The 265,270-nt window shown below is 45.2% G+C and overlaps 6 protein-coding genes, 1 non-coding gene and 2 pseudogenes across 15 annotated transcripts; 2 read left to right on the forward strand and 7 right to left on the reverse strand.

The window, feature by feature from the left end:
• Nucleotides 1–473: 473 nt before the first annotated feature.
• Nucleotides 474–143,633, reverse strand: PAGE4 (PAGE family member 4). Of its 6 annotated transcripts, XM_044235490.1 has the most exons (6): nt 143,394–143,455; nt 116,821–116,951; nt 4,413–4,495; nt 3,845–3,950; nt 2,016–2,147; nt 474–585 (listed from the first exon to the last, which is right to left on the reverse strand). In XM_044235490.1, exons 3-6 carry the CDS (start codon nt 4,485–4,487, stop codon nt 569–571), a joined length of 330 nt encoding a protein of 109 aa, XP_044091425.1. In that variant the 5' UTR covers nt 4,488–4,495; nt 116,821–116,951; nt 143,394–143,455; the 3' UTR covers nt 474–568. The 6 variants fall into 6 exon arrangements, with proteins under 6 accessions (XP_044091425.1, XP_044091430.1, XP_044091429.1 ...); XM_044235495.1 differs by lacking the exon at nt 116,821–116,951 and having other exon boundaries at nt 143,394–143,633; XM_044235494.1 differs by lacking the exon at nt 4,413–4,495.
• On the reverse strand, nt 23,877–25,303 carry LOC122897301 (annotated as a pseudogene).
• Nucleotides 133,072–133,720, reverse strand: LOC122896650 (annotated as a pseudogene).
• Nucleotides 143,634–157,392: 13,759 nt separating the features above from the next.
• Nucleotides 157,393–165,767, reverse strand: GAGE10 (G antigen 10). Its single transcript, XM_044235503.1, has 5 exons — nt 165,690–165,767; nt 163,185–163,276; nt 162,428–162,536; nt 159,037–159,162; nt 157,393–157,439 (listed from the first exon to the last, which is right to left on the reverse strand). The coding sequence occupies exons 2-5, from the start codon at nt 163,266–163,268 to the stop codon at nt 157,411–157,413; spliced, it is 348 nt and encodes a 115-aa protein (XP_044091438.1). The 5' UTR covers nt 163,269–163,276; nt 165,690–165,767; the 3' UTR covers nt 157,393–157,410.
• A 25,053-nt stretch (nt 165,768–190,820) lies between these two features.
• PPP1R3F (protein phosphatase 1 regulatory subunit 3F) lies at nt 190,821–205,923 on the reverse strand. Of its 2 annotated transcripts, none has more exons than XM_044235171.1 (4): nt 204,917–205,923; nt 195,395–195,450; nt 195,090–195,172; nt 190,821–192,591 (listed from the first exon to the last, which is right to left on the reverse strand). In XM_044235171.1, the coding sequence occupies exons 1-4, from the start codon at nt 205,921–205,923 to the stop codon at nt 191,296–191,298; spliced, it is 2,442 nt and encodes an 813-aa protein (XP_044091106.1). In that variant the 3' UTR covers nt 190,821–191,295. The 2 variants fall into 2 exon arrangements, with proteins under 2 accessions (XP_044091106.1, XP_044091107.1); XM_044235172.1 differs by having other exon boundaries at nt 195,090–195,169; nt 204,917–205,014.
• A 4,859-nt stretch (nt 205,924–210,782) lies between these two features.
• FOXP3 (forkhead box P3) lies at nt 210,783–224,703 on the forward strand. Its single transcript, XM_044235211.1, has 12 exons — nt 210,783–210,890; nt 217,628–217,862; nt 218,390–218,494; nt 218,591–218,729; nt 219,138–219,225; nt 219,295–219,399; nt 220,235–220,322; nt 220,521–220,601; nt 221,280–221,430; nt 222,157–222,233; nt 223,464–223,565; nt 223,779–224,703. The coding sequence occupies exons 2-12, from the start codon at nt 217,650–217,652 to the stop codon at nt 223,926–223,928; spliced, it is 1,299 nt and encodes a 432-aa protein (XP_044091146.1). The 5' UTR covers nt 210,783–210,890; nt 217,628–217,649; the 3' UTR covers nt 223,929–224,703.
• An 84-nt stretch (nt 224,704–224,787) lies between these two features.
• On the reverse strand, nt 224,788–238,203 carry CCDC22 (coiled-coil domain containing 22). The gene is made up of 17 exons (XM_044235210.1): nt 237,992–238,203; nt 236,777–236,954; nt 231,303–231,435; nt 230,390–230,496; nt 230,184–230,250; nt 229,900–230,078; nt 228,371–228,565; nt 227,820–227,882; nt 227,615–227,734; nt 226,925–227,044; nt 226,722–226,838; nt 226,514–226,615; nt 226,323–226,430; nt 226,061–226,156; nt 225,758–225,817; nt 225,604–225,678; nt 224,788–225,159 (listed from the first exon to the last, which is right to left on the reverse strand). Exons 1-17 carry the CDS (start codon nt 238,039–238,041, stop codon nt 225,046–225,048), a joined length of 1,884 nt encoding a protein of 627 aa, XP_044091145.1. The 5' UTR covers nt 238,042–238,203; the 3' UTR covers nt 224,788–225,045.
• Nucleotides 238,204–239,718: 1,515 nt separating this feature from the next.
• CACNA1F (calcium voltage-gated channel subunit alpha1 F) lies at nt 239,719–264,297 on the forward strand. 3 transcript variants are annotated; one of them, XM_044235803.1, is made up of 48 exons: nt 239,719–239,780; nt 241,354–241,371; nt 241,765–241,870; nt 242,100–242,239; nt 242,483–242,625; nt 242,714–242,866; nt 243,525–243,721; nt 243,831–243,934; nt 244,651–244,841; nt 245,088–245,180; nt 245,290–245,383; nt 245,553–245,579; nt 245,737–245,897; nt 246,825–247,050; nt 248,364–248,571; nt 248,674–248,794; nt 248,911–248,992; nt 249,925–249,970; nt 250,158–250,209; nt 251,023–251,185; nt 251,372–251,501; nt 251,712–251,771; nt 251,921–252,027; nt 252,119–252,206; nt 252,618–252,725; nt 252,798–252,850; nt 253,826–253,972; nt 254,780–254,981; nt 255,080–255,238; nt 256,017–256,127; nt 256,370–256,453; nt 257,279–257,299; nt 257,510–257,638; nt 257,988–258,053; nt 258,308–258,399; nt 258,859–259,018; nt 259,245–259,372; nt 259,670–259,766; nt 259,953–260,055; nt 260,321–260,422; nt 260,588–260,718; nt 260,964–261,092; nt 261,373–261,542; nt 262,473–262,598; nt 262,699–262,826; nt 262,954–263,063; nt 263,574–263,771; nt 264,067–264,297. In XM_044235803.1, the coding sequence occupies exons 1-48, from the start codon at nt 239,719–239,721 to the stop codon at nt 264,295–264,297; spliced, it is 5,757 nt and encodes a 1,918-aa protein (XP_044091738.1). The 3 variants fall into 3 exon arrangements, with proteins under 3 accessions (XP_044091738.1, XP_044091736.1, XP_044091737.1); XM_044235801.1 differs by having other exon boundaries at nt 239,719–239,743; nt 241,119–241,371; XM_044235802.1 differs by having other exon boundaries at nt 239,719–239,743; nt 241,119–241,371; nt 244,651–244,808.
• TRNAK-CUU lies at nt 244,245–244,317 on the reverse strand. The gene has a single exon. It is a non-coding gene; the product is annotated as a tRNA-Lys (tRNA).
• Nucleotides 264,298–265,270: the final 973 nt, after the last annotated feature.

A 265,270-nucleotide genomic window follows, 5' to 3' on the forward strand; every position in this document is an offset into this window, starting at 1 on the left:
TTCAATAAATATTCATGGTAAATACCCTTAGCAAACTAGGAATAAAAAGGAACTTCCTTAATCTAATAGAAGATAGCTAATTTTAAAAAATTTATAGTATACATTATAGTGAAAATGTTGAAAGAGAAATCAGGAATATACAAGGATGTCTACTATCTTTGCTTTTATCCAACATTGTACTCAAAAGGATGTGGCCAGTGTTGTAAAGGACAAGAACTACAAGGTAGAAAGATTCAAAAGGAGGAAAGAATACTGTTATTATCTGCATATGGTATGATTATGAAAATCCAAAACGGACAAAGAGATATACTATTAGAATAAACTTAGCCAAGTTGCTAGACAAAATCATGACACAAAAATAAATAGCCTTCATAGAGCAGCTGTAAACAGAACACAAAGAGTTTTTTAAAGATACCATTTATAATAATATCAGGTTCCTAGGAACAGATTTAACAGAAGATATGCATGACAACTTCAGAGCAAACTTTAAATCTTTATTGAGAGAATTTAAGCCAAATTATCAATATAACAAACTGTATGTGTGGCTTCATCTTCTCTTCTTTTTAACTTATGACTGTCCATCACCTAAAACATAAACGTAAAAGTTGGGTACATCACTTAGCAGAACTTAGACAATAATAAAAGTAAACGGAGGACACTACAGCATTGGTTTTATAAGATGGAACTAAAACCAGAACCCTAACCAGCGGATAGATTTCTATGCAAATGTACATTTTCAGCATATAAGCACTAACTTTTTAAATTCATCACTCCTTTTGGTGGCATGAAGAAAAGATTTCTCAAACCCAGAACAGATTACATTCCAAGAGCTTATTTAAAGATAATTTTAAGTAGTGAGCAAAATATGCCAGTGATTTCAGTTAAAAGAAAATCAACCAAGTAGAAACTCCAAGAGCAAAACAAAACAAGTAAACCCAGTGTCATTCAAATTCATTCACTTGAAATAATCTCCTAATCATCCATTTCAGCTAAAATAATAATGTCATACTTGGAATTGTTTTAACTACAGAGGACAAAGGACATTATACCATTTGGTTTGTCTCTTTTGTGCAAAATTATTTCGTTGATCTAGCTCAATCTTTATATGGTCTATTTATGGTATGGTGGCCATCTTGTTCATTTGCATCTATTGTCCTGGTGTAAGCAGTCAACAGTACTCCCTTTAACTCTCAAGAGTGGCCTGGTTTAGATGATGATAATTACACAGTCACCAAAAAAAAAAATTACAGATCACACTAATTATACAACATTACCATCATAGATGATATTAAAATGTGAAGGAAAATATTATCATTTCTCATTGGTAGAGCTCACAGTTTAAAAAAAAATCAACAAACTAACCTATAAAAGCCAAAACAAAGAGAACCATATTATTTTTTGGTGTCTAAAAGGTATAAAAAATAGTTATTTTTTAGAAGTAGCTTAGGCAAATAAAAAGAAAATCAATAATACTGTGTTGTGGGACACCTGGGTGGCTCAGTTGGTTAAGCGGCTGCCTTCGGCTCAGGTCATGATCCCAGCGTCCTGGGATCGAGTCCCACATCGGGCTCTTTGCTCAGCAGGGAGCCTGCTTCTCCCTCTGCCTCTGCCTGCCATTCTGTCTCCTGTGCTCACTCTCTCTCTCTGACAAATAAATACAATCTTTAAAAAAAAATACTGTGTTGTTTAGATATCCAATTGGCACTTGGCTATGTTAAACAATATCTATACTTTAAAAAGTATTTGACAAAAACAATAAAAATAAAAAATAAAAAGTATGTGACCACTTGCATTGGGTTTCAAAGAACTTCTATTCCAAAGTAACACTTCCATATTTTATAATTCAACAACATGGCTTTGATATATATTTTTTGCTCTGACACCATCTCTGAATCAAACATTTGATGTCTGTACTACCTTTCAAATAAACTTTATATTTGTGATTTATTACAAAGGTATAATAATATTGCAGGAAAAACCAACCCCATGACTTGTATTCTTAATGGATAACTTACCTGCTTCTTGAACTTTAGCAAATGCTAGATCAGGTGTAGTCTTCCCTTTCATATCAGGGCCATCTCCACGCTCACCTCCAGTCTTTTCCAGATCCTTTTCCTTTTCCTGGCTTTCAGCTTCCAGTTCAGGTTCTTACATAAATAAACAGAATTATTAATGTAAGCAGTAAACCATAAATTAATCTTACTAAATACAGCTCTGTAGGTTAGTACTGCAAAAAATGTGATGTATAAAAATACATTGAGCATTAAAAAGTTTTCTGCTAGAAAGTGGAGTTGCCTTTCTCATACATTATCTCCTCTATGAAGCGTTTCCTTTTCTAAAACTGTTTTAAGACAACTTAGTTGTCACCTTTGTAACCTATATACATTTATATTATTATACTTACTAGATCAGCCATTTGTTTACATGAGTTTTTGGCAAGATGGTGAGCTCAAAACAGAAACCATTCTCTCGTTTATATTTTTATCTTCAGCATCTAGTACATTACCTGCCACCAAGCAGGCCCCCAAAAATGACTGAAAAAGTCATTACCAATAGTAATATTAGACAAACCCAAGCTGAAGAACGTTTTACAAAACATTTGTTTTTGACTCCAAAAAATGTCAGTCATGAAAGACAAAGACTGAAGTACTCTTCTGAGAAAAAGAGAGATGACAACTAAATACAATGGGTGGTTTTGGGTTGGATCCTGGATCAGGAAAAAATAATTATAATAATAAAAGATATTATTAAGCCAACTGACAAAACTGGATTATTACTAGGCTAACAGACTACATATTATATAAGGTTTTCTTAATGTTAAATTTCCTAAATTTGATCATTGTACTGGGGTTATGTAAAAGAATATCCCCCTTTTTTAGGAAACAGATACTGAATTACCTTGAGAATAAAGGGTTATATTTGAAACTTCTGCTCAGATAGCTTATATTTGAAATTTACTCTCAGATGGTTTAGCAATAATAATGTGTATTATTATCGAATGAAAAGGTGGTATGTGGCACAGGTTAGCAATTAGTGAATTGACATAGAAGATACAAGAATACACTGTACTTTCTTACAACTTTTCTGTAAGTTTTAAGTATTTTTAAAGTAAAAAGTTAAAAAAAAAAAGAGTATGGGACAACTAGGGGCACCTGGGTGGCTCAATCAATTGAGCATCCAACTCCTGGTTTCAGCTTGGGTTGTGATCTCAGGACTGTGGGATCAAGCCCCACATCATGCTCTGCACTCAGCAGGGAGTCTGCTTGAGATTCTCTCTTTTCCCCTTCTGCCCCTCTTCCCACTCACACATGCACCCCTCTCTCTCTAAAGTAAATCAATCTTAAAAAAATATATGTGACAACTAGATTATGGTTCAGGAAAACAAAAATATTGAAGACTTCAACAGCAACTAGGAAAGGATTTCACATTTTTGTTTCTCTATTATTTCAAAAATTACAATCTAAGAGCTAATCAAAATATATCTAGGTTTGCTTAAATGTTTGATGCAATGACTTAAACCCAGAAAACAGCATTCAAAAAAAGCCAAATTTAACTAGTGATATAGTATAAATTCTATCTAAATTTAAAGTCATTTCCCTTAGTTTGTTAATTTAGAGCCTTGGCAAGAATTCTATTCCCCAAGCATGCCAAATAATTTAAAATATGGGATGGTAAAGTGCTCAATGAAGGAAAACTTCTCAGAGAGGGGCTATCGTCAGCTGCAACTACACCTTTCCCTTCCCAAACAGGTTTCCAGCCAATTTTCAGGGAACCTTTTATCTATTTCTATTACTAATAGAGCCTAATAGATGAAATACAGCATGTTTCTCCATCCCCTCATCACCTTGAACCCCACATGCTCCTTCTTCTCTCTCTTGTCCAGGCTCAATATCTGGATCCTCAGTAGGTGGTTCCTTTTTTTGAGGTGTTTTTTTACCTGGTTGCTTAGCCTTGGGGGAGGGTAGGTGCAAATAAAGAGTATTGACATTAATTCTATCATGATAGAAAACACAAATATACATACTACATGGAAATAATTATAAATCTGAATCTTTCTTATGATTTTCTAAGTATTCAGTAAAATTATTCTTTCTATATAGAAAATATTCTGAGAAAGGAATTATCTGCAAGGACCAGTATTTCGGGAAACCTTTCTAATCTTTTCTGAGATGTGGTATTTATTAAAAAGTACAATGAGAAAGCCATAGAGATAATTTCCAGCCCAATTTACATATCCAAGCAACAACAGAAAATAAGTCTTTTGCTCAGTCTCTCTCATGGGATTAATTTTTCACCCATTTTCAACAAGGAAGTCCTTTAAACAACAGATCTATATTGGTTCAACAACTTTTTCAATGGCTTTTCATAAAAAATTATTTCTGGCAATGGAAGGAAGATGTTAAAGCACTCACAACTCCAGGTTCATCCAGCTTAGATTTTTTTCCATCTCCCTTTCCTCTAGATTTTGATCTTACTCGAGCACTCATATTTCTCACTGAAAGTAGAAAATCATTAACTGAAGATTGTAATAAAACAATAATTATACTGGACTATCTTCACAGCCAACTGCTGCTTATAAATTCTTTACATTTGTAGGGATTTCCAAAACAAAAAAAGATTAGTTTTCATTAATTTTATTTTTATTAATTTAACAATATACTAATCTTATAAAAATATTTTATTACTCTTTTTAAAAAATTAATAATTTTTATTAATCTTGAATTAATAACCACTGCTTATTTTCCAATTGCATCAAATTAAGCTGTCTACAAAACCTCTGTTTCACAGGAATTTGGCAGACAAGGGACCTTCAAGTACCTGAAAAAAGACATACGACTTTCCCAAAAAGATTTAGTGTCACAATTGGATTCCCGAATATGAGAGATTTTGTTATATATAGCCCTGTCCACCTCTCCACTACCGTTCCCAATTCTGTGCTCTGTCAGCAGTTTCAGGTGCCTCCAGAACTCAGATGCCTCCAATAGCACCCCTTAGACTCCCCATCTTCATCTGGCACCCTCCCGTCCACAGCCCATCATCTCCCCTTTCCCAGGCCCACCACCACAGGGGTCATGGTGGCCAGACCTGTGAGGAGGATAACAACCTCAAAGAAATTGCTCCCCAGAGACCAGGAACCACACTGCCCCCACCCACCGAAAGCCAGTACCCTCCTCCCACTCAAACTTGAACTCCTGGTTGGACTAATCTGCGGACCTACTGATTGAGTCTCAGTGAGAAAAAACCCACACGTTAAGACTGGACCCGCTAGGCTGAGCACCCAGAAGGCTTTGCACATGCCCCCTCATCAACCACCACAACTCACTCACACTTACACTCCTGGGAGAATGATTGAGTCTCCAGGACAAAGAACCCAGAAAGAAAGACGCGACCGGCGCAGCTCTACACAAAAAGCTTTTTGCACACGTCCCACACCAGTGGCTGATGGGAAGGCCTGTAGCACTGGGCATGCGCACTGCTATAACACATGCCATGTGGTAAGGCTTTCCCTGCCCCCCACCCAGGGCCTCACCACAGCTAGGCACTGCGCATGTGCACTGCAAGTGCCCTAGGGGAAGGGCTTCCCTGCCCCCCTCACAGAGGCCTCACGAAAAACTCCCGAATCTGCTCTCTATTGGCAGTTCCCGGTGCTGCCAAGACCCAGATATCTCAAATAACATCACCAAGATTTGCCCCATCTTTATCTGATCCCCCCTTCCTCACCCACCCACCATCCTCCCCCGCCTCAGAGCCCCTCAACAAAGACAAAACCCATGGCAACTGCAAGACCCACGAAGAGAAACGTGATTACCTCGCGAACCTCCCTCCTCTGAGACAAAAAACTATACCACCCCGACCTGCCTTTAGTCCGCTCGTTCTTTCCTCACTCACTCACACTTACGCTCCTGGGAAAACGATCGAGTCTCTGGGAGAAAGAATCCAGACAGAAAGACGCGACTGGCACAGCTCTGCACACAAGGCTTTTTGCACACGTCCCACACCAGTGGCTGATGGGAAGGCGTGCAGCACTGGGCATGCGCACTGCTACAGCATATGCCACGCGGTATGGCTTTCCCCACCCCCCACCCAGGGCTGCACCGAAAATTCCCAAATCTGCCCTCTTTCAGCTCCTGGTTTCTCCAAGACCCAGATATATCAAATGATGCCCCAAACTCTGCCCCATCTTCATATGGCCCCCTCCCCTCCACTTGTTCTCCACCGTGACAAAAGGCATTATAGCTGCAACACCTATGAGAAGAATAAAGACCTCCAAGGCTTTCCGCCTCAGAAACCAGAACTACATGGTCCTGACCCACCCAAAGCCCACTGGCTCCCTCCTTACAGTCGCATTTAAATTTCTACACAGACTGATCTGGAGACCTACCTATTGAGTCTTAGACAGTGAGAAAGAAATCAGACGGTACGATGCGACCTGCACGGAAGTTCACCAGGGCCGCTTTGCACACGCCCTCACACCAGAGGCTGATGGGAAAGTGCTGGGCACTGGGCATGCGCACTGCATCCCGCATGTGCTGCACGGGCGGGGCTTTCCTCATCCCTTCATCCGGGAACCCACCGAGGATTCCTGCATCTGCCCTTTGTCGGCAGTATGTGATACCTCTGGCACCCAGACGCCTCAAATAACATCCCCCAAGACTCCCGCCAACTTCATCTGACCCCTTTGCAGCCCACCGTCCTCCCTTGTCCTGGCCCCGCCACAACATGGGCCATGGCAGCCAGAGGACCTTTGAGGAGAAGGATGACGACTCGGAGGAACTTCCTTTTCAGAGACTACAGATCTCTTTGCCCCGACCCATCTGAGTCTTGCTGGCTCCCCATCACACTCATGCATTCACCCTATTCGCTTTAACACTTGCGAAGAGACAGCAGAGAGCCTGTGGGAGAATTAGAAAGGGAAAGAAAAATGGCATCTATCTTCCGTTGCCACCTAAACACAGCCTCTGCGGAGTCAACTTCACCAGCCAATCCCAAGCTTTGGAGGTACGTGTAATAACACCTGTGGGTATAGGCAGTGATGTGTGTGTCACATAGGCTGTGGATCCAGCCTTCCCCAACCAAGCAGACTCTGCCCTGCCTGGAACAAGGCATTGTTTCCGAATCCTGGAATACTTGTCCTTCCCTTCTCCACCCCCAAAATATGTCAGTGCGTCTAGGACTGTTCCCAGTCCTGCATTTCACCTGCCAATTGGCCCTCCAAATTTTCTCCTCAGTGCAACTGTCCCAGGGCCCTCAAGAGAATCTTGGGCTCCCCCAGAGATGTGTGAAAGCTTTTAGGCTCTGAAAGTGTGCAAAGCCATTTTAAGCATAAGAGGAATCCAGAAAATGTAAAGAAAAGTATTGCTAAATTCGAATATATGAGCTTTAAAACTTGTACATATCCTGTAACCCAGCACTTCTACTTCTAAAACTTTGTGTTAGGGCATCTGGGTGGTTCAGTTGGTTACGCATCTGTCTTCCACTCAGGTCATGATCTTAGGGTCCTGGGATCAAGTCCCACATTGGGCTCCTGGCTCAGTGGGGAGTCTGTTTCTCTCTCTACCCCTCCCCTTGCCCATAATCTATCTTTTTCACTCTGTGTCTCTTTCAAGTAAATGAAAAAATCTTCTAAAAATAATAAAACTTTATGTTAAGGAAACTGTCTTGGATGTGAATAAAGATTTAGATACATGGGTTTTCCAAAGGAGCTTAATTTATAAAATAATGGTCATGGATTTGCTATATAACTAAACTGGCACATTTGAAAATGGAATGTGGCCACCCATCAAAAGCAATACTGACTAATGTCTGCTGTCATATTGGTGCTGCTTACATTGAGTTATTAACTTGAAACAGCTGGTTATGTAGCATTGTGTATGTGCCTCATGATCCCAAAAGGAGAGGATTTGGTAAAGTTCACTTCCTACTCCTCTCAGACAATAAATATAATTTGTTTTCCTGAAGCCAGCATGTTCCAGGGCTCCAAAGACACATGGTACTCTACAGGTAACACAGGAGGTAAAATGCAGTCCTCGGGATTGTAGGTCTCCTGCATCTGGTAAACCTCCAAAGGCTTCCCCATGACCTAGGTGGTCTGGTCCTCCACTGTCAGGGAAAGAGGGAGGGGAGGGGAGGGGAGGAGGAGGACAGGCAGCCCACTGTTCCTGCTTTTGGCAAAGGTAGGTGGACACCTACAAGACAGAAAGGAATTTGCCCTGCCCTTGCATATCTCCACCCCCCACCAAAAACCCTTTCTTTGTTTCATTCCCAAACTCTGCAGGTTGCCTTTAGAGAAGCACACATTCTTTGAGAGTTAGAAAGATCCCCTGTGGCAGAAGTAGGATTGCCACATCCCTCCCTCTCTGCCTTCCTCTCACCCTCCCCGTCTCATACAGACAAGATCTAGAGTCAATTTAGAGCCAAGGGTAAAGAATATATAATTTTTCCTTGATTTCACTAATTAGGGATAACCACTTTTAATATCTAATCAGGAGCTGTTCCTACAATTCAGATCTTCTTGTGTATGAAATAAAGATTTACTGAGAAGGACTGAGGTCTCATACTCTTTTTAATCAGCATAAACTGTGGGATCTGGCCTCAGTCTCGTGTTTCTCCTTGGGTGAGCTGTTTCACTGGCTCTTAGTCATTTCCTGTTATCTCTTGGAAAGACTATCTGCTGCCCAGCTGTCTCCCTGACCTTGGTGCTTTGTCTGTTGGCAGCAGCTGCGCTCTCTGGGTAGGATCAAGTTTCTTCAGGACACTGGGAAGATGGGGTCCAGTCTGTGTGAGAGCTTGGAGTCTAAACTGAAGAAAAATAATCCAATTTGCCCCGTGCTTCAAGCCTTCCAAGTAACCTCATACTCGGACAACATCAGGGCAGAGCATCCACTCTGACCAAGGACACTCAGGTACTCCCAAGACCTTGTTTGTATCATTGTGAAGATGGTAGATAGCATTCCATTTTATTTGTTTTATGGCACAAGTAAAATCTGCTCCTCACAAATAATTCATTCACTGAGAATTGCTCAGTTCCACTCTCATGTCATTATTATTTAAATCCCAGCATGAGGTCATCTCATTCTGGGCAAAATTAATACCTGGAAGTAATAGTGTTGTTGTTAGGACCACTGAGGGGAGCCAAAAGGCATCCCTTTCTGCCATTCCTGTCCCTCAGAAAGAAAACAGACTTTTTGTCCACCCATTTACTATTGTTGGAGGTGATAATCAAGAATAGGGACTAGTGACTGTGCCCAGTCTGAAGTGGAACACATATCAAGGTCCAACCCTAGGCCAAGGCCCAGGTGGTACATGGGTCAAAGGTAAGCTCTTTTCAGACTGTCCAAAAAACCAGCAGGAGAAATGTGATATATGCTACCTGGGTCAGTTATGAGAAGGATGTATAGACACAAGGCCGTGCCAAAGCCATGGTAAGGTGGCAGCTGTGACTGTACTGTGAGCGGGTAATGACCCAACCTGTTTCCAATACCCGGAGGAGGGAAAGAGTAGGGCCACATACTAAAAGTGTGTGCTTCAGGAAATGATGGAGGTGGGGAGTGCTCTGTTCTTCCCTGTCTCATCTTCTTCTGGTCTAGGTATTGCCCCTGTGGGTCTGCGTATAGACCAGACCTGCTCATAACCACCACCTTCATGTGTATTTGGGAGAAATCCCAACAGCTAGCCTTGGAGAGAGAGCAATAGAGGGTATTATGGGTTGTGTCTGTGTTGAGGTGTTAGGATGTTATGGGCTGTGTCTGTGTTGAACCCCAACAGCTCGTATAACCCATCCCCAATCCTTTACATGAAGGAGAGGAAGCAGGTTTAGAGATTCATGAGAAACTCCTGACACTCTCATTATTATCTCTCAATTAGTAATGCACTAAGAATTCTTTCCCAGCCATCTCCCTTTTGGGATTCATTCTAAAGGTATATCCATCCAAGTATACTGCAGTATATACACAACAATTCTAAGAATGCAAAAACTGCCTGTGTGTTCAGTAATGTATTTGCTCATAGGAGTTGCAGGAAAACTAGACAATGGAAATTTTGCAGCCATTGAAGAATTAGATAAATTAACACATATTGGTATATACTGATGTCCATTAAATAAATAATATTTTTTATTTTAAACAGATACATGTGCATCTATGTGTGTGTTTTATGTTGATTATTCCTCATCTTTTTGCTATTATAAGAAAAATTAGAATGAACATCACATTCTTCTGCTGTAGCATGCTTTTCTCATATTAGAAGGTATTCCTGGAAACTGAATTGCTGAATGAAAGGAAAGTGGGGGCTTTAAATGTTTTTAATTTGTCTTGCTAGATGACTCAAAGATAGGAGAAACCACTTCCCACTCCAGCTTGTGTATAAAAAGACCCGTTTTCTTTTATTTTTAAAGATTTTATTTATGGGGCGCCTGGGTGGCTCAGCGGGCTAAGCCTCTGCCTTCGGCTCAGGTCATGTTCTCAGGGTCCTGTGATCGAGCCCCACATCAGGCTCTCTGCTCGGCAGGGAGCCTGCTTTCCCTCTCTCTCTGCCTGTCTCTCTGCCTACTTGTGATCTCTTTCTCTCTCTCTCTCTCTCTCTCTCTGTCGAATAAATAAATAAAAATCTTTCACCCTTGCAGTTGTTGGGTATAACATTAGTTCTTTTTCTGCTATTTTGATGGGAGAAAATGGTCCCATGCTAGTATCTGAATTTGCATTCTTGATAAATAATAAAGGTGAACATTATTACTCAAGTAATTCATGCTCATAGTAAAAAAATATATGAAGTCAGAAAGGGGAGAATTGAGAAACAACCCTGGGATTCCAGCATTCCTTAAAAACCTTTTTTCTGCAGCGCCTGGGTGGCTCAGTCAGTTAAGTATCCGACTCTTTTTTTTTTTTAAGATTTTATTTATTTATTTGACAGAGAGAAATCACAAGTAGATGGAGAGGCAGGCAGAGAGAGAGAGAGGGAAGCAGGCTCCCCGCTGAGCAGAGAGCCCGATGCGGGACTCTATCCCAGGACCTTGAGATCATGACCCAAGCCGAAGGCAGCGACTTAACCCACTGAGCCACCCAAGTGCCCAAGTATCCGACTCTTAATTTTGGCTCAGGTTGTGAACTCAAGATTGTGAGATCAAGCCCCATGTCAGCTCCACACTGGGCGTGGAGCCTGCTTAAGATTGTCTCTCCCTTTCCCTCCACCTTTTCCCCTCTTCTCCTCCTCATTAAAAAAAAAATGCTCTCTTCTCTTTGTCATTTTAATGCATATATTTCCATATATACATATGTGTATAGATAGAAAGATAGATCGATCGATCTATCTATATATATGTCTTACACATTCATTCTAGATTATCATCCATGCTGCAGCAAACATCCTCATGAATCATTGCCTGCCTACTTCCTTAATGATCTGAAAAAAAAATTCTACATGAAGAAATAGCAGCTTAAGAGTATTTACAACTTGCCGGACATCACACCCTCTGACAAGGTATTCCAGGAATTTAACCTGTCTGATCCCACTGCATTTGGTTGTTTCTTTACATTGTGTTGCCTGGTGTATCAAGTTCCCTTGAACCCTTTAGCTCAAGGAGTTTAGCAACCCCATGGCCATCATCCAGAAGAGGTGATGTGGTGTTAAGTACCGTATGTGCTGGAAGCAGCACTGGCACGAGGAACATCATGAGCTAAGTCATAGATGCTGGTAGGTCATAATATGCTTGAAAACTGCAGAGACCACTGGCTAGAGATTCGGGCTGTGGGTGAGAGGGGGATCTTTTCTTTTGTGTCCTTGACCAACAGTAAAGTACAGTAAGGGCATGAATAGATTGAGAATATAAATATCCTGTGGGTAATTTTTTAAAATCAACTGCATGCTAATCATGAAGGAAGTTTTCCTGATTGCAAAGGAGAGTTCCTATAATCTGATTGACAAAGCATGTCATTTTAAACTTGACTCCAACAATCTATAAATTCCAGATACTACTCATGCACATTTAGTTGTCACACACACATTCACATGTACTCTGATAGCTATTACTTAGTGTTGGCATTTTGGGGTGGTTCACTGGAAGCAATGGAGAGGATCCTAGGAAGGTTTTATCCCTCTTGGCAGCTCCATCACCTGCAGAAAATGCCCCCTTCTTCTCTCCTCCTTATACAGAAGCTTCCTGAGTTCCCTTTCTGTGCCAACCAATCCCCAATTTATAATTGCACTTTCAGTCTTCATTGATGGTATTCAGGCTTCTCCCTGTGCTCATCCAGCTTTGGACTTTTCTCTCTTGGTTGAGTTTCTACTTATGTACATATTTCTTGGTAGTTAGACAACTGGTGAAGTTACCTTCGTCATGCTGGCCTTTACTGGCTCTTATGCCTATATATGCCTTTGCCAAAAATCAGTTGTCATATGTGCATGGATTTATTTCTGGACTCTCTGCTTTGTTCCATTTATCTACCTTTATGTCAGCACCATACTATTGTGATATAGTTTTATGATAATTCTTGAAATCTTATTCTAGTTAATATAGGTCCTTTGCTTTTCCATATGAATTTCAGAATCAGCTTGTTAATTTCTACAAAAAGTACTGCTGGGATTTTGATTGAGAATGTGTTAAATTCATAGATTAATTTGGGGAGAATTGACAACTTAACCATTTGGAGTCTTCAGACCCATGAACAAGATATATCTCTCTATATACTTAAGTTTTGATTTCTCTCAGTGGAGTTTTGTAGTTTTCAGTGTATATATCTATCACTTTTTTGTCATATTTATCCCTATGTATTTCATATGTTTTATGGTGTTGTAAATTGTATTGGATTTTATTTCAGTTTTTTATTCTTGCTAGTATATGGAAATAAAACTGATTTCTTTCCATTGACCTCGAATCCTGCAACTTTGTTAGACTCACTTGTTGATTTTAGTCGCTTTTAATTAGATTCTATCACATTTTCTGGGTGTCTGGGAGACTCAGTCAGTTAAGCATCTGCCTTCGGGTCAGATCATGATCCCAGGGTCCTGGGATCAAGTCCCGCATCAGTCTCCCTCCTCAGTGGGGAGCCTGTTTCTCCCTCTGGCTGGCACTCTGTCTCTCTCTTTCTCTCTGACAAATAAATCATAACATATTTTTAATTAAAAAAATAAACTGTTAAAATAGATTCCATCATATTTTTAATGAAAATGATTATGTCATCTGTGAATAGACAATTTTACTTATTCATTTCCAATCTGTATGCATTTTATTTCCTTATTTTACCTGATTATACTACCTAGAACTTTGAGTACAATATTGAATACAGGTGGTGAGAGTGGACATCTTTGTCTTGTTCCTGATATTAGGGCAAAAGCGCTCAATATTCTGCATCTGTTAAAACAATCATATGGGCTTTTCTCTTTTGGTTTATTACTATGGTGAATTTCATTGATCGATTTTCAAATATTAAACCAGCCCTGTATTATTGAGATAAATTCCATTCAGTCATGATGTATTATCTTTTCACCATATTGTTGGTTTTAATATATTAAAATCTTGGATAGAATTTTTGTATCTATATTTATGAGGCATATTGATATGTAGTTTTCTATTATCTTTATCCGGTTTTGGTATCAAGGAAATTCTGGCCTCAAAGAATGAGCAGAAAAGTATTCTTTCCTCTTCAATATTTTGGAAGAGCTTGTATAGAATTACTATTATTTATTTCTCAAATATTTGTTATACTTCTCCAGTGATGCCATTTGGGCTTGGAGTTTTCTTTGTGGGAACATTTTTTCACTAAAATTGCAATTGCTTTAATATATGAAGGATTATTCAGGTTGTCTATTTCTTCCTAAGTGAGTCTTGGTGTTCTGCATCTTTCAAATTGTCTATTGTATCCTTGCTGATTTTCTGCCTATATATTCTGTCAATTATTAAGAAAAAGATATTGAGACACCTCGGTGGCTCAGTTGGTTATCTACCTTCAGCTCAGGTCTTGATCCCAGGGTCCTGGGATTGAGCCCCATAGTGGGCTCCCTGCTCAATGAGGAGTCTGCTTCTCCCTCTCCCTCTGCTGCTCCCCCTGCTTGTGTACTCTCTCTCTCTCTCTCAGTCTCTCTCTCTGTCAAATGGATAAATAAAATATTTTTTAAAAAGAGATATTGAAATCTTAGACTATAACTATGGATTTCTCTGACCACTTTCTTACACCACATACAAAAATAAATTCAAAATGGATTAAGTACCTAAATGTGAGACCTGAAAGCATAAAAATCCTAGAAGAGAGCATAGGCAGTAATTTCTCTGATTTTGGCTATAGCAACATTTGTCTAGATATGGAAAGGAAACAAAAGCAAAAATAAACTATTGGGACTACATTAAAATAAAAAAGCTTCTTCATACCAAAGGAAACAGTCAACAAAACAAAAAGACAACATACTGAATGGGAGAAGATGTTTGCAAATGACATATCTGATAAAAGGTTAGTATTCACAATTTATCTTTTTTATTTTTTAATCCTTTTTTACAGATTTTATTTATTTATTTGACAGAGAGAGAGACCACAAGTAGGCAGAGCAGCAGGCACAGAGAGAGTGGGATGCAGGCTCCCTGTTGAGCAGAGAGCCCAATGCTGGCTGATCCCAGGACCCTGGGATATTTACAATCATTCAGAATATTAACACACTTATATCTGAATCTCACAAAATACATACAAGATCTGTATGTTGGAGGTAAAAACCGAATGGGAGGAAATTAGAGAGGGAGACAAATCATGAGAGACTTTTGGCTCTGGGAAACAAACTGAAGATTGTAGAAGGGGAGGCGTTGGGGGGAATGGGGCAACTGGGTAGTGGGCGTTAAGGAGAGCAAGTGATGTGATGAGCACTAGGTGTTATATACAACTGATGAATGATTGAACACTACATCTAGAACTAATGATGTACTATATGTTGGCTAATTGAATTTAAATTAAAAAAACAAGATCTGTATATTGAAAACTGTAAGATACTGAATAAACCAATCAAAAAAGGCCTAAATAACTAGCATAAAAACAGACACATAGACCAGTGGAACAGAGTAGAGAGCCCAGATATGGACCCTCAACTCTATGGTCAAATAATCTTCGACAAAGCAGGAAAAAATATACAGTAGAAAAAAGACAGCCTCTTTAATAAATGGTGCTGGGAAAATTGGACAGCTATATGTAGAAGAATGAAACTCGACCACTCTCTTACACCATACACAAAGATAAACTCGAAATGGATAAAAGACCTCAATGTGAGACAGGAATCCATCAGAATCCTAGAGGAGAACATAGGCAGTAACCTCTTTGATATCAGCCACAGCAAATTCTTTCAAGGTATGTCTCCAAAGGCAAAGGAAACAAAAGCAAAAAAGAACTTGTGGGACTTCATCAAAATCAATAGCTTCTGCACAGCAAAGGAAACAGTCAACAAAACAAAGAGGCAACCCATGGAATGGGAGAAGGTATTTGCAAATGACAGTACAGACAAAAGGCTGATATCCAGGATCTATAAAGAACTTCTCAAAGTCAACACATACAAAACAAATAATCATGTCAAAAAGTGGGCAGAAGACATGAACAGACACTTCTCCAATGAAGAAATACAAATGGCTATCAGACACATGAAAAAATGTTCATCATCACTAGCCATCAGGGAGATTCAAATCAAAACCACATTGATATATCACCTTACACCAGTTAGAATGGCCAAAATTAACAAGACAGGAAACAACATGTGTTGGAGAGGATGTGGAGAAAGGGGAACCCTCTTACACTGTTGGTGGGAATGCAAGTTGGCGCAGCCAATTTGGAGAACAGTGTGGAGATTCCTTAAGAAATTAAAAATAGAGCTTCCCTATGACCCTGCCATTGTACTACTGGGTATTTACCCCAAAGATACAGATGTAGTGAAAAGAAGGGCCATCTGTACCCCAATGTTCATAGCAGCAATGGCCACGGTCGCCAAACTGTGGAAAGAACCAAGATGCCCTTCAATGGACGGAAGGATAAGGAAGATGTGGTCCATATACACTATGGAGTTTAATGCCTCCCTCAGAAAGGATGAATACCCAATCTTTGTATCAACATGTATGGGACTGGAAGAGATTATGCTGAGTGAAATAAGTCAAAGAGAGTCAATTATCATATGGTTTCACTTGTTTTGGAGCATAAGAAATAACACAGAGGACATGGGGAGATGGAGAAGACAAGGGAGTTGAGGGAAATTGGAGGGGGAGATGAACCATGAGAGACTATGGACTCTGAAAAACAATCTGAGGGTTTTGAAGGGGAGAGGGTGGGAAGTTGGGACAGCCTAGTGGTGGGTATTGTGGAGGGCATGTATTGCATGGAGCACTGGGTATGGTGCATAAATAATGAATTCTAGTACACTGAAAAGTAATTAAAAAAAATAAAAATTAAAAAAAAAAGACTTCAGGAGGTGCAGCCCAGCTGATAGCTTGACTGCCATCTCAGGAGAGACCCTTATCCAGAACCACACAATTAAAACTGTTCCTGAATTTCTGACCCTCAGAAACTATAAGCAAATAAACATTTGCTTCAAGCCAAAAAAAAGAGACCTAAATAAATGGAAATACACACTATGTTCATAAATTTGAAAACCCGACATAGTCAAGATATCAATCATCTCCATATTGAAATATAGATTTAACACAATACTGATCAAAATCCTGGCAAGAATGTTCTAAGCATATTGAGAAGCTGGTTTTAAAATTTATTTTAAAAAGGTGCTTTGCCATCTGCCTTCAGCTGAGGTCATGCTCCCAGGGTTCTGAGATCAAGTCCCTCATCAGGTTTCCTGCTTAGCGGTGGCCCTGCTTCTCCCTCTCCTGCTCGCTGTGCTTGTGCTCTGTCTCTCTTCCTATCAAATAAACAAAATCCTTTTATAAAAGGCAAAAGAATTGGAATAGTGAAAACAATTTTGAAAAAGAAGAAAGCTGAAGAAATCCACACTACCTCCTTTTGAAGAGTACTTGTCATTTTTAGACTCCCTCAATTTGGGCTTGATATTTTATTTTCTTTTTTTTTAAAGATTTTATTTATTTATCTGACAGAGATCACAAGTAGACAGAGAGGCAGGCAGTGAGAGAGGAAGGGAAGCTAGCTCCCTGCTGAGCAGAGAGCCAGATGCGGGGCTCAATCCCAGGACCCTGGGATCATGATCTGAGCTGAAGGCAGAGGCTTTAACCCACTGAGCCACCCAGGCGCCCCTGGGCTTGATATTTTCTTGTGATTCAACTAAGATAATGGCTTTGAGGGAAGAATACTATTCAGGTGACATGCCCTTCTTGTTACATCATATTTGTGATTATGTTATATAAATATGATGTGTTACTGTTGATATTAACCTTGATCACATGGTTTAGGTGGTATCCATCAGATTTCTCCACTATAAAATTACTGTTTTTCCCTTTTTATAGTCTTCATTAGAAGTGCATTACTAAGTCCAGCCCACACCCAAGAAGAAGAGAGTTAAGCTTCACCTCCTGGAGAAACGAATATAAAAGATTTTACAGATATATGTTAAAATCGCTATGGTAACTAGCAAATATTCGGAGAAAAATACATTGAGGCCATACAAATATATTTTTTTCTCCTCAAAGTTTAGGCCTTTGATTTTAGTATGAATCCAGGGAACTTGCCTAGAAAAACTATTGCTCTGCTGTTTTAATAGTGGTTTTAGTGATTTTCTGTTTCATTCATTGCTTCTACATTTATTATCTGGAATTCTTCTGTAAGGAATATGTATACTTGGATTTTTTTTTAATCTCTTAGGTTCTATTCCAATACAATTGTTTTGTTCTGTGGCTCCAACTGTTGCAGTTCCACCATTGAGACCTACCTCTTCCACACTGGCTCCTGTGTGCTTATGACATGGCCTTCCTCTTCTTTGTTGTTTTGTTTTGTTTTTGTTTTTTAGCTTCTCTTTACTTTCTGGCAATACAAAATTATACAGGTTCATCTTCTGCCCTAGAATCAGCCATTTCTTTAGGATTCCTGATTCCTTTTATTGAGAAATGGTATTTAAAAACTTAGATCTGGGCTCTAAACTATCCTATTTTAAGAATTATTATAAAGTGACAGTAATCATGATGCATAGATGAATGGGATGAAAAAGAGTCCAGAAATTGGCGCACACAAATATGGCCAATTATATTTTTGACAAAGGTGCAAAACCAATTCAATAGAGAAAGAGTAGTACAAATGATGTTACAGGGTAGTACAATGGCTTAGAGTGGTTTGACTTAGAATTTTTCAAGTTTACAGTGGTGTAAAAGCAATACACTTTCAGTAGAAATGGTACCTTGAATGTTGAATTTTTATCTTTTCCCAGGCTAACTATATGTAGTATAATACTTACTCGTGATGCTGGGCAGCAGCAAGCCACAGCTCCCAGTCAACCATGCAATTAAGTCAGCCAGTACACTTACAACCATTTTACACCCATACAACCATTCTGTTTTTTACTTTCAGTGTAGTATTCAATATATTACATGAGCTATTCCACACTTCATTATAAAACAGGCTTTGTGAGGCACCTGGGGGGCTCAGTCAGTTAAGCATCTGCCTTCAGCTCAGATCATGATCCCCGGGGCCTGGGATTGAGCCCCACATTAGGCGCTTTGCTCAGTGCAGAGACTACATCTCCCTCTCCCTCCACCTGCCACTCCACCTGCTTGTGCATGCTCTCTGTCAGATAAATAAATAAAATCTTCAAAAAAATAATGAAATAAAATGGGCTTTGTGTTAGATGATTTTGCCCAACTGCAGGCTAATGTAAGTGTTCTGAGCCTGTTTAATAAGGCTAGGCTAAGCTATGATGTTTGATAAGATGTTTTAGGTTTATTAAATGTATTTTCAACTTAAAATATTTCCAACTTTTGATGGGTTTGGGGGGACATAATTCCATTGTAAGGCAAGGAAAATCTATATTTTTAATAAATGGTATGGGGACAATTGGACAGTCATATATAACAAAAATAAATCTCTACTTAAATGTCACATCGTATTCAAAAATTAATACCAAATGGAGCGTATATCCAAATGTAAAATAGAAAACTTATATAAAAGTTAAAGAAAAAAACTTAGGAGACCTTGAGTTTGTCCACAGATTCTTTGACATGACACAAAAAGCACAATGTGTATCAGAAAAAAAAATGTTAAGTCAATCTTCATTATAATTTAAAACTTTTGCTTTGTGGGGTATGTGGGTGGCTTAGTCATTGGATGGCTGCCTCTGGCTCAGGTCATGATCCCAGGGTGCTGGGATCAAGGCCCACATCTGGCTCCCTGCTCAGTGGGGAGCCTGCTTCTCCCTCTCCCGCTCCCCCTGCTTGTATTCCCTCTCTCTGTGTCTCTCTCTGTCAAATAAATAAATAAACTCTTTGGGGGGGGGGAACCTTTTGCTTTGTTAAAGACACTGTCAAAAGAATGAAAAGAAAATCTTCTCTAATGCAATGAGATTTCCTGGATTGGATTCTGGAACATTTAAAGAATATTAGTGGAGGGGCACCTGGCTGGCTCAGTCATTGGAGCATGTCACTCTTTTTTTTTTTTTTAAAGATTTTATTTTATTTATTTGAGAGAGAGAGACAGTGAGAGAGAATGAGCGAGGAGAAGGTCAGAGAGCGAAGCAGACTCCCCATGGAGCTGGGAGCCTGATGTGGGACTCGATCCCGGGACTCCAGGATCATGCCCTGAGCCGAAGGCAGTCATCCAACCAACTGCGCCACCCAGGCGTCCCTGGAGCATGTCACTCTTGATCTCAGGGTGGTGGGTTCGAGTTTGATGTTGCATGTAGAGATTCCCTAAAAATAAAATGTTTTTAAAAAAAGAATCTTACTGGAGAAATTAACAAAATCTAAATGAAGTCTGTGGTTTGGTTAGCAGTACTCCAAGCACAGTACCAATGTTAATTTTTTTAGTTATGACAAAGGTACCATGTTTATATTAGATATTAACATTAGGTGAATCTGACTGAAGAGTACATGGGAACTCTTCGTATTATCTTTGCAACTGTTCTGTAAAACTAAAATCATTTCAAAATATAAATGTTTATTAACAAAAATATAGCCAAACTTAATAATAAAAAAACAGCTACTCTGCTTGAAGCCAGAGAGGAGAGTCTCCCAGAAGCTCATCATCTCTGTCCGTGCCTTGCTGATCTCTTAGACAGCCTCTGGGGATCCTCTATAGAACTCTCGGATTCCTTGGAGTATGATTCCTAAACCACAGAACTAATCATTAATAAGACTAAAGGACAGAAATAGAAGCCTAGCTCAGGCCTGAATAATTGAAGACCTATTAGTTTATCTTTAAGGCCTCTCTCTCTATCATAGAAGATAATTAATTTGAACCGATATAATCTCCTCTTTACAAGGTCAAACATATTGCAGCCTAATATTCTGAACTTAGAGCTGCAAAGCACTTGGTTTTTTGTTCAAGGTTTCTTAAAAGTGCCCAAGATAAGGTGGCTGGCTTAGGATTATACAAGAGTAGGAAAGATTAGGCTGCGATTTTGAGGATGCGTGTGTGTATTATAAAATCCCACCTCATGTCTGAATTTTCATGAGGGCTCTTCAATATCCTTAAAATTATTAAATACTAGCTTTAAAAAAAAGAAGGCTACAAAGAGAATATATTTGAAAATCATATATCTGACAAAGGGCTTCCATCCAGAATATATGAAGAATTCTCCAAACTCAATAACAAGAAAAAAACACAACCTAATTTACAAATTGGCAAAAAGTCATGGTCACTAAATCAAAGAGGGTATATAGACGGGAAATTAGCCCATGAAAAGATGCACCATATTATTGGCAATTTGGGAAATGTAAATTATAACCACAAGAGATACTAATATGTACCTGTTAAATGACAAAAAGATAAAGGACTGACAATACTAAGCACTGACAAGGATGTGGAACAACTGGATCTCTCATATGTTATTGGCACAAATACAAAATTGTATAGCCACTCTTAGAAAATGGTTTAGCAGGTTCCCATAAAGTTAAATATACACGTACCATATGACCTAGAAGTTCAGTTCAGAGATGGAGAGCTGGAAAGATGTTGCCTATCCCATCAAAGGAAAAATTGGACGAATTACAAATTAATGAGTTTTTGTGGACTCATTAAAGAACTGAGGTCTTGGAGTAAATGTCTTCCCAAAATCTGGAGGGAGCCAGGTGCCTGCAGGAAGACACAGGACTGGAACATTTGCTTACCAGGGGCAGAAGCCATTATGAACATTAAACAAAAAATTGTGATGAATTCCTGGGGACCTAGCCTGGGAACTCGAAGTTCTCAAGGGACTCAGCCATGTCGGGTTCCCACTCTCTTGCAGGCTTTTCCTCCAGGAATACCACTACACTCAAACAGAGAATCCAGAAAGTTTTCCCGTGGTGCTAGCAAGAAGAGAACAGCCATGGCCCAAATCCTCCCAGACCCATTTCCCTGATCTCCCTTACAGAATGAAAACGCTTAATCTGCAGGCACTGGTAAAACTGCACTACAACTAGGGGAAGGCAATGGAGGTCATCAAGGAAACTTGGCCAGACCTACTTTCCTATCTTCCCTAAGTAACAAAAACTTCCATCTTCAGGTGCTGGGGCATCAAAGTGGGAGGTGGGTATACTCATGTTGCTGGGAGAAGTGAACAAGGGAAACAAACTCTACCCACAGAGGAAGGGACAGGAATATTGTGCAGGCACTCCCCCAAGACACATGCCCACAGTGCTTGCCTAAGAATAAGGCTTAATTGAGACACCAGAGAAGACTTTCTCTCTTATTCCCATTTCCATTAGAAGCTTTAACATATTAACCACAATTATTTTAAATTCTCTGATACTTTCATCATCTGTGTCATATCCAAGTTTGGCTTTGCCTCCAGACTGTGTGTTTCCTACTTTTTCTATGCATAAGAATTTTGTGTTGAAAATCTGACATGTTGTATAGGACAGTTAGATACTAAAGTAAATATTGTGTATGTTAGGAGAAGAGCATACAGTTACTCCTCCTAGGATTTTAGTAGGGATATTTCTGCTAGGATAGTATTAACTTAGTAAGGAGTTGTACTAAGTTTATTGTTACCCTCAATGCACCAAGAGCCTTCAAGTCCTTCCACTTGTGCTTTGTTTTGATCTCCGCACTTGGATTTGGGTTTTCCCATTGTGTTGTTCCCTAGAAAAGGTTTGTCTGTTAGAGCTTTCTTAGCTGTATTTCATGCTTATTTTTTTTTCTGAGGCTTGTTGGTGGGTGGGAAGTGAGGGAGTAGGTTTCCTGATATTCTTACTAAGTCTCAGTATTAGGCAGGCACTGTGGACTTGGGTCTCAGGGTTATGTGGCCTTCACAAGAGTTTCTGCCACTCTGGCAGATGGAGTGCTGAGCCTAGCACTTATTACTCCCGGGATAGAGATTACTCCTCACTCCCCACTCCCACTCCTAGCCTTCCCTTCTCCCAGATGCAGTAGGTTTCCACCTCTGCACTTAGGTTCCAGCTTTGATGTCCTTCTGCACACAGATGAAGGCTTTTGCTACCTAGGAAAGATAGTGAGAATGGGTAGGCAAGAGTTTCAGTGGCCGTTTCCATATTTTTCTCCCAACTGAAGTGGGATTTTACCAGTGATCTTATGCAACATATTTTGATAGTTTTCTTTCAGCATACAGATTAAAGTTTGTGTTTTGTGTGGGAGATTGACAGGATTGGTTTGTATACTTTCGGTAGTGCCTCCTGTCCCATTTCCTCAGTCTTTTCAGGATTCTCCTCAACATCCCTGCCAGCGCCTGGTGGTGTTCTAGAGGAAAAGGGTGCAAGCAGGTGTGAAACTTCCAGGTCTGCAACCCCTAGGACCTTTCACACTCTCACACCAGTATACACTCAGCCTTTAGCAATTTGATAAGGATTTTCTTACTGGTTTATATGACATTTGAAGGCATCTGTCCCAGATAATCAAACGTCTACGTGCTATGTCTTCCTATAGGTGCCTGTCTTTTTAGATTTTAAGTTAGTTGTTTCCCCCAGAAAACTCATTTCTATGATGGTTTCAAGGAAAGTATTTAAGCTGCAGTTTCTACAGCTTTGTTCTTGTGAGGATGGAAGCGATGCTCTTTCCAACTCTTTATATCTCTACACAGAAACCAGCCATCCGTTTGTTTTCATACAACCTGTATCGTTACATTTATAAATAGTTAGGTTATGGTTTTTCATTTTGATAGTCTTTGTCCTTTAATTGATGTAGTTAGGCCATTTAAATTTCATGGATTATTGATGTTTGGATTTAGACCTACCATGTTATTGTTTTCTGTTTTTCCCTTCTGTTTTTCCTTCCTGTTTTACCTTCACTGCCTTGTTTTGGGTTATTTAAAACTTTTCAGTATTCCATTTCAATATATCTGTTGTAAGTTTGACTATATCTTTGTATACGGTTTTATAGTAGGAATTACAAAGTACATATTTAACTGTTCATATTCCACTTAGAATCAATATTTTCTCATTTCAGTTCAAATGAAGAAACGTTGCCACCTTATAGGCCTTTTTATCATTTCCTCCTTAGGCTATAGTTGTCTGATTGGTTACATTTATATATGTTGAAAACTACAGACAATGTTATAATTTTTTTCTCATTAAACTTTTGTTTTAATGGGTCTCAAAATTCTGTGACAGGTTTTTGGTCAAGCTGTCTCCATTAAAAAGTGCTGAGTTTAAAAACTAATGACTTAAATGCCATACACACAGACACACACACAAAAAACAAAAACCCAGATGGTCTACAAAACATTCTCCTTTCCTTCTGAATATTTCACAATGCATTGTTGTCATTAACCAGTCTTACTATTAAACTTAAATGGCCAATTAACAGAAAAAGTTCTGACACCATTCTTCCACCACTGATTAAGACTGGGGTGGCAGGTATTGGGGATAATATTCATTTAGGCTTCTGAGCTTTCTGGGCAGAGTTGGTGACCTTGCCATCTCCAATTGCCTTCTTGTCCACTGCTTTGATGACACCTATGGCAACCATCGGTCTCATGTCATGAACAGCAAAATGATCCAGAGGAGGATAGTCAGAGAAGCTCTCAACACATAGGCTTGCCAAGAACATATCAATGATGACAAGATCACTAGATTTGAAGAACTTGGGACCATCTTCCAGCTTTTTTCCAGAATGATGATCTATCTTCTCCTTCAGCTCAGCAAACTTGCAAGCAATGTGAGTTGTGTGACAGTCCAGCACAGGTGCATATCCAGCAATGATTCAGCCAGGATGATTCAGGATAATCACCCGAGCCATAAAGCCAGCTGCTTCCATTGGTGGGTCATTTTTGCTGTCACCAACCACATTGCCACAATGAACATTGTTGACAGATACATTCATGACATTGATGTCCACATTGTCCCACTCAAAGCTTCGTGGTGCATCTCAACAAACTTTAATTCAGTTGTAACACTGACTGGAGCAAAGGTGACCATCATGCCAGGTTTAAGAACACCAGTCTCCACTCCGCCCACAGGGACAGCACCAATACCACCAATTTTGTAGACGTCCTCGAGAAGCAGACACAAGGGCTTGTCAGTTGGACAAGTTGGTGGTAGAATACAATCCAGAGCCTCAAGCAATGTGGTTCTACTTGCATTCCCATCTTTACAGGTGACTTTCAATCCCTTAAACCAAGGCATGTTAGCACTGGGCTTCAGCATGTTGTCACCATTCCAACCAGAAATTGGCACAAACGCTACTGTGTTGGGGTTGTAGCCAACTTTCTTAATGTAGGTGGTGACTTGCTTAATGATTTCCTCATATCTCTTCTAGCTCTAAGGTGGCTCAGTGGAATACCTTTTGTTAATACCAATAATGAGTTGTTTCACACCCAGTGTGTAAGCCAGAAGGGCATGCTCACGAGTCTGCTCACTCTTGGAGATGCCTGCTTCAAATTCACCAACACCAGCAGCAACTATCAGGACAGCACAGTCATCCTGAGATATGCCTGTGATCTTGTTTTTTATAAAGTCTCTGTGTCCTGAGGCATCAATGATAGTCACATAATACTTGCTGGTTTCGAATTTCCACCAGTAGATCTCAACGGTGATATCATGTTCATGTTCAACTCTGAGTTTATCGAAGACCCAGGCTTACTTGAAGGAGCCCTTTCCCATCTCAGCAGCCTCCTTCTCCAATTTTTTGATAGTTCTTTTGTTGATCCCACCACATCTGTAGATCAGATGGCCATTTGTGGTAGACTTGCCTGAATCTATGTGTCCAATAACAATGAAGTTGATACAAGTCTTTTCCTTTCCCATTTTGGTTTAGATTTAGTAAGGGTTTTCATGACAACTATGTTTTGGTGGCAAACCCATTGTGAAAAAAAAGCCAAACAAGGTTATAAATTTTACTTTTAAGTCTCAAACATACTTTAAAGAACCGAGGAGAGGGCACTTGGATGGCTCAGTTGGTTAAGCCTCCGCTTTCGGCTCAGGTGATGATCTCAGCGTCTTAGGATCGAGTCCTGCATTGGGTTCCCTGCTTAGCCAGGAGTCTGCTTATCCCTCTGCTCCTCCCTCCACTTGTGATCTCGCTCTCTCTTTGAAAAATAAATACTTTATTTTTTTAAAAGAACCAAGGAGGAAAAGAATCATCTATTATATTTACCCAGATATTTACCATTTCTGGGTCCCTAGGTTTGAATCTGAGTTATGTGGTATCGGTGTGGAGAGTGGGAGGCTTCTGAATACTTTATCTGTGTGGGGTATGAGGTCTCTCAAATCTTTGAGTATGGTCCTTGAACACTTTGAGTGGCTATGCTCCAAGATTTTTGTGTAAGGTGTTTGGAGTTCATGTTCAAGGTATAAGATCTCTGAACTCTTTGAAGTCTGTATCCCAGTGTATCCCAAGGTTTGATCTGAATTATGTGGGTCAGAGTTCAATGTATGACATCTCTAAAATTCTGAAGATCTGTGTTGTAAGTTAAATCTGAGGTACTTGGGCTTTTTGATCAAGGTGTGAGTTCTCTAAAATTTTAGAGGATCTCTGCTCCAAATTTGCATCTGAGTCTATAAGCAAGAAGTGGGGCCTTGGAATTTTTGAGAGTTTGTTTCCCAGTTTTTTATCTGAAGTATTTGGAAGTCTTTTTTCAAGAGTAATGTCTCTGAAATCTTTGAGGGGCCAGGTTCCACAATTTAAATCTGAGATATTTAGGGGGTCTGTGCTCAAGGCTGAATTCTCTGAAGTCTTTAAAGGTCTGCCCCAAGGTTTGAGTCTGACGTAATTGTGGGACTACAGTCAGAGTCTAGGATTTTTTTTTAAGATTTTGTTTATTCAACAGAGAGAGAGAAAAAAAAAACACAAGCAGGGGGAGTGGCAGGCAAAGGGAAAGGGAGAAGCAGGCTCTTCACAGAGCAGGGAGCCCAGCACTGGGCTGGATCCCAAGATCCTGGGATTATGACCTGAGCTGAAAGTAGACACTTAGCCAACTGAGACACACAGGTGCCCCCAGAGTTTCAGGCTTCTGAATTCTTTGAGAGTCTGTGGCTCAAAGTCTGAGTCAGAGAGATTTGGGTGTCTGTGTTCGCAGTGCAAGATCTCTGAAGTCTTTGAGGTGTGTCCCAAGGTTCAATCTGATTAATACAGAGTGAGTGTTCAGGGCATAAGTTCTGTGAGTACCTTGAGGGTCTGTATTCAGGGCATGAAGTCTGAAATTTTAGAGAGTCTGTGTCCCAAGTTTGGGTCTAAGGTATTTGAATCTTTTTTTTTTTTCTTAAAGATTTTATTTATTTATTTGACAGAGATCACAAGTAGGCAGAGAGGCAGGCAGGGGGAGAGGAGGAAGCAGGCTCCCTGCTGAGCAGAGAGCCTGATGCAGGGCTGGATCCCAGGACCCTGGGATCATGACCTGAGCCGAAGGCAGAGGCTTTAACCCACGGAGCCACCCAGGTGCCCGATATTTGAAGTCTTAGTTCAATGAGTGAAATCCTTAAATTCTCTGAGGGTATGCTTTCAAAAATTTTGTCTGAGTTATTTAAATGCCTGAATTTAAGTTGTAAGTTATGTGTTTGAAAGTTCTTACCTCTTGAGGGTATATGTTTGAAAGTTTGAGCCTGACATAGGATTCTGTGCTCTCATTTACTGAATTCCTTCAGGGTCTGTTTCAACATTTAAATGTGTAGTAACTAGAAGTCTGTGTACTAGGAGCGAGGTCCTTTAACTGTTTTTCGGACTATGCCTCACCGTTGGCTGGAGGTGGGAGGTATGTGTGTATTCAGAGGTCTGTGTTCAGCATGTGCTGAACTTTTAGAGGATCTCTTTCTCAAGTTTTGAATATGAGGTATTTGGGGTCTGTTTTCAGAGTGTGAAGTCTGAAATTTTATAGGCGCTGTGTCCCAAGGATTTGGCTGGAGTTGTTTGGAGGGGGGCACGTAGTCAGGGTATGAAATCTCTGAAATTTTAAGTCTCTGTGGTAAAGTTTGATTCTGAGGGGTTTGGAAGTCTGTATTCAGAATATGACTTCTCTAAATTCTTTAAGGTCTATAGCTCAAGGTTTTGACTGTAAAGTATTTGGTGGTCTGTGGTCATAGTGTGAGGTCTCTGAAGTCTTTGAAAATTTGTGTTGTAAGGTTTGAACCTAAGGTCATTGTGGGTCTGTGATCAGAGTGTGAGGCCTCTCATACCTTTTGTTATCTTTTAATGTTTGAGTCTGAGGTGTTTGGGAAGTCTCTGGTCAGGGTGAGAGGTCTCTAAAACCAATGGGGGTCCGTTTCCAAAAGCTTAAGTTTCATGTGTCTGGAGGTTTGCATTCATGGAATGAGGTCTCTCTACTTTCCAAGGATCTGTGTCCCAAAGATTCAGCCTGAGTTATTTATAGGTCTGTATCAGAGTTTGAAGCCTCTGAAATTTCCAGCTTCTGTTCTGAGGGTTTAGTCTTAGGAATTAAGAGACTTGTTTTCCTTCAGGTTGTATGGTCTTTAAACTTTTAGAATGTCTAAGTCCAACATTTCGGTCTGAGGTATATGCGGGTCTGTGTTCAGGAAGTGAGGTCCATGAGTTCTTTGAAGGGTTTTGTTCAAAGTTTTTTGCCTCAGGTGTTTAGAAGTCTGCATTTAGGGTATGAAGTCTCTAATCTCTCTAAGGGCATATATTGCATGATTTGAGTCAGATATTTAGAGGTGTGTCCTCATGTTCTCTGAAAATTTTCAGGGTCAGTCCAAAGGTTTGCATCTGAAGTAACTGCTGGTTTGTGTTCTGGGTATGAGGCCTTCTGAAATTGTCCAGGGTCTGCAGTGTAAGGTTTAAATCTGAGGTAATTGAGGGTTTGTGACCAAGCTGTAAAGTCTTTGAAACCTCGGGGCGCCTGGGTGGCTCAGTGGGTTAAGCCACTGCCTTCAGCTCAGGTCATGATCTCAGAGTCCTGGGATTGAGCCCCACATCGGGCTCCTTGCTCAGTGGGAAGCCTGCTTCTTTCTCTGCCTCTGCCTGCCTCTCTGCCTGCTTGTGCTCGCTCTCTCTCTCTCTCTTTCTCTCTGTCAAATAAATAAATAAATAAATAAAATCTTTAAAAAAAAAAAGTCTTTGAAACCTTAAGCTTGGATCCCAAGTTTCAGAGGTATTTTTGCCCTGTGTTCAAAGAATAAGGTTCTTGAAATGTTTCAAGTTCTAGGATCCAAGTTTTTTGTCTGAGTTGTTTAGAATCCCTGTTCAGGAAGTGAAGTCTCTGAACTCTTTAAGAATCTATGTTCAGGGGTGTCTGGGTGGCTCAGTTGTTAAGCATCTGCCTTCAGCTTGGGTCATGATCCCAGGGTCCTGGGATCAAACCCTGCATTGTGCTACCTGCTCGAGAAGCCTGCTTCTCCCTCTCTCTCTGCAGCTCCCCCTGCTTGTGTTCCCTCTCCTGCTGTGTCTCTCTCTGTCAAATAAATAAATAAAAATCTTAAGAAAAAAAGAACCTATGTTCAGAGGTTTAAATCTGAGGTATTTGAAGGTCTATGTTCATGGAATAAGGACTCTGAAGTTTTTGAGCGTCTGTGCCAAGGTTTGAATCAGGGGCTCTGGGAGTCTGTGATCAAGGCATAAGAAGTATCCAAACTTATTAATTGTCTGTGCTCCAGAGTTTGATCCGAAGTATTTTGGGTCTGTGATCTGAGAGTGAGGTCGCTCCTTGCTGTAAGGATGTTGGTGCAAAAGTTTTGATTGTGTTCTATAGGGCTGTGAGGTCTGGGTTCTGAAACATTTTGATGAACTGAGTTCCCAGGTTTCCATCTGATGTTGCAGGGTATCTGCGTTTGTGAGTTCAGGGATTTGTGGTTGGAGTATGAGGACTCTGAAATTGCTGAGTCTCCTATATGAATTTTGAATCTGAGCTCTTGGAGTCTATATTCAGCATGTGAGGGTTCTGACCTTTGAAGGTCTGTGTTGGCAGGTCAAGGTCTTAAGTGTTTGGTGGTGCATGTCCAGGTGGGGCCTGAAGCATCTGACTCTTTGAAGATGTTTTTTTTTAGGATTGATTTTGAGGTATTTGTGCATCTATATTTTGAGAGTAAGGGTTTGAAGTCTTTGAGGGTCTATGATAATGAATTTGATGTATTTGCACATCGGTGTTTAGAGTTTTAGTTCTGTGAAATCTTTAATGCCTCTGTTCCAAGATGTGAGGACTTTTATGTCTGTTTTCTGGGCCTAATATTCACAAATCTTATAGGGCCTTATTCTAATGCTTATATAACTTATATGAATTTTTTAAAAAAGGAGTAAGTTTATTGAGCTTGTTGAAGGTTTCTGTCAAGGTTGAAGTATCAGGTATTTGTAAGATGTGTACTGGGTATGAGGTCTATGCCTTCATTGAAGGTCTGAGTACCAGATATTGAATCACCAATATTCAGAGGTGTGTCTGGATTGTTATGACATAGAATATTCTCATGGGATGTATTCCAAAGCTGGAGTCCGAAGTGTTTGGGGTCTCTTTTCAAGGATGGAGGAGTTTGACCTTTCTGAGGGCTTGTTTCCCAAGTTTGCTTCCACGTTTTTTGGGTTGGTTCTGTTTTTTGGCATCTAAGCGCAGGGTGTGAGGTCTCTGAACTTGAGAAGGTCAGTGCTCCAAGAGTTGTATGTTGTATTTGGTTATTGATCTTCGGGTGTGAAGTCTCTGAAATCTTTATGGTCCTATGAGTGTGAGGTTTTTGGGGAGGGGTCTATGTTCAGGGTGTGAGGTCTTGAATTCTTTGGGACCTGTGTTCCAAAATTGGAATCTGAGGTAACTGAACAAAGTACCATTTCCTATTGAGAGCTCCTATATATACATAGCCAAAGGGTGGTAGGAAATTATTTTTTAACATCATAAGCACATTTCCAAAATAGTGTCTGTAAATTCAAATGTCCTAAGTAAATCTTGCTTGTTATAGATTTCCATTATATTTTCTGAGGGGAAAAATGTCCCAAAGATATAATGGTTGTTTTTAAAATGCAGCACATCATTGGCAGGAAAAACATTTCCAGGAAAAATATATTGTTTATAGTAACACAGTCTTCCATTAGCTGTTGTTTTAGAAGAAGAACTCTTTGTGTATATTATATTTTTCTAAACCAAACTGTACTCTAAGTCCACATTAAAATATCAGGACTATGTTTAAAGTACACCTCAAATACCACATCCTGTACAAAACTTTCTTGGTCCTATAGATGCTAAAATGTTACCTAAAACCTTTCTGGAAATCCAGCCCATTCACACACATACCTCCCACCCCTGCCAAAGGCACAGTAGATGGTTCACCCTTCTTCACTCCTGTGGCATTATAATAACACATATTTTATGTGAGATTTCATTTCACGCTGTCTGCTGTGCCTCCTTCCACTGAGAGCAGGGGCGGAGACTATATCTTCTTTTAGTATTTTTTGGTTCTTTCCACAGTGCCTGACCCACAGAGGGTGGTAGATATTAATGCTGTTATTTATTCATCCATTATTCTAATAAATCTTCATGCCTTTAATTCTCTTCACCTGAATCCATTCTGTCATGTTATGTACAGTGTTGATCTGGTTTTGAAAAGAAGCTTTCATAAAGGGACATGTGATGCACCACCCAGATCCCCCTTCAAGAAGCACCTAGTCCTTCATGTGCTAGGGCTGCTATCATCAGACAGCTGTCAGCCCCTTCAGGGATTGTCTCAGGTGCAAAGAGCTGCCTCCATAAAGGTCACACTCCTTCCTTGGTGGCCTATATTTAATGACTGGTCAATAGGGGAATATAAAGGCATGACCATCTAGCCCTAACCTGGTATAATTCTGATAGGACATTCAAGAGTTTCGCAAGGTGGGAGGTGGGGGGGATCTGGGTGGCTTAGTCATGAAGTGTCTGCCTTAGGCTCAGGTCATGATCCCAGGGTCCTGTGATCCAGCCCTGCATCGGACTCCTTGTTTCCTCCCTCTCCCACTCCCCCTGCTTGTGTTCCCTCTCTCACTATGTCTCTCTGTGTCAAACAAATAAATTTAAAAAAAAAATAAAGAGTTTCCCAAGGGGTCAGCCATGGCTTGTATTTAGGCCTGCATCACAGGCTACTCCCTCCACCCACCCTGGCTTCACTGTCAAATTTGTTGGCAGGAAGTTATTCATTTTGTTTTCTTATTGCCATTTTAATGTCTGTAGGGTCTCTGTTGATATCCCCACGTAAGAGGGTGTTCAAATTTCCTGCTATGATTCTGTCAACTTCTGCTTCATGTATTGAGGTTCTATTATTAGGTTATGTACGTATTTATAGTTGTTATATCTTTCTAAGGAACTGACCCTTCATCATTGTGACATTTTCCTTTTACTGGCTTAAAGAATGCTTTATCTGGTTTATAATATCCACTCCATCCTTATTATGTTTTTTGGTGTGTATAATATAACTTTATCCATTCATTTACTTCAAACTCTTCATATCTTTATATTTAAAGTATATGTTTCTTGTGTGTAGCATTTAGTAGGGCCTTGCTTTTTATCTACTCTGTGCATCTCTATGTTTCATTGTTTATATCATTAACATTTAGTATAATAAGTGTGACAGGATTGTGTTCAGGGATATCAGCTTATTGGGAAGAGAGGTTGTTCTGTTTGTCCCCTCTTGTGTTTGTTTTATTTGGGTTTTTTCCCCTTGTTTATCTTTTCTCTTCCCTCTTTCCTGCCTTCTCTTAGATTATCTGAGTATTTTTCGTCAGCTGTGAAACCCCAAACCAGGAATAGTATTTAGGATAGCAGTAAACGGGGTATTAACTTCCCCGTGAGAGACAACAGTGTTAGAGGATTCATCAAAATGTTTAAAAATGGTCACTCCACCCTTAGAGGTATTTGTCTGTGTTGTTCACTAAAGTTTCCCTAACTCCTAGAATAATTCCTAGCCACATAGTGGGTGCTTAATAAGGATTTGCTGAATGACCAAACTCTTTGACCAAGCAATCCTTCTTGTAAGAATATATAGTCAGACAGACAGACAGACACACACACACACACACACACACACACACACACACAGCTATGTGCACAAGACAGAAGGCGAAAACAACTGGTAAAAACATTAAATGTCTATTAATAGTCAGCAGCATACATGGGAAGATAAATGAGTGATGAGTGTTCATGTTATACCATGGAGCACAGGTGAGCTGCAGAACAGAATGAGGGGGATTGATTTGTACTGGCCAGGATTTCTCCATGACATATTATTAATGCAGTGTAAGTGGGTAATGCTCATAGTGGGACCTTATGTGTGTGTGTGTGTGTGTGTGTGTGTGTGTGATGTGTGAGTGCAGATAAAAATGTCTGGAATAAAACACCTTTAACTGATCCCACTTGTCACCTGTGAGGTGGGGAAGAATAGGGTAGATGACTATAGCCTAATGTAGTCCATATATTTAGATATCATTTGAAGCTTCTTCACTAGACTATATTCATGTATTTTCTGTGTACATATTTCTAAAGGAAAGACATATACTGAAAACAATACTGGCACTACAGAGGTGTATGAGATTAGGGATACAAGGAGCTTAGAGGAATAGGGTCTCAAGCTCATACGGACATGTAACTATAGATCATGAGAAAAATCCCTTATCTTAACTTCTATTTAGACCATGAGCCTTTTGAGAAAATTTTCTATTTTGTAATTCCTTACAAAATAGTCCTCTTCTCATATTATCCCTATCAGTCAATAGCACAATCACCCATTTTATTTCCCAACACAGAAACCTGCTTTCAACATTTTACACTTTCCTCATCTTCACCCCAAGTCCAAATTCTTGCTGAGTGCAGTCCATTTTACTTCCCAAATACCTGCCTAATGTGCCCAATTCCTTCCATGTTTATTATATCCAATTAGTCCAAACCATGTCTCCTGTTGGCAAATTAGTCTAGTAACTCTAGTAACTAACAAAAATAGTTCAGTGACTCTAGTAACAGAATAGTAACTCTAGTCTTCTAACTCTCTTCTAGTATATTTTCCCCTTAATAATTTGCTTTCACTTCCATGTTTCTTTTTATTTTTTTTTTATTTTTTTTTAAGATTTTATTTATTTGACAGAGAGAAATCACAAGTAGGCAGAGAGGCAGGCAGAGAGAGAGAGAGAGGGAAGCAGGCTCCCTGCTGAGCAGAGAGCCCGATGTGGGGCTCGATCCCAGGACTCTGAGATCATGACCTGAGCTGAAGACAGCGGCTTAACCCACTGAACCACCCAGGCGCCCATCCATGTTTCTTTTTAGAGTAATAAAACTGAAACCTGTAATTCATAACTCACTGCAACAACAAATGGTATATTCTTCACTTTCTACTTATGGCTTTACAGATATTGTTGGGGGAGAAGTTGCGTCTAATTATTTCACTATGTATTGATTTCCAGTTTTTTTCCTTTGTCTATCTACAACCTTCCAGAAAGCAAGAAAAGTGATCCAAGTGATCCCATCCTCAGAATTGCTCAGAAAGTAAAAAGTGCTGTAGATGAAACTTACACCCATGATCTTGGCGTTGCTCACAAATAGTACTCTCTGTGCATACTGTGACCTAATCAAACAAGCCACCGGAACCAAAACTGGGTGACTATTTAGGAAGCCTTAATAAAGAAACTTATCTTGACAATGCATGGTCTCTTCTTAGGGACCTGTGTTTTGCCTGTATTGCCTTGGCATTTTCCAGAACACTTAAAGACTCTGACCTTCTATCCCCTCTGCAGTCCTTCCCCATACCAGCAATCGTACTGCAGCTCAGATCTTCCTTTTGCTATAAATACTACTCCTGCTTACTGACTGATCTCTAACCTGGCAAAGATATCAAAACATTTACTACCCTGGAATAGTTAGAGAGCTAGGAAAAGGATCCTTTAGAAAACCACTTTTTAATTGTAAACAAAATGGTAGAAGCATATGGGATTAGCCATATGCTTAATTCATTGAAATTACACTATGTCTAAAAATCAAGAAGCCTCTTCCTTCTTTTAGATAAGTGTTTGTAAAGGGTAGTGTGGAAGCATATGTGGATAGCCCTGTGCTGAAGCCTTGAAATTACCCTGTGTATAATGCATATTTCAAGTTACATCTTCATTCATTAAGATATAAGTGTTTGTAAACTTATGTGTGGAAGCCTGTGGAAATAGACTTACGCTAAACTCAGTATAACTATGCTATGTACAAAAATTAAAAATAAATAAAATTATAAACAAAACAAAAAATGAGGGCCACCTGGGTGGCTCAGTGGGTTAAGCCTCTGTCTTCGGCACAGGTCATTATCTCAGGGTCCTGGGATAGAGCTCCGCATTGGGCTCTCTGCTCAGTAGGGAGTCTGCTTCCCCCTCTCTCTCTGCCTACCTCTCTGCCTACTTGTGATCTTTCTCTGTCAAATAAATAAATAAAAATCTTTTAAAAATGATTAATGTAAACTAGGAAAATGCAAGTAAATAATAAAGCAAGGAAAAATTATTTAGTGGAAAATTACCCAGAACGTCACACTCAAGAATACCACCTAATGTATCATACAGTTTCTGTAAGAGGAAGAAAAATTTTCTCTCTCTACCCTTTTAGGTTCTTTGCCATGATTCCTGCAAATCAGACTGATAAAAGGCAGAATAACAAGAGAAAAACAAACAGAAGTTATTAACACATGCATCCTATATAGTTGGGAGCTTTCAGTGATGAGTAACTCAAAGAGGTGGCTAGAATTTGGAGTCTATATACTTAATCTAGTAAGGGAAAAGGAAGTGGAGAAAGGGTACTTAGGGAAAAGCAAATGCCTTTTTGGAAAGTTAAATGGACCCTTGGTTGAATATATGGGAGATTTAGTTGTAAGCTTTAAAAATAAAACAGCCAGTGATTTAACTAGCAAAAATGACTTTTTTTCAGGAATAGCAGGGAAATTGCAATTCAGCGCATGAAAAGCATGATGAACCATAGGCAGGTCCAAGAATGAAGGAAAGGAGCTTGCTTTTTATGGAAGAAAGGAGGGAGTTGGGAAAGGTTGTTTTGAATGCAAGTTCATTGGAGGAGAGTGAGAGTTTGAGGTAATGGCAGCTTCTCACTGGCTGAGTTGTGGTATTTTCTCATTGGCTGGGTTGTTGCTGGGCAAGGAAAAAATCTTCCTTCTTCCTGCTGGGATACATAAAATAAGCTACAACAAGTCATACTTGAGTGGGACCCTTCCTTAATTGTTTCCCAAGTCCATTTTGAATTAAAATTCCTTTATTCATTTTCACATAAGAGTCTTTAGGACAATGTCTGCTTAGATGTAGTACCTACTTATCTTCAGAAGAGAAGATAAAAGTTTCTCCCAGGGAGAATATTTATAATAATTTAGTTCTTTTGAGTCCTTTAGAAAGGCTCTGCTTTTAAGCAGATAAAAGATTTCAGGAATTCCAAGTATTTCAGCTCAAAGAAATTCTTTGGCCAAAGCTACATATTTGGAGGTGGCTTACCCTGATCCTCTTCATTTCCTTCTAGAGTTTTGTTATGCATTACTGAAAGCAATGTCTGGCCCATATTAAGCACCCATAAGTGTGAACTTTTATTCTGATGTCTCTTGACTTCTCCTTTTTGCTTTTATTGTTTCTTCCTCCCTCCCTCTTACCTTCTCATCCCTCTTGCCCTCTCCCTCACATTCTCACATCTCTCACTCATCCCACCCAGCTGTTGCAAGCTGAGCCCTCTTGGCTCTGTGCCCTGAGGTTAGGAGCCCTGCACCACCTGTTCTGCTTCTTCCACCAGGGCAAGATTCCTGTTTAATGAAATAACCTTTAATGAAGTTCACCTAAAATCCAAACCCAATTTTTGTTTCAAGTAAAGACAATGGTTGAGTGCCTCAATGTACTTCAGGGATGACTAACTGGAGGAAGAAATGCTTCTGGTCTTGTGACTGAGTTTAGGGGTTAATGGGGGAACATATGACTGTAGAAGCTCACACGAGGTCAGCCCCAATCACTAGGGCATGTCTACAGTTGAGTGAGTTGGCTGATCCCTCCAGGGGTAAGGGGTAGGGAGGAGTCAGAGATAACTCCAAAATGTATGCACACTCCAGCACCAAATCCCTGCCTCCAAAGTCATGAAGACCAGCCCAGCTACTGAGGTGCCTGTGAAGAACAGTAGCCAATAACAGCACAGCATCTGAGGGAGGAAGCAAGACTTATGAGCACTTCTGGAAATCTTATGTAACTAGGCAGAACTGGGGCATGAAAATTCTCTAGGACCAATCAGAGCCCAGGAAATCCTTGATTTCTGTTCCCCTCATTCCAGAGCCAGTGTCTGCCCTGGATATTCACTCTTTTTTTTTTAAAGATGTTATTTATTTATTTGACAGACAGAGATCACAAGTAGGTGGAGAGGCAGGCAGAGAGAGAGAAGGAAGCAGGCTCCCTGCTGAGCAGAGAGCCCGATTCGGGGCTCGGTCATGACCCGAGCCAAAAGCAGAGGCTTTAACCCACTGAGCCACTCAGGTGCCCCTGGATATTCACTCTTAAGGCCAATTCAAAGTGGACAAGAAGATGAAGAGGTAGACTAAGAACAATGATAGAGGTCACAGAATAGGTGAATGTCAAAACGGGAAAGTGGGTGTCTGCTTAGAGCCCAAGTAGAAGCCAGCAGGATAATGATGTACTGTATGGTGACTAACATAACATAATTAAAAAAAAATCCAGGAGGATAGGATTGTCGGAATCTTGTCTCCACCAGGAGTGGTGTTGATTACCCTCCTCCCTGCACTACAGTTCATGGGTCTAGCATAGCCTCGCCCAACAATAGACCATTCCATCCTTGTATTCCACCCCCCACCGCTATGTTATATTAGTGAAATGCTCCATCCAAAGCTCCTTTCCCAATCACTCAAAGGAGTCTTCTATCCACATCAAGTCTCATGCACTCTAGACTGTCCCTTCCTATTTACCCATCCCAACATCCAGAAATGGATTACTACAATCTCTGAATATTTTGTAGGAAACAAAGTCTCAGTTTCCAGTTGCTGGCCCCAAAACTTCATCATGGCATGTGGTTCAGAGCCGCTTCCGTGGGACTTAAGCCTGGGTCCAAAAATCGAAAAGAGTGTTCCTGCCCCCAGGGGAGTCAGCTTTCAGAGCCTTTACACTGGCTAGTCATGTCTAGTCCACCCATTACACAGCCCAGCACTTGGCTCATTTTTAAGGCTCTGTTCACATCACCTCATTTGAGAGTCTTTTCAATATTACCCCAAATAAAATGTATAATACCCCACAGTATCCCTTGCTATCCCCTTAAGCATGTTTTGTTTACCCCTGTCCATTCTACCCTCAGCCCTGGAGTAAGGACCAGGTGTTTTGGGGCCAACTGAGGAAGGTTGGATTCCCACAGAATAGCCCAGTAGAGGAGGACTTGTCTGGCCTTTTACCAACAAGAATGTGAATCATATTGGAAATTACCTGGGATTAGGGATTAACCCAGAAGTCCAGGGCCTAGGCCTGAGTGGGGAAGGAGGACAGACATGCATGAGACACATAAGTGCCTTTTTGCCCATTAAAGATATGGGAGTAATGAGGCCCAGAGGATGTGGGCCCCAATATCCAGGAAAGGTGGGTGGGGAGTGAGACCTCACCCCAGTCCCACCCCTGCCCCATTTGTGGGACTGCTGCAGAGAAGGAGGCACTATAAAGAGGTGAAGGGGGTCCATGGGCACCTGTGGAGGACATTGTGGGTGAAAAGTTAGACCCTCCCAGGTGTAACATCCCCTCCACCCACTCTCAAGACCCTGGAGCAGTGTGGATATTCAGCTCTGTTATCATCATTGGGATCTTGGCTTCTCTCCCTCCCCTAGCAGGCACACAGTCCAACAGTCCAAAAGCAACATTGGGTCTTTTAAAGCCTTTGGGGATGGAGACTGCGAGAAAAGGCTCAGAGTACTGCCACTCTGGAGCTTTAGACCTGGAGGTTTATTCAGGCCAAGGCAGATGGATTTTAAAAAAGGCATGGCCAAGGGTGTGGACAGATGTGGACACCCACATAAACCCTCTCTGATCAGCATGTTCCCTGTGGCATAGCTTTACTCACAGAGTTACCCTCTCCACAGAGCCATCTCCTGGGGTCTGCATAGCAAGGGCATCCTAGTTTACCTGAGTCCTCACCTGTTTCTCTGAGAATAGTAAGGTTGTGTCACTCAAGGTAAGAGAGGTCCCAAGCCCAGGGGTTTCCACATCTAGAGGTCAGGAACAGTGTCTGCAGGAATGGGGGAGTCCTGGTTACTGGGGTCTTCTCCCTTATCCCACCTTCTGAAGAACACAGCATAAGCACCTCCACCTTCAGAGCCCTCAGAAAGCTTTTTCTCCCTGCCCTGACCATTCTGGTATTCAGCCAAGTGCAAAGAGCCTCCCTCACCTTTCAGATGTGCTCCCATCATCTTGCTGTCCCAGGCTTCAGAGTTGATTCAGACCCACAAACAGTTCCTAAAACTCATACCTTGTGATAAAGACCCTGAAGCAGCTTAGAGACTTCACAGTATGGAAGAAGACCCCCAGAGATGCCAGACTGTGGATACAGATCCACAGATAACACAGAGACCACACACCTGGGACTGAACACAGACCGCCTCCCGCCCAGGCAGCTCACAGACTTCACACCCAGAACAGGAAGTCCCAAACAGTAAAGAGTCTTCACACCCTGGCACACACCCTCAAAAATCCTACTAATGTGCATTGGGTCACATATACACAAACAGCTCAGAGACCTGACATCTGGGGCAACAGCCCCCTTGGGAGTGGAGCCATTTCATACTGAGGATACATAGACCTCTAAATATCTAGACCTCACAACCTAAAAAATAGATCCCCAAAGAGTTCAATATAATACATAAACTCCATGTACCTCTGAGCCTAGACAAAGACCTCTAAATAGGTGAGAGACCTAAAATCCTGGGCACAGACCCCCAAGGACCTCAGAGAGCTATCCAAGCACCAGTCCATCCAGGCAACTCCACAACTCACTCTGGACACAGACACATGAACAGCTCAGAAAGCTCATAGCCTGGGCACAGAACACCAAAGAACTCAGGGACCCAACAGGCTTGAAATGGACCTCCAGAAATTATACAAACCATACATGCTTAATAGACTCACCAGAAATTCAGATACCTCATACCCTGGGGCACAGACCCCCAAATAGCCACAGAAAACATATACTTGAAAATAGACCATCAAATAATTCAGAAATCTCACAGTGCACCTGTACAGCTTGGAGTCTTAAAAAATCTTTACATAGGGACGCCTGGGTGGCTCGGTGGGTTAAGCCGCTGCCTTTGGCTCGGGTCGTGATCTCAGGGTCCTGGGATTGAGTCCCACATTGGGCTCTCTGCTCAGCAGGGGGCCTGCTTCCCTTCCTCTCTCTCTGCCTACTTGTGATCTCTGTCAAACAAATAAATAAAATCTTTAAAAAAAATCTTTACATAGCCTCTACCCCTTCCCAAAAAGAGCCCAGAGAAGCCACACCCTAAACCCAGACCTCCTAAAAGCCACAGAACCCACACCCTAGGAATCATACCCCCAAACATTCCTAAACAAGTCAGCATCCTTACACCCTGGAACAAGGATTCCTATAGAGTTCTGAGACTTCACACCAAGAATGCAGATCCAGAAAACCTCAGAAAATTCAAAACTGAGGACATAGATCCCCAAAGAATTCAGAGACATCACACCCTGAACACAAACCTCCAAAAAGCTGAAAGACTTCACATCAGGAAAAAGGCAAAGAGTTTAGAGATATAATATCCTGTACAAAGACCCAAAAATAGACTTACAGATTTCTGAGCCTGAATATAGATTCCCCAAAGAGGTGAAAGACTGTAAATGTTGGGAAACAGGCCCACAATTAACCAGGAACCTCATACCTGGGGCCACTTTTTCAAAGTGCTTAGACAACTCTCACTGTGGTCATGGGCCTCTGAAATAGTCCCAAAACAACATCCTCTGGGACATAGACTACAGAAATCATGGACTTTACACCCTGCGCACACAACTCCATGTTGTTCAGAGGCCTTCAAAACGCTAGATACTTCATGCTCTGAACAACGAACTCCAAAACTAAAAGATCTCGCATCTTGCATATGGACACATAGACCCATAAGCAGGACAAAGCCCTCATAACTCAGGTGAAGAATCTCCTAACATAGAATACCTGTCACCCTGGGACACAATTTAGAAACCTCACAGACTGGGACACTGATTTTTAAAATGTTCAGAGACATTATGCTTAATTTTTTTTTATTATTGAAGTATAATTGACATATAATGTTGTATTAGTTTCAGGTGTACAACATATTGATTCAAAAATTCTAAATATTACTTGGTGCTCACCATAGTAAGTGTAGTCACTATCTGTCACCATATAATGTTATTATAATATTATTGATGATATTTCTTATACTTTTCATTTCTGTGACATATTTATTTTATAACTGGAAGTTTGTACCTCTTAGTCCCCTTTATCAATTTGCCCATCCCTTTATCCACCTACACTCTGGCAACCACAAGTTTGTTCTCTGTCCTTAAGAGTCCATTTCATTTTTTGTTTGTTTGTTCATGCATTTTGTTTTTTAGATTCCAAGTGAAATTATATGGTATTTGTTTTTCTCTGACTTACTTCATCTAGCATAATACTATCTAGCTCCACCCATGTTGTCACGAATGCCAAGATTTCATTCTTTTTTATGGCTGAGTAATATTCGATTGCAGATATCTATAGCTATAGCTATAGCTATCACATCTTCTTTATCCATTCATCTACTGAAGATACTTGGGCTGCTTCCATACTTTGGCTATTATAAATTATGTTGAAATAATAAAAGTTTGCATATATTTTTTCAAATTAGTGTTTTAGTATTCTTTTGGGTAAATACCCAGTAGTGGAATTGCTGGATCTTCTGGTATTTCTATTTTTAATTTTTTGGAAACCTCAATACTGTTTCCACAGTGGCTGCACAAATTTGCATTCCCACCAACTGCAAGAGGATCCCTTTTTCTCCACATCTTAACCTACAGCTATTGTTTCTTGTGTTGTTGACATAAGCCATTTTGATAGATGTGAGGTGATATTGCATTATAGTTTTGATTTGCATTTCCCTGATGATAAACGATGTTGAGATTCTTTTCATGTGTCTTTTGGCCATCTGGATGTCTTCTTCGGAGAAATGTCTGTTCATCCCTTCTGCCCATTTTTCATCATATTACTTATTTTTGGGGTGTTCAGTTTTATAAGTTCTTTATATATTTTGGATACTAACCCTTTATCAGATAAGTCATATGTAAATATCTTCTCCCATTCTATAGGTTGCCTTTTAGTTTCATGGATTGTTTCCTTCACTCTGCATAAGGTTTTTATTTTGATGAAGTCCAAATAGTTTATTTTTGCTTTTCTTTCCCTTGCCTCAGGAGACATATCTAGAAGAAAGTTGCTATGGCTGATGTCTGAGAAGTTAATGCCTGTGCTTTCTTCTAGGATTTTTATGCTTTTAGATCTCATATTTAGGTACTTAATACATTTTTAATTTGTTTATGTGTATGGTGTTAGAAAGTGAACCAGTCTCATTCTTTCGCATGTTGCTGTCCAGTTTTCCCAACAACATCTGTTGAAGAGACTATCTTTTCCCATTGGATATTCTTTCCTGCTTTTTCAAAGATTCATTAACCATATAGTTGGGGGTTTATTTCTGGGGTTTCTTTTCTGTTCTTTTGATCTCGGTGTCTATTTTTGTGCCAGTATCATACTGTTTTGGTTACTACCACTTTGGAATATAACTTGAAGTCCAGAATTGTGATGACTCCAGCTTTGCTTTTTCGTCTTCAAGATTGTTTTGGAGTCCCCTGTGGTTCCCCACAAATTTTAGGATTGCTTGTTCTAGTTCTCTGGAAAACGCTGTTGCTATTTTGGTAGGGGTTGCATTGAATGTGTAGATTGCTTTGAGTAGTATACACTTTAACAATATGTGTTCTTCCAATATATAAGCACGGGATGTCATTTCTTTGTGTTGTCTTCAATTTCTTTCATCAATGTTTTATAATTTTCAGAGTACAGGTTTTTCACCTCTTTGGTCAGGGTTATTCCTAGGTATCTTAATATTTTTGGTGCAATTTTAAATAGGGTTGTTTTCTTAATTTCTCTTTCTGCTGCTTCATTATTGGTGTATAGAAATGCAAACGATTTCTGTGCATTTATTTTGTATCCTGCAATTTTATTTTATTATTCTATTATTTTAAAGATTTATTTGTTTATTTATTTGACAGACAGAGATCTCAAGTAGGCAGAGAGGTGGTGGGGGAGTGGCGCGAGAAGAGCAGGCTCCCTGCTGAGCAGAGAACCCCATATGGGGCTTGATCCCAGGACCCTGGGATCGTGACTAGAGCCAAAAGCAGAGGCTTTAACCCACTGAGCCACCCAGTCACCCCGTATCCTGCAATTTTAGAGAATTCATTCATGAGTTTTAGCTGTTTTTTCATGGAGGATTTAGGTTTTCTATATATAGTATCATGGCATCAACATATAGTGAAAGTTTTACTTCTTCCTCACCTATTTGAATGCCTTTTATTTCATTGTGTTTTCTGATTGCTGTGACTAGGACTTCCAATACTATGTTGAAGAAAAGTAGTAAGAGTGGACATCCCCATCTTATTCCTGACTGTAGAAGAAAAGTTCTCAGTTTTTCCCCATTGAGGATGGTATTAGCTGTTGAGTATGGTTCCCTCTCAACTTACTTTGTTGGAGGTTTTTACCATGAATAGAAGTACTTTGTCAAATGCATTTTCTGTGTCTATTGGAAGGAAAAAATGAAACAAGATGGGATTTGGAGGGAGACAAACCATAAGAGACTTTTTGTGGAGGCCGAGAAAAATTAAGCCATCCCAAGTCAAGCCCTTTGGAACTGTTGGCCTGATACCTTGCTTACAGAGTTCCCAGCAGCCTCACCAGGTGAGTAAAGAATGTCACTTCCTAGCAGGATACTTTGGAAACCTCAGGAAGAGGAATTCGCCCAAATCGACAGGTATTGCAGGCATGTCTGATGGCAAGTATGTGGCTTGGCTTCTGGCCTGGAGAGGCTACTATAAGTTCAACCTAGAGATTCCTTATAAGAAGTTCCAGCAGAGCAGATTCTAAAAGATCTATATAATTATTCACTGTTCTTGCTAAGCTTATGTAAATAATTAGGCCAAGTTTGTTAAAACTGGACTTGTTTTTCAAATAAATTAGACCTGATTTGTCTATCTCTGGAAATGAGGGTTATTCTAGAGAGAAAAAATGTGTTTTAATAACACTCCTTTATGGATGTTAAATTCTAGATTTAATTGTTTTTAAATGCTTGTTTACCTCAACTAGACAACTTGAGGTAAACTTCAGAGAAGTTGCACGATAGCTCGTTTAAACGATCTTGCTTTTGCCAGTCAATCAGCCCCAGATATAAGGAGCATTTCAGGAATTACAAGCAGCCTTACTGAGTGCCGAAGCATTGGCCATCCCAGATATTACCAAGCCCTCCCACATGTATGTGGATAAAGAGGCAGGGGTGGCCAAAGGAGTTGTGACTCAGACTCTGGGGTCTTGGCAAAGGCCAGTAGCCTATCTTAGCAAGAAACTAGATCCAGTAGCAGCTGAGGTCCCCCTTGCCTCCTGGTCAAGGATGCAACTAAATTGGTCAAAATCTCATCTTGACCAGCACTCACGCTTCGAGGACCTTCTCCACACTTGTTGCTGAGACCAGCCTGAACCCATGATTGGGTCCTTCCTTAGTTTTCTCTGAGAGGGGGAAATGTGGAGGCCAAGAAAAATTAAGGCCATCCCACTTCAGGTTTACCCTTAGCATAAGTACACCCATCTTAGCTCGGGCAGCCATCTCAGACCCCTGTGCCCTAAGGCTGAACTCTCCTCTACTTTACTTTAGTTCTTAGAACCCCCACCCTGCTTTAGTAATAGGAAGCCTCACCCTGCTTTAGTTCCAGAGACCCCCACCCTGCTTTAGTAACAGGAACCCATAAATACCCCTGCCTTACTAAGCTCAGGGTCCAAGTCCCTACTTTGCTGTGTCGGGTATACTTGGGCCCAAGCTTAAGCTTTTTAAAAAACCCTCATGTGATTGCATCGGTGTTGGCTCCTTATTGATTTCTCGAATGTGAAAACTCTGGTACAACACTTTTAATCTCATGAAACAAACTGAGGGCTGCTGGGGAGCGGGGAGGGGTGTAGGGGTAGGGATGGGGTGGCTGGGTGATGGACACTGGGGAGGGTATGTGCTATGGTGAGTGCTGCAAAATGTGTAAGACTGATGGGGCACATAATACATTATATGTTAATTTAAAAAACAAAGAAAGATAAAAAGAAAAAATAATGGAAAGCCACTAATATCAGCTAATATTCATTAAGAATTTATTAAGTGACAGATGACAAGGGAGCATAAGATTAGCTGAAGACAAAGCAAAAGCTGACACCCTGCAAACTCCTGGGTGGGACACGTGTGACATTCTTTCAAGAATCTCCCAACTATCTCAATACTAATACCTTGCTAGAGGGGAAAACAACCTTAATTTGACAATAGCATGGTGTCTGATATCTTATAGGTATCTTGAAGGTTGGTCCTCTTTAGCATATGAAAGTTCTTTTGAAACCTCCCTTTTCTTTACTTCCCCTAACTCCCAAATATATATAATCACTGCTCCTTAAGCCCCTGGTGCTGCAGCTCTTTCTGACCACAGGCCCTGGGCCAGTGCTTTACTAAAAGTAGCATTTTGCACCAAAGATGTCTCAAGAATTCTTTCTTGGTCATTGGCTCCAGACCTTACCCTACCAAACCTTATCTGTATTCCAAAACCCCATCAACAGACACTAATACTAACATTTTATGTAATTAACCCACTTAAATTTACAAGCAAACCAATGAGGATGGCCTCTTAATGTTCCATTTTGGAGATGAGGACTACTAAGGTATAGATAAGTTTATTCAACCCTCCAGGCTCCACAGCCAGTCTATGGGAGAAGCAGGGTTTACATCCTGCATTTTGTGGCCTTACGTGTCCTCCCTTAAACTTCTTTTCTACCTTGAGCAATATTACCAGATGTCCACAAATGGTGCTTGCATGACCATACTTGTTATAAGGGAAAATTTGTACCCAAGATGGCTGACCGAGCTGACTAAAAGGTCCCGCCCATTGTTCTAAGGGACTTCTCGTTCTTCCTCTCTGCCCCATTTCCTGTGGGTGTCAAAAGTACCAAGTATGTGGAAGTAGAAGGGTATAAATTACCCTCCCTGCTTGTACTCTGGGCTCAGACCTTTGGAGGACACTCTCCTCTGAGCCCACTGGTGTTAAATAAACCTCCAATCCTCCAAAGTCTCCGAGTGCCACTTGGTTCTTCCATCAGGACCCAGTCCAGGTTCTGTAACAGTTACAGGATGTCTCTAACATCATGTTGCCATGAATAATAGTGATCTCATAGTAGAAACAGCCATTTAACCTTTTCACTGACAGAATGTAGAGTTTCCCTCCCCCTCACCTTCACAGGACACCCCTACCATCATTAGAGAACAATAGCCAAGCCCTTTAGCATAACTCATGATCCAACTTAAGCCTGGACTACGTTATTCCAATCACTCTTCTCCTACATTCATTCATTAATTCAATAAACTAACATTTCTTCAGGCCCTGATATATGTCAAATATAGCCAAGTACTGTGCTGTGATGTGGTTTTAGAACATAGGTGAGGTTCAGTGGGGTGGAGTCCAGAGCCCAGGACCAAGAAAGAATTCTTGGGATGTCTTTGGCACAAAATGGTGGTTTATTAAAGCATCGGGGTAGGACCTGTGTGCAGAAGAGCTGCTGTAGGAGGGTTGTGAGGGGTGACTGTTTATATACTTGGGAGTTGGGGAAGGTAAGGAAAAGGGAGGTTTTCAAAAGAACTTTCATATGCTAAAGAGGACCAAAGGATATGGAGGCCTTTCCCTCTAGCAAGGCATGAACATTAAGATAGTCTAGAGCTTCCTGGAAGAATGTCATATATATATATACATATATATATATGTATGTATATATATGCGCAGGCGGAGCAGCATAGGTTGAGGGAGAAGCTGGCTCCCCGCTGATCAGGTATGTATGTATGTGTGTGTGTGTGTGTGTGTGTATATATATATATATATATATATATAAAATCACCCAGGAATGGGGTGGACGGAGGTTTCAGGGTATCAATCAGCTTGTGCTTTGTCTCCAGCTAGACTTCTGCTTCCTCATCACTGGGACCTGGGAATACAGCTATAAACAAAACAAAATTCTTGCTTCTGCAGGGTTTCCTTGCTGGAACAGAGGTCAGCAAACTTTTTCTTGTTAGGACCAAGTAGCAAATAGTTTAAGGTAAGAGAGTCATCGGATCTCTTTCACGACTACTTAACTCTGCTATTGAAATGCAAAAGCAGCCATAGACAATATGTAAAGGGATGGGCGTGGCTGTATTGTTATAAAATTTTATCTCCAGAAACAGATAGTGGGTCAGTTTTGGCCCCTGGGCAATAGTATGCCAACCTCTCTCTTCTAAAGTTAGGCAAATCACATACCTGTACCCCTGAAACAAATAATATGTTATATGTTAATTAATTGAATTTAAATTTTTTAAAAAGGGACAGCTTGTAAAAGGATAAAAGGGGGGGGGACTGGGTGGCTCAGTCTGTTACGTGGTTAAGCGTCTGCCAGGATCCTGGGATCAAGCCCAGCATTGGGCTCCCTGATCAGCGGGGAGCCTGCTTCTCCCTCCCCCAATGCTGCTCTGCCTGCTTGTTCTCTCTCTCCAATAAATAAATAAAATATTTTTAAAATAGAGACATCGGCATTGGCGATGTATTGGCATTAAGCCAATACATAATAGATGTATGTCAGGTGGTGATGAGTGCTATGGAAATTAAATAGGGTGAGGAGGTAGAGACTGACTGTGGTTTCCAGCTATTTTCCAAAGGATGTGTCTGAGAAGGCCTCACCAGGAAGGAAATAAGAAGCAGAGAGACCTGAAGGAGGTAAGGGAACCAGCCATGGGATTATCTGGGGGTACTGTCCCAGGTGAAGAGAACCACCAGGATAAAAACCTTGAAGTCCAAGTCTCTCTCTCTCTAGCATCACTTCCCTCTGGTCTCTTGCTCTAATGACCCTTATGAGTGAGGCCTTCCCACCCACGCTAAATATAATCCCTCCACCCCCAGTATACCCCAACATGCCCTTTCCTCCAGCTTGGCCTTATCGTTCTATGCAGCACTTGCCATTCTCTGCTATATGTATTTACTAACCTAATCTATAAAATCGGGGACTCTGTTGGTTTTGTTCTCTCTTGTGTCCTCAGCACCTAGAACTGTACTCACGCCTATGACAGGTGCTCAGAAAATTTTTTGAAGGTGGCTAGAAGCCAGGCACTTGGCGCACATTACTAAAACACAGATATCCTCCAAGGTGGGCATTTTCCTGAGACTTAGAGAGGATTGGTAATTTGCTTAAGGTCACACAACCAGGACTTGAGTGCTCCAGGCTTTGAAATGAAGTCTTCCAGTCTCCAAAACCCACAAGTCCTGGATATTTGGGTGTCAGGCTTGAGGTGAGATGGCCCCAGCATCTGAGGACAAAATGTGTCCATCCACTCACTACAAGACGGTACCCATTCCATATCTGATGTCAGAAGACACAGAAGGAATCCCCTGCAATGAGATCTCCACAAAGCAGTTCAGAGGACTGAACTGTGACTCCCCCTAGACAGTGGGTGTGACCCCCTCAATCCCAGGGAATGGACTGAAGGAAGTAGTCACCCTCTACATCCATGTAGTCACCTACATGGGCTAAGTAGAAAGGTGTGGATGAGTTTACAAAAAGTCACATCACACATACCTCTCTCGGGTTTTTTGGACAGTGACCAGACTAGCAGGAGGAGGGCATTCATATATGGGATGTGGTCTTAGATTTCTCAGAATTACCTCCTGGAGAGACATTTGAAATCTGGCTTAGGTAAGCTTGGTGGATTTGTACCCACCATGTGGCTTCTATAGAGACCCTCACCATATACATTATAAACAGCAAACACACACACACACACACAGGTGGATACAGTAGAGATACATTTTTTCCTTTAAAATATTTTATAACTTATAAAACTTAATGAGAGTGAAAAAACAGATGAGTAACAGCATAGATTTACACATTACAAACACTTTGTTTCTTTATATAATGCAATACATACCATTTTAACAAACTTTTATCTAAATTGAACTATTTTCTGGCTCAGTTTTACACAAATTCATTAATTATGTCATGAAAATTTATACTTTTAACAACTTTCTTTTTATTTTATTTAAGTTTTTATTTTAATTCCAGTTAGTTGCCATACAACTTAAGAAACAAAACAAATGAGCAAAAGGAAGAAAGAGAGAACGAGAAATCAGGAAACAAACTCTTGAGAACAAACTGAAGGTTACCAGAGTGGGGAATGGGGGGGGTAAAATAAGTGGTGGAGATTAAGGAGTGCGAATGTCAAGATGAGCACTGGAGGATGTATGGAATTGTTGAGTCACTATATTGTATACCTGAAACTAATATAACACAGTGGAGATAAATTACAATAGCTGATATTCACTGAGCATTTCCTCTATGTCAGATCCTGTTTAAGAGTGAAATTCATTCAGTCTCTTCCTATCGGCACCCTTATTTACATCCTTCAAGGCTACATTTAAAAAGAACCTTCATGGGGCGCCTGGGTGGCTCAGTGGGTTAACAGCCTCTGCCTTCAGCTCAGGTCATGATCCCAGGGTCCTGGGATGGAGCCCCACATCGGGCTCTCTGCTCAGCAGGGAGCCTGCTTCCTCCTCTCTCTCTGCCTGCCTCTCTGCCTACTTGTGGTCTCTGTCAAATAAACAAATAAAATCTTAAAAAAAAAAGCACCTTCATGAAGGGCACCTGGGTGGATCAGCAGGTTAAGCATCCAACTCTTGACTTCAGCTCAGGTTATGATGTCAGGGTCTTTTTTTTTTTAAGATTTTATTTATTTATTTGACAGAAAGAGATCACAAGCAGGCAGAGAGGAGGAAGCAGGCTCCCCGCTGAGCAGAGAGCCCGATGTGGGGCTCCATCCCAGGACCCTGAGATCATGACCTGAGCTGAAGGCAGCGGCTTAACCCACTGAGCCACCCAGGTGCCCCATGATTTCAGGGCCTTGAGTTCAAGCCTCGAGTCAGGCTCCTTGCTTAGCAGGGAGTCTGCTTGAGTTTCTCTCCCTCTGCCCCTCTTCTTGCTCTCTCTCTAAAATAAAAATAAATACATGTACCTGTTTCATGAAAGCTGTTCTGATCATTGAACTTGAAGGTGACCTCTTTTTCCTTCAAAAGTTTATGACATTCTCTTGTACCCCCGTGGAAGTTCTAGATACTTCTTCATCTAAGTTATTTGTGAGCATGCCTCAAGATTATAAAAGCTTTATTCCAAGATCTTGTCTCATACATCATTTTCCTTACAAGTCCATATGGTACCTGGAGTATTTGAGTCTAGGCTTAGTGACTTTCAGAATATTTGATCCCTCCCCATGTTTCAATTCCCTTTGTTGTCAAATGAAGAAGATAATGGTATTGCCCTAGTAGGACTGTTGTGAAGAATGAGATGATGTATATAAAACCATTTTCTAAAATATCCTAGGTGACTTCAAACCATACTCAGTGAAATGGGATGATTGGGTTCTATTTAGGTAATTCTCTGCCACAGCTGTATACCATGTAAGCATCCCTGAAAATGAGACCAAGATCCTGATTCAGTACATTTGGAGTGGGGCCTATCTGCATCTTTGAGGCCATGATTTGAGGAGCTAGGATACAGCACTGTGCTCAGGAGTCCTGGGTTGGGATTCTGAGGCTGTGCCAGGACTCAGCTGGAAAGACTGCTGTAATAGACTTGTCATGTCCTCCAAGGGAATAGCCAGGGAGGCTGCTGGCAAGAATGCTGGGGATTTCCCACTGTGCATCCCTCTGGCAGCATGCCATTTTACTTGGGACATGGGAATCACTTAATCATAATGCACAGTGCCAATTTTCTCATGCAAAGATGAAAACACTGGTTCCCTTTCCCTCATCAGCAGAAACTGTGTTCTAACTTATCTCTAGACTAATGGATATTGCTTTGTAGAACTATATTCATTACTCCACTGCCAATAGCAATGAGTAAGTAGTGGGAGCAGTTGGTAAAGTTCAGAGGTCCCACAGTGGCTGAGAGGTAGTGAAACTGTGTGACTTGGGCTGAGAACCAGGTGTGTGTAAGAATTAGGACTGAATCTTTGAAGTCACATGGGGAATTAGACTGGAAGGAGGGATGGAGTGCTGTAGAAAAGGAAATAGATTTCACAAAGTGAAGGAAAATTTTTTGTTTTCACCATTTTGTCCAGGACCACTTTTCTTTTTTTTTTTTAAACATATAATGTATTATTAGCCCCAGGGGTACAGGTCTGTGAATCGCCAGGTTTACACACTTCACAGCACTCACCATAGCACATACCCTCCCCAATGTCCATAACCCCACCTCCCTCTCCCTACCCCCCTCCCCCCAGCCCCCCTCAGTTTGTTTTGTGACATTAAGAGTCTCTTATGGTTTGCAGGACCACTTTTCTTTAAAAAAATAAAAACATAATTATATAAGTAATACAAATTTATTGTTTTATTAAAAAAGAAGATACAGATCAATAAACAAACTCCTCCATAATTCCACAATGTATACTGTTAATACTTTAGAAGGAAATACTATGGCTACATCCTCACACATCTCCATATACTTAGAAATGACACTTCCAAGACAGAGTGCTGTGTACTTCACATAACAACTATACTTGGTGAACTGTCATTTTTGTCTTTAGCCCATTTTCCTATTCTTTTTCTTCTCTGTTGGTGAAGATGCTTTATCTATATTAAGTATCTTTTTAAAATATGCTAATTTTTAATTCATCTGGGATGTATTCTGGTATAAGGCATGGAATATAATCCTTAAAGGTTGCATTTATCAGTTTTTCTAAACTGTGAAACTGTTTTCCTATCAGCATTAATGGAATAATGAAGACTCTCACCTTAAAAAATTACATTGTTGGGAGTGCCTGGGTGGCTCAGTGGGTTAAAGCCTCTGCCGTCAGCTCAGGTCATGATCCCAGGGTCCTGGGACCAAGCCAAGCCCCTCATCAGGCTCTCTGCTCAGTGGGGAACCTGCTTCCCCCTCCTGCTCTGCCTGCTTCTCTGCCTACTTGTGATCTCTCTTTCTCTCTGTCAAATAAATAAAAAAAAAATCTTTTAAAAAATTACATTGTTGGATCCTTGTAACCCTGAGGTATATAATGTGATTAGCTCAGCCCAGCAGACAAGAAAATTAAAGCAGAGAAAAGGTGAATATTTTGGCAAGGAGTTGAACCAGACTTTGTTTTAGAGGTTGTCAGTAAACCTTACTTCTGGCATGTCTGGGTGGCTCAGTCCTTAACCATCTGCCTTGGGCTCAGGTCTTGATACCAAGGTCCTGGGATTGAACCCCACATCAGGCTCCCTGCTCAGTGGGTAGTCTGATTCTCCCTCTCCCACTTCCCCTGCTTGTGTTCCCTCTCTCGCTGTGTATCTCCCTGCCAAATAAATAAATAAAATCTTAAAAATAAGTAAATAAACCTTATTTCTATTAAATAAATGTTAAACAGATCACTTTATTTCATCCCTCAAATGTAATTGATTCCCATAAAGTAGCTAGAGCATTCATCTCCAAAGTCCCTACTCCTTGGGGATAGCAATGCTGTGTTGTACTGAATGGCTCCTCTTCTCTAGGAAGACATTTACAATATGTCATTTAGGGATGACTGGGTGGTGCAGTCAGTTAAGTGTCTGTCCTTTGCTTGGGTCATGATCCCAGGTCCTGGGGTCGAGCCCTACAGCGGCTCCCTGCTTGCTTCTAAGCCCTCTGCCTGCTCTGCCCACAGCTTCCCCTGCTTGTGCTCTCCCTCTCTCTAACAAATAAATAAATAAAATCTTTAAATATGAAATAAATAAAATACATCATTTAGGGGCACCTGGGTGGCTCAGTGGGTTAAAGCCTCTGCGTTCGGCTCAGGTCATGATCCCAGGGTCATGGAATCGAGCCCCACATCGGGCTCTCTGCTCAGCAGGGAGCCTGCTTCCTCCTCTCTGCCTGCCTCTCTGCCTACTTGTGATCTCTGTCAAATAAATAAAATCTTTTTAAAAAATACATCATTTATCCCCCAAAAGTGTAATAAGTAGGAATAGAATTCTTCATCCCTTTCAGCACTTTTTTTCAACTAAAAACTTGTAAATCGTGGGGTGCCTGGGTGACTCTGCCTTCAGCTCAGGTCATGATCCCATAGTCCTGGGATCAAGTCCCACAGCCTGCTCCTTGCTCAGCAGGGAGTCTGCTTCTCCCTCTGCCTGCCTTGTGCTTGTGCTGTCTCTTTCTCTCTCTCTGACAAATAAAATCTGAAAAAAAAAAAAAGAAAATAAAGAAAGGAGCGACTTGACTACAAAGACTGGCAAAGACCAGACCAAACCAGTCTGTGCCAAGATGGACCCCAGTGCTAAACTTTCACCAAGCTTTTCCCCTCATTATTATACTAAAAACCACACCCCAGGGTGGAGATTTAACATGTTAATTAAACATGTGATGTGTGAAGAAGCATAATCTTTTAAGTACACAGGTACAAATAAATCATAGCCTCTACATGTTAGACCACCCTTTTCCCACCTAAGTTTCTTTGAAAAACTCTCCCTGACGGTCACTCTCCCTGGGGAGTCAGCCTGAGGATTGTCTCCTTTGTGCTATTTCCCTTGTGCTCCAGCATAAGCCCCAATAAAGCCTTGCCTGAAACTCCCATTTGGCCTTTTGTCCATTTTTATTTTTTAGTTAGCCCAAGGGTCTAGTTTGGTAACATGATGACCTCTAACATGCTATATGTCCTGGAGCATGTTATACTGTCTGGCACCTGTTTCTTCCTCAAAATGTCCAATTTCTTTTTTTAAAAAAAGATTTTATTTATTTATTTGAGAGAGAGAGAGAGCATGAGAGGAGAGAGGTCAGCAGCAGAAGCAGACTCCCCACTGAGCAGGGAGCCTGACACAGGACTCGATTCCGGGACTCCTGGATCATGACCCGAGCTGAAGGTAGTCATCCAACCAATTGAGCCACCCAGCTGCCCTCGAATTTCTTTTTAAAATGTCCAAGTTGGATGAGCCTCAAAGTCCTGGCTCTAAAATTCCCTTATCTCTCAATTGCATTAAACACAGAAGTATATACAAAGATGTGTCTTAGAAAAAGCAACAGGCAGAGCTCTGTTCCTGAAGAGAGGTGTAGAATTGGACTGAAAGGCAGGTTGTGACCACATTGTGAATGGCCTCAAAGGACAACTGAGGATGTTTGGACATTACCTTATGGTCATGGAGAATTATGGAAGGTTTTAGACCAGGACAGTATTGCTGAAGATAGGTTTAGGTAACATAAAAATAAATTCCCAGGAAGAAAGAGTAATAGGATGAGAAAAATATGAAATGCATCAGAAAGTTATTCTGGGCAGACTCCAAAAGATTTGAGCTGTACCTCTTCTGTTTTCACAGGTGCATTTGTCTTGTTTTTAATAATGTAGCATTGAATATTACGATTTAAAAGTTTTTATTTTTAATTTTTATTTTTTTAAAGATTTCATTTATTTGAGAGAGAAAAAGACCATGCGAGCAGGGTGAGGGGCAGAGGGAGATGCAGACTCCCCGCTGAGCAGGGATCCCAATGCAGGGCTCAATTCCAAGACTTGGGGATCATGACCTGAGCCAAAGGAAGACGCTTAAGGGACTGAGCCACCCAGGCGTCCCAAGTCCCTCCTTTCAATAAGCATCCTGTCTCTGCACTTCTGCAAGATATGCTACTCAAGGGTATAGAGTTTTAGCTATCCTGGAATGTTGGATTTGATGGTTAGGGTTGAGGGGATCCAAGTCCAGTCCCAGCTCTGTCTCAATGGTGCAGGCAGAACTTTGGTTTTTCAACTCCTCTTGGGGCCATTGCCTTCTGAATATATAATATGTGGTAGGCAAACACTCGTTGAATGTGTTGCATGATTTGCAATGTATAAACTGTGTTCTGTTGACCTGGCAGGATTGCCATCTTTGTTGTGAATGAGTGAAATGAGGGAAGGCAAGAAGCAACGTGCACATCAGTTGAGCAATTCCAAAGCAATAAAACATGGCAGAGGACTTGCTGAAGGAACCTGTGCATAGTGGTATCTGCTGCTTGTTACCATAGGAAGCAGCAGGGAGGAATGGACCCAGAATGAAAGCTGGGGCATTTCAGTTCCACATCATGTCCCCTCTGCCCCGACCAGGAATGAGTTGAAGACCTGTATGGGAGGGTCTGTCAGCAATGGTTTCTTACCCTCACTGCCAAGTCCTGGTCATCAGAGGACACTAGACATACAAATTATTAGAATTTGAAGGGACCTTAGAGATTCTTCACTTTTTGGTGAGGAAACTGAAGTCCAACAGGGTAGGAATTGGTATACAAGGAATCCTTCACGGAGAAAAAAAACCACTAAGAAATCTCATGAATTATCTCAGCAATTGTTTTTTTTTTTTAATTTTTTTATTTGACAGAGAGAGATCACAAGTAGGCAGAGAGGCAGGCGGGGGGCGGGGGGGGAGGAAGCAGGCTTCCCTGCTGAACAGAGAACCTGAGGCGGGGCTCAGTCACCAGGACCCTGAGATCTTGACCTGAGCCGAAGGCAGAGGCTTAACCCTCTGAGCCACCGAGGCACCCCTCAGCAATTGTTTTTAAACTCCGTCCTACAAAAGGCTTCTGAGGGCCCTTCAGGTGCCCCTGGACCAATTTCCCACAGCTAGAGCCTGTGTGGGTGGGGGCCCTACTTCCCCTCCACTTGCCTTTCCACATCAACCAGAACAGCAGCTGAGGGTTATTGGAGTTCACAGAACAAACAATAAAGGTTAAAAACCTTTGGTCTCGTTTTAGGCCAAGGGACTGAGGGAGTAGAAGACTCAGAGAAAACTCCACATCTCTCTCTCAGTCTCCTTTTGTCCACTACATTGGAGGACCCCTCCCCCAACACACATACCAATTTACACCCCACTCATTTGACACATGAGTTTTGTCATTTCTGGAACACCTCTTTTTGAAACCACCTTCAAATCCCAAAGCACAGGTATTTCAAATATTTATAACATTATGGAAAATGTATCTTTTGAGTATGAACTTTCATTTGGGGAGCTGTTCGGATGATGTTTAGGATCACATCTGGTCAAAAAGGTGGGGAATCTGGGACACCGGATTGGTGGTGTCAGTGGTGGTGTCAGATGGGTGGCTCAGTCGGTTAAGCGTCTGCCTTCAGCTCAGATCATGATCCTGGGGTCCTGGCATCAAGCCCTGCATTGGGCTTCTTGCCCTGCTTCTCCCTCTGCCTGCCATTCCCCATGCTTGTGTGCACGCGCTCTCTCTCTCTCTCTGACAAATAGATAAAATCTTAAAAAACAAAAAACAAGGTAGGGAATCCAAAGGTGAAATACCACTGGACCCTAAACAGGCTGTAAAAGGAGAAGGGATGACTGATTGATTTCTTTGTGTATTTCTGAAAACCAGCTCTAAAACAGGAATACCTGAATGGTCTGGATACAGTTTTTTAAAATAAACGTAGCCTCTTAATTAGACCAACTTGAAAGGCCAGCTCAGAGTGAAAATAAGAAATATCCAGGCCTAGCAAAGAATAAGCAATTTGAATTCCAAAAAACCCTAGTTAGAATCCCATCACCACTGCAACCTAGCTGCAGAACCTGGAATATTAGCTCAATAAATCAGAAACTCAGTTTCCTCACATGGAAACTGTGGTTAGTAATTCTTACCTTGCACAATTCTTATGGAAAATTAACATACTCTGCATAAAGTATCCAGCTCGGTTCTTGGTCATAGCATCCCTCAACATATGGTGCATATTACCATTATTATTATGATTAAATTTCTCTAAAAACTACCTGTAATTTGCAACTAGATTTGCATTGCACTTGCGTTCTCCATGAAAACAAAGAGATTGGGAAAATATGTGAAATGCAAAAAAGTAGATTTCTGGACAGCTCCCTTCTCCCTTCCTTTTTTTTTTTTTTTAGTTTTTTTTTTAAATTTTATTTATTTATTTGACAGAGATAGATCACAAGTAGGTAGAGAGGCAGGCAGAGAGAGAGGAGGAAGCAGGCTCCATGCTGAGTGGAGAGCCCCATACGGGGCTCGATCCCAGAACCCTGAGATCATGACCTGAGCCAAAGACAGAGGCTTAACCCACTGAGCCACACAGGTGCCCCTCCCTTCCCTTTTTTATTGGCTTCTTGTTTTCCACAGATTTTGCATCCTATGTACCTTCATAACAATTACCACATGCTCCATTTACAATGAACTCCTTTGTTTTCAGGTGAGAGACTATAGCCAGAGCCTATTTCCTTCACTCAGGACCATACCCAAATTAGATCCTAAATGCATCATCACTGTTATCTGGCTCCAGATTAAGTGATTTTGCCACTTTACCACCTGCTGCTTATCCTACCAAGGTATTTCAGGGAATTAATGTTCATTGAGGGCCTACTCTGTGCACTAACACAAAGCTATTTCATTCTGATATCCACAACCCTAAAAAAGCAAGAATGATCAGTATATTCACTTTACAAATGAAATGCTGACATTCAAAAAGGGTAAGGATTTTGCCCAAGAACACACAGTGGCCATGTTCTAAAAAACACTTGTCTAAACAGAAAAGCCTTCAGAATCATGGGAATCAAAATACAGAGGTGTGATGACGTCTATGTCCACCATCCCCACCATTGACTTCCCAGCCCTGGGTACGTGGGCTCCTGCCCAGAAAGCCCTCCTTTAAGCTTCTTCCTAAACCAGATCTCTAGTCACAACTGGAGAGGGAGGAGTCACTGAAGAATGTAGGGACCCTGATTTTAATCAGCAAAATCTGAAGTCTGAGTTCCTTTAGAGAGGGATTGTCCCCCCCAAGTCACAAAGCACTCAGGATCAGACACCCCCATCCCTAGCACCAGGATACCTGGTATCAGACACACCAAGATTCTGTAGAAGAGCTCATTGATCAGGGATTAGGTGCACCACTCTCCCTATTTTGGGCTTTGGCTGGCTCTCCATTAAGACAAGACCTTGGGGGGCGCCTGGGTGGCTCAGTGGGTTGAGCCGCTGCCTTCAGCTTGGGTCATGATCTCAGGGTGCTGGGATTGAGTCCCGCATCCGGCTCTCTGCTCAGCAGGGAGCCTCCTTCCCTCTCTCTCTCTCTCTCTCTCTCTGCCTGCCTCTCTATCTGCTTGTGATCTCTCTCTGTCAAGTAAATAAAATAAATAAAAATCTTTAAAAAAACAGAAAAAGACAAGACCTTGGACTAGAATTCAAAGGTTCCTCCAACTCTAACATAGAAGATATACTGCAGCCACGTATTGGGCATCAAGACAGATAGGGACTCTGAAATCAGGTCTATTTGGAAAACTTTACTGTACTATTTGCTGGCTCTGTGATTTTGAAAGAAGTTATTTATTTTCCAAGCCTCAGTTTCCAACTCTGTAGAAGAGAGATTACATGAAGTACTGCACATAAACCAATAGCTAGTATATAATAAGCACTTTTAAAATGTTAACCAATACAATTTTTAATTTAATTTAAGAAACACACAGGGATACATTTACTCCAGAGAGGATCTCCCACGTGATCCAGACAGCAATTGTCCTTTCCTACCTGATTCCTAGTCTCACCAATGAACCACAGTGCTTTGGTGCTACCTCCAGAAGGCCCAGAATAAATATCACTCTGGCCTGGCAATGAATGACTCTCCAGCCTTCAACAATTGATGGTACTGCATAGCTCAGGCTAATTAAAGTGCTATAAACACTACTATCCCCATGTCACTCATGTGCCCTCAATCCTCCAACATTTTATTCCAGGCCTTCTATGATCTGGTTTTTTATCTCGCCAAATTCTAGAAGTTGTTAAAGATCCAACTCAGTTTTTACTTCCTTTTTAAAGCTTTTTTGAGCTTTTATTGGACTTATCTGTGAACTATGATGACACTTAGCATCAATATCATAGCACACTGTTTTGTCATTGTCACTTTATTTTTTTAGAAGACTTTATTTATTTACGAGAAAGAGAGAGAGAGAGAGAAAGAGAAGAAACAGACCCCCCACTGAGCAGGTTGCCCAATGAGGGGCTTAATCCCAGGACCCTGGGATCACGACCTAAGCCAAAGATAGATGCTTAATGGACTGAGCTACCCAGGCACCCCATCATTGTCACTTTAAACAGAATAGTAATCACTCCCATTCTAGATTTTTAAACTTTTTAAGGATGGGGACCATGTCTTATAAATCTATATGCCCTTATGCTAACCAGTAAAGAACTGAGCACCTAGAAAATGGGAAATATAGCATTCATTGGTCCAGTGATTGTTTGTTTTCCCCTCTCTGGCCTCAACGATATCATCTGTAAAATAGCAGCACTGTGAACAACGTCTTGTCTAACCTTAATGCTCAATAAAGCATTTTAATTTTTTAAGATTTTTATTTACTTACTTGAGAAAGAGAGAGCACAAGTGGGGCAGAGGGAGAAGGAGAAGCAGACTCCCTGCTGAGCATGGAGCTCAACATAGGGCTCTATCCTGCACCCTGCGATCATGACCTAAGCTGAAGTCAGATGCCCAATGGACTGAGCCACCCAGGCACCCCTTCAATAGAGCATTTTTTAAAAGCCCTAAACTTTTACTTAAATGTGAGAACTGAAACCATAAAACTCCTAGAAGAAAACATAGGCAGTAATTTCTTTAATATGAGCTGTAGAAATATTTTTCTAGATATGTCTCCTTTTGCAAGAGAAACAAAAGCAAAAGTCAAGTGGAGAAAGACAACTATCATATGATCTCCCTGATATGAGGAAGTTGTGATGCAACATGGGGGCTTAAGTGGGTAGGAGAAGAATCCATGAAACAAGATGGGATAGGGAGGGAGACAACCATAAGTGACTCTTAATCTCACGAAACAAACTGTGGGTTGCTGGGGGTAGGGGGGTTGGGAGATGGGGGGTAGGGTTATGGACATTGGGGAGGGTATGTGCTTTTGGGTAAATTGGAAGGGGAGGTGAACCATGAGAGACTATGAACTCTGAAAAACAATCTGAGGGGTTTGAAGTGGCGGGGGGGGGTGGGAGGTTGGGGTACCAGGTGGTGGGTATTATAGAGGGCACAGCTTGCATGGAGCACTGGGTGTGGTGAAAAAAATAATGAATACTGTTTTTCTGAAAATAAATAAATTGGAAAAAAAAGTCAAAAAAAAAAAAGAAACAAAAGCAAAATTAAACTACTGGGGTTATACCAAAATAAAAAGGGTTTGGACAGTGAAGGAAACCATCAACAAAACAAAAAGACAGCCCTCTGAATGGGAGAAGATATATGCAAATGATATATCTGAGAAGGATTAATGTCCAAAATAAACAAAGAACTTACACAACTCAACACCCGAAAAACAAATAATCCAATTTAAAAATGGGCAGAGGAGGGGTGCCTGGATGTCTCAGTGGGTTAAGCCTCTGCCTTTGGCTTAGGTCATGATCCCAGGGTTCTGGGATCGAGCCCCACACTGGGCTCTCTGTTCAGCAGGGAGCCTGCATCCTCCTCTCTCTCTGTGACCTCTATCTGTCAAATAAATAAATTTTAAAAATCTTTTAAAAATAAATAAAAATGGGCAGAGGAAATGAACACTTTTCCAAAGAAAGCATACAGATGGCCAACAGAAACATGAAAAGATATTCAACATCACTAATCGCCAAGGAAATGCAAATCGAAACCACAATGAGATATCACCTCACACCTGTCAGAATGGCTAAAATCAAAAATACAAGAAATAAGTGTTGGAGAGGATGTGGAGAAAATGAACCCTTGTACACTGTTGCTATTGGTGGGAATGCAATCTGATGGAAAACAGTATAAAGGCTCCTCAAAAAATTAAAAATAGAATTACCATATGATCCAGTAATTCCAGTACTGGCTATTTACCCAAAGAAAATGAAAACACCAATTTGAATAGATACATGCACCCCTATATTTATTGCAGCACTGTTTACAATAGCCAAGATAAGGAAGCAGCCCAAGTGTCCACTGATTTCATTTGTATGTGGAATTTAAGAAACAAAACAAATGAACAGAAAAAAAGACTCTTAAATATAGAGAACAAACTGGTGGCTGCTAGAGGGGAGGCGCAGGGATGGGTGAAGGGGAGGTGAAGGGATTAAGACTAAACTTAAATTGATGAGCATTGAATAATGTATAGAATTGAATCACCAGGGTGCCTGGCTGGCTCAGTCAGTTAAGCATTTAACTCTTGATTTTCGCTCAGGTCATGATCTCAACATCATGAGATGGCACCCACCTTGGGTTCCCTGCTCAGCAGGGAGCCTGCTTGAGATTCCCCCTCTCTCTCTCTCTTCCTCTGCCCCTCCCCCTGCTCTCTCTCTCTCTCTGTCAAATAAATAAATAAATCTTTTTAAAGAAATAATTGTTAAATCACTATATTGTATATCTGGAGCTAATATAATACTGTATGTTAATTATACTTAAATAAAAAATAAAAATTTTAAAAGAGGCCTAAACTTTGATCAGAAAAAGATAATTTTGGCCATTGGCATAAATTGGAACAAACATGTTCTGAGCTACAATGTTGATGATTTCCTAACACTTCTCATCTTTCTAGAAATTCTAGAAAACTAAGAGTTAGTGTTTCTCCCTCCACCAAAAAAAAAGAAATATTAGAACCTCTGAAATTAAACATCTCATCACCCAGGTGGAGAGCTCAGGAAGCTCCCTTAGACTTCAATAGAAAATACTGTAGACTTAATATTTTGCTAATGGGACATCATTGTTTTTCACACAAGAAGTAATGATGAATCCCAGCTGCAAAAGGGATTGCCCCTCTTCTCAAACCATTTCAAAAGGAGCACTGTGCCACCTCCTTGCAGTCTTGATGTAAGAGACTGGAATTCCTTCTTGGAGATTGAGGGCACTTGTTTAAAAGAAAGAAAAGTCGGAGGGGGGGAAGCACCTTTATTCTGCCATGCCTCATGCCTCTACCATTAGGTTGGACACAGAGCAAGTACTTTTAAAGTCTTGGCTACTGAGGATAGAGAGAGGAGGACTGGAGATGGAGACAGAGGACATTGAGGGAGGGTGAAGGAAGCCAGAGAAAAGTAATTCTCTTTCTTAAATTTAACCCCAAAATGCTCCCCTAACTTAAATATATTTATGTCTAATCATGAGAAATTTCTATTCTAATCAGGAGACAAACCCAAGTTGGGGGATGTTCTACAAAATACCTGAAAATCTTCACAAATGTCAAGGTCATGAACAACAGGGAAAGACTGAGGAACTGTCCCAGACTAAGGAGGAGACTAAGGAGACATGACATGAATAAGGCAACAAAGGCAATGTGGAATTCTGGAACAGAAGAAAGACTTCAGTGGAAAAACCGATGAGATCTGAATAAATTCTCTAGGTAAGAGTATTGTATCAAGGTTAATGCCTTTTGATAAATATTCTACGGTTATATAAGATGTTAACATAAGGGGAAGCTGGGTGAAGGGCACGTGGGAACTACTCTGTACCATTTTCAAAGTCCTTTTGTAAATCTAAAATTATCTCAAGATAAAAACTTAAAAAGGGGAGCCTGAGACACACTGTCCTCAATGTCAAAAAGACAAAAATTTCCCTCCAGACACCCTCTTTCCTGGCAGCTTCCCACTTCATCTGAAAACTCAGCAATGACTCTTAAAGGCCTCTAGTTGCAGCAACAGCAAATCAGCTCAGCAATCTGAAGAAATGAGCTATTTGGACCTCTATTTTCCAAATCATTGAGACAAACTCTTCTGGAAAGCATTATTTCTAGAAAGGTAGTATCCATTTCTGTGTCTTCGTATAATGGAAAACTTCACTGAATTCTTCATTGTCCATAAACAATAATATAAACATCTGCTTGTGTGCAGTATGTAAATTAAAGGACTCTAGGGGCTGGTACATGGGGAGAGCTAATTGTAGTGTTGGGTATTTTTGTTCTGCTTGACTGACCTGCTCTGTTTCCTCACCCATCAGATTGACTCAGTGGTTCTTCAGGAGGAGAAGGGGGCACATTAGATGAATGACTTTGATGAGAGGTGGCAGCTGGGGGGTCTGGTACCCCGAGGCATCCTTGCAAACCTCTAGAACACAAGTCATTTCCACAACTCTTAGGATTTTCTGAGATGATGTTGTCATTGTCATCATAGTCATCATCAGTACTCTGGGTAGTGACCAGGGTCCACCCCATAGAGAGCAACTTTTAACAAAAGAAAGCCAGTGATAATGGCAGCACCAAGAACCAGAAGAACCTATGATACAAGTCTATGATACAAGCTACCATTGGATATGTTTGTGTGTCACTAAAATTTGGGGATCACTGAGTTAAGGTCTCATTGAGTTAAGCAGCCAGAGCACCATGATCCCTGTGGGCTATTTCACTAGTACCCACAGATACCACACATAACTGGGCTCTGTGCCACACTCCTTTCTGGGACTTAGTATATTTATTTGTCTCTAATAAGAAAGGCTAAATACTCAGTCTTGGGGGTTACTTCCAGCTCTAACATTCTAGGATTCTGCTCAGTGAAATATCACTTTTTCTTTTATGTGAAGTCCTCCAAAGCCAACAAAAGAATAATTTATCACCATGGCATGGTGTGCATCTCAGCTTTATCAATAGGACATGTTCCTCTCTATTCAAAATGCATTACCCCAGATCCCACCAGAGCACAGCTTGAAGAATTTTACATTGGGAGAAAGTGTCTGTATAGATCAACAGCATAAATGGCTTTCTGTGCACCAAACCAATGGGCAACTCCAAGACCTCCTCACATGGAAACAGATATGAACTGTCAGCCTTGGGTGCCCATTCAGAGAAGGGGAGCTGGTGCCCATTCAGTGAGCCCCAGAAGGAAATGTACTTGAGCTGCATACTTTGGAGAATGCTTGAAGAAATTTCATTGATTCTTTTTCTTCCCTCCATAAAATGTTGACTTGCTTCATCATGATTCCATCTGTACCCCAAAGTCAGATGAAGAAATACTAAAATTCTACCACACAAGCTTTTCAACCTACACATCCAAACTGAATAAAACCAAAGGGTATACCTGGAGCCTCAAGGGAGCTCCAGAGAGAAGAGGTCGAGCAGGACCTCAGCAGACAGGTTTGCTGAGGTCTATAGCACAGGTTCAGGAGGGCGTGCTCCCTCTCCCCACCTACTGACAGGCACCAGTCCGGGAGAGCTTGGGACTGTACTTTTCACCACCATCAGGTTGACTTGACTCCTTTGCCCTAGCTTCAAGACCACCACATTACTATCCCACATTTTCATGTGGCCTTGAGGCAAAGGGATGGAGTGCCAAGGGTGTGGGATTTGGATACAGAGAGACCTAGGTTTGCATTTTAACTCTGTCATTTATGAGCTGTTGCACTCTATTCAGGTTACTGAGCAGCACTGTGACTCAGTCTTCTCATTAAAATGAAGATAATAGTTTTACTCCGCCACAAGGTTATTGGGAGGATTAGAGATAATGCACACAAAGCTCCTGATAACAGTGCTTAGGACACTGTAGTCATGGCAACCAATCAATGGTAGCTGTTTTTCCTCTATTCCAAGTGAAAGAAACCAGACACAAAAGGCCACATATTGTATGATTCCATTTATATGAAATGTCCAGAATGGACAAATCCATAGAGACAGAAAGTAGATGAGTGGTTGCTAGGGGCCGGGGGGTGGGGCAGCCGGGAGAGGGGCGGATAGAGTGCTAACTCATACAGGCCTTCTTTTTGGGGTGATGAAAATGTTCCACAATTATATAGTGGCGATGGTCATGCAATATAATGAATATACTAAAAATCACTAAATTTTACACATTAAAAGGGTAAATTTTATGGTATATGAATTATATCTTAATCAAAAGTTTTTAGAAATAAATTTTCTGTTTCTCAGTATATGAATATGAATAGAACTGAGTATTTCTAAACACCTCATAGTATTTCTAACCTCACAGGGTTTTTGTGAGGATTAATTGAGTTAATTTATTTGACACATTTAGACTAATGCAGATGTGCTATAAAAGTTCAATAAGTGTGACCTGCAGGGGTGCCTGGGTGTCTCAGTCCGATAAGCATCTGCCTTTAGCTGAGGTCATGATGTCAGTGGGATTGAGCCTCACATGGGGCTCCCTGCTCAGCGGGGAGCCTGCTTCTTCCTCTCCCTCTCCCTCTGCCACTCCTCCTGCTTATGCTCTCTCTCTCTCTCTCTCTCTGTCAAATAAATAAATAAAATCTTTAAAAATAAATAAAATAAAAAATAAATGTCGGCTACAGTAATCATTACTGTTATTGTCATTATCATGCTCATCATCGTTTTTTAAATTTATTTTTTATTTAAATTTTGTTAGTTAACATACAGTGCAATATCAGTTTCTAGAGTAGAATTCAGTGATTCATCGCTTACATACAACACCCAGGGCTCATCACAATAAAAGGAGAGAGGGAAACAAGCCGTAAGTGACTCTTATCATACAAACTGAGGCTTGCGGTAGGGAGGTGGGGGGGTCTGGGCTAGATGGGTGATGGGGATTAAAGAGGGCACTTGTTGTGATATTTATCATCATTTTTATCACAGGTAGCAGAGTCTGGAAGTCAAAATCATTGGGGTTTTAATCAAGCAGACCTGGTTTAAAATCTGCCTTCACACTTAGGAGCACATAAATTAATGGTTAATTGTGTCAGACTTTCTTTTTAATTATTTTTAAAATCATTTTTAAAAGATTTCATTTATTTATTTGACAGAGACAGCGAGAGAAGAAACACAAGCAGAGGGAGTGGGGGAGAAGCAGGCTTCCTGCTGAGCAGGGAGCGCAATGCGGGGCTCCATCCCAGGACCCCGGGATCATGACCTCAGCTGAAGGCAGCTGCTTAACAACTGAGCCACCCAGGTGCCCCACCATTCAGACTTTATTGATTAAAATCCCAGCTCCACATATTTATCAGTCGTGTGACTTCAGGCAATTTTTAACCTTTCTGTGCCCAAGTTTCTTCATTTGTAAAATGAGGGTAATAATAGTTCATACCTAATGAGCTCCCACGAGAATTAAATGTGTCTACTAGGAGGCTTTAAGTTTCAGAAACCTGACTCAATTTACCTTAAACAAGATAGATGGGAAAGAAGAAAAGAACAGAAAAGAGAAAAATAATACAGAAAACTTAATACAAGTCAAGAGGGGAAAGAGAAGGAAAAAAGAAAGAAGAGAGAAAAAGAGAGAGGGAGGGCTATTTTCCCTAGCCCTTAGTTTGGGGATGCTTCTCAGAGCCTTCTCTGCCCTAATTTTCCTCCTGGGTTTTTAAGATTGTTATTCCTGTTCTTAGTGTAAATTTCTTCAAACTTTTTTGGTAATAGTCAGGAACTAAAGATACTATATGTGTTTTATATGTTTGCTGTTATGTCTGCTTTCTAGGAGGATAAATCTCATTAAGAAGACTCTGCACAATGTTTTAATAATGTAACATTTTGGTCCAGTCAGTGGTGTCATTCAGGATGGCATTCTGAATAGGCCGCTATGATGTCAACACACACCTACAGGGCATTTAATACAGTGGAGAGCCAGCCAGAAGCCAGAGCCTTGAGTTGGAGAGGAGCTCCAGTTGCTCTGCGCCTCTCATAGCTTTGCCCGGCTTCAAATTCCCCATCACCAAAACGGCCAATAAAAGCAGAATGCACTCTCCAGGTGGTGGAGTATAGAAGAGCATCTGACCACCACACTTCCGATTATAGATTCAAAAGACTGGATGGGCCTTTAGTAAAGATGAATTCATTCTCTGCATTTGCAGATGGAGGCCCTGAGGCTCAATGAGAGGAAGCCCTTCCGAAGGTCAGACCAGTTGGGTTTCAGTAAGGTTGAACCTATGTTCGAGCCTTGTGTTCTACCATGATATGACATAGGTAAGTTTGTCTCTTTTTCCCTCCTTCTGTCCATTACAGCAACTGATCAATACAGATATAGACACCCTTATAAATATTTTAAACTTCATATATAAATATATAAATACAAATGCTGAGAGAAGAGGATCACCTGGACCAATTCTGTGTCCCAATGATAAATTCACAAATATTTGTATTGTTTTTAACGTAGAGATTGGTATTTATCTAAAATTAGAAGGTCAAGGTTCTAACTGCTTCCTTTTGGGCCTGGTTTGGCAAGGATCAGGTTAACAAATCAGGGTGAAAATGAGATGCGAATGTGAATATTCATTGACCTCCAAGTTTTCAAAGCAAGATCAAGGGTTTCTATCAAGCCTGGAGATTATTTCTCTTAAGATGCCAGAAGGAACATGTGCTAGGCCAGGCTCCAGTAAACACTGACCCACATGCCATTTTGAAGAGCCCATGAGATCTACACAATCATAGTAAGAGAGGAGCATTTCTTTGCATTCCCTTTGGCCACTGCCTGATTTCCATTTGGCCACCAGGGAGATGAAAATCCGTGGCTGTCTATGAGCTCACAGCATTGGATGTGGTGACTTCCACAGGAGTCCTAATTTTTATATCTCATTTTACCTCATGAACACTGCTCTAGTGGGGATTTAAATTAGCCCAGCTTTCCTGTCTAGCGCACATTCAGTTCAAAACTTTGATAAATATTTCATAAAGATTTTATAATTCTCAGTGGCATGGTGAATAGCCTTTGGCCTTTACATCAAAGGACAGAAAAAAAATTTCTTCAGGCAGAAAAAATAATGGTTCCATTTCTATTCCTCGATTGGTTATTATACAGTCACCTGGAGTCATGGTATCAGATGTTTCGCTAGCCAGGACAAATTGCCAGTAACTGCTTTCATGAGCAAGAGAAAGCACTACCTCTCATTCACCATCCCCTCCCACAGGGGATTATAGCTGCAATTCTACAGTTCTACTGGCTCTAACTTCTTTGTTCATTCATTCATTCATTCGTTCCTTCCTAACCTAATACTATCTGTCCAGTAAAAATCCACTAGTATTCCATCATGAAACAGAGAGAGGTTACCAGATTAAAGCTTTCACCAAATGATGTTATTTCCCAAGCAACCTGAGTTTGCCCTTCCCTTTCTCACTTCACCAAATGGCCATAAATTGATTCTCCCTACAGCATGTTGTGCAACTGGACCAGCCTAATGAGCTTTTATTTCCCCTGGGAAGGGAGTCAACATACCCACAGTATCTCGGGGAAGTTGTTCCACTGCCTATAGTTTCCTCTCTGCTATGGACTGAATCATGTCTCCCCCATCTATGCCCCACCCAAACTCATATATTGAAGCCCTAACCCCCAGTGTGAGAGTATTTGGAGATAAGGCCTTCAAGAAGGTCATTAAGGTTAAATAAGGTCATAAGGGCAGGGCCCTGATCCAATAGGATTAGTGCACTTCAAAGGAGAGACACTAATCCAAAATACAAGAAACAAGTGCTGTCAAGGATGTAGAGAAAAAGGAACTCTCATGCACTGTTGGTGGGAATGCAAACTGGTACAGCCACTCTGCAAAACAGTAGGGAGTTTCCTCAAAAAATTAAAAATAGAACTACTATATGATCCAGTAATTACACTACTGGTATTTACCCAACAAATACTAACACACTAATTTGAAAAGATATATGCACCCCTATGTTTACTGAAGCATTATTTACAATAGCCAAGTTATAGAAGCAGCCCAAGTGATCACTGATTGATGAATGGATAATGAAGAAGTGGTATATATACACAATGGAATATTATTCAACCATAAAAGGAATGAAATCTTGCCATGTGCAACAACATGGATGGAGACAGACAGTATAATGTTAAGCAAAATAAGTCAGTCAGAGAAAGAAAAATACCATATGATTTCACTTATATGTGGGATCTAAAAAAACAATATAAAAAACGGGGGAAAAAAAGACAAACCAAAGAACAGAGTCTTAACTGAAAACAAACTGATACTCCAGGGAAGGTGGCAGGGGGGTGGAGGTGGGGGGGTAGGATGAGTGAAATAGGTGATGCGATTAAGGAGTTCACTTATCTCGATGAGCACTGAGTAACATACAGAATTGTTGAATCACTATACTGTACACCTGAAATTAATATAACACTATATGTTAACTATATTGGATTGAAAATTTGAAAATCTGAAATTAAATTTAAAAAAAAATAGAAGAGACACAAGAGAGTGCACTCTCCCTCTCTCTCTGCACTCACAAAGAAGACACCACATGAGCCCACAGCAAGAAGGTGGCTGTCTGCAAGCCAGGAGGAGAGGTCTCACCAGAAGCCAAAGCTGCAGACACCTTGATCTTGGACTTCTCAGGCTCCAGAAAACAGAAAAGAAAATACCACAGACTGGGTAGTATTTTGTGATGCCAGCCTGAGCTGACTAATACACACCTCAGCTCCTTTCTGCCTATTTTCCTCTCTGTTAGTGCCCTCTTATTACCCTGCAAATTCCTCTTTGGGGATTTACAGCCCTGAAGCAAAGGCACATTCCCAGCTCTCCTCAGCATCAATTTCCCAGAGCTACACACACGAACTTCTTCAAACTTCACGCCATTCTCCCAATCATTCGTATGGCTCTTGTCCCTATTTTGTCCAACTTGAACAAATACATCACTTGCATGGCTGAAAATTTTCAAGTCTTCAAGTCATCTTGCATCAGCAACTGCAAGACATAAATACTCAAATGCTCACTGTATCCTCCAGTATAGGTGCACATGCGTACACACACACACACACCCTGAATTGTCCTATATTTCACGGACAAAGTTAAAATTCCAAAGGCATTCCGGTTTTCTTGATTCTACCCAGTAGGAATTCAACGAGAATCCTGAGTTTCTTCTCCCCAATTCTTATTCAAACATTTTAGTTCGATTGTGAAAACTCATCCAGGGATTGGTGGAAGATGGCATTGGATAATAGATATATTTACTGCTTATTACCTAGCATGAACTTGTTCCACTAAAAGGTGTTGAATGGGAGCATGTCCAGGCTGAGTAGTGCTCAGAGTCCTGTGTGAGAAAACAAGCTAACTGTTCTGCAGTTGTCCTCTCCTGGACAGAGACCTGACTGGTAAATTCCTCTGAGAGGGATGGACTGAATCCAGTGCTATGTAAATATCAGATGGGATCATTCTGGGAAGTAGGCCCTTAAGCTCTGCTAAGGAGAGAAGGTTAAATTCATTGTCAAAACTTGCACACATTCCACTCCCTCTTCCCTCCAAGGAATCTTCAGAGGTGAGGGAGGAGGTACCAAAGTGGCTTCCAGCAAATGGGAGGGCTTGAATAACCCCTGCATTGTCTTTGGTGTGTTAGACAATGAACCTCTGTGACACTAACAGCCACCCAGCTCTTTCTTTGTTGATTTTAGCTGTTGAGTCCTCATAATCATAAATCATGTCTTCGGTCTACTGTGCATTTTATCACTTTTGGATGCTATGTATGTCAAAAGATTTTATTCCAGTGGTGAGGAGTGGGGTAAGCAGCTGTCTATCGGACAGAAGTTGAGAAGGACTGGCCACCTCAGCTTCTCTCAGGCACACACACACATATACCCACAGACCTACAGGCAGAGACACAAAGCTGTCCCTGCAAGCTAACAGGGCTTTGTTCTTAATTGCCATCCCCTTAAAGTATATGCACTTAGTATTACAACTTTTCCTTTCCATTGGCTTCTGTGAGTCCAGAGGGATCAACATAAAGATCACCTATCTATCTAGCAAAGCTGGTAATGGATTTATTCCTTCCATTTCAATGGATAGATGCAATGCATCAAAAGGAAAATAATGTTGACCCTATTTCATCAAAGGCAATTTCAAGACATTTTTGGTCAAAGAAGAAAATTATCAGCTACTGCTTAGCACCATGGTTACTGGCAATTTGCGTTCCTGGGGAGATGTAATTACCACCGTTGCAATCATGCTTCAGGCCAGACCTTTCTGGGAGAATATTTATAGAGCTGGGCGTTTCTTCTGCCTCCATGTAAAGAGGTCTACAGGGGCCTTCCATGTAATGCATCACAGTTAGTAACCCCACCACGTGCAATCTGGGACCATCCTTGTGCAGGTGGCAGCTTTGCCCAGAGATGGGGAAAGAGAACAGATGGCTACTGGGAGGCTTCCTGTCTCTCCTGATGCCCTAAACGCACCCAGATGGGAAAGCACTAGCAAACATGCATATTACTTTCTCCGAACATATCCATTAATGAATAATTGTCCTTCCTTCAGGCAGTGTATTAGTTTCCTATGGCTGCCGTCACCAATTAACAAATTGTTATTTGGTGACTTGAAACGACAGAAATTTATTCTGGAGGCCAGAAGTCTGAAATCAAGGTGTCATCAGGGTCAAGCGCCCTCTGAAGTCTGTAGTGGAGAATCCTTCCTTGCCTCTCCCAGCTTCCTTTGATTGCAGCAACATAACTCCAGTCTCTACCTCCACGTTCACGAGGCTTTCTCCTCTGTGTCTCTGTGTCTCAAACCTCCTTCTCCTTTCTTTTATAAGGGACATCAGTCATTGGATTTAGGGCTCTCCCTAAATCCAGGATGATCTCACTTTAATAAACTCCAAGAAGTCCCTGTTAGCCTTAAAGTTAAAAACACCAGTTATCTTACCAGCAAAGATGGGTTTATTCATGGGGTGCCTGGGTGGCTCAGTGGGTTAAGCCTCTGTCTTTGGCTCAGGTCATGATCTCAGGGTCCTGAGACCTGGGCTCTCATCGGGCTCTCTGCTCAGTAGGGAGCCTGCTTCCCCCTCTCTATCTCTGCCTGCCTCTTTGCCAACTTGTGATCTCTGTCAAATAAATAAATAAAATAGTTTTTTTAAAAAAAAGATGGGTTTATTCAGGAATAGCACAGACTTGCCATCTGCAACAAGCAGGCTACGGCAAAACCATAGGCAAGTCTGCAGAACAAAGTAGAGGAACACTCTTTCATAGAGGAAAGGGGGAACTTGGATAGGCTGTTATAAACAAAAATGTCATTGAAATGAACTGGGAGTTCAAAGTGTAGTGGCCTTTCACGGGCCAAGTTGTGACAGTCTCTCACTTGCTGGGCTGTTAGCAAGGAAGGAGGAGAGCCTATCTTCCTCCGGCTGGAGTAACATGCAAGGTTCATGTCTACCTGTCGGGTCTGCACTTGACAAGTAGTAGGACGTTAGAGCTCCCCCTGCTGACCTCCTGGACTCCATTCTTTTTTTCCTTTTTTTTTTTTTTCTCAAGATTTTATTTATTCATTTGAGAGAAAAAGACATCACAAGTAGGCAGAGAGGCAGGCAGAGAGAGAGGGAGGAAGCAGGCTCCCCGCTGAGCAGAGAGCCTGATGCGGGGCTCGATCCCAGGACCCCAAGATCACGACCTGAGCTGAAGGCAGAGACTCAACCCACTGACCCACCCAGGCGCCCCCACTCCCAGACTCCATTCTAAACAAGATTTCCTTTTATTAATTTTCACAGCCTAGGTCCACGTAAGTTCACCCTCACAGGTACTAGGCAGGGGTGGGGGGCTAGATCTTGGATATATCTTTTGCAGGGACACAATTCAACCCAGTACAGGCAGCATATACAAGATTTCTTATGGCATGCTGACTCATTACAAATTGCAGCCATCCCAAGAGCACTTCCTTTTTCTTTTTTTATGCCTCAGGGACTCGCACCGAAGATAGAAACTGCAATGAAAACATGGGCCAAGCTCAGGGGTTTTGACTTAGAAGCAACTAGAAAGGAGAAATTACCAGGCTCAGCAATCCGAGCACTATGCTGGCCTGGAAACTCTACACTTACTTCCATTCAATCCTATAAAATAAGGATTGTTGTGGCCAGACTGTAGATAAGGATACTGAGGCTCAAAATAACCCAACCAGGGTCTACCAGCTGTCTGTGGACAGGCTTGGGTCAGACACTGGGTCTGTCTGCCCCATACAGCCTCACATACAGTGAAGCCTCAGAGCCAATATCATAGACAGCAGAGGGGAAGAACAGACTCATTACTCAGATAAACAGTTGGCTTTAGGTAGAGACAAAATAGATGGAGTGATGTGGCAGCACTGGAAGAACTCTGGGGAGAACCCAGAACATTCCCTCCCTGAGCTGCCTACCAGCTTGTTAGTGCCTGCTTTTCCCTATAGGGAACCATACCTTCTGGTTACTAAATACAGATAAGGATTTAAGGGAAAATCTCCTAGAAAATGGTAGCACCTGCTCTGAAATACACTGAAAGTAGGCCAGATCCTTTTCAGAAGCAAATTTGATCAGAAGAAGGAAAACTAGAAGAGAGCAAGAGCTGACTGTGGGTACCCTTGAAGAAGGGGCTCGGGGAAACTCTAAAAGCAGAAATCACGAAGTCCACTTTGCCTGGAGCCCCCGATTGTGCTGTCTGATCCATTCTTTGCAGGTGTCTAGCAGCTGGGTGACTCTGGGTCAGTCAGGTGCCTCTCTTTGCCTCAGGTTCCCATCTGTAAAGTGGGGATGACAGCACCTGGGTGGCTTAGTACATTAAGTGTCTGCCTTCAGCTCAGGTCATGATCCTGGGGTCCTGGGATCGAGCCCTGCATAGGGCTTCTCCTCCACTGCGAGTCTACTTCTTCCTCTCCCTCCGCCCCTCCTCCTGCTTGTGCTCTCTCTCTCGCTTTCTCTCATATAAATAAATAAATAGATAGATAGATAGATAGATAGATAAATAAATAAAATCTTTTTAAGAACTGCAATGATGCTGGCTTAGGCAATGTTTTGCCAAGCCATTTAAAAAGACTGCCACCAAAAGATGGCAGAAGAAGAGCACAATTTTATTTTACAACCAAAATATTTTATTTTCTATTTTATTTTACTGAGATATAATTCACAAAACATAAAATTCGCTATTTTAAAGTACACAATTTGGTATATTTACTATGCTGTGCAGCCATTGCTACTATCTAATTCTAAAACATTTCCATCAGAGAAGGGAACATTTAGGAGGCAAAAAAAGAATCTGTAAATATTTCGTTTACGTAGAAAATTGGTGAGCAAGCTGTATAGAGAAGGCAACATCAATTCCAGGAAAATAAAACAATATATTCTTCAGGCAGAGCTAAGAAATCAGAACAACACAGTTAAAGCCCCAGCACAATAATGTCTGAGACAAGATTAATAAGCCACTCCCACTCCCTGACAAGAGAATAACCACACTTGGAACAGCAAGAAGAAACATAATAGAATCAGGCAAAAGCAGACAGACTAAAAATAAAGCAAGAGGGACTGAAGTCAGATATGTGGAAGGACTTCCTGCCCATCATAGGGATAAAACATTGATTGAGGGGAGGTGTGGAACCCATTGCCCTGAGATATTCAGAAACATTATACATATTTCTATTTATTTTCCTAATTGCACACTAGAATGAGTTTTCTCTTCCCCAAAATCCTTTAAGAGCAAAAATACCCTTTAATATATATATATTGACCCCCCAAAATATGTACATTAACCCATAAAAGTTTTAAACTGCTTTTGCATAATAATGACTGGTATTATCTTCCTGGTGTGGAGTAATAATTATAATTATAATTTTATAGAAATATTTACTAATATTTATAGAATATTTCTTAGGTAACACAAGCTTTTCATATACGAAACCTCATAACCACCTGTAAGGTAATAAGGAGACTGAGATGCAGTGTGTTCAAGCGGTCTATCTCGTTCATGTGGCTAGTCAATGGTATGACAGAAATTCAAGGCAAATTTGGCTGATTTCAAAGCCCAGGCTCTTTGCACTACACCAAACGGGTAGGTCAAGGTTTCCGTTTACAGGTTATGTCCTTCAGGCATTCTGTAAGCTTCTGGAGGCCAGAAGCTCTGCATTTGACTTCTGTCTTTCCAATATCAGGCCCTCCACCACATCTAATCATCCAGCCAATCTGGTTGACTCTTCTGCCTCCTAAACACGGGTTTGAGCTGTGCGGGTTCGATAAATACAGTACAGTGCTGTAAAGGTATTTTTCTCCTCCTTAGGATTTTCTTAACATTTTCCTTTCTCTAGCTTGCTTTATCGTAGGAATACAGTATATAATACATGTAACATACAAAATATGCGTTGATCGACTGTTTATGCTATCGATAAGGCATCCAGTCAACACTGGAACCTACACTAATAGCCATGAGTAGGTAAGTTTGGGGGGAGTCAAAAGTTGTATGTAAATTTTTAACTGCTGGAGGGTGGAGATTTCCACTCCTAACCCCTGTGTTGTTTAAGGGTCACCTGCATATTGAAGATGTTCACTTCTCTCCATCTTTGACTTCGCTACCTTCCAGCCAGCTACCACCATCCTTCACAGGAGAAATAAAGATCACCAACTTCATTTCTCTGCCTCTATGTTTGCCTTTCCATGGTCAACTTTCCATGCTGAAACTAGAGACAGCTTTCTAAAAGGTGAGTATGATCAGATCCACTCTTCCTACAACTTTTCAATGGCTTTGCATTGCATCTATACTTGTAATGCTTTTCCAGGCCTGTGCACTGCTGTTCCCTCCACCGGGAATGGCAATGACCACCTTCTTTACCAAGCTAAGCCCTATATCTTGTGTCCAGTCCTCCAGAGTTCAGCTTAGATGCCACCTTCTCACCCTCCTCAATTGCCCAAGGCTACATTTGGAATTCCTTCTATATAATAGTACCCCATGTGGTCACACTGTGTCACACACATGGCTATTGATTCATTTTCTCTGTGACATGACTAAAAGCTGTTCAAAGGCAGTGATCACAAACTTCATAAATGACTCCTCAGCAGATACTCACAAGTCATATATTATTTCTATGAATGGAAAAATGTATGGTAAGGGCTTGGACTCAGAATCAGAACTTAATGAATGCTCACTAGCTAAATGAATACACTGGTGAGACCGTGTAGGACATGCTCCATATTAATTGGGGATTTGCTTCTCTCTAGGCACTTAAACATCACTTCAGACAGCAGAGCAGAAGTTCCCAAAAATAGACACTGGGAATGTCATTCCTTTGCAAGTAGGAATGTTCCATCACCACTAGGTAATTTTTCCTGTTGTCTGTGTGTCCAAAGCTGCTTTTCTTGAACAATTCAGGCTTTTGATCAGTCACCATTAATAAACTTGCTAACTCCATGTGACAATAGATTAATATGGCTTTAAGGTCATGAACACAAAGTGAGGAGTATCAGTATAATGTCACTTTAATGATATCACAGCACAAAGATGAGGGTGATAATTTGTTTTCTCTGGAAGGTCAGTTCTCCCAAAGGAAAAAAAAAAGTATCTCCCTTAGGGCTTCAGTGCCTTTCCAGGCATCTTCCCCTTCTGTTTGGCTTTTTCCTGGCTCTTCTTGATCCATGGGAAGGTGAACATTTATATTTAAAAACAAATACTTGATGTTGTTGGGAATGTGAGAGAGTTCAGTGGAGGTGGGCAGAAGACAAGCAATGCTTTTTAAAGGGAAAACAGGGGTACCTGGGTGGTTGAGTTGGTTAGGTGTCCAACTGTTGATTTTGGCTTAGGTCATCTCAAGGTCATGGGATCAAGCTCTGTGTTGGGTTCTGTACTCAGCATGGAGTCTGCTTGGGATTCTGTCTCTCCCTCTGCCCCTTCGCCTTGCTTGCTTCATGCCCTCTCTCACTCTTTCACTCTGTAAAAATCAATAAATAAAGTCTTTAATAATTTTTTAAAAAAGTCTTTAATAATTAATTAATTAAAAGGAAAAATGAAGGCATGTATGTAGAGGCAAGATCATCAAGAGTCCAGAACAGCTGTCTGAACGCCCCCTCTAAGGGACATGCCAACTGGTATGCTAACTGATCCTACCCTCAGTGGTCTCTTATGCCCTCCTCAGTCCTGCATTGAAAACTCTAGGCTCTTAGAAATTAGCAAGGTCAGTACTGGGAAGAAGAAGACATCCAGCAAGAGGGGCAGGAGTGATTTCAAAAACAGCAGCAAGAGCATGAGGAAGGGATATTTGTAGGAATCAGTAATGAAAAAAATACTCAAAAATACACAAACAAAATTAAAGGATCATTTTTTTCTTTTTTTTTAAAGATTTTATTTATTTATTTGCAAGAGAGAGAGTGCACGAACAAGGACGAGGACAGAGGTAGAGGGAGAAGCAGACTCCCCTGCCAAGCAGGGACCCTGAAGAGGGACTCAATGGTACTCAATCCCAGGACCCTGGGATCCTGACCTGAGCAAAAGGCAGATGCTTAACCAACTGAGCCACCCAGGCTCCCCAAGGGATCAAACTTCTTTACTTACATGCATGACCAAACATTCTAAAAGTCTTATTAGTTCTTTAAGTAATGCAAATGAAGTCAATTGCCATATTTTTTTTTACAAATTATGTGAAAAAATATTCTTTTACAATGCCCTCTTGAGGGAGAAAATAAAAGCCACCACTTTTGTTAGTCTCTGTAGCCCTAATCTAGTGAAAGGAGCAGTATGGCAAAAGCTGTGTATAAAGCAGAGAGAAAGCAATGGCAATGATCTAAGAAATGTAGATTGTGTAGGCCAGGTAAGACTGAAATCAACTATCCTTCTCTAACTTTTGAATGGAAAGGATATTTAACATAGTGAGTGGTCAAGAGGAAGGAAAAGCTCAGCTTATGGAATACTTTCTGTGGCAGTCCTAACTAAGAATCTCTACTGGCTGATATAAATAAGAAGGAAAAAAATAATGAAAAGCATCTTTTCACATTTGCATTTTGTCTAATCAGTTAAATGAGTACAATTTAATTAATGACACAATGAATGTCACTGTCCTTCAAATTTGGTAGCATAATACATTCAATGTCATCAACTCTCAGCTACCGTTGGCGACAAGATAGAAGAATCGTGAAAATGAAACCTTCTCATGCACCCTAAGGCGAATTCATAACTGAAAACTGAAAGACTTGGCCTTTTTACTCTAAGTCAACTCTGTGAGAGGAGAACCCTGGAAGGAGAAATAGGGAGCCACTTGTGATAATATGATTTGGGTCCAAGAGCCCCCCACTCAAATGCATCTCTCAACTGAGCCACAGTGTTTGAGTTCCTAAACATCAAGAGTCAAAGTTTTTCCATCCTTCTGTGTCAGAAAGACTATTGGTTAAAAAAAAAAAAAAAAAAAAGCAGTTCCACAGGAAAATGATCAATAATCTTTTTTAAGATTTTATTTATTTGACAGAGATAGTGAGAAAGGGAACACAAGCAGGGGGAGTGGCAGAGGGGGAAGCAGGCTCCCCGCTGAGCAAGGAGCCAAATTCGGGGCTTGATCCCAGGATGCTGGGATCTGACCTGAGCCGAAGACAAACGCCCAATGACTGAGCCACCCAGGCACACCAATAATTCTTATATACAGCAAATAATTTGTAGTAAACTGCTTTTCACACTCTTTATACTTAGGGGAATCTAAAAATGGCCTTACCTACAAGAATCTGATTTTAGCACAGCCTGGTTAAACATAGGTCTAAAAACTTCCAAATAGATTCTTTTAGATCCTTCCCAGGATCATGGTTTCCGCAGTGCACAATTCCAAAAAGAGTATGATTATGCTGCAGTCTTGCAGTCTTGTGAATAGTGCCCCCTAAAGTTGTAAACAAAGTAAAATCTACCGTTGCCAAAACTACTCTTTATGATACTATAATGGTGGCTACAAGTCATGATACATTTGTGCAAACCCATAGACTGTACAACACCAACAGTAAACCTTAATGTGAACTGTGGACTTTGAGTGATAATATGTAAATGTAGGTTCCTCAATATAGCAAATGTAAGTTTCTGCCACTCTAGTGGCAGATTTTGATAGTGAAAGAGGCTGTGCATGTATAGAAGTAGGGAATATATGGGAACTCTCTGTACCTTCTGTTCAACTTTGCTGTGACTAAAACTGTTCAAAACATAAGGTTGAGGGCACCTGGGTGGCTTAGTTAAGCACCTGCCTTGGGCTCAGGTCATGATCCCAGGATTCCTGGATAGAGTATTGCATCAGGCTCCCTGCTCCGCGAGGAGTCTGCTTCTCCCTCTCCCCCTCCCCCTGCTCCTGCTTTCTCTCTCTCTCAGTTAAATGAGGTGGCTCAGTGGGTTAAGCCTCTGCCTTCAGCTCAGGTCATGATCTCAGGGTCCTGGGATCGAGTCCCACATTGGGCTCTCTGCTCGGCAAGGAGCCTGCTTCCCTTCCTCTCTCTCTCTCTGCTTGCCTCTCTGCCTACTTGTGATCTCTCTCTGTCAAATAAATAAAATCTTAAAAAAAGAAAAGAAGGTCTTAGGGCACCTGGGTGGTTCAGCCTTCAGCTCAGGTCATGATCCTAGAGTCCCAGGATCGAGCCCTGCATCAGGCTCTCTGCTCAGCGGGGAGTCTGCTTCGCCCTCTGCCCTTCACCGCACTAGTATTCTCACTCTCTCTGTCTCTGTCTCTGTCTCTCTCTCTCTCTCTCTCAAAGAAATAAATAAAATCTTTTGTAAAAAGGTCTAAAAAATTTTTTATTTAAATTACTACTGGCCCCAACCAATATTCTGGATCAGGAATTGTGTTTTTTCACTTGAAAATCTATTGAACAGCAAAGCACTTTTAATCACAGATATCTCATTTGTGTATTGTGTTAGATTTTCAAGTTGACTTTGCATTTACTGTGTAATTTGATCCTCCCAGCAAGAGTTGTTGTTACCTACAAGAGGTAGATTAAGTAAGATCAGTCTTGTCTGATAGGGGATGATGCTAGAACCAAGGAGGTTGAGGGACTTCTCTGTGGCTTCATAGTCAATTAGCACAGAGCTCCGATGCTGACCTATAGTTCCTCCTCCTGATCTAGTGCATTTCCCTCTTCAGAACATTACCACCAAGCTCGGCCAAACACAGCATCCACATCAGATTTCAGCTGGGCAGAGAAGAGTCATACACATATTTTAGACCATCGAGCCACATGCCAAACCAATGCTGTTCTCCTGGAACGAAGGGGACTAGCACTCCTGTGTTTCTGCCATTGTGCAGTAAAGGATAACTCAGCAGATCTGGGTTGTGCAAACCTTGAAAACCCCAAAGAAAGGTTTGACCCTTGCCCAGCTCCTTAGAGAGAGCCACTAAGCCCTTGGAATTTCCTGCTTGTTAAGAGTATCTTTGTTTATCTGAGGTCACACCAAATGGTTTATGACAACAGTGTGGTTTATGGTGGGGGTCTTGGATTATATGGTATCAGCTTGACCTCTGGGAAGCTGGAGACTGAGCAGCTAAGGTTAATTACATGGGCGCCCACAGCTACATGATTGGCACCCTATAAAAACCCTGCACCAAGGTTCTGGTGAGCTTCCCTAGTTGATAATACTAATACCTCATATATGTTGTCACATGTCATTACTGAAGACAATTAATCACTGCCCATATGACTCCACTGGGAGAAAACAACTGGAAGCTCACACCTCATCTTTTTTCTAGACTCTGTCCTATGAGCCTTTTTCCATTGCTGATTTTAATCTGTATCTTTTCACTAGAATAATCCATAACCATGAGCATAATAGCTTTGCTGAGTTCTGTGATTCCTTCACTGAACCTAAGAGTGGTCTTCCCAATTCCCAAATACAACTGTGATTATGGCCAAGGTCACTTATAAAGCCAGACTTTTGTTTGCTTATTAAACATTCAGATATTCAGGGGCACCTGGGTCGCTCAGTCGGTTAAGCATCCAGCTCTCGATTTCGGCTCAGGTCATGATCTTAGGGTCATGAGATCGAGCCCCACATCGGGCTTGTGCTACATAAGATTTTCTCTCTCCCTTTGCCCCATTCCCCCATCTAAAGGAATTCATGTATTCATACACTCCTGCCTCCACCATCCATCCAAATCCAGTAATCTAGGATGTACCTGTTACCCAAGGTTCACACAGCAAAGCCAAGAGAGTATCTGTCTTCTCACTGTGCCCCATGTGCCCATGTCTCCCTTTTCTATCCATGAACCCCTCTTGAGCCTTCCCAAGAGGCATCTCTATCTAGCTAGGTAATCAGGTAACTGTCTCCTATTGCAGCCTGGCCAAGATAGGGAGACAATGTCACTAATAAGAAGCTGAGAAGCAAACATGCATCATACCTACAGTTTCAGATGAATGGTTCTAAGAGGGGCACTGGCCTCCCTACTTGGTGACACATGGCTACTGCTGGCCTGAGGACAGGTGATCTGCAGTCTCATTAGCTCCATTCCCAGCTGCAGCACAGCCTAATGACAATCTGTCTCATTAACTTCTAGAGCACAGCCCAGGATTTTTGGGGAGCATGCCTCATTCCAGAGTTGGCCTTCTTCTTCACTAGACTGGCTATTAAATCCTTTCTGCCTGTCTTCCCAGCCCTGGCTACTTTTTTTTTAAGATTTTTATTTATTTATTTGAGAGAGAGAGCAGGGGAGAGTGGGAGAGGGAGAAGCAGACTCCCTGCTGAGCAGGGAGTCCAATGTGGGCTCCATCCCAGGACATTGGGATCATGACCTGAGCTGAAGGCAGATGCTTAACTGACTGAACCACCCAGGCACCCACAGCCCTGGCTTCTTAATATTTATGGTTTGCCCCTCTTCATCAGCACCCAGATAATATCACTGGTAAATAAAATTCCTGTTTGGTTTGTTTTCCAACAGATCATTGAGATGTTACATCTGAGTGTCCTGGCCAGACCCTGGGGCTGATCTTTTTCTGGCTTACTTCATGGTGCCTGCCTGACTGCTTTCCTTCTGGGTCTGGTCTTTTTTCACCTGAGATTGTAGAGTGTACTGGCTCTGGCTTCTCACTGTGTCCTCAAAGGGCTCTCTGTCTAGAGGACAAGAGATAAAAATTTACATATATTTCCACATTGGTGAAGACAGAGTAGAACCAAAATGTAAAGGATCTTGAGATTCTGCTTCACAACAATCCCACGAAACTGGCATTTTTATCCTAATATTTTTAGAAAAGCAAGCCCTAAGACTCAGGTTAAATAACTTGCACCACATGACACACATTGTAAATGACAGAGCTGGGATCTAAGCCCAGAACCCCTCTGCTCAAATGCCAGACTCTTTTTGATCTGTACCATTGCTTCTTGCTGTGAACTAACTTACGTGGGGTTCTCCTTCTAACCATATGGTTTAGTGCAGGAGGAGAACAGATCCTGCATCCAGGTGACCCTGGAGTTTTAGACCTCTCCCTCCTATGGTGGCCTTTAAGGACTTTCCTAGGAGACCACTGAGCCACACCTCCTTTGCAATCCCACAGCAGTTTGCTCACATTGTACTACTGTCACGAAGATGTGTATCACTCACCGGGTGTCGTATCAGATTCCTTAACAGCTTGGCCTTGACTTACTCATCTTAGTGTGTTCAGCTCCCAGCGTTATGCCCACACACTGTAGGTGCTCAATAATGAATCTAACTGATAATGAACTAACTTGAATTACACCTAGAATGTTCCAGAAGCAGGTGTAATTGTCATAAACGATTCAATAATTCGAGGAACTAGCGAAGTTTTAGAGGTTCTCATCCTAGATTGGCCAGCTGTTTGAGGCACTTGAATTTCTTTGAACCTTGATTTTCTCATCTATAAATTCTGATCGCAGTGTGTTGTCATGAGGATTTAAAGGGGGAAAGAAGTTATATTAAACACCCAGTGCAGTGTCCAGCACACACTGGGTACTCAACCAAGTGAGCACTCCTTTTCTCCTGCCTCACTCTGAATGTAATTTAGGGGTGCCCTTGGAAGGTAGAAGAACTTTAGAATCCTAGTAATGTCCCAGGATTTAGAGGTTCCCTGGGTCTCTGTTATCCTTCAGTTGTAAGGTCAGTAGCCTGAAAACATTCAGTTATCAGTCTTAATAAACTAATAGACCCCCCCCAAATTCTCTACTAATACAAGCAAAGGAATAATTTATTCCATGAACTTGAGAGATGCCAACACACAAGCTGGATAGCTCAGCTCCAACTGTACACTTTGTTTTCCCCCTTTGTGGCATGATGGATTTTGGCCTGAATCATCTGAATAATTACCTTTGCCCCCAAGTTTCACAAAATACATCTTTCATTTTGTGGCTATAGACACTAAACAGAAGAGGATTATTTTAACCTCCTGGTGAGGGGGGAACAAACAAAATCTCAGACAATATCACACAGTTCCTCCAGAGCAAAGCTGAAAGATGGTCTCCAAACTTTCCAGCCTCTCAGCACATTTAAAGGAAGTAGTGAGTGCCACTAAAAGCATCTAGGCTTTATATAGAAATAAAAAGCTTTGCAGTTGTACATTTCCCCACTTTGGTGTAAAAAAAATGGTGCTAATGTAATAACAAGGTAATCACATGGTAAGAATTTTATGGTGCCCATTCCCCAAATGTCAGATATGGTCAAGTTTTAAAACCTTAGCATTTTGTACTTAGATAAAATAACCCCCCCAAAAAAGGTCAGAACCTCCGTTTTCCATTGTCAAGTGACAGTGACTCTACTGGGCAGTCCTAAATTCATGCATTCATTCAAATGTCTCGGGCCCCACCTCTACACAGAGTGCTGTGCTCTCCCAGATTCCAATCAGGCAAGCTTCCTGGAGGAGGTAATGCAGTGAGGCTCCAGGAAGGGACTCGTGCTGACGGGGTGAAGAAGCTGAGAGGAGAGAAATGGAAATGACAATACTTGGCCTGCCTAAGTCACAAGAGTTATTTTAGGAATTGTGTGCGATAATATATAAGGTACTACTTTAAAAATAGCAGACTATACAAATATATTAGCATAATCCAATAAGGAAGGAGAAACAAGATTGAGATCAGCATAAGGCTGGAAGTATTCTGCACCAAATTCACAGATGAGACATCAGTCCTCCAGGAGGCTGCAGGGCAAAAAAATTACTCAAAAAAAATTACTCCATTCCTTGGTAGCTGGAAAATAATCCTTGTTAGAGCTGGGGCTACAGTGGGCTCTTCCATTTGGCCTGATCTTTTAACTTCGGGTCATCGTGTCTTATTCTAGGGCATCTATATTATAACCTATGACTTGTTGAGGTGTAAATGAGAAAGGGGTATTAGCCCCCATTTTACATACAGGAAAACCAAGATCAAAGGAGATAAATTTGGTCTGGTCCAGAAGGTGGGAACCCATACAGCTGGGCAGCGGAGCTGGAATGTCTGCCAGCAATTATAAATATAACAATTAGAGAGAAACCCTATTTGTGCATCTTAGCTACTGATTTTGTAGAGGAGAATACAGGAGGGAAATGGAAGTCTGCAAGTTTCCTGCAGAGTTCAGCCGACAGCTGAATGTCTCTCATCCCATCCCAAATGATTGAGAGAACTCTCAGCACACCAAATTGTGTTCTAACCTAAGGTACTGATCGATCTTTGATGGGAGGGTACTTCCTAATTCTAGAGTCCTGTGGAAGGCTAGGAGGTGGGAGACCTCAGATCCATCCTTACTCTAGATGAGTAAGACCTCAGATCCATTCTTAGCCTAGATGAGTCCCTAAAATTACCTTTGGTCCATTGGTCCAAAGTTACATTGACCAAAATTACATTTGGTCAATGCTCCATTATGTAAAAGGAGGGAAAATACTAATTCTTACTTGCCCTCAGGAAATCACAGAATTATAGTGAAAACATCAGGACGACACATTAACACAAATACTATACACAAGTGCTATACAAATGCAATGTATTTTCTTAAGACCCCATAGTAGTTGTTTTAGGACAGAATTACGCATGTGATAGTCAGTCAAACAAAATTCCCAAACAATAAACAGGTGTTCTAGAAATGGTAAAGAATGAGGATAGGATCCCTTTATTGCAGAACAGGCATCAAGTTGCAGAGAACAATGAGCAAGACCAAACAAGCTCACTCACCACAGGAGCATCCAGTGCTGAAGGCTGAATGCTCAGTCCCCATTTTAGGAAATGCAGAATTTCAGAGGAAACGGAAATGGTCATTTAGGTCAGGGATAAATGGGAAGGCAAAAAGCAGAGAAAAAAAAAACATTCCTTTTAAGAGACAGCATATCAGGGGTGCCTGGGTGGCTCAGTGGGTTAAGCCTCTGCCTTCGGCTCAGGTCGTGATCCCAGGGGCCTGGAATGGAGCCCCGCATCGGGCTCTCGGCTCAGCAGGGAGTCTGCCTCCCCCCCCCCCCGCCTGCCTCTCTGCCTGCTTGTGATCTCATTCTCTCGGTCAAATAAATAAATAAATAAATAAATAAAATCTTTAAAAAGAGAGAGAGAGACAGCATGTCAGCCTGGGTGGCTCAGTTGGTTAGGCGTCTGCCTTTGGCTCAGGTCATGGTCCCAGAGTCCTCTGATGGAGCCCTGTATAGCATCAGGCTCCCTGCTCAGCAGAGAGTCTGCTTCTCTCTCTGCCTCTCACCACATCCGTGCTCTTTCTTGCTCTCTCTCTCTCTCTCAAATAAATAAAATATTTTAAAAAATGGAGAGAGAGACATCATGTTAGCCCACATGAGAATTTGTGAGTTTCCCTGCTGTGCCCCAAGACCACCCTTCATGGATGCACCACAGATGTTTGCTGAGTGACTAAGCAGGGGAGGTGTGGCATGAGCAAGGGAAAGGGATGAAAACAGCATGCTGGGTGGTCTTCCTGGCAGATTCCATGAGTGTTTTGTCCCTGACAACTGACTGCAGCTTATGATGGCTTTATCCTTGGGCAAGTAAGTAGCTGTTGCTATAGAAGCAGGAATATACCCAGGGACAGGGGCAAGAGAGCTCTAAGGCTGCTCTTGCCTTAAACAAAGGCAGGCGTATGACTCTTGATTTCAGTGTCGTGAGTCTGAGCCTCATAATGGGTGTAGAGACTACTAAAAAAATAAATAAAAAGGGGTTTTCAAGCCTCCAAGGACAAAAGAGAGCATGAGTCACCATGCTCTCTCTGGGACAGAGATCCTCGTCAGCAGGTTCCGCTGAGGCATGGACACATTATAGAAAAAAGTCTTTCTGAATGCAAGCCTTTATTATATTTGCTGCATTTTATCTGTTTTTACTTGGATTGTGGTACTTTCAAAAAGAGTCGTAAGACAGGTGGGACTTCTGGACAGTGTGAAGAGCTCAGTGGACTCTCACCCCATTAAAAAAAAAAAACCAATGGGGAAAAATTATAAAACACAACCATTTAAAGTTCTGGAAAGCAAATGACCTAAGATCATACAGCAAATTGAAAAGCATTTATTCAAGAAAATCTAATAAACACTTAGAACAGCAGGAGTCTGGCATTTGAGCTAGAACCTGCTTTCCTACCTCAAACTCTGACCCTACCCAGCTCCATGTTACAGAAGCTCTACCTCCAAGGAAGTCCAGCCAAGAAGATGGGGGCTCCATTTACCCACAGCCCCCAGTATTAGGGCTACAGTTGTACCCCAAGAGGGGCGGGTTGCAGGCATCTCTCATCTGCCCCCACCACCCACCCACAAGTTCTATATTATAGAAGCTCTAGTCCATGGCAGAGAAGACCAGGGCTCCCTTCCCCCTCCCACCACCACCCATGGTGTGTGGAGGAAGCTGTATCCTAAGCAAGGCAATACTGGAGCCCCAATAGCAAACCCCACCCTCAGATCCTGCTCATAGGGTGGTGGCTCTATGCAGGGAGAGACAATCCGAAAAAGATAGGAGATACAGTCCCTTTCTGCACCCACTTTCAGGACAGAGGTGTCACTCTAGGAAAAGCAGGCCACCATCCCTGTCCCCAGCCCTATTTTCAATGCAAGAGCACAGAAGTTCTGCCCAATGGGAGAGGCAAGACTAGAGGACTGGTAACTCCACAGCTCTGCCAAGAGGCTGATTTTACTTAGAACAGAGTGGAGTACAGGAGACCAGAAAATCTACCCCAAAATACGCCTTTTAGTATATTTGGTATATCTATTTTGAGCTGATTATTTTGAGAAACAGCAGGCACACGGAAGGTCTGGAAACAGAGTAGAAATTACCCTTTTGTGAGGGACATTTATATTTAGAAAGGAAATCTCTACTTGTAAGGGTATATCTCTGTATGAGGAAGAGGATGGCTCTAAATAATGAGAGATTCCTATCAGCGGAGAAGGCACTGACTTAAATCTGCATAACAGACTATATCCATGTTTATCATGCTTTTCCTGGCCTCCCTACACCATTATTTTGTCTTAATTAAAAATGGGATTTAGGCCTAAAATCTAAGCCATCTCCAGGAGTTATTTTTCCCTGGGTATCACCTATGTTTACATGAGGTATACATACATATTACTAAACTTCTGTTTGTTTTTCTCTTATTTATCTGTCTTTCATGATAGAGGCCTTAACCAAGAATTTAAAAGGGTAGAGATTATGCTGAGTGAAATAAGTCAAGCAGAGAGAGTCAATTATCATATGGTTTCACTTATTTGTGGAGCATAACAAATAGCATGGAGGACAAGGGGCGTCAGAGAGGAGTAGGGAATTTGGGTAAATTGGAAGGGGAGGTGAACCATGAGAGACTATGGACTCTGAAAAACATTCTGAGGGGTCTGAAGGGGCGGGGGGTGGGAGGTTGGGGTACCAGGTGGTGGGTATTATAGAGGGCACGGCTTGCATGGAGCACTGGGTGTGGTGAAAAAATAATAAATAACGTTTTTCTGAAAATAAATAAATTGAAAAATAAATAAATAAATAGTTTTATTAAAAAATAAAAAATAAAAGGGTAGAATGAAAATATTTTCCTCCCCCACAGAAGGAACTCATGTCTTAAGATGTAGTCAAGAGCAACAGTAATGTTACTGTCAAACAATTAAGAGAAGGCTAATGGTTTCATGAAACCAGGGCCAAAAGACAAAGCAGCAAATCACCCAGAAGTTTAACAGTGAGAACAGGGAAACAGACAGCTCCAAAGCACCCTGTTAAGATCATACTTCTCCCTAGAGGTCAAGAGGCTGTGCCCATGTGACAGGCTATACCCATTACAAAGCAACGGCAGCATACCCTTGAGAGCTACTAGTCTCCCCTAGAACATGTGGCAGAATGTAAAGCATCCCCCACAAAACTCACAGATCCATAAGCAAAGGGGAGGAAAAAGCCTTCTTCAATTTTCTTAGAGTCCCTGACTGGATCTGACAATTAGACTGACAAGGACAAATTAACAGGAGAAACACATACAAATTTATTTAAGTTTTACGTGACATGGGGGCCTTCATAAGGAAATGAAAACAGAAAGAAATTATTAAACCAGTGTACTTTTATGCTAGGTTCGATGAAAAGAGAACAGCCATGGAAAAACACAATAGGTCAAGGAGTAAGAGATAAGTGCAGTAAGCCAGGGAAAACTTAGCAAGCCTGATCCTTCAGATTTTTCTCCACATCCCCTTGTCTTCAGAGAGAATGATGCTACTTTCCTCTGAGTACAGGGAAGGCACCTCTCACATGAGAGTCTTATGATGACCTGCTTCAGGAGAAAAATATAAAGGAAAGGTCAGACTGACCTTCCTTCTTCTGCCATTTTCTCAGACTCCTTCAATTTAAAATATTCAACATGCCATGGTGCCATCCCTCGCTCAAGGAGTATAAGCACAGCCTCTAATCATTGATTGAATATTAAGCTATGCTGACCTGGGGTAACTTCTAGAAAGCTAGGCTTAAAAATAAACAAGGGGAAAAACTGGAAAGTGACTGCACACTGTAAGGGAAATATACTTTATAGAAGTAGTCCAGGCAAGACATTAAACAAATAAACTAAAAGAAAATAGCACCATGAAAAAGCCTCAGAGGGAGTGTGAAGTTCATTAGAATCTATAGTAGCTACAGTATGTTATCTGAAATGCCTAGTGTTCAACAGAAAGTTATAAGACATGTAAAGAAGCAGGAGAGCTGTATAGTTTTAAAAAATCAGGCAGCAGAAACTACATTAAGGGGATCCAGATGTGGGAGCTAGCAGACAAAGACCTCAAAGTAGCTATTATAAGTATGTTTACAGAATTAAAAGAAACCATGTATAAATAATTAAAGGAAAGTTTTATGATAATGATTCATCACATAAAGAACATCAATACAGAGATAGAAATTATTATTTTTTTAAAGATTTTATTTATTTATCTGACAGACGGAGATCACAAGTAGGCAGAGAGGCAGGCAGAGTGGGGGGGAGCAAGCTCCCTGCTGAGCAGAGAGCCTGATGTGGGGGGTCAATCCCAGGACCCTGAGAACATGACCTGAGCCGAAGGAAGAGGCTTTAACCCACTGAGCCACTCAGGTGCCCCAGAAATTATTTTTAAAAAAGGAAATTCTGGAGTTGAAAATATAACAACTAAAATTCAAAAAATCACTAGAGGGGTTCAAAGTAGATTTAAGCAGGCAGAAAAAAAGAATTAGTGAACTCAAGGATAGATCATTCAAGATTATATAATCCAAGGAACAAGAAAGATAAAAGGATGAGGAAAAGTGAGCATAGCCTCAAAGACCTGTGGGACACAATAAAGTATACCAACATGTACATAATGGGAGTACCAGAAGAAGAGGAGAGGGAGAAATAAACAGAAAAATTATTTGAAGAAATAACTACTAAAAATTTCCTAAATATTTTACAAACCATTAATCTACACATCTAGAAGCTCAAGAAGCTACACATAAAATAAATGCAAAGAAATCCACACGTAGGGGCACCTGGGTGGCTTAGTCAGTTGAGCATCTGACTGTTGCTTTTGGCTCAGGTCATGATCTCAGGGTTGTAAGATCAAGCCCCGAATCAGGCTCCATGCTAGGTGTGGAGTCTGCTTAAGATATTCTCTCTCTCTCTCTCTCTCTCTCTCTCTCTCTCTCTCTTCCCCTCACTCTCTAAAGATAAATAAATTAATTAAAAGATCCCCAGGTCATTCTAATATGCAGCCAAGGTTGAGAAGCCCTGGGAAAGATTTATGAAAACAAAACAAAACAAAAAAAGAAATCCACACCTAGACATAGCATAATAAAAATGTTGACAGTCAAGCGAAAGAGAAAATCTTGAAAACAGCAAAAAAATAAATGCACTCTATTCTCTTGACACTGCATTATTTCTCACTGATCTCAATTCATCCAATCTTGGTAGCTCTGAAACTGGGGCTCCACACTAGCTGAAACATGAACTTATTCCTGTGTCATGTTTTGTGGTCCCTTCTGAGAGGACACCTACTATGGACATGCTCAAGTTTTCGTGCAGCTCTTACCAACTGCTGCCCTTTGTGGGCTATGTAACTTGGGGCAAGTTACTTATTAGCCTCTCTCACCTCACTTTCCAAATCTCTAAATGGACCTCACATCCCTACCTGGTTTTATTATTGTATAAATTAGAAACAGTATAGGTGCTGTGTCCTGACTGTGAGAGTTACTGCAGAAATGATGATGGCTGATCTGGGAAAAGAGTGGTTACTATGTGGTCAAGTTTGGTGTGATGCTCCAGGAGATGAAAGCCAACAGAGAAAATGCCAGCCCTGGGAAGTGTGGGAGCACAGGAGTGCAAACCACTGACTGAGTGAGCACCACACATTCATGGCCTCCAAAGACATAGCACTGCCTAGTGGCATGGGTTGTGATAATGTAGTCATAACAGTGACCTTAGGCACTGCTTTGCTCTGGCCCAGGCACTGTCGTTAGGTCCTCCATTTGTCTAAGTAAGCCATTTCCATAGCTTCTCAATAAACCTATCTGAAAGGTATACGGGTGCTGTTTTGCAAGTAAAAAAGACACTGAAACTCAGGGGCATGAATTAACCTATGAAAAGTCTCACATGGTATAATAGGCAGACCTAGACTGTAAGTTCAGAGCACTGTACTGGCAAATGGCTCTTCTCCCATACTCTGCTGTCCCTTGGATTCATTCATTTATCCTGTATATATTGAGTACCTCCTGGATGTCAAGCCCTTGGGCTATCAGACTCTGCATTCATTTAGACATTTCTGTGTAACTTTAGGCTCTGGCTTTAGTTAGGTATTAAGTGTGTTGATTTTTCTCTTGGTTCAGTTTGGGTTATGCCCCTAGGAATCATTAGTACACAATCTTCTAAAGAGCAGAGTTCTTGGTTTTCTGGGACCTCCCTAGATGCCAGCGGCTCTAGGATTAAGTGGTAGTTTAAGTTCTCAGAGAGCCTCTCACATGGACTGAACCCTATGCAGCTAGGGCTTCAACGTGGCTCTGTGCTGCTCCAGTTGGTGTGTTCTCCCATTTCTAGTAGGTGCTTTTCATAATTCAGCAAAGAAAAATATGTGAGATACACAGGACAGCCCTTAGGTAAAGACTGGGTCCTATCTAGATTCATTCTTGCTTTACTAGACACAGGCCCTCAAAGAGTTTAGAGACCTCACACCTTGATCAAAGACACCCCAGTACTTCAATTTAAACATGAAGACAGACCTTAAAACACTTTAGAGACATCCCACCCTGAAAATAGAATTCTGAACACACCAGATTCAAACCTTGGAAGAGAGCCTCCAAGAGTTTAGGGACATGGCTCCCTGAAAGCAGACCCAAATACCTAAGACTCACACTTGGAACACAGAGAATCTGAGCAAAGACCCATGGACACCTCAGACTCAAACCTTGTGACACAAACCTTCAAATTATTCAAAGACTTCACACAGTGAACACAAATGCTCAAATACCTGAACCCTTACGATGGGACAGAGCCTCAAGAGTTTGGAGAGAGGAGGCCCTGAACACAGGCGCTCGGTTGCCTCAGACTCATAGCTTGAAACACACACCTTCAAAGATTTCAGAGACTGTACAACCTGAACACAAACCCCACATACCTCAGATTCAAACATCGGAGCACAGATACTCAGTGAGTTCAAGGACTTAACACTCTGGCTTCAAACACCAAATACCTCAGAACCAAATTTGGACAGACTCTCTAAAAGTTCTAAGACCCCAGACCTCCCAAATAAATCAGACCTAAATCATGGAATGATTTATGGAATTTCAGTGACCACATACGCTGAATACAAAACCTAACTACCCCAGACTTAAATTTTGGAACACAGATAATCAAAGTATTTTAAAATCTCATTTCCTGAATAAGATTCTATTTCCTTTTTTATGATTTTACTTATTTATTTGAGAGAGAGAGAGAGAGTGAGAACACAAGCTAGGGGCAGTAGGGAGAAGGACAAGCAGACTCCCCACTGAGCAGGGAATCTGACAAGGGGCTCAATCCTAGGACCCTGGGATCATGACCTGAGCGAAGGCAGACACTTAACCAACTGAGCCAACCCAGACACTCCAACTGAAAAAGATTCTAAATACCTCAGAGTTATATCTTGGGATACAAACCCTCAAATATGTCAGAGACCCCACACCTGAATACAGACCAAAAATACATAATATGCAAACCTTGCAATAGAGACCCCATGAAAGTACTGACTAGCAGTATTATCCACAATAGCCAAAAGGCAGGAGCAACGAAAGCGTCCATTGAGAATGAGTGGAGAAACAAAATGTAGTATATACATACAATGGAATATTATTTACCTTAAAAGTTAAGTCACATATGCTATGACACATATGAATCTTAAGGACATTATGCTAAGTGTGATAAGCTAGTCACAAAAAGACAAATACTATATGATTCCACTTATATAAGGCACTTAGAGGTAGTCAAATTCATAGAAAGTAGAGTGGTGATTTCCAGGGGTTGGGGAAGGGGTAAATCAGAAATCAGTGTTCAATGATTATAAAGTTTCATTTAGTAAAATGAAAAAGTTATGGAGATTTGTTGCTTAACAATGTGAATGTCCTTAATGAACTGTACACTTAAAAATGGTTGAGATGATAAATCTTGTGTGTATTTTACCATCATTAAAAATACAGGGATTGGGATTATCCATCTCTATTATCTGCTCAGCTTGGACCAACCTGTAGCTTCTCCTGAGTACACTGTGAAATTGCTTAGCTACCATTGCTCTCATGGACCATAGAATGAGAGTTAGAAATTGTAAAGACACAAATGTGATTGTGGAGGATCAACTGTGTTATTTTTCCCTCCCTCAAAGGCAAAGAACAGTAAGTAGTGACAATGAGTAGACAGAGACACAAGAATAAGCACTGGTGGGAAAGAGAGGATCTTTTTTTAAAATTTAATTTTATTTATTTATATGACAGACAGAGATCACAAGTACACAGAGAGGCAGGCAAAGAGAGAGGGGGAAGCAGGATCCCTGCCGAGCAGAGTCTGATGCAGGGCTCGATCCCTGGACCCCGAGATCATGACCTGAGCCAAAGGCAGAGGCTTAACCCACTGAGACACCCAGGCATCCCAAGAGAGGATCTTAAATGATCTAATCTCTCCAGTTGAACAAGAAGAGTCATGGTAAATACCATTTCTATCACTTCTTCAATTGAGCTCAAACTTCTTCCCACTACCACCCTCGCCACACACACACATTGTCCAAAATCAAACAGAAGTTAGACAATAAAGTGATTTTAAACCATTTTCAAATTCATTTACAGTCCCCTCATCAAGGGGTGGAGTCTAATTCTCTTCCACTTAAATATAAATAACGGCTGGCCTTAATGATTCATCTCTTAACAAATAGAATGTGGTAGAAGTAATGCTACATAATTTCTAAGGCTGGGCCATAAAAGGCAATGCAGCTTCTGCCCTGCTCTCTCTCCTGGGATGCTTGCCCTTGGAATGAAGCCATGTTGTGTGGAACCCTAAGCCACATAGAGAGGCCATATACAGACTGTATTCTGGCAAAAGCCCTTGCAGAGGTCCAAACTAGAAGCCAGCACAATCACCAGACAAGTAAGTGAGGAAGCCTTCTAGATGAATCCCGCACCAGTCAGCTGTCTGACTTAAACTTCCTGAAAGAGCCTCAACTTAGAACAGCCTCCCTGAGCCCAGTCAACCCCTAGATTGTGAGAGATAATAGTAAATGATTTTGCTTGCTTTATGTCACTGGGTTTGGGGTGGTTCGTTAAGCAGTTACAGATAACCAGAGCTCTGGGAGCACAAGCAATGTGGTCTCTAAGGACTCAGCCCATTGGGCATAGAGAAAAACAGAAAAAAGTACAGAAAGTGGATCTAGTGGAATACACAGCAGATAACCAGCACAGCTCCCTTAAATCTCTCCACAGTATAGCCAGAAAACCTTTTACTGGCTACATACAAAAGCCCAAGCCCAGCACACAGAATTTCTAGGACATTGTTTGGCACACAGAATTTCCAGTACATTGGTTTCCCTGCTTTTCACAACCATTCCCCAGGAACCCCCTGCTCTGTGATTTATTTTAATGGTTGTACTGTTTCTTTGTAGTTCTCTGTACACACCATGCTGTTTCTTTCTTCTGAGACTTATGACTTTCCCAATAGAATATCCTTTTTTTTTTAACCTATCAATCTTGCATGTTATCTCCTTTATGAGCTTTGGCTAAAAATTCTCTACATACCTTTTTTCTTTATACTTTACCCTAATGAAATCATTTCTTTGGGGGCCTTGGTCTGTCTTCCCTACAGGCTCCAGAAGGACCATAAGGAACCTTTATTCATGTTTATTCATAGAGAAATGACCTGAATAGAGGCCCAGGCTTCTGTCTAGATTATAGACTGTGGGGCAACTGGGTGGCTCAGTCGCTTAAGCGTCTGCTTTTGTTCAGGTCATGATCCCACGGTGCTGGGTTCAAGACCAGCACTGGGTTTTCTGCTCAGCGGGGAGTCTGCTTCTCCCTCTGCACCTCCCTCCATTCATGCTTGCTTGCTTGCTCTCTCTCTCTCTCTCTCTGAAATAAATAAATAGAGTGCAGACTGTAAGTACTATGAAGGGTAAGGGCAATGTTGATTTCATCCTTAATTCTAATTCCAGTGCCTAACACAAGGACTGGCAAATGGGTGCTCAAAAATAGCCCTTGAGGCAATGTGTGGAGGGCTCAGTTGGTTAAGCGTCTGACTCTTGATTTCAGCTCAGGTCATGATCTCAGGGTGAAGAGATCAAGTCCCACATCAGGCTCTGCAATCAGTGGAGAGTCTGCTTGAGATTCTCTCTCTCCCTCCTCTCAAATAAGTAAATAAATCTTAAAAAAAAAAGCCTTTGAATACGAGCACAGAGTGGAATCCCCCACAAAGCCAGCAATGGAAATAACCCTGCACTTAATTTCTCACTAGATACTACTTGTTTGGAACATCACACGTGTACCACAACCATTGCTGCTGACTCAAAAAAAAGAAAAAGCAAGGAAAATGGGTGGAGAGTGTTTTTTCTACACTTCAGTGTGTCTGGCTTGGGAAGGCTTAGTAAGAAAAGGCCACCAAAAATGACAGTTTAAAAAAATTACCAAAATTTCATTCAGTAAAATGAGCAAGCCAATGTAACTGACCTCATGCGCTCGGTAGCATAATGCCAGAGAGATGACAATAAGCTTTTATTACACAAGGGTATTTTTAAAGAAAAGGGAGAAACCAAGACAGGAAATAACTTATAGACTCTTAAAATTCCTTCTGTTAAAAAAAATTATTCTGGCACTTGTTAACATGGTACAGAAGACTTTATTCAGGGCTATTTCAATAGATACATCAGGGGGGAAAAACTTCCTCTACTCTCTTACTTTCAGTGTTTGGGATCCTATAAATTAAATTTACAAAGTACAGTGAATAGTAGCAGAATATAGTAGCAGAATATACCCCCCCAAATATGCAACTTTGGCATAGGATTTATTTTGAGCCTAAGGCAATTGAGAAGAAGCCGAGAGAAGAAAAGGTCTCTGCCCTCCCTCTGTTTGCCTCCCATTAGGACATAAATTTGTAAAGATGCTTCCCCTCTCCTTTCCACCAGGAAGGACAGAAGTTAATCACCAGAGACAACTCTAGACTTACCAGCCCAGAGAAAGCATGAGAAAAGTCTACACACCAAAGTTTTCTAACTAGCCCTTATCTTCCATTAGTTCTTGCATATGTTTACCTTCCCATAATTTACCACCCTTAGAAACCCAAAGACCTTTTTCTTTATCTTGTCACCTTTTAAAAATGTGTTCTCTTGAGTTAATCATCAGTGAGTTATTCCCATGTGTATTTAAAGTGCACACATTAATAAACTACTCGTTTTTCTCTTTTTAATCTTTTGTCAACCTAATTTGCAGAGCCCCAGCCAATAACCCTAGGAAGGGCAGAAGGAGATCTTGTTTTCCTCTCCTACAGCAGATGAGCAAGAGTAAAAACAGATCTTTACTCCTGTTTGTACACTGCAGAAATATACAACATGAAGAGGGATTTAAAATGTGGTGCTTATATACCATCTTAATAGAGGAGGGGGTAGCGGATAAGGGTACTTACAGGAAAACAAATGACTTGTTGGAAAGATAAATAGGCCCTTACAAGAACAGATGGAAGATACAGTAGTTTTGTGACAATGTCTGTTCAGGCATTATGTGGAGACTTCTCCTCTCCAGTGATAAGAGTCAATCATCCCTGGTTGCTCCCAGGAAGGGGATTTATGACAATTGAGCTCTTTGGGGAGGCTCTGCTTTTAGGCAGATAAGATATTTCAGGAACTCAAATGCCTTTTTCTCAAAATAATTTTTATGCCACAGTAGCTTATTCTGGACCCCTTCATGGGTCAAGACTATCACAATAGAGGGAAGAGATTGGGCTCAACTCCAAATATAACAAGGACAAGGGAAGATTACAACCAATGAGCAGAATGAGGGGTTGGTAAATGGAAAATTACTAAAAGGAAACATCTTGGGTAGGGGGATTCAGCAGGATTCTTACCAAAGGCAACCAGGGTAATACCAAGAGTGGGGATTCTGAGGGTACCTGGCTGGCTCAATAAGTACCACTCCTGATATCAGGGTTTTAAGTTTGAGCCCTACATTGTGTGTAGAGATTACTTTAGAATCTTTAAGGGCACCTGTGTGGCTCAGAAAGTTAAGCATCTGCCTCAGCTCGGGTCATGTCCCAGGGTCCTGGGATCGAGCCCCATGTCAGGCGCACAGGGAGCCTGCTTCTCCATCTCCCTTTGCTCTGCCCCACATTCATGCTCTCTCTCTCTCACTCTCTCTATCTCAAATAAATAAAGTCTTTAAATAAATAAGTAAAATCTTAGAGAGAGAGAGAGGATTCTTTCTAAATTGACTTAACAGGATTCTTGCTGCAACTGGACTAGCCAGGTTGACAGACAAGGCCCAAGGACAAGTCCTTGTTGAAAAGAGGTCTCAGAGGAGCCTGACTGAAGTTTGGTCAAGGAGAGAGTCTTTGTCACTTGTGAGCTCAAACTGAAGCTACCATAGTCTTTGTTGGGTGTCATCTGAATACCAAGGGTACTCTGTGACCATTGCCTAAATGGAGCCAAAGATACAAATGTGGTTTTTGAGCCTTGTGGCTTTATATTTGAGGTTCATGCTGCTTTCCGTGCTCTGGTCACAAAAAAGAAAGAAGAAATGTCATCTAACCAAAAATGACCCAGGCAACTATGATATGGGTGAAAATATTTGTAAACCATGTATCTGAAAAGAGGTTAATATCCAAAATATAGAAAAGAACTCATACAACTCGATAACAAAAAACAAATAAACAATCCAATGTGGAATAGGGCAGAAGAACAGAACAGGTGTTTTTCCAAGGAAGCTATCCAAATGGCCAACAGGTACATGAAAAGAGGCTCAACATCTGGTCATCAGGGAAACGCAAATCAAAACCACAATGAACTATCACCTTAATAGAGAGCAAAACTGATAATGAGCAGAACCAGAGGAAGTCTGCAGGGACCCGAAACCAATGAAATCCCTTTAAAATGGGAAGGATTTTGGCAGCAAACTGTCAGACTCTTTAGACATGACCCCTCTCTGTCTGACCATTTAAAAAAAAGGCAAGTGCCACCAACTGATCTCCAAACAGAACCAAGATCCTTCACTGCTTGGATGTAAGTAGCAGTAAGTGCCAAGAGCTGACCCGGACTGAGGTTTTCTTTATCTCAACTGCGTGCCCACAGACTGACTTTGCGTTTGGTTCATTAAACTTCCTACACCTGTTATCTTACTGGCTGTGTGGTTTGTCTTCTATCCTGCTCTGTTTAAGAAGCCAAGTTGAATCACATGGTGAAATGTCATTGAGTTTGGAATCTTGAACCTGCTTTATCATTGTGATTAACTTTGCTTTATTATTGAATAAAGCTGACATTGTGGAAAGACACAGCTCTTGTGTGCGCCTTCACAGTGTGTTCATGGCACACCTTACACCTGTTAAATGGCTATCATAAAGACAGGAGATAACAAGTGTTGGCAAGGATGTAGCAGAAAGGGAACACTTGTGCACTGTTAGTGGGAATGTCAATTGGTACAGACACTGTGAAAAACAGCACAGAGTGTCCTCAGAATATTAAAAATTGAATTACTGTATGATCCAGGAATCCCACTCCTAGGTATATATCTGAAGGAAATAAAAACAGGATTTTTTTTAAGATTTTTTATTTATTTATTTGACAGACAGAGATCACAAGTAGGCAGAGAGGCAGGCAGAGAGAGAGAGAGAGTGAGAGAGAGAGAGAGGGGAAAGCAGGCTCTCCGCTCAGCAGAGATCCCGATGCAGGACTCGATCCCAGGACCCTGGGATCATGACCCGAGCCGAAGGCAGCGGCTTAACCCACTAAGCCACCCAGGTGCCCCTAAATACAGGATCTTGAAAAGATATCTGAACTTTCATGTTCACTGCAATGTTATTCATAATAACCAGTATATGGAAACAACCTAAGTGCCCATCAACAGATGAATGGATTAAAAAGATATGGTATATACATACAATGGAGTATCATTCAGCCATGAGAAAGAAGAAATGCCTGTCATTTGCAACAACACAGTTGGACTTTGAGGATATTATGCTAAGTGAGATAAATCAGAGAAAAACAAGTACTATATTCTATTTTGTCACTTATATGTATAATCTTAAAAAGCTGGGGCATCGGGGCACCTGGGTGGCTCAGCTGATTAAGCATCTGCCTTCAGCTCAGGTCATGATCCCAGGGTCCTGGGATGGAGGAGTCCCATTCAGGCTCCCTGCTCAGCAGGGAGTCTGCTTCTCCCTCTCCCTCTGTGTGCTGAAACTCTTTCTCTCTCTCTCTCTCTCTCTCAAATAAACAAATGAATCTTTAAAAAACTAAAAAATAAATTTAAAAAATTAAAATTAAAAATAAAAATCCAAACTCATAGGAACAGAAAGTAGAATGGTGGTTGCTGGGGCTGACAGGGTGGGGGGAAGTGGGGAAAAGTTGGTCAAAGGGTACAAAGCTGCAGTTATGTAGGATAAATAAGTTCTGGAGATCTAATACACAGCATAGTGATTATAGTCAACAATACTGTATTATATGCTTCAAATTGCCTAGAGACTGGATCTCAAATGTTTTCACCACAAAAAAAAAAAGATAATTATGTGACATGACAGAAGTGTGGGCTAACGTTACAGTGGTAATCACATTGTTATATATAAATTTATCAAATCAACACATTATACAATTTAATCATATACAATGTTCTGTGTCCATTATATCTCATTTGAAAAATGACTCCATGAATATTCTTAAATATTCCCTCAAATACCATAAAACCTAACGTTTCTGTGGGAATTCTACTATAGAAGAAAATATAAGACCATTTTTATAATTAAAAAAAAATTTTTTAATATAAAAGGGAATAAAGATTCTTGGCTGTGATGGAGATCAGGACACACTACCCCTAAATATGGTATCTTGGCATATGGAATATTTTAAGCTGAAGGAGTATGAAAAAAACAGCAGAGGCAACTTCCCTCACCTTTCTCTCCTAAAGCAGATCATAAGGCCCTCATGTGAGAGGGGCCCCAACTACACCCAGAGGAAAGGAGCATCCTTATGTCTGAAGAGACAGGAATTCTGAGAAGAATCTGAAGGAACAGGCCTTCTAATTTTCCCTCAGTTTACTACATGTACCTCATACTCCTTTGTCTATCATATTCCTCTAACAACTGTTTACTCCTTATCAAACCCAGCATAAAAATACTCGGGGGGCACCTGGGTGGCTTAGTGGGTTAAGCCTCTGCCTTCGGCTCGGGTCATGATCTCAGGGTCCTGGGATCGAGTCCCACATCAGGCTCTCTGCTCAGCAGGCAGCCTGCTTCCTCCTCTCTCTCTGCCTGCCTCTCTGTCTACTAGTGATCTCTGTCTATCAAATAAATAAATAAAATATTAAAAAAAATACTCGGGTCTGTTATGTCAGGCCTTATAAAAGCTCCCACGTCACATAAAACATATATTAAACAGATTTGTATGCTTTCCTCCTGTTCATCTGTTTTTGTTAGTTTAACTTCAGAACTACCCAGAGACCCTAATGTAAGGACCTATTTAGAAACTGTCCCTGCTCCCTTTCCCCCAGGGGATTTACTTGGACAAGTCCCAGAAACCAGCTTCAGGTAACAAAGCCCAGATACAAAGGTGGGTCAGGCCAGGTGAAGACATCGTTCAGTGGGGGGGATGCATACTGTCTCCCTGGTTACCAAGGAGTATGGGCCCCGCCCTTTGGGAGCCTTTTTCAATCAAGGTGTAATAAGCTGGTTCAAATGTCTACTAGGGTAAATTGTAACTCAATTGGTCACCTAGCATCCCTGTGGAGTTTCCTGTGTGTGTTACAATCTCATTGGCCACCTGTGCGTGGCCAGGCCCAACTGCATGGCCTTTGCCCTTAAAAGCTAAACTGTGGGGGCACCTGGGTGGCTCAGTGGGTTAAGGCCTCTGCCTTCAGCTCAGGTCATGATCCCAGGGTCCTGGGATCGAGTCCCACATTGGGCTCTCTGCTCGGCAGGGAGCCTGCTTCCTCCTCTCTCTCTGCCTGCCTCTCTGTCTACCTGTGATCTCTGTCAAATAAATAAATAAAAATCTTTTTTAAAAAAAAAAAAGCTAGACTGTGAAACAGAGAAGGGTCACGCCCTCTCTTGTAAGAGGTGCGGCCCCAAACGTTTGGTTAGGTTCTTGATGCTTGGCGCAAAATAAAGCTTTGCTTGACCTTCGCTTTGTATCAGTCTCGCTCCTTTAATCACGGACCCATTATTAGGACATAACATATGGGGGCTCGTCCGGGATTAAACGACGAGAACTGAGCCAGCATCAGAATTTCTGTGAAAAGCCTCAAGGTAAGATCTCACAGATTTTACTCTGTGGGATCCGCCGATTTCCAGGTGCTCTGTGAGATCGGTTGGTCTGTCTGGGTGGAGCTCCAGGTATAGCCCACTGGGGTGAAGCCGGACGCGGCCATGCTCCCCAGGGCTGGAGAGGATGCAGGGACGCCCCTTCCCTCCGCTGGTAGATCGTAGGCAGTCAAGGGGGTTCGAATCCTCCTAGGCAGTCACCTAGGTGGTCAGGGGGTTCCAGTCCCCCAGGTGGTCACCAGGGGTTCAAGTCCCCCTGGACGGTCAGAAGATCAAAAAGTCCCCACCGGTGGCAAGTTCTGGGTAAGATCTGCTCGGCCTGCAGTTGTCTTTGTTTTGACTTTTTGTTGTCTGCTGTGCTGTTCGTTGTGTTTGAAGGAATGGGGCAAATAGAGTAAGGGAAGTCTGACTTTCAAATGGCTATAACTGGAGCCAACTGGGGTTAGTCTAACTTGAGACAGAGACTTTAAGGAATATTCCCAAGCAGCTGCCGAAACAACTTTGTTTTGGGGACATTCCTTGCCCTCTCTGGCCCTATGGAGACTGCCTAGCCCCTCCCCCTTGCTGGTGGGAAAGCATGGTGTGTGCTCCTCTCTTGGAGCTGATGAGCCCTAGAACTGGGAACCCTTTCTCTGCCTTCTGGTGGCACTTTGTTCTGTTCTTCACTGTCGGGAAACAAGAAGAGCGCCCTTGGACCTAACCACCCCCACTCCGGATCTTCCCACCCGGGTCTCAGGTAAACATTCGAAGTGGAGTGGGCCCAGGTGGAACGTTAATCATTATTGGAACTAAGTTAAGCTTGTTGGATTAATTAGGATAAACATGTCTTTTGAGTTAACAGTAGTAAATATGAAACTTTAGAGTTTTTACTTAAGCTCAGAAAAATCTGTGTTAAAATCTGTTGAAATCTGTTAGCAAAGAGAGGACTAAACTGATGGTTTTCTGTCTCAGAGTTTCAATGGGTAATTGTTAAAGTAGCTTTCAAAGTCTTTGCTAACCTGAAACTTCAACCAAATGGGATAAAACGTGAGAGCGCTGGTTGCTGGAACTAGGTTTGTGCTTTTGAAATCTGTTGGTAAACATGTTTTGTTCTTAACTAATTGATAAATTTGCCATCTAAATTCTGTTGTAACAGTTCACAAGTGGTTTATATTTAATCTTCAGTAGAGGTTAAGGTATTTCTAAAGGTACAAAATTCTGCTAAGTGTAATTAAGACTGATGGAAATAAGGGAAATAACTGTGTAGAAAAGTAGGAAATAGGTAAAAAGGAGAGAAAAATTCCAAATGCCCGATCCTGTTTGAATAAGGAAGAAAAACAGGCCTGGGGCCACTGTTTGAGCTAGATCCATTCCTACAGAATGGAAGGGGAGACCTGCTGGGGGGAGGTGTCCAACCTGTTTGAATCTGAAGAGTGCCTGACTGTGTGAATGTGTCTGTGTGGCTCCACCGCTTCGGCTACAGAGTCTGAATGGGCTGCACCCTGAGTTTCGCGGGGCGTCATATCACATAATGGTCATCTACTCCATGGAGTAGCCTGGTCCGGGGTTTATACGGACAGGCCTTAGCTAAGACGCTCCTAAGTTCCCGCAAGGGACGTGAGCACGACAGCATCTGAAAGATCCCCCTCCCTTTGTCTGCAACATCACTTATGATGGGAGGGAAACCCAGAAAACTCCTATCTTAAGGATGCACACTTAAAAAAAAAAAAAAAAAAAGGAAAGACACTGGTATAGAAAAGCTGGTTTTCTCTCTGTTTAAAAAGGCAAAGTTTTCTTTGGTTAATTGAAATGTAAATGGTTTTCTCCTTGCCTGCCCCGAGTTGTAAATGAGATCTCTTTGGCTCATAAGGCTTCCTTGATATGTTAAGTTACTGATAAACCTTGGGTTGCATTTGGGTAAATGCTGTAATTATTCTAGAGGTTCTATGCATTTCCTAAAATTTTAATGTCTTGATAAGGGTCATCACTTGATATTTAACTATATCTGTTCTGAGTATTTTTTTCATTTGTAATTGTTTTAGTTCTCTTATAAGATGAATTCCGCCTTAAAGGAAATTCATATGGGAAGACTTTCAGGACAAATACAGGTCTTTGATATGTTAAAGTCCTGGGAACTGAAATGGGTAAAGATTTACAGAAGTAAGGGCTACATTCAGACTAAACCAGAATTAGTAACATGGGACTAGATGAACTGAAGGGTTGTAATGTTGTGTCTCTTAATGTTTTAAACATTACTGGTTCTATAATGTTTGCTCCTCTAGACTAGGAAAACTTTTTCTTAAGTTACCTGTAACTTATAGAGATGCAAAGGTGTTCATTTGTAAACGTATCAGGGCATCGAACTTTTCTCTCTATCTGAACCCTCTGAAACCAAAAGGACTCAATAAGTTCTTCCTTGGCAATTAGTCATTTGCATAAGTTCAATAAAAATCTGTTCTCCTTGGAAGAAGTACAGGACAGCATTGGGCACTGGTTATTTTACCAAGGTTTTGACTGGAACATCATATTTGAAAAGACTCAGATATGGCCAGCTTAAAGGAACTAAGGTTGACTTTGTAAAACCTGGAGCCGTAAAGCCCTTTGGAACTGTTGGCCTGATACCTTGCTTACAGAGTTCCCAGCAGCCTCACCAGGTAAGTAAAGAATGTCACTCCCTGGCAGGAGGAGGAGCCTCAGGTTACTTTGGGCACCTCAGGAGTTCGCCCAAATCTGACAGATATTGCAGGCATGTCTGATGGCAAGTACGTGGCTTGGCTTCTGGCCCAGAGAGGCTACTAAAAGTTCAACCTAGAGATTCCTTATAAAAAGTTCCAGCAAAGCAGATTCTAAAAGATCTATATGATTACTTACTGTTCTTGCTGAGCTTATGTAAATAATTAGGCCAAGTTTGTTAAAACTGGACTTGTTTTTCAAACAAGTTAGTCCTGATTTGGCTATCTATGGAAGTGGTTATTTTAGAGAGAAAAATTATGTTTTAATAACATGGCTTTATGGGTGTTAAATTCTAGATTAGATTGTTATTAAATGTTTGTTTACCTAAGCTAGACAACTTAAGGTAAACTTCAGAGAAGATGGACGATAACTCGTGTAAACAATCTTGCCTTTGCCAGTCAGTCAGCCCCAGATATAAGGAAGAAACTTCAGAAAATTGAGGAATTTGAAAGGAAGAATCTGACTGAGTTAGTGGGAATAGTAGAAATAGCCGCTGAGGACTATGGGTCTTGCTTGCAGAGGATGAGAGCTCTCTTACAGACTCTGCAGGAAAAAGGTATTGGGTGTCAGCAATGAAAACACAGCTTTGTAAGAGCCACACCACTTACTTAGGCTTTGGTCTCCATGAGGGAGTTTCTTGGGACGTTGGGCTACTGCAGGCTGTGGATACCGCTGTTGGTGGAGATGGCGCGACCTCTATGAACTGACTAAGGGAGGACTCACTATGGTAGAGTGGACTAAATTAGACTACAAAGGAGATTGGACTAAGACTAGAACAAAATTAGCCAAATACATCAGGGTGATGAGGGAGCAGGAGGCTGGCTGAGGAGGGAGCAGGGGCTGGCGCCTTGCACCCCCTCTCCACCCACTCCCCTTAGTAATATGTATGACATTCCTCAGGCACCCCTGACTGCCCTAAAAGAAGAACAAATGGTTATATTGCAGAGATCACAGTCCTGTAAGGCAGGAGTCTCCCTTTGTTTGCAAATGTCCTTGAGATTTACAAACAAAGAAGTTACCTTATCAATAGCCCAATTTCCAAGGACACATAACTCAGTTCCTCAAGCCCTAATGCCACCCTCCCCTCCATAAGAAACCAAAGGAGGCGGAGGTAAAAAGAAAAGTAAATGAAGTTAAATTTCTTCTAAACCTAAATCTCACTCACAAGGACTCTTGATAGCAGGAATGTAACATTCCACCAGGAAATTCCGAATTGTCTTTATGTTAATGCCTCATTAGAGGGGAAATGCCTTGACTTGATAGTAACCAGGCCTTCAATATCCTGATAGTATTCTTTGCCCCAATAGCTCTTCTGAACACCCCTTTGTCCTCACCTACCCAACTCCTGTGTATATAACCAGACACTCCTCACAGGCCCTGGGCAGCCACATCTCTGCCTGCCCACGGGTCCTGTCCCCGTGCTCTAATAAACCACCTTTTTGCACCAGAGACGTCTTAAGAATTCTTTCTTTAGCCGTCGGCTCCGAACCTCACCTAGGTTCGAGAACTTCATCTAGGTCACTCATTTGGGGACACACAAGTTTAAAGAGCTTATGGGCAAGCAGTTCTAGGTTTCTAAATTAGGGCGTATGGCTCAAGATATGGTTGATAGATGTGTTCAATGTCAGGCAGTAAATGCGGAAAGAACTAGAATGGGAAGAGGGAAGAGAAAGAGGTTACTATAGCAGAAATGGCTGCTCAGTCTGTACTCCAGTCACTGCAGGCATTACAGTCTGTCTTAAAAGAGCCCATACAGGGATCTGGACTGCCCACACTGGGACAGAATCGGAGGTGGAACAACATCCTCGCCAACCCAGGGACTTAGTTTGAATGTGCTGCTGCCAAGTGGGAGGCTTGGAGCCTCACTGGAAGGGACCATTTACTGTCATCCTGACCACCCTCATGGCAATAAAAGTAGACGGCATCAGGACCTGGATTCATGTGGGCCACATTAAACGAGCTGAGAACGAGAAGGCCCCCCAGAGTTGGATGCCGCTGCCAATGGACCCTGCCAATCATGGACTAAACTCAGACTCAAAAAAAAAAAAAAAAAACCCGAGTTCATTAAATTCATTGTTGGCTCTGTTGTTAAGATATAGGCAGGAGGTATAAGCAATTACGAATAAAAAAGGGGGGGCTTAACGTACTGTTTCTGATAAAAGGAGGAGGGGGCCTCTGCATAACCTTAGTAGAGAAATACTGTTTTTGGGTAAATCACACTGGAGTCATTAAAACAGTCTAGCCGCCGTTAAAAGGAGGGTACAGAACTAGCTAAAAAGTCAAAGATTTGACTAGTCTCCAAAGAAAAGGGGGGAATGTAAGGACCTATTTAGAAATTGCCCCTGCTCCCCTTCCCCCAGGGGATTTACTTGGAGACAAGTCCCAGAAACCAGCTTCAGGTAACAAAGCCCAGATACAAAGGTGGGTCAGGCCAGGTGGAGACATCGATCAGTGGGGGGGATGCATACTGTCTCCCTGGTTACCAAGGAGTATGGGCCCCGCCCTTTGGGAGCCTTTTTGGCGCCAATCCCAATCAAGGTGTAATAAGCTGGTTCAAATGTCTACTAGGGTAAATTGTAACTCAATTGGTCACCTAGCATCCCTGTGGAGTTTCCTGTGTGTGTTACAATCTCATTGGCCACCTATGCGTGGCCAGGCCCAACTGCATGGCCTTTGCCCTTAAAAGCTAGACTGTGAAACAGAGAAGGGTTGCTCTCTCTTGTAAGAGGTGCGGCCCCGAATGTTCAGTTAGGTTCTTGATGCTTGGTGCGAAATAAAGCTTTGCTTGACCTTCGCTTTGTATCAGTCTCACTCCTTTAATCACGGACCCACTATTAGGGCATAACACCTAAGAGGAGCAAGGAAAAGTTTTTCATCCCTTAAAGCTGCATTCAAAAACCTTTTGAGCAAAATTAGTGTGGGCATGTTCTAGCAGAAATGGAATTTTACCCCCATTTCCTGACTAAACCATTTGTTGTGATAAGCCCTTCCTAGCTCTCATCTTTTATGTCTCTCCTACACTCCCTGCCCCTCACCACGAGTACCTGTATCCCCATTCTTCCTCTCACCTTCCTATCCCCCCTAGGGGCCCTTACTCCATAATTTGATCCCTCTATTCCAGCAAGTGGTGTGTGAAGATCTAATCCTTCCTTTTGACTCATCAGAGCAATTCTGCAGCCATTAACATGATGAAGAAAAAGAGAATGTGCAGAGGAAAAACTGTTCTGAGGGGAAACTTTACAAGGAGTACAGAGTTATTTTAATAATCAAAGCCAACATAGAAATAAAATAAGCCAAATTTCTCATCTTCTTTGTCTCCAAGCTGTTCAAAGGTTTTCAAAAACCTCATTAATGAACAACTTCAGAGAATACCCGGCTCAGTGAAAAGTTCTGAGGCCACAGGCACTAGAAGCAGCTAGAATCAGCAGAAAGGAATCCTAAAGCCATTAGGACCAAATATGCATACACGGGATCTTCATGCATTAAAGATTCAGAGAATCTGGGGCGCTTGGGTGGCTCAGTGGGTTAAATAAAGCCTTTGTCTTGAGCTCAGGTCGTGATCCCAGAGTCCTGGGATGGAGCCCCGCATTGGGCTCTCTGCTCAGCAGGGATCCTACTTCCCCCTGAACCCCCTGGCCCGCCTCTCTGCCTACCTGTGATCTCTCTCTGTGTCAAATAAATAAATAAAATCTTTAAAAAAAAAGATTCAGAGAATCTGAAATTAAATCTTCTCTTTCACCCTGAAAAAAAAACACTGTATCCCCTACTGATCACATTTCAAATCCAACGAAACGGGTTAACCTTTTGTGACTTCCTTACTCTTCCTAAACTCCTTTTAACTTCCCTGCTCCTAACCCTCCATTCATCTTGCCAGAAGCTCCTTAAGGAGAAATATTTGCCTTTCAATGGAGAATTCTGTATCGCCTAGAGCCTATCAGATTCTAGCCCTATTCTCCGTCTTGGAGCTACTTTGCACATCTTTGTAAGATGTAGGTAGCTGATAGATATGTAAGATCTGTCCTGTTTGGTAGCAATTCTAATTAACTTCCTTCCTTCTGTGGCAAAACCATTTTTGTGGACCTTTGCAACTTGCCTCAACATTCCTTTACTTCATATAAATCTGTACTGTTTTGACTTTTCCTTTGAACCAATTATAACATCCACCTGTTCTCTCTTATCGTAGAAGTGACCGACACTCTCCTTGGCCGAACTTTGGTCAAGTTTCCCTGAGCACTCTTCTCAGTGAGGCCTTGATGTTGACTCTACCCCCTTGGGGGGACCTGCATAGCCCAGTTGTAGCCAACATCCTAAATCATTTTAGCAAGACTCTCCCCACTCTTAATAGCCCATCCTCCTGTCCTGCTTTTAGCAAGAATCCTATTAACTCAATTTAGTAAGTCTCCCTATCCTTTTGATGTCTCCTCTCAGTAATTTTCCATCCACTGATCCCCTCATTCTGCTCCTAGGCTCTAAGTCCCCAGCTGCCTTTGTTGTATTTGGAATTGAGCACAGTTCTATACTGTACTCTCTTTTTCCCTAATACAGTAGTTCCTGAATAAAGTCTGTTTTACTGCTTGAACTACTGGAAGGCTCTGGTTCTCTTTAATACGAGTAAAATTAATTCCTTAACATGTGTTGACTTTTGAATCTGTATGAGAGTCATGATTTTACCTTTCTCTGAAAATTATATTTCAACAGACTTCTTCTGCTCTCACCAAAGCATATGAGAGATTCTGCCACCCCAAAATATGTCTTTTTGGCATAAGGATTATTTTAAGTTGAAGGCAATCAAAATCCAGCAGATTCAGGAAAAGCACTTTACCTCCTCCTCAACTGCCTAAATTTACAATTGGATGGTGGGCCTGTACTAGGAAGAGAGCTATTACCAGCAATACCTTTTACCTAAGAAATTTGTCTACATAACAAGGCAACCTTTGTTCTCCAGCCATCTATTCTCGCCTTTCTGTGAATGGCCTTTTTCTCCTCTGTATCCCAGATTCCTACTCGTTTCCTCAGCTCAAACTGTTTTATAAGCTGCAGTGACCTGGCTGCCCTTTGGGTCTCGTATTTTTAATAGGTTCTTATACTTATGAAATTTTTTTCCTGTTAATCTGTCTTATGTTGATTTAATTATTAGTCCAGGCAAAGAACCTAGAAAGGAATAAGGTGAAATTTTTCCTCTTGTACATGTATCTGTCACTTTTCCTAAAGAAAATTGATTCCACACAGATCTTTTCCAGGAAATCTTTATGATTTTCTTCAGTGTTGAACCACTTGATAGTGGATCGATGTGTAATGTGTTACTTTGTTCTCAGGAGGATTTACTATCCCAAATTAGACTGAGTTCCCAAGAATCCAGAGAGTCCTGTGTTTCTTTGATATTCCCAGACAAGTGCCTTGCAAAGACTGGTGGAAATAATGTTTGTGGTGATATTGTCCTGAGGTGTCAGTCTGACAGCCACTTCCAAAAAAAAAAAAAAAATGGGAGGCAGGAAACATCCAAGCAAAGCAATGGATCTCAAAGATACCCATTAACACAGCCCATACTATAGAGCTGAACTGTTTCTTTGCCCTGGGCCCTGGTTCAGATTTGGAATTCCTCCCCACACACACCACTTACTAACAAACTAACACTTGTTTGTCCAGTTCCTTCCTACAGCCCATTAGAAGCAATGACCTGAAAGTGGGCTCTTAGAAACAGGCATGATAACAGAATGGTAAGGAACAGCTGCAGTGTCACTGAGGGAAGAGATTTTTGAAAAGGAGTAAATCAAATAAAATGAACTGCTGTATTGCCGGCCAGTTCTAAAAAATAGATGTCTGAAGAAAAGAGTCTGGACCTGTGTATAACATTCTCTGCTAAATGTAGGACAACATATAATATAGTGTTGGTAGATGTAGTTCGTATATGTGGCATCTCCTCGATTTATAAGAAAGTCAGATAAAGACTAGGGATCATTTCTATAGTTTGTTATAAGAATGCCAGATAGATTTAGTATAACCAAAACACAAAGAATACAACAAAATGATTGTTTGGTATATATTATCATGATATCAATGCCTGCCAATTTACTTGCATTCATTCTGATGATCAGAACACTGGTCTTCAGACAGCTGCTGAAGACCTATCTTACAGCCGGGCACTATTGCTAGAACTCAGCTGCTGATGAGTTAGTTGTCTAAGGCCAGTGTCCCAGAGCCCCGGCTTTGGCTTCATAGGACAGTAGTCCTTTCCTTCCTCTGAGCAGGCCTTACAGCAAGCTCACCTTCAGGCATTTCTAACCGGGATAATCTCCTCCCACGAAAGCAAACCTGCTCAAAAATCACGGGCTCATCAAAAGACTGCTGAAAGCAAAAAGAGTTAGGGATCTCCAGAAAAAGAAAGATGAGCTATAGCTTTTGTGACACAAGAGAAGTCTTTGGGGCCCCTAGCTGTTTTCCATGATCTATGCCCTATCTGTCCAAGCACGCTTCTTGAAGAACTTCCTAGGAGGTGTCAGATTTACAAAGAAATGCAAAACCTCAGTAGTTAAGAATTTTAAGGGAAAAAAAGAGAATTCGAAAACTCCCAAGTCTGTAGTCTAACTATATCAGAGACAATAAATCAGTGGTAAAAACTGCCAGTGCTGTTTCAAAAGTAAGCAAGACCCCGCATTCCTTATCTGAGAGAAGGAGCCCAAAACACCTCTAGTTTATACTGGCTCTTGGAGCATGTAAGAGTGCGCGGGCATACTTGGAAAACACGCCTACACCTCCACCCTATGCTAAGGAAGCTTATGATTCTCCTAGGGCAGAGACTTTAACATTATAATGAAACAGAGGCAACTGTTGCAGTATGGGGGGAAGGGGCTCGTCCAGTGTAATTTCCTGAATCCTGAAAGGCTTATTCAAATTTGATAACCTCCTCCCCTCAGAAGAAGCAGTGGCCATCTCAAAACTCGTATGTAGAATTGTTGTGGGATCATGGAGCTCAAAGGTCAAGAAGGAATTCTTGAGATGCCTTACGGTGCAACTTAGTGAATTCATTGAAGTGGCATGGGGACAGGACCCATGGACATAACGAGCTGCACTGGTGCTGATGAAGCTGGTGGTTGTATGCTTTGTGCTCAAGGGGAAAGGGACATGCGGGGGAGTATTAGATCATAAATGTTTTCTTCATATTTCTACTGGTGAAACTACTTTTGCAAGATTTCTCTGGTGCTTATCATTCAGTTCGATATTAACTATTGGTGAGATTTACAAGCAGTCATGAAACCCTTTAAGAATGTAGCAACCAGCACGTATTTGATCCTTACCGAAATTCTGCAGACTATAGGTCAACCTTTCAGGCTAAAAGTGTGCATTTTTCTGCTTCTATCCTTCATCACAATAATGGGCATTTGTGTTGCCAAGATGGCTGCTTAATGTCCCCAGAGACCATCTCCAGACGTTTAATGTATTCTCTGTGAAATTATTCACAATGGTAAAGAGAAATTGGTTCAAACTTTATGAAAATATTGGTGAGGAAATTTTACTCCAGAAACATGGCCAAGTCTTGCCCTGTCACTATCATAACCCAGGAAAAGCTATAAAGAAAAGCAGAGCTCAGATACCCTGCCTCAAAAACCATTTGAATGGGGTGCCTGGGTGGCTCAGTTAGTTAAGCGGCTGACTCTTGGTCTCAACTCAGGTCTTGATCTCAGGGTTGTGAATAAAAGCCCTGCACTGGGTTCCATGCTGGATGCGGAGCCTACTTTCAAACAAAACAAAACATTTGAACATTTTCAAATGGGTTTTATTCAATTGCTCTGTAGGGGAGGAAAATATTTTCCCTCTACCCTTCTAGATTCTTGTCCAAGACCTCCCCGTAATACAAGGCAGACTAACAAGAGAAAAACAAACAGAAGTTTAATAACATGTATACCTCACATATACATGGGAGATACCCAGAAAAACAATAAAACTCCCCCAAATGGCCCAAGCCACCAGCTTAAATATCATCTTCAGTTAATGACAAAAGAAAGATTTTGGAGTGGGAGGAGCAGTTATGGAAACTTCCCAGGAAAAGTACAATAAGGTTGTTATGCGGATTTAAGTCAGGCTTATTCTCAATTGAAGTGAGTTTCTTGAAAATAAATCATCCTTCTCTTCCTGGTACAAAGAGGGAGACACCCCTACAAATGGAGATTTCCCTTACAAAAAGTTCCTTCAGCTCTGTTTTCAGAGATTCTCCTGTGTCTTCTTTTTCTTTAAAAAAAAAAAATCAGCTCAAAATAATCTGCATGTCAAAGAGGCATATTTTAGGGTGCCATATTCTGCTACCCTTCAGCCCAAATCACAAAATTTTGAACAACACTGAAGGAGAATAGAATATGCCACCCCAAAATCTGCAACTCTGGCATAAAAATTATTTTTTGGCTGAAGGCAATTGAGAATCAACAGATGTCAAAAGAAATTCTCTCAGAGCTTCCATTATCTGACTCAAAGTAGAAACTTCTGGTAACTGAGGCTTCCACAAATTCCTGCTTCAGATTTATTCCCAAGAGAGAGACCCAGAGTAAATCTACCATAAATCCCCTCTCCAGGGAAGTTTCATGGCCATGAAGCAAAAGGAAAGACCACTTGCACCTGCATAATAAACAAACATCACAAACTATCTTAGCTCCCATTTGTTCTCCTAAAACTTGTCTTTCCTAAGAAACCTATTTGTTCTTTTCATAAGAGCCTTTCCCCCTTCCCTTTTCTCTACTAAGTCAGGTATATAAGCCTCCCAATTCTAACCACCTTTCTGAGTTACTTATCACTGAGCACTTCTGCTGTATGTACACTGTGTGTGTGTGTTTTTTTTTTTTTACACTGTGTGTGTTTAAAAAAAAAAAGAACTGGTTGAGGCACGAGGGTGGCTCCATCGGTTAAACATCTGGCTCTTCATTTCAGCTCAGGTCATGATTTCCAGGTTGTGAGATAGAGCCCTGTGTTGGGCTCCATGCTGGATTTCTCTCTCCAGGGCACCCAGGTGGCTCAGTCAGTTAAGTGTCTGCCTTTGGCCCAGGTCATGATCCCAGGGTCCTGGGGTTCTTCAGGCTCCCTGCTCAGCAGGCAGTCTTCTTCTCCCTCTCCCTCTGTCCCTCCCCTATCCCCCTGTCTAAAAAATAAAAAATTTTAAAAAAACAGTGTTTTGTCTTGCTTATCTGTCTTTTGTCAATTTAATTTGCAAGCCCCATGCACTGAACATAAAAGGGTACAGGAAAAGTTTTTCCATCCCTGCAACACTTGAGTAATGGTTTATTAGTTTTATGTTTGGATTGTAGTCTTCTCCTACTGAAAGGCTAATATATATTGCCAAAACAAACAAACAAAAACCAATAATAGATTTTGTTTTTCCACTTGGATAGTATATTCATTACCCTCCAGTGACAGGGAATCTCACTTTACAGGTGAAATACTTAAGAAATTGTGTAAAGTACCTCCATTAAAATAAAAACTTCCTTAATCATATTGACCTATTAAATTTTGACAGAACTGAATGGACTGATGATCTTTTAAAACCAAAATCATCCCAATTTCCACAAAAGTTTAATTTCCCCTGACATAAAATCTAGCCATTAGTTCTAATGATAATGTGATCTTCGTCTCAAAACCCTTAGAAGCCCTCACATGAAATGATTCCAGAAGGACCCATGAGATTACGGTGATTCCTCCTCTATCAGGCTCCACCTTATTAACACTTCTAGCTTATCAAATATTGTCAAAAACAACATCGTATGCTCAACAGGTACAAGTGCATTCTCAAGGAGAATATTCCCAGATAGACCCTTACATGATTTGTCTTTGGGTGACTAGGGTTGTTGGGAAGAGACACCAGTAAAACGACACCTTAGAGCTACACCAGAAAGGACCCTTTCAGGTCTTTTAACTACACATACTGCATTTTAAAATATTTCATTTATTCCTTTGAAAGAGAGAGAGAGCACATGCAGAGGGAGCAGCAGGCAGAGGGAGAGGGAGAAGCAGGGCTTCTTGATCCCAGGACCCGGGGTCATGACCTGAGCCGAAAGCAGACACTTAACCGACTGAGCCACCCAGGTGCCCTTAACTACACGTACTGCATTTAAACTCCAGGGTATGCACTCATGAGTACATGAAATGCATTGTCAGTGTACCATAAACAATATGTTTGTGCCTCTTCAGTGTGCACCCTGGGATGTACTTTTGGTGTAATCAGATGGATTTCCTATGCTTGCCATATTAAAATATGCCTATACTTTTTGAGTATACTCATTCAGCCTTTCCAGGCATTCAAAGCTGAACTTCCTTGTGCTCTCATTTTATTACTATTTTGACATATTCCCTTACCAGGAGTATCCAAGACATTATTTCACTGATTAGTGCAAGGATTTATGCTCTAGCTAGGAGTTCCTGAACTAGATCATGTTATCCATAATTTATATCAGACTCTGGCTCAAACAGCAAAAGAAATAGTGCAAGCATTAGAAGTATAATAGATGAGCATAAATTTATCAGATAGAAGTTTTATTTGCTCACCAGCCAAAGTTGAGTCTGGGCAATGGGCAACACATTTTATTGCACCCAATGAATACCTTAGAAGTGGAACAATCAATTAACTAAATAGCTGCTTGCTTAACCAATATTGATGAAATTAATCCTCATGAATTGCTCTCCAGGTTGGGCTTAGGCAAACGAAGAAATTGGACATTCAGTGGATTTTAACATTTCTTATTGTTATGATCATCCTTAGGCTTTTTGCTCTCCTTCGCCATCTAACATCCAGGTTCTTTTTTTTTTTTTTAAAGATTTTGTTTATTTAGGGGCGCCTGGGTGGCTCAGTGGGTTAAAGCCTCTGCCTTGAGCTCAGGTCATGATCCCAGGGTCCTGGGATCGAGCCCCGCATTGGGCTCTCTGCTCATCAGGGAGCCTGCTTCCCTCCCACCTCTCTCTCTGCCTGCCTCTCTGCCTACTTGCTATCTCTGTCTGTCAAAAAAATAAAATCTTAAAAAAAAGATTTTATTTATTTATTTGACAGAAAGACAGCAAAAGAGGAAACACAAGCAGGGGAGTGGGAAAGGGAGAAGCAGGTTTCCAGCCAAGCAGGGAGCCCAATGTGGGGCTCAATCCCAGGACCCTGGGATGAAGACCCAAGCCAAAGGCAGACACTTAACAACTGAGCCACCCAGTCACCCCTAATGTCCAGGTTCTCAAATGCTGCTGCATAGCCATGATCCCAAAGTTAACTCATGATCATCATCAGAAGGAACCCGCAGCCCTCATGGTCAACCCGGCTGAGTGCTGAGTGACTGAGAGGTGTAGATGAAAAATTCTGGGAAAGTTGCTGGTATCTGGTTAGCAGAGCTGAGACAGAGAAGACAGTGACAGATGTAGCACAGACACAGCCTGTCACACATTGCTGGGAATTAAATTCCCAAGGTTCCCTGGGAATCCATAAACATCTACACTGGTTCCCCACCCCCCCAGGACCCAGTCTGCTGCCCAAGGGCAGAACACCCCCAGTTGACCTTTTGCTGGTTGCCAGCTTACCCCACAAGAGGAAAACAATGTTCACCATTTCCAAATATGGCTGTGGTTTTCCTTCTTTCCTCTCTCATCTTTCTGCTAGATAAATCCATAGTTTGATAAAATCAATCTGTTACTCGTGTTTTGTGTTCAAGCAAATCAGTGCAATAATAATCAACAATATATCTTTGGGTCATTCTTTTGTTACCAGGTGGATTGGGGAGATCCCCAGGCCCTGAAGCCTCTACCCAGCCCATCCCTGCAAGTCACCAAAGGCTTTCTTGTTGCAGGAAAGACCAGACATGGTGGTTGAGCAGCACAAGTGGGAAAAGCTTATTAAAGAGTACACTCCCAAGATTCAAGAGCAGGTGAGCTCCAGGGGAAAGCTGAGCTCCCTGGGGTTTTGAGTCTCTATCTTTCACTTACAGTTGTTCAAGAGGGGTGGAATATTTATTACTTGGGGATGGGATTTCTTGGGAGCCTGTTTCATACCTTTCCTCCTTTACTTGGTCAGGGTGTCTGGCTTTCTTTGTCATGGGCCTGTCTGGTTTGATCCTGCTCTTTATGGCTTTGTTTTTGGAATGCTGCCAGGGCAGGTCTCTTAACTTTCCCAGAGCAGGCATGACCATGTTCTCTGGCCTCCAGGCTTTCTGTTAAAACCTAACTAACTGGGGTGCCAGGTTAGCTCGGTTATTTGCATGTCTGACTCTTGGTTTCAGGTCAGGTCAAGATCTCAGGGTCCTGAGATCGAGCCTCGCATATGGCTCTGTGCTCAGTGTGAAGTCTGAGATTCTCTCCCTCTCCCTCTCCCTCCCAACCCCAATAAATAAAGAAATAAAATTAGAGAGAGCACAAGACTGGGGGTGGGGAGGGGAAAACAGAGGGAGAGGGACAAGCAGACCCGCAGTCAGCAGGGGAGCCAAAGTGAGCAGCTTAACCAACTGTGAACCACTCAGGTGCCCAACCAGGAGCTTTTATAACAAAACACCACTGTCTTTCCCTATCCCAAACCATCCCCCTCCCATACCATGCCCCATCCCATCTGGTTCCCTTCCCTTCATAGAGGCAACTAAGATTACTGGTGTCTTGTATCTCTTTCTAGAGGTATTCTAGATATGTACACACAAACACACCTTTACATAAAGTTTGCATAATACTCTGAATCTTGCTTATGTCACTTCATAATATACCTTGGAGAACTTTTTTTCACTGTCAGTCTAACAAATAAATACATAAATAAATAAAATCTTAAGAAAATGATTGCTTAGGGGCGCCTGGGTGGCTCAGTGGGTTAAAGCCTCTGCCTTCGGCTCAGGTCATGATCTCGGGGTCCTGGGATCGAGTCCCTCATCGGGCTCTCTGCTCGGCAGGAGGCCTGCTTCCTCCTCACTCTCTCTGCCTGCATCTCTGCCTACTTGTGATCTCTGTCTGTCAAATAAATAAATAAAATTTTAAAAAAAAAGAAAGAAAGAAAATGATTGCTTACTCTAACACTTGGACACATGCTATTCTAACCTCTATGGGCCTCAGTTTTTTTATCTTGAAAAATGGGGATGTACACTATACACGTAGAGAAAATTAAGAAAGATCACAAAAGTGCCAGTGCCCAGCACTGCATTCTGCACATTTGCAGAAAAGCTTCCTTCCCAGGCGAAGTTGATGATGAAGGTGTTCACATCAGGCACTCTAGAAGTGTTACAGGGTCACCTGGGGGCCTCAGTGGGTTAAGTGTCTGCCTTCAGCTCAAGTCATGATCCCAGGATCGTGGGATAGAATCCTGCTTCTCCCTCTCCCTCTGCCACTCCCCCTGCTTGTGCTCTCTCCCTCTCTCTCTGTCAAATAAGTAAGTAAAACCTTTTAAAATAAGAACAATGAATATGGCCATGGTGGAGCTTAACGATATGAATAAACGGTGGGAAGGCAAAGGAGGGTGAGGGGTGCTTAATGCAGGAAGATTTAAAGGTGTGGAGGAACAGAGGCAGACTGACCTGGTCATCGGAAACCTGCATCTTAGCTCCTTCTGGTGCCCAGTCGAATTCCTCAGCATGATGTGTTACAGGTCAATAGCCTAGATTGAAACCTTGAGCTATAGATGCACTTTGGGCCTCACTTTCCTCACCTGTAAAATAAGAATGACCATACCTACATCAGAGTAGTGTGCTTTACTCGTGATATTTGGTGAAGAGCACTTAGCAGATTTAAAGCAGGAAATTTATAGTAGCTGCTATCATTGCGATTTCAGTTCCCTATCATTGACATTGCCTTTTTTAAAAGATTTATTTATTTTTATTTTAGAGAGAGAGGAGAGAGAGGTGGGGGAGGCACAGAGGGAGGGAGAGAGAGAATCTCAAGCCGACCCTACCAAGCACAGAGCCTGACATGGGGCTAAATCCCACGACCCTGAGATCGACCTGAGCAGAGATCAAGAGTCAGACACTTAGCCAACTGCAACCCAGGCGCCCCTGACATTTCCTTTCTATTCTTCATTCTCTCACATCCCCTCTTGCAACACCCACTTTGCTCCCCCTTTCATAAAAGTTCCTTGTTCTTCCTGGCTTCTCCTTTTGTTTACTCTGTTTGTACCCTAACTCTCTCCCCACCCCACCCCCAAACACACGCAGAACTCATCTGTCACTGCCTTGCTTAGCTTTCCGAGGTCTAGATTAAATCAGGACAGTATTTCCAGCATGTTTTTGCCTTTATATAATAGTACTCTTTGTGGACAGCACTATGTCCTAATGGCTTTTGTAGGCAGAAGCCTCTGATTGGCTTATGAGGCAAGCATACTACTTTAGTAGCCTTTGAGTTTCTTGAGGCCCGCCAGAAAAAGGCGCAGAGTCGTCCAGCTAGATCCCCAAAGTCAGAAATTTGGTTTCTCTGGGATAAAGGCCAAGTAGCTCCCCCTGCCGTTCCCGAGTGCACTTGGCTTCTGCACTGTGTGGGTAGGGCCCTAAGAGGAACTGACCTAGGAATGAGAAACAATCATCTAACAATCTGTGTCCATTGTGAGTCCTTCGGCATCTTGAACAATAAACGTTTGTGGTGACTAAACCCCTGACAAGAGTCATTCATAACTCCTGGATTTATGTGTTTGGCTGGGCAAGTGAGCACAGGTGCACCTGTTTAAGTATCAAGGCCCCCGAATCTTGTACTGGGTGACTTCCAGCGTGTTTTTCAAGTTTTCAAAACCTGCGCTGACCAGGGCATAGTCAGCTTTATCCTGGGCCCATGTAAGAGAGCTTCCATTGTGTGGGAATGTGTGGAGATTATTTTTTTAATAAAAGCCAAGTGTTCACTGTGGACCAATTCCTTAATTTCACAGTGAAATAGTGCCTGTGCCAGGTTTGACTTATTGTTTCTTTAAACATCGCACCTACCTTCAGGTTTATTAGTCTCATTAAAGATATTCTGCTTCTCTTTTTCATGCCCACCTCCTTAAAGGCGAAGAAGGGCTCAGTGTGTGGGGGGTGGGGTGGGGAGTGTCTGGCGCCCCCTGTAGAGTCCCCTTCCTCTCTGCAGAGCTCTGTCAGGGGCTGCCTTTCCACAGGGGGCATCAAAAAACAAGCCAACTATCCCCTTCCAGCTTTTGCTATGGAGATTATGAACGCGTATATGAAATCTAATAACTTCGGTTATGGTTTCCAGGCAGCAGTGGTGGTGAACGGCTTATCCTGCTGACAAACGTGCTTCATGAAGATCTGCCCTTACCCCGGGCACTGGAAAAGATAAACAAGTTAATCCGAAAGACTCCTATGCAGTCACAGGAACCTGGAGCCATCTGGTTGGGACAAAAATAAATCCGTGAACCTCTAGGGACTTGGGCAACTGAAATGACATGACTCGCACAGAAGAGCATGGGGAGACCGGCAGCAGGGACCACGGAAGCCACTCTAACTAACACACATGGAGCAAAGGACTTCTAGAATAAAATGCCTTGTATTTTCTGGGACTAAAGCCCAGACAGTAACTTGAAAGTCTCCCAGCTTGATAGAGACAAATCAAAACATGAACTGATTGGAGGAGAAGCTCTTTTCTGGTACAGAAACACAACACAACACAACAGAAACTAGAAGTGTCATTTAATTGGCATTTAGCAAACCAGAGGGCTCAGCCAAGCAGAATTATTTGGCTGCCTTGTGTCAAGATGCTCCTCTCTGAGAATTCTGTGTGGAGTTACATTTTTACATATGCTTCGGGTTCTAGATTGAACAAATCACAATTACGCAGTATTTGGGACATAGTCATACTAAAAATTGTTTGTTGTTTATCTGAAATTCAAATTTCACAGGGCATCCCATATTTTATCTGGCAGTCCCACTGTGACAATCAACGAAAACCACCCAAATAAGAACAACAACTTTAAAAAAAAGCGATTTATTTAGAACTTGCTGTAGCAAGGGAGTCAGGCATCATCAATTACGGTTGGCAGAGATGCAAAGCAGGCAGCAGAGTGGGAAAGTTCTGTTTTTTTTTTTTAAAGATTTTATTTATTTATTTGTGAGAGAGAGAGAGCACACAGGCAGGCCGAGTGGCAGAAGAGGCAGAGGGAGAAGCAGCTTCCTCGCTGAGCAAGGAGCCCAATGTGGGACTCGATCCTAGGATGCTGGGATCATGACCTGAGACGAAGGCAGCTGCTTAACCAACTAAGCCACCCAGGCGTCCCTGGGAAAGTTTTATAGGGGAAAAAAAAAAGAGGAAGGACGTCAGGTATGCCCTGTGGAAAGAAATGAAGACAAACCAAATGAGAAAAACAAAGGCCATTTATTCTCAGCTTCTGAGAGCAAGGGTGTCATACACCATCACTTGCCTTTCAGCAGAGACTCAAAGGCAGACAGAGAAGATAAAGCTTTATAGTAAAAAAGAGAGAGAAGGCTTCAGGCGTGCCCTGATGGGAGGCCATTGGCATGGGGAAGCTGTAGGCGGATTAACTAGAAGCAGGGCTTCCTAGATGATTGGTTCGGAGTACATACTTCGCTTTCTCCCGTTGGTCCGAATTTAAAAGCCGGAGAATGAAGGAAGCTTGTCAGTTACTAATCAAGTCCTGGCCACTTAGGGCTGGTTGTTACAGAAGGTGTGTGATTTATAGCAGGTTGGCTTCCTGTTTATTGTTTATTGTTGATAAGGGTCTGTTTTCCTGGGCAGGTTGCTGCAGGTTGTAGAGCCAAGTTCTTTTTTTTTTTTAAAGATTTTATTTATTTATTCATGAGACAGAGAGAGAAAGAGAGGTTGAGGGAGAAGCAGGCTCCCAGCGGAGTAGGGAGCCAGATGTAGGACTCAATCCCAGGACCCTAGGATCATGACCTGAGCCGAAGGCAGAGACACCCAGGCGTCCCCAAGTTCTATTTTTATATGTGGTCTGATCACTGCCCATTTGTATAGCTGTCTCTCGGTTCTGATGGGAGGCTGTTGGTAGGAAAAGCTGGAAGCGGGCTGTGGGGCGCCTGGGTGGCGCAGTCCGTTAAGCGTCTGACTCTTGGTTTCAGCTCAGGTCATGATCTCAGGGTCCTGAGACAGAGTCCTGCCTTGGGCTCCATGTTCAGTGCAGAGGCTGCTTAGGACTCTCTTGTGCTCTGCCCCTCCCCCACCCCCAAATAAATTATTATTTTTTTAAAAGCTGGAGCATGGCTACTAAGAAGCCGGATCTTATGTGATTGGTTTGGGAAGCAGATTTGGCTTTCCCTGTTGAGTGCTGAGTTGAAAGCTGGAGCCAACAAGAGGGAAGCTGGCAGCTGTTGATGAATTTCTGATGGTTTGGGGCAAACTGCAACAAAGGTTGTGGGTTGACCTGCCATGCAGGATGCAGGTAACCTGACAAAGGACCTGAATAGGCATTTCTCTAAAGAAGATCTACAAATGACCACGAAGCACATGAAGACATGCCCAACTGTCCTTAGGAATCAGGGAAAATGCGTATCAAAACCACAGTGAGATACCACTTCACACCCACTAGGATGGCAATACTTTAAAGACAGACAATAAGTGTTGACAGGCAGGGAAATGGGAACCTTCATACATTGCTGATGGGAGTATAAAATGGTGCAGCTGGGGTAGAAAACAGGTCAGCAGTTCCCCAAAAAGTTAAACATTGAACTGCCATATGACCCAGCATCCTGTTCTTTGGTATACACCCGAGAGAAATGAAAACATATGTCCACACAAAAGATTTGTACACAAATGTTCACAGCAGCATTATTTACAGTTACCAAAAATGGAAATCACCTAACTGTCCATCTGCCGATGAACAGATACACAAAATGTGGCACACCAATACAACAGAATATTATTCAGCCATAGTAAAGCACTAATACTTGGTATAACATGGTCCAACCTTGAGAACATTATGGAAAGTGGAGGAAGCCAGGCACAAAATGCTAAATTTTGTACAATCCCATTGAAATAAAATGGTCAACATAAGCAAATCCATAGAGACAGAAAAGAAGTTAGCAACGACCAGGGCCTGGGAGGAGGGGAGAATGGGCAAAATGACTGCTTATGGGTACAGGATTTCTTTTTTTTTTTTTTTTAAGATTTTATGTATTTATTTGACAGAGAGAAATCACAAGTAGATGGAGAGGCAGGCAGAGAGAGAGAGAGAGAGAGGGAAGCAGGCTCCCTGCTGAGCAGAGAGCCCGATGCGGGACTCGATCCCAGGACCCTGAGATCATGACCTGAGCCGAAGGCAGCGGCTTAACCCACTGAGCCACCCAGGCACCCCGGGTACAGGATTTCTTTGGGAGATGTTGAAAATGTTCTAGAATTAGTTAGTAGTGATGGTTGCACATTTTTGTGAATATACTAAAAAGCACACTGAATTATACAGTTTTTAAAATGCTATGATTCTCTTTAGAGGCACGTTTTGTAGTTACCTCTTGGGATGAGAGAGGTGTGTCTTCTAACTTTTGCAGCTTTCCTGAATGTACATCCTTCTGGACACCTGTATAGTATAGACCCTCTTTTGGTCTCTTGATTGTCTCGTCTTCTTCTTCAGACACACCTCCACTATCTTCTATCTTGGTACATGAGTCCATTAGTAATGACCACCAAATGCTGATGGAGGCCCAAAGAGAGGATGTGAGAAGGTACCAAGGGCCACTTTGTATAATAAAATATTTTAAGTGATACTGTAAGAACCACAGAATATTCTCGATTTAGGAGTTAATGTTTTCTTCTTTCTTTCCCTTCTGATTTTATCTCTCTATGGACTTGGAAAATATAAACTGCCATAGCCTCTTGTAGTTTTTTTTTTAAATTAAAGATTAAAAAAATTATTTGTTTGACACAGAGAGACACAGTGAGAGAGGGAACACAAGCAGGGGAAGTGGGAGAGGGAGAAGCGGGCTCCCCGCAAAGAGGCCAATGTGGGGCTTGATCCCAGGACCCTGTGATCATTATCTGAGCTGAAGGCAGACGCCAAGCGACGGAGCCACCCAGGCGCCCCAGCCTCTTGTACTTTTAATCACATGAGGCAGACCTGCAAGGCCCTAAATTGCAGCTCTAATGCCCTTTTGCTCCCTCTGCTTCGCCATCTACAAATATTTAGCCCGTCTTTAATTTCTCTCAAGCAGGGCCTTCCAAAAATGACTGATCCACCAATCTCTAATAAGTTGCTTGATTTTTTTAAAAAGATTTTATTTATTTATTTGACAGACAGAGATCACAAGTAGGCAGAGAGGCAGGCAGAGAGAAAGGAGGGAAGCAGGCTCCCCGCTGAGCAGAAGGCCGGATGGGGGACTTGATCTGAGCTGAAGGAAGAGGCTTTAACCCACTGAGCCACCCAGGCGCCCCAAGTTGCTTGATTTTAAGATGATAAGAGCTTCATGGTTGTTGTTTTTTTTTTAAAGATTTATTTATTTATTTATTTGACAGACAGCGATCACAAGTAGGCAGAGAGGCAGGTAGAGAGAGAGGGGTAAGCAGGCTCCCCACTGAGCAGACAGCTCAATCCGAGGACCCCGGGACAATGACCGGAGCCGAGCCGAAGGCAGAGGTTTTAACCCACTGAGCCACCCAGGCGCCTGAGTTTCATGTTTTATCTTTCTCCCTACAACTAACATTTTACCAAAGGTCTAATATATAGAACATAATATATATTCTAAACCAGCCATCCTCAACCCCACATACACGTTCAGATAATCTGGGAAATGAGTTTTGAATGTTGATGCCTGAACCCCAGTCCCAGCTTGATTGGTAATAAGGTGGGCCTGATAATTGGTATTTTTAAAAGTTCACCTAGACAATTCCAAGGGGCAGACAGGGTTAATGAAAACTGTATTTAAAAATAATTTATTATTTTTAAATTTAGATTTACTAAACGTATTTTTATCAAGCAATATAGCTATAAAGTTCTAAAAGTCTAGTGATACTTTCTAAGGCTTTTAAAAATGCAATGTCTGGGGTCCCTGGGTGGCTCAGTGGGTTAAAACCTCTGCCTTCAGCTCGGGTAGTGGTCCCAGGGTCCTGGAATTGAGCCTCACATCAGTCTCTCTGCTCAGCGGGGAGTCTACTCCCCACCCCCTGCCTACTTGTGATCTCTGTCAAATAAATACAAATCCTAAGTAAATTAATTAATTAAAAAAATAAATAAAAATGCAATGTCTTTTCTTTAAAGAATTTGTCAGAGAGCGCACAAGCAGAGGAGCAACAGGCAGAGAGAGAAGCGGGCACCCCACTGATCAGGGAGCCCAAAATGGAGCTTGATCCCAGGACCCTGGGATCATGACCTGAGCCGAAGGCAGACACTTAACCAACTGAGCCACCCAGGTGCCCCAAAAAATGCAATGTCTTGTTCTACTCTTACCCATCTCTAATTCTCATTCCCCAGAGGCAACCACATTCAACCCTTTTAACTATTTCCTTAAATTATTTACCTCTATTTATCAGTGCTATTATTATACTGATATTATTATTTTCAATTTTATCTATTATAAGTTGACTTCCTACTATAGAAGATAAAGATCTACCTCTTATCTTCCAGCATTTTGCACACATGCTTTGCCTTCCTCCCATCTTCCCAGCAGATTTATATCATGGTTTGGGGTTAAAGCAATAATCAGTGTTAACATAATTATGGCCACGTAAATATAATAAAATGGCAAACTTGTGCCCTAACATATCAATAATTAACTTAAATATAAATAGTTTAATTATACCAATTAAAAGAGATATTAGCAGCATAGATTTTAAAAATTAATCTAATCATATACTGTCTGTAAGAAACCCACTTCAGGGACACCTGGGTGTCTCAGGCGGTTAAGCATCTGCCTTTGGCTCAGGTCATGATTCCAGGATCCTGGGATAGAGCCCCACAACGGGCTTCCTGCTCAGTGGGGAGCCTGCCTCTCCCTCTCCCTCTGCTGCTCTTCCTGCTTGTGCTCTCTTGCACTCTGTCAAATAAATAAATAAAATCTTTGAAAAAATAAAAAGGAAAAGAAACCCACTTCAAATACAATCATATAGGTAGGTGAAAAGTAAAAGGATAGAAATATGAATATAATGCAAACATTAATTTTTAAAAAGCAGGAGTGACCGTATTAATATTAAAGTAGACTTCAGGGCGCCTGGGTGGCTCAGTGAGTTAAGCCTTTGCCTTCGGCTCAGGTCATGATCTCAGGGTCCTGGGATCGAGTCCCACATTGGGCTCTCTGCTTGGCAGGGAGCCTGCCTCCTCCTCTCTCTCTCTCTGCCTGTTTGTGATCTCTCTCTCTCTCTCTGTGTCAAATAAATAAATAAATAAATCTTAAAAGAAATAAAGTAGACTTCAGAGCAAAGATAATTACTAGAAACAAAGGACATTACATAATGGTAAAAGAAGCAGTTCACTAAGAAGAGATACTGAGGCAGAAAAAGCATCTACAAAATCCAGAACCCATTCATGATTTAAAAAAAAAAGAAAACTCATCAAACTAGGAATAGAGAAAAATTTCCTTGACTTGATAAATAATATTTATAAAAACTTGTAATTAATATTGTATTTAATAGGGAAAGACTGAATGCTTCTCCCATAAGATGAGGAACAAAGCAAGGATGTATGTAACCCATCTTTCTTTTTTTTTTTTAAGATTTTATTTATTTATTTGACAGAGAGAGATCACAAGTAGGCAGAGAGGCAGGCAGAGGGAGAAGGGGAAGCAGGCTCCCTGCCGAGCAGAGAGCCTGATGTGGGGCTCGATCCCAGGACCCTGAGATCATGACCTGAGCCGAAAGCAGAGGCTTAACCCACTGAGCCACCCAGGTGCCCCTACCCATCTTTCTTACTCAACATTCTACTTAAAGCTCTTAACAGTGGAATAAGACAAAAAGGCAAAAGAAAAAATAGAATAAATTTTAAATGCAGATTTTTTTGTCTTTACTGCATTTATTTTTTATTTTTTTATTTAACATGTAATGTATTATTTGTTTCAGGGGTACAGGTCTGTGATTCATCAGTCTTACACAACACCCACCGCTCATCACAACAAATACCCATCCCAATGTCCATCGCCCAGCCACCCCATCCCTTTCACTCCCCTCCCCTTCAGCAACCCTCAGTTTGCTTCCTGAGATTAAGAGTCTCCTCTGGTTTCATCTTGTTTCATTTTTCCCTCTCTTCTCCTATGATCCTCTGCCTCATTTCTTAAATTCTGCATATCAGAGAGATCACATGATAATTGTCTTTCTCTGACTGACTTATTTTGCTCAGCATAATACCTTCTAGCTCCATCCATGTCATTGCAAATGGCAAGATTTCATTTTTGATGGTTGTGTAATATTCCATTGTAGACATATACCACATCTTTTTTATCCATTCATCTGTCGATGGACATCTGGGCTCTTCCCATAGTTTGGCTATTGTGGACATTGCTACTATAAACACTGGGGTGCAGGTGCCCCTTCGGATCACTGTATTTGTATCTTTGGGGTAAATACAGTGTAATTGCTGGGTCATAAGGTAGGTGTATTTTCAGCTTTTTTAGGAACCTCCATACTGTTTTCCAGAGAGGCTGCACCAGCTTATGCAGATTTTTTTAAAATGAAGAAATAAAAGTATCCCTATTTGTAAAGCTCTGTATAAGTAATTCCAAGAAATCTATAAAACAAACAAACCTTCTAAAACCTCCTCCCAGAACTAATAAGTGAGTTTGGCAAGGTTTCAGAATACAAAGTCAACACTCAAAAACCAATTGTATGTATGTATGTTTTATATATATATACATACATACAACACACTTGTGAAAACCAAAATTTAAAACACAGTACCACTTATGTTTGTGTCAAAGAAAATGAAATACTTAGATATACAGTTGACCCTAGAACAATGCAGGGGCTGGGGTGCTGACCCCTGTGCAGCTGAAAATCTCTGTATAACTTTTGACTCCCCAAAAATGTAACTACTAATAACCTACCATTGACCAGAAGCCTTACAATAGCATAAACAGTCAATTAACACATATTTTGTGTATTATGTTATGTGTATCATATACTGTATTCTTACAACAAAGTTAGCTAGAGAAAAGAAAATGTTTTTAAGCAAACCATAAGAGGAAATACATTTACATTTACAATACTGTACTGTAAAATATCCAGATATAAATAGACCCATGCAGTTCAAACCATGTTGTTCAAGACATAACTATAAGATCTACAAGTGTGTACAGGACCTGTATGCTGAAAATTACAAAATGCTGATGAAAGAAATCAAAGACCTAGATAAATGGAGAAATATTCCATGTTTATAGATTGAAAGATCCAAAATAATAAAAATGCCAATTCTCTCCAAATCTATAGGTTTAATGTATTCCCTATCAAGGTGTTCTGTAGACATAGACAAGCTTATTCTAAAATTTATATGGAGGGGTGCCTGAAGTCAGTTAAGTGTCTGTCTTCAGTTCAGGTCCTGATCCCGGGTTCCCAGGATGAAGCCCCGTGTAGTGTAGGGTTCCCTGCTCAGTGGGGAGTGTGCTTCTCCTTCTCCTTTTGCCCCTCCCCTGCTCATGCTCTCTCTCCCTCTCTCAGATAATTAAATCTTAAAAGTAAAATAAAACAAAATAATATTTATATGGAAAGGCACAAACCTTAAGATAGCAATATTAAAATAAAATTTTAAATAAAACATACTTGATTTTTAATTTAAATTAAGTTTTAAGCTAATTTTAAAATATTTAATTAAAAATAAAATGATTTTTTAAAAAGAATAAGTTGGGAGGGATCACTCTACCTGATGAAGTGCTTACTACATAGCTATAGTAATCAAGGTAATTACTGTATTAACAGAGATACAGATATAATCAATGGAACAGAATCAAAAACCCATAAATAGACCCACACAAATAACACCCAACTGTTTTTTGACAAAGATGCAAAAACAATCCAAGGGAGGAACCATAGCCTTTTCTTTTCTTTTTTTTTTAAATATTTTACTTATTTATTTGACAGAGAGAGATCACAAGGAGGCAGAGAGGCAGGCAGAGAGAGAGGAGGAAGCATGCTCCCCACTGAGCAGAGAGCCTGATGTGGGGTTTGATCCCAGGACCTCTGAGATCATGACCCGAGCCAAGGGCAGAGGCTTAACCCACTGAACCACCCAGGCGCCCCAACCATAGCCTTTTCAACAAATGGTGCTGGAGCAACTGGATATCTACAAGCAAAACAAAACAAAAAAACCCTTAACCTGAATCACAAACCTTGTACAATTAACTGAAAATGGATCATGGAGTTAATGTAAAATGTAAAACTGTTTTAGAAACAAGCTTTTAGAATCAGAACATAGGAAAAAATCTTTGGGACCTCAGACTCAATAAAAGTTCTTAAACTTGACACCAAAAGCACAATCCTTAAAAGGAAAAATTGATGATTGGACTTTATCAAAATTAAAGACAGTTTCCATTGAAATACTCAGTTAAAAAGATGAAAGATGGGGCACCTGGGGGGCTCAGTGGGTTAGGGCCTCTGCCTTCGGCTCAGGTCATAATCCTGGGGTCTTGGGATCGAGTCCCACATCGGGCTCTCTGCTCAGTGGGGAGCCCGCTTCCCCTTCTGTCTCTGCCTGTCCCTCTGCCTACTTGTGATCTCTCTCTCTCTGTCAAATAAATAAATAAATAATTTTTTTTTAAAAGATGAAAGATGGGGTGGCTAGGTGGCTCAGTCATTAAATGTCTGCCTTTGGCTCAGGTCATGATCCTAGGGTCCTGCAATTGAGCCCCTCATCGGGCTCCCTGCTTGGCAGGAAGCCTGCTTCTCCCACTCCTTCTGCTTGTGTTCCCTCTTTCACTGTGTCTCTTTCTGTCAAATAAATAAATAAAATCTTTTTTAAAAATAAATAAAGTATAAAAATAATGAATACTGTTTTTCTGAAAATAAATAAATTAATAAGAAAAAAGAAAAATAATAAAGTATAACTATCCTAAATACCTAGTATAATTTTTTAAAAAACAAAAAAAGGGATGCCTGGGTGGCTCAGTTGGTTAAGCGGCTGCCTTCAGCTCACATCATGATCCTAGCATTCTGGGATTGAGTCCCACATCGGGCTCCTGCTTCTCCCTCTGCCTCTGCCTGCTACTCTGTCTGCCTGTGCTCTCTCTCTCTATCTCTCTCTCTCTCACAAATAAATAAATAAATAAAATCTTTTTTAAAAAAGATGAAAAGACTTGTTACAGACTGGGAGAAAATATTTGCCGGCCCCATATCCGACCAAGGCCTTCTATCTAGTATATATAAAAACCTCTCAGAGCACAACAATAAAAAGCAAACAATCCACCTAGGAATGGCAAAAGACATGAACATACATTTCACCAAAAAGGAAATATAGATGGTAAGCAAGTATCTGGGAAAATGTTCAATATCACTGGCCATTAGAGAAATGTAAATTAAGACCTACATGTGGGGCACCTGGGTGGCTCAGTGGGTTAAGCCTCTGCCTTCGGCTCAGGTCATGATCTCAGGGTCCTGGGATCAAGCCCCGCATCGGGCTCTCTTCTCAGTGGGGAGCCTGCTTCCTCCTCTCTCTCTGCCTGCCTCTCTGCCTACTTGTGATCTTTGTCTGTCAAATAAATAGAATAAAATCTTAAAAAAAAAAGACCAACATGTGCTATCACCAGGCACCTATTAGAACAGTTGAAATAACAAAATAGTGATAAATACCAAACGCTGCTGAGGACACAGAGAAACTGGATCTCCATACATTGCTGGTGTGAATGTAGGATGGTACAGCCGGTTTGGAGAAGGGGTGGTGATAGAGTGAATACAAAGAGGTAACATGAAGGGGTTCTTCGGTGGTGATGGACCAGTTCTGGATCTTGACTGTGATAGTAGCATAAAACTACACACATACACACACATACACACAAATGCAGGGTTTTTTAATGGTAAAAACTGAATGAGGTCTATATTCTAACAGTAATATACCAATGTCAGTTTCCCAGTTTTGATAGTATACTATAGCCAGGTAAGATGTCACCATTGGGAGAAGCTAGATGAGGCTGAGGTTATCCATTTTTGTAATTTCCTGCAAGTCTATACTTATTTCAAAATAAAAAAAAAATTTAAGAAATCTATTGCCCCTCCCCAAAAGTCTGCCCCTTCTGACCATTAGGCTGGGCTTCCTGTGACCTAAGCTGGCCAGTCGGCATCAGCATCCCTCTTAGGCACAATATTTGGATAAAGGGAGATCACATTACACAAGTCAGCCAATCAGAGTTCCCCTTGGGAACTTTCTTGCCTACCAAGGAAGAAAACATGAGGAGCCCTGATAATGCAATTTGAGCCCCGAGATCCAGCTGTGTCTCAAAGCATAGAACACTGCATTTCCCAATTGTGCAAGCTAGTAAATTCCTCTAAAAACATCAGTGTATGATAGGGAGGATCCAAAAGGCCAGCAGTCATAATAATTACTAACTACAGTTTTTGCCTTGTTTCTGTTTCCTTCTATCAAGTCACTCTGAGTCTCTGAAAACATGGGCTAGAAACTGAGCCACATCCATTAAAGAGCTTAGATGGAAATAATGATGGTGCAGTTAGCATCCATGTAATGTTTGAGTGTAGAAATTTTCTGTGAATGCCTGAAATTGTACCACAAAGAAATCTCCCTACCCTGTGTATATAATGGGCCCCTCTGCCAATGAAATTCATTTCTGCTTAAGCTGAATGCAATAAGCGCATAACACAAGGAAGCAGATGGACGATCAGAGTCAGAAGTTAAGTCAACTTTCCCAGGTGTCAAGGAAGAGAATTTTAGAGAAATATAAAACAGATCTGAATCAAGTAAAAGGTGTCTAACTAGAGAAAAATATCCATATGGAAGATTATTATCTTGTGACCACAAGACAGCCTCAGTTGCCTAGGTGACTCCCACAGGAAGATGTTAGCCATGTGGCTTTCTTTATAATCTGGCAGGATAAGCTATTATCTCCAGGGTCTGACATCAGGAGCTTCATATAAATGGCCCTTGTTTGCCATCTTCCAGGGCATGGCAACATAAGTTCAAGTAAGACAAGCCAGAGCCAAGGGGTGCCTGGGTGGCTCAGTGATTAAGCGTCAGCCTTTAGCTTGGATCATGGTCCCGGGGTCCTGGGATCGAGTCCCGCATGAGGCTCCCTGCTGCTTCTCCCTCTCCCACGCCCCCTGCTTTTGTTCCCTCTCTCGCTGCCTCTCCCTGTCAAATAAATAAATAAAATCCTAAAACAAAACAAAACAAAAAAAGACATGCCAGAGCCTAGAAGTAGACTCACTAAACCCTTCTCACAATGGAGCTGGCTCACCTTCAGATGTGGAGGCCAGGTGAATATAATGCCGAAGAGTTGTGGCAGCAAATGGCAGAGGGCAGTCCAGGTCAGTAGTTAGGTGAGTTGGGTGAGGTGGCAGAGAAAGCCCCAATTTGAAGTGCCAAGCATTCTACCTAGTTCTCAGGATATAGTTGCAGAGTTCAAGGAGCAGGCTACATATGGATATGACTCTTGGAAGTCTAAGCAGGTTGTCAGTCAGACTTGGGGGCATCTTACAACAGGGGGCAAGACTATGGGTACTGGACTGGCTATGGTAACCAAAACTTGATTCCATGGTAGTCAGTTGGGGAAAGGTATTAGGACATACTGGAAAGAAATAAGCACAGAGCTCTAATCTGAATTAATCCAGGGGAAGGGATATATCATCATGACAGATACTCAGGCTAAAGAAACAGAACAGAAGCCCAGTTCTGTGAAATGGGCTAAAAAGACCCAGAAATCAACTTAGAAGCAAGCAGAGAGGGGCCTGTGTGGCTCAGTCGGTTGTGTGTCTGCCTTCGGCTCAGGTCATGATCCCGGGGTCCTGGGACCTGGCCCCAGGTTGGGATCCTGCTCAGCGGGGAGTCTGCTTCTCCCTCTCCCTCTGCCTGCTGCTCCCCCTGCTTGTGCTCTCTCTCACTCTGTCAAATAAATAAATAAAATCTTTAAAAAAGAAAAGAAGCAAGCAGAGCTCCCAAAATTTCCACTGAGAACAGATTGCATTTGTAGAAAATGAGGCAAGATTTAGCTTCTAGGTGGAAATTGAGGGGCCCCTTTTGGGGAAAAAAAGGGTACTAGTGACTAGGAACCCAGCTAGGAACGTCATGTTACCATCCTGAAACCTCCCTCAGGTCTATGTATGCCACTATTAAAGCTGGATTTTGTTTTTAGCAAAGGGCTATTCCATTCCTTTTAAGAAAATTTTCTATTAGTATAGGTGTCATAATTTAAATGGTTATCAGCCATTTATACCTTAGTATGAATTTGCTTACATTTTTCCTTTCTGAAAGCAGGTTTTGATGGGAATTGGAAGAAATTATTCATATAGCAGAGTCTTACTGAGAGGCTATGAGCCAGGCACTGTGCTATGCACTAGGGATACGAAGATGAGGCAAAGCACATACGCTTCATCTCTGAAGAATTTTATAAGCTTCTATATTAAGGTTGGGAAGGAAGCCACTAAAGGAAAAATATGTGCAGGAGGTTGACTATAAACAAATATTTTCTTATTTTCCAGTGTTTCCAAGTATGACTCATTTCTCCATGGAAATCCCACAAATGAGCCTTGCCATTTTTTCACAGCCCTTAGCACAACATCCCTAATTCTTCAAATAGCATGAGGACTTCTGTGTCCATGCTTACAGTCAGGAGCAGAGATGCTGGGAAGATCATTTTGTTCCACCTACTTGGATTTATTGACAAGGAAAACCCGGTCCAAAGAGATAAAGCAGCCAGAAGAAATCATGAAGGGAGCTCATGGCAAAAGCTCATGGATTCCCCAAAGCCTCACTTTAGAACCTTCTCAGCTGCATCATAGCATCTCCTAGCAATAAGCCAGGAATGCTGTAATGACAGAGAAACCCCAGATCACTTGTTTTCCAATGTCTACCACATGCACTTCAAACCCTTTGGCCTGGCTTTCAAAGCCTTCCACTCTCTCTGCTCTACATGACTGCACTACTTGATCTTTCATTACTCATCTACTTCAATTATTTGACTCTTCTATCATCTGTGCTTTTCTATTTCCATGCCCTTGCTTATGCCCTCCTTTCCCCCAGATGTCCTGCTACCACCATCTCCATGCAAAGAATTCGTACCAATTCTTCAGTGCATCCCATTCAGAAAGACATCCACAGTCTCACCCACCAGCAAAGATCTCTAACTATCTTTGTGCTTGTACCATTCCAATGGCTCTTACCACATACTACCTCAGATGTATTTTGTTAACTGTCTTATCTGTCCTAATGAAAGACAGGGACTCTAATGCATATCTGGAACTCCTCCAGAATTCCCAGCACGATAAATTCCGGGCCTCAAAGATATCTGATAAATGAATGAATGAATGAATTGAGCTGAATTGAATTGAACTGAATTAACTTGAATTCCTGTGGTTGACCAAAAGGTGGAGATCAAATCACAGCAATGCTGTTTTAAAGTTTAGCCAGGCTGGGACAGACTAGATAGGCAAGAGAAGGAGAAACTAGAAAGAGGCTGCAGAGGAACCAATTAAGGGACTGTGATTATCACGGAATGAGGAGGTAAAAGTAGAGATCCAGATGGTAGAACTGGACCTGGATAGGAGATAGCAAACTAAAAACACATTGCATGCAAGTTGAAACATGGGGCCTGGAAGAGATAAAGAATAAGGTTTTAATTTGGGAGACAAAACATGGAGGTGCCCTAGACACAAATAAGCAGACAGCAACTGCCAAACTGTTTCGTGCTTTTCTCCATTTTTTGGGTAGTTTTATGGTTTTATTAACACAAATATGAGATGCACATGAGCTATCTATTCATTTCTTCACTGCGCAGCGTGGCATTGGAATTGGTGATGCTGATGGACAGCTGGGCTACTCTTTCTACAGTGGCTTGGTGGTTCTTGGAGAAGACATTGTGAGCAGCCTCGGCACAGTAAGATTTGTTGCACATCAGCAGCACCTGAGATAGATTAGGAACTTCTGGAAGCCACTGGGCAGTGTGTGCTCTGCTTTCTTGTTGCTTCTGTAACTGATGTTGGGCATCAAGGTCAGGCCCTTGATTCTTCTGTGCCCTATTGTCAATGCCTCTGGGTTTCCACCAGTTGCGCTTAATATTGACCTATCAGTCTGACTGGTCCCAGATGAACTCTTTGGTCCTCTTTTTGTTGTTGTTGTTGTTGTTGTTGTTGTTGCTGTGGTAAGTTTGAGCCCCATGTAGAGTGTAGAGATTACTTAAAAATAAAATCTTTTAAAAATAGATTTTATTTATTTATTTATTTGACAGAGAGAGAGAGAGAGAGATCACAAGTAGGCAGAGAGGGAGGCAGAGGTGAGGGGGAAGCAGGCTCCCCATTGAGCAGAGAGCCCAGTGCAGGGCTCGATCCCAGGACCCTGAGATCATGCTTGGTCCTCTTTGTAATGATCTTGGGCTTCACAAGGGTTCTGAGGGCAGCCATGATACCAAGTAGGAGACGGCTGCCATCTCCACAGGCAGCACAAAGGAAGAGACTGCTTTCCTCCTTTTTGATTAAAGTTGTAAGATTAGCTAATAATCATTCATTTTTTTTTAATTTGTTGAAAGGTCTTAGAAATCTCTGAGGCACAGAAATGCAGGCTGTGTCCCCAGGAACTCTGCCCCGCACCTCCTCTCTCCCCACACCAGTGTTCTGTGGAGACACTTTTCCAAAGAAGACATCCAGATGGCCAAGAGACACATGAAAAAATGTTCCATATCACTCATCATCAGGGAAATACAAATCAAAACCACAGTGCTATGCCACCTCAGAGCAGTCAGAATGGCTAAAATTAATCAGTCAGGAAGCAACAGATGTTGGCCAGGATGCAGAGAAAGGGGAACCCTCTTCCACTGTTGGTGGGAATGCAAGCTGGTGCAGCCACTCTGGAAAACAGTATGGAGGGTCCTCAAAAAGTTAAAAATAGGGGTGCCTGGGTGGCTCAGTGGGTTGAAGCCTCTGCCTTCGGCTTGGGTCATGATCCTGGAGTCCTGGGATCGAGCCCCGCATAGGGCTCTCTGCTTGGCATGGAGCCTGTTCCCCCTCTCTCTCTGACTGCCTCTCTGCCTGCCTGTGATCTCTGTCTGTCAAATAAATAAAATCTTTCAAAAAATATATATTTTAAATTTAAAAATAGAGTTACCCTACAAGTCAGCAATTACACTACTAGGTATTTATCCAAAGGATACAAACAGAGTGATCTGAAGGGGCACAAGCACCCCAATGTTTAGAGTATCAATGTCCACAATAGTCAAACTATAGACGGAGCCCAGATGTCCACTGACTGATGAATAGATAAAGAAGATGTGGTATGTGGGGGGGTGTGGGTGTGTATGTGTGTATATTATATTCCATTACATATATGGTATATATGTATAGAAGTGGTATATGGAATATATATACATATAAATACACACACACATACAATGGAATATTACTCAGCCATCAAAAGAATGAAATCTTGCCATCTGTGTGATGTAGATGAAACTACAGTGTATTATGTTAAGCAAAATATGTTAGTCAGAGAAAGACAAATACCATATGATTTCATTCATATGTGGAATTTAAGAAACAAAAGTGATGAACACAAGGGAAGGGAAGGAAGAAATAAAATAAGATAAAAACCAAGACAGAGGCAAACCATAAGAGACCCTTAACTCTAGGGAACAAACTGGGTTGCTGGAGGGGAGGTTGGTGGGGGGATGGGGTAAATGGGTGATGGGCACTTGTTATAATGAGTGCTAGATGTTCTATGCAAGTGATGAATCACTAAATTCTACCCCTGAAACTAATAACACACTATATGTTAACTAACTTGAATATAAATAAAATCCAAAAATAGTAAAAAAAAAAAAATAGCCCAAAGGTAGGTGCACACCAAATGGCCAATAACTGATAAATGGATAAACCAAATGTGGTTTATCTATGCAATGGAATATTATTCAGCCTTTAAAAAGAATGGAGTACTGATACATGCTAAAAAGTAGGTGAACCTTGAAAGCATTATGAGAGAAACCAGTCACAAAAATCACAAGTTGTATGATCCCATTTATATGAAATGTTCAGAACAGGCAAGTCCATAGAGACAGAAAGTAGATTAGTGGTTGCCTGGGGTGGTGGGGAATAAGGGCTGACTTCTAATAGGCATGAAGTTCTTTCAGGGGGGACAAAATTGGTCTAAAATTAGATTGCAGTAATAGTTGCTTGACCTTGTAAATACATTTAAAAACCACTTTTCAAAGGTGAATTGTGTGGTATGTGCATTACATCTTAGTAAAGCCGTCTTTTTTATTTTCCAATTTAAATTTTTAGAACCTCTTACTCTAGGGCAGTGGTTCTCAGTAGACAGCAAGGGGATGATTTTGTCCCCCAGGTGCCATTCGGCAATATTAGAGACAGTTTTGATTGTTCACAACCTGGGGAGGTGCTCCTGGCCTCTGGTGGCTAGAGGTCAGGGATGCCCCAAATGTCAATAGAGACTTGGCTGAGACACCCTGATCAAGGGTGAAAGTGCTTTAAAATAAAAATGACCGGGGGCACCTGGGAGTCTCGGTCATTAAGCATCTGCCTTTGGCTCAGAGTAGGATCCCAGAGTCCCAAGATCAAGTCCCACATCGGGCTCCCTGCTCAGCAGGGAGTCAGCTTCCCCCTCTGACCTTCACCCTACTTGTGCACTCTCTCTCTCTCTTTCACTTGTGCACGTGTGTGCACACGCATGCTCTCAAATAAATAAGATCCTTAAAAATATAATTAAATTAAAATGACTGTTCCTAGTACTCTCATCAGGGTTTGTTGTTGTTGCTCTTTTATGGCATTTGTTACCGACCCTCACCCCCATATACCTATGGGGCTCAGGAGTTGCCTTACATGTTTTGCAACTAGCCTCTCAGGGGTAAAGCAACCATTAGGATGCATGAATTCATGTTTATAGCAGTGATCAGCTTCTCCCCTCTCATAATGGTTGGAAACCTCTTCAGGATTAGTCAGAGCTCTTGAAAATAGTTATGCAACAGTTTTTCAAGATAGTTACGGTTCTACAAAATGGAGATCTTAACATTCTAACTAAAGTACCTAATTTAGAAAGTAAGGAAAGATCCCTATGTTATAGTCCAGAGAAGTTAAATCTATGCCTTTTTTTTTGCTTAACAACTTCAATTTATTTATTTTCAGAAAAACAGTACTCATTATTTTTTCACCACACCCAGTGCTCCATGCAAGCCGTGCCTTCTATAATACCCACCACCTGGTACCCCGACCTCCCACCCCCCCCCCCGGCCAATCTATGCTTTCAAAAGAGACCTTACATGAAATGCATGCATGAGTCAGCAAGTGTATTTAGCGATATATATTCATACAAAAGATGCATTATAAAGCTAGAGGAAGTGGCAAGGCCGGGCAAGTTAGTCACCAAATGAAGGCGAGTGCCTACAGAAAAATTTTGTGACAGGCAAGTTAAAGTAAGCTGAGGAAAGCCACAGGACCAGCCCTCTACAGGCACACCTTGTTTTTTTATTTGTTTGATTGTTTTTAAAGATTTTATTTAATTATTTATTTGACAGAGAGAGAGAAAGACAGCGAGAGAGGGAACACAAGCAGCAGGGAGCTGGAGAAGGAGAAGCAGGCTTCCCGCTGATCAGGGAGCCTGATGTGGGGGCTCGATCCCAGGATACTGGGATCATGACCTGAGCCTAACGCAGACACTTAACCACTGAGCCACCCGGGGGGCCCCTGTTTGTTTGTTTTTTAAAGATCTTATTTATTTATTTATTTATTTATTTGTCTGAGAGAGAGAGGGAGAGAGCGCACAAGTAGGGGGAAGGGCAGAGAGAGGGCAGAAGCAGATTCCCCACTGAGCAGGGAGCTGGTGGCAGGGCTTGATCCCAGGACCCTGAGATCATGACCAGAGCTGAAAGCAGACACCTAACCGACTGTGCCACCCAGGTACCTCTGGGCACACCTTATTCTATTGCACTTTACAGTGTTTTGCAAATACATACAACATTGGGAGGCTGGAAGGAAACGTTTGTTTTCAGGAGTCAGCCTCCCTTCCCTGTTTTACTGGTTTCTGTCAGGGACACTTCTCATATGCCTAGAAGCCTTGTTCTTTTCACCTTACCCCTATCACACTTCTAACACAACCACTTCTCCAAAAACAAAGATCTGACATGATCTTCACCTGGATGGTTGATAATGTCTAAATTTTACATAGCCCAAGGGTGTGTGTGTTATAAATGTTATCAGAGCCTTTAGCCAAAGGAATGAGAGTGTAAAATTGGAAACTTGAGACTTGCTAGATAGGGCTATGGAATTAGCACATCACAGCAACAACAAGGATAAATCTAAAAATAATTATGCTGAGCGAACGAAGCCAGATGAGAAAGAATATATACAGTATGATCCCATTTATATAAAATTCTAGGAAATACAAACAAAGAGCAGACAGTGGTTTCATGGGGATAGGACAGTAGGAGCAAAGGCTGGAAGGGAGGAATTCCAAAGGAGGATAAGGAAACTGTTGGGGGAGATGCATACGTTAACTATCTCGATTGTAGAGCTGGCTTCACAGGTGTATGTATATGCCAAAACTCATCAAATCATCTATACTTTAGGGGCACCTGGGTGGCTCACTTAGGCATCTGCCTTTGGCTTAGGTCATGATCCAATGTCCTGGGATAAAGTCCCGCATTGGGCTCCTTGCTCAGCTGGATGCCTGCTACTCCCACTCCCTGTGCCACTCCCCTTGCTTGTGCCCTCTGTGGGTGTGTGTCAAATAAATACATAAAACCTTTTTTAAAAATGAGTAACTGAATGAAAGGGAGATGGTTCACGGTGAATTAGCTAGGCTAACGCCTCCCGGTGTCGCCAATACCCCTCCTCCGGGAAGTCAATACTGCCCCCCTTGACCGCTTGGTTATTCATCCTGAGACCCTGTGCACAAACTCATTTCAAGGACCGGCTCAAAAGCCCCAACCAAATCTGTCCTCCCAGAGCCCTGGTTGTGGAAAGGATCAAACGGTGACCTCAGAGTGCTGGCCTGCGATGGGTTATCCCTGCTGGAGGGGGAAGAGGGTGACAGATGCCTCTTTTCCTCCCCACAACCATACCAAATGGGTGCCTGGCATGTTGCCAGCGGGTCAAGTCTTTAGGGACATCACTGGGATACCAGCACCCCCTTCCTGTGTGGCTGCCGATTCTGCAATTCGTTCAATGCTATGCTCTAAGCTACACAAAATCTCTTTTCTTTTGCGTGCCAGCCTCCCACCTATTTCAAGTGTCTTGAGGCTTTGGCAAGAAGCAACTGGAACCGCAAGTTCCTGCTTTACTGCGGGCTCTGAAACAGCAGCCCATCCCTCAGCCCAAGGGTTCTTCAGAGGGTCCCTGACTGAATCCAAGAGCAGGTGTCACCGAGTTCTCTTCTCCTCACCTCAAAAAGGCTCCTCTTCTCAGAAACCAGAGATCTCTGAAGGTTGGGACACAGTCCAATGCCCAGCTCAAACAGTCAGGAGGGAAGCTGAATTTTTTACTTCCTCAGCTGGGCTTACGTAAAGCTGCAGTCTGGTTCTCAGTCCTGGACCCTGTATCCACACCCCTCAAAGTGAAATAGTGTCATCTCTGAAATTCTCCTTAACTCTGTGGTTCTCACTCAGCAACCGTGACTTCAGTTAAATCAGTTCACACTCCATACAGTCTTTGTGAATAATTGCAGCTCCTGTGAAACAGGAAGCTTTTTATGGAGGGAAAAGCTCCAGCTTGGATGTTAATGAAGTTATGTCAAAATAAAACCCCAAATGTTTATTATAGGCGGGGATGATCAGTCCTCACTTATGCATTGTGTACCTACTGTGTACCCAGCTCTGTGTCGCACGGCACCCAGAGGGATGCCAAAAAAAAGAGGGGGGTGTCAAGCCTTTTTCTTGCTTTAAGAGAGCTCAAACTCTAGCAGGAATGAAAGGATGAAGGAGTTTAGGAATTTAGGAAGCATAAGAAGAGTAGGTTGTTCCATTCACACTACGAAGGGCCAAGATGATCAGAGATACAGATGATCAGAGTGACTCAAGAGCTAATCCGCAGGCAAGTTTACAGGACTGGGTGTGGAGCCTCTTCTTTGGGGCAAGTCAGGTACGAGGCCAAAGTCAATGATGAATTACCAGATAGAACAGCACAAATTATCACTGTCAGGAATGACCGACGTGATAGCACTATTGGTTCTATGGGTATTAGAAGGATGACTAAGGAAATATGAACAACTTCGCACTAATAAATCTGACAATTTAGATAAAATGGACAATTTCATCAAAAGAAAAAATTACCCAAGCTCACTCAAAAAGGAATAGGTAACTAGATAGCTTCATTGGCAAATCCTACTAAATACTTAAGGGGAGGGGGCAGCTGGCTGGCTCAGTGGGGAAGAGCAAGGGACTCTTGATCTTGGGGTCATAAGTTCAAGGTCCACCTTGGGTATAGAGATAACTTAAAAATAATAAAATCTTGGGGCACCTAGGGGGCTCAGTGGGTTAAGCCTCTGCCTTCGGCTCAGGTCATGATCCCAGGGTCCTGGGATCGATCCCCACATTGGGCTCTCTGCTCAGCAGGGAGCCTGCTTCCCCTTCTCTCTCTGCCTGCCTCTCTGCCTACTTCTGATCTCTCTCTCTCTCTCTCTCTCTCACTCTGTGTCAAATAAATAAATAAATAATCTTTTAAAAAAATAATAAAATCCTTAAAAAAGAAATAACTAGATGGCTTCACTGGCAAATTCTACCACATACTTAAGGGGGAAAATACCAATTCTACATAGATCCTTTAAAACCGAAGAGGAGAGGGGCGCTTGGGTGGCTTAGTGGGTTAAGCCACTGCCTTCGGCTCAGGTCATGATCTCAGGGTCCTGGGATTGAGTCCCGCGTCGGGCTCTCTGCTCAGCAGGGAGCCTGCTTCCCTTCCTCTCTCTCTGCCTGCCTCTCTGCCTACTTGTGATCTCTCTCTGTCAAATAAATAAATAAAATCTTTAAAAAAAAAAACCGAAGAGGAGAAAATACTTGCCAACTCATTCTATGAAGCTGGCATTACAGCCTGACACAAAAATCAGACGAAGACATTAGACAAGAAAACTACAGACCCATGTTTTTGTAATCACAGACACAAAATTTAAAAATTTTATCATACCAAATACAACATTATAGTAAAAGGATAACACATCATGGAGCTAGGGTTTTATCCAGGGGTGCAGGGCAGGTTTAACATCTGAAAACCTATGCTCTTTCGCCATGCTAACAAACAAAAAGAAAAAAAAATGATATGATCATTTCAACAGAGGTAGAAGAAAGCATTTTAAAAACTTCAGCATTGATTTCTGATAAAACCTCTCAGCAAACAAGGGACAGAAGAAACATTACTCAGCCTGATAACAGGCATCTGTGGAAAATCACAGCTAACACCATACTTAATGGTGAAAGATTGAATGCTCTCTCTCTGACCTCAGAAACAGGACAGGGATTTCCGCTCTCATCACTTCTATTCAATACTGTACTAGAAGTTGGAGCCACTGCAGTCAGATAAGAAAAAGAAATAAAAGGCATCCATATTGGAAAATAAAAAGTAAAAAGTTACTACGATCACCTATATGACCATCCATGTAGCAAATACAATAGAAGCTATAAAAAAAAAAAGTTAACGAAATGAAAAATTCTAAACAAAATTTTGGCAAATTGGAAAATGAAATTAAGAAAACAATTCTACTCACAGTAGCATCAAAAATAGGAAATACTCAGGTATAACTCTGACAAAAGATATGTAAAACTTAGACACAGAAAACTACAAAACATTGCTGAGAAAAATGAAAGACATAAATAAGTAGCCAGGTATACCATGTTTATAGATCAGAAGACTCAATATTGTTAAGATATTAATTCTACCCAGACTGCTCTATAGATTCAACACAATCCACTCAAAATCCCAGCAGGGTGTGTTGGCTTTTGGCTTTGGGGTTTGTCCGGGCAGCTATTAACAGTCCCGTTCCTATGCATTCTCCAGAAGAGGAGTATAATGTGGGGATTTCACTTTTTTTATTTTTAAAGATTTTATTTATTTATTTGACAGAGAGAGATACAGCAAGACAGGGAACACAAGCAGAGGGAGTTGGAGAGGGAGGAGCAGGCTTCCCACTGAGCAGGGAACCCAATGCAGGTCTCGATCCCAGGACCCTGAGATCATGACCTGAGCTGAAAGCAGACGCTTAGCCACTGAGCCACCAGCGCAGCAGTGTGGGGGTCTTAGAGCCATGTTAGAGTCCATAGGGCAGACAGTCGTAAGTAGAGGCAGTTACATAAATAATGGCTTTTCAGCAGTCATTCTGATACAGAAAGAGAGAGATCAGAGTGGAATTCTAAGAAAGAGCTAATGACAAGCACCACACTGGGGTCATGGCCCACAGCAGCTAGCCTGACCTGGTCTACTTCAAGGGCTGGAATGGTGAGGGGACCTGAGAGGAGAGTGAGTCAGCTCCAGACAAACTTCTTGCCCAAGTTCTTTGAGTTCTGACTCTTGTATTCCTAGGCAATTTCAGACAAGTAACAGATGTAAACAGACTCTCTTCCCAGTCTGCCCTTGTCCTAGAGAAATGAGCTTCTGGTAAACGACAGCATCCTGATTAAAACAAACAGGAGGCATTCAGAAATCTTGACAGAAAGAAAACAAAATTGTATACTGAAGGCTGGGTAAATGGAGCCCTTCCTCTGTGTGATGACCCATATTAACACAACCAAAGAAAGTTATCTGGAAGAATACTCTCTCTGTGAGTTATCAATTTGATCAAGAGTTCGGTTCATTCGCATATGCTCACGTACACTTTTAGAGTTTGCCTTTTTGTCCCATACTTTCACTTTACTTCTATTTCTGACTATATAGCCTCCCCCACTTTATTATGCATCACAAGAGGAAATGTTGGAAATATAATGTTGTGAACACAAGCGTTGCCTTTAGATAAAATTAATGTGGTAGGCAACGCTCTCAGGTCCCCTCCTTCTTCCGGAGCTTTATATTATCGCTCAATAAACTTTGCTGCCCACCAAAAAAAAAATAATAATATTTAGTTTTAAAACTAGATTGCAGGGATGCCTGGGTGGCTCAGTCGTTACACATCTGCCTTTGGCTCCAGCCATGATCCTAGGGTCCTGGGATCAAGTCCCCCACTGGGTTCCTTGCTCAGCGGGAGGCCTGCTTCTCCCTCTGTCTGCTGCTCCCCCTGCTTGTTCTCCCTCTCTCTCTGACAAATAAATAAATAAAATCTTTTTTAAAAATAGTACTGGATTGCAGTGTGGTTTCAAGCTAAACCTGGTTTCAGGTCCTTAACGTATTTCTGGAATTAACAGCAAAAGGAAAACCCACGTGGGGGGATATCCAATCCCGAAAGCACCAACTGCTGAGGGCCCGGGCTCCTCTAAGGAGCCCTGTTCTGTGGTCCTGGATAGTCGATCAGGCAGGATTTCTGCTTAATAAAGTGAGTTCTGTGAAATTTCCCTAAATCCCAAATCTGACGATGCAATTTTAGCAGTGGAGAGAACGAATGAATGGAAGCGCTGCAAGAAAAAGTGCGAGGGGACGCACACCTGCTGGGCTTGTGACTGAGCTTAGGATGAGCGGGGAACACACGAAGTCAACTCCCAACACCGTTGCACTAAGAGGCAGAGCATAGCTATGAGCCAGTAATCTCTGAATTTGGCTTCAGGAGTACCACCTTCAGTCCCTTTGACAAGTTAACACACTGATGCACGGAGACGGGATTCGAACTTGCTCACCATCACGAAAGCCCCACTACCATAGGCCTCGAACGCCTGTCAAGCACCCACCGCGCCTGCGCCCAGTGGAGCGGGGCGCGCGACCGGGGTGGGGCTGACGTCCCTTCCGCGCACCGGAGAACCGTGGGATTGGCGAAAGCTCGGGCTGACCAATGAGATCCCAAGACGAGCCTTGGGGCCCGCTCCCTTCTCCTGGGATCCAATCGCTAGGCCCTGCACGCGCAAGCCACCGATTCAAAGTCAAGGAACCAAGAAGGGCGGGGCCGAAGAAGCTGCGACGGAAGCCTGGGAAAGGTGGGGGTCTCGGTCGTATAACGGGTGCTTACCTGGGACTTGGCTGGGAACCGGGAGAATGAGCGTGGGCTGCGGACGGTCAAGGAAGTGCCACTCCTGCCTCCATCGGGGGCTTGTGCGCAATCCCCTTGTGCGGGGATGGTAGCAGCCCTTAGGGCCTCTCCAGCCCACACAATGGTTTGTTCCAGAATAGACGCCCCCTACCCAGTGGTACCTCCCAGATCTGACTGTTCCATCTCTACCTCCTGAAGGGGTATTACCTGGGAGGACGATTCCAACTTGGACTGTTCCTCCCTACCTCCTGTAGTCCCCCTAGTGGTGTGATCAATGAAGCTTCTTTGCAGATATCGCGTGAACCATCCTCCTCACCCCCCCCAACCCAGCCCCCCCGCTCTGCAGTGGACCCTTCCATTCCGGTCTCCCCGTGACACATACACACTGCCCACGGACGTCCCCAGATGGACCGTTCCCGGCCCTGACCCTGAAGATCTTGCAGAGACAAAGGCCAGGGAATCCAACCACCCGCCTCAAAGCTCCCACTCCAGGAGCGGGCTGAGGATGTTGGTAATTGTGGACAGCATTGTGGCAACATCTGTCAAGATAAAAACTGGAAACTTCCTCCACTGGAATGTCAGCTCCACCAAAGCACGAACGTGTGCCTTTTATCTCCTTGATGTCTCCCCAGCACCTAGAGCAGTGTCCATCAATTACTAGGCACTCTTTAGGTGCTCGTTGAATGAGTGACTCTTTTGACTCAGCAATTCTACTTATAAGATCGTGTGCCAAAGAAACACACATGTGCACACAGCTGCGTGTCCAAGTTTGGGGTGAACAAACTACCAGGAGAAAACACTAAATGACTATTTATAGCTAATGATTTGCAGAGTAGAATTAATGACTGGGGTTCATGTTATACCAGACCTGGACAGGATACAAAATGAATGGGCCCCTTTACCTGCAGGGATGAGGCGGAGCACCTTTTACAGAACACGCAGTTAACAGGGAACAGCAGGTAGAATGGGTGCACGCGTGCGGAGAGAAGTGTGCAGCTCCAAGAGGCTAGTGTCTGACACCTGTGGGAAGAATGGGGGCTGGGCTTTGTTGGCCTCAGTTCTGTCTCCACATTGCTCCCAGGGCTCTCCTAGATGAGTGGCCTTGGGGAGGACTAGCTCTGGCCTGGGACATGACAGGTTTCCTGCCCAAGGATGGGGACTTAGCTATAGGACCACACTTTAAGAAAGACAGAAGGAGGGGTGCCTGGGTGGCTCAGTGGGTTAAGCCTCTGCCTTCAGCTCAGGTCATGATCTCAGGGTCCTGGGATCAAGCCCCGCATTGGGCTCTCTGCTCCACAGGGAGCCTGCTTCTCCGTCTCTCTCTCTGCCTGCCTCTCTGCCTACTTGTGATCTCTCTCTGTCAAATAAATAAGTAAAATCTTTTTTAAAAAGCTGTAAGGAAATAACTTTGATGGGTAGTGCTGTTATCAGCTTTGCCTTCCTTTCCTTTGGGTCCCTTCTAAAATGTCCTTGGGCTGGACTTTTAATTCAATACTTCATTTTTTTTCACTACCAAGCATTTATTGAACGTTTATTATATGTCAGGATGTGTTCTAAACTCTTTATACATATTAACTCCTATTATACTCCTTACAACAACCTAATGAGGTAGATAGTGTTGTTTTCTCCATTTTACAAATGAGGCATCTGAGAAACAGAGAAGTTTAGCAACCTGCCAGAGGTCACACAGCTGGAAAATCATGGAGCCAGGATTCAAACCAAGACCATCTGGATCCAACGTTCCATTCTTAAACCTACATACTGCGGTGCCTTTCCATTTCTTTGTTGTGCTTGTACATATGTATGAGCCTTCTACGCTAGACTGGGACACCTGAGGTTTTGTGAGTGCCTGTGGTACTGCCAGATTTCCAGCAGTCAGGATCTACCTGATATTGTGTGGGCATCCCTGAGTAGATGCTCACTTGATGGCTAACCCCTCCTGCTTCCACCTTGAAGCAGACATCCAGAGTGCCTTCAGTGTGGGCACCATGGGGAGTGAGCCTCTGTGCACCTTGACACCAGGAAGAATGTTCCGGGCCCCTGAGAGAGGCTGAAGGACCAGGACCCCATTTGGACTAACAGTCAGGTCAAAGTTTCTATAAGTTCAAATAACTTTTTTTTAAAAAAAAGACATTATCTATTTATTGGTGAGAGAGAACATGAGCAGAGGGGAGAGGAAGAAGCAGGCTCCCCACTTGAGCATGGAGCCTGATGTGGGGCTCTATCCCAGGATCATGACCTGAGCTGAAGGCAGATGCTTAACTGACTGAGCCACCCAGGCACCCTGATCACTGCAGTAAGATTTGTTAAAATCTATCACCTCAAATAGTTACAATTTTTTCTTATGATGACAACTTTTTTTTAAAGATTTTATTTTTTCATTTAGTTGACAGAGAGACAGCGAGAGAGGGAACACAAGCAGGGGGAGTGGGAGAGGGAGAAGCAGGCTTCCTGCTGAACAGGGTGCCTGATGTGAGTCTCAACCCCAGGACCCTGGGATTATGACCTGAGCCGAAGGCCGATGATTAATGACTGAGTCACTGAGGTGCCCCATTATGATGAGAACATTTTTAAGACCTAATCTCTTGACAACTTTCAAATACATAGTATAGTATTATTAACTAGAATCACTATGCTGTACATTAGACCTCCAGAGCTTATTTATAACTGGAAGTTTGTATTTTGACCCCCTTTCCCCATTCCCCAGCCCCCCACCTCTGGCAACCACCAATTTGTTCTCTGTTTCTATGAGTTTGCTTTTTTTTTTTAAGAATCCACATATCAGTGAGATCATACAGTACTCTGTATAATAATAATTATTATTAATAATTAATATTAATAATTATTAATATAATTCTCTGTCTGACTTACTTCACCTAGCATATTGTCCTCAGGGGCCATCCATGTTACTGCAAATGGCAGGATTTCCCTCTTTATGGCTTATCCCAAGTACTTCATAGGTGCCTGCTCATTTAATCCTCACTAGGCCCCCTTAGAAGAAAACCCGGTCGCCCATGAGACCACTCGGGCCCAGACAAAGCAGGTAACAGACTTGGGTTGTCCGGCTGCCTTGGGGCACAGCTGGCCAGAGGCTAAAAAGCCCATAAGGACAGCCACAGGAACACTAATGTGGTCATGAGGCCCCAGTCCCTCCCAGGGACCCTTCTCTGTGCTCACTGCGCCAGCCCTGCACAGTGTCATCCTGCCTCCTGATGGGACACTCACTGCAGCTCCTCCTCTTAGAAAACCTTCCCTTTACCCTCAGCCCTGGGGAATTCATTGCCCAGGACTCCCTGTCTAGAGCTGGCAGACACGGGGTGTACCTGAGGCCCCGTGACTAGGGCTGGAGGAGGGGGGTAAAAAGGCTCCAGGGACAAGGGAAGAAGGGGACGCCTGGTGGCTTGCAAGTGGTGATTTGGGAAGAGATACGTTAAAGGGCCCAAAAATCCTGGTCCAGACATTTCTACCATTCACACTCTGCTGCTCACTCCCCACCCCAGATGCCCACAGGAAACTGTCACTCTCCATGGCTGCCTCCTGCTCACCCTCAACAATGGAGGCCATTTTAATGCAAGAGGGGTGGACAGGGCTGTGGATGGTTCTACACTGGTTACAGAGCTTTGTGTGAGGAATCCCACATGTGTGTCGAGGGTCGTAATCTCCTAAATGGTGTGGATACATAAGCCCTGAGTTATATAGATTAGACCACAAATATAAGACACCACATTCTGTGTTTGTGTGTGTGTGTGTGTGTGTGCGGGTGCACGCACGTGCACCCGCACACACACACACCAACATGTATGGGAAGGAGAGAGTCAGAGACACAAAGGGAGCCATGGCGCCAAATAGCCTCTCTGTAGGTCCAATATTGACAGAGGTCTGGCCGCTAGCGGACCCTAAAATCCATCCTACAGTTCTAGATCTGTAAAGGATCCACTTTAAGGAGGCCTCCCCCAATCCTTCCGGGGGTCATGGTCGTTAACTTGAGGCAGTGGTTAAATGCGTGGAGGATGGACAAAGCCTGATTTCTAACCCTGACTCCTCCACTACTCCCTGTCTGCATGCCATTGGGCAAATCCAAGAACCTTGCTAAGTCTCAGACTCTCACTTGGAAAATGCGGCTGGGGGCAGCTCTAATCCACACAAAGCTCAGGGTAAATGGTAACTGTAATTATCAACACTGACTATCAACTCGTAGTGTTACTAGTATTCCTAGGGGTCCTCGACTGTTGCTGCACTTTTCTCCTTTGTGAGACATGGACCTTGCTACTCTCTGAGAAGCAAGCCAAATCTCTTCACCTCTGTGGACCAGTCTGGGGACACTGACAGCCACTGTAAGGGTTACTAGAGGGAAAGGAGGTGTGGTACACAGAATACTAACCACCCCCCCCAAAGATGCTCACATCCTAATCCCCAGAGCCGGTGAAGACGTCATCTCACATGGCCAAAGGGACTTTGCAGGTGGGATTAAATAAAGCATCAAAGTGGGGGAAATTATCCTGGATTATTTGGGGGTCCCCAGTGTAATCACAAGAGTCTTTTTAAGTGAAAGAAGGAGGCAAGAGAGTCCGTGTCCATATGACCATCATCGGGGTCATAATAAAATTTTAACAAATTCAAAACAACTGAAAAAAGGCATAGTATGTTCTCTAGCCATAATGGAGCTGAACTAGAAATTGATGACAGAAAAATAACAGACTACTCCTCAAATGTTTGACAGTTAAAGACACGTATACATAACCTACGGGTGCGTGAAAGTAAGTTGCTAAGCAAATTAGAAAATATTTTGGGGGCACCTGGGTGGCTCAGTTGGTTAAGTGTCTGCCTTCGGCTCAGGTCATGATCCCAAGGTTCTGGGATTGAGCCCCGCCTCGGGCTCCCTGCTTAGTGGAGAGCCTGCTTCTCCCTCTTCCCTCCACCCCAAGCGCGCTCGCTCTCTCTCTCTCTCAGATAAAGAAAATCTTATCTTTCAAAAAGGATTTTAAAACTGGAGAAAGGGCATCTGGGTGGCTCAGTCGGTTGGGCATCTGCCTTTGGCATGGGTCATGATCCCAGGGTCCTGGGATCAAGCCCCGAATTGTGCTTCCTGCTCAGTGGGGAACCTATTTCCTCCTCTCTCTCTGCCTGCCACTGTGCCTACTTGTGCTCTCTGTATCTCTGTCAAATAAATCAATAAAATATTTTTTAAAAAGCTGGGGGAAACTTAACAAGGTCTCTTCTTTCAGATTCTTCTCAGCATCCTTGTGTCTTCAGAGAGAAGGATGCTCTTTTCCTCTGAGTATTGGGTGGCAGGGGGCACCTCTCACATGAGAGTCTCATGATCTGTTTCAGGGGAAAAAGGCAAGGGGAAGGTTGGAGTGACCTTCCTGCTTCTGCTGTTTTCTCACACTCCTTCCCCTTAAAATATTCAGTATGCCAAGGTGCTGTGTTTTAGAGTAGCATGTCCTGATCCCCCTCGAGGCCACCAATCAATGATCTAAGCTACCACATTATGAAATCAGAGACATATAATCAAACTTAAAGCAAGCCGAAGGAAGGAAACTGTAAAAATAAGAAAATAAATCAAGAAAAATTAAAAAACAGAATAACAATAGAAAAAAATCAATGAAGCCAAAAGCTAGTTCCTTGGAAAGATCAATAAAATTGTCCAAACTCTAGCCAGACTGACCAAAGACACAAATACAAGCAAAGCACAAAGAGAAGACAAACTACCAATTATAAATGAAAGAGACATAGAGAGGGAAATGGGGGGCCTAATGTTTAATGGGTACAAGGTTTTGGTTTTACAAAATAAAGAGAGTTGTTGGGGCACTTGGGTGGCTCAGTTAGTTAAGCATCTGCCTTCAGCTCAGGTCATGATCCTGGGGTCCTAGGATCGAGTCCCACTGGGCTCCCTGCTCAGCGGGGAGTCTGCTTCTCCCTCTTCCATTCCCCCTGCTTGTGTTCCCTCTCTAGCTGTGTCTCTCTGTCAAATAAATAAATAAATAAAATCTTTTAAAAAAAAAAAAGAGAGTCCTGGAGATGGATGGTGATGGTTCATAGCAATGTAAATGTACTTAATGCCATAGAACTATACACCTAAAAATTGTTAGGGTGGTAAAATTTATGCCATATATATATGTAATATATAATATTATATATATATGCTCTTTTTATATAATATAATATATAGTAATATATAATATATAAATATATTAGTTAATTATTAATAATATATTATTAATATATAATATATTAATTATATATATTTCACCACACTTTTTAAATACATAAGTAATTTTTAAAACACAGCAGTGCCCAAAGAAGACTGTTGCAGTGAAGGAGGAGGCCCTTTCTTTATCCACAGCTGCTGCAAATATTCATCCTTCAGGTCCTAGAATTCCAGGTGCCCATGGCTCTTGGAGGAGCTGGTACCTCTTTTGGGAATTGATCTTGATGCCCAGTAGACACATCTAGAAGTCTCTGGTCCTCCTGAGGTCTTTGTCCTGGTGACATAGGGTAATTTGTGCAATTATTTACCTTGCCTGGGACTATGGTCCCAGCAGCCTAGATAAGTATCTCTTCTCCAAGGTGCCCAGGCTGGGGGAGCTGACTCATCGTCAGGATGACTTCTGACCCGGGAGCACAGCTCCTGATAAAGGCCTGGGACCCAAAGCCTGAGCAACAAAAAAAGATTTCCCAATACCTTTTCTTTTCCCCTAACACCTTTAATGGACAGACTGCTATCTAAACAGACCAAGCAGATAATCTGGGATTTATCTTTTCCTGTAAGAAAAAAACCTCCCCACCTTTCTCATCGCTTGCCCTTTCTGTTTTCCCTTTGAGTGCCTCTTCACCCAAATCTCTGAGTCAAAGACAGTCATCAAGTGACTTGGGGGGAAACAGCAGATATCAGCCAGTTTTTCCTGGCTTTCAGTTTGCCCGGGGAGTTTCTCGCTTAGCTCAAAGAAAACACTCCAGCTAAAGTCAATACACCCAAAGAATTCCTGCTCCCCAAGAGCCACCTTTTGTCCTTTTCAGAAACACTTAGGTTATTGTCAAGGCTTAGGAACACCAGCGTTTATAAGGAAAACACACAAGGCCAGTGCTCCTTAAACCCTTCCACTGGGAAAGGAAAGAGGTTTCCAATATTTTGTAGAAAGTTCCCATAATATTGGTATCAGAACCCCACAAGGGGAACTGAATCAGGTAAGCTGTATGTTTATATTTTAAGCATTCATGAATTAAGAAAAGGTAGAAAAGTAGATTCTTTTTGTTTTGTACCTTTTAAAAGTTGTTACTGGGGGAACCTCAGTGCCTCATTTGGTTGGGTATCTGTCTTAAGCTTAGGTCATGATCCCAGGGCTCTGGGACCGAGTCCCCAAATGGGGCTTCCTGCTCAGCGGTGACCTGCTTCTCCCTCTCTTTCTCTGCCTGCCCCTGCCCTGCTTATGTTCTCTCTCTCTGTGTCAAATAAATAAAAGCCTTAAAAAATTGTTACTGAAGTGAAGAAAAGTAGATTTTTATTTTTCTTTTTTTTTAAAAAGATTTTATTTATTCATTTGACAGAAAGAAACACAGCGAGAGGGGGAACACAGCAAAGAGAGTGGGAGAGGGAGAAACAGGCTCTCCGTAGAGCAGGGAGCCCGATGCAGGGCTTGATTCCAAGACCCTGGGATCATGACCCAAGCCGAAGGCAGACGCCTAACGACCCAGCCACCCAGGCACCGCAGAACAGGGTTGTAAATTCAAGACCCAGGTTGGTATAGAGATGACTTAAAAAATAAAATAAAACCTTTAAAAAAAAGTCTTAGTAAAAGTAATCTAGGATTAAATTAAGAAACCTTCCAGACACTGAGAACAGAGAAAATAGCAAAAGAAAATTATAAAAAAAAAAAAGGCAAGAATGATCCTTTAAAAATGAAGGGCATGAGTTTCCAACACAAATGAATAAAAACACGGACAAAGGTATATTACCGTAAAATTTTAGAAAATAAACAAAACCCTAAACAAAAAGATCACAAACAACCCAATAAAACATGTACAGGAAATCTGAACACACAAGAATATACACGGATGAAAATTAATGCATGAATATAGGCTCAATGGGTTGAGCAAATTAAAACTCCAAGGAGTTGCCATTACACAGCCATTTAGAATGGCTAAATTTAAAAAGACTGACCCCCACAAGTGTTTGTAAGGATGTGGAACCAACTAAAACCCTCATGCACTGCTGGTGGGAATGCAAATTGTACAGTCACTTTGAAAACTATTTTGGCAGTTTGACACTAATGCTGTAAAAGGAAAAAAAAATGAGCTAGGGGTACCTGAAGCCTGCTTCTCCCTCTCCCACTCCCCATTTTTGTTCTCTCTCTCCCTCTGTCTCTCTCTGTCAAATAAATAAATAAATAAATAAATAAAATCTTTAAAAAGAAGCTAAATAAATAAACTCCAGATGAATTAAAGAAAAAGAAATTATGGGCCAAGAGGAGCAAGGAAAATTATTTATGGTGAATGTGATTTAATAAAGAAGACAATATTAAAAGCAAAAAGAGGTGAAGTACACAGGGTTTCAAAGAGTCCAGGGTTGGAAAGTTGCTGTACCTTGAATAAGAGAGTTATCTTCTCTTATTCACAATTAACTCATCTACAGAATGAGAATAATGGAGCAGTAAGATTTTTTTTAATGAAAGAGGAATAATAACAGAGATTGAAATGTATTTATAGTGAAACAGCACCTAAAGCATGCACATGATCCCCTGGGGGGAGCCATTCCTGACCCCCTGAGTTACAGGGCTCTCTCTCCTGTGTTCTGAGCGCCCTCTGGCTCCCTGCATGGCTGTCATCAAATTTGCTCCGTCATATCTTGTGGATGGTTCTCTGATCATTAACCATGAGTTGTTTGAGAACTTATCCCGTGTGAATCATTCCTATGTCCTCAGAGCCTGCCTAGCCCAGAATAAGGAGCCTGATACCCAGCAAGGGCTCAAAGTTTTTTTTTTGGGGGGGGTGTTTATTTTTAAATTTATTTGACAGAGAGAGAGAGAGCACAAGCAGGGGGTATGGCAGGCAGAGGGAGAGGGAGAAGCAGGCTCCCCGCTGAGCAGAGAGCCCAATGGGGCTCTATCCCAGGACCCTAGGATCATGACCTGAGCAGACGTTTAACTGAGCCACGCAGACATCCCTGGTTTTGGTTTTGACTTGGTTTTGGTTTTTGTTTGAGTGATAAGGATGACACATGCTACTCACCTCTGCCAGTGATGGGGTTCAGGACACACTACCCCAAAACATGGTACCTTGGCCTATTGCATACTTTAGCTATAGGAATTCAAGAAACTGAAGGGGCAGGCAGGATTTTCTAACCTTTCCCTGAAACAGGTCATAAGACCCTCATGTGAAAGGTGCCCTCTTTCAAGTGGAAGGAGTATCCTTGGGCACCTGGGTGGCTCAGATGGTTAAGGGACTGCCTTCAGCCCAGGTCATGATCCTGGGGTCCTGGGATTGAGTCCCACATCAAGCTTCCCCTGCTCTGTGGGAAGCCTGCTTCTCTCTCTCCCTCTGCCTGCCACACGCCCTGCTTGTGCACGCACGCTCACACGCTCGCTCTCTCTCTCTCTCGGTCAAATAAACAGAAATATTAAGAAAAAAAGAAAAGGGGTCATCCTTCTTTCCAAAAACACAAAGAGGGATCCAAATGAAAGGACTCTGGTGTTTCCCCTAATTTACTACACTAGGTTCATAACTTTTCTTGTCCTATCACGTTTTCCCATGACTTTCCACTCTTCATCAAATCTAGCATAAAAATGCTGAGGTTTAACCACCTCCTCAGGTCATGTAAAACTTATTAAATGAATTTTTCTCTTCACAGTCTGTCTTTTGTTACTGCTACTTGATCAGATCAGCCCTCATCTAAGGGATGCATCATCAGCTCATTCACTGAAGTCTTCCCATATACAAAAGGGTAGATAACCAAACCAGACTCTTGAGTAAATATCTTTTGGATAAATGCAACAGTGTGGTCTGATTATCTTCGTCTTTAAGTGTGAGACCAGTCTGCTTATTTTACTATTAAGTACTGAGGTATATGTCACCCAGCCTATCAACAGGATCACATATGCAAACCCAGACCAGTGGACATGGGAATCCAGTGACCTGGATTCCCAGAGAATCTCAGTCTCCTCTCCTGTCCTGGTTTTTCTCCTGCTTCCTGGCCACCCCACTCACTATTTTTTTCCTGGATCCCTTCCCTGTCTTTCTCCTTTGCACTTTAACTGCTTTTCTGTTTGTCTGACCCACCAATGTGATGGTCCCCAGAGCAAACAACGTATCTGTATACTCTCTCATTCATCACAGCAATCACTGTAATTCCTATTTTACAAATGAGGAAACACAGGGTCCCTGGGTAGCTCAGTTGGTTAAGCATCTGCCTTCAGCTCAGGTCATGATCACAGGGTTCTGGGATCGAGCCCCGAACTGGGTCCCTACTCAGTGGGGAGTCTGCTTCTCCCTCTCCATTTGCCTCTCCTCCAGCTCATGCTCTCTTGCTCTCTCTCAAATAAATAAAATCTTTTTAAAAGATGAGGTAACAGACCTAATGGATGCCCAAAGGATTTAAATGCCTTTCACACCACCACAGTGTCAGAGCCAGGACCAAAATCCATGCCTAGTTCATGGCATAGCCCCTAAGGACACAGAAGAGGTAGGATCCAGGGCTGTTTTGCCTCAGCCAATCCCCTTGGTTCCTTTTCCTTTTCTTCTTCTGAGGCCCTAATTTTTTCAACCACCTTTACAACCGGGTGAACTTTCACTATTTTGTGGCAAATGGGGATCCCCTACACTTATTTTTTGTATTTGAACCTTGGAATTTCAGTCCTTTGTGGTCAGGAAACATTATTAAACCTCTGTGAGGGGACGCCTGGGTGGCTCAGTTGGTTAAGCGGCTGCCTTCGGCTCGGGTCATGATCCCAGCGTCCTAGGATCAAGTCCCACATCGGGCTCCTTGCTTGGCAGGGAGCCTGCTTCTCCCTCTGCCTCTGCCTGCCACTCTGCCTGTGCTCGCTCTCGCTTCTCTATGACAAATAAATAAATAAGATCTTTAAAAAAAAAAAAAAGCCTCTGTGAGAGGGAGAATTAATCATTGCTTTATGTAATACCCTGCCGTTCCCTAAGCAAGGTAGATTCTAAGTAGGGTGTTCTTTCAGAATGGTTTTAGGCTTCTTTTCAGAACCTGTTTTATGGGGCAGTAAAGCTACAAATGGGGTCTCAGAGCTGTAACTTGCTGTCATTGTGTATAGTGGGTACACACACCGATAGACCGTTCTGAATGCCGAAACACCGTTGCTTCCTCGGTGCACAACTGGCCTTTGCCACACTGGAAGGGAAATCCACGGGACGCCCACCAGCCCCCCAGCAGGTCAGCAGGCACAAACAATAGGACGCGGTACAGCCTTCTCTGACAGGGCTGTCTGCACATCCGAGACTTAAGAACGTCAAGCCTGCAGAATCCAGTGACTCAAGGGTAATGTCCTCAAACAGCTCACAGTCTGTCACCCAGTCATCTTTCGTTCTGCCTCAGAGTATTTTCCACAATGTTTCTGTACAAGTTTGTTTTTTTTTCTTTTGTGATCAGATCTCAAAAAGGATTATTCTCCATTACAAACTCAGGCTGCTCTCCACCAGTTATTGCCTGAGTATTAACATGGGAACAGCAAGGGTGTTGACTAGCCTTCTGGGGGACGCGTGTAAAACCCAGAGCCGTGCTATATTGAACAAATAAAATTAATTTTCACGAAAAAAAGGGGGGTATAAGGTTGAAATCAGGCAGTTAAGGAAGATTCTGAGCAAGAACTATTAGGCAAATGGGAGATTTTTGGCTGTTCCATCTCTGAATAATTTTGAAGGACAGATGGGTTTACAGGAGATTTTACCATAAGGCTTGGGGCACAAGTTCTTTTCTCTCTCTCCCATAAACAATTGTCTCAAATGGCTTTAGTACTCTGTAGCTCTATTTTTGTGTAGCACAAGATCATCATGTGATTTTTAATTTTTTTTAACTCATGATTTCATCTGGGGCACCACATGAGTTCTGTTTGGCAATTAGGAAACCCTTCAAGATAAGAACAAAGCCTTTACATCAAATTGTGTGTATACACACACACAATATTCACATAAATGGGACACCTGGGTGACTCAGTTGGTTAAGCATCTGTCTTCAGCTCAGGTCATGATTCTGGGGTTCTAGGATCAAGCCCTGCATCGGGCTCTCTGCTCAGCAGGGAGTCTGCTTCTCCCTCTCCCTCTGCTGCTCCCCCAGCTTGTACTTTCTCTCAAATAAAATCTTTAAAAAATACTTACATAAATACCAGATTGTAACTAAAATCATCATATATGCCATCAGTTCTTCCTTATTCACTTTCAGAAGCTTTTACTGAGGAAAGATCAAGGGCTTTGAATTTAGAACTTCAATGAATCCCCAAATCTACTTCTTACTGAAGGTAGAGATGGCCAGTCTTGGGACAATTCTGACTTCCCTTCTTCATAAGGATTTGATGACCTTATAAATTATAAAGAACCCAGTACAGAGAAGTGACTAACAGATGATACCCTATAAATGTGAGTTATTATTTGTTATTAAAGAACTCAATAAATAGAGCTATCTTATCTGTACACAGCTCTGGGTTGGTCAGCCATTTCCTACCCTACAGCACAGATCAAAATTATCTAGGAAAAAATTAAAAGCCAATTTTAACCTTCTGGGTATAGATGGATACTGGCATAGAAACAGGAGCAGGTAGCTTTCAGAGTGAGAGCATCATTATAGGTTATCCTGCAGGGAATCTGAAACCTCACAAAGTTTGAAGAGATGGGAACCTGGAGCTGCCTCTTAAGTCACTGCCCTTTATGTAGAGGTCCAGCTTTACAACAGAGGAGCAATCCAGAAACAGCTGAATATAAACCCTAGCCCTACATGACTCACAGCCTTGGAGCTCCAGAAAATAGAAAAATACATTTTACATCCCGATTCATTTTATGAAGCTAGCATAACCTTGATACCGAAGTCCAACAGAGTATATTAAGATGAAAAAATAGACTAGTGTCACTCGGGAGGAAATACTTAAAAATCCTGAACAGATCATTAGAACATGGATCACTCATGACCAAGTTGTTTACCCTAGGAATCCGAAGTTGGCTTAAACACAGAAACTTGCCAACGCAATTCACCACAGTAAGAGAAAAAAATCTTAGGATCATCTCAGTAAATGCCGTATGTGTTTGCTGACATTCAACATATTTTCAAGATGAATATTACCAGCAAATTAGGAATAGACTAGAATGACTTTACCCTGTTAAAATGTATCTACAAAAAATGTGCAGTGAACATTATGGTAAAATGTTTAAAAGGATGTACCCAGTCACCAGTCCTATTCAACCCTGTACTGGGTGGGTCTGCCTAATGACATAAAAGGAGAGAACACAAATAAAAGACGCAATGTTTAAAATGTCAGAAACAAAAAATTAAAATAATATAAAATAGCAGGAACAAAACTGTTATTATTCAAAGATGATATGATTATGTATTTTGAAAACAGAAAAAGATCTAAAGATAAACTTTTGGTATTAAGCCTAGTTAGCAAGGCTGCTGGGTAGAAAAAGTAATATATAAAAATTATGTCTCGTTTTCTTTGGGCAAATACCCAGTAGCAGAATTACTGGACCATAAGGTAAATCTACTTTTAATTTTTTTAGAAACCTCCATGCTATTTTCCACAGTGTTGAACCACTAAATTGTACACCTGAAACTCCTTTAACACTGTAGGTTAGCTACACTAGAATTTAACAATTACGCTTTAAAAATATAAAATTTCAAAAGAAGTACTATTTTCAATAACCTCAAATTCCTAGGAACAAATTTCACAAACGAGGTCTAAGACTTCTTTGGACAAAACTGCAGAACTTTATTGAGAGAATTGTAGCCACTTTTCAATACAAGAACTGCCCATGTGGCTTCAGCTTGTCTTCATTTAAACACCTTTGGTTTCCATTCGCCTGTAAGAGAAACATTACCATTACTTCAGAGAACTTTATTCAGACAACACTAAAAGGTATAGAAATAACACTTTCTGATGGTCAAAGAAAGGGGACTTTCTTAAGGTCAGAATAGATTAAACCCAATGCATTTACTCAGGTAGTTTTGAATAGAAAGCAAAGATTTCTTATACTGTTAAGAATCCAATCAACCAGGGGCGCCTGGGTGGCTCAGTGGTTTAGGCCTCTGCCTTCAGCTCAGGTCATGATCTCAGGGTCCTGGGATCGAGCCCCACATCGGGATCTCTGCTCAGCGGGGACCCTGCTTCTCCCCCTCTCTCTCTGCCTGCCTTCTGCCTACTTGTGATCTCTGTCTATCAAATAAATAAATAAAAATCTTAAAAAAAAAAAAAGAATCCAATCAACCAAATGAGAAACCTAAGAGACAGAAGCTTTTAAAAAGTTATCAGTTGGGGTGCCTGGGTGGCTCAGTGGGTTAAAGCCTCTGCCTTCAGCTCAGGTCATGATCCCAGGGTCCTGGGATCGAGCCCCGCATCAGGCTCTCTACTCAGCGGGGAGCCTGCTTCCCTTCCTCTCTCTCTGCCTGCCTCTCTGCGTACTTGTGATCTCTGTCAAATAAATAAATAAAATCCTTAAAATAATTTTTTAAGAAGTTACCCATTTTATGTTTTGATTTGAGAAAACCTTCCGAATATAAGATACCAAAAACCGTAATGTCATGCTTGGAATTGCTTAAGTGAAATAAATAGAAAGGCTAGTATTGCAAATGTTTCAACTCTATTGTGGAAAGTGCCAAACTGTTCTTTAAGCTAGTTTAGCCCTTACATGGTTAGCTTAAGTAGGGTGACCATCTGTCCCTGTTTTCACCCATATGCCCGTTGTAATTACAAACAGTGGCTCTATATACTTAGAAGTATGCCCGTTTGCACACATTACATGGTCACAGCAGTTTTAAGTCATTACCATCAAGGTAACATCAAACTGCAAAAAAAAAAAAAAAAAGTGGGGGGTGGAAGGGGAAGACAAGATAAGGAAGAAAAAGAAAAACTGGAAAGCCAAATGTATATTCAAGGTCTGTTACTGTCTTGTTCTTATTCTTTATTGTGTATACTTGGCTTTTGTCCATTTTCTTCAAAATTACGTAAATGAGTGAATCCTTTCCAATACAACCAGAACTCAGAACTGAAAACTGTTTTCAAGGATCTGCTTTGAATCCCCTACTTTCCTAAGAGAAAAGATGGGTTCAGAGGGTGAGGGTTTTACCCAAACAGATTATGTTAGAGCTGATACTAGGACCACAGCACATTTCATACAAACCGATGTGTGTTACAAATGCATCACAGATCTGTTAAAAGTGGATCTCTCTGCAGGTATCTGAAATTATTATAGCTCTTGGCTAAACAACTTATACTTGAAAGAAATGGTTTTCCTATCTTGCGATTTATATGTTTTTGACCCAATCTATGCCCAATAGTCTGTGAATCAGCCATTTGGGATGTGAGCTACAATGAACAATGTTGTTACCTCAGTATTATTAAAAATATAATATTGTGGACAGCAGACACCCTGTCATTTACATGCTTGATGGATAACATACCTGCCTCTGGCATCTTCAGGGGCTCTAGATTTGCAAGACCCCTCCCTTTGACAGCAGGACCATCTCCACGCTCACGCCCGGTCTTCTCACCAGCCGGTTCCTTTGGATTAGGTTCCGGGGCTGGCCCTTGAACATAAAAAGGGGATCAATTTAAGAAGCAAAACATGAATTCTGTCAAATAAATAAAATCTCTAAAAATAAATAAAAAATTAAAAAGGTGCCTGGGTGGCTCAGTTGTTAAATGTCTGCCTTCGGCTCATGTCATGATCCCAAGGGCCTGGGATGGAGTCCCCCCATAGGCTCCCTGCTCAGCGGGAAGTCTGCTTCTCCCTCTCCCACTCCCCCTGCTTGTGTTCCCTCTCGCTGTGTCTCTTTCTTTCCAATAAATAAAATATTAAAAAAAATAAGTAAAACATGGGAGATGAATAAGGAAATAATATTCATTCCCTCAGTGTTATGAAATGAAAGCCTTAGGCTAGTGTGGTAATAAATGTGGTAAGAATTACAGGAGTGTTATTTCAGGTGTCCATTACCAGAAACTAGCAAGGCAGGGTTTTATTACCCTCTACCCTTTTCAAAACTGTCCTCAGGAAACTCAGGTGTCCCCTTTGTAACTTACCTATACTGTACTTGGGATTATACTTGCCAGTGACTTGCGTCTCTGAACAGATTGTGAGATCGAGGCTGAAAGCACATTTCTCAGTACTTGGCATGTTACATGGCAAGAGCAGATGCCAATAAATGTTGAAGGGAAAGAAAAGTCTTAAAGCCCAAAAGTGATAAACATTCTGCAAACCAACTGCTTGGTCCTCATCAAAAATGTGCAGAAGCAAAAAAAAAAAAAAAAAAAAAAAAGTGCAGAACCATTCCAGATTAAAAAAAGAAAAAACTAAATCTGGGGCACCCAGGGGGCTCAGTTAAGCATCTAACTCTCGATTTCTGCTGAGGTCATGATCTCAGTATTGGGAGATTGAGCCGCAACCCCCCCCCCAAACACACACACACACACACACACACACACACACACACGAATGCATCAGGCTCAATGGGGAGTCTGCCTGAGATTCTTTCCCTTTGTACCTCCCCCACTCTCACTTGCTCCCTCTTAAATAAATCTTTAGAAAAAAACTAAATGCAAATAAATGCATGATCCTGAACTGGACTCTGGATAAAAAAAATTATATGAAGGAAATTATCAGGACAGCTGGAGAAATTTTATTTACACTGTATATTAAATGGTAATATTCCCCTGCTGTCAAACTTCTATACAGGTGTTAGCCCAGAGAATGACTTTTTCTTTGTTCTGAGGCTATACGTACACTAAAGTACTTAGGGCAAAGGATCATTATAGTTGGACTTTATGTAAATGACTCAACAGTAGTAATAGTAAACATATCAGTAAGTGTGTGTATATATAAAGGGAGGGGAAGAGGACATGAAACCAAAACAGTTAAAACTATTAATCACTGGTGAACCCAGGTGAAAATTTTATATAAACATAAGTATATATATGATTGTACTATTCTTGTAACTTTCCTGTAAATTTGTGGTTTTGAACTACAAAGAATAAAAATATATGACATTGTACTTCAGAAGACAGTACTTCATTTTTATTTCATTTTAAATTGTGGTTTAAAAATGCATAGCATAGGGGCACCTGGGTGGCTCAGCTGAGTTAAGCCTCTGTCTTTGACTCAGGGTCCTGGGATTGAGCCCCCGCATCAGGCTTTCTGCTCAGGGGGAAGCCTGCTTCCCCCTCCCCCTCTGCCTGCCTCTCTGCCTACTTGTGATCTGTCAAATAAATAAAATCTTTTAAAAAATTAAAAATGCATAGCATAAAATACCCCATCTTAACCATTTTTAAAAAAAGATTTTACTTGAGAGGCAAATAAAATGTGAGGCTCAATTCCAGCACCCTGGGATCAGGACCTGAGCCAAAGGCAAAGGCTTCAACCCATTGAGCCACCCAGGCATCCCCATCTTAACCATTTTTAAGTGTACATGCAGTTCAGTGTAGGGGCTTTTTTGCAATATTAGTAGCAACTAGGAATGGACTTTACCTGTTTTTCCTGTATTATGAAACCTTTATTTTAAATGACAGCCTAAGGATAAACCATAATTCATGTATAATTCTAGTGTTTTGCCATAGTGTACTAAGAGCAGTGAGCAGCCACTCTACAAAGTCTGAAGTCTACACCATGGATAGGATTTAAATTATAATTAAAGTGTGATTTTCTGAAGAATTAGCCAAGAGTTTATTTGCAGACCTGTGACAAATCTTAGAGTAGTGACACCCACCCACATTAGGGGTAAAAGAAAACTTAACTTTATTTTAACAAAGTTCTACTTAGGTCCAAAGGCCCTGTCCTGTATGTAATGTTCCGTAAGTGAATCCCATGCACAACAAAGAACCAAAAGGAAGAGCAAAGTTATTTGTGAGTAACAGTAGGTATACTATTTTATAGTTAGAACAAAGGCAGGAGAGTAGAAAGAAATGAATGGACATTGTGGTCAGTCACTTTCCAGACACCTTTAACAGTGGCCTGAATGATGTAAAGATCTTGCTTCAAAATCCATATACTAGGAATACTATACATCTGGGAGAAATTATTTGTTCCATATTAATCTCAGGATAATTAACCTTTTGGTTCTTTTTTTTATTTATATTTTATTTATTTATTTGAATACATGAACAAGTGAGAGAGAGAGAGAGCAGGAGCAAGGGGAGAGGGGGAAGCAGACTCCCTGGTGAGCAGAGAGCCCAATGCGGGGCTCCATCCCAGGACCCTGAGATCATGACCTAAGCAAGTGGCAAACGCTTAACCAACTGAGCCACCCAGGGGTCCCTCTTCTGGTTTTCCTAACCACAGAAGAATGTAAACTCCTTTTAAGAGCCACTTTATTTTAAGATTTTATTTATTTGTTTGACAGACAGAGATCACAAGTAGGCAGAGAGGCAGGCAGAGAGAGGAGGAAGCACGCTCCCTGCCGAGCAGAGATCCTGATGTGGGGCTCAATCCCGGGACGCTTGGATCATGACCTGAGCAGAAGGCAGAGGCTTTAACCCACTAAGCCACCCAGGCATCCCTTAAGAGCTGCTTTAAAACAATAAATTTTGTTTTCAATAGCCAAATGGCTCTTTGATAACCACAATCCTTGAGCCCCAATTTTCTCATTTATAAAATAGGGGAAACATACTATAGTGAGGAACTGCCTGCCCTAGGTTCCAAACTCAATTCTCTTCACTTTTCCAGCCAATTTCCAGGAAATGTTTGAGATTCCTATTGTTGTCTTCCCTTCTGTTATGAGTATATCACGATACACAAAGCACACACACACACTCACACACATCCCGCCCCCAAGAGGGTTTTCTTCTTCCCTTTCCCTTCACCTTGAATCCCAGATGCTCCTTCATCTTTTTTCTCTTGATCAGGTATAATATCCTGACGCTCAGTTGGTGGCTCCTTGCCATAACATGGCTCAGCATCAGGCTGCTGGGCCTAGGGGTATGCGTGTGTATATGTAAGCAGATAAAAAGTTGTGTTGTTAACACACATCAATAATGTCAATACATGAATACATAGATATATTTGATCCTAAGTAAATCTAAAGACGTTTCACTTCTGCAGAAGATGGCAGGGCAGGAGGATTCTAAGCCCATTTCATCCCATATATACACGTGTATATAGATAATACCCACCTAAGTGGGTAACCAGAAAGAAGACCTGAAGACTGGCAGAACAGACTCTCCACAGCTAGTAAAGAGGTCACATCCACAAGGCATTTATAAAACGGTTTAATGGCCCCACCAACAACAAAAATCTAAAGACATTTCTCCAATACTATTCAATATACACATTCTTAATAAAATTACTCTTCCCACAAAGGCTACTCTGAAAGGCTTTGGAAACTATTTTCACGTATGTTGGGATGGATGTGTGCAGTCTGTTGTTAGTATGCATGAAAAACAAGTCATCAGGTGCATTTCCCAGGAGCGGAACAGCATCCACCCAGAAAATCTCAGAATGTAACACTCTTGGATAAATGCTCCTTATCAGCATGGAAAATCCTTATCAGCATATCTATAGCAGTTCAACATGTCCACAAAAATAAATTTGTACTAATAAAAAAAATGTTCAAGTACTTACAACCATAGGCCCAACCAGTTGCAAAGATTTTTCATCATTTCGTCTTGCTCTAGGTCTGAATGTTGACCTCACTTGCCAATTCATAGTTTCCACTGAAAACAGAATACTGGGAATTGGAAAATGCACTTGAGAGGATAGTCGTATTTGACCACTTCTGTGGCCACACAGCGAAATGTGCTTTCTGCCCCCCCTCCACACACACACACACCCCCGCCAAACATGGAGAATATTTTTAAAGTCAGTCTAATGGTAATTTAATTGTGCATGCTCTCCGATCACATGGAATCTAATGGTTTGCAAAGGTGACAGCTCAGGTCGTGGCCAGGTAGACAGGGAAATTAAATAAGGCACATAAGAAACACAATATATTTTGAAGTGATGTGGCTTCACAACTTCATTCACCATCCTGGAGGTATTTAAGAGAATACTACCAGATAACTAAGACTTGAGTGACTACTGCTCTCACACACTTATTTGCCAAGCCCTTTCTTTCCACACCTCCAATAAAGTTTTATTGGAATACTTAACCACATTCATTGTTGATGTATTGTCTACAATTATTTTCTTAAAATATTTTATTTATTTGACAGAAATCACAAGTAGGCAGAGAGGCAGGCAGAGAGAGAGGGGGTAGCAGCGAGCCTGATGTGGGGCCCAATCCCAGGATCCTGAGCTGAAGGCAGAGGCTTTAACCCACTGAGCCACCCAGGCACACCTGTCTACAATTATTTTTGCACTACAACTGCAGAGCTAAGTGCCTATAATAAAAAGACTATATGGGGCACTCTCCTCTCTTGGTCCTGTTTGGTACACTACAAGTCTCAGGGATGCAACCCCACAAGGTTCCCCGTTTCCGGGACCTTTCTTTACCACTGGACTTGCTACTTACCCAGGGCCCCTGACTCAGGGGACTCCCGAATCTGTGCCCTGTTGGCAGTTCCTTGTGCTTCCATGACCCCAATACCTCAAATAATGCCCCCAAGACTAGCTCCATCTTCATCAGACCCCCCATCTGTTCCCACTCCAACTCCTCCCTTGTCCTGTCACCACATCAAGGGCCATGGTGGCTGTGACACCTGTGAGAAGACAACTTCAACGACTTTCCTCCTCAGGGGCCAGGAACCACACTGCCCTAATACCCCTCCCCCCCCAAAAAAAAACCCTACTGGCTCCATCCTCACACTTAAGCTCTTGGAAAAACTGATCTGCTGACCTTCCAACTGAGTCTCAGCGAGAGAAGAATCCAGACAGTAAGACAAGAACCACACAGCTCAACACTCACAATTCACTGCACAATTCACTCACAATTCACATGCTAGGCATGCACACTGCTCCCCCACCCCCAGAGCTAGGCCGCCTCTGGAGATTCCTAAATTTTCCTTCGGTCAGTAGTTCCTCTTGCCTCCATGAGAGCCCCAATCCTTGTGAAAAGGATGATGATCTTGAACTTTTTCCTCAGAGGCCAGGAACCACACCATCGCTACTAGTCCAAAGCCAACTGGCTGACCCCTCACACACATAAATTCCTAGGAAAACTGATCTGAGGACCTATCAATTAAGTCTCAGTAAGAAAGAATACAGGTAATAGGATGCAAGCCGCACACCTTTGCAACCAGAACGCACTGTACTTGGCTCATAAAAATGGCCACTGAGAAACAGCACAACAGTGGGCATGCGCACTCAATCCAGCAACGCAAGTGGGTGGGGTTTCCCTCTCCTTCATTCAGGCACCGTGCCACATTACCAAATCTCCCATCTGCTGGCAGTTCCTGGCACCTTCACAACTCAAATACCTCAAATCATTCTCCCGGACACCAGATCTTCATTTCACCCCACACCCACCATCCTCCCTCTACCTCACCCACCAAGAAAGACAATGGCCCTGGTTGCACAGACACTGAGAGGAAAAAGAACCACCTCGAGGACCTTCCTCTGTAGAGCCCAGAAAGCACACCGCGACAACCCACCCAAAGCCTACAGGCGCCTTCATCACATTTAAATTCCTGAAAGGAGTAATCTGAGAACTGACCAACTGAGTCTCATACACCAAGAGGGAATCCAGACAATAAAACACCACCTGCACAGGTCTGCACTCAGACCACGCCACACAAACCCCACGCTAATGGCGGATTTTAAAGAACATGCCACTGCGCAGGCCCACTGCAACCCGCATGCGCAGGATGGGGGTGGGGGCTTCCCCACGCCCTCATCCGGGCCCCGCCGAGCATTCCTATTCTGCCCTCCGATGGCAATCCTGTGGTCTCCAGGACACAGAGACCTCAAATCAAGCACCCAAGGTGCCCGATCTCCCTTCATCTTACCCCATTCCTACAACCCAGCAGGAGAGAAAATGACCAGGGCTGTGGACACGGCGGGAGAAACGAGGACAATGTCAAGAACTTTCCTCTTTGTAGGCCACAAAATACGCCACACCCCTACCCACCCAAAGCCTGCTGGCTCCTTCTTCACACTTAAATTCCTGAGAGATCAGATCTGGAGACCTACCAACTGAATCTCAGACACCAAGAAAGAATCTGGACGGTAAGACGCAAACTGCCCAGCTCTGCACCCCATGAAAATGGCCGAATAAAAAGCACATGGTATTGCACAGGCGCACTGTGACCTGTGTGCTGTTTGGAGGTGGGGTCGGAAGGCTGGCTTCCCCACTCCTTCATCCGGGCCTTGTTGAGGATTTCTAATCCGCCCTCTGTCGGAAATTCCTGGCACCTCCGATACCCAGATACCTCAAATCAGGCCTCCAAGATGCCGGATCTTCATCTCAACCCCACCCCCACCCGGAAATACAATGTCCCTGGCTACAGAGAAACTGAGAGGAAAAGGAGAACTACTTCACGGACCTTCGTTGTTGGAAGCCAGAAAGCACACCACCCTTACCCACCCAAAACCTGCTGGCTCTTCTACTTCACACTTAAATTCCTGGTAAGAGTGATCCGAGTACCTACCAATGGAGTCTCAGAAACCAAGAAAGAATCCAGATGGTAAGACGCGACCTGCACAGCTCCGCACTCAGACCACGCCACACGATCCCCACACTGATGGCGGATTATCTAAAAGAACATGCCACTGCACAAGCGCACTGCAACCCGCGTGTGCAGGGTGGGGGCTTTCCCACTCCCTCATCCGGGCCCCACTGAGCATTCCGAATCCGCCCTCTGCTAGCAATTCTTAGGGCCGCCAGGACAGATACCTCAAATCAAGCACCCAAGGTGCCGGATCTTCCTTCATCTCGCCCCCACCCCTACAACCCAGCATGAAAGATGATGACCCGGGCTGTGGAGACAGCCAGAGAAATGGAGGACAATTTCATGAACCTTCCTCCTTTGAGACCACAAAATACACCACACCCCTACCCACCCAAAGCCTGCTGGCTCCTTCACACTTAAATTGAGAGGACTGATCCCAGAGACTTACCAACTGAATTTCCGACACCAAGAAAGAATCCGGATGGTAAGACACCACCTGCACAGCTCCGCACTCAGACCACGCCACACAAACCCCAAGCTAATGGCCGATTTAAAAAAACATGCTATGGCGCAGGCGCACTGCGACCCATGTGCGCAGGGTGGGGGTGGGGGCTTCCCCTCTCCCTCAACCGGGCCCCACGAAGCATTCCTAATCTGCCTTCCATTGGCAATCCTTGCAGCCTCCAGGACACAGATAACCTCAAGTCAAGCCCCTGAGGTGCCAGATCTTCCTTCATCTCACCTCCACCTCTACAACCCAGCATAAAAAACAATGACCAGGGCTATAGATATGGCCGGAGAAACGGAGGACAACCTCATGAACCTTCCTCCTTGGAAGCCACAAAATACACCACCCCTACCCACCCAAATTCTGCTGGCTCCTTCACACTTAAATTCTTGAGAAGACTGATCCCGGAGACCTACCAACTCAATCTCAGACAAAGAAAGAATCCAGATGGCAAGACGCGACCTGCACAGCTCTGCACCCCATGAAAATGGCCGAATAAAAAGCGCATGGTACTGGGCAGGCGCAGTCCATCCTATGTGTTGGGCGGGTGAAGGCTAGCTTCCCCACTCCCTCATCTGGGCCCAAGGATTGCTAATCTGCCCTCTGTTGGCATTCCTACCACCTCCGAGACCCAGATACTTCCAATCAGATCCCCAAGACACCGGATTTTCATCTCACCCCACCCCCACCATCCTCCCTTGTACCATACCCACAAAGAAAGACAATAGCCCTGGATGCAGACACATCAAGAGGAAAAAGGGGAACAACCTTGAGGACCTTCCTCCATAGAGGTCAGAAAAGTACACCACGCCTACCCACCCAAAAGAAAGTCTACAGGCTTTTTCTTCTCACTTAAATTCCTGAAAGAAGTAATCCAAGAACTCAACAACTGAGTCTCAGACACCAAGAGGGAATTCAGACGGTAAGTCATGACCTGCACAGCTCCACACTCAGACAACGCCACATGAACCCCACGCCAACGGCAGGTTTAAAAGAACATGCCACCACACAGGCGTACTGCAACCCCCATGTGCAGGATGGGGTGGGGGCTTCCCCACTCCATCCGGGCCTCACTGAGTTTTCCCAATCTGCCCTCTGATGGCAATTCTTAATGCCTCCAGGACCCAGATACCTCAAATCAAGCTTGGGCCCCCTCCTGATCTTTCTTCATCACCCCCACTCCTACAACCCAACTAGAAAAACAATGATCAGGGCTCTGGACACACCCAGACAAAAAAGAGACAACCTCGAGAAACTTCCTCCTTGGAGGTACAAAATACACCACCCCTACCCAAAACCTTCTGACTCTTCATGCTTAAATTCCTGAGAGGACTGATCCGAAGACTTACCAATTGAGTCTCAGAAACCAGGAAAAAATCCAGACACTAAGAAAAGACCTTCACAGCTCTTCGATGCATGAACATGGCCGATTAAAAAGCGCATAGTACTGGGCAGGTGCACGGCAAACCGTGTGTGCAGAGTCAGGTGGGGGCTTCCCCACTGATTCATCCAGGCCAACTGAAGATTCCTAATCTGCCCTCTGTCAACTATTCCTGGCACCTCCGGGACCCAGATACCTCAAATCAGGCCCCCAGGATGCCGGATCTTCATCTCACCCCCACCCCCACCATCCTCCCTTGTCCCAACTCACCAAGAAAAACAATGTCCATGGCCGCAGAGACACCGGGAGGAAAAGGAGAACAACCTCAAGGACCTTTCTCGCTGGAGACCAGAAAGCACACCACGCTTACCCACCCAAAGCCTGTTGGCTCTTCTACTTCACACAAATCCTGTGACTACTAATCCCGAGACCTACCAGTTGAGTCTCAGACACCAAGAAGGAATTCAGACAGTTAGACTCGGCCTGCACAGCTCTGCACCCAGACCACACTAAATGAACTGCATGCCAATGGCGGATATAAGAATATGCTACTGGGCAAGCGCAGTGCATTCCACATGTTGGATGGGATGGGGGATTCCCCACTCCTTTATCCAGGTCCCACTGAGGATTTCTAATCTGCCCTCTGTCAGCAATTGCTGGTACCTCTAAGATCCAGATACCTCAAATCATGGCCTAGGATGCCCAGTCTTCACCTCAACCCCACCCCTACATCCACCAACCTCCTCTGTCCCACACCCACCAAGACAGACAATGGCCAGGGCTGGGAGACACCTAGAGGAAAAGGAGGACAACCTCAAGGGTCATCCTCCTTAGAGGCCAGAAAGCACACGACCACTACCCACCCATAGCCCTCTGATTCCTTCTCCACACTTAAACTCCTGAGAGGACTGATCCCAAGACCTACCAATTGAATCTCAGTCACCAGGAAGGAATCCAGATGCTAAAATGCAATCCCCTCAGCTCTGCACCCAGAATGCACTGCGCAAACCCCACGCCAACTGCGGATATAAAAGAGTATGCTACTGAGCAGGCGCAGTGCGTCCTGCGTGTGTGGGTGGGGTGCGGGCTTCACGCCCCACTAAAGATTTGTAATCTGCCCTCTGTCGGCAATTGCCGGCACCTCTAGGATCCAGATACGTTAAATCACGGCTCACAATGCCCGATCTTCACCTCAAGCCCACCCCCACATCCACCATCCTCCCCTGACCTCCTCCATTCCACACCCACCAAGATAGACAATGATCATGCCTGCGGAGACTCCCGGAAGAAAAGGACAACCTTGAGGACCTTCCTCCTTGGAGGCCAGATACCACACCATTCCTACCCTCCCAAAACCTGCTGCCTCCCTCTTCACACTTAAATTCCTGAGAGGACTGATCCGGGGACCTACCAATTGAGCCTCAGTCACCAAGAAGAAATCCAGACAGTAAGATGTGACCTGCACAGTTCTGCACCCAGATGGCACTGCAGGAAGCCCACGCCAACGCCAGATTAAAAAGAAAAGGACACTGCGCAGGTGCATTACAACCCCGTGTGCGTCATGGGGGTGGGGTCTTCACAGCTGTGCATCCAGAATGCATTGCACACACCCCCTGCCAAAGCGCAGGATATTTCTGCTCAGAGGCGAGGAACCACACAGACCCTACCTGTCTGAAACTCACTGACTCCTTCCTCTTACCCACTCACACTTATACTCCAGGGAGGATTTATCAGGGGACTTACAGATTGAGTCTGACAGAAGGAAGGAATCCACAGGGAATGGTGTGAGGAGCATCACTCAGCATGAGGTATGCTATGAACACGCCCCACACAAATGGTCAATGGGAAGGCATGCAGCACTGAGCATGCCCACTGTGTCCATTTGTGTGTGAGTAGGGGCCTTCCCACCCCTTTATCCTGGCCTACTTAGGATTCCCAAATCTGCCTCTTGCTGGCATTTTCTGGCATCTCCAGGACACAGAGACCTCAAATGATTCCCCCCAGGACTTGCCTCATCTTCATCCACTCCCCTCCCCTCCAAGGCCCACTTGCTTCCCTTGTCCTGGCCCTAGAACAAGGACAAAGGCTATTGTGCCTGCCTGTGAAGAGACAATGCCTGATGAAACAGAAATTGAAACCTCTTCCATAGGGTTTACACAAGACCAAGAGCCTCATATTCTAATATTCAAAATGTCCAGAATATAATTCAAATTACTCAGCATATGAAGAACCAAGGAAAATTCTCGACTCACATGAGAAAGACAATCAGTGGACATCAGTGTGTGAACTGTGTGAACAGTAAGAAAAGGAAACCTCACTAAAATGCAGGTGGGAGGCCAGAAGGGGATCTCTCGCCCTATTGCTTCCCCTCATTTGCAGATTCCAACAGGAAGATACCTTTGAAGTCCCTACTACTTTACTACCCCAGCAGGAGGGAGAAAGGTTTTCTCCTTCTCCCAGCAACTGCCCAGCCAATGAGAGACTGTCTCAACTCAGCCAATGAAAAACAAATGCAGGTGGAAATCCTAGTTTATTTCAGTGGACTTTGTGTCTCCCAGCTACTCCTTTTCCTCTAGAAAAGAGCATCCTTTTCCTTTGTTCTCCCACCTTGCCTATGGTTTTGCCAGAGCTTGCATGTACCCAGTTATACTTCTCTGTTATTCCTAAATAACCCTGTTTTGGCAGCTATAATAACTGACAGTTTTCTTTTTAAGGTTAACATTATTTGGTGATCAGGAGTAGAATCCAGAGAAGACCCCCCAACAACTCCAAGACTAGTGAGCAAAATCTGAGCTGGTAGCCACAGAAGCAGTTATGCTCCCCGCTTTCTTGCCAACCATAGAGTTTAAGGGTAAGTTTTCTGCTGGATTCAAGTTCTCCTTGCTTTGTGTTTCAAGTTCTCCAGGTATTCTTTGGGATTTGTTTTAAAGCTTTGTCCTTTCTGAGAGTATTCTTTGGCTTTTGATTGGACTCCATTTGGAACCAGACTGGTTCTGTTAGAATTGTGCCTACTGGAACTGTGCTGGCCTTTGGCCCGATTCCTTCTAGAACCAAGCTATTCCTGAAAAACCTTCTAAGAAGTGGGACCCCAGTCATCAAAATACTTTAAAGGCACCCCCTTCTTTCTGGGACCCAGGCTGGTTTCATGTTTAAAAACTGTGGTTCCTGGGGTACCTGGGTTGCTCAGTCATTAAGCATCTGCCTTCAGTTCAGGTCATGATCCCAGGGTGCTGGGATCAAGCCCCGAATTGGGCTCTCTGCTCAGTGGGGAGTCTGCTTCCCCCTCTTCCACTCCCCCTGCTTGTGTTCCCTCTCTCGCTGTCTCTCTAATAAATAAATAAAATCTTTAAAAAATAATAATAATAATTTGTTTAAAAAACTGTGGTCCCCTCTAACTACATGAACCAACTTAGCCAAAAGTACACCAGTGGCCATTATAGAAGACTTTTGATCTCCCAAAAACTACTTTTTCTCAAAATTAAATTAGAAAACCACAGTTCAAAATAACAAAACAAAATAACAACAACAACAACAACTGAATAAGACTCTGATTTTAATTGGTACCTTGAGGCTTCCAAACATTTTCAGGATTCTAAGTTTGCCTTATTGCAAAATACTATTTCTTTTTAGATTACATTTATTCAATTGAGAGAGAGAGAGAGAGCGAGAGAGCGCACACGCATGCGTGCATGCAGGGGGAGGGGCAGAGACAGAGAATCTCAAGCAGGTTCTGCACCAAGTGTGGAGCCTGACGCTGGGTTCCATCTCACAACCTTGAGTTCATGACCTGAGCTGAAACCAAGAGTTGGATGCTCCACTGACTGAGCCACCCAGGCACCCCACAAAATACTATTTCTAAAATAACTGAGGCAAATAAACAATTGAAAAAAGTAAAAAGGGCTTCTGAGACCTCTTTTCCCCCCTCCACTGTTTTCTTTGTCTCCTGACATGTGGCAGACACCTTTTGCTCAGGCCCCATCTCCAGTGCAATTTACCTCTATACCCTCTGCACTGACTTCGCCTCCTCTATACCTCAATCCCGCATTCTAATCCTTTCTCCAAACTTCCTTCTCCCTCCAAAACTCTTCCCATTTCCTTCTCTCCTGAACCTATTAAAACCTGCCTCCTTTAAAGTTAAACACTTCGGGGATCCGAATAAGCTCCAAATTTCTTATGTTTTCTGGACTAAGGCTGAATTGGGAGCTACAGTTAAAGAGTTTCCTTTTTTTTTTTAAAGATTATTTATTTATTTGACAGAGAGAGAGAGAGACAGCAAGAGAGGGAACCGCAAGCACAGGAAGTGGGAGTGGGAGAGGGAGAAGCAGGTTTCCCACAGAGCAGGGAGCCCAATGTGAGGCTCAATCTCAGGACGCTGGGACCATGACCAGAGCTGAAGGCAGACACTCAACGACTGAGTCACCCAGGCACTCTTAATGCATTTCCTAAAGTGACTGAGGACCCCCATTGATTTCCTGCAGAATGTGACATAGTCATTCAAACTTTTACCAACCTGGTTTCTCAGATTTGTATCAATCAGTTTACATGCTTGTTGGTGAAAACCAGGCCAAACATTGGATGAAACTAGCCTGATGGGAACATCTAGAAAGGTATTTAGAAAGATAACTGCCCTCCAACTTCTGCCAAGATGCTAGAATACTCACCAAATGTCTCCGTCAAGCAATTGCAGTAGCTTTTCCTAAGACAGTTGATTGAAACGAAATTCAGGTTTATACACAAAAGCCTGATGACACTGTTTGTGACTATTACAATCAGCTTCAGATTGTTTTCAAAGAAAACTCTGGGTTTTTGTTAGATATTGAATCCACATGGGTAACATTTAACTCTACATTTATTAATGGACTGAACCAGGATCTTTCTCTTTTAGTTAAAAGGATGAGGATAGAATGGGAAATTATGTTCTTTCCAGGCTTAGTTAATTTGCCAAACCAGTTTTCTCACATTCTAGATGAGTCACTCAAAAGAAAGCCCACTAAAATTCTCAACTTTCAACTCCAGCAAATAAAGACCCCTAAACAAAACCAAACCCCTTTTAGTTTCTGCTAGTATTACAAAGAACCAGGGCATTGGGGAAAAAAAGACTGTTAAAAATGTAAGCATTCCAAGAGCCTTCAGCCCTCTAGCCAGCCTTTCCAATGTCCTCCTAATTTCCAGTGACAGGGCTCCGAGGGACCACATGGGCTCTTCCCTCTTAATCAGCTCAGAGAAACCACTGACGAGATTGGGAATGAATCTCTGTCTTTATAGACACCAGAGCTACAGTCTTAGTGTTCAGTCTCACTGTTCCAAACAGCCCCTGCCTTGGAGTCCTTGAAGTTCAAGTTGGGGGGGGGTGTCCTCTAATAAGCTTCAACAGGTTCAGGTCTGTGAACCTGTTTCCTTTTGTCTGCACCAGTTGAGTGATGCACACCATTTCCTCCTTCGCTCCTCAATCCCTATTCATTTATTGGGCTGAGATTTCTTAGAAAAGTACCACGCCAGAATTTCTTTCTCCCAAAAGGGGGAAATAATTCCAGAATTTGACAGTGGTAATTAAAATAGCCAACCAGGAATTAAATGACCCTTTGACATCTTTTGTTTGCCCTATCTCTGATGACACTATACCTGAGTCCAGGCACACTGATCGTTTGTTCCTATTAGATTAGCTACTATCCTCTTTATGGGCAAAATCTTCAACTGATATTGGCAGAATTCACAGTGTACCACCCATCAAGATTCAAATAGATCCCTCAAAATTTCTCCCTAGAATTAATCAATGCCTTATAAATAAGGAAACCTTTCAAGGCTCCATACTAGATTACGCTCAGAACCTCATTATCGCCTGCACTGGTTCCTCTAATACCCTTATTTTACCTGTGAGAAAACCCAATGGCCAAGGATGGAAGTTTTTCCAGGACCTTGGAGCAATGAATAACATTGTTATTGATTGACACCCTGTTGTTCCTAACCCCCATGTGCTGCTGACATCCATTCCCGCTGAAAGCAAATTTTTCAAATTGATCCATGCACTGCATTTTTAGTATTCCAGTTGATAAGCATAGCCAGCATCCTTTTGCTTTCACTTGGGAAAAAAGGCAATACACCACGACAGTAATGTCCCAGGATTTCACGGGAGTTGTATTTCACAAACCTTAGAAGCTGATTCGGATGATATAAAGTTTTCTGCAGTCTCTACTTTGCTACAATACATAGATTATTTGCTTCTCTCTTTCCCTTCTCAAGCCTCTTCACAGGAGGAAAACATCCACCTGTTAAAAAGTTTTGGCCTTAAAGAGAGAGAATCTCCAAAGAAAACTTGAAGTTGGCTAAAACCCAGGTTCTATAGTTAGAGCATCTGATCTTGGAACAAGGACCACGTTTAGATCCTGAAGAAACCCTTTCACAGCTACTTACCACTGACAGATCACTTTTTGACTCCCCATGACAATTTACCGGAAACTCCTCTAACCAATGCAGACTTTTCATGGCTTACCATGGTCCTTACTTAAAGGATGAAAAATGGTAGATACTGTGCTGGGTATGCTATTGCAACTCATTTTGAAGTCATCAAGACAACACCTTTACCTTTGGCTACTTCAGCCCAGCAGGCTGAGTTAGATGCCCCACTCAAGCTTATTCCTTAGCCAAGGGTAAAACCACAGACATTTATACCCAATAGTCAGTATGCCTTTGGGGTAGCCCATGACTGTGAAATGTTATGTGGAAATGAGTTTTCCTTAATTCCGGTGGGGGTACAATTTTAAATGGTTCTTATGTCCAAAATGTATCAGATGCCATAGTTTTGCCTGCTGCTCTATTTACTATTAATGTCCTGGGCGTGCCAGACTCAGCTCCTTGGAGACCAAAGAAAACTAGCTCGCTGATACTTCCACCAAAAATGCTGCCCTCCAGGAAACCAATAGCTAAATCTCTGTCCTGTTTCAAAGGGATGTTCTCCCAAATGATAATTTGGAAAAGTTGACAAGAGATACCCAACAACTGGCCCCAGAGAGGGAAAAACAATACTGGAAATCTAATAATTGTGGGTTCTAAATAAAAAGAAGGAAGGTAGGGGGTGGGTGAAATAGATGATGGGGATTAAGAGGACACTTGCTCCTCCTTGAAGTATCGAATCATTATATTATATGCCTGAAACTAATATAACACTGTATGTTAACTATACTGGAATTAAGAAGTTTTCAAAAAGTGGGGCAGCTGGGTAACTCAGTTGCTTAAGCATCTGACTGTTGATTTTGGCTGACTGTGACTTCAGGTTCCCAAGATTAAGCCCCACATGAGGGCTCTGCACGGGGCATGGAACCTGCTTAAGATTCTCTCTCTCTTCTCTCCCTCTGCCCCTGCCCACCCTCTCTCCGTCCCAAAAATTAAATTAATAATTAAAATAAAAAGATAAAAAGTTTTTAAAAAGTGCCTACCTCACTTGTCCCACCTGTCCAAAGTACAATCCAGAGAAACCCATTCACACAAATGGATTTTGTGCTGTTTCCCCTGTCCTGTGGATATCAATCTTTTTAAGTCATGGTTTTCTCACTGGGCCAAATCTTTCTTTTTTTTTTTTAAGATTTTAAAATCTTAAATTTTAAGTTCCCCAACCTGGGGAACCCCTCTTGAATTTCATAGTGATGGGAGAACCCATTTTACCAGTCAAGTGTTTCAGTGAGTCTGCACTGCTTGGCTGGTTTTACACTTTCATGGTGCATAATAACCTCCTCAATCCTCAGGGTTAGCTGAATACACTAAAGGCACTCTTAAGACTCAGTTGGCAAAATTTGTAGACACCCTTCTTTTAGGTCCATTATTAAACGAAATGAGACTGATACAAAGTGAAAATTATTTAAAGCTTTATTTTATGCCAACTATTAGAAATCAGACTGATTGGCCAGGGGAATGAGACTGAAACAAAGTTAAAGTTATGCAAAGCTCTATTCTATGCTAAGCATTATAAGTCAGACTGACCGGCCAGGGCCATCTCCAAAAAGAGCGAGAACCCCCAGCTTTATATCTTTTGCCAAATTTGCAAAGTCTCCAACATTATTACTTTAAAAATATTTTTAGGGGCACCTGGGAATTGATTGACTGACCGGTCAGGGCTGCCTCCGAAGAGAGCGACCCCTCCCAGCCTCACAGACTAACTTTTATAGAGCAAAAGTCTGGCCACACATAGGTGGCCAATGAGACTGTAACATTGTATAGTCATGTTAGGTCACACGCAGGTGACCAATTGAATTACAATTTACCCTATAGTAGCTGTTTGAACTAACCTAATACTCTGGTCAGAATTGGCGCTCAAGGTTGGTGCCCAAAAGGCGGAGTTTACATTCTTTGGTGGTTAGGATGACAGTATGTGTACTTTTACTGATTGGATGTCTCCTGACATCCAGAATACAAGGCCTGACTCGTCCTTGTATTCTGGGCTCTGTTATCAGGAACTGGCCGACCTGGCCTTGTATTCTGGGCTCTGTTATTAGGAACTAGCTGATCATATTTTACTGGTTTCCCAGACCTGCTTCTAAGTAAGTTTCTCTGGGGGAAGAGGGGAGGGTCAGTTTAAAGTTTTACTGCACAAACAACAAAATGGCTTTTAACCAAGATGGAGTCGCTCTGGCTAAATAGGTCTTTACACCTCCAAATACCTTGACTGAAAGCATTGCCACCAGTCCTTGTAAATCTCAGATCCACCCCTCTGGAACTCAGAGACTTTCACCCTTTGAGATAGTCACAGGATGTCCAATGCACTTGGCCCTTGCCTCCTTGAACCCACTTCAATATTGTCAAGGCCTAATTGCTTCTATTTAAAATAACCATGCTGGGTGCCTGGGTGGCTCAGTGGGTTAAATGTCTGCCTATCGCCTCAGATCATGATTCCGGGGTCCTGGGATGGAGCCCCATGTCGGACTCCCTGCTAAGTAGGGAGTCTGATTCTCCCTCTGCCGCTCCCCCTGCTGGTGATCTCTGTTGAATAAATAAATCAAATCTTGAAAAATAAAATAAAGTAACCATGCTTTGAAATACATATATACATATATAAAATTAAATAATCATTTGGAGCAATCTTTTCATAGTGTCCTTTTTAAAATAATGGAAGCTCCATTTTTTGGAGATTTCATTTATGTATTTGTGAGAGAGAAAGAGAGAGAAGGAAAGAGAGAGAATATGTGCACAAGCAGGGAGAGCCGCAGGCAGAGGGAGAGGGAGAAGCAGACTCCACTGAATAGGGAGCCCGACATGGAGCTGGATCCCAGGACTCTGGGATCATGACCTGAGCCAAAGGTAGACGCTTAATGGGCTGAGCCACCCAATCACCCCAACCATACTGTTTTAAAATGTCTCTGAGGTTTTGCTGTTTTGCAAAAAGTTCATTAGCTATTGCTTCATGTTTATACCTGCACCATATCTTCCCAAATGCCCTTAGCTAATTCAGTGGGCTCTCTCAGTACTTACTACTTTGCTTTCATGACCCCTTTAAGCAGGGGTCTCTGAGAGGCATACATGACTCTAGGTTTGCACCCATAGGGAGAACTTTCCTCCCCTAAATCAGAGTAAGTGCAAATAAATACTTCCAATTGAATACTTTCACACCTTGGGTTCTAGAACCATTATACAATTTGGAATTGCCATATTACTTTTTCTTAAAGATTTTTTTTAAAGATTTTGTTTATTTATTTGTCAGAGAGAGAGAGCGAGAGAGAGAGAGAGATTGAGAGAGCACACAAGCAGGCATTGTGGCAGGCAGAGGCAGAGAGAGAAGCAGGCTCCCCCCTGAGCAAGGAGCCCGATGTGGGACTCGATCCCAGAACCCTGGGATCATGACCTGAGCCGAAGGCAGTGGCTTAACCAACTGAAACACCCAGCCGTCCCACGATTTATTTATTTTAGATAGAGAGCAGAGGGAGGAGCAGAGGGAGAGGGAGTCTCAAGCAGACTCTCCACTGAGCACAGAGCCCAACATGGGTCTTGATCTCATGACCCTGAAATCATGACCTGAGCCTAAATCAAGAGTTGGACACTTAACTGACTGAGCCACCCAGGCGCCCCTAAAAATATTTTTAAGGTAATAATTGTTGGAGACTTTGCAAATTTGGCAAAAGATATAAACCTACAATCCAAGAAGTTCGGCAAACACCAAACAAGTAGACCCAAACAACACATGCCTGGATGCATGGTAATCAAACTCAGAAATCCACAAAGAAAAAAAATTTCTTGAAAGCAACCGGAGGAAAAGGATGCATTATTTGTAAGGGAACAATGATGCAAATGATTGCAGAATTCTCTTCAGAAATCATGGAGGCCAGGCATGCCTGACTGGCTTAGTCAGTAGATCATGTGACTCTTCATTTCAAGGTCATGAGTTTGAACCCCATTTTGGGTGTAGAGATGGCTTAAATAAATAAATAAACTTAAAGAAAAATTATGTAATATTTAAGATAACAAGAGCATAAAGGGGGGACTCCTGGGTGGCTCAGTGGGTTAAAGCCTCTGCCTTCAGCTCAGGTCATGATCCCAGGGTCCTGGGATCGAGCCCCGCATCGGGCTCTCTGCTCAGTGGGGAGCCTGCTACCCTCCCCCCACTGCCTGCCTCTCTGCCTACTTGTGATCTCTGTCAAATAAATAAATAAAAATCTTTAAAATTAATAATTTTTTTAAAAAGAACATAAAGGAGGGAACTAACAGGACCTGTATGGTGATAAGGTTTCCACATTCCATGTGAAATGATAAAAATACTGATTTTTAGTAGTCTAGGAAGAGTTAAGTATGTATATTTTAATTCTCAGACAAATCACTTTTAAAAGTATACAAAGAGATACAGTAAAAAACACAATAGATAAATCTAAACAGAATGCTAAACAATATTCACATAACCCAAAGGAGGGGCGCCTGGGTGGTTCAGTCATTAAGCATCTGCCTTCAGCTCAGGTCATGATCCCAGAGTCCTGGGATCGAGCCCCGCGTTGGGCTCTCTGCTCTGCAGGGAGACTGCTTCCTCCCCCCCTTCTCTCTCTCTGCCTGCCTCTCTGCCTACTTGTGATATCTCTCTCTCTCTCTCTCTCTCAAATAAAATCTTTTTAAAAAATTTCTTATAAATAAATAAATAAAAGTATACAAAGAGATACAGTCAAAAACATAGCAGTTAATCTAAGCGGAATGCTAAACAATGTTCAAATAACCCAAAGGAGGGGTGCCTGGGTGGTTCAGTCATTAAGCATCTGCCTTCGGCTCAGGTCATGATCCCAGGGTCCTGGGATCAAGCCCTACACCAGGCTGCCTGCTTGGTGGGAAGCCTGCTTCTCCCTCTCCCACTCCCCCTGCTTGTGCTCCCTTTCTCACTGTCTCTCTCTGTCAAATAAACAAATAAAATCTTAAAAAAACAAAAGCTCAAGTGACTTTATTCATAGATGACAAAATAAACTACAGAACTAAGAACATTACCAGGGTAAAGAGAGATATTACAAACTGATAAAAGTTCACCAAAAATACGTAATAATCTATAATGTGTACACACTTGTGTTGGGGTTGCCAAGACCATCTCAGGTTCAATTCTTTGCAAAGAGGATACACAGAATTCAGCATATAGTGGTACCCAAGGCTAATATTTATTATGACTTAAGGATACTAAGCAAATTCAGCAAAGGGGAAAAGTGCATGGGGTGAAGTCCAGAGGAAAGCCACACAAGCTTCTAAGAGTCCTTTCCCAGTGGAGTCATGCCATTCATCCCTCCAGCAACGAATTGTGATAACACATAGGCAGTTTCATCTACCATTGTCTACCAGGGCAGCTCATGATACTCATTGTTTTTCCCCTAAGATCAGAAAGGAGGAAGAATGTCCACTCTTACCCTGGTTATTTAACATTATTTTGGAAATCCTAGCCAGTTCAGAAATTCAAGGAAAAAGTTTACAGATTGGGAAGGAAGAAATAAAATGACTCCCATTCTCAGATAACATGATTATCTGCATAGAAAATCCCATGGAATTTACATTAAAATTTCCAGAGCTGGGGTGCATGGGTGGCTCAGTCAGTTCAGCCTCTGACTCTTGATTTTGGACTAAGGTCATGATCTCTGGGTTGTGAGATTGAGCCCCCACATCAGGCTCTGTGCTCAGTGTGGAGTCTACTTGAGATTCTCTCTTTCTCTCTTCCTTTGCCTCTATCCTTGCTCACTCACTCTCAAATAAATAAATAAAATCTTTAAAATAAATTTGTTTTTAAAAGTACTGGAGCTAATATATGAGTTTGGCAACATTGCCAAATACAAATCCCACACACAAAAATCAAGCGTATTTCTGTACTTGTATACTAGCAATGAACAGTAAAAACTGAAAAACTTTTTTTAAGGTTGTATTTATTTAGAGGGAGAGAGAGGGAGATCGAGAGCACACACACAAACAGGGTGAGGGAGAAGCAGACTTCCCACTGAACAGGGAGCCTGATGCAGGGCTCAATCCCAGGGCCCCAGGATCATGACCTGAGCCCAAGGCAGATGATCAGCCGAAAGAGCCACCCAGGCACCCTGAAAACTGAAATCTTAAAAAACACATACACACAATACTATTTTACAGTAGCTCCCCGTTTTGTATCTAACAAAAACGTACAGGACCTGTGGATGTTGTAAACTACAAGAAGCTGATGAAAGAAATGAAAGACCTAAATAATGAAGAGACATACTGTATATGCAGGTTGACAGATTCGGTGTAGTTAAGATGTCAACTGTTCCCCCAAATTGACTTGTACATTTAATGCAATTCCAATCAAGATTCCAGCAGAAATTTTTTTGTGGAGACAGACTACTCAGTTTTAAAATGTATGTGGAGGGGTGCCTGGTTGGCTCAGTGGGTTAAGCGTCTGCCTTTGGCTCAGGTCATGGTCCCAGGGTCCTGGGATCAAGCCCCAGATCGGGCTCTCTGCTCAGCAGGGAGCCTGCTCCCCCCCCACCTCCACCTGCCTCTCTGCCTCCTTGTGATCTCTGTCAAATAAATAAATAATCTTAAATAAAAATAAATAAATAAGTAAAATGTATGTTGAAAAACGAAGGAACTAGAATTGTCCAAGTAATTTTGAAAAGGAAGAACGAAATTGGAGGGCTTACCTGGATTTTGACTTACTATAAAGCTACAATAATCAAGACAGTGTGGTATGCATGGGGAGAGACACCTTCGTGAAGTATCAATTGGCCATATTTGCATGTGAAGGTATGATTATGAAGGGGCAGCACATGGGAGCTCTATAAAGGGATGGAACAGCCATATATCCTGAATGTGGCAGTGGTTACAGGAATGTATTCATGTGTTAAAACTCACAGAACCCCTAGCAGTGCCTGGGTGGCTCAGTCATTAAGCATCTGCCTTCGGCTCAGGTCATGATCCCGGGATCCTGGGTCCCTCTCCCACTCTCCCTGCTTGTGTTCCCCGTCTTGCTGTGTCTCTCTATGTCAAATAAATAAAATCTTTGAAAAAAAAACCCACAGAACTCCCAGAGCCAATTTTTACATTTTTGATATTTTGGTATGTATTTTATTTTATTTATTATTTTTTAAAGATCTTATTTATTTATTTGACAGAAAGAAACATAGTGAGAGAGGGAACACAAGCAGGAAGAGTGGAAGAGGGAGAAGCAGGCTTTTTACCGAGCAGGAAGCCCAATGCAGGACTTGATCCCAGGACCCTGGGATCATGACCTGAGCCAAAGGCAGACACTTAACCGACTGAGCCACCCAGGCACCCCCCAGGGTTTCCTAATAGTGTATAATTGGGTTGTTTCCAGCAGTTAGCTACTACACAACCATTATTGCATGTCCCGGAATGCTCACCACAGCTAGTACGAGATGGAAAGAACCTAAATCATATACTACCTATCCATTCAGAGGAAGAGTGATTGAATAAAGTCTGGCTGTAGTAAACAATGACACATCATCAGAACCATGTCAGACCACGTGAGCCACTGTTTGTTCAAGTTACACTAGTGTTAATGGGTATCTGTTGTGAAGATGACACATGACTCTAGTTAGAGTGCAGATGGGTCATAGGAACCAAGCAGGTAGGGAGCTCCCTGAGCTCATTTTGGTATCCCCGTGGGCAGAGGAGAGGATAAACGGGAAGGACATAAGTGGTCAGAGAGGACCTCAACTGGACCTTGGCCCATGGCTCTGATTGCAGAGCTTCCCACCTGCCTGAGGGCCCTGAACAATTCGAGGCAGACAGCCCCTGCCTGTGCCTGGGGAGACCCAAGTCAGGTCATCCCCAGCAACTTTGACCTGCTCCTCCTCCTCTTGGGCCAAATCTGCTTTCTCATTTCAGAGCCCCCTGCATTCATGAGCATCCCCTGCATCGGGAGGCCGGTGTCTCTCCCAGCCCAGCAGCCCAGGTGCAGCCATTTGCCCCAGGTAGGAACTGTAGACCCAGCATTCAGGCTGTGGGAAGGGACTGGGTGGAGGCAGAGTTGGCAGCTGGTCAGGATCTGAATGGGGAACCAGAGGCCTTTTCCTAAACCCAGGCTTTGTTGGGGATGCTCCAGAGCCTTCAGGATCCTGGGCTATGGCCGTCAGGACAGGCCAAGCTATAGCCCAACCTGCCCTGTGGGTGAGGCAACAGAACCAGTCCATGTGGTTCATGTGGGGAAAAAACTAAAACGAAACGTTTCAATGAGAAAAAGATTACAAATGTGAGAACTTCCCTTTAACCACAGAAAGGAGCTTCTGGTAAGAGGAAGAAGAGCAGGAGGAAGAGGAAAGCCATGTGCGGTGACTAGGATCAGGGTCCTCCAGGAAGAAGAGGCAGAGCTGGCCCTAGGCTGTCCCCAGCTGTCCACACGGAGAGAGAGACTCCCAGGAACACCCAGGTCTGGGGCTCATGTACCCAGAGGCCTGTGACCCTCTCAGGTGTGAGTGTTTAAGTCTCAGTCCCTCCTGGTCTTCTTCCCTGAGGCCTTCCTGGTCTTGGAGATGAGTCGCCCCCTTCTGGTAAAGGTTAGAATATGGACGGTCCAAGGCTGAGCGGTGAGGCGTGTGAACACTTAACACCTCACCCTGGGACCACAGCTTCAACCACGCTGCTGGGAATGAAAGGAAAAGGCCACTTTGACTTAGCAGGAAGCTCAGGTTTAAACCTGGACTTCCCTGGAACCTAGACATCAGGAATGGGAAATGGAGGGTTTGTAGTCTGTGGTCAGGTGACAGCTGGGCCTAGGGCTAAGACCCGAGGACAGATAGCAGAGGCCCCTGTGAGATCAAGATACAGGGCCAAGTAAAAGGGCGGAGGAGACAGAGGAAGATCACGGAGGCCCCAACAAAGGACTGCGCTCAGGGCTGACAAGAACACAGAAGGCACTTAGGGCCTCAGTTTGCTCATCTGTAAACTCGTGATAAAAATAGAATTTACATCATGGTGTCTGTGTGAGAAAAGCATGATTCATGTAAAGTAATCAGCCCAGGGTCTGGCACAGAGTAACTGGGGGATAAATGCTGATAGTGTTGTTATTGTCCTTATGACAAGAATCATTCAATCTTAATTATCTGGTGACAGGCCCTTCTCCCTACAGGATGGGCAACTTGCTCCCTTCAAGGGGAAGCCCCATCTGTCCACATCCATTGCTTCAGGGTGGGGACACTGGCAGTGACCACGGAGGCCTCTGGAGGGAGGGAGTAAGTGCTAGGCAGAATACGACCCCCCAAAGATAGCCACACCCTAAGCAGTAGGACTTGGAATCTGTCACCTAACTTGGCAAAAGGGACTTCTCCGATGTGATTAAGTTAAGCATTTTGAGATGGAGAGGATTATCCTCGATTATCTGACTGGGAGTCAAAGAAGGAGGTAGGAGAGAGAGAGTCAGGGTGGTTTGACGAGAGAAAGACTCAACTGGCCTTTGCTGGCTTTGAAGATGGAAGAAGGGGCCATGAGCCAAGAACTACAGTCAACCTCTACAAGCTGGAAAAGGCAAGGGAATGGATTCTCCTCTAGAGCCTCCAGAAGGAACACAGCCCCCACGGACACCCTGCGAGACCCCTGACCTCCACAACTATAAGATAGTATATTTGTGTTGTGTTTAGCCACCAAGTTTGTTGCAGATTTGTTACATCATTAATAGGACACTACTAGGTGGGGAAACACAAGTGCTCCCCACTTCCTTCCTTCCTCTCTCTGGGGTCCACATTTCTGCCAGAAATACCCCGTCCTGTGGCCCCTACAAGATGGTGACCCACCGATGAGGTGGTGGCCCCATCCCCTTGGTTAACCTGAAGAACAGGGAGAGACTGAGGAGAGTGTGGGTACCCTTGGGAGAGTGTGTGGGGATCCAGTGCCTCTCAAGGGGGCAGGCAGGGACAGGGTCAGGGGCACAAGGAGGCCTCTGCCCTTCGCAGTATCCACCACTATAACAATACACACACTTGAGGGTGGGAAGGACGGGTCAAGAGTGACAGTGATTGCAAGAGTTCATGGGGTGGGGGCTGATAATAGCTGACATTACTTGTTCTGTGCTAGGCACTGCCCTAGGTAATTGATGTGTTATCTCATTTAACCTTTATTGTTACCCCATGCAGAGGGAAAGTTATTACCCCTGATGACAGACAAGCAAAGGGAGGCACAGAGCGCTTGAATAACTTGCCTATGGTGTGACCTAGTGGCAATTTAGTCCTGGACTGTACCACTCCAGAACCCTTCCTCTCGCCTGCCCTGCTATACTGTCTCAATTGTTAGATTCATCAAATATGTTCATGAGTGATGCCATTACACGTTTTCTCCAAAGCTCAGTTGGCATTAACCCCTTTTTAAGAATGGGAAACCGAGACTGGGAGGGGACAGATGACTTACCCAAAGGTTACACAACTAGGACTTGGGGTCCTAGCTTTTAAATTAACTCTTCTGGGCTCTAAAACCATAGATGGGGCACCTGAGTGGCTCAGTTGGTTAAGCGTCCAACTCGTGATTTCAGCTCAGGTCATGATCTCAAGATTGTGAGGTCAAGCACAGCATCAGGCTCCGTGCTGGGTATGGGGACTTCTTGGGATTCTCTCTCTCTCTCCATCTCTAAACAAACAAACAAATATTCTCTCTCTCCCTCTCTAAATAAATAAATAAATAAGACAAAACCATGTACGACTGAGATCAAAGGCGGGATGAACTCTGACAACTGAGGACAAAATGGACAGATTCTCTCCATCCCCCAAGAGGTGAGTGTCTCTGCTCAATGGCTGGTGTCAGAAGACACAGAATAAACAAGTCCCCAAAACATGACTTCCACAGATAGGGCTGAGGGAACCTCGGTAACCTCCAGGACTGAAGGGAAGACCTTGACCCCAAGGGAGGTTCTGAAGGAAGTAGTTCACCTATACTTCATGGTCTAGACAAGGAAACTGGGGTTGCTCAGAGCTGGTGGAGAGGAGTCCCAAAGAGTCACATCACTCCCACGACTCACTGCATTTTGTTTTAGTTGTGATCTCTTTTTTTTTGCCTGAGAAATGTACATTTCAGTGAATATTAATGAATTGCACATCCATGAACAACCACCCAGGTCAAGCTGTAGACTAGGATTGCCATTCCAGAAGTCTCCTGGGGTCCCTGCCCAATTACAGCTGTCCTCCCCTCTTCCAGAAGTAAACATTATCATGGACTTGGTGATAATCATTCTCTCACTTTCCTTTATAATTTTACCACTGGTAATGGATTCATTTTGCCTGTTTCTCTGTTTGGCTTCTCTGTTTGACATCAAGTCTGTGCAGTTCATCCAGGCTATTCCATATAGTTGTAGATCTTTCATTCTCATTCTACAATATTCCATTCTGTGACTATATAATTTATTTACACATTTCTTGGCACAGCTGGTTTTTCTAATTGTAATTTCTAAAATATTCTAGGTTTGAGCTTTTCATCAGCTAATTGTGTTTGAATTATTTTCTCTCAATTTGCATCCCAATTGTTGTTTTCACTCTATGGTGTTTCTTTTTTTTAAAGATTTTATTTATTTATTTGAGAGACAGAGATCACAAGTAGGCAGAGAGGCAGGCAGAGAGAGGGGGGAAGCAGGATCCCTGCCGAACCCAATGTGGACTGGATCCCAGGACGTGGGATCATGACCTGAGCCGAAGGCAGCGGCCACCCAGGCACCCCCATGGTGTTTCTTGATCAATAATTCTTAATTTTAATGTAATTGAATGTTTTATAATTGTCATTTGTGGTTAACATTTTGCATCTTGTTTAAGAAAAACGTTTCTACCATGAGTATATAAAGGTATTTTTCTATATTAAATTCTTAAAGCTCTTTGGTTTTGCTTCTCACATTTAGGTTTTGAATATGTCTAGAGTTATTTTTGTGTTGTAAGGATCCAATTTCATTTTTTTCAATATGGATAATGGATTGTTCCACTTATTGGAAGTCCAACCATTTCCCACTGGTATCACAACACCTCATTGGCTACCTATTCTGAGTCTACATGTAAGTGGGTCTTTTTCTGAGACCACTGGTCTTTCCAATGAAACGTATTTGTCTACCTTTGCAGCAATATCACACCATCTTAATCGCTATACCTTAAATTAAGTATGGGTGTTCTGGCTGGTTGGCACTTACACATAAATTTAAGAACTAACTTGCTATGATATGCAGACACGCAAATCTATTAAAATTGTGACTGGATTTACACTGAACCTACAAAACAGTTCAGAGGGAACTGACAGCTTTATGACATTGACTTTCACTCACTAACACGTATATCTCTTTAATTAGTCTTTTAAATATCTTTCAGGGTCGCCTGGGTGGCTCAGTAGGTTAAGCCTCTGCCTTTGGCTCAGGTCATGATGTCAGGGTCCTGGGATCAAGACCCCCATGGGGCTCTCTGCTCAGCAGGGAGCCTGCTTCCTCCTCTCTCTCTGCCTGCCTCTCTGCCTACTTGTGATCTCTGTCTGTCAAATAAATAAATAAAATCTTTAAAAATAAAAAAATAATAAAAAAGAAAGATCTTGCCCTCTTTTGTTAATTTCTAAGTAGTTCATAAATGGTATCTTTATTAAAATTTTCTGTCTGTTGTTAGGATATAACAGCAATTGAGGGTGCCTGGGTGGCTCATTGAGTTAAGCCTCTGCCTTCGGCTCAGGTCATGGTCTCAGAGTCCTGGGATCGAGCCCTGCGTCAGGCTCTCTGCTCAGCTTGGAGCCTGCTTCCTCCTCTCTCTGCCTGCTGCTCTGCCTACTTGTGATCTCTCTCTCTCTCTCTAATAAATAAATAAAATCTTTAAAACTAAATAAATAAAAGCAATTTATTTTTGAATATGGATTTTTGTATCAAAAATCTTTTTAAATTCTTAATAATTCTAACAATTTGTCCATGGACTCTTTTGTATTTTCCATATACACAATGGTATCATCTATAAATAAAGATAATTCTGTTCTTCATTTCCAATCTTTGAATATTTTTAATTTATTTTCCTTGCCTTTCCTTGCCTTACTGTTCTTGCTAGGACCTCCAGTGCAATGCTGAGTAGAAATGGTGATAGCAGGCATCCTTGACACATTTCAAATGTCAGAGCTCTTAAAATTTCATTTGAAGGGATGCCTGGGTGGCTCAGCGGGTTAAGCCGCTGCCTTCGGCTCAGGTCATGGTCTCAGGGTCCCGGGATCGAGTCCCGCATCGGGCTCTCTGCTCAGTAGGGAGTCTGCTTCCTCCTCTCTCTCTGCCTGCCTCTCTGTCTACTTGTGATTTCTCTCTGTCAAATAAATAGATAAATAAATTTTTAAAAAAATTTTCATTTGAAGTATGTAGTTTACTGTAAATCCTTGTAGATAGATATCTTTTATGTTAAGAAAATGTATTCAACTGATTTCCTAAGGTTTTCATTGCTTGTTTGTCTTTGTTTCTGTTTTAGGTAGGCTCCATACCCAGTGTGGAGCCCAATGTGGGGCTTGCACTTACAATGAGATCAGAACTGAACTGAGATTAAGAATCAGATGCTCAACCGACTGAACCACCCAGCTGTCCCTTGCTAAGGTTTCTGGAGTCAAGAACAGAGGAGCACCTGGGTGGCTCAGTGAGTTAAGCTTCTACCTCTTGATTTTGGCTCAGGTCATGATCTCGGGGTTGTGAGATTAGGCTCTGCACGCAGCACTCCTTCTCCCTCTGCTCCCCCACCTCCCCCAAATAAATAAAATCTTTCAAAAAATAAAATCATGAATAGATGTTAAATTTAATCCAATGCTTTCTCTACAGCTATTGAGATTATTGTGGCTTCTCCTTTGATATGTTAATGAAGCAACTTTTGTTGACTGAGCGCAAACATTAAATGTTAAATAAAAATGTTGCAGTTTTAGAATGAATCCAACTTGGTCATATTACACCTTTGAAATGTATTGAATGTCGGCAGTGCTAGAGACTGAATGATTGTGTCCCCTCACAAGCTGTATGTTGAAATGTAACCCCCAATGTGATGGTATTAGGAGGTGGGGGCTAAAGGCCCTAAAGGGGGCGATTAGATCATGAGGGTGGAGCCTTCATGAATGGGATGAGTATCTTTATAAGAAACCCCAAAGAGTGGGCACCTGGGTGTCTCAGGTGACTTGGTTAAGCCACTGCCTTCAGCTCAGGTCATGATCCTGGAGTCCTGGGATTGAGTCCCGCATTGGGCCCCCAGCTCTGCGGGGAGTCTGCTTCTTCCTCTGAACTTCTCCCCTCTCATGCTCTTTCTCTCTCAAATAAATAAATAAAATCTTAAAAAAAAAAGAAACCCCAAAGAGTAACATTGCCCCTTCACTATGTGAAGACACCACAAGAAGAGAGCCATCTATGAACCAGAACGTTGGTCCCCACCAGACTCCAAATCTTCAGGTGCTCTGATCTTCAACTTCCCAGCCTCCAGTGCTGTGAGAAATAAATGTTTGTTGTTTTCAAGCCACATAGTCTACACCATTTTGTTATGGCTGCCTAAGCAGACCAAGACAGGCAGCTGTTTAGTTTAAGGTATTTGTATGTTTTCTTGAGATCTATAATATTCTTTTTTCACTCATCAAGTTTTAGGATCAAGGTTCTATCAGCCCCATAAAACGAATTAGATGCTCCCTTTTATGGAACTCTGGAATTGCTTTTGTAAAATCAGAATTATCTGTTCCTTGAGTGTTTCACCAGTGAAGCCATCTGGGCCCAGAGTTTCCGTATGGGAAGACTTCCGGTTATAGGTTCTGTTACTTTAATGGTCATAGGACTGCTCAACTTTTCCTTTTTTTTTTTTTTTTTGAGACAGTTTCGGCAAGTTATGTGTCTGTAGTAGTTTGAGTACTTTGTCCATTGTATCTAACTTTTCAATCCAGTTGGCAGAAAGTTGCCTTTTTGGACATTGAGCAAATAATCACATCAGTGGAAGACCACGGACACTTGTTTGCACTTTTGATATTTGACCAAGTGAGAATATCCTCATTGAAAGACAGATGAAATGAGTGGGTGCTGAATTTGTTTTCCGTACCTGTTTTCCACTTCCAAACCTCTGCAATGCTATTCCTTCTGACTGGACTGCCCTCTCTTCCCCTCTACTATCTGCTGGATTCCTTCTCATTTTTTAACTCAGTTCAGGCCCTGTGCCCTCCCAAAAGGTTTCCAGAGTCCCCACACTGGGCTGAGCATATGTCCTGAGGCCCCCATCACTGCTAATGAGCTAACCACACTGTACTAAAATCCTTTCTCTGTGTCTGTCTCTCCCACTAGACTGTGAGATCCTTCCTCTGTGTCCTCAGAACAGAGAAGAGGTGGTCAGTCCACATTTGTGGAACTGACCTGAGCTTGTCACCACTGAATGCCCAGCTAAGCTCTCTAACCATGTCTCTATTTTCCCACATCCGTTTATTTGTTCCCTCATTTATTTCAATCAGTAGGCATTTTCTGAGGACTTACTAGATGCCAGGCCCTGTTCTAGAAGAGTGGCCAACAAGGAAAGAGGAAAACCAGGCAAGTGTGGTGTCCCAGAAACCAAGTAAAGAGAGATTTCAAGGAGGAGATGACCAGCTGTGTCAAATGTTGCCAATAGGTCAAGGAAGATGAAATCTGGGATGTGGCTGTTGATGGACCAATCAAATATCATCAGGGATTTTTTGCTGAAGTGGCTGGGCAAACAATCTGATTGGGGCTGTTTCAGAAAAGCAGGGGAGCCCTGGAGAAGAATGAAAGAAAGTTGGTGTAAAGTTTTGTTGCGAAGGCAAGTAAATAAATATATGGTGTTTTGTTGTGCTAATGCAGAGATTTTTATTTGCATGCAGTAAATATATCTATCCTTTCTTTCAAAGCTGCTGGGTTTCTGTTTTGAGTTATAAAGGTAAAGTCTGTGGACAGCAACTCTGGTATGAATTCTTCACAGCACATTAACTCCTCTGTTCCTTCTGAGACCTTCCCAATCTTGGAGACAGAAGGGTCTCCATCCTGGTGTCAAAGGCTTCTTTTTTTCCCCAGGAACCTCAAAACCTTGTGGCTTATTTGCAGCCAGTATTCCCACATCTACAGCTGACCACGTCCACCGCCGCAGCCGTGTGTTCGACACCAAACCCTCACATGGCAATCATTCTTCCTCCCTCCCTAGCAGAATATAGAAAAGACCAAAGGACCCGCCCCTCCAAAGACCACCAGATCACACAGGGCAGGACCATAAGGTGAGGTGGCACGGACTGAAGCTGTGGCAGCAGACATGGCCGTGTCCCATGGCCAACTCCCCACCCACCCCTCCCATAGAACAGGACCACCCCACACACTCGGGCCCACACAGGAGAACACTGTACAGCAAGACACATCATTTCTCATAGAGCTCTATTGTGGCATATAATAATAGGTACTCTATATAAATTAAATTAAAAATAAAGCTCCAGCAGGTTGCACAGGTTGGCTGTTAATAAATATATCTCTGGGTAATTGTGCCCCAAGACCAGCTCACGACCACTCGCCCTCGTCCAGAGAATTATACAAAAATAAATACAGGCTTGGGGGGGGGAAGGGAGGGCATGCCCAGTTCCTCTCTGAAAGTTATCTCACACCGTCCACCGTGCCCTGTTCCCCTCCACCAGCATCACCACAGGGAGCCCTGTGCCGACAAGTCCTCAGGGACGGGAAGGTCTCTCTCCAGTTGGGCATTCTCAGAAGCAAAAGACCCCTCACTATACAGGCCACACATCCTATCTGAACCCCCTGGGTGCAGTGCAGGGATGGCCTCTCTCCACACCCCAGAGAGGGGGGAAGTCTGTTACTGCTGCACCCCACACAAGCAGCCTCTACGAGAACCAGGCCAGAGAGAGGCACAGCGCAAGCACCAGGAGGGACATACCACTGTTCAGAGCCACAGGGACTACCACCAACCCAGCCAGGACCCCCAGAGTCTGGGTCAAGGGCCCCCACAGCTGGGGAGGCAACAAACACACACTTTCTGCAGGGGCTGCTATGGTGGGAGACTTCTTTGGGGGCTCCAGGCTTGGGCCTGCACCCTCTTCATCCTGGGGGCTCATATGGGGCCTGGCCAGGCTAGAAGGACAGACTTCAGCCCCCGAGGGACTGAGGAGGGTCAAACTTTGCCCCCGTAGGACTGGAGCAGCTGGCTCCTTACCGGATCTAGGAACCAAGCTGTCTGCCCACCCAGTGGTAAACTCCATCCGGCCTTCTTTCTCCCCTGGGGGCCCAGTCATCCCAGCCATCACCCTACTTATGCGCAGAGAGTCGGTGTCCTTGCCCATCCCTTTTTCTGGAGCCCCAGCGAACTGACCCTCTGCACCCAGAACCACGGCGCTGTCACAGCCCGAGCCCTCTGCCCACGGGAGCCACACATCTCCCATAGCGGCTACCACAGGATGGACCCCTGAGAGGATTTCTGGAGGTGATTCCTTGGTGGTGTCCCCTTCTGGGCTGGAGGGTACAATGGAGAGTCCCTCTTCACCCTCCCCCTCCTCATCAGGATCCTCAGTGTCCTTGATAAGCTCCACACCACGCCCCAGCCGGGCATAGTGCAGGGTGATCTCCTCAGCCAGGGCGCTGTTCAGGGCCCGCTCGGGGCCAGGCCACTTCAAGATCAGGTCGCGGTCCGTGAGTATGCCCAGGGGATGGCTGGGGGATACCCCCCCATCTGTGGGGCCCTCCCCACCACCTCCCACCCCACCTGCAGCCACAGCGGCCCGCAGGCGGCTCAGGTGGGACAGGTAGAGCTGCTCCAGCTCCTGGTCAATGGTGTCCTCACCAAGCAGCTCCTCCAACCCACCCACAACCTCCAGACCCCCAGGGGGTTCATCCATTAAGGCCCCCACCATGGAGTCCTTTCGGCCCCCTCCATTCTCTTGCGATATTTCCCACGTGGCCTCCACCTGTTGCTGGCTGGGTTCCAGAAGAGGCCCGACTGCCCCCTCACTTGCATCGGGCCCCGAGGCCTGGTCCCTGGGGGAGCCACCCAGGCCACAGAGAGAGGAAGAGGGGAGAATCCTGATGGCCCGTGCCTGGGGGACCTCTGTGAAAGCCACAGGCGGATTGCTTCTGGGGACGTCACCTTCCTCTGGGGGTTTGCCAGTCACTGTAACTTCAGAAACCTAGAGCCATTGGGGGGGGGCGGGTAGGGCAGGAGGGGAGAGAAAGGAAGAGGAATGAAGTAGAGGAGGGGATGGGACAGGCAGAGACAGTGAGACTGGTGACAGCCCACACCCAGCCCCACCCGTGTTTCCAGGTACACCCTCCTTAAAGAGCCCTCTCTAATGATCCAAATGCCAAAGCCTATGTCATCTTTATTAACATAACCAAATCAGATGGAGTAAAAGGGAACTTCCTGCAGACCATTAAGCTAAGGAAGGCAGTGGGCCTCAACATTTGGTGAATGGCTCTCCATAAGTACTGTTGGCTGACCTCTAAAACAGATCCAGAATATCCACGTGAATTCAGGTATTTTCTCTTTCAAAAACACTTACTTTGACAAGGCCTAGAAACAATGGCCTATCTAGCAAGAGGAAAGCACACGGAGCACCCAGATTCTAGTTTCTAAATACCATTCTCCCCGAAAAGGAAGCAGAGCTTTCTAACTAAATGGCTGCGGGTAGGGTAAGTACAAAATGAGTCTAGGACACACTGTCATTCAAGATTCTGAAGAAGTGGTCAAAGAATGATGGGACTGTGTTCAAAAGGACTCTGGAACCATTGTAAGCAAGCTCCTACTGACTGGAGAGAGTTCAATTTAAACATCAAAATGAGTAAATAAATGCAATGGGTGGAAACTTATCAAATATGTTTAAAATTCACGAGTTAATAATAATACACCAAAACCAAAAATCCTTTAGTTGGTCACCTTTGGAGAAGTTCACTTCTTCTGAAAACTGGTAAATAAAAGGGAAAAAATTAAGTATTTATACAGCTTTTTCAATACAAATTATATACCCTCAAGGCAGCCAAATGGTTGATATGAGAACGTTTTTCCTTGGAAAAGAATTCCAGTTACTAAATGAAATGGGAATAAGAGAATTAAATAGAATCAATTTTAGTTAAATTAGTTTCATAATAATAGATGGTATTTAATAAATCAATTTAAAGTGGATTAATTGGATTTAATAGATCACATTAATTAAATGGAATTAACATATTGGTTAAAAAAAGAGTGAGAAATATGTTTCCATACAATCAGCCAAAACCAGTGTATGGGAAACTCTACAGGACAAACAAGGTTTCTTCAACAAACAAACAAACAAACTGCCAGAAAAGTGAGGGAGATTTTAAAATCTAAAAAAGACCCATCCACCAAATGTAATGTGTTGACCTGGATTGGATCCTATAACACCTATGAGATAAGGAAATTTGAACACTGATCAAATATTTGATGATACTGAGGACTAACTGTTGATTTCCTGAGGCATGATGCTGCATTGTGTGTGGTTTTTTTTAAAGAGTGCTTAATTTTCTGAGATACAAACTGAAATATTTGTGGATGAGATAATGTCTGGATTTCTTCCCAAAATAATTCCATAGGCAATTGAGGGGTGGGGCAGAGAGGGTATGGAAAAAGTAGGAATGGACATGTGCTGAAATTTGTTGAAGCTAGGTGACAGGAATATGTGAGTTCATTATACTAGTCTCTTTCCTTCTATACATGTCTGAAAACCTTTGTACTAAAACACACACAAACACACATGCTCGCTCGCTCTCTCTCTCTTTCTCTCTAACATACATCTCCAGAATCTCTATCTCCCCTGCCATCTCTGGCATCAATTGCCCAGACCACTGCAGTTGCCTCCCCGTCACAGTCCCCCTGCTTCTGCCCTCATTCCTACAGCCTATTGTTCTCACAGCAGCCAAAGGGAGCCTGTTAAATCCTAAGTCAGATCATGGCCTTCCTCCGCTCACAACCTTTCCGTGGCTCCCCTGTCATTCAGAGTAAAAGCCCGGGTTCTCTCGAAGGCCCACGAGATGCTACATGATCTGTCTGACCTCACCTCCTGCTGCTCCCCACCCCCTGCCACTCACTGCTCTTTGCTGTTCCTCACACATTAGTCATGGCCCTGCCTGGGGGGCTTGGCAGCTGCCTGGGATGTTCTTCCCCTAGTTACTCATGTGGCTCACTCTCACCTTCTCCAATCTTTGCTCAAATCTCACTTTCCATGAAGACCTCGACTGCTCTAAACTCACAAACCTTCCCCCCACCCCCATATGCATGCGCATGTGCACACACACATGTATGACACACACACACTCCCCATCCCTTTATTTTTTTCCTTAGCGCTCATCATCATCTAAAACAGCATAGATTTTAACTATTCTTTTGTTCTGTCATGTCTCACTCCACCAAAGTGTAAGTAAGTCCCACAGAGACCTCTTTTTTGGTCACTCCCAGCTTCCCAGTGCCCAGGATTGCTTGGCACAGGGCAAGCACTTGATAAATGTTTGCTAACATAACAAAGCTTGGGTGAATCCCGGCTTTCCACCCTCCACCCTCAGGTTCTGCTTTTGGGGGGCCTCCCTCCGACCTAGGGTAGACCTGGAGCAAGTTGGCCGCCACCACCCAGTCTCCCATTGGGCTGTCCGTCCAGAGGCTGCCGGGCCTACTTACCTGAAGCGTCATCTGAGGCCATGGGCGGAGAGGGGTGGGGGCCACCAGGGGACCCACTGACTCCTGGACATTAGGGCGCTCTGCTGGAGAGAAGAGAAGGGGTAGCGTTGGGGTGAGGCAGGTGTCCAGGCAGGCCAGGTTTAGTTAGGAAAGGCTACGCTTTGGGCTACTTGGCAGCTTTGTCTCTGAGGCTCTCTGGGACAGTTGAAGGCAGAGGGGACCTCCTAATTCATATAGAGAAAACAGGGAGAAAGAAAGGAACAGTGCGCAGAAGCTGAAACCCCCACAGCCTGCCAATTGCTTACCCACAGCAGGGGTGCTGTCCTCCGCGCTCCTCATTCTCAGCTCTTCCTCAGCGGGCCTGTCGGGGGCAAAGGGGAGAATGCATGGATCTGATGTCCCTGAGAGGCCAGTTGTGCCACCCACCGGCCCCTTCCGAGCCTCCGTGGCAGCCCACTCCCAAGGGACAGTGGCCGTCTTCCCTTCTGCCACCTCTTTTTACCCAACCCTGATTGGAAAAGTCCTACAGACACATTGGGGAAATGCTGTGAAACACAGAAAAGCATAGAGAAGGGGGGAAAGTCACACATCAGCTAGAGGCAACCACTAGGACCACGAAGGACAAGTTCATTCCAGTTATTCTACAAAATCAACTTAGCTTCCACAGACAATATTTCGCAGCTGGCTTTGTCCGTGCAACCATATGAAGCATCACTATATGCTCTTGTCAACACCTGAGGTGGCCGTTTACCCTCACAGTGGCTCACCATGACATCTGTAACCCACTCCCATCCTCCTGAGCGGCTCGTTTGTTGCCTTCATTCTGCTCTCACAAAGCAGACTCCAGCAGACACTACTGGGCATGGCTTATATGAGCATTTTGGATCATTTCCTTAGGGTATAATCCTAGCCATAGAGGAACCCGCTTTCTCCAAGAACGGCCAGGTGAGAACTGTGGGACTCAGAAAAGCAGCAAAGAGGAGGAAGGAAGCAACTGGAGGACAGGAAGGAAGCCAGCAGAAAAAGGAAGTAGCCCAGGGTCACAAAGACCTGGGTCCCTCCACCAACATGCCCCCCGTCACCTAATCAGCCTGGCCAACCCCCTAACCTTTCGGAGCCTCGCCCTCCTCACCTTAAAACGGAGCACAGGACAGTCAGGATATACACACCAAGCACAGGGCAGTCAAGGCCATCGAGCCAGACACCAGGGTCTGGCACAGAGCAGGGGGCTGAATCGACCGTGGGTATTCATTAAGGTTGGTCCTCCTCCACAACGGAAGTCAGGCCCCGCCGTCTAAGTGGCATAAGGCAAGTGTATTTTGCCCGGTCTCTCCCAGAGGTGGGGTCACAGGGATCATGGAGAAATCGCTGTTCTCATTCTCAGAAATGAGTACCAAATGTTTACAGATTAAGGCAAATGAGAGGGAAGCGTTAACAAAAACATGAGCAGAGGAGGAGAGGAGCTGAGGCAATTGCTCAGAACTTCTCATTCCTAAAAGGTAATATGATGACATTGACATTTCTGCAGATGGTTGCAACTTTTTGAAAAACATAATTAATTGCCTCTCAGAAACCAGGAATCACTAGCTGACCTGAATAGAATACCTTCCGTGATGTTTGGCACTGTTCTGGGTGCTTTCACATCTATTAACACAGCCTCACAATAATCCTGTGAGGAAGGTACTTTTAATCCTGTGAAGTGGGTGGTAGTATTATCTGCATCTCACAGATAATGACGTGGAAGCTGAGGAAACGGCTCGAGGTCAGGCAGCAAGGACCAAAACCTAAGCCTTCTGGCTCCCATGTCTAAATCCAGGCTCTTGATCAACAAACTGCTGCTTCCTGGACAGGGGACGGGGGGAAACTGGGGTCTTACCCCAATGCCATCTCCGATCCTTTCCAGAAGTAGGTAGAGGGGGGCAGCAATAACAGACAAGATCTCTCCCTCTTCATTCATTCAGGCTTTTCTTTGGACCTGCCTTTTGCCCATATATTCTTTCCCAGTTTCCCTGCCTTCGTGGGACATGCGGCTAGGTGACCACCAGACACAGAAGTCACAGCAAGGTCCCTCAGGGAGGAAATTTGAATCAGGTACATGGATCTAGAGTCTGGAAGCTCCAGAAGGAACTATCTGTCTTTCTCTATGGACTACTAGAGCTCGTGCGTCCCACCGAAGGTATTTGAATCTGAGTATTACCAGGCCCGGGAGTGAGTGACTCCAGAATCCTGGCCACCAACTCCCAAGCATCACAGAGAAGAAAGGAGGATTTGGAATAAACCAGCCTGATCTTGCGCCAGTCCCCCCAGTAAGTTTAAAATCTAGGTCTTTGGACCTGTGGCCCAACACGATTTCTAAAGACTTCTTTTGCTAGCACAGTCCTTCATTAGAGGAAAAAGTTACCTTTCTAAGATCATCTAAAGCAAGTTTCTTCAAGAAGACCCACAAACAGAAGGGTAGTCCTCCCTCCCAGGGGCAGGACTAGGCAAGCTGTCCCGTGCCATCTGGCCCAGTGCTGACATGTACAACCAGGCTCTGAAATACCACTCCAGAGTCCTAGATGTATTTGAGAGAGAAAAGGTGGGGCGGGGAGGGACACAGGATGCAGCCAACCAGAAGGAAAAGAATTCCAGAGTTCAGCTGAAGGAAGGAGAGGAAAAACAAATACAAAACAAATCCCTCAGCCCCCAGAGCATCTCTTCTGCAGCAGAGGAGCATGAGAAGAGGGGGAGCTTCCAAAAATCAGGTCAAGCAATTCAGCCGATCCCAAGATCCACAAAGTCAGCAGAAGTACACAGGGCTCTCTCCATACCTCTGAAGTCAGAGAGATGAAAGCAGGAGGCACAAGCATTTATCGTTCATCTCCTCCAACGTGGGCCCTTTTCATTGATACACCAAGTCATTTGAAAACCTTCACATCTATCCTTCAAAGCAACACCCTTCCCTTTTTACAAATGCGGAAACTGAGGCTCAAGGAACTGTGTCTCTACACCCACTAACTACATACCACACTGATAACAATCCAAAGAAGGCTCCATTTTGAAGACTGTTCGAAACTGTGGGCTGAAAAAAAAAAACCTAGATATCCTTGAACTGTCTTTCACAGTAAACATTCAGGGGCAGCTATGACTTTAATCAAAAGGAGGATAGTAAGAGAAATGGAGTACAAGTGTATACTGACTCACTGATCAGTAACAGAGAAGAGGGGTTCTTAGAAAAACTGGGAGGGAGGAGATTAAGAACAAAACTGTACCTCCAGGGTGCTTGCTAATTTTCGAGAAGGAAACCTGCTCTTTTGGCACCAGCCCCACAAATGCCACGTGCTATCTCCTCCAAGGCAAAACGCAGTAGTGGGCCGGGGGGAAGGCCCGGGATCCTGGACCCACACCCAGGATGCATCCTTGGGGTGTTCTCAAAAACTAGTCAAGACAGTGCAGCCTAGGAGGGGCCACGCCAGTCTCCTAAGTGTGAAATTCCTCCTGCCATCAGGAAATTTAACGACCGCTGACCTTAGTCGACATGCAGAGAGACCGGAAGGTGAGATTTCAGAAAGAGGTGCCGTCAGCCCCAGCCTGGGCCAGCCGAGACAGAACAAAAAAGTTAATCACCAGAGTGCAAGCGGGGGAGGGCTGACAACCCCCAATGGGCGAGAACAAAGCAGACTCTCGGAGCAGTCACATCACTGCAGCCACCCCGAGTCCTCTGGGAGTACCCCCGACGCTGTTTTCAAAGAACTTGGCAAGCCCAAATTGGGTCATGTGCTGAAACCCAAAGGGAAACTCAGCAGACCCCAGCTCCCATGCAGTCAACTCGAAGATAATGCTGACTCCCCAGGAGGTCAGGTGGCTTTAGAAACCTGCCCCACGACGATACTTGGAATCCCAGGATTCTGGTTACTCCCCCAGCCATCTGCTTTCTGACAAGAACAGGGTTTGAAGCAGCTGTGAAAGTCACCACATTCGGGGGGGTGGTGCGCTGCTCTGCCTTCCCCAGCTACGGTCTGTGTCAGTGTCGACTCTGGGACTCACAGCCCCTTGGGCGGGCTGGGAGAGAGGAGAGCAGTTTATCGTGGCCACGAGCTTCTTTCATGGCAGGGACTTCATTCATTTGGCAGTGACCCACAGTAAGAAATACATTTGACATCATACGCCAGCACCCCCCATACAGGTGTAAATATACATAGTTATAGAAAACTGAAAAACAGTTGTTCTTTGAGTGAAACAGCACTTACCTTTACTACGTGTTGTGATGCACACTATTTCCTATGCTACTTCTTTTTCTTTAATATTGGTTGGGATCCAGGAAACTGATTTCACAGTTCAATGAAGGGTCAGAACAGGTTAACTTTGAATAATCTCAGCTCTGCCACCTACCAGCTGTGTGACCTGGAACAAGTCACTTAACCTCTCGATGCCTCACTTTCCTCCTCCGTAAGGAAGGTATAATGGTAATGGCCACCCCAGAGGGCTGTGGGGTAGACTGAGAAAATAGTGGAACATCGCCTATAAAGTGCTAACAAACAGCGATCCCCTCCAAATTCCCACTGAGGGAAATTGAGGCTCTGAAAAGGACAGCAACTTGCCTGGCAATGCCCCGCTGCTCAGACGCACCACCCAGCCTGGTATAGCCTTTAGGAACTGTGGAACTAGAGGAGGACCACCCTGGCCCAGAGCCCAGCTCCGCCACTTCCATAGTGTGTGGCCTCAGTCCACATCCTTAACCATGATGCCCTACAAATTGTCGGTGGAGTACAAAAGGATCGCTTTCTCACTCAATCCTGACTTTCTGGACAACTAAGACGGCCCTTGGCCTGTCCTGTTTCAACTTTGTTTGTTCTGGTTTCCCCTAAGGCTGCCGACTGAGAGAGCAAGTTGTGTCCCCAACCATTCAGCAACAGGTGACCTAAAAATCACTGAGGCCTTACCGTGCATCAGCCCAGTGACAGACCCTGGAGACACAAGGGGGAGCACACCCAACTAGCAAGCTGACAATTTCGTGTGGAGGAAGACATTTAAAAAAATAACTCACACTCATTCTTTCAACAAACATTTATTGAGCACCTGTTAAGTGCCAGGCACCGTGGCAGGCCCTGCAGGAATACAGAGGTGAACAAAAAGCAGACCATGTCCCTACCCCTCACGGAGCTTACAGTCTAAGAGGGCAGAGAGGGTCATCCAATAATCCCCTAATGAAGGTCTAACTACAAACTGAGGTCTGTGCCTTCAGGAAAGGAAGAATGCCCTGGAACAAAGGGCCCTGGCCCAGACTCCAGGGTCAGGATGGGCTTAGGATGCTTAGAAGGAAGATAAGCAAGGGAGGGGTCAGGGAGAGGCCGCTCAGAAACACTGCTGGAGAGGTGATGGTTTCGATCTCGAACACGGGACCCATCTTTGGGACACCAGCCAAGTGAGAGACACCCAGCCTGGCTATGTGAGCTGAAGGCAAGAGCAAGGAGAAGGGCCAGGGGGTTAAGAGGAAAAGCAGCAGAGCGTGGTCCCAAGGCAAGGGAGAGACCGTGTGTTAAGTAGGAATGCTCAGCAACTTCAAGAAGAAAACCAAAACCACCTCTGGAATCTGGTAGATGTGGGGGGCTGAAGTAAATGGAGAAGGAGAGTATCAGCAACTCTTCAGAGAGGGGTCAGCACTGAAGAGGAAGGGGTGGTTAGGTGCTGGTTGGGAGCAGCAGGAACAGAGGGGAGGTCAAAGGACAGGTTTTTCAGACAGTAGAGATGCTAGCACGTATGAAGGCCAAGAGAGAGGATCAGCGAGGAGGGCCAAAAAAGCTGCCAGGAGAGAAAGGGTCAAGTTCTGGAGCAGGTGGCAGAAAATGGAACTTGCAGAGCACAAATGGGGAGACTGGCCTGAGACAGTAAAAGGGGCCCCTCCTCCCCTGTAACACAAGGGAGGGAACTTAGTTTGCATGCTGGGGGGCTGTGAACTATGGGGAGTTCCATCCTTTCAGCTTCTTTTTGTTTTTTGAAGCAGGAAGTAAAGTCTAAAGGTAAAGAACATTTGAAAAGAGTCACAGCAAGGTGGAGACAAGAGTGGATCAGAAAAATAGAATAGGACTGCCAGGCAGGGTGGGAAATGATCTTAAAGTTGTGGCAACACACACCTGTTCTGCTACATGACATTTTCAGGCAGGGCTTGGCTGATCTACACTATGAAAACATCAGGGCCATGCTAAGAAAACATCAGGATGTTGGGATGGACAAGCTTTCCAGGGGAAGCCCTCTTAGAACTGAGGGATCAAAACGAGGAGACCACAAGGAGTACAGGATCAACATTCCTGGTGATGGAAAACAGCATGGGCAAGGGCCCTGAGGCAGTTAAGGGGCAAGGCACCTTGTTAAGACCACAGTGACAGGAGCTCAGAAGGCAGAGGATGGTGGGATGTGAGACTAGCAGCTGTGGAGGACAGACTGAGGGACAGGGCAGGAGGATGCTGGAAGGCCATGCTGAGGCTTTCTTGGTCTTTTTTTCTAAGAGGAACAGGACACCTCCTAAGGGTGTTAAGCCAAGGCAGACCAGGAGGGTTCCTCCCGACACCAGCCCTAGGACTCTGGACTCTGGGAGCCTCAGTTTGCTCATCCAGGAAAGAGGGATAAAAACAGTCTCTCTCAAGGGGAATGCTCAAAGGATTAGATGAGGCCTTTGCACTCGAACCCTCAGCAAAACGCCCAGCACAGAGTAGGGTCTCTGCCAAGCGTCACACACCAAGCCCTCCATCCCTGCCTCTCCCACCCAATTCCACCACAAAACCCTCGACAGCTTAGTGCCAGTCTGCGTCTTTTTCCCTGTTTGAACCTAGCACCGTGCCCAGCACATAGTAGGCCCTCAACAAATGCTTGTTGATGGATCATCTCGAAGCCTAAGTGTTATCAAAAGCCTGGTCCCATAACATAGACTTCCCCTGTGCCCCCACCTGACGTGGCCATGCCCAGTTTGGGGCGGGAGGCAGGGGCGGGGGCTGCGGCCGGCACTTCTGAACAAGGCCCTCTACCACAGGGCTCCCACACATTCAGCCTATCCCCTGCGACCAGCTACTGGTTCCCAAGAGGGCTGGGTCGCAGGGGCAGCTGTTCTTCAACAGTGCTCCAAGTCCCGGGCAGCACACAGCTTTTAAAACAAAAATAAGTTGAAATGTACTCGCCAAGAAAGCCACCGACCTACAAAGAAAATCTTACCGCTGATCTTGCAATGAGCACCAACCTCCCCTCTGCAAGAGCTGAGATCAAACGATAAAGAAGCTATCAAAAAGCCATCTGCCCACTTAAAATAATATCACAAGTCATGTTAGGAACCACAGACCTGGGGCCAGATACCAAAACAATTGTCTGAACGAGCTGCTTCAATTTCTCCTTAAAACCACTCATGTATTTTAAAAGAAAAACACCCTCTCCACCCACCTTGGCCCTGCGAGCTTTTGATTTCTCTGGTTCTCTTCCTTTTACACTCTAAAATGACCAAACTCTGGTTACCCAAACTGTCGCATCTTACAGACAGGGCTCCCATGCAGCCACCTGGGAAGACAACTTGGGAAAAGTGACAGAAATGAAGGCGCTTCTGGGAACCAGGACCACTCCAAACCTTGATCTGGGTGATGGCTATACGAGCATATGTATGTAAAAATTCACTGAGCCCTATACTTAAGATCACGACACTTCGTAAAGGGATACCTCCAAAAAGCAAATAGAGAGACAGACAGAAAAGAGCGAGAAAAAGAGAAAGAGAGAGAGAAAAGGAAAGCACACCCTGCTGGGAACACCAGAAATGAGATGCAGAACTCTTCCCGAACCCTGTCAGAACTTCCAGAGGAGTAGTTTAAAAAAAAAAAAAAGTACCCAGCATGTCCTCCCTGGCATTGTCACTCCCTGAGCTACCTCAGTATCCCCCTTTATCAAATGCACATAACCAGAGCGCCTGTACCACAGAGCACACACAGCAGGACTCAGGAGAGAACAGCCTTGAAGCTCTCAGCACACAGCTCAGTAAATGCTGACCACTATTCTCTTCCACGGCTACCACCATCCTTCAGTGTCTTGCCCATGTTTGCTGTGTTCAATCCAAAGTGACTGTCATTCCCCTTTAGCAGATGAGAAGACTGAGGCTTACAGATGAAGAAACTGAGGCAAGGCCACACAGTAGGTGATGGGCAGAGCCGAGTTTGGGAGGCGTATCCAAGGAACTGTATGTGTGATTCCCTAAACATAAACATTAGCTAACACTTTCTGGCACTGCTATGAGCCAGATTTGGTTCTGAGTGCTTTTACTCGTCTCCTCTGAAGTAGGTGTTGTAATTACCTGTTTTACAGGTGAGGGTACTGAGGCATGGTACGGTTAAATGAGTTAGCCAAGGTCACAAAGCCAACAGACGGCAAGGCTGCAATTTGAACCAAGGCACTCTGATGTCAGAATCCATTCTCTTAACACTGTAAGGGAAGGCATGCTGCCTGGCCCCCTTACACTGAGTCTCAGATTACTGTGGGGCTCACAGGTCCATAAGTGGGTACTTGACTGCCCACCAGCCCCAAGCTAGACCTTTCTGAATCACTCACTCACAGCCTAAGGCCTTGCCAGGACCACAATCATCTTGCGGCAGCCTGAGGCTTCTGATCAAGCATATACAAGGTCCAGAACGCATTTTCCCATTCCCATTTCCAGTCCTTCCCAGAGGCAGGGAAATGTGTGCATTTCCCACACACGCACGGAGACTCTACTTCTCCCAGACTAGACTTACGTGACCCCGTCCCCCAAAAGAATCAGGCCTAGCTGCTACCTTCAAAGAACTCCTAGCTTGACTGAGAAAATCTAGTCTCCTATGATGCCTCCTGGGGTTAAGTGGCTCCTTCTCCCAGGCTCTGAATGGTCACAGGCAAAAACAAAGGACAAGAGCTTCAAGTCCAGCCCCATCTGGTTCTGCCTCTGCCAGAGCCACTGCTTTCCTGTGAGAGCAGAGACTCAGCCCCTCAATCCTGCAGGAGACCTCGCACTGGACTAGAACATAACAGTAAAGAGATGCACAGGCTTCAAGGTCAGCCATGGTGGAATTGGAAAAGCCAGGCGCCATCACTTCCTCAACCAGTTTCTCCCTCTGGAATCCGTTTGCTGCTCTGTCAAATGGGGATCAGATCCCCTGTCCCCCACTGGTAAAGCCCTTGGTCTACCCTACTAGATCACTGAAGTTCTGTCCACTGCAGCACACAGCTCATCATTCACACCAAGCTCATTCTCACCTTCGGACCTCGGTCCTCATCTCCCTCTGCTCCCACACCTGTGCATAACCACTCCTCCTCTATCATTCAGGACTCAGTTTAAATTGCACCCCCTCAGAAAAGTCCTCCTTGTTCCCTTTTCTACAAACTCTCCCCACCCCACCCCCATACCTGCACATGACTCTTATGATCATCCAGGACTCACCTCCTTAAAGGTCTTCCCTGAACATTCTAAAGCATCTATTCCCTCCAAACTATCGCCTTACCCTATTTCACTTTCCTCTCAGCAACTAATCTTATCCCTCCGTATCTTATCTGCTTGCTTGTTTTTTTTTTTTTTTTCTTTCAAACCATCTCCCAGAGGAGCCTACATGATCCTTGAGGGTAGGGAAGATGTCTGTCTCCTTCAGGGTTTTACCAGGGAATTCAATAAATGAATGAAACCCCAGTAATTAAAACAGAGCCTAGCACATGTTTGGCCTCCGTTACTCTGACTGAATGCGCCCTCCTCCCTGTCCTGGAGAGCAGGCCTGAGGGGGTTCCAGGGTCGGGATGCTTGTCCTCCATCCTAGACACAGCCCTGCGTTGGCGGAGGTGGCGCTGGCAGACATTACCTGCGCCTCACCGGCTTCATGCAGCTCTTCAGCTGCCTGGCCTCAGCCTCCACGGGACCCTGGCACTCGGGCTGTGGCTCCAGCTGCTGCAGCTGCTGCTGCTGGGGCAGCCCTTCAGCATCAGTGGGTGTGGGAGCGGGTGCGATCCGGAGCAGGACTGTGTAGTTGCGGCCTTGGTTGTTGGCCCAGAAAGTGCCCTCGGGGGTCTCATAGCGCACCACGAAGTCCAGGCGCGCCCCATCGCCCGCGCCCTCAGCAAAGGGCAGCTGGAAGGCAAAGCGGTCAGTGCGGCCGCCGTCGTCGGGCGAGGAGGCGGACGCCTGGCCAAGGCCCAAGCCCAGGCCCAGGCCGGGATCCAGGATGGGATCTCCTGCTCCTGGTCCTCCCGCTCCTGCCCCGGGCGGGCTGCGCGGGACGTAGCGCGCTGGGTGGTCGCAGAAGGAAGCCCAGCCGTCGTGTGAGGCCCGCACGTGCACCGCTTTCTCGAAGGAGCGGTTCAGCACGCGTACCAACCCGCGCAGCACCGGCGGGCGCCCCCCAGGCACCCACACCCCGGCACCCCCGGGGACCGCTCCGGGAGGCGGCAGCAGCGCCTCCAGCTCCACCATGACGCGCCCCAAGCGCTCCAGACGGCCCGGCGCGGGCGGCAGCGAAAATGTGGGCACCAGGTAAAACCCCCCGCCAGCGGGGACGGGGCACAGCGGCGAGGGCGCAGGGCAAGCCTCCTCTTCCTCCTCCCCTTCATCCCCATCCTCGCCATCGTCGTCCTCGTCAGCCCCGCCGCCGTCGCCATCTTGCCCGGCCGCCGCCGCCATCTTGCCCGCCCCGGGCCCGCCCCACGGCCGGTAACGGCGCAGCTGCGCCAGCGGCAGCCCCAAGGCCTCGTCGGCGAACAGCACTCTCCGCGGGGCCACCGCCGCCTCAACAGAAGTGCGGGGCTCGCCCGCGGCCGGCGAGGGGGGCGCGGGATGCCGCAGCGGGGGCTCCACAGGGGCTGGGCGCGCCATATCGGCGGCGGCGGCGGCACCGACGGCACCGGTGGCGGGACCGGCGGGGGCAGGGCCTGAAGGGGCGGGCAGCCAATGGGAAGGCCAGCGCGCGGGAGGGGTACGGCTCACGGGGGGTGTAGGCGGTGAGACGAAGACAGGTAGAGCAGAAAGCCAATAGGGAGCCGCGCCTGGATGACGTAGCGGGGAAGCGAGTGCAGGAGAAGCACGCAGCCAATGGGGATGCCCGAGAGTGGGCGGTGCAGGAGGCGGGATGATCTGGGAATCAATGGGGATGCCTAAATGGGGGTGGTGCGGGGTCCGGGATGGAAGGAGCAGAAGTAGGACTGCTAGTGGGGGAGTGTGAGCGGGACCGGCATGTGTGCGGCGGGGAAAATGGAATGACTACAGGCGATGGGGGCAGCGGGGAGCGAACGGAGCGGCCAGAAAAGCAGGAGATCCCTTGGTTGCGTAGGCGCTGGGACGCGAAGACAGAGGCCACGAATAGCCAATGGAGAGCCACGCGCCGGTGGCGTAGAGGAGATGACGAAAAGATAATGGCTACAGCGGGCCAGTGGGGGAGTCGTGTGAGCTTGCACTCTGCCTTCAAGAGGCGGTGCTAGGGCTGAACTAACGAATACGAAGACTAGAAAGAGACCCAAGGGGCGGTGTAAGAACAGCCTCGGAGGCGGGACTGGAGGGGCAGGGCCAATGGGAGTTGACGGTGAAGGCTGAGCCAGGAGGAGAGATGGTTGATAGCCAATGAGGGACCCAGAATGAAGGCAGTTGAGACCTCAAAGGGCAGTGCTGGCACGAAATGAACCAATATGCAAAGGATGCAAAGTCTAGCAGACTGGAAGGACACGGAGGAGGATCGGCCGAGAGCAGAGCCAACCGGGGTGTTGGAGGTTGTGTGAAGGAGCGGATGAACAGCCAATAAAGAGGCCAGAGGAGGGGGTCTGGGCTGTGCGGTGGTTGGGCCGGAGATCCATAGAATGCACGCAGCTGTTGGGGAGAGTATGCCTGTTGTGGTTGGACTCACCATCTCCTTATCCCTTCGTGACTTCTCATTGCCCCAGAGCTGTGAATGCCTAGAGTCCCTGAAGACCTAGACTGCACCCTAGTGTGAGGTCTAAGAAAGCAAAACGGTCTCTCCTATCACGGTTACTGGGTCTTCCCTGCTCACCTCGGATCCTTTGCTTGAGCAATGCCACTTGCCAAGAATATTCTTGGCTGTCACCCTCAGCATTCTCCGGGACTTGTCACCATTGTTGAAGAATGGCCAAATGAAAAATTGACCTCTTCTGGAAAATGAGCTTTTTCTGACTTCAGCTCAGCAAAATACTGAGCCTGACTGTATGCCGCCAGGAGTTGGCTGAACACATTGGCAGATGTCTACTGTAATCACAAACCAAAGTCCTACCTTTCTTGCCCCACTGGCACTCCATATCCCAAAGTGGCCTCACTTCCCTCTTTCTGTCTCCCATCTCCGGTCCTGCTGTTTTCTCTGCCACAAGCGCTGCTCTGGCTTTCTCATTCATTCTCCTTTGAGGTCCTGCCTCCTGTGGGAACTGAAATGTAGCTTTGGTCCACTGAGCATGACCCTTCATAAATTCTGAACACCAGCTGTATGCAAGGTGCTGACATGCGACATCCTGAGGAGAGAGGAGGTCCCCCCTCCCACCCCGTAACCTCCCCCTTCTCAGGTCTCAGTGTCCAGGGTGGGGTCACGGATCAGGAAGGAATATGTTCACTTGCAAGCAACAGAGGAAAAAAAACACAAAAGAGTAGGGCTTAAACAAGATAGACTTGGAGGGTTTTTTTTTTTCTTCTTACTTCTAGTTAGGGCATTATCTGTGTCCTGGCCTGGCCCCTAGACTCTCATCCTTCAGCAAATTCTGTGTGCTCTCCATTCTAAATGTTTCATGAATCCAGCCTCTCCTCCCCACTCCACTGCCAATGCCTTCATCAGTCACTGGATTACTGCAGTAGCTTCCTTGTGTCTGATGCCCCTGCTTCCATCTTCACTCCTACAGTCTGTTCTATACTCGGCAGTCAGAGAGATCCTGTTAAATCCTAAGGCAGTTCATGTCGCCTCCTCACTCACAACCCTCCTGTGGCCTCCTCCTCACTCAGAGCAAAAACCAAAGTCCTTACAATGGGTTACAAGGTCCTGCAGGGTCTAACACCCATGACTCCTTTCTGACCTCACCTTCTCCCCCTCTTCCTTTTGCTCACACCACTGTAACCACACCGACCACCTTCGTAGACCTCGAGCAAATCACACACACCCACTCAGGGCCTTTGAGCTGGCTGTTCCCTCTGGAACCACTCAGGTATCTCTGTGGCTCCATCCCCTGAGTCTGTCCAAGCCCCCTGCCCCCATTCTCTGGGGACTTTCATGGACCTGTCTGTGTACTCCTGTGTACTCTCCCCCAGAAGCCTTCCACACAAGACGATATAGTCCAGTACGGAGAGGAGGTGGTAACTTCTGCCCCTCTCTGTCCACCTGACCTCCCAGCTCTTACTCTGCAAGGGTCCCAGCTCTTAGCAGCAGCAACAGCATCACCTCACCCCGAGCCCCACTCAAGTGGCTTCCTGGTCCCTGGGCCCCTGGGGCACCAGCCTAACTCAGTCATCCCTCTACTTCTCTGGCCACTCCTCTTCTGGAGCCGATGACGGTAAGGGAGAGATGGTCTAGGGAGAGTATACCTCTGACCTTATAAAAGAAAACCAGTCCCCTCTCTCAAGAGGGGACAGGTCCTGGAGCAAGAAATGAGGCCTCCACCTCGAGAATTGTCCTAGTTTATGGTTACACAGGAAGTATAAGTAACATTCAGACCCAAGTCCAGGCAGAGCAAGGGGTCATTGGGCCTGGAAACATCCCTAAAGGCAGCTCCTCAAAATGCCTTCCTGACCAACAAGCGCCGCACACCCTCTTGCTCCCAACCACATGCCACACCTGTTAAGCCTGTGCAAGCCTCCAGCTTGAGGACCTCATCCCACTTTGGTGCCTCCTCTGGCTGCCCAGCACACATGGGCCATCTCTGGGTCTCAGACATGTCCCACCAACCCAGAAACCTCAACCAGTGAAAGTTTTGTTTTGAACTAATGGTAGGGAGGGTTGGGTTTTTTTTTTTTTTTTTTTTTTTAGTTGTTGTTGGCTGGTTGTTTTTTTTCTATATATATTTTTTTTTTCACTTTTTTGTTTCTTATCTTCACAAAGCCAGACCATCAGGCCCCCTCTGGGCTTTTCCAGAAAGTGAGTCAGAATTAAGGATAGTTAAGGATTTTTTTTAGGGCTTGGGAAATGGGGCGGCGGGGGTGGGGGGGAAGGTGAAGGGGCAAAGGGGTGGGTCTTAACCACTAGGTTTGTATCATGTGGATAAAGAGCGGTTTCCAATTTCTCTTCCCCAGGCCTGAAGTCAGTCTTGCAGAGGGCTTGGAGTAGATGTTGGATGGCAGAACCCCGGGCCACGCAGGGTGCTGAGGAGCCGGGGACTGGGAGCCACAGCCGTGACTTATCAGGAGAAGCCCCTGGGGCCTGGTGCTTCTGCTCAAGGGGGTTACTGCTCAAGTAAGGAAATGCAGCTGCCAACTCTTGGACAACCGTAAAACCTCACAAGCTTCAAGCCCCACCTCCCCTGAGGAATCTCCAAATCTCAGAACTTCCCTGTCACTGCAGCCTCGAATTTAAGACCCAAGACTGTTGGGCCCAAGGAAACCTGGGTGTTTTTAAGCCCGTCCAGCACCAAAGAAGGCAGAGTCCCCACTTGCCAGCTTTGTCATCTTGGGCAAGTCCATCGACTACTCCGCGCCTCTGTTTGGCCCATCTGTGTAACAGCCATGATGACAAGGTGGACCGAGAAGGGCTGTGGTGAGGATTGAACGTGATCATTCGGGAGACTTGTCCAACATGGTGTCTGGCCCCGGGGAAAACTGTCGATAAATGTCAGCTACAGAGAGGATGGTGGATACTTGGCATCCAAAAACCTGGAAACTGGGATTTTTCAAAGTAGAGAATTGCAAAGACTGAGATTGTGGTGTCCCTGAATAGGAGAGGGTCGGGGTCCTAAGGTGCCTCTGGGCTTCATGAGGACAGATGCATTAACACAGGGACCTTCCCTGTAGGGTACCCTCCAGGTTAGAGCTCTCAGACCTTACGGCGTGATAAGGCGAGACTTTTCTCCCTCTCCTTGCTCAGTGATGCTAAGTGGATTCTGGGAGCTAGTGATTCTCAGACTGTTAGATTCTGTAAATTGTGGCAGATAGAGAGGGACTCCCTGCCTTTTCCTCTGTGAAATAACTTCCATGTCCCCTTCTGTAGGGAGACGCATTACAGATCTCCCTCTCCCTGGGCAGTAAGAACAGTGATGACCATATCAATTCTGCTTTAGGAGATACTGAGGCATGGAGCAGGGCAAAGTCTCTGGAAACCCAGCCCTATTCAGTTTCTTTCCCTGGTGTTTCTTGCCCCATCACATTCACAGAGTGGTGTCTCTACCTGCCTGGGACACCTCTGTGATTTATTTGAGTCCCCCCCTTTTTTTTTCTAACTCTGCACACTTTTGTATAAAAAACTGTGGTTTCTCATGAGCCCTGTTATCTCATTGATACCTCTCACCTCTGTGGCGAGGGGAAGAAATCATATTTTCAGATGACTCGTAAAGGGCAAAGAAAAAACCCAAAATTTCAAAATTTCCGTTTAAGTCTCATAATCAAGAAGAAGAGAAACAGAGCGAGCGAGCGAGAGAGAGAGAGAGCGAGCAAGAGAGAGAAAAAACTATGAGAACCCCCCCACCCCGTGATGATCAGCACACACACACTCATCGAAAAAAAAATTGGATTATTAGAAGAGAGAGAGAGAGAGAGGTCTGTGGCTTCCACACCGTGGTTTTTCTTCTCGGTATAAAAGCAAAGTTGTTTTTGATATGTGACAGTTTCCCACAAGCCAGGCTGATCCTTTTCTGTCAGTCCACTTCATCAAGGTGAGTGTCCCCGCTCTCCCCCATCAGATGGGGGTCCAGTGGAGGAGATGGTAGTGAGGCAGGCACCGGGCGGGGGTCAGGGGACCTCTGGTACCGGCAAGACAGCTCCTTTGGTTCCAGTCAGGTAAGAGATTTTTTTTTTTTTACAATTATAATAGTAATAATAAATGCCAGCAGACTGATTAGGAAAGTGCTTGATCAATGCATGGGCAGAGGCAATGATAAATAAATTGATTGCTATGTAGATGGGCAGGATTTTTTTTTAAATAGGCCAACTGCCAGTCTTTGTGAATTTCAGAGCTTTGAACAACTTGAAATTTGTCGTAACTGGAAATTTCAACTACACCCCTCCCTCCTCTTCGTCTCTTGTCTCCTGATAGCTCCCATCCCTCTCTGTCTACTCACCCTGTCTCCCTCTTTCTGTGTTGCTCTGTCTCCCAGTCTGTTTCCCTGGCACTCAGACTCTCCATCGCCCTTTCTCTGGCTCTGCCCAGCTTCCCTGCCTCTGTCTCCTCCATCTTCACCACACTCCCACTATCTCCTGTCCTCTTTCTCCCGCTGTCTCTCCTGCTCTCTTGTCTAGCCTTCCCCCACCAGCCTTCCCCCTCCATGATCCAGCACAGAGCTTTGTACCGTTGGTGCCTAATAATAGTGGATTGAGTAACATTGATGAGGACATTTCCATTTTACCAGAGTGAGCATCAGTTCTGTTTGTCCCGATCGATGGAGGATAGTGAGCTGTTGGGTCAGGCTGAGCGCTTAATTGAACTTGGGCTTGCACGGCATGAGGGGACCTCCTGGGGGGTACTTGTGCCACTGTTGGTCGTGGTTTAGCTGTGTGGTCCTACCCTGGGACCTTGTGTGTGTGAGTGTGTGTGTGTGTGTCCAAAGTCCATGTCCAGGAACCAAGCAGGCTGTTCAGGGCTGGGACAAGCTCATCTCTGCAGGCTTAGCAGTGCTCACTGTTAGTTGTTAGTACTTTTTTTTTTTTAACCAAATTAGAACCACTCTATCTATTGGTTTTGCTCCTGCTTTATTCAATTAATAGGAGCATTTTTGTAGATCACTAAAAATTGTTTCAACATATGATCTTTTGTGGCTGTCAAGACTGTCCTCACACTGGTATGAACCACGATTGGTTCGACCAAGTGCCAATTCCTGGACATTCAGGTTGTTTCTAGTTCTTTCCCCCATAATCATCCCTGATTAGTTCCTTGGATTCCTGAAAATGGAGTTACTGAGACAAGGGGCACGTGCATTTTTAAGGTTGTCTGACCCTCTCTGCAAATCGTTCTTCCAAAAGGTTGTCCTGTTATATGCTTCTTGTACTCAGCCCTGTGTGGGTATTATCATTTTTTTAAATCCTTTTTCAGCATACCAGGTAAGAAAAAATATTACCACATTGTTGACATTTGCTCTCCTTGATTATTTACACTATTTATTGAGCATTTGTACTTTTTCTTAAGTTGTCTGGTCATATCCTTAGTCCCAATGGAGTGCTCATCATTTTTTTTCTTATTGATTTGTCACAGCTTTTTATTTAGAAACGATATTAACCTTCCAATAGGCATACAGGTATAGCAGATATTTTCCCCCAATTCATCTCTCACTTTTTCTATTTGTTTATGGAGTTTTGTGATGCTGTGATGTTTTTATATAGACAGATGGGTTACTCTTTCCTTCTGTGGTTACTGTCTCTGGTTTTGTGCTTAGAAAGTCCTTTCCCACTTGAAAATGAGATAAATGTTCACCTGTGTTGGCTTCTAGTCTCTTTTATGGCTTCATTTTTTCCATTTGCTGTGGAGGTTGAGAGTGTGGTTACTGGAGCCAGACTGTCTGGGACAAACCCAACCTCACCCCAAGCCATCTGTATGATTTTTAGCCAGGCATTTAACTTGTCTGTACCTTCATTTCCTTGTATGTACTGTGATGATTATAGTAGCACCTACCTCAAAAAGTTGCTGTGAGGATTAAATGTATTTACCATGTAAGTGCTTAGCATAGGGCTGGCATACAAGAAACCCAAGAAAATATTCTTACTTACCTCTTTAATAAATCTGGAATGTGTTTCAGGGTATATGTTGATTGGCGACATTTCAAACTGGCCAGAGAGGAATTGGTGGGGAAAATGGACTGATTATTCATTAACTAACTTTATCTTTCCCTTAATATTCCCAGAAGCATTTGTCAAATAGTGTAGCCTCCGCTGTCTCCCAGGTTGAAATGCCACATTTATCACGAAGTTGCTTCCCCTTCCCTCTAGACAGTCGTCTGTGATTGAGATTTCTGTTTTGTTCTGTTCCCCAGTGTCTGAGCCATGGCACTTTGCTGACTGCTGCTTCGCAGTACAATATATCCCCCGACCACAGGCCGCCCCCCACCACCCAGCCCCGCCAGCATCTTGCCCTTCTTTTTTCCTTGTTATCTGATGCAGCCTCAGTTCCTGTAGCCAGAGACCAACAACTATTCTTATTTGAGGCATCCATCTCTATCTCTCTCTCTCTCTCTCTCTCCCCCCCCCCCCCGTTTCCCTCTTTCTCTGTCTCTGTCTCTATCTCTATTTGGGTCTCCTTCTCTCTCGCCCTCTCCCTCTTCCTACCTCATCCTCTTCCCATCTCCCTGTGCTGTTCTCTTATTCTTTTTGTTTCTTTCATTCTCTCCTTCCTTGTGTATACTTCTAGGACTTTCTGTTCCTTTGAGTTCCTCTTCCCTCCTTTGTCTCTCTCTCTCTCTCTTTCTCTTTCTCTCTCTCCCTCCCTCAACATCTCTCACTCTCTGTGTATCTCTGTCCCACCTCATGTTTCTTCCATCTCTCTGTATCTCTTGTTCTCTGGGTCTTTGTGTTCCCCCTATGTCTGTCTGTCTCTCTCTATCTCTGTCTCTTTGTGTATCCCTGTCTCTCAGCTAGTCCCCTGGCTGGAGGGGCTGTTGTTGACTTGATGCCCTGAAGACATGTAGCAGGTCCCCCAGACACAAAGTGGAAGGGCCCTGGCCCTTATCTCCTCCATGCCTCTCTCTGCCCAGTGTACGCAGGAGCAAACTGAGGCCTGGAGATGGGCAAGAGGGCCTCTCCCAAGGCCTCACAGGGATGGAATGGCAGAGTTAAGACCCAAACTCAGACCGTAGGACTCTTGGAAGGACCCTGCTTCTGTCTCTCCCCTGCACTGTGGGCCTCAGTTTACTTCTCAGCACCCATGAGGGGTGGAGGGGGAGCTGAGCTGCCCCCTGGCTGCTGCCATTCCCCCTTCTGCCTTCTCACAACTTGGACCCTTACTCAGGCAGGAGGCTCTGTGGCCACATAGGCCAGTATGGAGCCCAACCTCCTAAGAGCTAGTCTGGGTGGGGTCCCAGGGTCCCATGACTCAGAAGGCCTTGTGGCCAGAGGGTAGTGATACTGGAAGGATGTAAGTCAGCCAGTCTGTCTGTGGGTCTGTCTGTGGATAGAGCTCAACCATATCCCCAGAGTGGGCACGAGTCCCCGGGAACTTCCACCCCGGGACCCCTCCAGAGAGCCTGGCAGTGGGCTCCCTACTGGCCAAGGCTCTTCGTGTCCCCCATCATGAGGCCCTAGCCAAAGGCATGCTGGCCTCTAGCTCCCCCTCCTTGCCTCCCCATCTCCTGTGGAACAGCTATGAGTACAGGAACATGGTCCCAGAATGAACAGGGAGACTGATGCCCTCCACGTGTTCATTTACCATCACTGACATTTTGTTAAGCATTTAATGTGCATTAACTTGGGACAAGGGGTACAATTACTGTCCCAGTTTACATGCAAGACCAAGGAGAGTTATAGCTAGTTAATGGCCGAGCCCAACCCCAGGATCAGGGGAGTCTTCTGTCACAGAACTTGGGATGGAAACTGTCAGAAGAGGCAGAAGAGGCAGAGGCTTCCTACAATGCCAAGCCTGGTAAGGCCAGAGACCCTGTGAGGTAGTGAGCTGCCTGTCCTTCAGGGAGTTTCAGTGAGTTTGGACACCATTGACATTCGCCTTCACCATCTGTGAAGTTGGACCCAAAGACCCTCACAGAGGGGGTTTGAGACTCTGAGATCCTTTGAACATAAGAAATGACGTTCTATGGTTCGGAGGTTCTGGCATAGTACCATTTGAAGACCCCCAGGGTCCCAACAGCTGTAGGGTCTGCGTGGTAGTCCCCAAGCATCAAATCTTTGGTCTCTCCATGGCCCAAGTCTACAGGGCCCAGGACTTGTCATGGTGGCCAGATGGACGTCACTCACCACATCCGCAAGCACCCACATCACCGCCACCTGGGCCAAGGCGGCTGCAGGATGGGCCAGCCAATTCTCGGAACGAAACCCGTGGGGGGGGGATCTGCCCCCTTCTCTTCCTCCTTGGTGCCGATGAAGCCCTGCGCATCCGGCCGCCATGACGTCAATGGCGGAAAATCTGGGGATGTGACAACAGGGCCCAGATGCAGACCCCGATATGAAAACGCTCTCTGTGTCCCAGAAACAACCTCCATGCAGCTTCTGAGAAACAGTCAGAAAGGGACGCCCCAACAGACAATGCAGGAAGCTGGCTGCCCAGCCCGGCCCTCCAGGTTCCCCACCACCAGACAGACCGTATCTATGTCCCCTTTCTGAGAATGTCCCTGTGCTTCCCTAAGGCTGGGCGTTCCAGATATGTTTGAGGAAGAGATTTCTTATAAGCCCCAGCCAAGTGTCCTAGCACCGTCAGAAGTGACCAGGGGCCAGCCATCTGGGCCAGGCCAGAGTGGTGGAGACCATCCACTCATGGACCAAAGTTGGTATTCGTTTACTCAGGCTTCTATAACCATTTACCACAAGCTGGCGGGGGTTGCTTAAACAACAGAAGTTTATGGTCTCCCACTTCTGGAGGCCAGAAGTCCAAGATCAAGGTGCCAGTGGGGCTGGTTCCTTCTGAGGCTACAAGGAATGATCTGTCCATGCCTCCCTTCTAGCTCTTGGAGGACTGCTGGCAGTCTTTGGCATCCGTTGGCTTCTAGAAGCCTCTCCCTGATCTCCACCTTCATTCATTTGCTCACCTCCTCATGGTCCCTGAGTCCTGAGCCTCCACAGATCCAGGCTCTTGCTTCTCACACAGTAATGTAATGCTCCCACCCCCACCCCACCCCTCCCCGCACCAAGAGACTAAGAGTTTACTACCTGGATTCTCACCCCCACCTCCCTCCATGCCAGAGCTCCCGACAATCCCGTGAGCTGACAGCAAAGAAAGGAAGGTGCAGCTGCTCCCCTAAACCCCCCTTGTGCCAGCTTGGGCTATTATCGGCAGCTGTGTGCCCAACCCAGTGCTGTGTGGTGGGGAGTCACATGCACGCACACACACTTTCTAGAGAAAGACAGGGAGCTCTCAAGTTGCCGTGGGACTGTGGAACGCACCCGGGTGTTCCCTTCAGTAAAGTGGTGGTTGGACTAGGCGGTCCCTTCCAGCTCCAGCTTCCTCTTAGACTGGGATTCTGAGAAGCAGAAGCCCTGCCCGTCACAGTGTGTTCAGTTCTGGGGCTCAGCAAAGGAGCCCAACGCCATTATGGAGGACTTTCTGGATGGGATTCAGATAGGGGATATGGAGAAAGAGCAGACATTCCAGGCACAACATCTAGTAGGAGCACAGGCTTGGAGAGCAGAGTTGGGGTAAACGCTGGTGGGGCTTGAGTCAAAATGCTCCCACCGGCCCTGGCTCAGGGGACCTGAGATCTCCCTGCTCTCCGGCCCCTGCCATGTCAGCTTCGTGCAAGGCAGGAGCCCAGAGATGCTCAGACCCCCCCCCACTGCCTGAGCTCCAGACTCCCGTCCTCCACTGCCCACTCAGTATTTCCACACGTGTGTCTAATGCAAGACTCTTCGTGTCTATCCACCCCTGGATCGTCACCCCCAACCTTGCTCCCCCCAGCTCAGAAGATGTCCACTCGGTCCTTCCAGCCTGCTCAGGCAAATACCAGGCCAGAGGTCTCCTTGACCCTCCCCCTCTCACCAGCCCCCACCACATCCAAGCTGCCAGCAAATTCTCCTGACTCCACCTTCAAAGCACACTCAGAATCCACCAACTTACCATCTCCACCGATACCATCCTGGTCTGTGCCACCACTGTCACTTGCCTGGACTGTCACAGGAGCCTCCTCACCAGTACCCCTGCTTTCACCTTCCGAGAGTCTGTCCCTCTCCCCGCAGCCAGAAGGACCTTGAGTCCATGCCCCCCTCCACTCTTGTAAATGCCAGGTCACTGGGATAAAATAATGCCACCCAGAGAATCAGAAGCCAGTCCCAGCAGGATCAGCAAATGTTGTATGCCCTGTGTATAGTGCAGGGAGGACCAGGGGCCTAAGGCTTGGAGACGAGCCCCAAGCAGTTGGGAGAAGAAAAGCTGACACCTGCCTGTGGTTGAGGCCCCAGAAACAACCCCAATCCCCCACCTCCCTTGTGGAGGACACATCACCACCAGCGCTCTGCCAGCACGCACGGGCAGGCTGAGTGCTAGAGCCGGGCACGTTTGCACCTGGGACGTGTGCAGAGACACATGCACATCTGCATTCCCAACACCAATGTATGCATGGGTGTGTGCCACATGTACGCATGATCGGAGCTGGGGTCCAGTTGTGGAGCCCTTGAGGACAGGCCCCAACTGATGCCTGCTCTGACTGGGGCACGGGGCAAGGGGTGGTCTACATGGTTCAAGTGGTCAAGCAGTTCACACCACCGCTTGGGACACATGTAACTCCTTCCCCCTATGTCCCCACAGCCTGCCCTCGGACAAGGACTCAATGCCCAACCCCAGGCCAGCCAAGCCCTCGGCCCCTTCCTTGGTGCTTGGCCCATCCCCGGGAGCCTCACCCAACTGGAGGGCTACACCCAAGACTTCAGATCTGCTTGGGGCCAAGGGCCCAGGGGCAACTTTCCAGGGCCGGGACCTCCGAGGCGGGGCCCATGCCTCCTCCTCCTCCTCTTTGAACCCCATGCCACCATCGCAGCTGCAGGTGAGGCCCAGGGCCCAGGATGGGGCAGGCAGGGTGAGGTACCTGGGCCTACAGGTGCCGACCTTTACTGTGGCACTGGGCGGGGGGCCCAGCTGGGGCACAGGAAGTGGTTTTCTGGGTCCCAGGCAAGTCTGTGACTTATGCAGATGTCGCGGGGCCAAGAAAGTCCCCAGTTAGCAGGTCTCAGAGATTCAAGGCTCTCCCCGACCTCCTAATCCCAGTCTCGGGAGAGGAGATCCTATCATGGCCCCACAGGCATGGCCCTGTGTCCGCATCCCCACATGACAAGGGAGAGGGCTGGTGCCCAGAGATATGAGGTGACGGGATTGAGGCCAACTCAGCCACTTATTAGCTGTTTGATCTTGAAAAAGTCATTCGCTCTCCCTGAGCCTCAGTTTCCATATATGTAAAATGGGGATGGTCAGAGTACCTACCATGTGGGGCTGTGGTGAGGAGTGTATGAACTAGACATGTAGAAAAGTGAGGATAAGGATGGCATCTCACACGCCTGCCTTCTCCCCACTCAGCTGCCCACAGTGCCCCTAGTCATGGTGGCACCCTTTGGGGCACGGCTGGGCCCCTCACCCCACTTGCAAGCCCTCCTCCAGGACAGGCCACACTTCATGCACCAGGTACTGACCGGGAATGGGCAGGGCGGCGGGAGCAGGTGGGACAACTGGGTGCCGCCGCGGGGTGGAGGCTGAACCACAGCCCCTGTGTGCCCCCAGCTCTCAACGGTGGATACCCACACTCGGACCCCTGTGCTGCAGGTTCGCCCACTGGACAGCCCAGCTACGATCAGCCTGCCGCCACCTACTGCTGCCACCAGTGTCTTCTCCCTCAAGGCCCGGCCTGGCCTGCCACCTGGTAACACCCCCCATCCTGCAGCTCTACAGAACCCCAAGCCCCACCCCCCCCCAGGGCGTGAATGTGAGCCGTGTAGGCTGCTGAATGGCGGCCCTCAGGAGGTCGGAGGCATCGGGTCTTATCATCTGGGAAACTCCGGCCTCCAAAAAATGTCAGGCTCAGAACCTTAAAGATGCAGAAAGGCACGAATCACAGAACCGCAGGTCTCTGCAGCTGAAATGTCAGCGCTCGCAAATGGCAACCTTTGAGCTGCTCCCCAAGAAGCCTTGGGTGTAAGGGCCAACAGAGTCCCTGGGAATCAGGGCCTGAGAGGCTCAGGAGGGTGGGAAGTTCAAAATGAGAGTCTCTGTAGGCAAAGCCTGAGGGACCAGCCTAAGGGTCCCAAAGGTACCCCATCCCCACCCACAGGGATCAACGTGGCCAGCCTGGAGTGGGTGTCCAGGGAGCCCGCACTGCTCTGCACCTTCCCAAGCCCCAGCACACCCAGGAAAGACAGGTCAGTGGACCAGGCTGGGAAGGACCCTTGCTCTGCCGTTGCCTCCCCTTACACTTTCTGTCCTCCTAGTGCCCTCTCGACCATGCCCCAGGGCTCCTACTCGCTGCTGGCAAATGGTGTCTGCAAGTGGCCCGGATGTGAGAAGGTCTTCGAGGAGCCAGAGGATTTCTTCAAGTGAGTGATCCAGGCTCATACTAGTCCAGGAGGGTCCCCAGTATGTGGGAAAAGGCCTGTGGTACAGGTCTCAGCTCAGGCCGCATCTCAGTACAGTGATGAGGCAAAAGGCAAAGGCTAAGACCATAGATTCAAATCCCACTCACTGGCTGCATGGCCTTGGGCAAGTTACTTAGCTTCTCTGGCCCCTGGTTTCCTCATCTGTGTAATGGGGCATCATAACAGAGGTGTATACTATTACCTACCCCCATTTTACTGATACAGAAACTGAGGTCATAAAAAAGTTAAGTGTCTTAATCGAGATCACTCAGTTCCTAAGTCACAGAGCTGGAATTTGAATCCAGGCAGCCAGGCTTCTTCTCCCCTACCCCTCCTGATTTCATTGATCCCCATAGTTCCAGATTCTCACAGTGACTCTTGCTGCTTCCCCCAACAAACACACATACACACACACACCCCTTCTCCCACCATACCCAACTATCAGTGGCAATTCTACACCCTGTCCTCTTCACAACCATGACTATGCAAGGCTGTCCACCCCTCCCCACCTGGAGTGCCTCTCCTGCCCTCGCCTACCTCTCAGCTCACCAGCCTTCCAACATCGTCTCCAGCACCCTGGCCAGGCTCCAGTGGCGAGCTCAGGCCTGGCACCAGAGATGCCAAGTAGCATGTGTTGAAGGAACAGCAGGTGTAAGACGGAGACTGAGGTAGAGAGGGAAGGAGGCTGAGGCACCAAGGAGAGACCTCCCAAAAGGTCTGGCCCTCCTCACTTGGAGTGGTGAGCCGGGAGGCCAGGCCCACCATAGTCACCCATGTGGACTCTTCCCCCACCCAGGCACTGCCAGGCGGACCATCTCCTAGATGAGAAGGGCAAGGCACAGTGTCTCCTCCAGAGGGAGGTGGTGCAGTCTCTGGAGCAGCAGGTGACAGAGGAGAGGGGTGGTTGGGGGATGATGGGTGAGCCTTCCGTCTACCCTGTGCCAGGAGCTAAGCTCACCCAGGACGGGGGCTGGCATAAAGGAAGGGAGGAGGTAGGGCACTCCCAGGGAGGATCACAGCCTGAGCCAGGATGCGGCAGAGTAAGGCCAAGTTGAGGCCTCACTTTGCGCCTGTCCTCACAGCTGGTGCTGGAGAAGGAGAAGCTGGGGGCAATGCAGGCCCACCTAGCTGGGAAGATGGCCCTGACCAAAGCCCCATCCACGGTGAGCCACCCTGGGCCCACAAGCGGTACAGGCGGCTGGAGGGGGCGGAGGGAACCTGCCCTTGCACCCACGTCCTGGGACTCTGTGCCCCCCATCCCCAGCTCCAAACATGCCCAGACCTGGAAACCTTTCCCCTCCGTTACAAATACCCCCAAGGTCCCAAAACATCATGATCTTGGGTTTTCAAAGCAACGGCAAATTACCAAGCATTTACTGGACAACAGAGCCAGTGCCGTGGGCAGGGTTGGCCGTTTGACACCCAGGGGGCAGGGGTTGGTGCAAAATAGACATATGGGGCCCAGGTTTCAAGATGACCCCCACAGAGCAGTAAACAAGGGCAGGGACCCCTGTGATCACCGTGGAGCTGGCCCCGGGGACCGGCCCCTTTCCTGAACATGTTGCTGGGGTTAATTTATCAAATCCTTGTGAAGCCACTCACGATAGTTATTACTATCATCCCTAAGGTTAAGGTCACAGTTGGGTAGGGAGCCCAACTCAGCCCCAGCTCGCGGCCCCGGCATCATACAGCCCAATGCTGCTTTGTGGGATTCTGTATCAGACTGGAATTGGGAAGAGAGTGCCCTTGCTTTGGGAAAAAAAAAAAAAAAACTTATTTAAAATTGAAGTGAAAAGTTTAAGCCTCTGAATCCCCAGCCGTTCTCTTCTCTCCTCCCTCAGGTGTCATCAGACAAGGGCTCATGCTGCATCGTGGCCAGTGGCTCTCCCGTCACCACTGGCCCAGCGTGGCCCAGCCCCCAGGAGGCCCCTGATGGCCTGTTCGCTGTGAGGAGGCACCTCTGGGGAAGCCATGGAAACAGCACGTTCCCAGGTAAAGATGGTCCACAACCCTACACGGTCCAGCCTCCACGCACCCTACCCCTAGCCCCTCATCCCCCACTGGCCTGGGGTGGGAGACAGCCAGGACCAAACCTCCCCAGCACTGCCACTCAGCCTTTGGGAAAACACAACCCCTTGCCAAAGCTGCTTTTAAGCGTTTCCAAAGCCTGTAAGCCCCCTGCTCCCACCCAGCCCACCCCCATTGCGGTTTCTCCTGTCCAGCCCCATCTCCCCTAGGACCTGGGGCTCGCTCAATCTGGGCTTTGGCTACTCCATTCGGTTGTCAGAAGGGAGGGCAGGGAGGGAACTAGCTCCCCTCACTCCCCAGGGACTCTCCCTGCCCCCTCCAAGGAAAAGCGGGGGGGGGGGTTCTCCCAAGCTCATGGATCCAGGGGCTGCCCGCAAGGCCTGGGCTGTGGGCTTAAGAGGGATCAGGGCCCTTGAGTGCCATCCTGCCTCTGCCACTTGGCCACCTGAATCCCTCTGGTGTGCAAGTTATTTCACTTCCTTTCAACTTCAGTGACAATGAGGCCCATTTTGGTGCAAGTAGCACAAGCAGTAAATGACACATCAGCGCCCAATGCTCAGCATGGTCACCGTGAGGGTGACAACTGGCAGCGAGGGACCTCAGCTGGGCAGCCTCTCCTTGTAGCATGGGGGATGGAAGAGGGAGTGAGGAGCCCCAGGACAGGACCTGATCCTCCCCAACCCCCTACAGAATTCTTCCACAACATGGACTACTTCAAGTTCCACAACATGCGGCCCCCCTTCACCTATGCCACCCTCATCCGCTGGGTAAGCAGGTGGTGTGGGCCAAGGAGAAGGAAAAGAAATGGGGGTGGGGGGAAGAAGGAGAGCACCAGGCTCCCACATTCCCAGCCTCCTTCCAAGCGCCCTCGTCGGGCTCCCTCATGAACAAACCCAGGCCTCCCACAGGATTCCCCACCCGCCCCCATGCCGGCTTCACGCCAGACCTGCCCCCTCAACCCAAACTGAAACCACTATCCAGGCCTGTGTGAGCCAAATTCTGGCCCTCACCCCACCCCTTTCCTGGGGCCCACCTCGACCCCATACTTAACCCCCTCCCAGACCTGTAAAATGCCCCCCAAATGACCCTGATCTTTGCCCCTTGCCCTAACCCCACCACAGATACTATCCTCCTTCCTTCCCCAGCCCCCACATACCCCAATAAGCCGGCAGGATCCTGCCTCTCACCCCTTCCTTGTGACACCTATCTGACCCTTGGCCTCACCCAGTCCCAGCCCCTTCATTTGAATCTCCCTAATGCTTGCCCAGAACTTTCATCCTAGGCCCACACCTAACCCATCCACAACAACACACATTCCCCTACCTGGCCCCACCCTGACCCAGAACCTCACCGTGGTGGTAATCTCCCACCCTTTCCCTTACCCCACTCCTAGATCCAAACAGATCCAATCCCCTGACCATTAGCCTCACTCCACACCTAACACAAGCCCCGACCCTGAATGACCACATACAACCAAATTCTTTCTTGACCTTGACTCTAAGCACATGCCCGACACAGAAAATAACTCCATCACTAGGCTCACCTCGGACTCCTGACCTTAATGCCATCCCATCCCTCAGCCCTCAACTTGCCCCAGTCCATCCCCAGCCAGACCCTTACAGCCCCTTCCCTGCTGACCTTTAACTCTGCCTGGCCCTTTACCCCTCCCACATCCTTAACTTGGCCCTACTCCTGGGTTTTGACCTTCCCAAACCCTGACGTCTTGCTCCCGTGGAGAAGGCCAGCTCCAACTCCATCCCAGACCTTTAACCCAATCACAGGCCTACCCCAAACTAGACTTACTGCGACCTCAGCCTTGATCCTCTAGCTCACCCTTCTAACTCTGTCTCTGACCTATCACTGCACACCATCTCCCTCCCTCCCTTCCCCTGCCCACCCCAGCTCCACCCCTGTCAGACACCCAGGGTGGGCCACTGCCACTCTCAGCCCAACTTCAGGGGAAGGGCTCCCTGACCACCTGACCCCCTAACCGCCAGGCCATCCTGGAGGCTCCCGAGAAGCAGCGGACACTCAACGAGATCTACCACTGGTTCACGCGCATGTTTGCCTTCTTCAGAAACCACCCTGCCACCTGGAAGGTGAGCTCTTCTGGCAATGGCAGTGGCTGGGAGGGCCTCCAATGTCACCGGAGTGCTGGGCCGAGCTCAGGAGTGGCGTGGTTTTGGGGGGGGGGGCTTGTAGACATGTCCCGAAGGGCTGGGAGGCTGGTCTGGGCTGGGTCCTGCTGACCTCAGAGGTTGACTGCCTAGCCGTTCCCCCTACCCCCGGCCCGGTGGGCTTTCTTCCCACAGAACGCCATCCGCCACAACCTAAGCCTGCACAAGTGCTTCGTGCGGGTGGAGAGTGAGAAAGGGGCCGTGTGGACCGTGGATGAATTCGAGTTCCGCAAGAAGAGGAGCCAGAGGCCCAGCAGGAGTGCTAACCCCACACCCGGCCCCTAACCTCAAAACCAAGGAAAGGAGGAAGGATGGACAGGGGCTGAAATAGGGGGTGGAAGTGGCCGGGGGTAGGGGTGATGGGCGCTGGACATGCCCACTGGGGCCAAGAAGTGAGGTGTGCACGGTCTTGCCTGCCAGGGACCCTGAGCCTCAGCAGACTACCCTTCTGGAGCATCCGCCCTGCACCAAGGCTGCTCAGAGTGGCCCTGGCCCCTGCCCCCTGGCCCAGCTTCCCACAACAAGCTCTTTAGCCAAACTGAGCCTTCACACCAACTACACACACAGCCTGCCTTGGTCGCTCAGACAGGTGACCTTTGGGCTGGACCCACACACACACACACACACACAGGCCATCCTGTCCCTTGGACACAGGACCAAGAACCTGCCTCAGTACTCTCGGATAACAGCAACCTCTACAGCCTCACAGACCATCGCACCTGAGCATGGTCCTGTCAACCCACAACCCCTGAAGCACACACCCACGGCCATCCCCCTGCCTGGCACACACGTGCATGTGGTGTCACGTGGGGTGCACCCAGCACACCCCACCCCTGCCCTGCACAGAAGCAGCCTTGGTACCTTTAGGATCTCAGGTCCCAAAGAGCCACACAAACACACCCCAGTCATGCACATTCTCATGCAGCTCCCAAGACATCAGCTCACTCACACAGGCCAAGAGAACACACAGGGACGTCACAAGTGCATACACATGCACTTGGCACCCCAGTGGGTCTCCGGGGTCCCAAGTGGGCTTTCACAGCCACACCCACGGAATCGCCAAATAGATCCCATGTCTCACCTGCCGCCAGGCCCACCTCCCCGGCCTTGAACGCTATGTCCCCATCCAGGCCTCAGCTTAGACTGCAGACAGAGCCCCTTCTTTATTTGGGATCCAAGGTCCTAACTCCAGCACCCTCTCCAATAAATGGCAGCCAAGTTCCCATGCTCTGGATGATCACTCCAGATCAGGGTTGGGGTCAGGAGGGCGGGGGTCTGGGCCCAAGGCCACAGCAGGAGAAGCGCAGCCAACAGAGGGAATGGCTAGGGCAAGTGCTTGGCCAGTACCCCCAACATCCCAGCTCCCTGCCCCATGCCAGGAGCAGACCGGCGCTGCAGCTCCTCAGGTCTCCCGGACCCGCCCCAGGAGGCTCGCGTTCTCCTGGCGGAGGGCTCGGTAGTCCTCGCGGATCTTCTCCAGGTTGCTGAGGGTCTTTTTCCCCATCTCCGTCTCAATCTAAGGCAAGGCAAATCGCACGCCTTCAGTGTGTGGGGCCCCTGTCCCAGTTCCTGCTTGCCACCCGTCTCAATTAAGGCCACTTGAGGCCCTCCTTGCTCCTCCCACCCTCCTCCTGCAACAGCATGCTGTGCCCTAACGCAGGGCCTTTGCACGTGCCATCTGTTTGCCTAAAGTGTCATGTGCTAACGTGGCAGCATGAGCCACTACATACTCTGGCTGAAGCCTCTGCCAATGGCCAAGGGAAGCAGGTACAAGGCCCTTCCGGGTGGAAGCTGGGGGCCCTCTGGCCGCTGGCTGGTGCCAGGTCACACACACAGCTACTAAGGGGCAAGGCTGAGAGTCCAGCCATAGGCTATGTCTGCTCCCACAGCCTCTCTGGGCATAAGCCGAGGTACTGTCCACTGGCTTGCCTTGGTTTCCCTTCCTACCCCCGGGCCTCACCTGCTCCTCAAGGTCTCGAACTTCCCGCATGATTGTGCCCGTATCCTCAATGGTCTGGATGAGCTGGCTGCAGTTCTGGGGACGGCAAGAGCAGAAGGCTTGCACCCCCACCACACGCCACCCCAGCCAGCCCCCAACATCCTCCTCCACTCACCTCGTGCAAGGCAGCTAGATATTTGTATGCCTTCCGAACAGCGTCATCCTTCTTGGCATCCTGACCAGACAGAAGGGACCAGTGGGCTTCCCCCTCTTCCCCCACACATACCACCTCCAGGACCCCAAGTCCACCCTCTCCCACTCCCCTGACTTCCCCCTCCGTGGCTTACAGCAGGGCCCAAGCCGCAGTGTACCTACATGGCTCACACCAGGCGGAGGCCCAAGCTAGCCTGTGAGCAGACAGGCAGGCAGGAGCCTAGCACCCACTGTACCCCCTGACCCAGCCCAGCCAGGCCCGCACCTTGAACACAAGCTCATCTGTCACGGCAAATGTCCGGTCCAGCTTCCCAGACAGGGAGTTGATTTCCTTCTGAAGCTCCTTTGTGTCCGACAAGATCTGGCAGACAACAGGGCAGCCATGAGCCCACACTCACACCCAGACAGTGGCTAGAGAGCTCTGCCTTTCAGAGGGCGTGAAGTCCCTGTGTGGCCATGCTACATGCTTCTGCTCCTTGCACGTATCTGCCTATCGGCCCCAACCCTCCACAGCCACAGTGATGCACCTTAGTAATCTCTTCCTTCTGCTTCCGGATGTTGCCCACAATCTCCAGGATGCGCTGGGTATAGGCCAGTCGGGACACGTCTCTAGGCAGGGTCTCCAGCTCAGACACCTAGATAGGAACACAGCAGACGCTCTCCTGGGACCCAGTCCCCATCCACTCCAAGCCACTCAGGGCCCCCGCACGGGCCTTACCAGCTGCTTATAGACCTCCTCCTTCCTGCGGGCCTCTTCGGCAGCCGCTCGAACACTCTGGTGCAGCTCCTGGATCTCTGCCAGCCGTCGAGAAGATTCCAGCTGCCAGGGCCCCAGGGGCAGAGGGGCAGTGAGCACAGCACAAGGATGGCCCCCTAGGGAGGAACCAAACCCGCCCCACCCACAGCCCAGGGACCTGACAACCTACCTCTCTGCAATCCTGGAGCTTTCGGAGGTGGCGGTACTCAGCCAGGAGAGGGACCCGGTGCTTTTCCCACTGACCCGCCAAGTGGATGACCCGCTGGGCACTACTCTCTACCACGAGCTTCGGGTGATGGGAGGGGATCCGTGTCACACAGGCTGGACCCCTCCGCCTCCAGCCCTCCCTCCCAGCCCCGCTGCCAGCCCCACCTGCAGCTTGGCGAGGTTGGCAGCCCCATCAGGCAGCAGCTCCGCCGCCCGGCTCTTCAAGCGCAGGACCTGCTCACGCTCCGCCACGCTGAGCTCGCTCTGACGACGCTCTGCCTCTACCTGGCACCCCAAGACCCCCGCTGCTGTTGGTGGAGGAGCCCAGCCACACGTCACAGCCCTTTAGACCCCACCGAGCCTAACCACCCCCAGATGACAACACACCCCTCCACCCTCTAGCAGCCCCCTGACCCCTCCTGATGGTGACAGACACCCACAGGCCCCTCTGATCCCTCTGCCTTCACAAAGACCCCCGACCCCCTCCCCCTTCCCCGGAAGCCCTGACAAGGCCCACAAGCCCCTGCCCAGACAGACCCATCGCACCCTCACAGATGCTCACACCCCTCCTGATTCTCACAGACACCAACATATCCTGACTGAAGCCCACAGGTGCCCCTAACCCCCACAGCTCCAACGCCCCTGACCCTATGTCCCCCTCTCACCCCCACTGATTCTCCTGAACCCTCAAGAGCCCACAGGTCCCCGAGGTTGCCTCTGAACACTTCTGACATCAGCAGACCGCCACCAAGCCCTCTCAGCCCCTTTAAGTCCCTCTAGGCCCTTTAGGCCTGCCAGGATCCAACCCCAGGTGGGCAGCCCCTCCCCCACCCATCCCCCACCCCAATCCCCCACCTGCACGAGGTTGATTCCCAGGGTCTTCATGTTGGCTTCAACCTCTTCGATGTTGCGGTTCACTCCCTCCAGCTGTTCCCGAAGAGACTCCAGCTCCTGCTCTTGGGCTGCCCTCGTGTCCTAGGAGGGACAGGCCAGTGGGGGTGGGGTGTCAGGCCTGCTAGGCAGGGCAGGAGCCCAGAACCCCCTCCGCTGCTCCACTTACCTGTTCAGGCCGCTGGGAGGGGGCCAGCACATCGCACACCTGGGCTGCCTGGACCTCAGGCTCCTGGGGGAGTGAGACGAGGGTATCCTGGCTGTCAGAGAAGGCCCTGCCCCTCCCAGCCCAGCCTCAGCAGCCCCTCCGAGCGCCATACTCCTGTCCACTCAATGGCTGACGGCTGTCAGAGCAGGTTTATGGGACCCAGACACTCTGAGACCACAGGCTGGAGTTCTTGCTCATGAAGAAACTTTCCAGACCCCGATACAAGAAGGATGATGGCCCCTCTAGGTCAAGGAGTGAAGACATGTCCAAGGAAACCATCCAGGGAAGCTGGGGTTTGCACAAAGCACTCCTACACCCTGCCATGGTTTCCACCCCTCCCCCCTTTCTCCACGGAAGCTCTTGAGAAGCCAGGGGACCCCCAGCACACAGAGGGCACATCCAGTGGGCACACAGGAACCTGTGTTGATAAAGTGTGTCGTCTGCACAGACAGTGACCCTGCAAGCCTGCTTCGGCCCTGCCAGCCCGCCCGGGGCCACTCAGACCCACTCACCGGATGGAAGGTGAACTTCTCTGAGTGGGTGAAACGGGAGCCCTTGGGAGCACCAGTCCTGGCCCCTGCACCCCAGGCCTGCAGCAGCTCTCCCAGGTCTCGGGCTTGCGCGGGAGCCCCTGGTCGGCCCCAGGTCTGGCGGAGATGCTCAGCCAGGTGCTTCTGCAGCCGCTGTCGCTGGGCCCGTGTATCCTCCTGGACGCAGAAGGCAGCGCAGATGGGAGGCTGTCGAGGCCAGTTGAGCACCCAAGGTCCTGCCTCCTCCAGGGAGCCGCCTGACAAAGGGCTACCACCCAGTCGCCTCTCCCACCGAGGGGGCCCAGTCCTCCCCTCTCGGAACGCACCAGGTCTGGGAGGTCCCCAAGGACAGGGCTCTCCCCCCACCCCCGCCATGCTTCTCTCTACCCATTCGCTCCCCACACAGGAGGCAGCTGAGGGAACGGAGAGAGGCAGCAAATCAGCAGCCTCCAAATCAGAGGTTGATGGGGCAAGGCTACGTGGGGACAGAGCAGAGACAGAGTCAGAAAGAGAGAATGAACAGAAGCAGTTTCGAGACAACTGGGGAAATCTGATTACGAACGCAGTGACGGATGGTATTAAGGTGTTAATGTTATCAGGTGTGAAAATGACCCAGGGGTTACCTTAAAAAGTAGACACCCTTATGAGTTAAGAGATGTATACTTCAGTATGTACAGTCAAAATGGCATGTATACTGGGATTTGCCTTAAAATAATACTGAAAAAAAGAACAACTCGGGGAGAAAAGATGAAGAAAGACTGGTGAAAGGCTCATTATTGAAAGCAGATGAGGGGCACCTAGGATTCATTAGAATATTCTGTGTCTGAAAATGTCTACGAGTTTAAAAAAGATAAACATCCAAAAAAATAATTAATTAATTAAAAAGACAGAAGTCAAGATGGAAGAAATGGCAGTGGGGGACACAGGGGCAGGTGGAAAGTGAGTGCCAGAGGTGAACAGAAGGGAAGGGGAGAGACAGTCTGGAAAGGAGGAGACAGACAGAGGAGCAAGAACAGAGGGGCAGCAACACCACAGAACGAGAACGACAATGACCAGAAGAGCCAGCACAGAGACCTACGGATGGAAAAAATGAGCACGGGGGACAGTGTGGCAGAGACAGAGAAACGACAAGAGACTCGGGGGCAGGAAGAAGGTAATAGAAACAGGAGGGAAGGGGGCAAACCCTGACCTCTCTGGTTGCTAAGAACATGCCGGTTGTTCGGTGGAGCGTTAGCCTGAGGGGAAGGCACTATCACCCCCGCCCAAGTCTCAGAACTGGAAACCGAGGCTCTGGGGAGGGGAGAGGAGAGTGACTGGTCTGAGGTTCCCAGTCCTTCGGACGTCAGTGTTCTCTCAGGGGAAGAGCCAGTTAGGCGCATGCAGAGGGGAGGTGATGAGGGACCAAGTCGGGAAAGGAGGGCACAGAGGACCAGGGTATGCTGAGATGGGAGCAGTAGGAAGCAGCCATGAGCAGGGGCCTCGGAAGCAGGGAGCCGAGCTTCAGGCTGTACCTGGGTGGGGTGGCGGGGTGCTCGGTGGACCCAGTCCTCGTCTCCAGGGCGGTCCCGGCCCGTGTGCCGGCAGAGCTGGATGGCATGGCTTTCGAGGAGTGAGGCCACCCTCCCGGCAGGCTGGGGCACCTGGGTGGGGGCTGGTAGCAGCAGAGGACTCGCCTGGAACTCCCGGGGCTCTGGGGGCAGGAACAGAGTCCGCTAGCCCTCCCGCTGCGCCCAGGGCACCAGGCCTACCACGTCCATCCTTCTCCTGAGCCCCGTCCCCACAACCTCAGGCTTACCTCCTCTGGAACTCAACTCAGGCAGGACCAGCCTGGTGGTGTGGAAAGGTTTCTGGGAGGCAGAGCCCTGGGTGGGGAGAGCAGAATCAGAGCCTCCATGAGGAACTGTGGTGGGGGCCACTGGTGGGAGGGAGGCCAAACACCTGAGCGCCCAGATGGGGCCAAGGTGGGGACAGGCAACATCGATGGGAGTTGATGGGTCCCACCTGGAGGTGCTGTAGCTTGGGAGTGCGGAGGAGGGGTGGGACCCAGGGCAGGGCCAGCTGGTCCCGGATCTGGCTCCCGATGGCCCGGAGAAGGATAGCTGAGTCCCCTGTGGGAGAGTGGGGAAGGAGCATCCATCAGATGACAAGGCCATAACGGCAAAAATACAAACCCTGGGAAAGCAGCCATGGCTCCTGGACCCCCCTCCCCATAGATGCATATCTAGCTAGCTAGCCTTCTCACCCTCGGCCACTCAACAAGCAGTTACAGAGCACCTACTGTGTACCAGTCACTGTTCTAGACTCTTGGGATACTTCAGTGAACAAACTGAGAAGTACCCCTGCCCTCACAGAGCTGGTATGCTGGTAGAGGAGAACATGATTCAGGTCAAAAGTACAAGACAGAAAGCTGTCAGGTGATGATCTGAGAGGAGGGTAAATATCACTGAGAGGGACACGCAATTTTAAACAAGGCAGTCCAAGGAAGGCCTCCCTGAGGTGACACAAGAAAAGAGCCTCTAAAAAGTAAGAGGGTGAACCAGGAAGATATCTAGGGGAAAAATAATCTGGCAAATACAAAGGCCCCGAGGCAGGAGCACACCTGGAGGGTCAGAGAAGCACCAAGGAGGCTGGTGTGGCTGGAGTGGAGGGGAGGGGAGCGAGGAGGAGGAGAGGCTGAGGTCCCTCCCAGCACCAACTTCCCACCTGGGGCAGCCCAAGCCCAGGACCCTCTCCCCCTGCCCTGACTCCCCTCCCCCAGCCCCAATCCTCCCCTGCCCCCCCAGATCTCCCAAAGATACATCCCCCACCCCACCCCCAGTCAAACTTTTTACCACCTCCACCTCTCTCGGGCCCCTACGACACCCAGGAACACCATGCTGTCCTTCACCCCCACCATGCCCTGGGCAGACCATACCTGCAGGCTGATCTGCATCCTCGGAGGCATCAGAGGGCAGACGCTCAGCCAAGAAGAGAAGCAGGTCCCGGAGATCAGGCTCACTGGGGTAGAGGAAGTTCTGATAGCCAAGCTCCAAGGGATAGCCCAGGTCCTAGAGGTTGGGGAGGTAGCCTCTATCAGTCAGACAGGCAGAATTCCCCTGTCCCGGAAGCCCTGGGCCTGGACCACAAAGGCTCCCACTCTCTCACCAACCACCACCCTCTCAACTTCACCTTGGCTCCCCAAAGGCCTTCAGGCCTCTGCGGGGGACAGGGGTGGGAATCACAGAGTGATTATAGTCAATGCTACAGAGAGCAAGAAGTAAGAAAGGCTCTGGCCTTTCTAACTAGGACCCCAAATCCACATGTCACAGAAGAGAAGACAAGTATTTCTGAATCCCTGAAAAGAAACAAAAATTTTAAAGAATATAATTACCAAAGTCACAAAAGTGATGACAAGCTAGAAAAAAATGTATATGGAGTTCACATCACAAGCAAAGAGTAAATCTACCTAGTCTATAGTGTCTAAAATCAAACAAGCAGAAAAGACCAGCAATGCAAGAGAAAAGTCGGCGAAAGATAGGAAGAGGCAGTTCACAGAAAAAGAAATGAAAATGGCCCTTCAACCTAGGCAAATATGCCCAACCTTGCTGTAGACTGAAAGCACACAGAGAGATCTCACACACACACATCACTGATCCAGGACACCGCGACGATCCGTCCTCCGGGTGCATGCTGGGAGGGAGAGACCATCACTAGGGCAGCGTTCCTGCCCAAAACCTGAATCCGCTCATTAGAAAACACTCCAACCAACTCAAGGGGTAAGCCAGTCCAGGCAACAGCCAGCCTGGGCTCTTCAAAAACATTTGTCATTACAAAAGAAACATAGAAACAAAAACCAAGGAGGACTGTCCACTATGCAAGATTAGAGAAGTAACAGTGAAACAAAATGTAGGGTCCTTGATTAGATACATTCCCCAGTTAAAAACAAGACAAACAAATAAACAGCAACAAAGGACATTTTGGGGACAGCTGGGGAAATTCCACCAGGCACTGGATAGGAGATACTGTTGTTCTAATATATTACTATCAATTGTTAAATATATACTATCAATATTAAATTTCAGGGATTCGGCAAATGTCCTACTTAGGAGAGGTATGATGAAAATTGCAGGTGTGGGGGATCTTGCTGTCGGCCACTTTCAAATAGTTCGGCAAAGAAGTGTGTGTGTGTGTGTGTGTGTGTGTGTGTGTACAGAGAAAAGAATGGAGCACAAAGCTAACAAACGTTTGTCCAAGTACAAAGCTGGGGAGAAAAATGATACCGAGCTATCATTCCTCACCTACTGAAGGGGCACAAATCAGTGGGCCAGGCTATGGAGAAGCAGGTGCTCTCCCCAGCGCTGCTGGTGGGAAGGCAGAAATGAAACAAAGCCAGGTGAGGGCAACTGGGCAAAACTGGCCAAAAATAACATCTGCTTTTACTCTTCCACTTCGCTAAGCCTGCTTTGAGGAGCTGACCATGAAGCCATGCCCTGAACAATTCAAGAGGACAGATGCACAAGGTTCCTCTTTATGGCATTATTTGCAAAATACTGGAAATGTGCTAAATGTCTAAGCATTTAATACATTAAATGCTGCTTTGGGGGGGATTAAAAAAAAAGGTAAGAAGGAGAAAAGAGTCTTCCTCCTCTGTATGAAGAAGACTCTGATTATCTACCTTCTAATTCTTTTTTTTAGGATTTTATTTATTTAAAAAAATATATTTTATTTATGTATTTGACAGAGGGAGAGGGGGAGAAAGAGAGAGAGAGCACCAGCAGGCAGAACGGCAGGTAGAGGGAGAGGGAGAAGCAGGCTCTCTGCTGAGCAGGGAGCCTGACACAGGGCTCAATCCCAGGACCCAGGAATCAGGACTGAGCCACCCAAGTGCTCCCTCCCTTTTGATTCTTACAGTGCTATCAGACACTGCTTTCTTCTACCACTTCTGAGATATAGCATCTCCTCCTCCAGCACCCGTAAAAATGAATACCAGTGACGATGATAATGGTGGATACTGTGTCAAGCCCTCTCTATCTTCCATGCTTCGATTCCTTAAACCAAACGCGGGAATGGGTGGCTAGTCTTTATTTTCCCTTGTTTTACAGATTTCCCATAAATTAAAATGACCAACTCTATCACAGTGCTGTGATTTCCGAATTACCCTCAAAAGGCTGCGGGTTCACTGCCCTCACCTCCTCTTCCTCCGCGTGACAGACTTTATTAATTTACGACAGAGTGTGGATCCCTTAGGGAGCCTTTTCTCAACAGAACAGCCAAGGTAATGAAAAAAAAAATTTGCTAAAGAAGAAATACAAGGGGCACCTAGGTGGCTCAGTGGGTTAAAGCCTCTGCCTTCAGCTCAGGTCATGGTCCCAGGGTCCTGGGATAGAGCCCCGCATCGGACTCTCTGCTCAGCAGGGAGCCTGCTTCCTTCTTTCTCTCTGCCTGCCTCTCGGCCTACTTGTGATCTTTGTCTGTCAAGTAAATAAGTAAAATCTTTAAAAAGAAGAAGAAGAAATACAAATGGGCAAAACCCTGAAAAGGGAAGGGCTCTGCAAAGACACCTTGGGTGTTCCCAAATGACCTCAGGCAGACCCTTCTGATAGTGAGAAGAGGGCCTTTCTCCCTGGCTCCAAACCAGGAAGCAGATTTCTGGTTTTGCTTTTTGCCTTCCAGACTGCAGAGTATGCAGATGTGCTCCCTGAAGCAGAACAAGCAGGAAACGGAGCAGAATATGGAAGACCATGAAGAGGAAGGATACAATGTCCAATCGTAGTCAATACAATGCTCCAAGGGGATCTATCTGTGTGATACAAGGGTTTTTAGACTATTTCAGAGAAATAGGTTCTTGCCTTGCTTCGTGGCCCGTACATATCCTAGATGGTTACTAAGTTAGGTGGATGGGACTTTTGTTATGTGTCATGAATCATTGCTTACAACCAGAAACTGGGCAATCAAAATCTACTACAGCAAGAAAAAAGATAGAAAGGAGAAAGGAGGGGGGGAATAAGTATATTCACATTTGCTTATATCTGCATTAAAAAAACAAAAAACAAAAACCTATAAAGACACACAGAGACCAGTTAAAGTGAACGGTTTGGAGCGTGAGACTGCGAGATACCATGTTCCTTCCATCACACCCTGGAGATCTCTCTTACCCTTTCAGTGGTTAACCACCTTTTACCTAATTAACAGTTCTTTGTATTAAAATGTCCCTGCTCAAATTACGCCTGGGGTTTTGGTCCCCAGACTGGACCCTGACTAATAAAATGACCTACTCAAAACAAAAGTGACTTAGAGGGGTCCTGGGTGGCTCAGTGGATTAAAACCTCTGCCTTTGGCTCAGGTCCTGATTCCAGGATCCTGGGATCGAGCCCCCCACCGGGCTCCCTATAATGCGGGAAGCCTGCTTCTCCCTCTCCCACTCTCCCTGCTTGTGTTCCCTCTCTCGCTGTGTCTCTCTGTCAAATAAATAAATAAGACCTTTAAAAAAATAAAAAGGGACTTAGTGGCTTTGGTGTGAAAAGATTGGGAATGAAATCCAGCCCAGGCCACTGACTGGCTAAGGTCTCAGACCGATTACTGAACTGCCTGGAAGCTCAGTTTTCTAGCTGTAAAATGGGTTCCCTATGTGCCTGCTTTAAGAGCTCATAGGCCCCATCAGGGTTCTGCATGGGGCCTGAGAAACTGGCCCAGAAAGAAAGCTTGATTCTCTATCAGAATTGCCATTGGTCTGGAGCTCCACAGACTCTAAAAGTAGACTTCCCAGACTCAAATTAAATATTTGCCTCTGACCCACTGTGTGACCTCGGACAAATCACTTAAGTTCTCTGTACTCTACTTTCCTCCTCTTGAAAAAAAAAATAAGGGGGGGATACTGACAGTACCTACTTGAGAAAGTTGTCAGGAGAACAAAGGAATATCATACCATGTTAGCACAATGCCCAGCCCAGGGTAGACACTCAGAAAACATCCTTATTATCTGCCTATGTGTGTGGATTAGGTCACAACAGGAGGATTTATGTCAGAGGGTCACCGTCCCAAGAGTATGAAAACCACCGGTTTTCGAGCGACTTGACTTTGGGTTTTTTCTGACACCTGCAAAGAGTTGTGACTGATACAGAAACTCATTCCAGGAGTCAGGTGTGTGAAGTGACAGACACCAAAATATGGAGGTGGCGGAGTGGCAGAAAGTGCTGGGTGTGGGGCATGTGAAGAGGTGGACAGCAGAAGAACCTGAGAAGCCCTGGGAGCCAGGCAAACTTGAGAGCTAAGGGATGGGCAGAGCACCTTGGCCTCCTGGGAAGAGATAGAAACTGCATAAGCAAGGTCCAAATTCAAGAAACCTGACCACCCTGCCCCCAGGGCCGGGGAAGGGGGAGCTAAAGGAAATTTTCACTGTATTTACTCTACTCTCCCTCTGCCACCATATCCTAGGTCTGTTGGCCAAGTTCACGTTTGTCATGTAGCCAGAGGTGGCTAGAATGCAAGCCGCCAGATCAGGCCTCTCTCAGAACCATAACACCACTTACACAGAGCTCTAGCCCACTTTTTCTATATTCACTGAGTTTTACTCCTCCTAGCAACCCTAGGTGGGAGGTGCGACTCTCACACGGGTTTGACATGTGAGGAAATGGATCCAAAGAGGTTAAGAGACTGATCCTACATCACAGAGCGAGCAAGCCAAGAGAAATGACATTACTCAGACGGCCTAGGCATAGGAACTGGGCACAGATCTGTACTGGGGAGGTATGAGAGTTTCACCACAGGGCACTTAACCTGGGAGAGAAACAGGTTGGGAATTATTCTCAGGAGAGGCAGGGCCACGAGGGGGAATGCAGTAGAGACACAGTTCTACTTAACCAGGATACTTTCCTTCAGGTAACCCTCTGACCCCCAAACTCCCAAACAATCCTGCAGGAGCAGCCAGTCACAGTGTCCTACGGGGATGACCATGTGATCCATGTGAGGCCGATCAGTGCACATAGTGATTAATTTAGGAGAGAAAGCCTGTGACCCAAGTCAAGCCTTTTCCTGGAGCTTCTAAGTGGATACCATAGTGAGGTAAAATTCTAGCACTGCCTTAGTGGCGCTAAGCTTAAAATGTGGGAGCCAGGGCCAGCCCAGGCTCAAACTAGATCAACTCATATAATGCTCCTAATAACTCTACTTTTATCACCTCAGTTTCAGAAATAAGAAAACCGAGGCCCCGAAGGGTCAGGGTCACGCAGTTAGTAGTGAAGGTCTGAGCTACTCAGGCAGTTTGACCACAGAGCCAGCGTCCTTAACCACTAATGAATGCTCAGCCACAAGAGGAGGTGGCAGAGAGGAAAGCCGAGCATTTCAAAGGAGCTTGGGGACTTTGTGAAGGAGGAAGGAAGAGGCCGTGTGTACTGGGAGAAGGGCACTCACCATGCAGGCCTGAGCCAGGCTCATAGCCAGGCGGAACCGGGCAGACATGGCCAGAGGGAGCAGGGGGCTGAGGCCGGAGCCCACAGCAGGGTTGATGACGCGCAGGCAGCGGACCACAGCTTCTACAACCAATTCCGTGGTGAAGGCTCGTAGCGTCTGCACATCTGGAGGGACTGCCCTGAAAAAAAAAGAGGGCAGGCTGGAAGCAGGCCAGGCAAAAGGGATCAGGCTGGGCCCTGCTGCCTTATGGAAGCTTTAGTATTGGGGTGGGAGTGGGGCGGGGGAGGGATGGTCACAGTTCAGACAGGTCCTGGGTGTTGGTGACTTCAACTTCCATTTGGAAAACTAAGAACTGGGGAAGTCCTTAGGTCCTAATGGTGGACATAAGGGAGCTGAATTAAAAAAAAAAAAACTCAAATTGCCATATCCTTAAAAATCTCAAAGTTCTGGGGTCTGGGAAGGGCAAGGGACCCAGGTGGCATGCTCTCTGTGTTTCTGGATCCCCAATTATCATGCCCCTGCACGTCAGAGGCCCCTAGATATTGAGCTGCTAGGGTTTTAAGACTAGGTATCTCAGAGCTCAGGTTTGCAGGAGCTCCAAATGTCAGGGTCCCTAGATGTCAAGATCCCCGGATATCAAGACCTTCTAGTTTCAAGCAACCCAGAAATCAGGCTCCCTAGATGTTGGCGTCCTCGGTTCTTAGGGTCCTTGAATGCAGAAATCCTTGTGTGTCAGGGTGACTAAGTGTTGAGGCCGCCAGATTTTAAGGTCTGGGGATTTTAAAAGCCCAGGTATTGGGAAACAGGGTTTGAAGGTTCCCAAGTATCCAGTCCCAGGGTTTCTGAATTCCCTGGTTCTCAAGATGGCTTCGATTTTCTAAATACCAGGATCCCAGAGTATTGATGTCAAGAACTACATACTTCAGGATCCTGGGTGTTGAGGATCCAAGGTTTTAAGCTCTGGAGATGCCTGGGTCCTGGAATTTGGGGTTTACCAAGTGTTGGGGGCAAAGGGTTTGTTTGGGAGCTCCCTGCTGTCAGAGTGCGTGCATGAGTGTGTGTGTGTGTCTGTGTAAGGAGGGGGTGTCTTAGGGTCCTGGAAGTTGGAGCCCCAGATGTCAGGGTCTGGGGTTTTAAGGTTCCCGGGTGACTGGGTCCAGAGTTTTGGAGTCCCGGATGTGGGCATTCCGGGGTGGGCGGGGGCTGTGTCCTTACGTGCCGGCCTGGCGCAGGGAATGGATGAGGATTCGGTCCGCCTCCTCCATGGTGGAGCGGTGTTCGAGTCTGAAGTCGGGTCCAGGGCCGGGTCCGAGCAAGAGAGGCGCAGTTGAAACCCCGTTCCGCACTCGAGGTCCAAGGAGTGTCACAGGCTGCGCGGGGAGAGCCGGGATGTGTAGTTCGGAGGCCGAGTGTGGCGCACGCCGGATGCCTGGCGGCGTCCTGGTGCGAAGGTGCGACTGCAGGCTTGGGCGTGCAATGCCTGCTGGGAGTTGTAGTTCTTCCGCTTGCAGTCCGGTGGGTTCCTCCAAGGGGGGCAATTAAGTGTATTTTGAGCGCGTGAGCGAGCGAGCGAACGAGCGCGCGCACACCCCCGTGTGTGTGCGCCTGTCTATGCGCGTGAGCGCGCGCGCAATGGTAGAAAAGGGACCGGAGGGGAGAGAGGCTTCCTGACTCCTTCATTTAAGGCGGCATTCATCTTCCATATCATAAAAGTGTATAAGTTAAGGGCAAGGGCTTTAGCATAAAGCGGCTACGATGGCGTCTCAACTTTTTAGCTCACATGTTTAGCTCAACTAGCTAAAGGTGCAACCGTGGGCAGGTTATATAATTTGCCTGTGTCTTAGTTTCCTCATCTGTAAGGATTAAAACAATTTATGTAAAGCATTGCTAACTCTGTACCTGACACATAATACAGTAGGAAAGCGCTATGTAAATTGTAACCCCTAGTATTCATGTACTCCATAAATGCTTTCTTTTCATGTTATACATATGTGTACAGGCCAAGGAATAATTACAGAATAAACATTCATGTAACCACCATTCATTAGTGCTGTGTTTGTCAAAAATAAATCATGTTTGCATATATATGGGGCTCAGTTTCTGAACTCTATTCTGTTCCTAATTACTGTAGCTTTATAACATCCCTTAATATCTGATCTGGAATGTCCTCCCACTTTGTTCCTTCTCAAAGGATTTTGGCTTTTGTAGATCCTTTGTATATCGATATAAATTTTAGAATCAGATTGTCAAATTACAGGGAAAAATCTTTCGGGATTTCATTTGGGACAGCCATTGAATCTCTAAATCACTTTGGGAAGAATTTGACATTTTCACAACATTGACTATTTCTTTTTTTTTTTAAGATTTTATTTATTTATTTGACAGAGAGAAATCACAAGTAGACAGAGAGGCAGGCAGAGAGAGAGAGAGGGAAGCAGGCTCCCTGCTGAGCAGAGAGCCCGATGCGGGACTCGATCCCAGGACCCTGAGATCATGACCTGAGCCGAAGGCAGCGGCTTAACCCACTGAGCCACCCAGGCGCCCAACATTGACTATTTCTATTAGTAAATTTAATATATCTCTCCATTTCCTTAGGTCCCCTTTAATCACTTGACAGTATTTGAAAATTTTTTCCCATGGAGATCTTACACATAAGTATATTATGTTAGGTCTATTTTTACACATTTCAAAGTTCAAATACTGTTGGGAAATGATATCATTTTTCTTATTTTAATTTCTGACTGGTATATATTTTATAAAAATATTTTTTAAAAATCGGTGCCTTTACTGTTGTCAGGCTGTAGCCCAAAAATGTCCCATCTTTGCTCCATTCACCCTCCCATCCAACCCGGCTACAGCCCCGCCCTGTGACCTTAATCTCTCTAAAGCTGGGAGAAGAGAGGGGGGCTGTGTGCAGATGGCTCTTCAACCTTGAAAGGAGGATGTCGGCGTCTGAAGGCGGGAAAGGTGAGAGCAGCCTTCCACCCCTGCAGACCCTTGGAGCAAGCCGAGGCTCTGCTCTACCCTCTGCCCCTCTGCCCCATCTACTGCCCAACAGGACCCCACCCCTGAAGAGTCACCAGGGGACCAGAACCACATCACCTTGTTTCCCTCCCCGACAGCACCAAACATAGCCTTAGTATCACCTGAACCCTGACGCTCAGTCTGACTCAGACCCTGCCCCTATGGCCTCCCAGCCCCATCCCCAGCTTTAGTTCACAACTGAATCCCAGCCCTAATCCTGGTCCCAACCTCCATCCTAGTGTCCACCCCAAGTCCAATTCCAAAGCCAGCCCCAAGCTTAATCCTAACGCAAACCTTACCAACCAGAGGGCAAACCCCTGTCAGGGTCTAAACCCCTGTAGATTCAGCCCTTAGTATGAGCTATAAATTCACCTAACCTCAACCCCAACATTGAGATATCAATATTGTTAGTGAGTAGGTTTCTGAGTCTCCAAAAAGTCTCCAAAAAGAGCACAGATCAATTTTAAAGAATAGAAAGAGAGAGAGAGAATGAACACATTTGATGGTGGTAGTAAGTCATTAAGTCTTACTACCTTGGAGTCAGAGATTGCATATGTTGGAATCCCAATTCGGCCACTTGGTCAAATCACTTCCCTTTTTACATCAATTTCCTTACCTGCAAAATGGGAATAATACTCTGTGCCAGACATTATTCTGAATGCTGAACTCACTTAATCTTCACAACGACTCTATAACATAGGTACTCTTATCACTCCATTACGCAGATAAGAAAATTGAAGCTCAGGGAGGTTGCACCATTTTCCCAAGGCTGCACACAGGTGCCAAGTTCAGACAGTTTGTTTCCTCCAACACTGGGGATCCTAACCAAGCCAACCTACTGCCCCTCAGAGGCTAGAACAAGGCCACAAGAATTGGGAATGACTTTAGCTGAAAACCCCAATGCCAAATTCAGATCCCATCCAAACTTAACTTTAACCCTAACCTTGATCCTCAGACACTCTACTCCTTCCTGTATTTAAACCCAATCCAAAATCCACCACTAGAATTTAACCCTAAATTTGCCTCTAGCTATAAACTTAATCCTACCCCATGCCAATTTAAACTCCGTATCAAGTCTAACAGCAAAGACTACTTTACTTGGAAATGTAATTTCACCTTCCTTTCTCTAAAAACTCTCTTTACCCCCAATCAATTACACCAACTCTTCCCTGCAATTCTTAACTCAGGCACCACCCCAGCTCTCCCTAATTTTACATGCTCTTCTCTCCTGCCCCCAGACACAGGGATGGGATCGGGAAGGAGGCAACCATGATTGCCCCAATACCCTCTCCCTCCCTGACTCGGTTTCTCCACACAGACACCACCCCAGAGCCCAGCCCAGCCAATGGGACAGGACCTGGTCCTGAATGGGGGCTGTGCCCTGGGCCTCCAGCATCGGGGGGTGAAGAAATCAGTGGGGCATCGGGCCTGGAGACCCCTAAGCGAAGGACTCAGCACAGTAAGCACAAGACGGTGGCAGTGGCCAGTGCTCAGCGGTCACCCCGGGCGCTCTTCTGCCTCACCCTGTCCAACCCCCTGCGGCGGTTCTGCATCAGCATTGTGGAGTGGAAGCATCCTGGAAGGCCGGGGCGGGGCTCAGGAGTGAGGTTTCACCAGGGTACCAAGAGTCAAGGTTTGGGTCAGGGCTGGGATGGAGGAAGGCTAAGGTCACTAGGGATCAAGAGTCAAGAACTGGATTAGAGGGTGAGTTGAGAAATGTGAAGGTCACTGAGGGGGGTGGGGGGGTAGGAGAGGAGTGTCAAGAGTCAAGGGCTAAATCAAAGCAAGAGTTGGGGATGGCTAAGATTTCTAGGGGGCTCAAAGTCAAAGCCTTGGTCAGGACAAGGGCTGGGATGTCAGGGCTGGATGCCTTGAGTTAAGCATCAGCATTGGATGGGGAGGGCTCCAAGGGAATGTGGGGAATCTGAGACCTATCTGCCTGGGTCCTTGACTGTCCACCTGAGGCCCTTTGACATCCTCATCCTGCTGACCATCTTTGCCAACTGTGTAGCCCTGGGGGTCTACATCCCCTTTCCAGAAGATGACTCCAACACGGCCAACCACAACCTGGTGAGGCTTGCCCCCCTGCCCCCGCCCCCGCCCCAAGCCAGATCCAGCCCCAGCAGAACCACACCACAACCCTTCAAGCCCCCATCTCCGCTCCTCGCTGACCCAGATGACCCTCTCCTATCCAGTCGAACCTTAGGTCTCCGATTATGCTTCCTTTCCGGCGGCCCCCCTCAAGCCCCACCCTCAAATAACCCCCACTCTCCCGCCCCGCCCCTGGCTCCAACCTCAGGAGCAAGTGGAATACGTATTCTTGGTGATTTTCACTGTGGAGACTGTGCTCAAGATCGTGGCCTATGGGCTGGTGCTCCATCCCAGTGCCTACATCCGCAATGGCTGGAACCTACTCGACTTCATCATCGTTGTGGTCGGGTGCGCGTCTGCAGGGGACACCACCTTAGCTCGACTTCCTACCCCAGGCCCAATGAATTCGGGGCCCAGGGGAAATGTCTGTTTCCGACTGCCCCCATTTGGCAGCCAGAATCAGGAATATCAACATATTTTAAACTTCTTCACATTTCCAGTCACGAGGACCTGTGTTTTTCCGAGAAGGGAGGGGTGGAGGGAGGTCCCGAGGCCTGCCGCAGGCCTTCTAATCCCGTGCTACCCCTTCAGGCTGTTCAGCGTGCTACTGGAGCAAGGCCCTGGTCGGCCAGGAGACACCCCGCACACAGGGGGAAAGCCGGGAGGCTTCGATGTGAAGGCGTTAAGGGCGTTTCGGGTGCTGAGGCCACTGAGGCTGGTATCTGGGGTGCCAAGTGAGTGGCACGCCCCCCAGGAGGTTGGAGGTGGGGGAGGGGCGCCGGAGTTGGGAGTTAGGCCAACCTCGCCCCTCTGTTCCCACAGGCCTGCACATAGTGCTTAATTCCATCATGAAGGCGCTGGTGCCCCTGCTGCACATCGCCCTGCTCGTGCTCTTTGTCATCATCATCTATGCCATCATTGGACTCGAGCTGTTCCTTGGACGCATGCACAAGACATGTTACTTCCTGGGATCTGGTCAGCCTTTCCACCCCTCTGGGGACAGGACACCACCACCACCACCGCCCAGCCCTTCCCTCCGCGGGTTTCTGGGCCACACCCTGTTCTCCGCGGGTTTCTGGGCCACACCCTGTGCTCAAATCCACAGGACTCCACCCCCAGTCTCAGGCTTCGCCTCTGGGATAACAAGCCCTACCCCTTTATTCAAGCTCCGCCCTCAATCCCGGACTACTGCAGCCCCTTGACTAATAGCTCCGCCCCATCACAAGACTCCACCTACAGGCCTAGACCTTTCCAGACGCTTGACTCCATCCTCCAGGACTGGCCCCAAATACTCATGCCCTTTATCCAGACTCCCGCCCAAGCCTTGCCCCCGCCCTTTTTCCAAGAGGCCCTTCCCAGTTCACAAGACTCCTCCCCCAGGCTCAGGGGTCACTGCTATTTACAAGATTCTACCATAAGTTTTACAGTTCTACCCCCCCAGATACCTGTGGTTGAGACTCACAACTTCCCTGTGGTTCTGAATCCTGATCTAGCAGAGTTGTGAGCTTACAGTTGCCCTTGATTTAGAAAAATCTCGACCCCTGAGTTGAACTTCTCAGGTGGACGGAGCTCCAGGGTAGCAGGGACTGTGGGTGGGCAGGCTTCAGAACCCAAAGCTCCCGTCTTCCCACAGACGTGGAAGCGGAGGAGGACCCGTCGCCCTGCGCATCTTCGGGATCCGGACGTGCGTGCACCCTGAACCAGACCGAGTGCCGCGGGCGCTGGGCAGGGCCCAACGGAGGCATCACCAACTTTGACAACTTCTTCTTTGCCATGCTGACCGTCTTCCAGTGCGTCACCATGGAAGGCTGGACAGACGTGCTCTACTGGGTGAGGTGGACGACAGGCACACAGTGCGAGACTGCACCTGCCTTTCCTCCCCAGGCTCAGGCAAGAGCGTCTTCATATACTGAGAGATGCATGTCCTCTCTCTCCCCAGATGCAGGATGCCATGGGGTATGAGCTTCCCTGGGTATATTTCGTGAGTCTCGTCATCTTTGGGTCCTTCTTCGTCCTCAACCTTGTACTTGGTGTCCTGAGCGGGTGAGGAGCCTAGACACCCGCCCCCATACTGCCCCTCAGCCCCAGTCCCATTTGTTCTGTTCCTAGAAAACTCCTAGGCATCCTTTCAGAACCCATCAGAAATACCACTTCATTCGATCAGTCAACATTGAGCAACTACTGGGTGCACTAGGAATAGAATAAAAGACAAAAATCTCTGTCTTCCTGGATATTACATTCTGGTGGGGAGAGAAAGATAATACCAATACACACAACAGATTGTGTATACGCACACCCACACACATGTATGTGGTGGGTTGTTGAAATTTTTTCTTATTTCCAATAGGCCCCATGCCCAATGTGGGGCTTGAACTCACAACCCTGAGATTAAGAGTCACATGCTTTACCAACTGAGCTAGCCAGGCGCCTCACATAGGTAGTGTTTTATATGGAATATGTGCTATGGAAAGAAAGGAAGGATAAGGATAGAAATGAGCAAATTGTGCAATTATAAATAGGGGCAATCAGGACAGAACTCCTTGAGAAGGTGACATCTGAGTAGAAATGTGAAAGAGATGAGGGAATGGGCCACATGGATATCTGAGGAAAAGGTGTCCCAAGGAAAGGGAACCGCTGATGCAAAGCTAGAATGTGTTTGACATATTCCGAGAACAGCAAGGAGGCCAGTGGGGCTGGAATGGTGAAGGCAAGGGAGCCAGAGTGGTTCCCTCACCTAGCTCTCCATCTTCCTCCCTCAGGGAGTTCTCCAAGGAGAGGGAGAAGGCCAAAGCACGAGGGGACTTCCAGAAGCTGCGGGAGAAGCAACAGTTGGAGGAGGACCTGCGAGGCTACCTGGACTGGATCATGCAGGCAGAGGACCTGGACATCGAAGACCCCTCAGCAGATGGCAATTTTGGTTCTATGGCTGAAGAGGGCCGGGCCGGCCACCGTAGGCAACCCCGTGGGGCCCATTCCCTGCTCCACGCATGCCTCAGATGTGGGCTACCCTCCTCAAATCCCACCCCAGCTGGCAACAACTCTAGGCCCAGCTCCCGGTTCCAGCCTAGGACACAGAACCAGACCCACACTTGAATACCCTGTACCCAGAACAAAGACTCCAAATAACACCCCACCACCACCATGGCCCTAACCCAACCTCAGGCCACGCTCCCCAACTGTCTTTCCCATCTGGCAGGGCCACAGCTGGCAGAGCTGACCACCAGGAGACGTGGACGTCTGCGCTGGTTTAGTCACTCTACCCGCTCTACCCACTCCACCAGCAGCCATGGTGAGGGTCCAGCCAGATGGGGGAGGGTGGGATGGGCAGACAGAGAAGCAAGCCAAGTTTGGAACCTGGGGTCTTCAAGTACAGACCTCTATTCTCACCCTTCCCACAGCCAGCCTCCCAGCCAGTGACACTGGTTCGATGACAGAGACCCCAGGCGATGAGGAAGAAGAGGAGGGGGCTTTGGCCAGTTGCACACGCTGCATGTAAGGGCCTCCAGCCCTTGACCCCTGGCCAGTCCAGAACCCAGTCCAGACCCTGACCCCATCCTTATTGGACCCTCTAACCTTGACTCCAGACCCTGAACTCCAACCCCAGCCACCGACTGCCCCTTAGTCCCTCATGACGCTCACATTCCATCTTCTTCTTTTCCAGAAACAAGATCATGAAAACTAGGGTTTGGTGAGTTGGGAAAATTATGGGATTTGGGGCCCCATGACTTTGTGTGAGCCCCACCTCCAAGTCCCCCATGACCACCGGGCTAGCCCACCCAAGTCCCCCAGGCCCTGCTTAGGTAGGTAATTTCAACCAGAGGACTCACCTTTCCCCTCCTCCCCAGCCGCCACCTCCGCCGAGCTAACCGGGGCCTTCGGGCACGCTGCCGGCGGGCTGTGAAGTCCACCGCCTGTTACTGGGCCGTGCTGGTGCTCGTCTTCCTCAATACGCTGACCATCGCCTCAGAGCACCACGGGCAACCCGTTTGGCTCACCCAGATCCAGGGTGCGCCCTCTCCCCAACCGCCAGACTACCAGCCCTCTTCCCCAACCCCCAATTCTCTCCACTCAAGAAACCCAAATCCAGGGCCTCTGGGGCTCCTCAGACCCCCAGACATTGCCTTCTTGCCCTAATAAATGCAGAAACCTTAACCTGTCCCATCGCACCTTGTAGCCAGCACTCCCAGAGCACTTGCTCTGGGCATCGAGCTCTGTTCTCAGCACTTTGCACGGACTAACTCAATTTTTCTTCACTAAAGCCTTATGTGAAGCAACTACTATGGCACACAGTACTGAGTGCCAAGGTACTGAAGAATTAAATGATTAATCCCAGGACTCAGCTAGTGAGTGGCAAACCCAGGCAGGTGGCTTGGGACTCCAGAATCTTAGCTCCACACTGTCTGGATGGGTTAACCCCTCTGTGTCTGTTTCCCCATCTACAAAAATGGGGTTAGTAATTGTATCCACTTCATGCAGGTGGTTGGAAGGATTAAGTGAGTTAAAGTGAAAAGTGCTTCGAACATGGCTTAGTCCACATAAAGCTAACATTTTAGAAGTGCTAGCTTTTACCGTTATTCATTTTATCTCAACGCCAACCTGAATACTGAACACACTTCTGACCCCAAGCCTCAAACCAGCCTCAATCCCAGCTAAAGCCCAGATTCTAACACTAGCTTCAAAATGGAGTTTTCTTGGACTCATAGAGGCTGATGGAGGCCCCCCCACCCTGATTCTTCTCCTCACCTCTCCAAGCCTTTCAAAACCTCACCACTCTGACCTACAGACTCACCCCAATCCCTAACCCTTGTCCTACCTGCCCCCAGCCTGTGTCTGGCCCGATAACAGCTACCCCAGATGGCCCCATGGCCCCCACCCCCCTACACATTACTGAGGAAATTGGCCAATCCAGTCACCTCTGCCCCTCTCCCCATAGAGTATGCCAACAAGGTGTTGCTCTGTCTATTTACGGTGGAGATGCTTCTCAAGTTGTATGGCCTGGGCCCCTCTGCCTATGTTTCTTCCTTCTTCAACCGCTTTGACTGCTTCGTGGTCTGTGGAGGCATCCTGGAGACCACCCTGGTAGAGGTGGGCACCATGCAACCCCTGGGCATCTCAGTGCTCCGATGTGTGCGCCTCCTCAGGATCTTTAAAGTCACTAGGTGCGTGGAGCAGGGGAGGACTGGGGCCCCAAGCACAGCCTGAACAGCTCCCTCCCCAGCTCCAGTGACTATCAGCCTTACCATTCATTTAACAAATATCCACTGATCACCTACTTGGTGCCAGGGCTAGGCCTAGTGAAACACTAGGCATCAAAGCAGACACAAGTTCCTGCCCTACAGAGATTATTTTGAGAGAGAAAAAGATCACAAGTTGGGGGAGGGGGCAGAGGGAGAGGGAAAAAGAAAATTTTAAGCAGCCTACACACCCAGCTCAGAGCCTGACCAGGGGCTTGATCTCACAATCCTGAGATCACGACCTGAGTGGAAATCAAGAATCAGATGCTTCACTGACTGAGCCACCCAGGTTCCTCTGGCCTCATGGAGATTAAAGTCCATTGGGGCGGGTGTCTACTCCATTTCCATTCCCTTCCTCAACCTCAACTCCAGCTCAAACATTATTCCGAGCCCCATCTCTGAACTCCCCTCCATACTCATCTGCAAACATTACACCATCTCTAACCCTAACCCCTACCCACTCATCATATGCAAGCTCATCCACAGCCCCAACACCCAGTCCCAAGGCCAGCTCCATCTCTAATCTCATCCCTAAATCACAGCCTATCCCCATCACTAACCACAACTCCCATGTCCCTAACTCCTAACCAGTAGCCTACCTCCAGCTGCAATCTCAGACCCAGACCCAATCTCACTCCTATCCCCTCTTCTATCCCAACCCTCAACCACAACCTTATCCCCAACTCAGTCATCTAAAACTCCAAATACTCTCTTAACCCCTAACCCCAACCCCATCCCCAGCTACAGTCCCTAACCCCAATCCCAGTCCCAGTCCCAACCTGAAACCCAATTCTAGCTTCACCTTCCATATAACCTCCATCCTAACTTCATCTCTCATTACACCCTCAACGCCAACACTAACCCCAAATTCAACCTTCTCCTCACATCTTATTTTCACATCAACCCAACTCCAAAGCTCATTTTATTTTGTTAAATATATTTTTTTATCTGAGAGAGAAACAGAGAGAGAGCGAGAGAGAGAGAGCACAAGTGGGGTGAGGGGAAGAGAGAGAAGCAGACACCCTGCTGAGCAGAGAGCCTGATGCGGGGTTTGATCCAGGACTCCAGGACCATGACCTGAGCCAAAGGCAGATGCCCAACCAACTGAGCCACCCAAACACCCTTCCAAAGCTCATTTTGACCTGACCCGCCCTTAACACATTGCAAGCTGGAGTCCTGCCCTGGGTCCTGACTCCCCACTGGACATGTCAACCCTGCCTCCCCCATCTCTGCTGCAGGCACTGGGCATCTCTGAGCAATTTGGTGGCATCCCTGCTCAATTCAATGAAATCCATTGCATCGTTGCTGCTTCTCCTCTTCCTCTTCATCATCATCTTCTCCCTGCTTGGCATGCAGCTCTTTGGGGGCAAATTCAACTTTGACCAGACCCACACCAAGCGAAGCACCTTCGATACCTTTCCCCAGGCCCTCCTCACTGTCTTTCAGGTGAGAGGTCTGGAGACCATGGGATGGGTGGGTTGAGTGGGAAGTAGGGAAAGCATAGGGTGGGAGGGTCTAAAGAGCTTCACAGTGAACTCTCACCCTCAGATCCTGACAGGTGAGGACTGGAATGCGGTCATGTATGATGGTATCATGGCCTATGGTGGCCCCTTCTTCCCAGGAATGCTGGTGTGTGTCTATTTTATTATCCTCTTCATCTGCGGCAACTGTATCCTTGGAGCCTTGGGGGGCTGGGTGCTGGTAAAATGTGGGGTAGCTAAGGGGATATGGGCAGTCCACAGGCAGGCTTCTTCTCCATCCTTTGTTAGCCTGAGCTCACCCCAGACATCCTTCTGAACGTGTTTCTTGCCATTGCTGTGGATAACCTGGCCAGCGGAGATACAGGGACCGTCAATGACAAGGGCAGGTGATGTCTGGCTCTGCCCCCAAGACAGTCTCTTCCTGAGATCCCTGACTGTATGTCTCCACACATACATCCCACACTACCAGAGATGCCTCGGTCACCCTGGTCACCCTGGGGTCACCCATATCCCCAGATCCAACCTGTCAGTCCTCATTCATTCAATGTGAATTCTTTGATCTCCCACTTTGTGTCAGGCCATGTTCTAGACACTGAGGAGATGACAGGGGTCAAGGTAGACAGAGTCCTTGCTTTCACAAAGATGACATTCTAGTTGGGGGAGGCAAGCAAAATACAAAGAAATGAATATATAACATAATTTAATTAAATATATGTTAATGTTATATAATGAAAAAAAAGAGTTTGGAAAAAAAGAATAGAGAGAAATGAAAGTTGCTATTTTGCTATAGGGTTAGACCCTATTTTGGTCAAGGAAGGCCTTTACACAGAGGTGACAGTTGAACAGACACCCAAATGAAGGGAGAGAGTGAGCCATGAAAATATCTGGGGGAAGAGTGCTTCAGACAAGGGGACAGTAAGTGCAAAGGTCCTGAGGTGCACATTCAGCACATTTAAGAAAACACCAAGGAAACCAGGGAGTCTGGAGTGAGGTGAGCAAGGAAAAGAGTGGTAGGAGGTGAGCTCAAATGGGGGGAAAGGGGGACCCCATTGGGGGCATTCTGGGCCATAGTGAGGACTTTGGTTTTTGCTCTGAGTGAGTGGGAGCTACAGGAGAGGTGTGAGCAGAGGAAGAATGTGCCAGACTTAAGATTTAATAGGATCCTTTTGGCTGCTGTGAAAAGAACAGACTGTGGGGATGAGGGCAGAAGCAGGGAGGTTCTATGGGACCTCAGAAAGGTCTGTTCTGATTGCATGGACCCCTTCAGCCTCGTCTATCTGCTGCAATCCTTAGCAATTGCTCCCCTTTTCTCTCACAGGGAGAAGAGCACTGAGGGGGCTCTCCCACAGGAAAATGGAGTGTTGGTGAGTTAGAAGCCTGGGCACTGTCTACGCCTCCCATTACCACCAATACCTGTCTATGTGTGTGTGTTTTAACCCCCATTTTCTGCCTGTGCATCTCTCCACTACTGTGTTCCTTCCATGCCTCCCCTAGGTCTAGGTTCTGTAGTGTCTCCCCCACCATCAGTGACCCCCATCTTTCTGTCCCCAGGTGCCTGGTGGGAAAAATGAGGAAGAGGAGGGCAGAAAGAATGAAGAAAGAGGCAAGTGGGCAGGGCCAAATGGAGGAGGTGTGGGACCTTAGAGATAGCACCGGGCAGACCTCTTGACCACCTAGATCCTCCTGTCTGAGGAGAAGACTTTTCTGAAATCATCTTGAAAGTGATGGGCTTGATCGGAAAGGATGACTACCTACTATTTACATCAACATGGATGGAACTGGAGGGTATTATTCTAAGTGAAATAAATCACTCAGAGAAAGACAATTATCATATGGTAGAACATAAGAAGTAGCACGGAAGATCATAAGGGAAGGGAAGGAAAACTAAGTGGGAAGAAATCAGAGAGGGAGATAAACCATAACAGATTATTGACTCTGTGAAACAAATTGAGGGTTGTGGAAGAGGAGGTGGGTGGGGGGATGAGGTAACTGGGTGATGGGCGTTAAGGAGGGCACATGATGGGATGAGCACTGGGTGTTACACGCAACAAATGCATCATTGAGCACTACATCAAAAACTAATAAACTGATAAAAGTAGTGGGCTTGGTGTGTGGCCAGCAGCATTTGAGATGCTGAGATTAATGAAGAGAAAGACTTTTGTTTTATTGCAGAACTTCTCAGAGCCCTTATTGTAAAATAGCATGTATTGGATGGCAAGGATGGTGATGCTCATACAACAGACATTTCCAGGCACTGTTCTAAGTTCTGGAGACCCAACTGAACAAAACAAACTAAAAGACCTTCTCTGAGGAGCTGACACATGGGAAGAATTTGCCGTGTGACAACCACTATTCTAGGGGCTTTACATACGTTTTCCAATGAATTGTCTGTCTTTTGGTCTTCTTCTGGTACCAGGCATGGAGGAAGAAGAGGAGGATGAGGAAGATGAGGAGGAAGAGGAAGAAGAGGAGGAAGGAGGTGCAGGGCATGTGGAACTTCTGCAGGAAGTTGTACCCAAGGAGAAGGTGATACCCATCCCTGAGGGCAGTGCCTTCTTCTGTCTCAGTCAAACTAACCCGTGAGTGCTGGGAATGGATGAGGGGCTGAGGCAGCAGGGGCTGGGGCAGGTGGAGGGCCAGGGACCAGCCAAGGCTCTGGCAGGGTGTGCAGCCCAATGCAAAAGATGCTGAGCTGTCTCCCTTGGGCTCTCCCAATCAACTCTGCGGTTCTGGGTTCTCACCGCAGCCTATTCCCCACTCCCCAGGCTGAGGAAGGCCTGCCACACCCTCATTCACCATCATATCTTCACCAACCTTATCCTGGTGTTCATCATCCTCAGCAGTGTGTCCCTGGCCGCTGAGGACCCCATCCGAGCTCACTCCTTCCGCAACCATGTGAGCCATTGGCTGGGGGCTGGGGGAACACTCCCAGGGGTGTCATACTGGGCATAAGAAGAAGGACAGAAAAAGAGAGGGAGGGAAGGGGAGGAGGAGGGAGAGACAGCAAAGCTTACAGGAAGCACGTGCACACACACACATATACACATACCCCTAGGATTTTGCTAAGCCATGACTCAGTGGCTTCCCCTATTTCTCTACTCCCAGATTCTGGGGTACTTTGATTATGCTTTCACCTCCATTTTCACCGTGGAGATTCTATTAAAGGTAATGAATAGGCCCCCAGTCTTAACCCCAGTTGCCCCAAACCATCCTGTACCCACCCCCACAGCCCACCTCTCCCATTTCCATGCCCTCCTCCCCTCTCTATACCCACACCCAAAGTCTACCCTGATGTCCTCCTCCCCTTCCCGCAGATGACAGTGTTTGGGGCCTTCCTGCACCGAGGTTCCTTCTGCCGTAGCTGGTTCAATCTGTTGGATCTACTGGTGGTCAGCGTGTCCCTCATCTCCTTTGGCATCCAGTGAGTGACCCTCTGCATCCCCTGCCCACTCCATTCCTCCCAGAGCAGAGGCCAAACCTGGGCCAGGGCCTGAAGACTGACCCTTCCCCAGCTCCAGTGCCATCTCAGTGGTGAAGATCCTGAGGGTACTCCGAGTACTGAGGCCTCTCCGAGCCATCAACAGGGCCAAGGGACTCAAGGTAACCCAGCCCCACCCAAACCCACAGGACCCTTGTCCTGCCCCACTCCTAGGGCCCCAATCTCCAATCAGACTGACTATTTGCACAGACGCCTAACCACACAGCCTGGACCCAACATGTAAACCACACCCCAGACCACTGATCATGTGGCCTGACCAATATTCCTTACAAGTAACTAACAATTCCTCCCATGGCCACATTTCTCTGACCCAAGTTCCTGAAATGTGGCCCCATATCCCTTCCTGGTAAATACTTATTCCTAGTCAGTGCCCACATGGCCCTGACCACATATCCCTGGTCCATGACCAGGCGTCCCCAGCCTGAGTCCCTGAGCCCCATCTACTCCCAGAATCCCTCCCCCCGGCTGCTGTGGCCTGTAGTCTTGTGAACCATCTGTGTGGGTGCCTGCAGCACGTGGTGCAGTGTGTGTTCGTGGCTATCCGAACCATTGGGAACATCATGATTGTGACTACGCTCCTGCAATTCATGTTCGCCTGCATTGGCGTGCAGCTCTTCAAGGTAAGAGGAAACACTGGAAGGTCAAGGTGGGGATCAAGGGGTAAACCTGCCTGACAAGTATCCTCCCTACAGGGGAAATTCTACAGTTGCACTGATGAAGCCAAACACACCCCCCAAGAGTGCAAGTGAGTGCCCTAAACCCTGCCCTTGGTGGAGCTTGGGGCCCCTCCCAAAGGCTAAAGAGGCCCCTAGATCTCACCCAGGCCCCTGGAACCCTTGGAGCTTCCTCCCAAGAACTGCAGAAACTCCCTCAGTTTTTATCAAGTCCCCCCAAGCTCCCCCAATTCCCCACAATACACCCCCAGAACTTTCCCAAGAGCTGCAAAGGCCCTCAGGTCTTGCCAAGTCCTAAAAGACCCTCAATACCTCCCCCAAACCCCTCTTCTCATTCTCCAGAGTTACCTACATTCTACTATGGACCCCCCAGAAATCCCCAAACACTCCCCTCACCCATGGCCACTGTCACAAAGTCCCAGGCTTCCATCTTGAGATTCCTGTAGAGGGTGGTGATTAAAAGCATGTGCTTTGAAGTCAAGCATTCCTTGTTCAAATTCATCTCATGAGACTTGGGGGTACATTTCTTAACCTTGCTGAGTCCCATTTTCCTTAACTGAAAAATGGGGATGAAAACAATGCAGATCTCACAGGTTTCTGTAAGGAGTAAATGAGTTACTACAAGGAGAGTGTATTACAACGTAAAGTTTCTACATGTAAAGCCGAGCACAGGGCCTGACATATCCTTCACGCTGAGAAATGTTGATTATTAGTATTTTTTTTTCCTGGGAGATGACAATGATGATAATGGAGATGACAGTTAACATATATGGTACCAACTATATGCGAGATACTATTCTCATTGAATGACTTGATTAATCCTTGTATCAGGCCAGGAAATATGTTGTTAGTATTCTTATTTTACAGATGAGGAAAACTGAAGCACAGAGAGGTTAAACGCCTAAGATCACCCAGCCAGTAAATGCAGGGGGGTAGGATTTGAACTCAAGTTATCCAGCCTCACCACTCCATGCTGGAGACACCAGGCCCCTTTCCCCAGCTCTCCACCCCTGCTCACCCACCCACCCTGTCTGCAACATCCACAGGGGCTCCTTCCTGGTCTACCCTGATGGAGATGTATCACGACCACTGGTCCGGGAGCGGCTCTGGGTCAACAGTGATTTCAACTTTGACAATGTCCTCTCAGCCATGATGGCCTTATTCACTGTCTCTACCTTCGAAGGCTGGCCTGCGTAAGGAGCAGGGCTCCAGGGATGGGCAGGGAAGGAGGGAAGGAGTCTATAGAATGGGATCTCCTTGGGGATGGGTGGAAAGGTATCTTGGGATGTGATAAAGGTCTCTTGAGACTGGATAGGGTTTTCTGAGGACTGGTGAGCATATCAGAGGACTGAGTGGGGGTCATCCAGAAGTTTGCTGGGGGTGCTTTGGGGACTGGGTATGGGGGTGTCTCCAGAAAGGCTAGAGGTCTCTGAGGAAGTCTAGAAAGGACTGGGTAGGATTTAAGGGGGACCAGGTAGGGGTCTGGAGGAAGGCACTGGGGGGAGGTCTCAGAGAGATGGAGCTAGATATTCAGTGGTTTTCAGAGAGCTGTGTAAGTCTTTGGGGTTCTAGTTGAAGATCTTTGGGAAGATGGTGCAAGGAATTCAAGCTGATGGGACCGGATTTAGAGATCTTCAGGAGCTTGTGGGGGAGTTCCGGGGAAGTGAGTGGGGATCTGAGGTGAATGAAGAAGTGAATTTAGTGGTCCATGGGAACTTAAGGGATTTGGGGGTCTTGAAGGACTGGGGTGGAGACTTTCTCTAGAGGGTTGTATGGGGACCACTGGATCTCAGGAGGGCTGAGACAAGGGATTTAGGGGTCTTTGAAGCCAGCTGGTGTTGCTTGGGGTATGCATGGAGGTCCCAGGTGGCTAAGTCAGGGAATTTGGGGTCTTTGGGGCGCCAAGCAGTAGATTCTATAACACTGTTATAAGGTGTCTGGGGACAGGTCTCAGGGGACTGGGATATCCCCTCACCCATTCCCACTGGTTCCCTCCCCAGTCTACTATACAAGGCCATCGATGCAAATGCAGAGGACAAGGGTCCTATCTATAATTACCATGTGGAGATCTCAGTGTTCTTCATTGTCTACATCATCATCATTGCATTCTTCATGATGAACATCTTTGTGGGCTTTGTCATCATCACCTTCCGTGCCCAGGGCGAGCAGGAATACCAAAACTGTGAGCTGGACAAGAACCAGGTGACCTCTAACCCCTCACCTTATGGCCTCCAACCCCTCCCCACCACCCTCTTGCCTTGGGATCCCACTGCTCACTCATGCCCTGCATCCGTATGCAGCGCCAGTGTGTGGAGTACGCCCTCAAGGCCCAGCCACTCCGCCGCTACATCCCCAAGAACCCACATCAGTATCGTGTGTGGGCCACTGTGAACTCTGCTGCCTTCGAGTACCTCATGTTCCTGCTCATCCTGCTCAACACGGTTGCTCTAGCCATGCAGGTCTGAGCTCCCCACCCTGAACCCTGCCAGACACATGACCCTATTCTGTCCACACAATCCCTTGGGAACCATTAGGAATGCTTTAGGCTGCAAGCAACCAAATCCCCAACTGAAAGAGACTTAAGTTATAAAAATATTTGCCACATTTCTTCAAATCTAAGGCCAATAATTGGAAGTTGCATCCTGACTTAAGAGATATAAGAATGTGGTGGAAATGCATATGGCCACTGTAAGTTGCTATTGATTGTGAAATGCACCCCATTTTCAAAGATTCTAAATGTGAAAAGATGTGCATATTGGAGTCAACAAAATATGGTAGGCTGTTTGATAATTGTTCATCAGGTATCCAGTGTCTTTCTCTTCCTCCATTCTTAACAAGTTGGCTTTCATTCTCATGATTGTTGCTTCATGGTCACAAGATAACTGCCATGGCTCCAGGCATCAAAACCACATTCAAGGCAGGAAAAAGGACGGAAGACTGCACCCAAGGGCTCTTCTCATTTGAGCCTTTTATTGGAAAGCAAAAATAGTTTTCACAGAAGCTGCCCAGCTAGCAGAAGACTTCTGTTTCTGTCTCATTAGTCAGAAGTAGCTGCAAGGAAATCAAGACTGGGCTTTCCAATATCTATATTGGGATACCGACAGTTTGAGGAGTTCAGCCAAAGCTTAGTTCTATCACATCTCCAGACTCACCTCAGTCCAAGCCAGAAAATATTTGGTTGTGGGTGGAGAGGTCTCTGCCTCAGGCTCCGTCCTCACACTTGGCTTTCTCTCCCAGCACTATGAACAGACTGCTCCTTTTAACTATGCCATGGACATCCTCAACATGGTCTTCACTGGCCTCTTCACTGTTGAGATGGTGCTCAAAATCATCGCCTTCAAACCCAAGGTGCCCCCCCAAGCCCTAGACTCACCTGCAGTGGGTGAATTCCTTGGGGTGGCACTCATTGCAGAGCTCTTGCGGGGGGCAGCAACCAAGGGCTCATAGATCAAGGAGTGAGAGGGATCCAGATGAAGGCCTATCGTGTAGTCCAAGCTGGGCCCTGCCTCCATAATATCACCTACCACTGGACCCCTATACTAACTTGCTAGCTCTGAGAAGACAAGACTCTGCTTTTTTCCTGCCTACAGCATTACTTTACCGATGCCTGGAACACATTTGATGCTCTTATTGTGGTGGGCAGCATAGTGGACATTGCCGTCACTGAAGTCAACGTAAGGACTGGCCTTTCCACAAACCCAGCCTTCCCCCACCTCAACCCCAGGGCCTCTCAACTTACCTCCACCCTAATCTTGAAGACTCAGTGCTCCTCATTCCAGCTCCATGTCTCTTGAATCCCTGTTTAGCCAAAGCCCCCCCTACCAGCTCCCTTATTCCATTTATTTCCTTATTTTATGTCCCTTATTCCATTCCATTCAATTCCATCTGCTATCTCCTAAAACGACTCTCCTGTTATTTCTATTATTTCCTTCATTGCCTCTACATCCACCTCCATTGACTCCATCATCTCCACCAATTCCTGCTTTGGCTCCATCGTTTCTTCTGACTACTTCATTGGCTGAATTTCCTCCAACAACTCCACTGTCTCCAACACTGGGTATTTCACGGCTCTGTCATCATCACTGACTGTACGATGGGCTCCATCATCTCCTCCATTGGGTACTACTTGGCTCTATCACCTCTATTGACAATGCTGCTGGTTCCATGTCTCCATCACTGTCTCCTCCATTGGGTCCTCCATTGGTTCTCTAATCTCCATCATCTCCATGAAACCACTGGCGTCATCATTTCCTCCATTGGCTCCACTGGCTCTCCACCATCATTTCCCGTACCCTCTCATTTCCCTTCCACCCTCACTGCCAACTCTTCCCACAACCATCTTGATCCACTACCATATAACCTTCTCCATCATCCTTTGAATAATGACTTTACCATCCATTATCCCCTATATCTGCTACATTGTTTCTCCCTTTGTTCATTTGGGCCTGCGATCTCATCCTCTCCTCTGTCACCTCTGTCTTGGCCATTTCTCCCTTCAGAATGGTGGCCACCTTGGCGAGGTAGCCCCCACCTCACAGCAGGGACTCTATGCTTCTTTCCACACCTACCCTCCCTTCCTTTCTTCCTAAGAGTCCTTAGAAATGCTCCCTGACTATATCCTGGGGCCTGAGTTCTGAGAGACTTGGGGGCTGGGAGGGCCAAAGCATGAGACAGGGAGGTGGCTGGGGCAAATGTAGACTCATCATACCTACCTACACCCCCAACCTCAGAGCTCTGAGGACAGTTCCCGCATTTCTATCACTTTCTTCCGCCTCTTCCGAGTCATGCGGCTAGTCAAGCTTCTCAGTAAAGGTGAAGGAATCCGCACATTGCTCTGGACATTCATCAAGTCCTTCCAGGTAACTCCCCGTCCCTTTGACCACCCCTCACCCTCATCTCACACTTCTCAGCCTGTCCTTTTACCACCCCAAGAACTACATTTCCCAGTGTGCCATACCCATCTGTAATTTACCATTTCTGGTTTTCTCTGTTTTTCTAGGCCTCCCAATTCCCAACATGCCTTGGTCTCACTGACCTTATTCTATTGTATTTAATACTGTGTCCACATTTGGGACACATTGATAGTCATGGGCACTTTGGGAATGGGACACATCTCTTGGTAGGCCCAGGCTTGAGGGAGCAGTGCATTCTGGGGCTTATAGTTCTCTGCCTGGACCTGAATATCTACCCTCCTCCCCAATCCCATAGGCCTTGCCCTATGTGGCTCTTCTCATCGCAATGATATTCTTCATTTATGCAGTCATTGGGATGCAGGCAAGTGGGGAACCCAGGGAGCATCCCTTAGGCACTATGGGTAGGAATTCACCCACAGTGGGGGTGGTGGGTTGAAAGACAAGCTGGATGACACTGAGTCAGTCCACACATCTGTGAAATGGGATCAGCAGTGCCTACACATCTGTGAGACTCTTTTGATCTAGTACTCTTTTGAGTACTGGAAGGTATGAAATGGGTGACAACCTGTAGGGGCATGGGTTTTCCACTCTGACACATGCCCTGTGCACCCACAGATGTTTGGCAAGGTGGCTCTTCAGGATGGCACACAGATCAACCGAAACAACAATTTCCAGACCTTTCCACAGGCCGTGCTGCTTTTGTTCAGGTGACATCCATGCCTCCTCCACTGCCATCTTGGTCCCCAGCATGTCCTTGGGTGCCCACACACCCTGTCTGGGCTCCAGACTGTCTGAGCTGTGGAAATAACAGGGCAGCATGGGGATTCATTTTGCCTGAGACCTTTTATGGCTGTGATCTGAAGAGTCTTGTGTAATAATCTAGCCTTGACCATTCTTTTTCTGGCTGTAAGGTGTATCCACTTCTTAGGCCTCAGTGCCCCATCAGTAGCATCGGGATCAACATGGGGATACCTGATGAACATGACTGTCATCATCATGGCCACACCAGCTTTTAAAATATTGAAATGCTTTATGGAATTTTATCTGTGCCAGATATAACCCCTGGCATGAAGTGGGTCATCTTCTTACCTTCCAGTCCCCTACAGTGCCACTTGTGATGATTTCATAGCCTCCCCTCCAAAATGGCCCCACTGTATGACCTCCAGGTGCGCCACTGGTGAGGCATGGCAGGAGATAATGCTTGCCAGCCTTCCCGGGAGTCGGTGTGACCCTGAGTCTGATGTCAGCCCTGGCGAGGAGTTTACCTGTGGTAGCAATTTTGCCATCGCCTATTTTATTAGCTTCTTCATGCTCTGCGCCTTCCTGGTGAGGACTGTTTCCCCACAACCACCACCACTGCCATGGGGGCTGGCCCTGAAAGGTTTGGGGACAAGGTGGGGAGCCCAGATCTTCAGAGGGGGTGAAAGGGCTGGTCTGATAAGATCAACCAGGGACTAGTGACCCAGTAACCATAAGTTTACCTCAGCGTCCCACCAACCCCCCACACCCAGCTTAGCCCTTCACCTAACCCTCACTGTTCACTGGCCCACAGATCATAAATCTCTTTGTGGCTGTCATCATGGATAACTTTGATTATCTAACCAGAGACTGGTCCATCTTGGGCCCCCATCACCTTGATGAATTCAAGAGGATCTGGTCTGAATATGACCCTGGAGCCAAGTATGGTCTATAACCACATAACTGGGATTGCAGGGGACAGTGCCCTGTCCCACCTAGTCCCCCAGCCCCAGAACCTCTGACCTGTTATCCATTACCCATTACCTAGTCAATAGATGCCCCAAGGTTCCCACTGCCTCTGTCCTCTGCCTTCCCCAACTGCCCTCAGATTCTTCCCTGGCAAGCTCTGGGTTGTTGGGGGTGGGGGAAGTTGGTAGAGATGAGCTGGTGGAATCTTCAGAAAGAGATAGAGGTATCTCCAATCCAGCGGTGCCCCCCACCCACCCCAACTTGTCCCAGGGGCCGCATCAAGCACCTAGATGTGGTTGCTCTGCTGAGACGCATCCAGCCCCCCTTGGGATTTGGGAAGCTGTGCCCACACCGAGTGGCCTGCAAGGTCTGTGCACCTGCCCACCCCCCCACCTCTGAAAGGGCTGTCCACCCACCGCAGGGGTGGGGAGGGACCCTGTCTTGGGTGGGGAGGGTGTGTTTGGTTTTATCTTCAAAGGTTTCTGCCCCTGGGTATCCAATGCCTTCATCCCTGGCATTTGATTAAAGTGGGTTCCATGTCCCTGGTGTGTAGAGACTTGTGGCGATGAACATGCCCCTCAACTCAGATGGGACAGTGACATTCAATGCCACACTCTTTGCCCTGGTTCGGACATCCTTGAAGATCAAGACAGAAGGTGCATGGGAGGGATGGGGAAGAGGCAGGAGCAGGAGGGCCTCTGGGGGAGGTGCAGGGATCAATCTCATTGAGTGATGGGCCTGGCTCCTGGCTCAGAACCTCAAAATAAGTGACTATGGCTCCTCCTGCCCTGCTTTACCACCTGTTCAATGGGGGTGGTGTGTGACTGCGGTAGAAGCTTGTGAAGCCCCTTCCAACAGGGAAGGAGTGGCTGCGAAGGGCTCCTCCTATTGGCTCATGCCCCATATTCTCTCCTGATGCAGGGAACCTGGAACAAGCCAATCAGGAGCTGCGGATTGTCATCAAAAAGATCTGGAAGCGGATAAAGCAGAAGCTGCTAGATGAGGTCATCCCCCCTCCTGACGGTGAGCTAGCTCCACCCCAATTCCATGAGCCCACCCAAATGTCAAATGATTACTCACCATCGCGAAACTAGCATTGGATGGGGGTGGGGGCCAAAGGGAGTCTATGCTGTGGGTAGGGGAACAGAGGACCCGTGTGTGACCTTGCCTCTTCTCCCTTGCCCCCAGAGGATGAGGTCACCGTGGGCAAATTCTACGCCACATTTCTGATCCAGGACTATTTCCGCAAATTCAGGCGGAGGAAAGAAAAGGGGCTACTAGGGAGTGAGGCCCCCTCAAGTACCTCCTCTGCCCTTCAGGTCTTCAGAGAGGGGACTGGGTGGGGTGGGGTATGTGGGAGCACCATGGCTGAGGCTGCCTGCCCTCTTGGTCTTGTGGAACCCATGTCACAGACAAGGAAACAGAGGTCCCAGGACTTACAGAGGGTCAGGGGTGGCTGAGGGACCCCTTACCCCACCCCACACTCCTGCATGGGAAGCAGGCTCATGAATGGGGGAGTTTAGACCCTGAGCTACCTTGCTTCCCTATGTTTCTACCCTCACAGGCTGGTCTGAGGAGCCTACAGGACTTGGGTCCTGAGATCAGGCAGGCCCTCACCTGTGACACAGATGAGGAGGAAGAGGGACAGGAGAGAGAGGAGGAGGAAGATGAGAAGAACCCGGAAATTTATAAAGTGAGGGCAAGTTTTCACTCCTCTAGGGAATTTGATTGTAAAAAACACTCCCTTAATTCCTTATGTAATTTGGACACAGCCTTTGGGGACGAGGCCCCCTGAGAAGACTCCCTACAACAGGCAAACGTTTATTTGATACCTAACATCCCCTGTTGGAAGGTGAAACCCAGATTTAACCCTTAGGGAGGTCACTGGGAATAAACTTCAAGTGACTTGTGTCACTGACCAAGTGACTTAGATGTAACGTGAATGGCAACATTCAATCCTGTGACTTCCACAGGCCCCGATGGGCTCCCAGCCCCCATCTCGCCGGAGCTCCATGATTTCTGTGTCTCTACCTGTTGGGGACAGACCTCCAGATTCACTCTCCCTTGGACCCAGTGATGACGATGGGGGGGCTCCCAATTCCAGACAGCCCAGTGGACCCCAGGCTGGATCCCATGGCCACAGGTATGGTCAAGGGTCTGGTGGGATGTTGTAAGGGAAGGCAGGGATAGCCACTACATGGGGGCAACTCAGGAGCAAGGGGGCCTTTGAATGGAAATTTAGGACAGATGGAAGGGATTTAAGGGCTCAGATGGGAACAGAGGGTAATAAGAGATTCATAAAAGAAAGGCAATGCAAAAGTTTGATACAAAAAGCACGTAACATGGAACTAAGTGAGTTTAAGTTCAAATCCTGGTTCTGCCATTTGCTAAGTGATCTTGGGCTAGTCACTTAGTTTTCATGGTCCTCAATCTTGTCACCTGTAAAAGGTGGATGATAACAGCACTTACCTCCCAGAAATAATGAAAGAACATAATGAAGTCACACCTAGCTTTTATAGCCTCCTCCTCACCTCCCCCAACACACTCCCAGTTCCTGTGTTGAAGGTGTCTCTTCAACAGGCCAACTTTGATTTTTTTTTAAATGTTGGGTCCTTCCCATGAGAAACATCTATTAAAAGAAAAGCCCACATTCATTTTAAGATGATGGCAGGTTGGGACGCCTGGGTGGCTCAGTCAGTTAAGCATCCAACTCTTGATCTGTGTTCAGATCATGATCTTGGGGTCACAAGATACAGCCCCAACTGGGGCTCTGCACTCAGCATGGAATCTGCTTGGGATTCTCTCTCTCCCTCTCCCACTGCTCCTCTTCCAGTCTCTCTCTCTCTCTCTCTTGCTCTCATATAAATAAATAAATAAATAAATAAAATAAAATGATGACAGGTTAATTTTATGTTATGTGAGTTTTCCCAATTGGAAAAAAAAACCTAAAAGCCCAGTGTTTCTGTAGGGAATGGAGCATGGAACAAGAAGGAACCAGGAGCCCAGGGCCACATACTAGGAGGATTGTGGTTGGAGGGGATCTGGTTTGTCTAACTTGCTTCACTTTCCCCAGGAGAAGCTCTGGAGGCTTTATTTTCACCATTCCAGAAGAAGGAAGTTCTCAGCTCAAAGGAAATGAAGAGCGGGAGAATCAGGACAAGGAAGAGGAAGTCCCCACCAAGGACTCTGGCCACGACATGTAGGACGACCCCATGAGTCGATGCAGGAGGGCAGGACTAATGGGACCTCACTGCCCATGCGCAGGCCTGAGCTCATCCTCAGCCCTCTCTCCCGCTCAGGCTCTCCTACCTAAACGAGCAGGCAGGGACTCCTCCACGCCCCATCATTTTGCCACCCCACAGACCCCAGAGATACCTGGACGGGCACAACGTACCACGCCGCCGTCTGCTGCCCCCCACACCTGCAGGTGAGAGCAGGCATGGATCCTAGTCCCCCTACCAAGAGCCAGCAGGGCAGAGGGCTGGGGTGGGTGGCACTGACATTCTTCTTTGCTCCCCCGCCCTTTCCCACGCTGTGCCTCCCCCCACCCCCAGCTCGGAAGCCTTCCTTCACTATCCAGTGTCTGAGGCGCCAGGGTGGTTGTGAAGATTTACCCATCCCAGGCACCTATCATCGTGGGCTACCCCTCACCAGCAGGGCACAGGTGAGGTGGGGAATGGGGTACTGAGGTCTGGAGGGGTAGAGTTAGCCTAGGCTGAATTTATCAAACACACCACATGTCTTCTGAAGAATGAGGCACATATGAATTCACAAAAGCAAAAAAAGGGTTGGGGGAAGCAACCCTCTCAGGACCCCTCACTCTTTGGGAGCTCAATAAGCTTTGCTGCCCACCCCCCAAAAAAAAAAGAATTCACAAAAGCCTCACTGTACCTGTGAGATAGGTACTGTTGTTAGTCCTAGTTTACAGATGAGGAAACTGAGGCCCGGAGAGGCTTACCCAAGATCACACAGCCAGTAAGTGGCAGAGCTCAGATTTATACCCAGGTCTTTTATGCTCCTGAATAAACTCAAGTCTGGTTTATTCGTATTCAGTTTGCCTCCAGTTGTGCTTGGGGAGTGGTGGGCAGTGATAAGAGGTAGGTACAGGGGTGAGTCCTAGATCCTCATATCCCACCCATCAGTCCTGAGCCCCCTGATGTTTATTCTGGTCCAGGGCTCCTGGGCAACCCCTCCGCAACGGAGTCGGCTCCTCTATGCCCCACTCTTGTTGGTGGAGGAGGGCGCAGCAGGGGAGGGATACCTCCACAAATCCAGTGGTCCGCTGCGCACCTTCACCTGTCTGCCCGTGCCTGGAACCCACTCAGACTCCAGCCATGGCAAGAGGGGCAGTGCTGACAGCCTGGTGGAGGCTGTGAGTAGAGAAGGGACCTGGGCAAGGGGGATGGGGGAAAAGGGGAGGAAGTGGGAGCTTGGGAAGGAGGGAAGAGGGCATCCCCCCCAACCCCCGGTCTCTGCACTGTGTGTGTGATTATCTATCCCTTTGCTCTGCAACTTCTGCTTAGCATGATGTATGCACGACTGTCCCCAGTGACTTCCCTGCACACTTTCACGGATGATGCATCATCTACCTACACTGACCCTCTGTGCACATTGCTTTGATTCCATGTTGGGCCCTCTGCTGACTCTGATCCCATCTGTGCCCCCAGGTGCTCATCTCCGAGGGCCTGGGCCTCTTCGCCCGAGACCCACGCTTTGTGGCCCTGGCCAAGCAGGAGATTGCAGATGCCTGTCGCCTGACACTGGACGAGATGGACAGTGCTGCCAGTGACCTGCTGGCACAGGGGACCAGCTCACTGTATAGTGATGAGGAATCTATCCTCTCTCGCTTCGATGAGGAGGACCTTGGAGACGAAATGGCCTGTGTCCATGCCCTCTGAATTCCCACCCCTCCTCCCCTGCTCAATAAACCTGCTCTCCCTTCCCCAAAGGAAGACAGGCATGGACCACAGCCCTGGATTTCGGTATCTTTGCACTGGGGGTCTGGGGCTGCCCAGCGCCCCCCAGGCATCCATCCCCTGCTTCAGCCCTGAGCCACTGCCCACACACGAATATTTCCAGAAACCAGGACAGCCAGGCCTGATTATTCAGCGTTAGGGAAGGAGGGAGGAGGAGGAGGAAGAAACAGCAGCCAAAAAAAGCTGGAGACAGAGTGGAGGTGGTGGGGGAGGGGAAGGGGACCGGACAGAGATGGAGGAAGGAGGAGAGAGGATGTGTGGAGGCTTGGATGAGGAGTGGGCGAAAGTCAAAGATTCCACAAGGGGCCAGTCAGGTCAGCCTGAGGAAGAACAGATGGGATGAAATGGATAAGAATACTCAGAGTAGAGTCCTGCCAGTAGAAAGGCCTGGAAGTTGGATTTAGCCTGGTATGTAATACGTCAGGCAGAGGGGTCCTCTGACAGCATCAGGAATTTCTGGGAAGCTAAATTGGGATTACCCTGTCTCCTGCTTTCTACCTTCTGCCTAAGAAAGAGAAAATCTAAGTCCGTTGACAGAAGACATGGGTGACAGCAAAGGGTGACGCCTTCAGCCTGCGGGAACCCACTCAGGGCCCACCTGGTTTTCCTGAGACCACCTAAGAGTACCCCACTGTCCCGCACAGATCCCAGCGCTCCTCTTTCTGCTTCTTGCCCTGCCTGTAGTCATCAACCAGCCTTTGGGGGTCTCATTAATCAAGTGAAGTTTTATCAGGCATTTACTTTATGCCAGGCACTGTTCTGGGTTTCCCTCAGGCCAAACTGAGCTGGCTTAGACAAGCCACGGGACTTGTCCAAGGTGGCATTCAGCCCCACTCTGAAGGAATCAGAGGCAGTGCTGGGAAATGTCCTGGATGGGGCCACTGCGAGGGAGGTT

This window comes from Neovison vison, chromosome X (genome assembly GCF_020171115.1).
Source record: "Neovison vison isolate M4711 chromosome X, ASM_NN_V1, whole genome shotgun sequence".
Lineage (NCBI taxonomy): Eukaryota > Metazoa > Chordata > Mammalia > Carnivora > Mustelidae > Neogale > Neogale vison.

Coding starts and splice junctions, on each gene's coding strand:
- PPP1R3F (XM_044235171.1), bottom strand. CDS start 205,923: ATGGCGCGCCCAGCCCCTGTGGAGCCCCCGCTGCGGCATCCCGCGCCC. Junction 195,173..195,394: donor GGACAGCACCCCTGCTGTGG/GTAAGCAATTGG, acceptor TCTTCTCTCCAG/CAGAGCGCCCTAATGTCCAG. Junction 192,592..195,089: donor GGCCTCAGATGACGCTTCAG/GTAAGTAGGCCC, acceptor CAATGGCTCTAG/GTTTCTGAAGTTACAGTGAC.
- FOXP3 (XM_044235211.1), top strand. CDS start 217,650: ATGCCCAACCCCAGGCCAGCCAAGCCCTCGGCCCCTTCCTTGGTGCTT. Junction 217,863..218,389: donor TGCCACCATCGCAGCTGCAG/GTGAGGCCCAGG, acceptor CTCCCCACTCAG/CTGCCCACAGTGCCCCTAGT. Junction 219,400..220,234: donor GAGCCAGAGGATTTCTTCAA/GTGAGTGATCCA, acceptor TCCCCCACCCAG/GCACTGCCAGGCGGACCATC.
- CCDC22 (XM_044235210.1), bottom strand. CDS start 238,041: ATGGAGGAGGCGGACCGAATCCTCATCCATTCCCTGCGCCAGGCCGGC. Junction 227,883..228,370: donor AGAAGTTCACCTTCCATCCG/GTGAGTGGGTCT, acceptor TCACTCCCCCAG/GAGCCTGAGGTCCAGGCAGC. Junction 226,431..226,513: donor AGGAGGTCTATAAGCAGCTG/GTAAGGCCCGTG, acceptor GTTCCTATCTAG/GTGTCTGAGCTGGAGACCCT.
- GAGE10 (XM_044235503.1), bottom strand. CDS start 163,268: ATGAATTGGCAAGTGAGGTCAACATTCAGACCTAGAGCAAGACGAAAT. Junction 162,537..163,184: donor AACTGGTTGGGCCTATGGTT/GTAAGTACTTGA, acceptor GCATACCCCTAG/GCCCAGCAGCCTGATGCTGA. Junction 159,163..162,427: donor AGGAGCATCTGGGATTCAAG/GTGAAGGGAAAG, acceptor TTTATGTTCAAG/GGCCAGCCCCGGAACCTAAT.
- PAGE4 (XM_044235495.1), bottom strand. CDS start 4,487: ATGAGTGCTCGAGTAAGATCAAAATCTAGAGGAAAGGGAGATGGAAAA. Junction 3,951..4,412: donor AGCTGGATGAACCTGGAGTT/GTGAGTGCTTTA, acceptor CCCTCCCCCAAG/GCTAAGCAACCAGGTAAAAA. Junction 2,148..3,844: donor AGGAGCATGTGGGGTTCAAG/GTGATGAGGGGA, acceptor TATTTATGTAAG/AACCTGAACTGGAAGCTGAA.
- CACNA1F (XM_044235801.1), top strand. CDS start 239,719: ATGTCGGCGTCTGAAGGCGGGAAAG. Junction 248,993..249,924: donor ACCGTCAATGACAAGGGCAG/GTGATGTCTGGC, acceptor TTTCTCTCACAG/GGAGAAGAGCACTGAGGGGG. Junction 258,400..258,858: donor GCCGTGCTGCTTTTGTTCAG/GTGACATCCATG, acceptor TATGACCTCCAG/GTGCGCCACTGGTGAGGCAT.